We start from the raw sequence: 234,585 nt of genomic DNA on the forward strand, positions 1-234,585 counted from the left end.
TCGAAGTGTGAGAAAGCCGAACGGTTGGGGAATTCTTTTGGGTTGTTTAGGGCCATTTTAGGTAGTTTAAATCCTAGATCTAGGTTTATGAGATTGAAGAGAGTGTTTTAGACTATTTTTGGGTTTATTTCAGAGCTTCGGAACATCGGTCGAGGCGGAGTAAGACGACTGACAGTAGATCAGCCAAAGAGAGGAAGAGAGAGAAGATAGCTTTAATTTTTTTTAAATTGTCTTAAAATGAAAAAAAAATGTATATATAAAAAAAAGTTAGGGGGAAATCAAGCTTAGATCTCCTAACTTGCACGGATTTGGACAGTAGGGACTCGTCTCTGGGTAGCGAACGTAGAGTGGTGGAGATTGCGAGGAAAGCGAAGAATCGAGACGGTGAAGTACACTGGGGCGCGCCACCAAGAACAAGCCATTTTTTAATTTCTGGTGCGCTAAATTGGTTGCGAGGCAAAGTGGGAAACGCAGTGGGTTGAAGTCTAAACGTATATGCCTAATGTTACAAACGTTACTAATTTAAGTGTTCGAGCCATCGACGACTTTAATTTTCCTAGTTAAGTGAATAAGTTGAATAATATATTTGATCACGAATGAATTTATTTATTAAATTTTCAATTGGAATTAAATATTATTTTTATAAAATATAAATTTATGTCTATTTTATATATTTATAATAAGATCATTTATATTTATGTTGGATTGTTTTATATTAAAAAAATAAAATTACGTTTATTTATAATTTTTATTACTTACGAATAGATATAAATATATTGATGAATATATTTTCAAATGTTTTTATTTTATATTTATTTTTAGTTTATTGTTTTTCATGCAAATTAGCACCCCATGGGTCCAATTCAGCCGAATGGGTTCGGCTCTATTGTTTTTGAAAACCCTAAACCTAGTTCGTCAAGCAATCATTTGTCACTTCCTTCATTGCATCCTGTAGCTGGAAACTTTTCAAACAGCGAAGAATTTGATTAAAAGAATTCGATCTACTTCTATCTCTATTTTCTACCTGTAATTTTGCAAAATGAAACAAAGGGTCAATGTTGTTGAACTTGGACGCCATTGTTTTTCCTCGTAACTCGAATGTAGGCGAAAACAGCCAAGAAAACAGCGGTGACAAGTCCACCGATGATGACGGCACCACCGGCCACGGAGCTATCCGATGAGTGATGCTTTCCTAGCCGTCTGATCTCCGGTGCTTCAGCCTCCCTGGACGGACTCTCCGCCGGCTCTTCTGCTTCTCTGGGAATCGCCCAACCAGGGCGGTGGTCCTGGTCATGGACCTTAATTATATCCCGTGGTTCCACATCCACCTCCGGTTTCTCAGCCACTGCTGCATGGATCAGGACAAGCACAAAGGAAACGAGAAGCAGCTTGGCGACAGCCATACGTTGATGTTCGAGCTGACCAGTGTTGTGTTTTTCAGCACACGGGATAAAGGTGAGATGGTTGGTGTGGTTTAAATAACGAGAGATCAACGAAGGAGGTGGCAGTAGTGGCCATTAAAATGCGTGTAGATTCTAGAAAAGACTACAACTGGATTCGGTTAAACAACTCGTTTGATGCTTTTGACTGTCGTTAGGAGTGTGGAAGGGAAGATGGTTTGATACTTTCCTCGTGACCACGAAGATTTAACGTTACTGTTGTATTCCACCCAAGTATTTGACGTTAATATTATGTCGTAATATATATACATATATGTGTGTGTGGTGTAAACTTGTACAAATCAAATGAATTTTGTGGCAAATGAAATTGTTATTTCTTGAGAACTCAAGTTCGAACACCGGCAATATTAGAATGTTAGCGTTTAATGTTAAAAGATTGAGAGTTATCTTTGAACAATTGAGAGTTATCTTTGAACAAATACTCTCTTGTACTTACGCTGTAAACTCATGCCGTGTTTGGAGATTAGAAGTGTTAGGTTAGGTTTCCAGTTGGGCGTTGGGATTGCATCATCAAAGTGAATGTAGAACCAACACGCTCTCTTTCGGCCTTTTCTGTCATTTAGTTGACTGTGAAAAGAGATGGTTGCAGCGCTACTCTCAAATAGAATTACTTCACCACAAAGAAAGTATATTAATTTCGGTAAGGGATGCTATTTCCTTTAGGATTTTGAATTACATCTAAATAACATGTACATTATCGATAATAAAGAAAATTACAAAAAAAATATTATCTTATAATCATTTTAGATTATTAAAAAGAATTATAATAAAAAAAATCAAAACCTACATAATACTTATTTTAAAATTATCTCTTTAAATAACATTAAAAATTCATTTTTTATAAAAAAAAAATTAAAGGACATATCTTTAACATTTTAAAATCAATAAATTTTAATTACAAGATTCTCAAGATTCATATTATTTTTATATGATTTTTTTAAGTATTTAAATATAATATTTTAAACCTACAATATTAAAAATAAGACATATACATAGGGATGGCAACTCAACCCGAATCCGACGGGTTCCGACCCGACCCGACCCGATCGGGTCTGATTTTTTTAAAAAAAATCGAGTTCGGGTCGGGTCGGGTTTTTTTTAAATGTACTGTTCGGGTCGGGTCGGGTTTAGGGTGAAAAAAATCCGACCCGACCCGACCCGAAAAATATATATAATTTTATCCTATATATTTAGGAATAATTACAATAATGTCCCTCCATATATAATTTTTTTCAATTAAGTCACTGTTTTCATTGAATAAATTTTTTTTTATTATTATTTCGGGTCGGGTCGGGTCGGGTTTCTAAGTCATATATTCGGGTCGAGTCGGGTCGGGTGAAACCTTAATTTCGTCGGGTCGAGTCGGGTCACGGGTGAAAAACCCTTTCTTCTCGGGTTGGGTCGGGTGGCCCAAAAACCCGACCCGACCCGACCCATTGCCATCCCTACATATACATGTATTATAGCCGTTGGTCAACCGACACGTACGATTACATATCAAGACACGTATCGTCCGTTAGTTTTTTTTAATTAAAAAGAATTAACAGCTGATACATGTCCAGACATATCATCAAAACACTGTCACGTCAGCAAAAACATAAAGGCACAAGACTCTATTTACATAAATGAAAAAGAAAATGATATTTTTATAAAATTGTCACACTTAATACAAATATAAATAAAATGGGAAGTGAGTAATGTAATTCAAGTTTTCAAATTTATAATGATTTGAATGATAATTGAAGTAATAAAGGGTACCTAAAAAAACAAAATACAACACAACTATATCAGTGTGTTAAAATTTATAATGATTTGAATGATAATTGAAGTAATAAAGGGTACCTAAAAAGAGTTGGAAGTACAAAAGGGGAAAACAGGTAGAGTTCGGGGGTTGAATTGAAAATTAAGCCAAATAAAACCGTAGATTAACGCTATAGAAAGGGACTAATAAGATGTTTGTGATTAAGAAGAGAAAAAATAGTTGTATTCAACAATCCGTAAGTTTGCACCGAAGATGAAAAATGCAGAGGAATCAAAGATTTTCGAATTTGCAGAGGAAGAAAGGAAACATCGATTACCTGCTGAAGAATATTCTATTTACGACGTCGACGGGTAATGCGTAAGCCGGATCAATGGCTTTCAATCCAGGATACTCTAGAAGTGAAAGTCCTACAACGATAGCATGCATCGTAAACCGGACTGCGAATGCTGAATTCGTAAAATAAATAAACGCAAAACGATGAGCAGAACGACATTGGATACCAGCAACTCCGAAATATGTATGGAAGACATCGACAGCATCATCGGGCCTATCTGAAATTCCACCATTTTCCAGATCCTGGGAGTCCAAGATGAACTTCACCAGCTTTTCCTTGTCTATCCAGTGAACCCTGTCAATCATGATCAAGCTAGAAAGAACCCACCACGAGTAGCAAACCTATAAGAGGATTCGACAACATATAGGTGAGGAGGCGAAAAGAATTATTACGAGACGAAGAATCTGTTTAAACTTCAACGAAATACCCACATCAGGGAGTTTCTCGGGACGGCCGTTAAGACCTCCGGATTTGACTTGTCGCTCGCATAACCACCAGCCGAGAAGGTCCTTATCAACATGATGTAGAGATCCCATTATAGCAAGAGCACCCACAACAGAAAACTACAGTCATTATGCACGATGAAAGTCAACACATTTTCCGACAAAGATTGTCATTCTTATTAAGAGTGCTTTAATTTTATGCTCATTGGTAAAAGAACCTAAAACGTCGAAATGGACAATGAGATTAACATACTTTGCCCTGCATGAGACTCGCCACCAGGTGTGCATCCAAAGCCACCGTCCAGGTTTTTGCAACTCAGAATATAGCTAACAGCCTTCTCGACATTAATTTTATCCAGACAACGTAATATTGAAAGGCAACAGATGGCAATATAAGAGAACCTGAACCAAGAAAATCAATATTGTACAAGAGGGTTTACATTAAAAATAAAATATCAGAAATAAAATTGACAGATAGAAATATACAATCCAGGAAGAACATATACCGTGTATCCACCTCACCCCATATGTCACCTGAAAATGATCCATCTTCGTTTTGCAGCCCGATAATATCTAACTTACAGATTTAAGATAATAAGAAATGCCTGAAGACAATTTACACTTACACGGCTAACTCCGACCAGGCAACAAAACTAGGAACGACATAAATCAAAGTCATGCAAATATTTTAAAACAATTCTTGAAAATGGATACCATAACACAATAATATAACTCTCCATTGAAGAGCAGATAATTTCATAAAAATATATGATATAAGAAGTTGCAACTTTATCGATGTCGATAACTTCATCAAAACAACTCCAAAAATGGATAATTACAACAGAATAACTAAAACTCCTCAATGAAGAGCAAGTAATTAATCAAAGAAAATTATATTATAGGATACAAGTAGCAACCTTATCAATGCCGAGAACATCTAGCTTGTTGAAAAGGGAAAGCACTTGCACAGCACTAAGAGTATACAAAATATGTGGGTCATGCCCAATATTGCCAGAAAAACCACCTGTACCGTACAAGAAAGTATCATCAACCTCCTTTCCAATTATGATTTACCATCTAATTAACTATGAACAATAATTAACCAATACAAAAAATAAGCTTTAGGATACCAGATTCATGTTGGCATTTCATGATCCATGAAATAACTTCGTCTGCATTAACAGAATCAAGCTTCCCCAGAAGATCTAAGGTTGTTAGTCCCCAATATGCCCCATTCATTCTAAGATGGTCCATCACCACTGATTCAAAACTATCCTTTTTCTAACAATGAACAACGCCGAAGTAATAAATTATTTTAAAATCGTAAATCAAAAACAAAAGTTCAGTTAATTTAAACATACCTTTTCAACAGATAAGATGTACTGAACATGTTTGTCAACTGCCAGCTTCCCCATCTGCCACACATTTTCCAGAGCATTCAAGGGTTTGTGAATACAAAGATAAAAAAAAAAGTTAAAATCAAAACCCGATGAAGGTGCAGTTAAATTTTTTAACAAGTTCCTAAATAACAACAAGAGTTTACCTTTCATGTAACAGAAACATTTTTTATTGCTGTTCCACCGATATATGCTTGTTGAATATCAAAATTGTTAGCCTTTATTAAAGTAAATTATCAAACACTTACCCTTAAACTTCCACAAAAAAGAAATTACACTTCCAAATTTTTTTATTCTTTTTTTTAACTAGGAAGAAAACGAAACAATTACAGAAGTCATGCCTACCTAATAATCAAAACATAAACTTAACAATAATGCATCAACATTTGGCACAAGACAATCCATTTGTTCTCTGGCAGCAATTTATTCTCTTCTTTTTCCCCCTCAAATAGCTTAGCGTAAATATCATCAATAATTTACATTTTACTTAAAACATTGATAGGCAAAACTTGTAACGAATGTAGCTGACTGATTCAGTTTCACTCCCTTTTGAACACTAATAGATGAAATGCATGACATATTTATATCTCATGTGTAAGTAATCCAAACCAACATGGATTAATTATTCATGTGGCATCAATGATATATTAGAAAAAGATACATTATAAATTCATGACACTGCTTTACTATAATATAATTGTAATTCTGCAAGCTTTACCATATGTTTAGATGATGGCCGGGTTTGCATTCCCAGACAAACAAAATGCTCAGCATTGCACCTAAGGCTGAACAATGTGAAGATCGAGCAGAGCTCGACCCAAAATGCATAACTCGAAACTTGGCTCAAGCTCGATTGAGTATCATAATCTGAGCAAAAGCTTGACTTGAATAAAATCGAACAATTCAAAAATGAATTGATTAAGCTCAATTTTCTTACTCGACGCTAAGAACAACTTGAAATCTCAATTCCACTCGAATAATGGAACTAAAATTACAAAACATATTACCTGAAAGAAAGAGGAAAAAAACAAATATGAAACCTAAGAAACTAACAGACATACACAAGTCAATAACTTGTATTGCTAAATACCTATTGGAAAAAAGACTAAATGCCCAAGGTGATCAGATCAGATTCCATTAAACTAGCATGGATGATAGGTGAAGTTGTTCGTCTCGTTTCTCCAATAACTAATTCCTCAAGCGAATATAGAAAAAATAAGTTTGGAATATATTCATTTTGTTTGACTTCTCATTATTTGGGTTTTCATCTAAAACTTGGAATCAGGTGAAGCTACCACATATTTTGGCCCTCTGCAAATTTTGGGATGAAGAGAAAGGAGAGGAGTGGGTGAGATGAAACTAGAAGGAAAAGTTTTAGGGTTCTGAATTTTAAATATAAATTATAAATAAAAGCTCGATTAGGCTTGGGAGTTACTCAAATTGGGAATCAATTAAAATGCTCGAATTCAGATAGCTTGATAGCTGCAGCTACTCAAGCATGACTTTATAATGAACAAATATCATTCAAGTTAATTTAGAACCGTATTCGAATAGCTAGCCGGTACAATCCTTTATTTCCACCTACATAATTTATATAGGTTTATATTTGAGACCACCAGATCAGTCACAGATCTGGACTAATAGTTAAATATGTCCAGAAACCACCCAAAACAGATTGTTCTTCTATCGATGAATACTATTAACTCAGTTGAGTCAATTATGAATCATTCATGAGCTGAAAGATAACTATCTAAAAGCATGCAAGCTAGTTCAACAATCTCGTATGCAAGGTGACAAAGACCACGGTTAAATACGCTAGAAAACTAGAGATTTCCAATACCCAAGTTGGGATTTCTATTATTATGCCGTAAAAATTAAAATCAAATAAAAAGAGAGTGAACGGAGTATGAATTTACCTTCGAAAGCAGCGATTGCTTGAAGACAGGAAAGGAAACGCGGCTGGGACTCTGGTTGTAGTGTTGCCTTTGGGAGGAAGAAAAAAGATTTGAAGCTTCCACTATCTTCAAATTAGAAATTAGATTCAACCGAATCAATCAGCATCATGACTGGGTAAAAAAGAACAGAAATTTGGCAAAAAAGCACCCAAGGTCCCCGAACTTTCAAAAAAGCCAATATGACCCTCCTTTTCTTAGATCAATGTGGCCATCAACTCTGAAAAAAAAATATGACCATTTAAGCAACGTTTTCCGTCTTTGACCAATAGATCCGTTACTTTCGACTGACGTGGCACGTTAACTAGCCCGGCTCAACGGTTTAATAAAGTTAGAAATTGGATAAATTACACAATGTATCATTCAACTATCTTTTCTCTTCTATTTTGCTCACTAAAGTTTGAAAGTTTTCAATTTAATCACTCAACTTTGAGTTACTCCTATTTTAATCACCATAACTTATTTTATTATTATTTATGTATGATGTGGCATTTATTATTATATTAATATATGATTAAAATAATATTAATTAAATTAGTTACATTAAAATTTTGAATCAAATGGGGTTTGAACTTTTCATAGAAAAGTTCATCTTTTTATTCATCATCATTTTTGCCTTATGTGTAAATATAAATACACGTGAACAAAATTTGAGCTTCATCAGTTTATGGCTCTTCCCAAGTATTCCAAAGATGAAAAGAAAAGCAATCGGGTGATTCAATCCACTTGATCCCCGAAGCATCAGTGGCATTCTTCGCCAATATCCCAAACCTCGACATCTTGTTCTTGTCATAAACAACCGGTGAGCCACCATGAATCATTTCAGGCAATTTGAACACCACTTGCTGGTTAGGGTGAGCAATCATTGTAGATTTAAACTTTACCATCAAAATCATATCAGCCAACGGTTTCCTAGTCCCCGGATATAGTGACATGGACATGGTAAGGCAAATCATCTTCAGACATGGCAAGGAGATGACCATTGAAGTAAACAAGTCCAGCGTTTGCAACTCCGGTGCCATGGCTCGGGTCAACAAGATCAATAAGCTACGAGCAGAGAAAAGCAACAGTCTAGCTATGCCGGAGTGGCCATGGAGTTCACTAATGGCCTTGGGGAAAACCGGACGCACCAAAGCTCGTTCTTGAACGAAACGGTTGGTCTCAGTGAACCAACAAGCATAGCTAGCCGAACCATTTTTGATCTGAACCGCATGAACCATCCCAACTGTAACACCTCTTTCCCGTATACGTCTCCGTATACGAGTTAGATATGTCACATCAATCTTATAAAACATTTGTTAATTGAAAACCAACAAAAAGTTGATTCTTTAAAATTTCAAAAATGCATTTCTTTCTTTTTTTTAAAAAAAACTAATAATCGCGTAAAATCATAATTTAATATTTAAATGTCAAAAATTAAATCCAATTCAGATAGCAATTAGGCAGTTATGTATTGTAAGATATCATAAATCAAAACTGCTAGAAAACTGCTTGATTTGAAAAACGTTTCGATCGTAAATAATTATGATTTAATAAACTATTATTCATAGTTAATAATGTCTTTTTTAAAACTAAACTTTCATAACTTAAACAAAAAAAACATCTTAAACAGATTCGAACCAGAGCAACTATAATTTTTTTAATATACATGTCACTAACAAATAGTTAACAAACATGTTGTCCTTATTGATTCTGGTGGCAGAACTGATTCCTCAAAAATGATACCGACATCCTCCCTACTTTGCTCGCTCACTTGTATCTACGTGTGAAACACTCACACATTAAATTTCCACTTAGGGATGCAACCAAGTAATATAAGTAAAAATATTTAATGTATAAAACATATATTATCGTATGAAAACATTATTAAATTTAAAACATATACATATTCAGATGCAAGTAATAAAATCATTTTCATATATTGACAAAATGTACTTAAATTGTCGATTCAATATCAAAACCAAAACTTTTCAGAATAAAAATTAGTCAATCGAAACTTACTGTGCCATTTCAAATATGTTACTTTCTTTTCAAAACATATCATTTCAAATATGTACTTTACCATTTTAGATCAAATCATCGTTAATTGTCTTTACCCTTTTCTGATTAGTTCATTGCTCATTATATTATCATGAGAATCTATGGTATGCGAGTCATACGAGTGAGGGTCTAATATGCAGTCGAAACTATTACTCGTAGAATGCACTAAGTTACTCCATCCCGTGTATCACTAAGATACTCGAATCTCATATGAACAACTGATGCTATATCATCTAACACATGTAATATCTCGTAAATTGCACCAGATCACTCCACCTCAGCACCACTAAGGCACACAGTCTCGTATGAGTAATCTATACTGGTGCAACTCGTAGTCTTAACTTATTCACTCAACCTTTTGGCATGTCAATTATACCACTGACTCTCACTTTCATAAAATGGGTCTCATTTTAATCTTATAATTTTTTACTTATAAGTATTCATACAATTCAATTTATTAAACATTTTTCATAAATATCACATCAAGTAACTTATATAAAAAAATCATCAGATACCATTTCTTTAAAAAATTATCATCATACGCATCGAAAATCACCTAATACTAAATCTACACTCAAGACCATATAAAACCATTAAGCAAATTAAGATAAAAGTTTTTTTTATAAAATAATGGAAAAAATGTTTTCATTAGGAAACCTCGATGTTGACTCATCGCAAGTCGTCCTCATAGCTTATATAAGTATATATATAAACCGAGTAAGTTGCACTCACCTGTTACCTCACTAACTTTATTTGCTACTATCGTTTAACTGTCGAATTTTATCATTTTATTTTAACTCGCTTTGAGCTTAAGAACGATCACGATTTACACGGACGTCGATTATTCTGACACCAACAAATTTTAAATATAAATTAGTACTCTAGTTAATATAATAACTCGGATTCGAATAAAATTATAAAAATTGCTATCAACACATAATTGATACTAATTTTCCTTCATCAATAACTCCCATAAAAAAGTCCTTTCAAATCCCTTAGATTATCATTTATCAAAATAAATCACCAAAGTTTTTTAACAATTCACACTTAGTCACCATTCAACCTTTTTTTAAAATCATCCCAACATTTTCAAAATTGTCAAACTTAGTCCTTTGACGTACCACTCAATTTCAATATTAATCATCATTTTCCACCATTCACTTAATATTTCCAAACTAGGACATTAACAATACACTTGTTGAAACATTTTAATATTTCGATATAACAAATTAAGTTAAATGGATTTTAAGATTTTTCCAAATGATTTTCTAAGTATATTCGATATAACTATTCGAATATCAAAACATTACTCCAAATATTTCAAAAATCATTTTTAATCCTTACTTAAGTGTAAAATTAAGTTTTAATCATAAAACAATTTCAAAATAATTTTACAAAGTATTTCGAACCAATTCAAAGCCAAAAATTCCAGATTGCTCAGAGGGAACCGATTCCCCCCCATAGGAGGAACCGATTCCCCCCTGAATGGTTTGGCTCCGAGATTTCCAGAATGCTCGGAGGAAACCGATTCCCCCCAAGGGGGTACTGATTCCCCCTGTTCAACGGTTGAAATATTTGAATTTTACACTTAGGGAACCGATTCCCTATGAGAGGGAACCGATTCCCCCCGCGCTCCAAGCTGTTTTATTAAATGTTTTCACACTAAAACGACTATAATATCTTCTCTAATTATCCCCAACGTTCAGAAGTGATCCAAGGTGTATTTAAGCAAGCTTAGAAGCCATTGATCAACAACAAGAAATATCAAGCAACTAGAATCAAGAGAGAATCAAAGAGAAAGCATCAAACCTCAAGTTTGAGCATTTCAAAGCCCATTTTCATTCAATATTCATTTTGCTTTCAAGAACACTTTTTGTGCTCAATTGTATTCATCTTTGAGTGTTCTTTTCTTTGTTCTAGAATTGTGCAAACATCTTACCTTGTGAGGTTTTCTTGTAAGTTTGCAAATTTGTAATCTTCTCTTTGAGAAAAGAGTGTTCTCAAGAGTTGGGGTATACTCTTGAGGGAATTGTAAGGTTATCTCTTTGGCCTCAAAAGAAAGAACAAATTAGTGAATTTGTTGGAAAATCCTTAGTGTGGATAGCTAAGGTAGTGGACGTAGACTTTGTTTGAGAAAGTCGAACCACTGTAAATCGCTGTGCAATTATTTTCAATTTTCTGCAAAAGCTTCCACAAAATTTTTATTGCCAATTCACCCCCCTCTTGGCCAATTTCGTCATTCGATTAACTCAACAACACTTTTACAAATTTCACCACTAACTTTACCACATCTTTCAACTTAATCCTCAACCTTATTCAAACCTTCCACGTTGATCCAAAATCAATATTCTATCATTCTAAGTAAAATTTCCAGCATAGTACACAATTTCCAGCAATTACCTATTAATCTTTCAAATTCCCAAGTCTTGCAACAAGGTCCCTAACAACCCAACAAAGCTTCAATTTAATCCAAAACACAAATCCAAGCATCCAAGATTGTTGAAAACATTTTTGATATTTCGATATAACAAATTAAGTTAAATGAATTTTAAGATTTTACAAATGATTTTACAAATTTATATTCGATTCAATTAACCAAATATCAAATTATTACTCCAAGTTTTTCAAGATCAATTTTAATCCTTACTAAATGTGTAAAATTGTGATTTGTACTTAAACTATTTTTGAAACAATTTTCACAAAGTATTTTGAACCAAAAACAAGCCTTAAATCAATTATTCAAAGGAATGCACCGATGCATCAGTCCATGCATCGATGAATTAATTGAACATCGAATGCATTCCATGCACCGATGCACTCTCCATGCATCGATGCACTCTGAATATTTTCAAAACATCGAATGCATTTGATGCATCGATGCACAAGCCATGCATCGATGCACCATGCTATTTTTCAAACATCGAATGCATTTCATGCATCGATGCACACTTGGTGCACCGATGCATCAAGTGTTCCAACGGTCAAAATATTTGAATTTTACACTGATGCACCGATGCATCCTCCATCATGCATCGATGCATGAGACGCTCCACCTAGAAAAATTAATTGCTTTCACACTTAAACGGCTATATGATCTTCACTAATCATCCCCAACGTTCAGAAGTGATTCAAGGTGTATTTAAACAAGTTCTGAAGCCCTTGATCAACAAGAAATCATAGAGAATCAAAGAGAAAGCATCAAACCTCAAGTTTGAGCATTTCAAGCCTATTTTTCATCCAATATTCATTTGCTTTCAAGAACACTTTTGTACTCAATTGTATTTATCTTTGAGTGTTCTTTTCTTTGTTCTAGAATTGTGCAAACATCTTACCTTGTGAGATTTTCTTGTAAGTTTGCAAATTTGTAATCTTCTCTTTGGGAAAAAGAGTGTTCTCAAGAGTTGGGGTATACTCTTGAGGGATTTTGTAAGGTTATCTCTTTGGCCTCAAAAGAAAGAACAAATTAGTGAATTTGTTGGAAAATCCTTAGTGTGGATAGCTAAGGTAGTGGACGTAGACTTTGTTTGAGAAAGTCGAACCACTATAAATCACTGTGCAATTACTTTCAATTTTCTGCAAAAGCTTCCACTAAATTTTTAATTGCCAATTCACCCCTTCTTGGCCGATTTCGTCAATCGATTAACTCAACAATTGGCATCAGAGCCTCACTCATTTGAAGGTTTAATCGCCTCTTGAGTCGATTCGGGAAGAGTTACATCGATTACAAAGTCATCAATGGTCTCCACTTCAAATTACGACTCCGGTCTCGATTCGATGCCCGTCAACAAGCCTCCTTTCTTCAATGGGGCTAATTATGCCTATTGGAATAATAGAATGATGTACTTCATTCAAGCAAGTGACATGGGAGCATGGAATGCCGTAGAATAATGATACATCAAGCCTCTCACTCATCCAAGGTTGTGGAGTGAAGGAGACACAAGAATGTTCCAGCTCAACTCCAAAGCCATCCATATTATTTTTTGTGCTCTTGGACCAGATGAATACGGAAGAGTTTCATCGTGTACAACCGCCAAAGAAATATGGGACAAGCTTCAAGTCACACATGAAGGTACAAATGAGGTAAAGAAATCAAAAATTAGTATTCTAACGCATAGCTATGAAAATTTCAGGATGAAACCAAATGAAGACATCAAAGTTATGACGGATAGATTTTCAACGATTGTCAATGGTCTTAAATCGTATGGAGAGATCATCTCAAATGAAAAGCTTGTGAGGAAGTTAGTCTACTCCCTCCCAAAATCATAGCAATCAAAGAAGACGGCAATCATCGAGTCTAAGGACCTATCATCCTTAACTCTTGAAGAACTTATCGGTTCACTCCTCACTCATGAGATGATGCTTGAAGATGAGGTGGACCTTGATAAAGTTGAAGAGACACCAAAGGAGAAGAAGAAAAATATTGGAGTTGCTCTCAAATCCAAAAAAGATGAGAGTGATTCTAATAATGATGATGATGACGAGGAAATGGCATTATTTGCCAAACGGTTCAGAAAAATGATGAGACCTTACCGAGGAAGAAAATTCAAACGAAACGAAGGCCTCAAAAATGAACCAAAAGAGAAGGACCCAATCATTTGCTATGAATGCAAAAAGCCGGGGCATGTCAAATATGATTGCCCATAATTGAAGAAAAAGGGTCAATCAAAGAATAAGCACAAGGCTCATGTGGCTACATGGAGCGATGAAGAAAGTTCCGATGAAGAGGAACAAGAAGTAGCAAACTTGTGCTTGATGGCATCCGGGGAGGATTCTAAGGTAACCTCTAACTCATCCGATTTGATGATTTATCTTATGATGAGTTATTTGAGGAGTACAATGGGTTGGCTTCGGATTATGAGAAATTGTTTTTAAAATATAAAAATGATGTTTCAAAATTGAAAAATGAAAACAAACTCATATCCAAACCAACAATGATCTTGAAAGTAAAATTAAAGATTTGCAGATCAAACTAGAAGAATTTGAAAAGAAAATTTAGATTTGCAAAATTTACTTTCAAAGGTCAATGATGATCATCAAAAGAAAATTGATGATCTTAAAACTTCTTTTGATAAAGTTGGTACAAAACATTTTGAAAAAGGAGAAAATTCAAAATCCAACTTTGTTAGAAAAAGTTTTAGAAGCTACAATCATAGAGGTCCCCAAAGAACTTTAAATGGAAAAATCATTAGAAGTATGTGGGTTCCTAAAGAACTCATTACTACTAAAGATAAAGATATCCTACAAAAATGGATACCTAAGGGGACTAGGATTTTGGAAACTAATGAATATGGACCCAAAAGAATTTGGGTACCAAAAATCAAAAGTTAATCTATGTTTGTAGGGAAATGAGCATTGCTACAAGGCACGGGAAACAAATTCAAATTCATGGTACCTTGATAGTGGATGCTCAAGACATATGACCGGAGACAAAAGCCGGTTCATTGAGCTTAACGCCAAAAATGGAGGAGAAGTGATTTTTGGAGACAATTCAAAAGGTCACATTGAAGGTATTGGTACAATAGGTAATACCTCTTCCATACAAATTAAGAATGTTTTATATGTGAATGGATTAAAGCATAATCTATTGAGTATTAGTCAATTATGCGATAAAGGATTCAATGTCTTATTTGAAATTAATGGTTGTAAAGTCATTGATATTGCATCTAATCGGATTATGCTTATTGGTCATAGAATAGGGAACATTTACATGGTGCATTTAGATTCTATTGATATGACTAATTTATGCCTAGTTGCTAAGGATGAGCATGATAGTTGGTTATGACATAGGAGACTAGGACATGCTAGTATGAGTGTTTTGCAACGGTTAATTCAAGGAGACTTAGTAAGAGGGTTGCCTAAGCTTAAATTTGATAATGATAAAATATGTGATGCTTGTGCTAAAGGAAAACAAAAACGAGTTTCTCTTAAATCTATTAATGATGTATCAACTAGTAGAGTATTACAATTGATCCATTTAGATCTTTTTGGGCCAACTAGAACTACTAGCTTGGGAGGAAAACAATATGCATTTGTCTTGGTAGATGACTATTCTAGATACACTTGGGTTCTATTCTTAAGTACTGAAGATGAAGCATTAGAAAATTTCATCACATTTTCAAAAATAATCCAAAATGAAAAAGGTTACTCTATCACTAGTGTTAGAAGTGATCATGGAACTGAATTTGAAAATCTTGGATTTATTGAGTTTTGTAATTCTAATGGTATTAGCCACATTTTTTCAGCACCTAGAACCCCTCAACAAAATGGAGTTGTTGAGAGGAAAAATCGAACTTTAGAAGAAATGGCTAGAACCATGCTTTGTGAAAATAATTTGCCAAAATATTTTTGGGCGGAAGCCACAAGAACTACTTGTTATATTATAAATCGAATAATGATTAGGCCAATTTTAAAGAAAACTCCATATGAAATTCTCAAAAATAAAAAGCCTAACATTAGCTATTTTCATCCTTTTGGATGTAAATGTTTTGTTTTAAATAATGGTAAAGAAAACCTTGGCAAATTTGATGCTAAAAGTGATGAAGGAATTTTTCTGGGTTATTCCTTAAATTCTAAAACTTATCGTGTATTTAATAAAAGAACTTTAGTTGTAGAAGAGTCTATACATGTTGTTTTCGATGATAATCTCCTTCCGATGAAGGATTCTTATGTTAATGATGATGTATGTATTGTACAAACAAATGACGTTAGACATGATGTTGGAGAATCATCATCAAAGGAAGAAACAAAGGATGAGGAAACTCATGATCCCCTCGAGAATCCAACCATTGAAGAAAGGGAAGTATCTTTTCCAAGAGAGTACAACTATGTCAAGGATGGTGAAATTATAGGTGATCCATCAAAAGGGGTAACTACTCGATCTTCTCTTAGAAATATATGTAATTATGTTGCATTTATTTCATGCATAGAGCCTAAGAACATCAAAGAAGCATTAAAAGATGAACATTGGATTATGGCTATGCAAGAAGAATTAAATCAATTTGAGAGAAGTAAAGTATAGACATTAGTTGAAAGGCCTAGTAATAAATCTACTGTAGGTACTAGATGGGTTTTTAGAAATAAACTTGATGAAAGTGGTAATATAGTGAGGAACAAGGCTAGACTTGTTGCTCAAGGCTATACTCAAGAAGAAGGCATAGACTATGATGAAACATACGCTCCCGTAGCTAGGATGGAAGCAATTAGAATGTTATTAGCATTTGCATGTTTCAATGAATTTAAATTATATCAAATGGATGTTAAAAGTGCATTTTTAAATGGTTTTATAAAGGAAGAAGTGTACGTGGAACAACCTCCAGGTTTTGAATATTCAAATTTTCCGGATCATGTTTTAAAATTGACAAAAGCTCTTTATGGTTTAAAACAAGCTCCTAGAGCTTGGTATGAAAGATTGTCAAATTTTTTAATTGAAAAAGGTTTTTCAAAAGGAAAGGTTGACACTACATTGTTTTTAAAGAGAAAAGGTAAAGATTTATTAGTAGTTCAAATTTATGTTGATGATATAATATTTTGTTCTACTAATGATGTTCTTTGCCAAGAATTTTCTAAGCTAATGCAAAGTGAGTTCGAGATGAGCATGATGGGGGGAGCTCTCATATTTCTTGGGACTCCAAATCAAGCAAAGGAAAGATGACATCTTCATTAATCAAGCTAAGTATGTCAAAGATATGCTCAAGAAATTTGGATTGGAAAATGGGAAGCCTTATGCCACTCCAATGAGCTCTTCTACAAAGCTTGACTTAGATGAAGGAGGTAAATGTGTGGATGTTAAATTATATAGATCCATGATTGGCTCATTGCTTTATCTAACCGCAAGTAGACCGTATATTATGTTTAGTGTTTGCTTGTGTGCTAGGTTTCAATCATGTCCTAAAGAATCACATTTACTAGCCGTTAAGAGGATCTTTAGATACCTTAAGGACTCTCCTAGTATAGGTCTTTGGTATCCTAGAGACTCTAGTTTTAGCTTGCATGCCTTCTCTGATGCGGATTATGGAGGATGCAAATTAGATAGGAAAAAGCACCTCTGGTACTTGCCAATTCCTTGGAAATATGCTGATTTCTTGGTTTTCAAAGAAACAAAATTGTGTTGCATTATCTACCACTGAAGCGGAATACATTTTAGCTGGTAGTTGTTGTGCACAAGTTTTATTGATGAAACAATAACTTTTTGATTATGGAATTGAAGTAGGTACCATTCCTATCAAGTGTGACAATACTAGTGTTATTTGTCTCACTAAAAATCTCATCCAACACTCTAGAACTAAGCATATTGAAATAAGACATCACTTCATTAGGGACCATGTCACTAAGGAAGATGTAGTTCTAGAATTTGTTGATACTTTGCACCAATTAGTGGATATTTTTACAAAACCCTTAGATAAAGAAAGATTTTGGACACTTAGGAGAGAATTAGGTTTAACTGACCTATCTTCACTTAGTGTTTAAAATATTTTAGCACTTTTAAATAATATTGAAAAATGCTTATAATAATAATTTTTGATTGTATTCTTGCTATTAGTTAGGGGGAGTTAGTGATTCTCTGTTAAAATTAATTTTATGTTCAAATAAAGTTTGAAGATTAATTTGATTGATTAAACATAATTAATTTGTGATATATGAGTTGCCAATACCATTAGAGCCAAATTATTTAGCATTTTAAGTGTTTAAAACGGATTTTTGACATTTTTGTGCTTTATGCACCGATGCATTTAACAATGCATCGATGCATCCCTTTGAATGTGTATCGATGCATCACCATGATGCACCGATGCATACCTTGAATATGCATCGATGCATGAGGCCATGCACCGATGCATCCGTCGGGTTTTAAGTCAAAAACCCTGGTTCTTCTTCATTTTCTCAACTCCCTTCAAAAACTCAAAACCGGCCGTTCGTCACCCTCTCATCCTAAATCTCCAATTTGCTCAAAATCTTCGGGAAAACATCGGATTCTTCAAGTTTTATATCCTACAAACCTGCTACAATCATTAAATCGCACAAAACATCTCCACATTCTCCTCAATCCAAATTTTTCAAGGTATTTTTTTTACAAAAACTCTATTTTATTAATTTTTGAACTTAGGACTAGTTTAGATTAGTTCTAGTTTAAAATAATTATCGGGCATTGGTTATATGATGATTCTAAACTAGTTTCTACAATGAATTTCATCAAAAACGCATAATTTTTCAAAATTGTTTTTGAAATTTCGAATTAAAAAAAAACGAAAATTACTGATTCAATTGTGTTGTTTTCATGAAAACTATGCGTATTATGATATTAATTTTAAATAGTTTTCAAAACTTTGCCCATTAAGACTTTGTTAGAGAACCTTGAATTATTGAGGACTCATTTGAGTTTTGGGATTAATTGTTGTGCATACATGTGTTTTAAAATTGCAGGTGATATTCCTTTTCCGATTTTCCTTACCATGACTAATCCTAAACGCCCTAGGACATCCTCTAGTCGATCTCACCAAAACCGTCCTCCCGTTCCTCAACATCCTCATCTCGATCCTCCGATGGAGTAGACTTACTTGCCATGCTTTCTTGTTCTTAAAACTTGGATTTGATTTTTGTGGTTTGATTGATACTTTGAACTTGATTAGTTGTTGGATGTTTATGTTTGTTTGGATATTTGGATGTTTGAATGATTGAACTTATATATATATATATATTTGGTTTGACTTTTCTGTTTATTAATTTTTGCATCATTAGAAATTTATGACCAATTATGCCATTTCACTTTTTATTATGAATATTGTTTATGAAAACTAATGGCTAATATCTCTTTTGATTGTGATCTTAGCAGCCTATTATTAATAAATCAATTAGCTAATGTTTTCAAAATTCTTGTTTAAAACGTTTTTATAGAGTCTTTTTGATTTAACAAAAAGGGGGAGAAAATTTAAGATGTGCTATAGTAAGGGGGAGTAAGTTTTTCAAAATCGATTTCAAAAATAATTTCTTAAACAAATCTTAAAATTACTTAAATGTTTTGTTATATCAAAAAGGGGGAGATTGTTGAAAACATTTTTGATATTTCGATATAACAAATTAAGTTAAATGAATTTTAAGATTTTACAAATGATTTTACAAATTTATATTCGATTCAATTAACCGAATATCAAATTATTACTCCAAGTTTTTCAAGATCAATTTTAATCCTTACTAAATGTGTAAAATTGTGATTTGTACTTAAACTATTTTTGAAACAATTTTCACAAAGTATTTTGAACCAAAAACAAGCCTTAAATCAATTATTCAAAGGAATGCACCGATGCATCAGTCCATGCATCGATGAATTAATTGAACATCGAATGCATTCCATGCACCGATGCACTCTCCATGCATCGATGCACTCTGAATATTTTCAAAACATCGAATGCATTTGATGCATCGATGCACAAGCCATGCATCGATGCACCATGCTATTTTTCAAACATCGAATGCATTTCATGCATCGATGCACACTTGGTGCACCGATGCATCAAGTGTTCCAACGGTCAAAATATTTGAATTTTACACTAATGCACCGATGCATCCTCCATCCTGCATCGATGCATGAGATGCTCCACCTAGAAAAATTAATTGCTTTCACACTTAAACGGCTATATGCTCTTCACTAATCATCCCCAACGTTCAGAAGTGATTCAAGGTGTATTTAAACAAGTTCTGAAGCCCTTGATCAACAAGAAATCATAGAGAATCAAAGAGAAAGCATCAAACCTCAAGTTTGAGCATTTCAAGCCTATTTTTCATCCAATATTCATTTGCTTTCAAGAACACTTTTGTACTCAATTGTATTTATCTTTGAGTGTTCTTTTCTTTGTTCTAGAATTGTGCAAACATCTTACCTTGTGAGGTTTTCTTGTAAGTTTGCAAATTTGTAATCTTCTCTTTGGGAAAAAGAGTGTTCTCAAGAGTTGGGGTATACTCTTGAGGGATTTTGTAAGGTTATCTCTTTGGCCTCAAAAGAAAGAACAAATTAGTGAATTTATTGGAAAATCCTTAGTGTGGATAGCTAAGGTAGTGACGTAGACTTTGTTTGAGAAAGTCGAACCACTGTAAATCACTGTGCAATTACTTTCAATTTTCTGCAAAAGCTTCCACGAAATTTTTAATTGCCAATTCACCCCCTCTTGGCCGATTCCGTCAATCGATTAACTCAACAAAGATCATTCTAATACTCAATCTAATCCATAGAATATTTTTATAAAATTTTTCCAGTAATATTCCCTTATGACTGAAAATTTCAAATAAGTCCCCTAATTGTTTCCAATCTATTTTCATGCTTGATTATAACTCCCTAAAACTCCTAGCATCATAGTCCAACCTTAAATCATTGGAATTTGACTTCTCTTTCAACCCCCATAAATACCCATTCAACACTTTTAGCATGAATCGATGAAATTTTTATATCAACTTGTAGAGAATTTCATGTATATTATTTTTCTATTTCATGTCTTAGTCCAAAAACCTACTAAAATGGCTTGAAAACGAAAAGAAAAATTTTATGGAGGTCTCGATCAACTTCTGGAGAAGAAGAGAAATTTCAAGAGAATTCATTCAAAATATCTTCTAATTTGCACCTTAAAACCAATTAAAAATGAATTAAAGTTTCATTTTGGTTCAAAAGTCAAGATTACCATTAATGAATCTCAAAATTTACTTACATGCCATCCTTTTTATCTCCAATTTAATAATCTTAAATAATATAAAAATCTTATTTATCAATTTCCTTTTTTCCCTTCCAATTTCCTAAAAATTCAATTTAATCCCTAAATTGCACTATTCCAAGTCACATTCCACTGATTAAAATTATCAGTATAATTTTTCTAATCTAAAACTACATTCCTTCAAATTTTTGTAAAATTCCAATTCGATCCGATTATCCGAATATTATACTAAACTTTATATTTTAATAGTCTTTTATACAAATCCCGGATAAAAAATATGGGCGACATGAAAATACTTCTTTTAAGGAGAATTATTCATTTACAGGATCAAACTATAACTTTTATAAAAAAATACACTTTAAATCCCTAAACGTTTCTAAATTTATACTTTGGTTGCCAAACTTTTAAAATTTATCTTTCCGATCACTTGCTAAAATTTTGGAGTATTACACCATCCCATCGAAGAAATGATGACCTGCGACGGGTTCGTGAAGCAGGTTGGCTCCGTTTCGAACGTAGACTCCTTTTATACATTCCGGGATTGTTTCGGTCACATGGAACCTATGCTTGACCGGTTGGTCCGGTACAGGAGCAAAGTTTCAAGATATTTGAACAGTGAGGCCAGTTGTTTTGGGAAGAGAATGGTGGCGCTCGTGAGAAACTAAAATATTCTCCACCATGATAGTAATCTTGGAATTTTCCGACGACTGAAAGGGAGGGAGGGGAAGGGGGGGAGGTGGGGGGGGGGATAAGAATTCATTTTCTTTCTGCCATGGTTAAACCTTGCTTAAATGATGAACAAACCAGAGAGGAAGGGAGGGGAAAGGGTGGAGGTGGGGTTTGTGTTTAAAATAAAATGGGTTAACTGTAACCTTATACACTGAAATCTCTAGGATTTTTAGGATCAAAAACTTTTAGAGTTTAGTGACCAAAATAGAATAGAAAAATAATCGAGTGATGAATGATGTAATTTACCTAATTTATAACAACAAGAATTAAAAGAATTGTTGGTCAATAACAAAAAACGCTAGTTAAATATTAATATTAAATTTTTATTTTCATAGTTGGAAGGTCATATTGATCGAAAAAAGAATAACGATCATATTATTTTTTTTTAAAAAAAAATTGGGGGTCAGAGATACCTTTTTGCCATTAATTTATTGTTCACTTATACGCTTAGTCAATCAATCACAATTCCAGCTAATTAATTACTAATAGAGAAAATCGCCTCAGTGACCAAAAAAAAGTTATAATATACGATTTTAACCAACTTTTTTTGGATTTGCCAAAATGACCAACAAAATCGCAACGCGAAATAAAAATCGCAACGCGATCCCCAGAATCGCAAATCAGTTTCCAGAATCGCAACGCGATTCTTGAAAATCGCGATGCGATAGTACAAATTCGCATTGCGATTTTCCATAATCGCAACGCGAATATGAAAATCGCAACGCGAACACATAAATCGCAACGCGTATCCGTAAATCGCAACGTGTATCCGTAAATCGCAACGCGTATGGGTAAATCGCAATGCGTATCCGTATATCGCAACGCGTATCCGTAAATCGCAACGCGTATCCGTAAACCGCAACGTGTATCCGTAAATCGCAACGCGTATCCGTAAATCGCAATGCGTATCCGTAAATCGCAACGCGTATCCGTAAATCGCAACGATAATCCGTAAATCGCAACGCGTATCCGTAAATCGCAACGATAATCCGTAAATCGCAACGAGAATCTGTAAATCGCAACGATAATCCGTAAATCGCAACGAGAATCTGTAAATCACAACACTGAAATTTTGGGTATATAACACTGAAATCATAAACTAAATCCCTAAATCGCAACTCATTCCATCTCCATCTATCACTCTCTCCGGCGACATCCGTTCCTATATCCAACGACATCCTTCCCCATCCGGCAACAGGTCTTAGTTTCGCATCTCGTTTGTTTAGTTACAACCATGAAATCATCTAATGTTGATCATGTTTGGATAGATTTGTGTTTTGGAGGGTCATGGGATAATGTTAATGGTGTTTTACAATATATGCCTTTACCCATAAATCTTCAACTAAAATTGTCTTTACAAAAGTTAACTTATGAAACTCTAATGCTACGTGTTTCAAATAAATTGAATTTAGAGCCCCTAAGTGGATTTAGGCTATCTTATCAGAGAAATGGTAAAGTTTATTTGTTAACCGACAATGAAGATGTTGAACGATTCATTGCTTACATTAGTGTTTCACAAGATGATGTTACATTGTATGTTGTTGAACCTAGAAGTAGTATTGTTGGGTCAGTAGCGGGTAGTAATCAACTAAGTTTTTCTCAAAACCCACAACCTTTCTCTAATCCAAATCCCAATCAACTTTCAGCACCAAATTCCGGTTTTCGTATTGACCAGTTAGACGATGATGAGCCAACAGAAAAAATTGTGATTACTAGTCAGTATTCGAAATTTGGTCTTGGTCAATATCCGGACTTTGATATTGGTCAATACACGGATTTTGATGATGTTTCAGAAGAAGAAACAGACCATGCGTGTAATGATATTGATATTGGTCAATACCCGAATTTTGATGATGAAACAGCCGTTGCCGAAGAATGTAATGTTGATGATAATGAGGAGGAAGTTACGACTGTGAATGAACATGTTGAACATCCATTCTGTAATTCATATAATCCTGAAGAAGAAAAGAGAAGAAAAAGTCCCCGAAGAAAAGAAAATGCCACGGGCGTATAACTGGAATATGCCAGAATTACTTCAGATACCGGAAGAAGAGTTGATAAAGAAAGCAGTTGATTGTTACACAAAAGTTATTCGTATCAAGAAAGATGATTGTTTTGATACAAAGGAAGACTTGAAGATAGCTTTATATACGAAATGTGTGGAAGATGGCTATCAACTAAAAGTTAACAAATCAAGCAAAGATCGTTTCGAAACAAGGTGTATGATTGACAAAAACTGTACGTGGCGTATGATTGCAAAGAGAATAAAAGATTGCAAAATGTTTCAAGTTAGGACTTTTATTGATAAACATACATGTTCAAGAACCCAAGTTTTTCCTCACCATAGACAGGCAAACAAAAAGGTGTTGGGTGGTTTTCTGGCTGAGTTAATGTTTTTGAATGGCAGGGTATATCGGGGACATGAAATTATGACTGACATGAATGCTCGGTTCAAGATTAGTATATCATATTCTCAAGCTTGGAGAGCCAAATGTTATGCCTTGGAATTGTTGAGGGGGTCGCCAGAAGCATCGTTTGCCCAACTGCCGGCTTATTGTCACAATTTAAAGCTGAAAAATCCTGGGTCGGTAACTCATATCAAAACAGATAGAGATGGACGCTTTGAGTTGCTGTTTATCGCCATTGGTGCTACGTTAGTAAATCAATATAATTTTGTTGACTCATTTTTGTTAGTTACATGCATTTCACATTTAAATGATTATATTTCTTGTGTATATTATTTTGTAGATTCGTTCGTTTATTACTTGCATGCGCCCAGTTATTATAGTTGACGGAGCACATTTGAAAGGTCGATACCTTGGAGTAAACTATTAGCAGTAGCCATGGATGCTAACAATGGGATATTGCCAATAGCTTACGGGGTTGGCAAATCTGAAACCTCTGATTCATGGACATGGTTTATGGGGCATCTTAGGGATTGCATAGGTCCTATTAGCAATCTGACAATCATATCCGATAGGGCAAACTCAATTGACAACGCTGTTAGAAGGTGTTTCCCAGATGCTTTTCATGGACTTTGTGGTGTTCATTTGTATAGAAATCTAAAATCAAGGTCTGCTGGTATAAAAAAGCACAAATGGACATACTGGAAGGCTGTAAAAGCTTATCGGGAAGTGGATTTCAATAAACATATAAATTGTTTAAGACGTGTTTTGCCTCAGTGTGCTCAAACACTAGAAGATGTCGGGTTTGAAAGATGGTCAAGAGTACATCAACTTGGAGCAAGATATGGTTTCATGACGTCTAATAGTGCAGAATCAATCAACGCTCTAAGTCGTCATTCCCGGAAATTACCCATTACTATGTTAATGGAGTTTTTTCGAGCCTCTATTCAACAGTGGTACTACAAGAAAAGAAACCATGCAGGTATTATTTCTTTGAATTCGTAACTTATCATATTTATATATTTTACTAAGTATTGTTTATTTAAATTTACAGGAACATTGGAACATCGTGTTACACCATGGACTGAAAAAAAGATAACGAAACGTGTTGTGAAGTCAACGTCATGGAGAGTTGAACCATGTTCAAACACTTTGTTTCAAGTACTGGATAATAACTTAAATGGGCTAGTCGATCTAAATGCAAAGACGTGTAGTTGTATGAAATGGCAAACATCTGGTTATCCGTGTGGCCATGTTATAAAAGTTGCTCTTCATTTAAACCAAGATGATTCAAGCGCATACGCTATGGATTGCTACACTACAGAAGTTTATCGACAGACTTATGCCGAGATTGTCTACCCTATTCCACATCCTTCTGAGTGGGACATACCAGATGACTTACAAACAGTTTTGCCACCAGCCATGGACAGAAGGCTACCTGGCCGACCAAAAAGTCACGATCGTATACCGTCTAAGGGTGAAGAGAAGAAGAGATCGACATGTAGTCGGTGCAAGGAAAGTGGTCATACAAGGTTGACATGTGGATCACCAGTGCCATCAAAATCATCTTTTCCTCTACCAAAATATGGATCCTCATCAAAATCCAAAGCTCATATGGTGTGAACTTTGTATTATGTAAACGTTGTTATTCAGTTGTATTATGTAAACGTTTTAACATTTAACATTTTATGTGTATTATGTAAACGTTGCCATCAAAAGCTCATATGCAACGTTGTATTATGTGGATTTTATGTGTGAACTTTTAACATTTTCAGTTGAATTAATGACTCAGGCCAACCATTTTGACTTAACCAACTCTTGTTATTCAGTTGTTATCACTATTAGGCATGCATTTGACTATCGCAACACGGAAAATACAATCGCAACGCGAAATGAAAATCCCAACATGAAAATCGCAATGCGGAAATGAAAATCGCAACGAGAGAATCGCAATGCGAAATGAAAATCGCAATGCGAAATGAAAATCGCAACGAGAGAATCGCAATGCGAAATGAAAATCGCAATGCGAAATGAAATCGCAACGAGAGAATCGCAATGCGAAATGAAATCGCAATGCGAAATTAAAATCGCAATACGAAATGAAAATCGCAATGCGAAATGAAAATCGCAATGCGAAATGAAAATCGCAACGAAAGAATCGCAATGCGAAATGAAATCGCAATGCGAAATGAAAATCGCAACGAGATAATCGCAATGCGAAATTATAAACGCATTGCGATTTTCATTTCCGCATTGCGATTTTCATTTCGCATTGCGATTCTCTCGTTGCGATTTTCATTTCGCATTGCGATTTTCATTTCGCATTGCGATAGTCATTTTTGCCTTCAACATAATGCAGATTGAAATCAACAAAATCAACCATTACATTTCAATCAATTAAACAAGCACAAATAAGAATTATGTTCGCATCAATTACACAAATCAACTTTTACAAATCATCTTTTACAAATCAATTAAACAATCAAAATTGAATCAACTTTTACAAATCAATTAAACAATCAAAAAACAATCAATTAAACTATTGAATCAACTTTTGCAGCTCGACATCATTTTCACGCAGTTCACTTCTGAGATTAACCTGCAGAAACCAAACATTTGTTCAAACAACACTTTCTACGCAAATTATTGAATTCTAATTACTTAACCAAACATTTTCATTTATAAGTATATAAACTTACCAATTGTTTATGGACATTTTTATAACGCGGATGCAGGTAGGCAGCGTCTCGTATATATCGATTTAGCCATATAATGCCGAAACCACAAGCCTACTGCAGCTTTATCTCTATCGGTGGGAGGTAGATACTTGATGCTTCCCGTCGTCAAACGCTCCAACGCCAAGCATACGAGAGGACCACAATCTCCTCTGGCTCCGCTCGTTTGTTGTGGCGCGGTCTCGTCTCTAATAACTGTAATATTGAGCTTCTTTGGCTTCTTGTTTCCAGAACGAGTCCAATAATTGATCGCATCCAAGAATTTAGCCAAATGAGAGCTCCATCCCTTAATAACATCTCTTAAATCAGCCAATGATATGTAATTTATCATGCTGTCATACACTATTGTCTTAAGGGATGGGAGCTGAAGCTCGACGAGAATCCAATGTTTACGTTCCAAAACAGGGATAAACACCTGCAATCATAAGTAATAATTCATTCATTTGCGCACTTATTTCATAAAACCTTTAAACTCAATCTAAAATAAATACTAACCTTATCGACCTCCCACCATGCAGGATAAAGTTTAGCTTGTCCATTGCCCAAATCAAATGATTCATCTCGTGCATTCTTCAAGTGAACGGCGTGAAAAGACGTCGGCATTATTGTATATCGTATATTTTTATTTTTCTTAAGTTTTCTTATTATTAGAAGACGTGTCACCCACGCATCGATATGCTGTTTTACAAAAAAAGACATATATTAGTGACTTACATAAATTTAAAAAAAAATTAATCAAATTGAAATATAAGAAAAATATAAGACTTACCCCCCATCGAAATAGCCATTGTCTTCGACCCCTAATAATACGCCCCACCAAGGCCGTTCAAGCAACAAAAAGATATCATCGGTGAGCTTGCATATGTCAGTGAAACACCCCTTGCTCCGCTCATGTAGATAAAAATCAACTGCGGTCTTAGCCCAAAGGGTGTTATCCAAAATTGTGTCCGGTAGTTGTTCCCTCTCCTCTTCAGATACCGGTATGGTACTGGCCGGTAACTCATACGAGAGCCAACTCTCATCCATCATGTCCGGAACCGGTGGGGGTTTCTCAATACTTCGATATATTACCCCATGTGAATCGGGCTCTGGAATGGTGGGAGGGACCTCTTCAACGATGACAGTTGCCTCTTGAACGGTGGGAGGGGACTCTCGAGGAATGATATGGGGGGCCTCTTCAACGATAGGAGTGGACTCTTGAGGGATGACAGGCGAGTCGGGCTTCTTCTTGCGGTGTCTTCGCACTATTGGGGTGTACGGAGACTTAATAGCACGTGCACGCTGTCTGATGCGTGAACTCCGTCGTGCAAGCATAACCCGACGTAAAGCATCCACTCTATCGGGCCGCTAAATAATTAAATACAAAAATCAGTAAATAAACAGACATGATATTTAAACAGTGAAAACAAAGACAAATATGTTTCAAACTTGCATTGTATTCACCCAAGTCATTATTCTATCATAGTTCACAAAATGCATCAGATAACAAAGAAAAATATGTTTCAAACTAATACCCTGAAGTTAGTATTTGTCTTTGATTTGTCTATTGGTTGAAGTAATGCAATCCATTCAAGTTTCAATTTGCAGAAGAAGAAATAGTTTACTTTCGCAACACGAAACTTAAAATCGCAACGCGAAACCAAAATCGCAACGCGAAATGAAAATCGCAACGACAGAATCGCAACGCGAAATGAAAATCGCAACGAAAGAATCGCAACGCGAAATGAAAATCGCAATGCGATTTTGGTTTCGCGTTGCGATCTTGTCGTTGCGATTTTGGTTTCGCGTTGCGATTCTGTCGTTGCGATTTTCATTTCGCGTTGCGATTTTGGTTTCGCGTTGCGATTTTAAGTTTCGTGTTGCGAAAGTAAACTATAAATTCTTCTGCAAATTGAAACTTGAATGGATAAATTTACTTTCAACCAAAAGACAAAACAAAGACAAATACTATTTCACAGTGTTAAAGAATACACAGTTTAGCAGAATTGGCAGCAACCGAACAAATTTACTTTCAACCAAAAGACAAAACAAAGACAAATACTATTTCACAGTGTTAAAGAATACACAGTTTAGCAGAATTGGCAGCAACCGAACAAATTTACTTTCAACCAAAAGACAAAACAAAGACAAATATATTTCACAGTGTTAAAGAATACACAGTTTAGCAGAATTGGCAGCAACCGAACAAATTTACTTTCAACCAAAAGACAAAACAAAGACAAATACTATTTCACAGTGTTAAAGAATACACAGTTTAGCAGAATTGGCAGCAACCGAATAAATTTACTAAGCAATCTAAGTGAAATGGCTAATCTAAGTGAAATTACGAGTAAATTTATCATTAAGTTAAATATGGAAAATCTTAAACTTACCTCGTTGCGTAGAGTATGAACCTCATTCTGCAACGATACTATCATCTCACGTAGAGCGGCAACCTCACCACGTAAAGTTGACACCTCCACACGCCATGCACCATCGTTATCGCGTAGAGTACCGATCTCCTCACGCAAGGCATTGACCTCATCACGTAACTCCCTTGACTCATCCCGTTGAGGTGGAGGTGGAGAACAGGGAGATAGGAGTCGTGGCATCTTTGCCGGTCGCCTATCATGAGGTGATGGTGGAGAAGAGGCTCGATGATGTGACGGGATAGGTGATGGCTCTCGTTCTAGAGGTGTATAGTCGTCACGATCGGGTGATGGCTCTAGGTGAGGTGATGGCTCTCGAATTGGAGGAAGTGGATGCTGCTCATCATCCGTGCCATCAAAAAAACTCTGACTAGCTTGCCACCAATCAGTGGCAAGCTCTTCCTCCGTGGGTGACAGTCTTTGTAATGGAATGTTGGCCTCCTAAAATATAAAAACTCAAACAAAGTTAAACGTCTACTATTAATAACTTGTTTATATATTATATGAAAGTATTTGTGTTAACTTACATTATTTATTGTGGCATATGGTATTAAGTCTTCCCAATCCAACAGAGTTTTCCTCTTCCAGGAAATAGCCCTGGGAATATCATTTGACGTTTTTATTGCATATGTACGCATGCTGGGGAAAGCCTCGAATATCCAAATCTACAAACAATATAATAACAAAATTAGTAATTGTTAAATAATTAATTATAATTTTAGAAACATTATATAGAAATTCTTACCTTAAAGGCCCAAACAAAGCCTGACAAAGTGTATTTGGACCCATCGCCCCGCAAACTTTTGCGGTCATCAAAGGCAGACGACAACTTAGTCCAGGTAGCTTTCCATATATACGAACCCCACGGAAACAGATTCCATGCATTCAGGTCCTCTACCAATATTATTAGCTCCCGATGAATAGGTTGTCTGGCCTCTCTGCCTAAAAAGCCGGCATACACAAGTAGTAGAAGGCATACTCGGACAACATCGACGTCTTCCATCCGAGTGAAACCAGCTTTCTTATTAAATAATTTCTTCAGGTCGTCGACATGTAGGTTCGGCTTCTCCATTGACTCATCCGGAAAAACCCGGGATAACCATGATGGGCGGGCGATATGACGAGTGTACCGGCCTACATCATCGTGTCCGAATCGTAGACCAGTGATTAAGCAGAACTCCTTCCGCCCAAAGCAAGTATACGCTGGTGGAAAATGAAACCATATCTCTTCCTCACCACGTTGTATACTGTCGGGTAGATTTGATGTCATGGTCTGAAGCCACAAATGGGTCAAATTAGCATCTCCACCCGATGCTGTACTCTCAGCCATGGCCCGAAGCAGGTTTCCTCAAACAATTGTCTTTGAGCAGGTGAAAGCTTCTTTGCAATTGTAGTGGCCAGGCTGACTTTATTTCTCAAGGTCAATTGAGCCGAAAAAAATTTCTACAAAACAATAAACATACCAAGTTAGATATACCAAAAACTACACTGTGAAGATATACCAAAAACAATAAACATAAAAAGTAGTAGTTTATTCTTTAAACTAAAATTTGCAACACTGTTTTGTCTTTTGGTTGAAATGAAAATCGCAACGAGAGAATCGCAACGCGAGATGACAATCGCAACGAGAGAATCGCAACGCGAATGAAAATCGCAACGAGAGAATCGCAACGCGAAATGAAAATCGCAATGCGATTTTGGTTTCGCGTTGCGATTCTCTCGTTGCGATTTCCATTTCGCGTTGCGATTCTCTCGTTGCGACAGTCATTCTCTCGTTGCGATTTTCATTTATCTCGTTGCGACTCTTCTGCAAATTGAAACTTGAATGGATTGCATTACTTCAACCAAAAGACAGAACAAAGACAAAGACAAATACTAACTTGAAAATCGCAACGAGAGAATAGCAACGCGAAATGAAAATCGCAACGACAGAATCGTAACGCGAAATGAAATCTAAGTGAAATGGTTAATCTATTATTGAAATGACCAGTAAACTTATCATCAGTTTCAATATGAAAAACCTACAATAATGCAAACATTTCAAAATAAAAATAATTAAAAAACTAACCCTCGGAGGTTGATTTTCCATTTCTGAATATTGTGAGGGATTTCTGACCGTGAATGGTTGTGAGGGATTTCGCCGGAGATGGGGACGGAAATCTTCGGAGATGGGGACGGATTTCTTCGCCGTAGAGAGTGAGAGATGGAGATGGGACTGAGTTGTGATTTTAGGTTTTAGGTTATGAGTTGCGATTACGGGATTTTGTCTTAATATTCTTTTTGTAATTTGAAAATAAAATACGCGTAGCGATTATAATGGCGCTTTAAATATCGCGTTGCGATTTACGGATACGCGTTGCGATTTTATGTATTATCGTTGCGATTTACGGATACGCGTTGCGATATACGGATACGCATTGCGATTTACCCATACGCGTTGCGATTTACGGATACACGTTGCGATTTACGGATACGCGTTGCGATTTATGTGTTCGCGTTGCGATTTTCATATTCGCGTTGCGATTTTGGAAAATCGCAATGCGAATTTGTACTATCGCATCGCGATTTTCAAGAATCGCGTTGCGATTTTGGAAACTGATTTGCGATTCTGGAAACTGATTTGCGATTCTGGGGATCGCGTTGCGATTTTTATTTCGCGTTGCGATTTTGTTGGTCATTTTGGCAAATCCAAAAAAAGTTGGTTAAAATCGTATATTATAACTTTTTTTTGGTCACTGAGGCGATTTTCTCTTACTAATATCTATAAAGTAACAAATTATCTTTAAAAACTGGATATTCGACAGTGCCCTCAAGGTCAAGGACGTACGTGAACATATCCAGCTTGCTATACAATCCTTTAAGGCAGGGGTGGATGCACTAAATACACATGTTAAGTGCATCTTATTATTTTTAAAAAAATATAAAAATTAATTTAATATGATAAGAAAAAATATATTTTTTTACATACACGTTACTTTTTAAAAAATAAAAACAAAATTTTAAATCTCATCTTTAAATTTTTAAATCCGTTACTACTTTAAAGTTAAGTCTTTAAAGAGTTTCGTTTGAATTGTTTCTCTTGAGATAAACACATCTTCTAATGGTGCGTTTGATTTACGGAATGTAAGATTACCAGTGAGAATAAAAGATTACCAGGGAATAGGATTACTGGGAATGTTATATTTTGTGTTTGGTTGATTTAGCAGTAATGTAAAATTATCGTATTTGGTTAAAGGAATAAAAGATTATTGAAATGTATATTTGACCAAATTGTGTTTATTATATATTTGTATAATATTACAAATTGTAAAATATTTATATATTTTCTTTAAAAAATTAAATTCATAATATTTATATAATTTTTTTACAAAATTAAAAATATAAAAAAGGTTTAATAAAAGGGTAAAAAAAAATTTAACCCCTGAACTTCATATAAAATTTTAATTATAGATTTTTTTTTTGTAAATCTAAAATAATTTAAGGATGAATTTGTAATTTAATCTTCGTAGAATTTTTATTATTCAATGACAGAAGAATGATATTTTTGAAAATAAAAATAAAAAATTTAAGGGCATTTTAGTCTAAAATACCGGTAATGTTACAATACCTAAGGGAAGGGAGGTAATGACATTCCCGATAATATATCTCAAAAAATCTACTATTGATAATAAAATATTACCGGGAATGAGATTCCCGGCCAACCAAACATTAGAATGTGAGATTCCCATGGGATGGAAATCCTACAATCCTTGAACCAAACACCCGTAAAGGATTTCTACTAACACTATCAATCAAAATCCTTCCAACAAAGAAATTATCCATCATGGCAGAGACTACTAAAGTGTCATACGAAAATATATGTTTCTTCAATACCATTTGTTTAATAAATTCTATATTTACTTATACTTAACTATTTATTTATTTATTTGCAAATAATTTATCAAATATTTAATTCGTTTATGACTTTAAATAAGAAAATTAAAAATTAGATATAACTTGGTTATTTATAGACAAGTTTAAGCCTAAATATAATTTTCAAATAAATTTTGAATTCCTAGAATCTTAAAAACCGAATACCTCAGTGGAAAAAAGTGACTTCCACTGGGCAAAGCCCGGTAAGCACCAGGAGGCTATGGCGGCGGGGCTTGCCGCATGGAACACGATGACCTCGTTATTCGAAACGCCCTTTCACATCATTCACCTCATTTTCCCACTCTTCCTTCAATTTCTTGTTTGTTTGCCCTATTTTGTTTACTCCTCGTACTAAAGCTCTCTACAAATAGACGAAAATCCAAACCGCTCCTTGATCGACGTACTTTCAGAATCCCACTCGATGGTCAACGCCAGCGCCGACGCCGATAAACTCAGTATTGGGCGGAAGCTTTTCTCTCCGCCGTCTGTCTCCAGCAAGGCAAAACTGTTTGATTTGAGATTTAATTCTATGTTGTATTGATTCCTTCACCTCCAATTTATCTTCGTTTTTGTGTGTATATATATTATAATTTTAATAATTTTCGTAGAATTTAAAATAAGTAACCATTTGGTTATAATTAAAAAAATTCGTTATTATCTTATAAATCGATAGTATTTTTTTTAACATTTTACAATGAAACTAAAATATTATAATATGGTTCTTATTTTTCATATTAATTAATCAATTCATAATTTTAATATTTTTCCTTAGAATTTTAAATAAAGTAATTCTTTGATTATAATTTATTTTAAAATTTTCAATCGGTTGAGGACTCCAAGTTAGAAGGCGGAAGAGGGACAAAGAGCTAAAGTGTTCAAATTTCCGAAAAAGTCCTCAGCAGTATCATACGATTCAACATACGGTCTAACTTCTCCTTTCGCAGTTCTCCTGGTTTCTACTGTAATTCCTAACAACATGAGGGGCATTATCGCACTTTCAAAATTCACCCCCTTAAATCTGTAAATAAAAAAGAGGGATTTGATAGAATGTTTTTCTTTCTTTTTTATTTTATCTAATTTCTATTGTTTTTTCTCTCTCTCTGTTTGTTTGGCGCAAAAGATTTTCTGTTTTCCACAGCTCTCGAAGCTCGTCGTCGATCTGTTCTTCACGTTTGTCGATTCTTTTGTCTCACGATTTTCCCGCGCCTCCCGATTGTTTGTTCTCTCGGTAGATTCTTTTGTCTTGTTAATTTCTTACTTAATTATAAACATTGTTTCTTTTGTCAATTCCGCGGTGTTCCAAACTCTAGAAACCGTGTGGATTTTCGAATGCTTCTATTTTTTCTTCTATATTCCTTGTTTTCTTTTTTTTTTTAGTGAAACCCTGCATTGATTTGGTTGACGTGGTTTCCTGGCGGGTTTTTGTTGCTGTGGCGAATTAGGTTAATTTCGGAAGGAGAAGATTTGAGGAGTTGGAAAAGAGGGAAAGAAGTTTTGCGACGTAGGAGCATCGATAGCCCCGAGAAAAGGAGAGACGTCTAGGGTTTGAGAGAAGTTGGAGAATTCGGAGGAAATTGTGGAGACTTCCATGGGCGATGGAGTTGCGTGCATGCCTTTTCAGCAGCATCAACATCAGCATATCATGGAGATGTTTCCAGTTACAGAAAAATCGCTTTGTCCCAACAATGAGCTCACTTCAAAGCCTGTTAATATCAAAGACAACGCGGAGCAACAACAGCAGCAGCAGAAGCAACATGAACCACAACAGCAGCAGAAGCAACCGGAACCACAACAGAAGCTGCCGCGAAAGAAGAAAAAACTCGTTAATGTTAAGAAAGTAGTGTGGCTAAGAAGAAGGTGGGATCGACAGCAGCAGCAGCATCAAAAAAGAGTGATTTGGTAGTTAAAGCAAAGAGTGAAGCGGCACTGAAAAACAGTAAAGAGATTGATGAAGGTGAGAATTATGGGCAGAAGGAGGAAGTGGAAGAAGGTGAATTAGGGACTTTGAAATGGCCGGGAGAAGGGGAGAATGTGGAGGTTGGGACTGACTTGTCAAAAAGTGGGGAAATTGAGAAGGGAGAGATTGTTAGTGATAACTGTAGGAAGGCAGAAGTAGTCAAGGAAGATGTTGTTTCTGAGGTGAAAGCGGAGCCAGAGAAAGGGGAAACTGTATCTAAGAAAAAAGGGGGGCTGATGAATGGAGGGATTGTTACAGGTAAATGGAGAAAAGGGGATGTGGGGGAAGGAAGACATGGTTATGGAAAAAGGAAGGAAAGGAGAACCTGAAAAGGGGGAATTTGGGTCATGGAGATGTGCCAAAGATGACCTAGAGAAAGGAGAATTCATTCCTGATAGATGGCATAAGGGGGACTTAATGAAAGATGAGTACAGTTACAGTAAATATAGGAAGTATGAGTTCGGAAAGGACAGGAGCTCGAAATATGAAATTGAACGTACACCACCTTCCGGAAAGTACTTAGTTGATGATCTTTATCACAGGAAGGAATTCGGTAGAAGTACTGTGCATACCAAAAGTTCTTCCAGATGTGAAACTAGCCTGGAAAAGACTTCTAGAATCAGTTCAAAGATTGTGGATGAGGAAGGCTTGTATAAGAATGAGTACAGCAATGGTAAGAACCAGGGGCGAGAGTACCCTTCTTCTGGTAACAGGTTGAAGCGGCATGGTACTGATTTAGATAGTAGTGACCGCAAACATTATGGAGATTATGGGGACTATGCAAGTTCAAAATGCGAGAAGCTCTCCTATGATTATGGTCGGTCCCACCCAGAGCTCTATTCACGCCGCTCTGTTGAGAAGTTCTATAAAAATTCTTCTTCATCAAAAATGTCTTCATTGGAGAAGTACTCTTCAAGACATCGTGAATCCTCGTTGTCATCTAGGGTTGTTTATGATAAGCGTGGGAGTAGTCCGGCACATTCTGAGCGGTCCCCACATGATAGGATCAGGAATTATGATCATAGGGACCGGAGCCCAATTCGACGTGAGAGATCCCCATGGGACAGATCCCCATATGCCTGTGAGAGATCCCCATATACCCTTGAGAAATCCCCATATGCTCGTGATAGATCCCTGTATGCTCATGAGAGATCCCCATATGATCGAAGCCGTCACTATGATCATAGAAACAGAAGTCCTATTAATGCAGGGTGGTCCCCAGAGGATCGAGCTAGATTTCATGATCGCAGAGACCGGACCCCAGCTATATGGAACAGTCTCCCCATGATAGGAATAAGACCAAAAATCGAAGAGACAATTAAAAAAGATGTCTCAAATGAGAAGCGTGGCTCAGAATATGGTTCTAAAGGGCAAGAAGATAAAGTCAGCCGGAGGGATCATACTGGAAGAGACTCACATTCCTCAGCTAAGGATTCTCAAGATAGGTCCAGTGTGCTCAATTTAAATGAATCAGATGAAAAAAATAGCGTGTGTGAGTCCAATAAAAAAGATCAATCCCTAAGTCCCAGTGTAAATCGCCAAGAACCTCCTCTTATTAATGGGGCGCCTCCTGAAGAGCTGCAATCAATGGAAAAAGATATGGACATATGTGACACACCACCTCACATTCCTGTGGTGGCCGAGTCAGCCGTTGGTAAATGGATTTATCTTGATGCTTTTGGTATTGAACGTAGGCCTTCAAAATTATGTGACCTTAAGGAACTTGTGGAAGAAGAGGTTCTTTTCTCTGATCATTTAATCAAGCATTTGGATAGTGATAGGTGGGTGACCGTTGAAAGTAGTGTTCTTGAAGAGCTTCTCATTTCTACAGTTCCATAGCTTCTCCCACAAAAGCTCGAGTGAAAGAGAGACCTTCTTCAAGATCTGTCCGATCACACTTTACAACTGGTGATATCAAGAAATTATCTGCAGAAAGTGATTCATTATCAAAAGCTGTTAATGACCAACGCTTGAAAGGATCGTGGAAGTTGTTTGCATCCATTAATACTCCTAAAGACCATGTTTGTACTGTAGATGAGTTGCAGTTACACTTGGGTGAGTGGTTCTACCTTGATGGTGCTGGGCATGAAAGGGGACCTTCATCATTTTCTGAACTTCAGGTTTTGGTAGATCAAGGAGTTATCCCAAAATATAGCAGCGCATTTCGTAAATATGATCAAGTTTGGGTTCCAATCACCTTGGCTGCTGGAAGTCTTGAAGCCACTGCATGGAATCAGCCTGAGAATGCTGCACCATCTTCTGATTCTTCTGGAACTCTACTTTTAGATTCACAAGGTGTCACTGTTAGTGATAATAATGCAAGTTCCAGTTCATTTTACAGGCTACATCCCCAATTCATTGGATATACCTGTGGGAAGCTTCATGAATTGCTAATGAAATCGTTTAAGAGTCGGGAATTTGCTGCAGCCATAAATGAGGTTTTAGACCAATGGATTAGTGCAAAACAGCCAAAGAAATAAATGGACAAGCATTTTTATCAGAAAACAGGTATACTAACAATTTTAAATGCTACATGAGTCTATGTCAGGTTTGACAGAAATATTTTAATTTATAATGAAATGCTAGAGCTTTTCACAAGTTTTGCGGGTAGTGTTAAGGCATTTTGCAAAATCTGTCACTTTTCTAATATATAAAAAATAGACACTTATTGGTTTAATTTAATATGATAATCACGTTCAAGATGCTTTTGTAGTGAATCTTCTCTTAAAAGCAATATGTAATTTTACTTGGTATAGGCTAGAGCTTTTCTGTCATTTCCTTTTCCATGTCTCACTTTCTTGGATTTTTGGCATGGCATTTTGGCTATTATCGCATACTTGCAGTTGTCAGGGTGCATGTGCTTGTAGATATGCGTGATAACATATTTAAGTTGACAAGGGTCCTTGGTTTGTTCTTGAACTTGGTGAATAAGAAATTTGGATGTGCAAATTTTAAATTTTTTTCATAATTTTGTAAATATAGGAGACATTTGTTTATTTTTATTTTTTGTATGTATGTTGTTGAATTTTGGCCTGTAATTGCAGATAGTGGAAAACGAGCACGGATTTTGGTTAATGGAAGCGAAGAAGAGTATGACATTGAAGATGAGTTGCAGTCAATCCGAAAGGGTGAGGTTGAATTTGAAGATTTATGTGGTGATGCAACCTTCCATGACCAGGAGAATGCTTGTTCCATCAGTGAGATGGGGAGCTGGGGCTTGTTGGATGGTCACGAGTCTTCCATTTCTTGAGATCTGACATAAAGTCCCTTGCCTTTGCTTCTTTGACTTGTAAACACTGGAGAAGTGCTGTCAGGTTTTACAAGGGGATTGAAAGGCAGGTTGACTTGTCATCTCTTGGTCCTAGTTGCAGTAACTCTATAGTGAAGAAAATCATGGTATGCTTCATGGTTGTCTAAATTACTTGTAAAAGATTTTTTTCCAACTTTACATTTCAGGCTTAATATAATTCTTTATTTGCAGAATCGTTATGACAAAGAGAAGATAAATTCCATGATTCTAGTTTGTTGCACAAGCATAAGTCCAAGCACACTTGAAGATGTTCTTTGTGTTTTTCCTAGTTTATCTTATCTAGATATTAGAGGTTGCGGCCAGTTTGAGGAATTGGTGGTCAAATTTCCCAATTTGAAGTGGTTCAAGAGTAGAAGTTTGCATGCTATGACGACATTGGATGATTCTAACTCCAAAATAAGGAACCTGAAACAAATTACTGAGAAAACTTCATCTGGCCTTAAAACAGGCCTGGGGAATGCTATAGATGATTTTGGTGAATTGAAGAGCTATTTTGAAAGTGTTGACAGAAGAGACTCTGCAAATCAATTATTTCGCCAGAGTTTGTATAGGCATTCAAAGTTATTTGATGCCAGGAAGTCGTCCTCCATTTTATCCAGGGAAGCTCGTATCAGGAGATGGGCCATTAAAAAATCTGAAAATGGGTACAAGCGAATGGAGGAACTCCTTGCTTCTAGTATATGGGATATCATGAAGGAGAATATATCTGATTTTTTTGTGCCCAAGGTGCTGTGGTCTTATGCTTTCTTTTGTGTTTTCTTTTTCCTGAATTATGTTTAAAAGTCAAATTTTTGCTGTCATTTGGTTATTAGGTTGCACAAATTGAGGAAAAAATGAAAAATGGTTATTACATTGGACATGATCTGGGTTTTGTTAAAGAGGACATCAGCCGGATGTGCAGGGATGCAATAAAGTAAGTTTTCTAGTTGCCACTTTTAATTCTCCATTTGATAATTTGTATTGAAGATTATTTCTAAGTTGTAAAGGCTTTGAATCATCCAAGCTGTAGTCATTTGTTAACTTGTTGGGTAATGTGTTACCCAGTTAGATTTTCTGAAGGTTGCCATGTATAATTGTATATCATTTCTTCTTAATGAAATTTAAAATGTGATTTCTTTATATGACTAGAGCATTTTCTTTCCCTTCATAATATTTATTTATCAAAAAAAAAACATGAATTGTTGATTTTGTACCTTCGTTCCCGTTCTTTATTTTTACTGCGATACATTCAGCATTTTTATCTGATAATAAGCTAACTCTTCCTCTTGTTTTTATACCACTCTGTTGGATGTAGAGCAAAGAATTGTGGTGGTGCTCGAGACATGAATCGCATAATTACTTTATTTATCCAGCTTGCCACACGTTTAGAAGAGGGTGCTAAGATTACCTCCTCTTATGAAAGAGACGAATTGCTAAAGTCTTGGAAAGATGACTCATCGACTGGGTTCTCAAGGTACAAGAAGAAACTTGTTAAGGCAGTCACTGAAAGGAAGTACATGAACAAAAGCAATGGCACTTCATTTTCTGATGGTGTTTTTGATCATGGGGAATATGCATCTGATAGAGAAATTAGAAAGCGGTTGTCCAAACTTAATAGGAGATCTCTTGACTCAGAAAGTGAAACATCTGATGAACTGGATCACTCCTCTGAGGATGGAAAAAGTGAGAGTGAGACTGAAAGTACAGCTTCAGATACAGAGAGTGACTTGGATTTCAAGCCTGAAAGTCGGTCTGTAGAGTCGAGAGGGTATGGATACTTCATGGCTGGAGATAGTTTCGATTCTATGGCTGATGATCGTGAATGGGGTGCTCGCATGACCAAAGCCAGTTTGGTTCCATCTGTCACTAGGAAATATGATGTCATTGATCAGTATGTTGTCGTAGCTGATGAGGAGGATGTGCGGCGTAAGATGCAGGTATCGTTGCCAGAGGACTATGATGAGAAGCTGAATGCTCAGAAAACTGGCACTGAGGAGTTGGATATGGAACTTCCTGAAGTCAAAGATTATAAACCCAGAAAAGAGCTTGGAGACGAAGTTATAGAGCAAGAAGTTTATGGAATTGATCCTTATACTCACAATCTTTTACTTGATTCCATGTCGGGCGAGTTGGAATGGCCTTTAGAGGATAAGCGATCTTTTATCAAAGATGTTCTCCTTCGAACTCTGAATAAGCAAGTTAGACACTTCACATGCACTGGGAACACTCCAATGATGTACCCCTTGAAGTCTGTTGTAGAAGAAATCAAAAGAGTTGCTGAGGTGGACTGTGATAAACAAACAATGAAAATGTGTCTAGGTATACTGAAAGCCATTGATGCTCGTCCTGATGATAAATATGTTGCTTACCGAAAGGTATAAATGTGCTTCATATCTCGTACTATTTTCTGTTCTTTATTCTCATATTTAATAACATTATGTGGTTTTTCTTGTTCTATTGTTTTATGATTTGGATATTGACATTAATTATGCTTTATTAGGGTCTGGCTGTTCTTTGCAACAAGGAAGGTGGTTTTAGAGAAGAAGATTTTGTTGTAGAGTTTTTGGGAGAGGTATGGATTTGGATTATTTTTCAAACAGTTTCATTTAACTACACCTTATTGCAAATAATATAACTCTTTACATTTTTTGAGGTATTTAACTTACAGCTATATAAAAAATACCCATTTTTATTTTCAGTTCGCTAGTTATTTTGTGGCTTTTGAATAAAATCTCTTTGAAGTTTTAATTTCTACAGGTTTATCCTGTTTGGAAATGGTTTGAGAAGCAAGATGGTATACGGATATTGCAGAATAACAGCAAGGATCCAGCTCCTGAGTTTTACAACATCTACCTTGAGAGGCCAAAGGTTTCCACTTCAATATGTCTTGTGCTAAATGTTTTTCTGTGGATGGTTAATTTAATTTCTTTTTTGAAATTGTTTGCTGCTTGTCTCTTATTTATCAGGGTGATGCTGCTGGATACGATTTAGTTGTTGTTGATGCCATGCACAAGGCAAATTATGTGAGTCGAATTTGTCATTCTTGTCACCCTAATTGTGAAGCCAAGTAAGTATATTCTGTTGCTCTTTTTGGTCCATGAAGAATTTTAAAGCAATATATCCAGTCATTTTCTCTCTTTCCCCATTTCCCCTAGTTCGGGAACATTTGAACTTGTATAGAGCAGAATAATTCAAACTTTTTTAATATGGAGTATTATGCTCGTCAGTGTCTTTTCTTATGCTTTATATTAATAAATTATATACTTGATGTTTGTCACATGTATGATTGTTAGACACATTTAACCTATTGCCACTGAAATTCAATTGTTTGTACTCTGTTTTGAGCTTTTGCACTGAAGGTATGCTTAAATCAGCTTGTGCAATGTCTTTGGATGCCTAAAAGCTGAAAAGTGATTGATCACATCAAAAATGTAGCATTGATGTTATACACAATTGAAATTTATTGTGATAGACGTTTTACTAGTATGAACGTTATCCTCTGGTCCCAAATAACATATCCTTTCCCTTTTAGGACAAATTGTAGTTTAATCTGTCTCTCTAGTATCCCTTTATTCAATAGTTTAGTGATTATGTTATTTTTTGGTGCATAAAGCTTTTTTCTATTGGCATGACCTTTTCCTCCCCTTTGCCTGTAACTTATGATCCTTAACAAACTTAGCCTAGCTACAAATTCATAGTACCAGACCTTTTCCTACTCTCTAGTTCCTTTCATAGTACCAATATATTGTTTCCTATATTTTATCTATTAACTTCCTTTTCTTGGATGCAGAGTTACTGCTGTAGATGGTCAGTACCAAATTGGAATCTATGCTCTACGTCCAATACGGTATGGCGAGGAGATTACATTTGATTATAACTCCGTTACAGAGGTTTGAATCTTCTATCCTTCCAGCTTTGTTAAACAAGATAATTTGTATGTTCTTATAGCTCATGATTGATACTTGTCTTATCAGAGCAAGGAAGAATATGAAGCATCTGTCTGTCTCTGTTGTAGTCAAGTTTGCCGTGGCAGCTACTTGAATTTGACCAGTGAAGGTGCATTTCAGAAGGTACACATTTTCGTGATGATTTTTTTTTTGAAGAAACTAAAATGATAATTTCTTTATTGGCTGTGAAAACAAAATTATATGTTCCTTATTGCCTCCTGTTGAATCAGTTGACCTTTTCTCGTTTGAGTTTCGAAAAAGTTGTTATAGGAATTTTGTTGTTCATCAGGTACTGAAGGAGTGGCATGGCATACTGGATCGACAACAGCTAATGCTGGAAGCTTGTGAACTAAATTCTGTATCCGAAGAAGATTACCTTGAGCTAGGGAGGGCTGGCCTAGGCAGCTGTTTACTGGGTGGATTGCCTGATTGGTTGGTTGCATACTCAGCTCAAGTGGTATGCTTTTTGTTTCTGTCATGTCATTTCATTGCCTCATTTTTGGAAGTGAAAGTGGGGAAATTTTATTCTCCTAACGTTTCCTTTCTGGAGTAGGTGAGGTTTATAAATTTTGAGAGAACAAAGCTCCCTGAGCAAATTTTAAGGCATAATTTGGAAGAGAAGCGGAAATACTGTATAGATATATCTCTTGATGCAGAGAGGAACGATGCTGAGATTCAGGTATGTTGCTGTCTTTGTGCCTTTGCTTATGTCTACCCATGTTTGTTTGGAGCTTTTTATGCTTTGTTTTAAAATTTAAATGCTTATTGTATACTTTCTTGCTGAATGAGATAGGTTGAGGGCGTCTATAACCAGAGGCTTCAGAATTTGGCTATAACTCTTGACAAGGTGATTACCCTCTGTCTCTGAATAACATATTTGGCTGTAATATTTTTCAAATACTCTCCTACATGATAAATTATGGTAGCGTGTAATGTGATGGGGCATATAGTAATCTGTACTTCGAAGTGGTGTTTATTATTTTGAAGAGCTAAGCTTTAAAAAAAATTAAGTTCACACTTCTCAGAATTCATGGATTACTCTTGTTTTCGTTTGGTCTAATGGTTGGATGGTAGTCATCTTTATGTTTTGAAATCATTACATTACCATTAATGATATCAAATTATGTAGAGGCTAGTCCTGTATTATGAGAGAATTATATACATGTTGATCATGTTATACTATTATCCTTATGTTGTTAATTCTGGTGTTGTTTTAGGTGAGGTATGTAATGAGATGCGTGTTTGGTGACCCCAAAAAGGCTCCACCTCCCCTAGAGAGGCTCAGTCCTGAAGAAGCTGTATCCTTTCTCTGGAAAGGCGAGGGGTCACTTGTTGAGGAGCTTCTTCAGTGCATGGCTCCTCATGTGGAAGATGATATACTCAATGATTTGAGGTCCAAGATTCAATCCCGTGATTCATCATGGTCTGACAACATTCTTAAAGAACTTCAGAGATCTTTGTTATGGTGAGTGCATTGTTCTCATTAAAGGCGTCCCCATGCTGTTTAATTTCAGTAAAGAATCTTCAACCGTTTCTTTGTTTTGAAGGTTGAGGGATGAGGTTCGGAATCTTCCGTGCACATATAAGTGCCGGCATGATGCCGCTGCTGACTTGATCCATATTTATGCTTACACAAAGTGCTTCATAAGAGTTCGGGATTTGTTCATATCGTGTTTGGTTGTTTGGGATCTATGGAGCAGTTTCTGGAGGTTATGGAGAATTTCGTCAGTCTTGCCTAAAGACCCAATCTCTGTGCTGTGTTCTTGGTCGGACATGAGGCCGAAGTCAATTATTTGGAGCTTTATACCGGGGTAGTTCTATGGTCTTTTTGGAAGGCAAGAAACTCGGTGGTTTTTGATGATTGGAAATTGGACATTCATTCGCTTTTCTTCATATGCAGATTTAGATTGGCTAAATGGTTCTTAGCTAAAAACCAGAACGTTATTATTCCGGTTGATTCACTAGTAGGGGATCCTACACTTGCTGATAAGCATTATACTAGTGAACCGAAAAAGAAGAAGGTTCAGGGCTGGCTTCCTCCTCCTCTTCATTTCTTTAAAGTCAACGTTGATGGGGCAGTTAGAGGGGACGGGATGCTGGGGGGAATTGGGGGTATTTTAAGAGACTCAGAAAGTAAAATTCTTGGGTCTTTCTCGCACGCCGTTGGTCCGGGTCTTCCTCCACTCGTAGAGTTGAAAGCCATTGAGAAAGGAATTGACTTTTTTCTCTCGTCAGAATGGGCGATGAAAGGAAGGTTAATTATAGAAAGTGATTGTAAATCAGTGGTGGATTGGATCTTGCTGCCGACATCATCTCCTCGTTTTGTTAGTTCGTTGGTTCAGAAAATTGTTTCCTTAATTTTGGACAGGGAGATCATTGTTAGACATATTCCGAGGAGTTGTAATTGTGAGGCTGACACCTTAGCTAAGCAGGGGATTGGATGAATATTTTAAATAGCCTTAGAGATTTTTTAGTAGGGTTGTTGGTTTATTGAGATTGTTGGGGCTGTGATAGTTTCGTTGTTGGGTATGGGAGGGCTGGTCGTATAGGGGAATTTGTTTTTTTTGTTCTGTTATTTTTAAGGTTTTGTTTGCTTGTCTTATGGTTGTATCTTATGTACTTTGGTTATGATCAATAAAATCCTAAGGCACTCTTTTCCTTCTTCCGCTGATTAAGGAGCTTCTCTAAAAGATCCTTTAATCAAGAAGGGGGTTTTTAACAAGGCTTGTAATTCTTATAAAAAAAAAAGAGTTCGGGTGAGTTTTTTACTATTATTTTTCTGATAAACCTGTTTTGTGTATGTGTGAAAGGGGGAGAGGGAGCAGTGAAGTAGAGAATGCTATTGTCGTGTGTATCTTTTGATCCAATCAATCATTTTTATGGACAGGGATACAAAGCAGTAACATCTCCCCCCGTCTACATTAGTCCTCTTGACTTGAGCCCCAAGTACTCCGACAAGTTCACAGGTCTGCAGGAATATTGCAAGACATATGGTGAAAACTATGGTTTGGGGCAGCTGATATTTTGGTATAACCAGACCAGAGTCGATCCAGATAGCAGCCTGTTTAGAGTAAGTAGGGGTTGATTGTCATTACCTGACATTGGTTGCTTCTATTCCAAGGTTCAGAAGCCATCAAAGCATCTTGTTTATGGCCCAAAGACTCTCAAATTTATGCTGTCCTGTATGGTAAGCTTCTTTCATCCATTTGTGATGACGCAAATGCTGTCTTGAATTCTTTGGATTTCAAGTATTCATAATACTCCACATTGCTTCCAAGTTGGCCATTTTGTAAATTACTTGGATGATTTTTGTGCATCATTGCAGAGTTAGGTTATGCTGATACGTTCATGCTCTGGGGATGAGGGCTATCTATTTAATACTGTTTTCGATGACATACCTGAATTTCTAACCTGATTATATTGTGAATTGGATGGTCTTTGATTTGCCAGTGTATTTGTTAATTACCCTTAAATCACGAATAGAGAAGTAGCATTCCCACAGTTGAATTGTATGTAGAGGACCGATAGTATTTGACTGGAAAGTTTATTGCCATCTATAGGAACGTGCACTGGTTTACAGGAACTCAATGGCTTCTGTTTTAATATGGTTCTTATAAAAAAAAATATGGTTCTTATTGGTGCAGGAGAAGCAACCCCAGAGACCGTGGCCCAAGGACAGAATATGGACATTCAAAACTAGTCCGAAAATCTTTGGCAGTCCGATGCTAGATGCAGTCTTAAATAATAGTTCACCGGACAGAGAGATGATGCAATGGTTGAAGCATAGACCAGCAAAATTCCATGCAATGTGGGATCGATGAGACAATTTGCTGAAGGGGTTTTGAGTTTTAGTGGGGGAAGTAGTTAGTATTATTATTATTAGCCAATACGTTTGTAAATGTTTTTGGAATGATTCGTCAATTTTAGCTTGGCAGCTACCCTTTCCCCTTTAGAGTGGTAGTTTGGGCAATCATTCCAAAACACCATTTCTTGTGCCCTTTTTTTCCATATCATTCTTATGTACAGTTTTCATCTTTGTATTTTGTAATTCTTTTCGTTTAGCAGGGCCTTTGTTTCCTTATTATAAAGAAAAGTGTTCCGTTTGTGTTGTCTAATGTATTAACATCATTCATTCTTGGAATCTCAACTCAGCTAGTTCAGGAGCTAATTTAAAGCCATGACCCGACCCAACATATGTGAAGCTTTAACGGTGAGTGCAGTGTGACAGCACTGGAGTAGTGTACTCGTGCACCAGTTCATTACTGTCAGTCTTTTGTCCTTTTAAGCTCTGGACCCAGCATGTATGTGCAAGTTCCCGACCATATGCCCCCTTGTAACTATGCGGCAATGATGAAATCACGTACATGGGGGGGGGGGGGAACCCTCCGAGGGATAAAGATGGACAGAACAGAAATTGCACGGACCTGACCTGGTGTCATTTATAGACAAACAAGGCAGGCCGATCATCCTTGATTCCCGTGTAGCCGCCTTCATCCGTCAGGCCCACCATTCGTACTTCCCACCCAATAGCCAATTGACAGGTGGCAGGTGCCCTCCCCTCCTTATAACTTCCCTTCGTGATCTCCTTCTCCATCTCTCCCTACATTTCCCCCAGAAACCAAGCTCTCCGCAACCATGAAAATGGAGACATATGAGTTCTGTTCGGCTACCACTCATCCATTTCACTCTCATCCTCCTTCGCCTTTAACTTCTAGTGTCACCGAGTTCGACAACATCATCGTCAACGATTCTTATCTACAACCTCTCCTCCCACTGATCTATGAACAAGACCCAGACCATGATTTCCCTCCTCTTCCCCTCCAACATTCTCAGCTCACTGATCTCGATTTCTCCCTTTACTCCTCTGATACCCCCGACCCAGACAACAACGACAACAACACCAGCCTCCATTTACTCCTCCATGACCTCCGCCCCCTTCACCACCGTATTCCTCCCCTCCCCGCTTCTCCCACCTCATCAGCTCCCAAACCCAAACGCAGTCGTCTCGACTTAACCCATTCCCACTCCGACAACCACCACCCTCAAACCCTCGATTCCGCCGTGAAAAGCTTCAACGCTCCTGCTCCTGCCCCGATCATCCCATACAGCCATCTCGCGAGGGAGAGGAGACAAAAGCTGGGCGAGAAGACCCGTTGTCTCCAAAAGCTAATGCCGTGGGACAAGAAGATGGACACCGGCACCATGCTCCAAGAGGTTTATAAGTACGTCCGGTTCTTGCAAGCTCAAGTCTCCATTCTCCAATCGATGCCCATCACTTCCAGTTTCTCGTCGGCTCAGCATGTTAATGCTGGAGGCGGATTTGACGGGTTGGGGAGTTTGAACCGGCAACAGCTTTTGCAGGTCCTGATCAACTCCCCCGTGGCGCAGACCATGCTTTGTTCACAGGGTTTTTGCGTTTTTGCTTCTGAGCAGTTGGTTTCGCTTCACAAGGCCAAAGAGAGGAAAACGGCGCTCCAACAGTTCCTCTGTGGTAATAGTAACTGATGAAGAAAACGGAAGCCATGATAAATACTTATATCACCATAATATAGCATAATCAATAATGATTTTATGGATTCTCTTGCAGCTTTTGTTACATTTTCCAGGGTTCGTGTTAGCCTTAAAGTTTTAGTACCAGTTTTGTGAATACAGAGCTTAAACCAATGCAAGGATTAAGTGGTTTTTCTTCATTGCTTGGTTTATCATTTCCATTTATGGTGAATATATATGGGTATATTGCACACTCTCTCTCTAAAGCCGCTATCGACTCGCTTAGCTTAAAGAATATGATGTTTCTGGTTCAATCTCCTGATTTTATTTTTCCAGTTCTATGCATCTGCATGAATTTGGTTGGAAAGGGAAGTTTTGTACCAATGGCCAACATGAGGTTTAGGGTTTGCAGATTTGGTTTTTGATTATGATAGGGGAGAGAGAGTGACATCCAACCTGAGGGGAGCTTTGAGTGAGCTTTGTGCGTGTGATAGTTGATGATGATGATGAATATGGCCATTGGGGTTTCTTGAGTTTCAAGTTCCAGTAGTACGAGTTTGTTTGCATTTGGGCGAGTAATAAATTTTTTATTTTTTAGTTTAATTATTTGGCCTTTCTCGATGTTTAATATATATATATACACACACATTAATATTCCTTCATTATTAGAAGGGAAAATAAAAAATAAAAAAATTCACGTATGACAATTATCATATGTCGAATTTATGTTTTGTTATATCTAAAATGAAATGTATATATAATAAAGTAGTTTGAAGATTTGCAATTTTCTTTGTGAAAAATTGTATTATATTTTAGTTGTGGGATTCTATTATTTGTAGTGATTTTTTAATTAGTACGCACAATTCTAATAAGAGTATTAGTAATCTAATTCAATTAGGTTAACAATTCAATTAACATTACAAACAAATTGAATAAAAGCTAAGGTGATTATAAATTAATATTTGTTCTAAATATTCTCATACATTCGATAATTAACATTCAATTCCTGGCCTCGCTTGAACATGGAAAACAGCCTTCTTATCAAAACAGCAATCGCACCCTCAAAATCATCAATCTTCATGTCTGTTTCTTCTCCCCAAGGGAATGGCTCCATCGGCTTCGTTGCTTCCAGGAGATCTTTGGTCGTAAACTTCGGCTTCGACCGCTCCAATGGACCTATTTCGTGATCATACATCCCCAGCTCTGCACAATGATCCTAGAAAATGGAGGGGTGGAAATGATCAAAGATTGTTTTTTCCTTGGAAACTATCCATGGATGTAAATGTTTCTTACTTGATCAGCATGCATTTTATTTACAAATGTCCTGAATATCTTGAAGTTCTTGTCTTTCAATAGTTCATCTGATAAACGAAGATATGTTATCCCGTTCGTTATCTGCTTCGGTTTGCCGTATCTGTTGATTCCATTAGGCCTCGCATTTAACAGGATTTGCTTGTAACCATTGATGTCGTATCTCGATAACGCATTCTCTCCTGCTACTTCGAGCTGCTCTCTCCAGCATCCACTCAGAACCTGCGATACAGACGTGCAATCGATGAATTCACATTCCGCCGTCTTGGTATAAGTATGATTTTACATTGTTGTTTGAAAAAGGAAAATGGTGACAATTTTCTTGCAAGACTAGGCATTGATTTCTACCTGCGTAAGTTGCAGGGGAATTTACCTGTTGAACAAGTTCCTGAGGCCCACATTTGGTATCGGCTCGTTGTTCCGAGTTCCTCATCTCCAGGCATGTGAAACTGAAAATGGCATAATGCCTCGACAGCATCCTCGCGATGGGCCGGTATCCGTCTCGGTCTTTCAAATTGGATTATCCTGAAGTCAGTTCTGCTGCATGACTAGGAGATTTGTACCACCAATGCTATCTGTTTTGAACAAAATAGTAAGTGAAAATACTGATAGATTTAAGCCTTTGGGTGAAAATTCTTTTAGTCTAAAGACTTGTGAGACATACTTTTGCAGCTAGCTTCACTTTACACCCCAAGAAAGCTTTGTTAGCTTCATCAAGGATCTCGTCGCCGTGGTTTATTAACTTGTTCGAGTACCAAGTCAAGAAAAACTTCCCTTTCTCGGTCAGGTATGTCCCGTTCAATCTGAAGAACTCTGTCGTTCCAGGCGTATCGTTGTATTCCCCCGCATTATCAGGCAATCCCCATTCGGGATGGCCTGCATTCGTCGCTGACTCTTTGAACTCCGCTTTGAGGTACTCGTCATAGCACTGAAATTCTCCAATACCAGGAAAAACCCATCCTTGAGTTCCTGTCTAAGAAGGATATCTAAGCTCCCCTGCAGGACCAAGCCCTACTGCGATGTCGATTTAGAGCCCTGCTTCGAGAAAATCCGACATGTTCTCTTTGAAGCTCTTCATGTAGTCGCTGTACATCTACAAAAACCAACAATATAAGTCTTTTTTCAACGGCGAAATTCATTGCAGAACAGCTCCTGCAGTTGAACTAACCTGGACAGCGGTTCTTCCATCGAAAATCGGCTGATGATCCACACCAATGGTGAGGTACTCTTCATTCCGGTTACCTCTCTGATTGGTATAAAAGATGTCAGGGTCGGTTTCACCGATGTCGAGCACCCATTTCGGAAGCGGGATGGTAACTTCGTCTCCTACATTACAGCAGCATCGATGGAATGACACAATGGCTTGTAGTTTCAACCCGCATTCTTGAACAAGTGCAAACAAGCTCCTATAAGCACTCCAGTCGTATTGTTCCCTTCGATTCCACAATCCCCCACCAAACATCAACCATTACTCCATCGAACCCAACCACTCTCAGCTCGTCGAGCTGTTTCTCGATCTTCTGCCTATCTTCAAAAACATTGTCATTTGAAATAACTCCCAACTGAGCAAGAGAAAGAAACATATAGTTAGTAGCTTGATATGCAAATCAGAAAAAAATGTCGCCATATCAGAAACTTACCGGAAGCATCACATAGACTGGCACATAGTTCGCTAGCATCCGTTCATCATAAGCCAGAGCAGCCAGAGCCTGCATGTTTCGCCGCACCGATGAAGTTCTTGTTTCATATATCTCAAAATTATTTATTTATTTTTTCCCTTTCACCTCACCTCAGCACTTCATCTGTTGAGAACTCTGATGCCACTGCTTTGGGAACTTGTGTTATATCTACAGAGTTGATTCTACCTGTTTTCCCCAGAGCTTTGAACCTGGTGGAAAACGCCAACGCCGCCGTAAAGCTGAACCCAACAACCCTGCGTTGAACATATAACGCTCGTCGTGTTCACCATCGCTTATGCTTCTTCTGGAACAGTAGTGGGGCAAAAATCTGGTTTGTTGCTTCTCATGCTGGAATAATTTATGTGGTGTTCAATCTTCATGGTTGATAAATGAAAATTATCTTCAGGAATCATCTACATGGGGAGGAGATGAACAAGCACCCTTGAAAACACACAGACTTGTGGCCTGTATAAAAAATCAACACTTGGTTTGTTTGTACTAAGCAAATTGAATTGTACACACACACACATATATGGACGATATATGTCTTCGTGCTAATGCCAATATCTTCAGTTTTGTTCCCTTTCTTCACTCCGTAAAGAAAATATAAGTTAAGTAATAAGTTGTATTTTTATGTTTTTTTTTAAGGTTAGATTCTATTTACTATTTAGCAATTTTTCATTTTTCTTCTTTTACTAAGTTCATAAAAATGGAAAGCTTAATGTAAATTTTAAATATTTAAAATGAAAATATTATAATTTTTTATATAAGATATATGTTATATATAAGTAAAAAATATCAAACTCGTAAACTATAATAATAATCTAAATATAATATAATTGTATAATATCCAGGTAATTTCACCCAAAAATCACCCTAAAGTGTTAAATATTACTTGTCAGGCACCCTTTCTCTAAATATTATCAATCTATAACCTTTTCTGATAAAGCGCAGATCATGAGACGCGCCTTCGTAGGATTTTGTCCGAGCTGGCGCTACAGTGGAAAAGCGCAGATCATAATCCGTGCCTTTGCGGGGTTCTATCCGAGCTGACACCACGTTGGTAAATCACGAATCATGAAGCGCGTCTTTGCTAGGAATTAGACACTTGGCGGAAGGCGCGAAATATTTATTTAAATCCCAACTGTCCCTCCTTAAATACCGGCCAACCCCCCTTTCCCGTCCCCTATAAATACCTCCTCATCCAACATTCATATCACATAAAAAAACACTATGTTTCTTCCTTCTATATATTATTCTATCGAGTTTTAAGTATAATAATCGTTTTTAAAAGTTTTTTTTATTATATTATAATCATTTAATAGTTTATTATTTTATTATTCTAACTTTTTTATTATTTTTTGCAGTTATAAAATGACATGTGGGGTGTTGCATTTAGAAGAGAATCATATATCAAATCATTTTACCGATACGATAATAATTTTAAATTCTATTATTTTATTTATTGTGAATGTTTTATTCATTTATTCTTTTAGTATTAGTTTATATTTTAATTTGTATACTATTTATTTAATTAGGTGAATGACTGTATATTATATCCACTTATTTGTAACGCTAAATTAGAGATATTGAGTCATGTATGATCGTATTTAGCTGAGGCTGGATTCGGTTATATAGCGAAAAATAAATGGCACTGTAACCTTGAATCCAACCTTATTTGTGTCCTGATTGAGAGGTGGAGACCGGAAACACACACATTCCATCTTCTGTATGGGGATTGCATTATTACGCTGGAGGATGTTTCTTACATTTGGGGCTTCCGGTAGATGAGGATGTTATTTCTAGTATGGCGGATGGTGATTGACATTCCTTATGCGAGGAGTATCATGGAGGTATCTCGTCTAATTTCAACGGTGGTCAAATACCGTTATCATGGTTGACTAGAAATTTTCGACGGTGAGCGATGACTGTTCTGAGGAATAGACTCAAATATTTGCTCGGGCTTGCATATTGCAACTCATAGGAGGGATCTTGATGCCCCATAAATCTATCAACCAAGTTCATTGTATGTGGTTGCGTCAGTTTATAGATTTACTAGTTGTCGGCTCATTCAGTTGGGGCTCCGTGGTTTTGGTATCTCTGTATAAAGAAATTTGTCGAGCAACTGATTATCAAAAAAATGTTATCGACGAATGTCTCCTTCTTATGCAATCATGGGTGTGCTATCACGTGCCCTTTTTATGTCCGATCATGAAAAACCTGTTAGTCTTCCTGTTATTGTTGATGTAATTTCAATACCGAGTTTGTATATAAATATTTTTTTGAGTATATAATGGATTTTTTAACACTGAATAAGTGATCATCTATAAGGAAAGATCACCGTGATATACTAGACGAATTGGAAGAAATTCGACTGCTCATTAATCAAAAGGCTAGTACAGAGATATGTATTTAAATTTTATTATTTATATTTAATTATCATTATATAATTATAATATTATTTTGATAAGAATTATATATATTTGTTTGGATAAGAATATTATTTATATTTAATTATCTCTAATTATCCTTATTCTACTGAATAAATAAGGCTTTGTATCACACATCACTTGAGTGACCCATTAGATGTAAGGATGGAGGTGGTCCCTTTGATATGTTATGCTATTGTCGAGTGACATCCTATTGATCGCGTGCTCCGCCAATTTGGTTTCGTACAATCTATTTCTGAAGTATATAGGAATCTCGAAATATGCATAATATCGATAGATAGTGTAAAAAAGAAGTTAACTGGCTGATGAAACACAATGAGTGGGTAATGATCTAGAATGATTGACGTAGACACATTCCCCACAGGGAGCCGATTTATGTGGATCATTATTCGATTGTGGATGACTATTATAAGTGGTTCAACACGAACGAGAATTCATTATTACTTTTCGAGGAAGCACGAGGTGAGAGCATTCGTCGATGTCGAGAAAAATGTCCACCGTCACAACATCATCGTCCCCTGACTCGTGGACAGAGAGCAGACGCTTCCGACTCGTCCTCAGTTGTAGCATCGGAACCATCACAACAACCACCGGTTTATATTCCACAGCCATTTTAGATGCCACCGTAATAATTTTCGATGCCACCGCAACCATTTTAGATGCCACCACCGCAAGGTTTTATGACACCTCCTAGCATATATACTCTCATGCTTATAGATCCAGCGTGATCTTCATATGCTGCTTATTTGGCGGGTGATGCTTCACCAGAGACACAGACACCTCCGGCTAAATTTTTTTATTTATCGATGTCGATGTTTTTGTAGTTTTCACATTTTTCTGAGCGGTGGGATAGTTAGTCATACATCTCCAGTGTCTTTATTCTATAGAGTTACTACATCGTCATCCGTTCCTTATCAACAAAATATAGCTGCTATTGTTGTTGCTACTGATGATGATAAGAGTGAGGAGAAAGAGTAACTTATACAAAGAAATCCTCATCGAAATAGACAACCATCGCCCTGCGGAACACATTCAAGATGCAAACATCGATAGACTTGTTTTATTTTTTTGTTTCTTAATGTTTTATTTAATTATGGACTTTTTATTTATTTTGTTTCTTAATGTTTTTTATTTAATTATGAACTTTTTTAATTTTTCTTAATGTTTTTATTATTTAATTATGGATTTTTTATTTATTTTGTTTCTTAATATTTTTATTATTTAATTATGAACTTTTATTTATTTAATTTCTTAATGTTTTTATTATTTAATTGGTTGGATTGTAACATTTGTATTTAATGTTTCTATTTAATTGTTTTTATTATTTGGTTTGTAATATTTTTATTTGATTAGCCTATCACTTGAGTAGCTCATTAATTAAAAGTAAACGAAAATGAAATAACACAAATTGAGGTTTCATAAATAACAATTACATAATCACATCATCAATGGTTATGTGATGATAAAAGAGATGAATATTTTTTCCTATTATGGCCTAGGTTTCTACAATGCTACATGTTTTGTTTTCTTTGGACGTCTCTCAAATATCCATATCACAATGAATTCGAGTGGATTTTGGACGACATGTCTCCCTTAATAAGGATGGATCTGGTACAATTAGAAGTCAATTCTAAACCTCATCTGGGTCTTTCTCATTACCTATGAGGGGAACTCAAATTTATATACCTTAAATACTTCTGAAAGTCGGTATACAAAATCCATAAAACAATTATAGTCTTGATGGGTATAAGAGCAAGCTGCTAGGACATGGGAGCATGAATACTTCAGAGCTTGAAAAACCCCACAGTCACACCACATGTTTTGTAGATTAATTTTGAATGAGTTAGCTTCAATCCCTTGAAGGGGTTGTGGTATTTTTGTGACACAAAATAATTCATAGGTTCGTGGTAAGCTTTTTATAGACATTCCATTTGATGCAACAATTATTATTTGTAGATCTGCAACTAACTTAGGTGATTAGTATGGCCGTTTTGCATCCAAATTAGATCTTGTCCCCTGAGCTTTGCAAAAAGCACTCATAAACAAAAATAAGTCATTTTAACCAAAGTTGTTACTGGTAAATGGCGCACCCCCTTTAAGGTTAAATTGATAGCCTCAACCAAGTTGGTCATCACGTGTCTATATCGATATCCACTATCGTATGCATTTGTTCAATTTTCTTTATTGACGAGGCTAATGTAATTGTACCCTTGCTCATTTTTTCCTCGCAAATATTAAAGCATGAACTCAAACGTTTGAGGTAATAGTTTGTAACCCGAGTGTAAAATGTAATACTTACTATTAAGTTTCCATATAAAAATGAAAATGATTGAGAAATGAAATTAGACATTGTGACATACCCATGCGCGCAAGTAATTAGCGCTCATCATTCTTCTTGAACTTTCCATGATAATTTGCAGCAATATGTCACCGATGTTGGACATAGGGTGCTATCACATTGGACCCAAAGACTCCATTGTTGCTTTGATCCCAGCTCCGCGATCTGAAATGACAAATATTTTTCCCTTGTGATAACATGTAAGAGTAAGTTTTTTACGAAAAAGCTCAAGAATCTGTATCTTCTCCTTCAACAAGAGCAAAAACAACCGGAAGAATGTTACGATTACCATATTGGACAACGGCGAATAACAAAACTTGCTTGTATTTTCCATACAATAATGTCCCATCAATTTGAACCACGAGCTTGCAGTATTTCACAACATTAATGCACTGTGGGTAAGTCTAAAAGATATGGTAGAATTGGCATTGATCGCGAAGCACTCAATCATTGTGGTATGCATGGCAAGTTTCAAAGTCCACTATTGTCCCAGGATTCAGTCTGCGCTCTACCCTAAACCAACTTGGTAGTTCGTTGTAAGATAAATCCTACTCGCCGTGAATTTTTTTAATGACGTTTTGTTTTGCCTTCCATGTTTTCTTGTAGGAGATGGTGTACCCATGTTGAGACTGTATAGATGAAATCAGCACCGTAATAACTATATGAGAACTTGATTTTACCATGGACATGATGACTTGGCAGACAATGTCAGAGTCCAAGTTGGGATGGTCATGGTTGATTTCCCTAGCACAACATGTATGAGGATCTTTGTAACTGTTAGTTCCCATATGTTGTTTTTCCTCTTCCTCTTCGATACACAAACCATCCAGTTGCATCCATTATCACGTTGGATGCAGTAGTAGACATACTTTTCGGTGGTGAACTGATCACTCTAGAATGAACATAATTACGAATGTTGTAATTTTTAATTACAATCATCGTTTTTTCTTTGGATAGAAACTCTATTCTGGTATATAACTCGCCATTATTGACTGATGAGTTAAATCCGTACTCACTAACATTAGGCATATCCGTAAATTTTGGCCCGTACATTGCACCATAGTCAACTTCATACATGTGTGCTAGAGGTTTCGTGTGTACCGTATTTGTGGAATCTTCATCTACATCATCATTATCAGAGTCCATGTTGAACTGCGATGATTATGGCTCAACGAATAGTTCAGTCTCAGCATCATCCGCACCTGGCTCACGAAGAGGTTCTTCTGGTAAAGACAAGGGTTCCTCTGTGATGTTGATATTTAGGTCGAACAAGCTGGTAGTTGAATGTCTTCCCCTTGAACTTGAAGGCATCGTGTCGTACGGGTTTTGAATTGAGTGTTGTGTTGCAGGCATCGCCATATTGAGGTCAAAAAAACTCGTAATTGAATGTCTCCCCTGAAACTTGTAGGCATCGTGTCAAATGGGTACTGAATAGATTGATGTGTCGAAGGCATCTCCACATTCAGGTCAAAGAAATTGGCAAATGAATGCCTTCCCCTTGAACTAGAAGTGATGTTGCCATATGAATTATTAGTGGAGTCATCTCGGTGGAGATCGTAATAACTTGCTGATGAATGTCTCCCCAATGAACTTAATGGGATGGTACCAGGATGTTGGATTTCCTATTAACGAGTTAAAATCATTACACATTACTTGAGTTGGGTTGTCAACTTGATCAGCTTGTTGAGCCAACCCATAGTGATAGTATAATGACATACCACAAATCACAGACACTTCAAAAAATGTGGCATACATTTATGTATCAGTGTCTGAATTTTGATTATGAGCATCAACCATCATAGCAACATCGTCATCATTGGAGAGCTCGAACGATGTATAAGTTAACGGAAATAGTGCAGTTGGAAATATGTACTAAAGTGAGGACAGACTTCTAGTACTTTCAACATAAACTTTCCTTCAAATTTTAGTGATCAACTCCTCAAGAGTGATGTTTATCTTGAAGGATATTATGACTGAATGATTTGATGCGAAGACCATTATGGTTTTATCTTCCCGAATTTCTCCATCATAGTAAACAATAGCTGAAATATGCCTCATTTTGAGAGTTTGAAAGATTGAGAATCTTATATCTGCAAAAACAATAATTGAAATATACCTAATTAAATAAATAATATACGAATTAAAATATAAACTAATGCTAAAAAAATAAAAGTTTCACAATAATTTAAATAACATGATTTAATATTGTTACAGTATCGGCAAAATATTTCGAGATATGATCCTCCCTTCCATTTTATAACCGTAAAAACTAATACAAAATAATTAGTATAATAAAATTTAGTCAATTAAATATAAAATAAATATAATATAATATAATATAATATAATAAAAAAATAATTTTACCTTCTAAAAACTATAACAAAATCTACTTAGTTTGATAGAAGTAAGAATGTGAAAATAATTTTGGTGTGGTTTGATGTTTGCATTCGAGGGTATTTATAAGGGAAGGGGATGGGTGACCGAGAGAGTTGGCTTAGGTAATAATGGAGTGCACAATAATTCGTGAATAATAAAAGACGCGCCCAATGATCCACGCCATCCCTGCACGTTGTCAGATTTCTCAGCGAAGGCTCGTTTCATAATCCGCACCTTTGTTACGTGGCACCAGCTCGGACAGAACCCCTCGAAGGCATGCTTCATGATATGCGTTTTTCCATAGTGATGCCATCTTTGAAAAAAACTCTGTGAAGGCGCGTCTCATCATCCGTGTTTTGTCAGAAATGGTGCTAGATCGATAATATTTTGAGAAATGGTGTCTGACATGTAATATTTTGTTGTTAGGGTGTTATATGAGTAAAATTTCCTAATATCTATATCTAATTACTTTGTATCTTCTATGTCGATGGTCTTGCAAAATCAGAATACTACAACGATGAGTCCTTATGGATCTTCTTAATAGCCCGATCTGCTATTCAAATGACTCTCACCCGATATATTCTCGGTCTGTGCCATCATAGGGCCAGTGCCTCTATGATATAAAAGGCTTTTGCCTCCTTTATTATTAAAAAAAAAAACAGATTCAGGGCAAAATTGGTCCAATAGGCGAGACAGGTAAAGAAATTGGCCTATTAATCCATCTCCAAAATTAATTTAGGCTCTATGACAAATGCTACAGTACAAAACAAACTCGTCACGCCCACATGACAAGTTTACCTAATTATTGTTTTATTCAAACTTATCACGTCAAGATGATAAAAAAGATAATTTTTTATTAGAATTTGTCACAATGGAGTGACGAGTTACAATAAAAAAATATTTATTAGAACTCGTCATACTCACGTGACGAGTTCCAAATCACTATAGCAATGACTTAGTTCGTAAAATAAAATATCCGGTTGTATTCGGCTAAATAATTAACCCGCCTATAATTGGGCGAATTTCGCCCCAGACTCAGAGCAGCATTTATCAGGGCTTGAAGTCGAATAAGACCTACTAAAATGTCCACTTAAAAAGTTATAAAATAGGCCCAAGCACCAGGTTTTGCCACAAGAATCACTCACTCGCCTTAAATTGAGATTTAATATTGGAAATTAAAACTAAAAATGTATTAATTTTAATATTTTAATATTGAAGTGAATAAGAAAGATATTAGTTCAATTAAATAAAATTTTTTACAACCACATATAATGATTGTCCATTAAATAAATAAATATCAAAATTTACCTAAAAGAATCCTAACAAGAAAAATCACAGGTTAAAAAAATTATTTTAAAGGAAATGATTATGATATATTCTTTAATTTATAGTATCTATTTATAAGAATAATAATTGAATAAGTAAATTTTTTATAGAAAGTCTTTATATAAGAAAATATATACAAATTTAAGGGTCTTTTTTATTCGAGAAAATATAGGTTATTTTCATTTTCTTAGAAAATATAAAACATTGAAGAAAATATATTTGTTGGTAAAATTAGAAAAATGATTTCTAGAAAATAAAAACAAAAATAAGTGAAAGTATGAAAACATAGTAAAAATGTTTTCAGTATTTTCATTAAAATTATTTTGGAAATTTGAAAAATAAAAAAATACGAAATCTAGATTTTTAACTTAACTTACTCAGATTTAAATCCTTCTAACAATAATCTTTTGATTTAATGGTATTTAAAACTCTCAAATTTTTGAAAAAAATAAATATGGTCCCTAAACCTTTTTTACACTCATCTTAAAACTAACTTTTTTATAATTTAATTTTTAGCATTTCTATATGTAATATATTAAATATCTTAATAATTATTTATGTTTTAAATTTTAAATTTAAATAATACCTTAATTTTTTTAAAATTTAAATAAATCCTCAAACTTTCTAAGATATTAATTACGCCCTCAAACTTAGTAAAACAAATTAAACTCATTATCAATCATTATCCATCAGTACTACACATATCATAATGAACTGTTACATCAACATTTTAGATTGTCATGTAAGCGTCTTGACGATTTGATGCAGTTAGTCAAAAAATTAAATATGTTATAAAATTTCTTTTCAATTTTATTGTTTTTGCATAACTAGCATGTTAAATTTATGTAATGACATTTTTAATAATTATATTTTTATTAATTTTTAATAACTATTATCAACTCTATTTTAAAAAAAATTAGATACCAAATATATTTTACAACTTTTAATTTTGAATTTAATTTTTCATTTATATTAACCAAACATGTTTTCTAATATTAAAAAACTGAAAATGAGTATTATTTTTAGAAATAAAAACAAAAAAACAAAAATATAAATATTTTCTAGAACCAAAGGAGCCCTAAAACTTTTAAAGAAAAATATGTTGTTATCTGTCTCCTCGATCATCCTTAATACTTCTGGTTGACGTTAACTCGAATTTGCATTATTCTCTATTCTTGATTCACGTTAACTCGATATCATCCCGTTAATTTGACGAAGAAGATGATGAGATGCAATACTTTTATAGCTTCCGTCACACATGACAACAACAAACTATTAAGTCAATCCATTGTTAATGGGTTACCATTATTGAATTAAAAGTAATGTATATAAGGCTGGACGAAGAATTTATTTAAGATAATAAATTTAAATTTTTAAAATTTTAAGGGGCGAATTTAAATTTATAAAATTTCATGACGAACGAAAACATATATATTTTTAAAAACATAATTTTTTAAAATCCATGATAATTTTAAATTTTTGAGAAAGAGGCCTCCACCCACCCCTCATTACATCCCTTGGATGTATCAATTGCTTGAATTTTTCCTTCTTAACATCATGATGTTTACTTAGTGGTATTAAATTGACTTTTTATAAATCAATTTACTAAGAGCTACTAAACATTCGTTAATATTTTATTATATTATCTTAATTTTTAATTAATGTTCCATCTGTCTGTATCGATTAACCGACTCTTATCTCCTTATCCTTTGTAGAGTTGAAAACAATGGAAATTAAAAGAATAAAAAAATCACACTTGACAATTATTTAATGAAAATGTCAAATTCTAATATTTGTTTTGGATGATTTAATTTATTACCCAAATAGCAGAGTTATACTATAAAATCATATCATCCAAGGAACAAAGGAAAAACCGACTTACAACAAAAAATGGTTAGTCTACCTCAATGATTACGAAGATTAATATAAACATATAATTTATTATATCTTTCCTCTTAATTGAATACTTACAATCTCCTTAATGGAATTCAGGATCTCATCAACGTTTCTTGACTTCCTCGGAACAATCTTCGATTTCTTTCCTCCCACAGGAAATAAATAAGTGCACACAAAACAAGCTTCAAGATAGTAGTTAGGAGAGACTTACCTTTCCAAACACCACAAGCCTAAGCTAACATGTTAATCCATGTAAAGGTGGTATGCTCAAGCCGGTGAGATTCAGTATAGCTTTCCATAGGCAAACAGATGATCCCTAGTTTCCAGAACTTCATTGCATATTACACAAAATCCATCAGCAACGATTCCTATACGTTGAAGCCTCTATCTTGTTGAGAGTCTATCCATAAGTGCCATCCAAGAGATCATGATAAGTTTAGGAATGTGGAGGGCAAATTCTAATATTAGTTTATGTATTATATTTATAACTTTAACATTTAAATTTTAATTTTTGAAATTTTTTAATTTTGAAATTCTAATTTTGATCCAATTAATAAACATGAAATATATTTAATTAAATTACACTACTGATTTATGTATTGCGTGTAAGATGTACATTAATTGATATTCTTTAATTTAACCATCCTCAATCTATGTAATTTAGGTCTAATCTTTTATTGTTATCGGTCAAATAGCTACGTTGAGTTCTTTTTTCGAGTTAGATATTGATCTAGAAGATCACATTAGGTTTTTTTTAAGTTCAGGGACTTCGCCTGTCTTTTTGCCATATAAAGAGAAAAGAAGTGTTTGAGAGTGTGAGCCATACAAGTGGACGAATCCATCAACGCTAAGTCAACGTGTGGATTAGGACATCCCTTGCTTCCACTCCCCTACATTCATTTCACCAACAGATAATTCATTACTTTTGGCTTAATCTACAATAGGTCCCTCAACTCCATTTATCCTTCGATTCGGTATCTTAATTTTAAAAACTTTCTCGAATTGGTGTCTGTTCGGGCTTGACGTTTCAAAACTAATCAAGTTGTCACATTTATTAGTCGATTAAGTATCGTATCTCATGATCTTATTGGTTGCTAGAATTAAGTTGGATAATTGAAATCGATTAACTAGAACTTAACTGAATCGTAATATTTGGACGATTTATAATTCATAAGTTTAAAAATCGTGATTACTTGAATCAGACTGAATTATAATTTAAAATTAATTTTATAAAGTAAAATACATATTTTATATTTAAAAGGAGTGAAAAGAGCCTTAAAATTTACATAAAAAGCTATAATGATTTGTAATTACTTGAAAAATAAAATTTTAAAATTTATGAAATATATACTTAAATACTTTATCGGGTAATATTAAAAATCATAAAATAAAAATATTTTATTAAAATAAATATAAAAATTTAAAATCCTAAAAAAATCAATATTAATCGAATCAAAATATAAGATATGAGACCAATAGGAGTTGATTCAAGTGGTAAACATTAGTTAAGTCCGTATTAGTTAAGGTAAAGTCTTAAAACCGAGAAGGTAAAAAAAAAAGAGAGAATATGATTCAAAAGAGTAAAAAAAATGAGTTTAGGTGTTAAATTGATTCCAAAAAAGAGTTCAATTATCAAATTAACGCCAGCTTCCAATTTAGGGACTAAAACCTTTATATAGATTTTTTTCCAACAAACTTATTGATAACGTTGCTAAAAGTAGAAATTCTTTACCTGCATAGAGAACTGCAGAGGAGATGAATCGAGAGAGAGAGAGAGTTGTTTGCTGGTGGTGGGGTACCACAACCCTTCACACAACAGAGAGCTTTAATTCTCGGCCATGAAAATAAAACTTCTCTTTGGTAAACTATAATTGACTTTGTAACCACTCCAACAACAAGCTTTAACCTTGGGGCTTAAATCATAATTATTACTCTCCTCAGAGACTGGTGAAAATCACCACTCTCTTGTTACAACTATTAAAGAGATTTCTCAACCACACGTTTCAACATTTATTTTTTCTTGTTATAAAAAAATCACAGAACATTCGATCTTACAGGTTTATATATACTGGGTCTCTCTCTCCATAGCTTCTTAGCCTTCCATATCGTCTGAAAATGTGCAGAGGTTTGCAACAAGATCGGAACAGCTCGAGTTCTTGTCCGAAACAGGGTTTCTCGTCAGTGCACGATCCAGAAAGGGATGATGGTTCTTCATGGCTTGTGAACTGTGAGCTCTGCAATTCCAGGGCTTCCTTGTATTGTCAAGCTGATGATGCGTATCTGTGTAGGAAGTGTGATGAATGGGTTCATCAAGCTAATTTCTTGGCTCTCAGGCATATCAGGTGTTTCCTTTGTGATACATGTCAGAGTCTAAGTCAGAGATATCTCATCGGAGCTTCACAGGAAGTGGTGCTGCCGACGATTGTTAGCTCGTCGGAGAGAAGACGGTGTGACTCTGACATGGAATCTAAGCATTCAACGACGCTTAAAACACCTTTTCTTTTTCTCTGATTGTCACTTTTTTTCCTCCTGTTATGCAACTTTTGGATATGGAGGATCTTATCTGGTTAGCCTGAGGTATCATCGAGGGTTTACATATATGTATACATGTAAGCTTCGTATAGGTAAAGTCAAGAATGATGTAATCCTCAGTGTTGTGTAAACCAGATTGACTCTCTTTCATTAGTGCATTTTTTTTATGCAAACTCTAACATTTAGCTTTCTTTATTTCTTTCTTTTCTTTAATTTGGAGTATAAATCACAAGAAATACATTATTCAGACTCATACGTGAATGTCAGACACAAGTATCAAGTACGGATATTTCAAGAATAATGAAGAATCCGAGCATCATGGGTGCAAAGGAGGAGAAACTAGAAGATTTAGTGCAAGATTTGTATGATTGTTGGTGCTTCATGGAAAGAGAGTATAAATCACAAGAAATACGTTATTCAGACTCGGACGTAAATGTGAGACAGGAGTATCAAGTACGAATATTTTAGGAATAATGAAGAACCGGAGGTGCAAAGGAGGAAAAAGTAGAAGATTTAGTGCAAATTTTGTATGATTGTTAGTGCTTTATGGAAAGAGAGGTCTAAATTTACCTGCACCAATTAGTCATTCATTAGAGAAGTTAAAAAGATGTACTATAAAAATGATTATTTTGCATCAAATTGAGGCTGATGCCTCAGGAAAAGCGAAAGCCAGCTGATGATTTATTGTCTTCCAGTATCAATCTGAAAAATATTATAGAACCGTTCGATTCACAGTGTGTGATCCAAATCATGATCCTGAGAAGAAGCAACAATCTGAAACTAAGCACTCACTATCTACGGGGTCCCCAGTAACAATTGAGGACAAAAATTGCTTTACGTCACAAGATGGGGTATGGACTGTGAAGTGTGGGGGCTAATCAGTAAGGGGAGAAATTAATCGTCCCATCTGATTCATGATTTCATCAGATGATGCTCGGTTGGTGTGTCCGTAGTAGAATAACTCAGGTTTATGATAGGTTGAAATCATGATGAGCCATTGCCCATGCTTTGGTTCTGCTGTCATCTTTCTGGTATCCAAAAGGGTCACCTTATCCTATCCTATCGTATCATATGGGAATATCAATGATTGATGTTCATAAAATTCTCTATTTCCAGCAATGGGGTTTCTAATCATCAGTTTTCATGTTCTGAAATTCAGACTGTTTCTCCTCCCTAAATCAAATCTCTGTCATCACATACAGAGATTCCCCGGGTATAGTTTCAGTTTGGTTAAACCATCAAGAAAACAAATGAAGGGAAAGGAGGTCAAAACTTACAGTTTTCCATTGTATCCTGAAACTAACCCATACTGATCCTTTTTCCAGGTAGCCAGCCAGTAAACCAGCTTGCATAAAAACATCATGTCATTTTTCTGACAACTTCACAGTGCTTAATGTCAGCATTGGACAATTGTTTGCTTTCTTCATTTGTGTGTGTGTGTATTACCCTTTTCCCATCTGTCTTTTTCTTGTGCTTCAAGGAAACTGAACTCAACTACCTCGACCGATCTCCATGTTTCATTCTTGATAGTTAATGTCATCTGCAGATAAAAGAATCATACATGATAAAATATATAAACTACTAAAAAATATGGAACAAACCGAAAGAAAAAATAGTGTTTTATTATTCTGACAAAGTGCTACTCCTTATTTCAATTCGATGACAATGGATCGGTGCTTATTACATGGAAAGGAGCTGGGTGCACCGTACAAAATAAGAAAAACAAAATTGAGTTTCCACAAGGGTTTTGCCTTGTGCTACGAAGATGGAGATGGCGACAAAAGCAAGAGAAGGATCTAGTTCTGTTGAAACAAACCGAAAGAAGAAATAGTGATTTATGATTCTGACAAAGTGCTACTCCTTATTTCAATTCGATGGCAACGGATGGGTGCTTATTACATGGAAAAGAGATGGGTGCACCGTACAAAATAAGATAAGCAAAATTGAGTTGCAACAAGAGCTTTGCGTTGTGCTAAGAAGATGGAGATGGAGACAAAAGCAAGAGAAATATCTAAGTATTTGGGAAGGCAAAAGAATATGCACCAAAACTTGTTACTTCCAAGGTTCTTCACATCCAGTTCAACATCTTGGAGTGTGTATCCTTTATGATTTCCTGCATATAACACAACAGCATAACATACTCAGTGATGAAGTTGATATAAATTCCTTTTGTTTTTTCAATGGACAAATGAAGCACAGAAAGGCATCAAGTCAAATTCATTAGTACATGTAATCAGTGGTTTTACAAGAATAGTTTACTGTCAAGAGCCCAATTACCAATCACAAAGGAACTATAACACAAGCATAATTGAGGCTGTTCGTAGATTGTCAGGGAACAGGTCAGTTAGCTTGAATGTCCATAAACTCAAATGAGATGAGGGGGCCAGCACAATAGATCGACCAATGCACATGAAACAGGCTTATGTACTGAAACGAAATAACCTTCATACTGAATGCAAACAATAACAGCTGCTCATACAGAGGATTGGAAGTGAGAGAGGGACCTATAGCGGCATTAAGTTGGAATCTATGGTTTACTGCCCCTTTCTGTAATCAAGGAAGAGTAACTAAACCTGCAGCAAAAAGGTACAATTGACCTAAGTTGAGCATGTTTGCAAGGAAATGATGCATTAAAAAATTTCTAAGATAGCAAAATCATTAAAAAGATGCTAAGTGTATGCATATTTCAGCAGATATTGCTATCGACATTTACAAACTATAATTTAGCTAGAGAAATTATGATTTTGTGTCAGCTATAGAGTTCTAAGCAATGAAAAGGAAGGATTCGGACTTGAACAGTAAAAGTTCATGCAATATGAAGCTAATGCTGTGATTGACCACTCTATGTGCAATATCAGTCTAAGTCGACATTGGAAACTTTTGCAAACATCAAAAAACTTTTCCAGATCTGCTCTAGTAGAAAACTTGATTCCCATAAAGCTAACCAATCTGAATTTTCTGTTTACCTTTACATATATTATAACCCAAATTATCTCAATGGAAATGTGGGCTACTTCGGAGATGACTAAACTTTTTTATCTCTTTTTTTTCCCCTATTTTCTTCACTCTAACGCTACATGTTTCTTAGTTTCTTCAGTCTAGTGTTAATAAAAGCTCTTGGACAGCAATTTTGAGCCATTGCACACCTTTTAGTTTTTTGCTGAAAAATAGGGTTGGATATACATATCATATCTAAGTTTGATCCACTACAGACCTTTTAGAAGAAACTTGAAAAATAAACCTCTATCTCAAAGTACAATTGGGTACAGCTGATACAAGTAATAAGATCTTGACTTGACTGAGTTGTGTATACATGATATCTACTGCCTGATGATATGAGAATGCACCACACAGCATTTATAAATCTTCATGCTTATCATGTTATTACAAGCAAGATTATTTACAAGTATTTTCAGGTAGGCTGTTTAATATTTCGTTATACTTGTTACCTTCAAGATCAGGGACATGATTACATAATGTAGCTTATACATTTCGTGGCACAAGAGGATCATAGTCATATGCTTCACCTGCTTTCACAAATCGACCTTTAACACGTTTCCTAGTGTCAGCCCTGGCTTTACGGGAAGCATATCTTATTTGCTTACCAAATCTGTAAATAACAAAAATGAAAAACCAGGTAGGATTTTAGTTAAAGCATAAATAATTATATGATCACCCTGACCATATGTGAACAAGCAACTATTCAAGCATGACTTAATACGTACAATAAAATGCAGAACTGTTGCCTCCATATAAAAAGGAAAACTAAAGCATTAATAATTACGCGGAGATGCTTATATTTTTATAGCCATAATAATGGCTTCAGTGGTGTATGTCAACTTAACTATCTCTCCACTATTTTTCTATTCCAGGAAAAGTAAAACAGTAATGATATTTACAACTTTCTATTTATGACTTCATATGTTTAAAAGATAACCTATAAAAAACAGACAATAACATGGTTGACATCCCAAAGGAAGTTGATTTATAGAGTATCGGATGTTAAACTAGAATGCAGTATGATTCAGAAGATTGGAGAGGCTAAGATCATGTTAAATGAGAAACACTTTTCAGAAAGAAAAAAAGAGAAACACTTCATTGTTAAATGCCCTCAAATCATTTAGCCTGAAAATGAACTACCTTGTAATCTATTAATGTGAAACAGAATGTAAATGTCCCTTTCAGTGTAAGAAGGATAAGAATCATACGTCCGTGTTTTCTTTTTTTCATTGTATCTCATCTTCGCTTTCTGTCTTGCTTGTGGACAACTAACTTCTAAACTTGATTCCCATGGCGATTCTCCAGTTAGAAAAAAAGGTGATAATCCACAGTCTTGATAATCAACAGGGCTATTTTCCCCTGCAACGTTGGATAATGAATGAGCCATGGTTGAAGGAAGCTGACCACCAGGATATCTAAGATTGGTGTTACAACCAGGATTCATAAGCATGCAATAGGAATTCCCGTTCATGGAAGCCATCACACTGGCTAAGCCACCAACTTGAGGGGTTGGAAAAGGCATGCATTCCTTTTGTCCTGATGATGATGCCTGATAAGACACAAAATAGTGGCATATCAACCATGAACAGGACAAGAAAACTATTATCCACTTCAATAAAGAAAACTAGATAAATCAAGAACAAAAATACATAGCTGCAGGTAAATAATACCAGTATTTCCCCCCCCCCCCAAAAGTCAAGGATTAGGCCTGACAAGTTAATCTACAAGGGATCATGGAGTGAAATCTTCATCCTAACAGGTATTAATTATGTTCCAAACTTTGTAAGCATGTATCAAAATTCTCATTCCCTTTCCTTATCATATGTATGCTAATTTTTTATTTTGTAGAACAGAAGATAGTGTTAAAAAGTATAATCTGCACATAAAATTTAAAACCAGAGCAGTGTAACGAACCGATTATTTAAACAAATGCTGCAAATGGAGGTGACTGAGGATAGGGTCCGTGGTTTTTTATCATAGTACAAAGCTTCATGTTCTAGACCTTACCAATGAATCACAAATGCATTAAAATTGAAATGATTGGGAATATGATCCTCCAAGCACCTTTCAAATAAATGAAAAAAAAAACACTAGAAAAATGAACATTCTTGTGTCCAATCCATAAATGTACCTAACTCTCACATTCGAGTTAGAGTATCACAGAATGCACTAGATAATATAACAGTGAATGATGTTCATGGATTTTGGACTATTAGAAACATTAACTATGTAGTACATGGATTCTAGACTTTTGTCCCCTCTAACATAATAATGAATGATGTACTGCAAAAGGTAGGATTTACAGCTCATAGCTCTTCTATGAATAATTCTCATGCACATGCAATACTCACGAAGATTAGATTAGAAAAATAGGGAGATAAATAGAATATAAAACAATAGATGGCTTTATAAAATATATTTAGCAATTGATTTATAGAAAACCTCTATTGTATTCTCAATATGACCATCTGATTTGGTTACTGATAAGGTGTTCTCCATCAGTATGCTGTCTGTCTCAACACTTTCAAACTGGTATCCACTTTTACCTAGTGAACAGTCCAATATCTCATCTGCAGTTTCAAAGGTAAGCGGAAAATCATTTATGTTCAGACCCTCACAGAGATCATCACTAACAGGAATTTTGCAATCTTTGAGGTCAGAATAACCCTGCAACATGGGCGGCAAAAAAGGAAAATGAATCATGCACTGTGAGAAATAGCAGCTTCTACTCAAATGCCATAGCTTTTAAATTACTGCAGCATGTAACAGTGACTAAATAAAAGAGATGCCTCGTACCAGTAGAACCAAGCTATAATTTAAATTCAATTGCTTCCATCACAAGTTCAAATAAGTCCAGCAGCAAAAAGCAATACCTTTGGCATATTCGATGCCTCGGAGAAAAGAGGTTCTTGATCTCCACGATAAGGCAAGCAATTTGCATTAGTTGATATCAAACAAGATGGTTCTGTCCACGGCTTTAGTTTAGGACTAGATTTTAGCTCATTCAGTTTAGTCCCATCCAATCCAAATGACGCCCCTTGTTCTCTTTGATTCGAACAGTTGGCAAAACAATCATCATGACCAGACAAAGCACCACCAACTGGCACACCAGCATCAAGAACTGAAGACCAGATCCGTCTAAATTCGGCCAAAGAAGGACAACCGGTATAACAATTCAATGGTTCCCTCCTATGTCCCAAACCCGAACAACCATTACAATTCCAATCACAATCTTGACAAAGAGACAATTTCTCATCCAAACACCGGACTACCGCGGACTGAGAATTGCATTTCTCACACAAAAGCGAACGAGCATGTCTACACGACAACAGATTTGCAGAGTGAACACACCCATCACATCTCAAGCAAAGCCGAGCCGAATCCGATCTACAGTAAACTACTGCTCTCACCCCTCGACAAAAATCGCATATAGGTTCCATACTACCCTCCTCACACTTGATTATCTTAATCCCCCAAATACAATTGTTTTAATTTTTAACCGCTCCAACTAAACGGAAAACTCATGTTGGGAATTCGGCATCATTGATTTCTCAACACAAAAGTACTAACCTTCATCATTAAAATCAGGAGAAAAAAAACACATTAAAATTCTATCCGAAATATGTATAATGAAAAGCGGAATTTGAATCATTTAAATGCTTATAACCATAGAAAATGAATTAGATTGAGCTTGTACTTTACCTATTCAGCCAAAAAAAATGGCTCCGAATTCCCTCCTCTGAACCAGCATGGATTTCGATCAGCCAATGTCGATGTACATAGAATCCACTGACGGAAGCAAAGAGACATCGAAGAATAAATACGAAAAAATATGAAAATAATTTCAACAATAATGGGGATAAACGCACCAAAAGAAAGCGTGAGACAGTGAAGAGCACTAAGCCTTTTGTTCGGTTTACTTTGGAAGAAGTTGAAGAAGTTTTTTTTTTCTCCAGAAAATTACAGTTAGGTAAAGCGGTATAATATTCGCGTTTGTCCGAGGTTTACGGAATGAGTGACACGTGGGATATTTTGAGCTTTGATAATGGGATACTCGTTTGTCTGACGTGGATATGTGAATTTTTATTGGGGTCAGGCTTTTTAGTCGGGGCGATGGCAAGGCTGGTAAATAAATACGCCGGAAAAGATTGGCTCACAAACTTGTTGACACGTGGGCACCGTGATTTTCGCGGGTTTTTCATTGACCTTCGAGTGCGACAATGAAGCCCTCACCTATCTCGAGATCGTAGACGACACGTGGATTTTGTGTCCCAACAGTTTTTAATTGGTGGTCTAGTGCTGATCTGGCATTTTTCTTTTTCGATAAATGTACAAGAATATTGCCGAAAAGGAAAAAAAAATATAAATACAAACGAAAAAATATATTACATATGTTGATGTTAGAAGACGCGCGACATTTTGAAAACGTCTGTTTTAGATTGTAATCACCATTTTTTTGGGTTATATTATTATTATACACAACCAAAATCTATTTACAAACAACCCAACAACCCGAGTCCAAACTAAATTACAAACTTAACCTAAACCCCAACCTAGCTAACCTTAACCCTAAGCCTCTTTCCTATTATCGTCTGCCAACGCAAAGGCAATGATTCTAAGCATATATATATATATATTAACATTATAAAATTTTTAAATGATGTAAACATAAATAAAATTTCATGGTAGAAATCATTAATAAAATAAATTATTAATCGAAAAAAATCTAAATTTTAAGACAAACACATGTTCATCTCAACCATAAGTGCATCCGCACTAAATAAAATATCCATTAATGGTTAAAATTTGTCATAGGACACTTCGTTTTCCCCCCTAGAGATTCTATTTCTTTTCAAGAGAAAATTATCAGGAAAGAAAACGACGCGTACCGTTTCATCCTTAAGATAATCCTATAATTTTTTTTTTTGGATAATTAATCCTATAAAATTTTGGTCCCTTCACCATGCTTAAATTTGAGATTTAACTTTCACACTTCAATTTAATCTCTATTTTATAATATTATTAAATAATCAAATTTAATAATTCAAATTCATCATGTTGACATTTATTTTTTTCATGTTGAAAGGACTAAGGAGTGATTAAACAAGTCAACGTGAACATAAAAATTTATGTTAAAAATATAATAAATTCTCATTTAAATAAAAGTAAAATAATCCATTAAGCGGTAGTTGTGGTAAAAAAGAAATGTTATTTTCCTTAAAAGATTCGAATATTCTGAATATATATTATATTATATTAATAGAAAATATAAAAAAAAAATTAGGGTGAGCGCACATATGTTAGAAACAAAAAAATTATGTGGGATGAACATAAATAAAATTTAAAGGTATCAATAAAATATGTAACTATCCACCTAAACTTGTTATAGATTTGTCACTATCTTATAATCACCTTAAATTATTTAATTTTTTTTTAAATAAACAAAAGAATTTTGACATAAAATATAATGAGATTAAATATGAAAGTTAAGCATAATAGAGGTACCAAAATCATAATTTGACCTAAAATATTTTCCATTTGAATAATAAAATTAAAAAAATGAACAACAAAAATGAAAAGGGAAAAGTGGAATCTCTCCGGTCCTAACCATCTAACCTTACGTTCTATCCACAGTTGAAGCCAAAAGAAGAAATCTTTATTTACAGAGCGAAAGTGGTGAATTTTTCATTATTTATCTTTGAAATGATTTAATTAAATGACGTTTAGATGTTGAGAATCTGAAAAAACCTCCTCTCATACGCTACAACAAGGACGCTTTTGCACGATCTAGCGGCGGTGTCGTTTATTAATCGAGTGGTCATGGCGGAGCCATCTTCGTCTTTTTCATCATCCAAGGACGAGCTGGTTCAGCTCATTAAACGTCTCGGAACTTATCTGGCCCTCAAGATGTCAAATCTCTTCTCGATCTCGTTCCAGAAACTGGTTCTTTTTCTTTCTCTCTTGAATTTCTCTTCTCGTATTTTTGGCGGATCCGATGCGACCTTTCTGTAGTTCGAAGACTTCATTTTTAATAATTAGTCATGTGATTTAGTAATTTATTGGTGCTTTTAGGGTAATCTTGATTCAGATGATTGAGTTTTTTTTAGAAAATTTGTTTACTGAAGAAAATTATAATATTAGATGAATTAATCTTATAGCAGCTTTGAATTTCTCGTCATTTAGGTAAATTGTTAAATTCTTCTACTGGTTTATTGTATGATAAATTGTTACGGACAATAAATGGTGTTGATTCGTCTTGAATGCGACCTCCTTTTTTTTACGGTATTGATTTTTGAGCTTTGCTTCTATACGGAGAGTGAAAAATACATATCGAGGTGAAAAGAATCTAAAATCTGTAGTACTGACACGACTAGTTTCATCTGTGATTGCTATATCACAATATCACACTAGTTACCATGACATAAGTTTCTTGAAAATGATGGTTGTATTGTAAGAAGGCATGCCCTATAGTCTGCTACTGAATTGAGAAAGAGACCTTTTTCTTTGTTTAGCTTGTTGCATCTGGGCATGTAGTGCTGTTCATAGTTCTATCCTTCTTTTTCTGTTCAACGAATATGAATCTATTATGTTCTTTTGGGTAATGTTTCTGATGTGTATGTTCTTCCCATGCCGTTATTGGCATCAGGATCCACGATCTGTTGGGGCTATCGCTGGGCTTGCTGTTGCAATTGTCTTTACCTATAGGTTGATGAGATCACCTGCAGCACGACCAAGAAGGCAACCAAAACGTCAAAATCCATCAACCAGTAGCTCTTCTATCAGTACCCAGTCAAATGCAACATTGGCACCTTCTGAAGTTTGTTCGCCTTCAGAGGATTTAAGAGCACAAAATGTTGTTGATGAGTTCTTCCAGCCGGTAAAGGTACGAATTGACCTCTTTCTCCTACATTTTGAAATGTTTGTTACTCTCTTTGTAATTTGCATCTCTCTGTTTCCTTCTTTGCAGCCAACACTGGGACAAATAGTTAGGCAGAAACTGAGTGAAGGTAGAAAGGTAACCTTCATATTCTCCTTCGTCCTTAATGATAATAAAATAAGAAAACGTATGATGTTTATTTTATTTGTATCCTTTTTTTCTGGAAGTAGGATTCTTTGATATGTTGCTTAACCTTGGACAGAGTTAGAAATGAGGATTTGTTGTTTTGCTCATTCAAACGTTTGGTTTTCTTTGTTTAGGACCTTTTTGATGTGACAACCATGTTCCTTTAGTAATGATTAATAACAGAAAAAAGAAACTTGAAAGTTTCACTCGTAGAACTAGTATTCTTTCGAATGGAACTTTTAACTCATTTTTTCTTAATGTGATTGTAGGTGTCACTTTAATCTAAGGTTTTCTTGAAAAGTTTTGATTTCTTTGCTTGTAGTTAGGTAAACTGGCCAGGGTAACTCAATAGCTTTTATAGCCATCTCATACGATCCTGAATCCTGTTTGAGGGTTTTTCCGGAGTATTAGATTGTATGGGAATTTGTTTTCTATCAATTGTTTAAATGGACTAATCACCTTATCTGTTCTATTCACTAGATGATTTGTCAGAATAAATTGCTAGAGTAACTATGAAAATAATACCAAAATCCAGCATATCCGTATATTCTCTTCTTTTAATTAACTTGTGTTAGTCAATATTTTAACCGAAGCTATCACAGCATCCTGCTATTGTAAATTTAACTTCTAGAAATCTGCCCACACTTTGCATGTGAGTCTTACATGACATGGTTTAGTTATTACCGGCAGCATTACCTGGTATAGTCATAACATGCTGCTATACTACTACTGTGGAAGAATTAGTTGAATTGATTTTGTGCTATTACTTTAGTCTTTACATACAAATCACGAGCTAGTTAACTTCTCACATAAGTACTGATAACTTCTTCTGAAATTTGCCAAGAGCCACATAATCTTCTAGTTTAACCTCTAGGTTTTCATACTTGAGTGCATATTGGTATCAATGCATATGCTGTTTTCTCAAGCAACTTGTCAGGCCTTTTCTTAAGCTCTTCACTTAACTTAATGGTACGACAACTTATTGGAGTAGGTAACATGTCGTTTGCTTGGAGTTATCCTTGAGGAAAGCAGTCCAGAGGAGCTGCAGGTGGTAATCTTTTCTGTGAGCTTTGTGTCTGTAGCTTTCATCTGAAAATAGTTAATTTGATTGGTTTAATTCTGGATAGAAACAAGCAACGGTTAAGTCCTCTGTGTTGGATGTGCTATTGGAGATAACCAAATTTTGTGATCTTTATCTCATGGAGAGAGTTATTGATGATGAAAGCGAAGTGAGTTCGAACCTTTTTCTATTGTATTAATTTATATGCTTATTTTTCAATGCATAAACTTCACTTAAATGTATTTTATGACATATTAGGTGTTTCAGGTTTTGATAGGTATATTCTTCTAATTGCATATGTGGTATTCCTCCTTATTTGTTGCATACAGCAGTACTTTAGGCTACTTGCTGATTTTCATATCATGTGTTTTACCTGGTGACTAACATTGTGTAAGTGTTTGTCTCTAGAAAAATGTACTTCTGGCCTTGGAAAATGCTGGAATTTTCACCTCAGGTGGTTTGGTCAAAGACAAGGTGTGTTATTGTGATTTTATAGTTATTTTTCTTGGATTTAGATATCTCAAATTGGTATGAGCCTCCAGTCAGTGATATTAAGATATAAACTAGTTGATCATTCTTTCTTTGCTAATTTCAGAAATTTAGCGTTCTATCCTCGTGCTTTTGTTCATATATTTATATTTTTACTTTGCTGAAATGAATCTGCAGGTTCTCTTTTGCAGCACAGAGAATGGACGCACATCTTTTGTTCGGCAACTAGAACCAGACTGGCATATTGACACAAATCCTGAAATAGTTTCTCAGTTAGCTGTATAATTTTTGTTTCTTGCCATAATTTTCGACATAGTTATTCAAGCCGCACTTAGAATGTTCTGATATTGGATTCTGAGTTGTATTCTCGTCACAATGCCAATGATTTGGAGTTTTTTTTCTTCGCAGAGATTCATCAAATATCAACTCCACATTTCTCCCGTCAGATCTGAAAGGACTGCAGTTAATGTTTTCAGCTCTCCATCCTTGGAGCACTTCTTTGGATGCGCTTGACTTTTGAGCCGGTAAAAATATGCAAATATGTTTTAAAGTTGTTTCTTTACTACCCTTTGGTCGTTATGTGTGACCCTTTTCCGTTACAGCCCGTCCCGACATTTTCTTTCTCAAGGCACCCTTGTGCTGATCTGTCAGTTTTTAGGGCAATGGAGAAGTACTCCATGCATCAATTAATGTTTGTAATCTTGATAGTCGAAGGATATGCAATGCAATCTTAAAGAATAATTTTGTTGCTTCACCTTGCCTTGTCTTTTTGGTACTAAGAGCTGTTGCTTGCTTTATGCTACACAAGCTAATTGACCTTTATATTCTTATAAAATCATGCAAGAACTAAGGTAGGCCAATTTGTGGAGTACGAGCTTAGTTTAATTGATTCATATGGCCATTCTTAAGATGCATTGTGATGGTGAACCCTTAATGTTGATTTCTTAATTTCATTATTACCTGTAATTAAATCATGTGATGATGAACTCGTAAATGATTCGATAAGACGTTGTGGGTCATTTATTTAGAGTGTTTTATCAATGGAATTTTACATTTTGGGCCATTTAGGGGTCTGATGTTGCATTGTAGTATAATACATTATATAACAATTTGAAAAGTCGTGATACCACTTCCTTGTATAGTAATGTGATATTATTTGTGTTGTGTTGTCCTCTTAATTTAATATTGTGCTAGTAATAGATGGTATGTTGATTTCACAGGGAAAAAAATCCCCCACTGCACATTGATGGTAAATATATAAATCATTACATTTATGAAGTCCCAACACATTTCAGCCATTCAGCTTGCACAGGTACTAGTTTTTGGCTTTTCCAGATGAGCGATAGCTATACGTAATATAAGCCCCAAGTGCCGCAATCACCAAAACCGAGACCCCTATATTAATCAGCAACTGCCGATCTTCAGCATCGTCGGTGGCCAGCCTCTTCACCGTCTTCATTATTGTATCCATACCTCTCATTTCCATGAACCCGCCGCCACCCTCTTTCGGCTTCTTCTCGACGGCGCCGCCTTTCTCTGAAGGCTTCAACATATCGGTGGTGGCTTTGGGCGTGGAATCTTTAGCCTTTTCTTTGACTAAATCCTTTAATCCATCTTTAGTTTCGCCCTTTTTCTCAACAACCTCTGGCGTAGCCACCATAGATCCGTCAGCCTTTTCTTCTCCGGTTTGCTTTGCTGTGGGAGAAACCTTCCTTTGTATTTCCTCTTGTTGCTTCAATGACGGCAATGCCTCAATCTCCTTCCCTTTAGCCTTTTCTTCCACGGTTTGCTTTGCGGGGGGAGAAACCTTCCTTTGTATTTCTTCTTGTTGCTTCAATGACGGCAATGCCTCAACCTCTTTCCCTTTAGCCTTTTCTTTTCTGGTTTGCTTTGCGGTGGGAGAAACCTTCCTTTGTATTTCTTCTTGTTGCTTCAATGGCGGCAATGTCTCGACCTCCTTCTTCCCTTTAGCCTTTTCTTTCGGAGTCTGAGGAGCCATCGCCATTGGTGGTTTAGCAGGCTCAGCTATCGGTTTCGCCACCGTCTCAGCTGGTGGTTTAGGCTGAGGAGCTATGGGTTCTGGCGTTGACTTGGGTTTCTGCTCTCTCTGTTTTGCAACTGCAGGGGCCGCAGATGAAGTGGGTTTTGGAGGTGTAATTGGTTTGGGGACATTAGCATCAGCATCTTTGGGAGAATCCAGCTGAGTAAATGTTCTTTTGGGCATGGTGATGGTGAGAAGACCATTTCTATAAGAACCCTGGATTTTTTCAACGATGCAGTTCTCAGGAACTGGGAAGGATTGATTCATTCGGCTTCGTGTTTTCCTATCCGCTGCTTTCTCTGCTTGAACTTCGATTGTGCGTTTAGAATCCACGTACTTGACGTTTACTTGTTCTTTACGAAAATCTTTTAAAAATAACGACTTCCATGTCATTATCAAAATATCGTATCATCCGGCTACTAACGATTTAACAGTTCAATAACAAATAGAACCATTCAAAAGTGAATAATAAAATTAAGACTTTTTTATAGTTTATTAACTAAAACGACATAAACCCTATATTTCAATGAGAAAGTTTTATAGATTAAATACTATTATATAACGAACACTTTATTTGAAACAAGGGTTTCAAAATTTGATTATAGTAGAATGAAAATGAAGTACTTATTTAAGAAAATGAGCACTCTCGTAAGCGATTTAACCTAAAGAACAAACCTGGAAGATGAATAACAAGAACATCAGCTCCCTGTTCTTCCTTCCGGTCAACCCGAGGTTGGAAATCCTTATAAACAACGGCAGGTGCGTTGGTCCTTGCTCTTCCTGCCATGCTCTTCTTTGGATGATTGCTGTGTCAATAATATTATGCTTTGAGAATTTCTTGAATCGATGCGCTTTTGCATTGAATTCCGACATGCATTTATACGTATGGGATTCGATAGCTGACGCCACGTTTCTTGATGGCGACACTATCCTTTATCTTCGGCTTTGGTTTTGAGAAGTCATCGGGGTTTCAGTTTCCTTCTGGCTTCTCAGACGTGTTCTACACGTAAAGCACCCTGTTCTTTGTTTGCCCTAATATTTGTTCACTCGAATCCTTTTTCTGTAGGTTCTCTCTCACTGTCCAAGTTGTGTTCAGTTTTTGATGGATCTTTTGAAGGCAGTGTTTCAGAAGTCTGATTCTTTTTAATATTTAACATCATTATAAAACATATTATATTCACTCTAATCAAACTACTTCGGTGGTTAAAAATAATAATTGTTATCTTTAAAGATTCCGGGTTTTAGCACCCACCTCTACAAATAGAAGTGTTTAAGCATTTATTGTCAAATGATTTATGATCTTTAGAACAAATACTACTTTATAATTATTTAGTTTAATCAATATATATACCACACATGATTAAAATGTGTATTATGATTAATAAAAAATAAAAAATAATACATTTATTTCTAGAGTTGAGATAAATGTTAAAACTAAATTTTGATTAAAAAATTATAACGTGAAACATATACGGTTTTATATAATATAGACAATTTTAATTATAAATATATATAGGGATTAGCATAGTTCACTTACATCAAACTTTTATCTTATTTAAATTTTATCTGAATTTTATATTTTTAACACATCATTCAACGATTTAGATTTAAATAAGTTTTTTAAAAAAATAAAATTTATTTAATTTTTAAAATAAAAACTTATACATGACTTAAATATATAAAAAAAATAATTACATTATTATCACATCAAAAATAAAGACAATACTTTTTCAAATTGAATAAAAAATAATTATTTTTAAATATACAAAAGATAAGTATATTATTATCCCGAGTTAGATAAAAGATTTTTACATAAAATCTAAATCTAACCTAATAGTACTCTGCAAAAATCCTAACCCACCCATTCTAAATTATATCAAAAATCCATTAGATCCAAATCTCATACTCATTCTAAATTATATCAAATAAATAATATATATATATATAATGATGTTACATAAATAGTGACTAAAAATTATATCTAATATATATAAAAACATAAAATGATAGGCAGTGACTAGAAATTAAATCCACTTAAAATTTAATTTGTACAAATTAATGAAATAATAAAAATTATTATCTATTCAATTATATTTTTTTCTTTTTTATTAATAAAGATTTTATTTAATTGTCTAATAAAATAAAACAATGAATTCATTAAATAATGTCAGGATTCCGAATCCTAACATTTGTGAATGAGACAAATTGAATTAAAAAGATAACTCCATTATAGATCTCTGTAGAACTCGATCTAGATCAATCGAACAATATATTCGACGCCAGTGGTTAAATAAAAATAATAATTCAACGGTAAAAAATAATTACTTATGCCATTGTAGGACATACACATGCCTCAAGAAAAAGGATAAAATAAAAACAATAAGCAGCTTCCTAACCCATATATAGTATATACATGGAAATCCAAAGTAACTCGCTCCACCAGGAACGGAATGAAAACCATTTATGAAGATGATATGCACTTACAGCAACTAATTCATATATTCAAATAATATCCACATGTACCATTTCTTCATCAACTCCGTCGACATCCTCTCCGTCGACATCCTCTCCGTCGACATTCACGTCCTGATCATTACCCTTGTACTGCATGTCGATGCAAGCCCGCATTCCGGGAAAAAGAAAATTAAATCAATGCTTTCGATGAAAATTATAATATAATTAAGCAAGTCGAATATTCTAGTGGAAACTAATGGGCAAATGCTCAACAAGAATATAACTAACCCGTGAGTAACTATTTCGGAGGATCGGAGGAGGTGGAGGAAGTAAAAACGGCAAGCGTGATGCCTCGAACTTCTGCTCTTCAACTTCTAGTACGTCGTCATCATCTGCATGAGCAGCCATGCTTGTTGACGGCAATGATATGGAAGCACGTGCATCCTTTAACTACAAAATAGCATGGCAGAGGATTAAAAAATGCATACAATATTAGATTCCGATTGTCCTCCTCGCCCCCAGCTTTCAGTCACTTACTGTAAGCAGGAAATGTAAAATACAATATCCTTGATTACACAATTCGCTCCGGTACTAAACGGATTATGCTACAGGTGGAGTATTCTAAGTGAGAGACATTATTACAAATTTATCTTGGAAAGAAAACATCAAAATGATTCCGAGCAATTACTTGTTATCGGAAATAAATACGACCGACAAGCTACCAAATTTATGCATTACATGTTGCTCTCACTCAACATTTTTTTCATTTTATCACCCATCGTTATATTCTTCATATGACCAAAGCAATATTTGATGTATGAGCCTGGCGCAGTGCTACAAAGGTCTGAAGTCTGAACTATGCAGCTAAGCACCACACTTGGCTTTGTTTGGTATGAAGGATGGAAACTAGGAAGGATGGAAAATTTGTTAATAAAATGGTTAAGATTTTCGTAGTTAGAATCTTAACCATTTGATTAACAAATATCCCATCCTTCATACCAAACCAAAGCCTTAATCTGACACCTTTTACAAACAAAAAATAAAAACGAAAAAGGGAACCTAGTGAATATCCCCTGCAGCATAAAAAGATATATGATAAAGAGTACCTTATCAACAGTAGATGTCCTAACTGAGACTCTCTTTCCTTTCCTCAGCTTCTCATTACTTGCAGAGGGCACGGTATCACTGTTCCCATTTTTCACTGAACCATTTTCCTTGTCTATATTTGAATGAGTAGGGCGTTCACTCCAACGAGACCGCTTTCCTGATCGGATAGTTTCTTCCGGACATCCTTTGCCTTATAGATTAAAACAGCAAAATATAAATAAATCAATCAGCATAAAAACAATATTACAAATAATATGCCGCATAACATTAATCGGGAAAATAAATTCACTTCGATAATTATGCACAGGTATATTCAATACGCAGAAATTACCCACACAGAATAGCCAATAGAGACTATATATGTATATGTATAGTACATAGTACGGGACAGGTAAGCAGTATTTGTAACATCATGTACCAAAGACTTCAAATGTATGTCTCAAAACAAAACAGTAATTTCAGCTTTAGAAATAAAAAGAAGTAAAAGTGGACTTTTCCTCCAATTTTCAGGTCACGTCATCATATCACAGAAAATTCTATAAATGCATGTCTTTGAATCCCATATCTTACATTTAAAAATCTTAGAGTCAGCAATCAGCTCAAAGAATTCTTCAGATAATAATCCTATTTAACTCAAATCAATTAAGAATGATGGCTACAGTCTACAATAAAAGTTACCATTATATGCAGGGATTAAGAACTCAAATTTTATGTAGACACTAAGTATTCCACAACATTATATGCATGCACAGCGATATCAAACAAAATACCATCATGAATGGGCCCTTCAGGGATGTCTTTATTGGACCACAGCCTTTTCTTGCTTGGAGAAGTGTTACCCCTTAACGCTTTTTGTGGATAGGATGCATGTAAGCCATTTGTCTCGTCGTCACTAACAATATTGATGTTGGAGTTCTCTTCATCACGACTGGTTCCAGAAATATTTAAACCAAGTTGTTCTCCTGACTTCTGCAATCGAGCTTGAGATCTACAAATTTACATAAATACTAACTAATGAACAAAACCTACCAAACACTAACCAGTATTTCTTCAAATTTCAGAATCAGAGATGAGATAAGATGCATCAAGTTCGATAAAGCTAACAAATAAAAATTAAGAAAACATGTATTGTAAAAACTTACCTCTTCAGTTCATTTTCTATCTGTGAGCAACGATTATATGCTTTGACAACTTCCTGATTCTTGAAGTGATCCTAAATATTTTATAAGTCCAAAGAAAATGGCTAAAAGAAGGACCATTCATCGAGAATGAACAATTAATCATATCATGCCTGTATCACTACAGTTTCGCTTACCTTTTACATTCCTCTTTTTCTTTTTCTAATTGAGAAGCAAGCTCCTCAACTTGAGAGGAAAGAGTATCTGCTTCTTGAACTTTTTCTTCCACAAATGTCTGGGGGGAAATCAAACATCATATTGTAGAACTAAAATCCATTTTAAAAAGACCAAAGATAAAACCAATCAAATTTAGACAGATGAAGAAAAGTTATTATCATATCAATAAAAATAAACATGACATATCATCCTATGAAACATTATTACAAGACAAAGCTGTTCAACTGAAATAATTAACAATCAAGAAGATAAATACTATTCTACTTGCCTTTTCTTGTTCATGATTGATGAAAATTAATCTCAACACCAGGAGACAAAATCTACGTAATCATGTTGATATGTTAGGCTTAACTTAATTGACTCACTACACAAAAGAATAAAAGACGAAAACAAACAAGCAGAACAAATAACGAGTTCCAGACCCCGAACACCAAGATGACTAATATGTAGCATGTAGGGAAGTTAAAAACATAAAAACAAAAGCAATGAGGAAACATTCTGCAGATTAAATATGAAGGCAGACCCCAATACCGATGATTAGGGGTGAGCAAAACTCGACTCAACTCAAAAAATCGATCTTTTCGACTCGAATTAACTCCGAATTGTAATTTCATGAACTCCACTCCTCGAGAAAAAAGTCTTAAATTTGATTCATGTTATAAAATAGAACTCAAATAGTAACTCGAAATTTTTAGTAATAACTGGATTGGTTTTCAAGTTTGAGTTAAGTCCCTCGACTTTCTACGATATATGTATATCACAAATGAAAAAAACATGAAGAAATATATGTGTATCTTATATGGTTATAGAAATCAGTTTAAATTGGAATAAAATAATATCATAATATTATAAATATTTACAATTATATTTAAACAAAAACTCGAACAACTCGACTCATTGACACGACTCAAATTTTATAAACTAGAACAACTCAACTCAAATTTTATAAACTCGAATCAACTCAAAAAAAATTCAAATCAAGTTTGAGTTATAAAATATGACTCGTCAACTCGAATAACTCGAAATTTTTTAACTCAACTCGACTCCATCGAACGCTCACCCCTACCCATGATGACTTAATATGTTGGCAACTTAAAACATAAAGACAAACGCAATGAGGAAGCATTCTGCAGATTAAAGTATGCACAATCAAGTGCATGTTCCAGATGCTTTGTAATCAAATATCCGTAGTCATGATAGCAACCAATAAGCAAATGCAATTAGGTAGATATTAACTGACCTCTAATTCATGCTTGCGGTGAATAAGCATATCAATATCCAAGTGTACTTCTTTCAACTGAAATAGTCAAACACATATTTATATATTATATAGAGAGAGAAAGGATGGGGCGGCGAGCGGGTTAGAATAGATGCTACAAATGATAATAAACCAAAATTTTCAAACCTGATCCTCAAGAAAGCTTTTGGAAGTAGAAGATATGTTTCTCCCTTCTATAACCGGATCTTCAATCTCATTTGAAATTTTCAATTTTTCAGAAAAAACACTCTGTCCGTCCAAACGTTCTTTCTTCTTCCGATTTCTGAATTACATGCAATGAAGAAAATAAGAATCATAATAGTGTAAAATTGTGAAAAATTATAAACAAAATTAATTATACACCAACATAGTGAATTTTTTCTTCTCTATATCAATTATACCTTACATTTTAAGTTTAGATCTTCACTATGAAACATTTTACCCGCTAGGAAAAAGAAAAACCTTATGTGGGCTTGTATCATAAAAGTAAGTTTGACAATATGATTACATTGACCAGGCATCATACATTTCTACTAAAAGTCTGGTTGAACTAGCTTCAAGGACCTTAAATGTAAATTCTTTAATCTCAATACATCAAACTTTCCCTCGTATAAACGAGGAAGAAATAAAACACTATAAATGGGCTTATACCAATCCCTTAATTTATGATAACTTGCATTCTTATTAGGAAATAAAGGCTACTTTTCAATGGAACCATCCATGGTATTTGACTATAAAAGTTCCGCTTCAACAATATTCTACTGCAATTAGACACAAGTTCACGATCAACAAGCTACAATAACCCAGTTCAATTTGTACAAGGAAGATGTAAAATTATGTAGCATAATGACAAATGCAAAACCTCCAGGCCATGAAAACCGAATAAAATATCCCATTCAAATAAATAAATGCAACTATCAAGATTTTAGAATAATAAAACCCAAGTCTAACAATGTCAATTATACATATATAGTCCAACTCCAATCTATGATTTCTAAAATTTAAGAATTGGGTTTAGTAGTCAGAAAAAAAATCTAAGTATAGGAGCAAAGCCTGAAAGAATATTCCCAAGGGATTATCTATAACTACAGTTTGCCGACGGTAATGACACCAAATCCTGGTCCAGAAAAATGAGTCCCACTCTCAAAACCCCACGATGCTTGCTTCTAGATCAGTTTCCAATAAATTTGCCATCATAAGAAGCAAAGTAAGGAAAACTATTCCAACAAACCAACCAGGCATAACAAAGACAACTACTAACAAAGTTTCACCATACAGGGTATGTGCTAAATTACCTCTTTTTGTCAATGGACCTCAAAGGGCTATATCCTGCAATTTTAAATTCCATTAGTGCGTCTAAAACCCAATCGGATGGGAAAGAGAGTAACAAAGAGAAAAATTGGAAACAGTGAAAGAAAAAGAATCAGCATCAAACGTCAAAACCTAAAGAGTTAACGCTACTCATGAATAAGTTTTCAGAAGTAACCAAGCCAATAGTAAGATTTATCACATTCATCTCCACTTCATGCTTTGCAAGCCAACAAATAAATGCGGAACAACGTAGCAATGTAGAAATCAAAGGTTATGAGGATAAAATCATTAACCCCGCAATGTCTGTCGGTCTCTCGCATCTCTTCTTGGAGAATATCTTCGCTCAGGAGATAGCCTTCTGTCAAGCTTATCCCTCAAGTCACCATTTCGATAGTTCCTTTTACCTGGAAATGACAAAGAAATTAGAATTGGGAACAAAACCACTCAAGATAATTAAACTGCATCAGGTGAAACAAGAACAGGGACAAACACAATCAATGTTAAGCTTACCATCACATGGAACAATATGAGAAACATTATATAGAACAATAATACTGCCTTCTTGCCAGTTTCAAAGGTAGGGCAAAAACAGTGTCCTCAGATTTGAATAGAAAAGGAAAACATGTACTGTAGCCTATATCATTGAGATAACCGTCGAATGATAGGAGTGGAAAAAAGATAATCACCATAATCCCATCTGATTGTTGGGCAATAAGAAATATACGAATTCCGAATTGAATGCTACGATAGATTTCTCTCCAAATCCATATATAAGAGAATATAGTAATTTGCCTGGCATGCAATACAAATAGGTTTATTCTGAATGTGTCCCAATAAATTTGCATTCTTTCCCCATGCAAGAAATCCATAGACAGTCACTGAAGCAGAAGAAAGGAATTATGGAAACATCACATGCTCCAGCAAAATATGCAACCAGCAGAAGTGATGACAAATTACAGACCAGAGTTGCACATCAAATCTGCCTCACATCTCAATACTTTGTATGAACACATGTTCCGAGAAAACCTAGAACATAACCTTCGCAAACGCCTGCTTGTTTCATGGATGCATAATGACAAAACAAGATATAGCAGAGCAGGAAATATACCAAAACCAGCTCTAAGATTTACCAACCAGCATAGTCCTTTCTGAAGAAAGACAATACTAACTCTGTCAGTGGACACTTTGTTTAAACTGAAACAACCAGGTAGCTGACATAATGGAAAAATAAGTCTCCAGAAGAAACCTAATTATAAGTTAAAAAACTGTGTCAACAACTTCGAGATCCCACTCATGTTTATAAACCAAGTTGATCTGATCTGATATGAGCAGAATCAACTATTTGTTACAAAGAATATGCAGCCAAGCCCATGAGAGGTTTATGAGGGAAGCAATGGACAAAAAAATACAGATTGGCTAAAAATAACATACCAGAAACATATTAAAATGTATAGAAAAAGAAAAAAAATGTGGTTTAAGTAGTTCTGCCTTTCCGATACAATAACTTCAAACCTAATATCAACAAAAGATGAGAGCAGCAACAAGAGTTTCGGTGAAGTAGCAGACAAAAGCAACATTTTTTTATCTGTTCAGCAATAGACAGCAAACACAAGATGGACTTCATTTTAACAGAGCTAAAGATAACTTTTCCTATAGAATTTACAGCATTACCATCTGACTTTAGCATCCAAAAGCAAGCAGAAATTTTAAAGTTTAAACATCTTAATGTGTTTAGCTAAGTGCCCTTATGGAAGTATCCCTTCCTTAAAGAGACCTAACACATTATAAAAGGTTTGTTACAGTGTTCTCTAAAGTCTAAACATAAACCAAAATCCAGCAAAATCTTGACAAAATTTATTAACACCTAGCTTCGTTATCAATTATCATTTTCTGTTCCAATGCCCTTCAAATGGTCTCAAGTAACGTCTAGAAATTTACATCAAATTTGAAGGCTTAAAAGAAATCCACACGAGCATATAAAGGAAGTACGCAAAAGCCGAATTCAAAAGCCAATTAAACGATTACCGCCGTAAGAACCGGAAACCCCACGGAGATCAGCATCTCCATGCGCGAAGGAGCAACTCTGGCGCGAACAGCGTCCTCTTTGATACAATACGCACAGCTTTGTTTTGAAAAGCTTCCCTTCAACCATTTTTTAATCTATATCGGATAATCGGAGAAAAAAAACTTAAACAGAAGTTCCAATATATTCGAATAACCGCGAATCTTGAGACAGGGAGCGAAGATGCAAACAGAGTTAATAATATACGCCGAACATCGCGAATCCTGAGAAATAAATAATTGTTACTTGAGTTGAGCGTGCAGTGCCAAAAAAAGCTGGAATTATAATATTAAAGATGGAAACAAACGCTTATACTACTAGTAGTACTATTTCTACAACAGAATGATTAACGCTCTTACTGTCGTTTTGAGGGTTTTGATTTACCGGGAAAAAACACGATCGAAGCGAGGATGATTGCGAAGCCGTAAATAAAAGAGATTGAAACCTAGCACAGCGAGCCTTTGAGAAGAGAAACTTGGGAATTGGACGGATTTTTCATGAGGAAGAGAACACAAATGCCCAAATCCAAAATTTTAATGGGCTTAAGACCCAATAATTAGTTATTTGACAAAGGGTAAACTACACCGGTGGCCCTTTATATTTTTAGACTGTTCGATTTTGGTAACCAAATAAAAAAATCAGTTTTGATCTCTTACGTTATCGGTCTGTTCAATTTTAATCATTCGATCATTAATTTCCATTAATCCAGTATTAAAGTCTAATTTTACAATTAAAAAATAAAACAAAAATACCTAAGAGACCTAACTTTAATACACGTGAGATTTAAAATTCAAATAAAATAAAAGTCACATAAGTGATCCAGTTTTATTTTTCAAAATGTCAAGTCACACTTTCACTACTAGTAGGATAACATGAGTTAACGGTCGAAAGTGCAAAATGTATTAAATCAATAATATAAAGGATCAAAATGAAAATTTTTAAACAATTGAAAAAAATCAAGAGGATAAAAAAAATATAAACAACCTTCAATGTAGTTTACCATCTGATAATTTCAAATTTTAATATTTAAAATTAGTCGCTTAACATTAGCCTAATAGTTGAATGTTTATTTTATATCTAAAAATAAGAAATATGTTTATTTTGGAATGCCTAATTATTAGGGATGGGCATGGGTCGGGTCGGGTTGAGTTTTTGATCCACCCGACCCGACCCGAGAACAAAGGATCTTCTACCCGAGACCCGACCCGATCCACCAAAACAAAATTTCACCCGACCCGAACCCGACATATAACTTAGAAACCTGACCAGACCCGACCCGAAATAATAAAAAAAAAATATTTTTATTCAATAAAAACAGTGACTTAATTAAAAAAAATTATATATAGATGGGTATTATTATAATTATTCATAAATATATAAGATAAAATTATATTTTTTTCCGGGTCGGGTATTTTTCACCCTAAACCCGAACTCGACCCGACCCAAACATAACACTTAAAAAAATCCAACCCGACCCGAATCCGATTTTTTTTAAAAAAAAAAACCAACCCGATCGGGTTGGATTAGAACCCGTCGGGTTCGGGTCCATGCCCATCCCTTCTAATTATGCAGATTTATGCAGATAAGAGGGAATAAAGAAGGATTGCCACCAGTTTTGGCAACTCACACTCCTTCAAGTATATCAAAATAAGCGTGATTACTTCATTTTTGAATTTATAATGTGTTGTTTCACGTTTCACATTGGTTAATGAAATTTGGTGGCTAATATCAACAAACACCCTAACTACCCCTTATCAAACAAAGACTAACGTTAAACAAGTTCTTTGTCTTTGGCGACCTAACTCTTGTTTTTCTTCCTTCTTCTTTATAGACCCAATACTTAACTGTCTAAATATATGTTCCCTACATACGCCATTGATTGAGCTACTAAAAACATAATCAATGGTGAAAATGCAGCCTTCTATGCTGATCTCAAAAACCCAATCTTCTACCCATCTGCTGAACTTCATTTTGATCTCATCTTCTGCTTGTGTCACTTATCTTGTTGTATCGGTATTGTTACTCGACAACTCAAAGCCGCCTTTGCATGTATATTCTTCTCAACCAGATGCTTATACACCGACTACCATGGAGCATATAGTGTTCGGGATAGCTTCGAATCGGAAATCATGGCCGAAACGAAAGGAGTATGTTAAGCTATGGTGGAAGCCTCAACAAATGCGTGGATGTGTGTTCCTTGAAAGCATGCCTCCTAATGCAACTTCAATGGATGAAAATGTCACTCTGCCTCCCATATGTATCTCGGAGGACACTTCACAGTTTAGTTACACGTACAGAGGTGGTCTTCGGTCGGCGATCCGCGTCGCACGTGTAGTTTCGGAGATCGTTGCACTTAATCATTCTAATGTAAGGTGGTATGTTTTTGGGGATGATGACACTGTTTTCTTTCCAGATAACTTAGCGAAGACACTTTCCAAATATGATCATCGCCTTTGGTACTACATCGGGGCTGGCTCGGAGATTTATGAACAGAACAGGATTTTCGGATTCGGGATGGCTTTCGGTGGAGCAGGCTTTTGTATAAGCGATCCTCTGGCTAAAGTTCTGGCAAAAGTTTTCGATTCTTGTATAGGACGTTATCCTCATCTATATGGAAGCGATTCCAGGGTCTACTCTTGCTTGACAGAGCTTGGTGTTGGCTTGACACACGAACCCGGCTTTCATCAGGTACGAATCGGTTAAAATCGTAAATTGCTGCTGAATTTTGGTTTCTGCAAACTTGTTTAGCAGTATGAAGTCGGTTCGAACTTTGTTTAAATGCTTATGTTCGGGGTTTGAATTTCGACCAGTTCGATGTCCGGGGCAATGCATATGGTTTGTTGGCTGCTCATCCATTGACACCCTTGGTATCACTCCATCACATAGATCACGTAGACCCAATCTTCCCTAACATGACAACTACCAAGGCGCTGCAACACTTGCTCCATGCTACAAATGTTGATTCTCAGAGAATTTTGCAACAAACGATCTGCTACGATCATCTGTTTTTACGGACAGTTTCGGTTTCGTGGGGCTACGCCATTCAAATATACAATAAACACATACCTTTACCTGATGTTCTCCCTGTTCCAGAAACATTCAGGCAATGGAAATGGGGAAATGTATTAGCAGGCGTGTACACATTTAACACCAGAAAATTCTACCCACATCCTTGCCACAGACCCACAATTTTCTTTTTAGACAGTGTATCTTCTAGCAAGCATGGGATCAAGACTGTTTACAAGAAATCTAATGAAGATTGCATGCTTTTCATGGATCCAACGAGGAAACTCGAAGAAATCAGAGTTTTCACTGAGAAACTAGACCTTGATTATAAGCAGGTACCGTACTTTGTTTCTTTTATATTATGTAATGAATTATGATGATTGCAGCTGATGTTTATGGTATCTTTTCTTGTACTTAGATGCAGGCACCGAGGAGGCATTGTTGCGACGTGTTACGACTAAATCCGACAAGCTTTTGGACATCACGATACGGGAATGCGGAGAAGATGAACTGATATACATGCATGAATAGATGTTTGGTTTCAAACTGTGTTTATGGATAGTATTAGGGCAGATTCTTAGATGTTAATAGCATTACGGATTCTGGGGGCTTTTGATAAAGTAGGAGTTTCACTGATTTGTTTAGGCATGAGTTTTGTCGATTTCTTTATGGAAGGAATTCTGGAGACCATGCTTTCCTTTACATGAATTGGCAGGGCAGTATGTCCTTAGTTTGTCAATACCATCTTTCAACCTCTTTGTTACTTCTGTCACTTGGTTTTAGATGGGCATGTGTCGGGTCGGGTTTTTGGTCAATCCGCCCCCACCTGAAAATACATATCCTCCATCTGAAACCTGATCAGAGTTTAAGGGTGGCTTTATCCGATCGAATCCGACCTGGCTTGAAATAAATATATTTATAAAAAAATATTATTTTATTCAATAAAAGAAGGGATATAATTGAAAAATAATACATAGAGGGTTATTATTGCAATTATCCCTAAATATATAAGATAAATTTAAATTATTTTTCTGTTCAGGTTGGATCGGGTATTTTTCGCCATAAACCCGAATCTGAGCAGATCTGAATATATTTTTTTAAAAACTTGACTTGACTCTATTCGAACCCAAAATTATTTTATCCAATCCAATCCAATCGAAACTCATCGGATTCAAGTCCTAAGTCCGTCCCTAATTTTATTACATTATACTATTAAAGGTTGATGGCTACTTATTATCTAACCACCATGCATTTGTCACGCCCCACGCTTTAGAGGAGTCCCTTTTACATGACTTGTTTTCATTATTTTTAAAAACTCTCAAAATTTAAATATAATACATTATAAACATATCAAGTAACTTCAATAATAAAAAATTATTATTTTTAGGTCATGGATTCGAATAATTGTATTTGCAGATTATGTACATTGTTAATTGATTAATAAAATTAAGAATAAATATTATATTGTAATCATCTTAAATTATAAAAAAATAAAACTCGTGATATATTAATATGACAACAGAAAATTTATGATTTTGAGTATTTTTCCTCTGATCCATTTAGATAGGAGGTTTTTCTTCTCTGTCTTCACCAGCAAGATTTTTTAACGTGAAATTTTGTTAGGACATGCCATGTTTCTTGGTTGGATCATGTTTTTTTCCCCAGATTTTAAACCTCATGTAAACGACTTAGTGGATATACACCCCATACTTGAGTGTTCTTACACGTAATGTGCAATTGTTATGTTCATCTTTTATACAATTGAAGGGGCCTTTATCCTTTTTTCCCCTTCCTGCCTTGTCGAAGATTTCTTTGCACCTCTACAGAAAGTGGCTTCTCTAAAAACTTGTGTGGATTCTGCATCAATTCCTGCTGCCCAGAAGTCTGATATAAGGGTCAAAATATGCAGAAGGCTGTTGCGCCAGCAACCGAATTGGCTGAAGTTGCTGCCAAAGAGGGAAAGACTTTCTACGTCATTCGTATCGACGTTGGTTTAGACGCAGCTGCTCTTCGTGAAGCAGTTTCGAAAGTTATTCAACAGAAGGTTTCTAGCTAATTCTGACCATTTCTTTTACCTATCAACCAGGGTCTTTTATCGAAGTCTGCTTCACATGTTTGTGCTTGAATGTCTTCATTCAATGAACAGGGAATGCCGGTTATGATTTTCAGTATCGATGAAACCACAAACAAGGCTGTCGTGTATGCTGGTGTACCCGAGAAATCCGAACAGAGCAAGCAACTGAAGTGTCAGAGTGGTTAACAAATGCCCTAGGGCCTCTGAAGGGGAGGTGTGGCAGAGGCAAGGGCGGTCTTGCTACAGGACAGGTCGGTAACACATTTTTCTTTTATCACTCGAATTGTTGAATCTAGTTCTTCGACTCGAGCCACCTGCAATTGTCTCATGAATTCGAGTTTGCCTGCATGCCCCATTGTTTCGGGGAACTGACGTATCGCACGTTAACGACGCCATGGACTTGGCAACTTCATTTGCTTCAATGAAGTTAACATGAAACAATTCTCTGCATGGAAGAAGCTTTGGTACTGTTAAATCTGTATGGAGAAAATACAGTGAAAGGGTAAAATATATTACTTTAAAGGGGTGTTTGGTTCAAGGATCCCATGTTTGGTTGGCCGAGAATCTTATTCCCGGTAATGTTTTATTACCAATAGTAGATTTTTTGGGTTATATTACCGGGAATGTCATTACCTCCATTCTCTTAGGTATTGTAACATTACCGGCGTTTTGGACTAAAATGCCCTTAAATTTTTATTTTTTTTCAAAAATATCATTCTTCTGTCATTGAATTATAAAAATTCTACAAATGTTAAATTACAAATTTATCCTTAAATTATTTCAGATTTACAAAAAAAATTTATAATTAAAATTTTATATGAAGTTCAGGGGTTAAAAATTTTTTTACCCTTTCATTAAACTTTTTTGTATTTTTAAATTTGTAAAAAAATTATATAAATATTATGAATTTAATTTTTTAAAGAAACTATATAAATATTTTACAATTTGTAATATTATACAAATATATAATAAGGACAATTTGATCAAATATACATTTTAATCCTTTAACCAAACACGGTAATCTTACATTCCTGCTAAACCAACCAAATACAAAATACAACATTCCCAGTAATCCTATTCCCTGGTAATCTTTTATTCTCACTGATAATCTTACATTACGTGAATCAAACACACCTTTATGGTAATTCGATTGCCAAAGCGGGCTACTAGTGATTGTTGAAGCAGTATTGTTGTAATGTATTACTCTAATATTTTAATTGGTCACTTGGGTCTTTTAATACAAATTTGATTAAATTACTTGGTAATTTTTGGATAAATTTAAATAAATGTTTTTAAGGTAAGGTGAGTTTATTTAAAATCACAGGTTTAATAAAAAAAAATTATTTATGTAAAATAAAATTGGTCCCAAGTGTATGGATGATGATGATTCATGGTATGTGCCTGATTGCCACTCAACCTCAAAATTCGATATCCTTTTAAATATCATTCTAAACTACATATTGAATATATATATATATATATATATATAATCATTATTTTCAAGGATTCTCTCTGAAATAAAAGATAATTTTAAAGGTTTTTATTTAAAATCAAATAAAAAAATTGAATTCAAGAGTTGATACTCCTAGACCAGAGCATATCCACCGCACTAAAAGAATTAATACATTGGAAATCATATGTCGTCTTTTCTTGTGGACAAATTTACGAATATAAATTTAACTTTAATCGATAATTCTTCAAACATGGATACAAAATATTCTAAAAGAAACTTCTTAGGGTAAATTATATGTTTAGTACCTAAAAACAACCACTTTTGGTCCATTTTAGTACTTAAATTTTCATTTTTTTTAAAATCATACTTAAAGTTTAATTTTTGTTTTATTTTGTATTCCTATCAGGCTCGGTCCTGACATTTTAATGACTCTAGGCCAGGAGATGATAACAAAAAGATAAATGGGGTCCTACACTTAGTTTCCCTTTCGATCATTAAAATGGGGCCACTAGATTATCATGTTTTTGAGTTTTTTAATAAAAAAATATGTTTAAAAATATTTTTTAATTATTATGGCCCACTGAATTACCATATTTTCGAGTGTTTGAAATAAAAAAATATGTTTAAAATATTTTTTAATTATTAAACTTAAAAATATTTTTAAAAATGAGTCCCTCCAAGCTTGGAGCCCTAGGCGGTCGCACCCTTGGCGTATGCTCAGGGCCGACCCTAACCCCTATAACATTAATTTTTTTAAAAAAAATTGAAAGTTTTGGTATTAAAACAGACCAAAAGTAATAGATACTATATGTGTTAAGTTTTTAACGGTATGGTACTAAAGTGAAACAAAAACTAAATGTTAAGTATGGTTTTGAAAAAAATTGAAAGTTTAAGTATCAAAACGGATCAAAACTGATAATTTAAATATCAAATACGTAGTTGACCCAACTTTTCATTATACACGTATTTTAAAAGAAAAAACAAAAGAAACAAATAATAATAATAATAATTTACAATAACGAATAAATAAATAAATAATGTTAAATAGTAAAAAGATATAAAAAAAGTAATCACATAAAATAATAACAATGGGTTATAAATATATGTTCATCTTTCCATATTGTAATAATCTTTGCAATAAAAACTATAATAAGCAATTTGAATTGAGCAAATAATTGGCATACAAACATGTTACTATTTCAGCTACAGAAATTGTAATAAATATATAGCAATGTGCAGAGTTACTGCAAAGCAGCAGCAGTAGGAAGGAAGAGTTAGCCCCCACCAGCAAGTGTCGCAGCCCAGCCGTGCCGTGCCCTATCATCCATCCCTTGTACGGTCCACCATACACCTTTTTTTGGCCCCGACACGTGTGGGGCAACCACTCGTCAGCCGCAGTTGCTGAATAACCGCACTCCCAGAGGGAATCACTTTTAAGTTTGATGATCACACAACCCATAACCACTCCCCCTTTCTTCTCTCTTTGTTGTTTGCTTACTTTTGGTCTCTTTCTTCCACTGCTCTCATCTCTCTTATATCACCAATGCTTCCACTCTTCTTCAACCATTTCTTCTCCTGTGTACACACACACACACACATATATATATATATAGAGAGAGAGAGAGAGATTGCATGAAATGAATGGAGGAGTGGGAGAGAAAAAGAAAGGGTTCGTTTGCATGCTTTTCCACGGCTTTCTTGAACTTGTCCTCGTCGTGTAAAAGAGGATGAAGCTCAAGATAGCCGTGGGAAGACATGAACGGATTCCCCCTTCGTAGATCAGTTTCCCTGTCATTAAACACAGTGACGATGATTAAGGTACTCTATGTTTCTTATAATTTGAGGTGGCTTTTTTCACAAATGAAACCATCGGAGTGGTTAAAAGATTTGTTGCTATTTTTAGGTTCCGAATTCAAGCGCTACATATGCAGAGTACGAGTGTTCAATTGATTGAAAATCACTAAATATATAATCTCTTATATTCGCCTTTACTTTTAAGAAAAAATTAATAATAATTTGAGGTATGCTCAAGAATATATGACTATCTCATGGTTTCCTTTTCCAATGATGTTTTAGTTTCTACAACTTATAAAGAGTAGCACGAACTAACTTACCTCAGTGGTTAAAGAAATTGTTGTTGTTACTAGAATATATGGATTCAAGTATCAGCGATTGCAATAGTATGATTGAACTTATTTATTGTCTAATGATTGAAATTATTTATTATCAAATATTCGAAAGTATTTAGTTTAATAAAAAAAAAGGAAACAAAAGAGAGTAAATTGTGGATCCAGTTAAGCTAGAAGTAGGGCATTTGCATTTGAATTCCGCAGGTGTTCAACAGTGCTTGCAATTATGTATAGCCGATTTACGTTACTTTCTTGGTGGTGATATTAAGAGGGAAAAAGGATTTCAATCAATGTGATTATGTTTTCTTGTCTGTGCTTTCCTTTTTAGTCGATAAGATTAACATATTTACTCTTTCCTGTAGGTTTCTGCAAATGCCTTTGCAGAGTGAACAAGATAACAAAATGGTGTATCTGTTGAGTGAATCCATTCAAGAAAGTACTATAATGTTGTATCCAACATATTCATGCATGCATATTGGCATGTGGTATTACTATAAATGCATGAAATTTGGGGAGAACAATGGGTCGGTTTGATTAAAAATCCGACTTAACTGACTAATCTCGTACTTTAAAAAAAATATCAATCAAATTAAGACATTTATTTACTAAAAAATAAATTTTAAATTACTGGGTTTTAAGATTCTTTAAGACGTAAAAAGATCTTCACATGTTCTTCAATCATTGTTAGGGCTGTTCATTCGGTTAAAACTGAATCGAACTGAACCGAATTAACCATAACCAAATTAATCAAAATTTTTTTTCTTTAACCGTTAACCGAACCGAACTTTTTTTCAAATATATTAACCGAACCGAATAAATTTTGGTTAATTTTTGAATTAACCGAATTTTTTTAAAACTTTTCTAATTTATATAAAAATTAAATATTTTTTAATTAAAAAAAAGTTTATAATTAATTTAAATAATATATAATTATAAAATAAAAATTTCAGATAAATTTTTTAATTAATTAATATTAATTTATGTTTAAAAGTTATTGGATCTTAAATTATTAATTGGGTTTTAAATGGTTTGGACTTAGCCCATATGTTATATATAATATATATAATATTTTTTAATTAAAAAAACAGTTTACAATTAATTTAAATAATATATAATTATAAAATAAAAATTTTATATAATTTTTTTAATTAATTAATATTGATTTAGGTTAAAAATTTATTAGATCTTAAATTATTAATTGGATTTTAAATGGTTTGGGCTGAGCCCCTATGTTATATATAATATATTTAAAATTTAATTTCGGTTAATTCGGTTAATTAACCGAATTCGAACCAAATTAACCGTTAATCGAATTCTAAAAATTATTTTAACCGTTAATCGACCAAACTAATTCGATAACCGAATCGAATTAACTGAACTAATTCGATTCGATCGGTTAACCGAATTAATTTGATTATTTGAACACCCCTAATCATTGTGGCAAATGTTCAAAACTTGCACATTGTCATCGGTGCATTAGTCCTTGATTTGACTAAAAAAGGGCAATTGGTTCTTTTATTTATGCGTTGTTTTATCCTTTTAAAAACACTCACGTTCCACTGTCTTAAGCTTCGAACAGCCCTTTGATCCTTTGTCCGTTGATGATACCACCCTCCTATCCTTGGTGATAGAGTTTACAGGTGTCAACTTAAAATTTTAAAAAAATTCGAAGGTTTAAATTAATTTTTTTAAAATTTTGAAGGGTTTAGTTTACATTTTTCCCCAAAAAATAGGAGTCTAACTAAAATTTTTAAAATTTTGATAGACTTAATAGGAATTTTTAAAATTTATGAGAGGGAAATTAATTAAAAAAATTAAAAAATTTTGAAGTTTAATATGAATTTCTAAAAGTTTTAAGAGGGACTAAATTATAATTCATTAAATTTCGAGGGAGACATAGCCCCACTAGTCCTTCTTTAGTTTCCCCTCTACTCCAACTTGATAGGGGGCATTTGCCTGATGAACTCAATGAGAAAGTATGAGAAAGTATAATACTGCTCCTATAGAATGAGATAAAAATTCATACATGATCAGACCCTCTATATGTGTATATATATAAATTCTCATTTTTAGTAGGTAAAATAAGAATTTAATTAAAAATATATAGAAAAAGAAGAATATTATAGTATTAAATCTTATGTGTCATTATCTGATTAGAGGATATCAGATTACTAAACTTTATTAGAGTATTAATTTATTAATGAAAATGATATAAGGGTATGTTATACCAGCGATCATTTACATCAATGACCAGATTACAAGCAAACTTAAAATTAAATAACTTTAATATAAGTTTGAAGATTTTGTTGATTAAAGTGAAAATATTATGAGCTTTTAGTGATTATTAGTATAATTTACCCTTAAATCTATTGAGAAGCTTCTACAGTATTTGACCTAAAATATATGATTCCTTTATCTTATTTGACCGTGTTACTGCGATTAACCTACAAGAATAATACAAATGATATATTAAAGTAAATCAAATAAATAAATAATTCGGAGGATATTTTATAATTTGGAGGTGTTTTGCGGAAATTGTTCTCAACCTGACGTTGGGGGTAATCTACTTTCTTACCTCTCCCTTATTCCATTACATATGAAAATAAGGGTCAGCTATAATATATCAAAGTAAATCAAATAAATAAATAATTTTTTGGGGTATAATCAAATAAATAAAATTTTAATGATATTTTGTTAAAAATAATTTAGTTATGGACACGTTGGTTGCTTTTATGAAACGTGATTATTTAAAATGAAAAAAAAAGTTAATTATAAAATATATTCGAACCGAACCGAGTACCGACCGACAAAATGGATAGCCAGGCCGGATAGGTTACGGTGGGAGCATTCCCACAGTAAAACGTACTACGCCAGCCAATAATAACTACTCATTTAAGCTTATACCTTTTTCTCTTTGCTTTTTTTTTTATTCTGGAAAATGTTGAAACCCAGGATCTTTGATCTTTCAACCCGTCTTCTTTTAACTTGGTTTCTCATTTCTCTTTAGATCTACTTTTCGAAGTTCGATCCTTTTAGTCTTTCGATTCCATTTGGATTCAGTTCGATCGGCGGGAAAAAGAATTTGAATGCTCTCGTTTTGAAACTCCAGACCCGTTAATTTTCGGTTTAATCGAAAAATAGGAAGGAGAATCGGAGGTCGAATATTGGGTATTGATGAAATTAGGGTAAATAAATTGGGGGTTGGTTATGCAGATGGAAAGGGAGAGGCGGACTAGCATTGCTAACGGGAACTACAGTTGTCGTACGAATGGGAAATATAGCGGATTTTGCAATGATTACAATGTTTCGGGGAATGGAAAGTCTCAAAGTTCATCCCCCTCTTCATTACCCGGTGCCGGTTTAATCGAACATCCAGTTTCCCGGTTCGACACCCTTGCCGGAGTCGCCATCAAGTACGGCGTTGAGGTAATTAATGGAAATCTATCCATCCTTGTATTAATTATTTGGTGTTATTTTTGTCTCCTTATAAATGGACTTGCTTGTATAAATTTGGGAAATTAGTTGGGGAAACTGAGCGGTGTTAACCGAGAAGTCGTATCTAATTATTTGAGTGTTTTGTTGACAAAGTGTTGTTGTTATGGGTTTGCAATCATCAGGTAGCTGACATAAAAAAGATGAATGGTCTGGTTACTGATCTTCAGATGTTTGCTCTTAAGACGCTTCAGATACCTTTACCAGGGCGACATCCGCCGTCACCTTGCTTGTCAGATGGTTCCGAAACACCAGGGTATTATATCTTCTTTAAAGCAGATACGCTTTTTTTTTATCACTCGTGAATTTTACCCTGGACTCTCTTAACTGTGCATTAAGATGGCCGCTATGCATATTTGGAATATAGGCACCTGATATCTTAAGGTTTATATATAGAGTACAATTTCGAAGAATTCGCCAACAAATTCGAAACTCTTGAGGAAAGATGGGTTTGTTTGTGGCCGACCGTAATTAGTACTTCATAGTATAGCTTCTTATGATCATGACTTGGTTGCTATTTCTGGGTATGCATGTTTGAAACTATGGGTGCACTTTTTATTTGGATGGTAGAAAATAATTTAAGTGCATTCTCTTGATAATATCTTTGTATTTCGATCGTAAAGAAATTGCCGGTCTTACTGTATTGTTGATGCATTGAGAACAAAGCATTTATTCCGGCAATGGCCTTTAGCCTTTTCTATTTGCAAGTTTTGAAGTTATTGACCTTCACATCGTGACTGACAATGAATGCTTACATGCCCGACAAGAAATTCTTGTTTGAACAATTGGAATTTTCGTGTAAAGATTACCGTCCGACTGTTAATTATGTCTTAGTAGTGCCTTTTGGATTATATCCCTTTCTCAGCAGCAGTTTTGTTTTTCCTTAAGGATGGATATAGTTCTAGTCTAGAGGGAAGATATCCTGAAGCATATGACTTGCTAACTTATTCAAGGAAACATTTGTGTGGGACTTCAAGAGTTAATCTCAGATCGAGTTTTAAGTGGTTTGGCGTTGGATGGCTCTCTGCCCATAAAAAGGTTCCATTACTAGGAGTGGTAAATGGAATCAAACAGGCATTCCCTCCTCCCCCCCCCCTCCCCAAGTCTCTGCAATAGGGTTCAAAGCTTTTTTGTGATGCTGTAATAATCATGGCATAGGTAGCAATGAGCTGCAAAGCGTAAACTAATGTATCTCTTGATGGAGCTGCTAAATGTATACTTGGAATGTTGTTTTTTAATTAAGCTCACTATGTCTGCCAACTCTCTGCAGAGAAAGCAGCGTCAATCAAAACTCAGGTCCAGATTTGCCTCCCGGTTTGCGTGACTCGTTCCAGTCATTAAGGCTGAAAACTCCTCCACGAAGGGTCTCCCCGGCAATGAACTCGTTACAAGGTTACTATGGCCTTAAACCACCACAAAAAAGTGTGTCATCTGAAGGTTTTGAGATGGCTGTATATAGGAAAGGAGAATCTCATGATCTGGAGGATGGTTCATCACTCAGACTGTCCTCTTATTATGATCCACCTTTGAGGCTTCAACGGAAGATTAGAAGCGTGACCAATGGATTTTATGACAAGAATGGTGAAATCACAGCAGATATCCTTTCCGCCGGAGAAGCTAAAGACGGTGACCCTGATAAATCAAATGACAAACTAATACGAAGACGGCAGAAATCCGAGGCCGACTTCACCGCCCGCACCCCCGAAAGGCTATTGAAAGAAGATAACAACAACAGTGGGGGATTTTCAACAATAACAGCGAAAGGCTTGGCACAAAGATCCAAAGCAGCAACTCGCACTAATGTAGGAGCCGATGCCGAGTTATTTGGGTTCAACACCGCACCAACAGACCTTGGAGATGGTTACGTGGTCGACGGATTTGCTACGGTGAGGAAGTCATCGAGCGCATCAAGTTTGCAAGATCAGGAAAATGGTAGTTTGTCATCCCTCTGGGCAGCATCCAAATGGAACTTGAAGCCTGATTTACAAGCACTTTCAACTGTAAGCATTACAATGCCGATGTTCGATGGATTGCCAAAGCCGATATCTGCTCGTAAAAACAAAGCGGCACTTGATTAGAAAACTACGTTCCGTCGCCTGCATATATTACCAAATTTTGACTGCAAAATTCGTGAGGCCGCCATTGCTAGTTCTTGGAGGAGTTTATTATACAGATACAGAAATGGACAACAAGGAAAAAACCATTCAAGTCCGATGATACAATTAGCTTATTTTCTCCTAGTTTATTTGAATTAATATACATGTATGTATGAATGTGTAATATGTTGTTCCACTCCACTTTTGACCAATTTTTCATTGAATGTTTCAGACAGATTGACATTTTACTTCACTGTCCAATCATTGAAATTTCATCGGTTCTTGTCATTGTAGTTTATTTTTTTTAATTTAATCACTAAATTTTAAGGTATTTCTATTTTGATCACTCTATAATTAAATAATTGGCTGCGTGACAAGATAGTAAAATAGTTTCCTTTTTTCCCTTAAACGGCAATTTGAATTCATATAAAATTAAATTTTCTTCATTTTTTCTGTTTTTATCCTCTTCAATTTTTGCCATCTACTTTGTCTTTATTTTTGTTCGATCTATTATTCCTATCATCGTATTGTGACGTATTCGAGGTATGTCAAGTGGCTGCAAGTTCAATTAAATTTTGGGTGAAACAAAAGTCAAATTTGAACTCAAAGGATCACAATAGTATAACCTGAAATTTGAGGTCTAATGAATATCAACACAACAATCCACGTAGCTATTGAAACCTAAATTGATGTCGACGTGACTCAGAAAATATTAAAAGGATCCATACCATCGGATGATAACCAACAAAATAGACAAGTGGGTGAAAAATCCAATATCTGAAGTATAACGACTAAATTCAAATTCTTTAAACTTTAGTGTCCAAAATAAAAAAGCGAAGAAAGTCAAATGATAAAATTAATAATTTATGATTCAGTTTTAAATTTGATATTTTTTGTAATTTGATTGTTAATTCTTTGCTGGTTCAAGGTTTCTCATTTTTAACGCAAGGATAATGTTCAAACAAGCAATAGAAGTGGATAAATACTACTAGAAGTTGCCCAAACACAGTTAAACCCAAAATTACTAGTGAAACATTTGCCAACAGTTTTAACACTGCAAACCAGCATCAGGAAGGCAAGAAACTGAAAGCAAATTTGACAAAATTCCATTACGGCCCTGTAAGTTCAAACTACTCGACCAAAAGTAAATCGACATACCATAATACCATGAACAACGCATTTAGAACAGTGATGTTCCCTTCCCCTTCTTGTCTCCACCGATCTCAAAGTGCTTGCACCTCTGCAAAAACCGGTAACAAACAAACCGAAAATTAGCTCGTCGAAGAGCATAAATAAATTAGGCGAGGGGTTTCCGGTAAGCTGACCTTGATTGGATGCTGTGAAACATGCTTGCAGCCCTGGCATTGCAGCCTTAGCACAATCTTCTTGGTAGTCTTTGCCTGGTAAAAGGATACACATTCATATATGTTACATTTACAGGCCTTGGAGTCTCAAGCCAATAAAACATGAAATATACAAGGACAAGGTTCTTGATATTTTCATGGACTAGTTGCATAAAACATCCCAAAATATTAACTAGATTTTAACTGGTCTTTGAACTTCAAAATGTTTTAATTGAATCCTCAAAATATTATTTCGAGATCTTAGCCATCAAATTAAGTGTTAAATGCCAATTTAAATGACTAATTTAACATTGCTTTTGAAAAGTACTTTTGGATTATATTTGGTGATTTAATGACTAATTTAACAATGCTAAACGAGGTATGATCTGACATAAAAATCTATAAAACATGCGAATCAAATTATTAATAAATGTGTACCTACTGCGAAGACAACTTGAATTTAAGTGTTAAAAAGGTAGTTTCAACTATGTTATGTATCAGCTTCGAGCTGACATTTTTAAATAGAGTGGCCTAATTGATAAGACATTCATAGTTGGAGGACTTGAAGAGATCCGAATGTGGTGCAATTAACTCTATTTCCATCACATAAATTATACCCCACCCATGGAATAAAAGATAGGCAACAGAAAGGATTACCTTCTTGTGGAAAACTGGTTTGGTTTGGCCACCGTAACCGGATTGTTTCCGATCGACGCTTCCCTTGTGCTGCCAAACTATCCTTACCCTTTTTATATTGTGTTACCTTGTGCAAAGTGTGCTTCCTGCACTCTTTGCTCTTGCAGTAAGTCTTCTTGGTCTTAGGCACGTTCACCTTCAAACAACCAAAAGCCACGGTCAGTCTCGGCACAATTCAAAAGCAAAAAATTTATCACAAGCATTTCATCAAACACTTCACCGACAACAATTGACAAGCAGTAATACTAAGAAAAAGAATTAGCCCTCACATCGCAATCTCATCACATATCTTGTAAACCGACGGTTGCTATCATTAATTCAAGGCTAGTTCCGGATTTCAGAGCAAAGTCTACATCATTAGATATGATTTCTTGAATATAAACATTTTTTTCAAGCCTAAAACACGGGAAATACTACACTAAACACAGATAGAAGAAAAGGATTTCACAAATAAATTTATGAAAGAAGAAAACATATCATAAATAAGCTCAAAAGAAGAAGGAAATCAAACAAAGGAGAAGGAAGCACCATGGTTGCAGCTGAAAATCGAGAAGCTTGAGTTTTGTGCCGTCGGCTGCAAATCTGGCCTAACAAATATATTGATTTTGGGTTAGGGTTTAGTTTGGGGTAAACTACGTAAATGGTCACTAATATTTTAGTATGTGTTCTCTTCCCTATTAAAGTTTCAAAAGTAACAAATTAATCACTAAAATTATTAATTTGTATCAAATTAGTCACCAAAATTATTAATTTATAATAAATCGATCATCTGACGTTAACTATCATTAATGTGAGTGACGGAAAGCTGGTGGATCACGTTAAATCAATATTTTGGCACTGTTTTAGCACAAGTTTAACTCCCAAAACTTTTGACTGGTGTTCCCTCCTCCTCCTCCTCCTCCTCCTCCTCCTCCTCCTCCTCCTCCTCCTCAAGGATGGATACCATAACACAACAACTATAAAAATTTTGCAGAGATCATGGTGTAACAGCTGATAAAGCTCATGGTGGAACAGCTGATGGCCGAAAATCACCCTAACCGGTAGAGCATCAACACCCTAAATGTGCAGGTATTAACTCCCCTAATCATGACATAAACAATCAATGAAATTATCGTAAAGTCGAAAATCAACCATAACGAAATTGCCATGGCTGAATCCTACATGATAGAAAAAGGATATCCAGTTATAAAATTCTTTAGTTAAGAAAGAACTTTTTAAACTACGAACGAGACAAATTCATAAACAAACAAATACTGAATTGTGATAATGTATATTTCATTTTTCCTGTCTATTCTTTTCTTGAAAAAAGTCCAACTAATTTCTCTTTGATTTCTCTCTCTAGATCTCTCATGGCTTCCTACATCGCTCCCGTTTCCGTTTTAAGTTTTTCATTCTTTCTGATCTTAATTAACTTTTGTTTATCATGCTTCTGGTGAATATTTCTATTGATATTATCAAATTTGCTTGGTGTTGGGTGCTATGCTGCTCTAACTTCTCATTTTTCTTGCATTTTCATGTCTGTCATTTGTATTTGATGTATATCTTGACATGGATATGTGGTTTGGGTCTCCAAGAACTCAAAAAAAAAAAAAACTTAGAATAATGAAACGAACAACTTATCGGATGCTTTGGCGGGAAGTGCGCTGATTACCACGAACTCTGCGCCTCGAGATCGAGATTGGACTGTTAAGGTAAACCACGTTAGTCGAGAAGAGAATGCTGCTGCAGATAGACTTGCTGCGATGAGTCGTGGGGCTCCTTAAGCGATATCAAGTAGCTTTAAATTATTCGGTTTTCATTATGTATGCAAATTAAAGGATAATACAAGTTTAAACAAGTTCAAATCCACGTCCTTTAGATATTTTAATAATAATTATGTCAACTGAATTAATTCAATTTGCTTCGTAATTAATCGATTAATTCAAATTAACTATTATAAATGATTAGATGTTTTTTATGGAGACGGTCTATTTAACCCAATTTACTCTATTTATAACATCATAATGCAAAATATAAATGTTGTTTAAAAGACATAATACTTCATCCTATCCTACCATTAACGTTTTAACAAAACATTACAAGTTAAAGCTTAAGCTGATTTAGTTGTAATAAAAGCATAAAGACCTGTATCAATAAGTGTTATGCAATGATAAAAAAAACATGGTATATTATTAATGAGAATATTTATGTATGAAATTTAGGGGCGTTTAGTTCACGGAGAAGATCATTATTGTGGGAATATTATTTTTCTGAAATCATATTCCCACATTTGGTTTAAGAGCATTCTTTTCGGGTTAATGAAATATTCCCAATAGTGACTATTTTTTGGTCTTTTTTTCAAAAATGTCATTCCCTCCCTTTTCTCAGGTATTAGACAGTTCTCTCCCCTTAGAATAATAATACATTTAAAATAATATATTTATTTCAAAATTACCCTTATTTTTATATATAATTACATGGTTATAAATTTATTTTATTTTTTAAATGGTTTTAGATTTTCTAAAACCTATTGTAAAATAATATGACGTATATAAAATAAAGAGTAAAATAATAATATTAAAATTTATTTTATTTTGAATTATTTATTATATATGTGTTTGATTCAAGTTTTACTTTTGATACGTGTTTTAGTAAGCTTCATTTATGATTAATTTTCGTAAAATAATTTTTATATTATATTTTTATGTTTTCTATCAAAAATTTCAAATATTTTGATATGATATTTCATAACTCATACATGTGGCATGAATAAAATAAAATAGTGTACCAATTAATACATACTTACACCGGTGTAAGTATGTACATCTCTCAATATCTTGGTACCTAAAAATAAACATATACATACACCGGTGTCAGTATGCACATCTCTCAATATCTTGATACCTAAAAATAAACACATAATTATATTAATGTAAGTATGTTTGTGCATTTTCAAAAAAAAATAAAAATATATATATATATATTAAGTTATTTGTGTATGAACTTTATTTAAAAATATATAAATAATAAAAATTATATTTTCTATGATGTTTCATTTAAATATTTTAACTTTAATATCGAGAATTTAACTTGTTAAAAAATAAAATATATCTCAAGGATAATTTGGTAAAACATATATTTTTTCTATCATATATTATTTTAACAAAATATTGTGATCTTATATTCCTGTCAAACAAATCAAATAAGGTAATACAATATTCTCAGTAATATAATAATTAATGTAACATTCCAATAATATTATCATAGATAATCTTATATTTCGTGAACCAAACGACCCCTAGGAGATAATATTATTGTGAAAGACTATCATAGATCCAAATATATATATATATATATATATAAGGATTCATCTAAAAAAATGAAAAATTTTGAGGGCCTATTTAGTATATTTGCCACTATAAAAACAATTTATTTTAAGTATAAATTCCATTGTTTTTTCCCCTTAAATTCTCTCGCTAACGTTAGGTGAGGGAAAACGAGACACCCGAGGCTGACAGCCAATGTTTGAACCACACAAGCCGACGGCACGTGCTTCACGTCGAGAACCACGTGACTCCGCAATTGCACCAATCAAACAAGAAAACGGGAAGAAAATAGAAGAGGAAAGGGACTGGATTATATACAATTCTAGAAGACATTGACCCCTTCTCTTCTTTTTTTCCCATTGCTAATTTTACACAAAATGCCCAGACCGGCTCACTTTAGCAAAACATATGCAGCTACGTCTAACGTTCGCATCGGACATGAAAAAGAAAAAGTGAAAAATGGAAGTTATTTTTGTACATGAACCATAAAATAGAGTCCAACATGAACTATATAAAAAAAATTCACAGTGTAATCTTATGATTCCTCTCTAACAATCCTTCTAGCACGATCCTCTTCTTGTATTCTTCCGAGTTCAAATCCGAAGCATCTGCATCCGTAATGATTTTTATATCATTATCTTTAACCGCGGTTCGATAGTAAAAATAAAACCAAGCCGAGGCACACAGGATCGCACATAAGCGACCCCAAAGTAACATCATTACTAGGATCACCATAATGATGGACAAACCCGTGACCGTGTCGAATTTTTTAACCGCCCCATTGTTCTTCCGCCTGATCTGCTTCGAGTTGACCCGATCATGAATCCGGGGATTCTCCGCCCGTTTTCCGCGGTCGAGGACCGGTAACGAAGCCGTGTGGGATAAGTTGGGATGTGTTTTCGGATTCGATTTAACTGCCGGTGAACTGGGAAGGCTTGAACCGGTCCTAATCGGGTCTGAATTTCTTCTGTTCCGGGTGAGAATATTCGGTTCAGGTCCCTGCAAAGCAATAAAATCCAAAAAAATAAGCTCTCAAAAAGTTGTCAGAGACGACACAAATCGCCTTTTGGCCAGCAATATGATTAAATGAAAACATAAAATTCGGCTAGAGAGAAGGTGGGGAATTTCACTATTCTCAACTAGACTGACCTCTTCAAGCGACGCCGTTTGTCGTTGATCAGTTTTGGAATTTTGGCGCGAAGGGATCTTCTTCTTTATCGGCTTCGACGGCGTATAGCTTTCGCCGGCTGAGACTGTCTTATTGTCGGAGTTATCGACGGGCACAGTTTTGGTACGGGACTTTCTCGCGGTGAAACAAAACATCGGGCAAGGAGGCGACCGTGTCTTGTTCCTGCTGCTGGGTTTAATGGGCTTTTCCGGCGGGTTTTTCATGCCGGAAAACCCGAAACAACCTAGAAAATGACTGGTTTTGGTGGTTTTCTTGTGGGGTTCAGCCATGGAAGACATGGAGAAGAGGAGTCGGCATGGAGGACTTTGAAATACCCGAATGGCTGGGTATCTCACGCAATAACTAAATAATATTAATGCTTACTACTCCATTATTATTTTATTTATTAAAAAAGTTTATTAATTATTAAAAGATATTAAAACACGAATTAAACGGTTTTAATAGTTAAAAAAAGTTTGTTATAATCCAAAGTTCGAGTATAAACAACGATATTAAAGGTTTATTATCAAATAATTTAAAATCTTTAAAATAAATTCTATATAATTATCATATATTAATAAAAAATTAAAAAAAATTAAAAAATAATTATTTTATTTTATACCGAGTAATTTAGGTTTGATTTGGATGAGAAGAGTTTGAACTTGGGGGCAGAGTCGTTCTTACACGTTTTCCACCTTGTCCTAAGCTTTCACCAAGTCCACGTGCTACTGTTTTAATGCAAATTACATATATTTTAAAAGCAAATATTAAAAGTTAATAAGTAATTTGTTTAACTACTAAATTGCATATTAACGATTATGTTAATTTAGAAACTAAACAATTAAATGTGTGTGTTTTTATCTTTAAAAAAATCAAACTTCAGACTCCATGCGTTTGTGAAATATACTTTATATTTACATATAGGGAACTTTTGATAAATTTCCCGCAAAGGTTATTTGATTGGAATGTATTGGAAAACTATGAAAAGTAACTTGTAAATCTCCAATGAATATGTAGCTTAATCCGAATCCAATAACATGTCTTAGTGGTTAAAGAAATTATTATTCTCTCTACGGGTCTTGGATTCAAAAAACTATGTATACATGTACACGCTCGTTTTCAATTACTAGGAAAGATTTTGAATAGACACAATATTATAATAACCTTAAATTATTAAAAAAATATAGTTTAATCCAACTACGTTTATCCGATTTATGAAATCGTGATGGTATTCAAAAGTAAATATATTTTGTCAACACGATATAATCTTTTAAGATTTATATATTTTATGCTTTGTTAGATAAATAAAGGTGAGATTAACATATAAAAAATGATATTTTACCGAAAAAATTAAAAACTTTAATCACAATATTAAATTCAATTATTTTGACAATCCATGTAAAATTCAAACTTTTATTTTGTAATAATATAATATAATTATAATTCAGTAATATAGTATTTGTTCAATATATTTCTTAGTTATTGATAATATGTACATATCCTACAAACACAGTTACTCAAATATAATATTTTTAAAAATATATATATATATATTTATTATACGTATATATCTTCTAAACACAATTATTTTGAGAGTGAAAAGCGGTGGCTAGGAAATGGCTTTCGTTGCCAAGGAGTTCGATAGGTACTTGAGAAGGTACAATTCGAGGTATGATGTATATCCAACTTCCAACCCCCCCCCCCAACAAACACCATTTGTCCTATCTTAATTAATTCAACGTTGAAAATAAATAAATCTAATGTAGAGTAGCTAGGGTACCCTATCCTATCTTCCTCCTCGTTTAGAAGCCAAATAGATGTTATACATAGTTACATAATATTATACCAAAACAGAATTATATATCGACTTTAACAATAAATATATATTTATTATTAAATTTTTATAAAATTAAGACAAAAGAATAATTTTTGTCTATGTAGTAGATTCAATTTATCATTTTCGTCTCTATTATATTTTCACATCAGTTTAACTCTCGAAATCACTTAATTGTACTATTCTATACCCTATTCAGTGACGAATTCATAAAAATTTTATTGGCTATGCTAATATAAACATAATAAACAATTTATCTTAGAAATTTATATTATATATATATATATATATATATATATATTAATCACTTACATTTAAAAAAATATTAATGATTTTAACATGACATTTTTTAATTATTTTTCAGTCATGACATTATCTTATGATGATACATCAAGATCACCACTAATTTTTTTAAAAACAAAAGACCAAAATATAACTAAAATGTAACATTAAGTGTGATTTAAAATAAATAATAATTGAGTGATCAAAATAAAAACTAAATAATAAATATGACTTAACGAGTAATTTATCAATTTTAGGCATAGGGGGTTTATGGCCTAGGCCTAGATATGCTCCCTACCCTTAACTTAAAACCATAAACTATATAAAGCCTGAACTATAAACCCATTATCTCTAAATCCTAAATCCTAAATATTAACTTATGATTTAGAATTTAAGGTTTTAATATAGGGAAAGTGTATATAATGATGCAGTTAAATAATTTTAGGGGCTAAATTGATGCAAAAATACGATAAGAGTGAAAATAATAAATTAAATATACTACAAAGAAAAAAAAACCCCTTAATCTTAAAATTAAACGTGAATAAGATCGATTAATAATCGAGATATATATTAATCCGTATCATAATAAATTTAGATAAAACTATGATAAGAATTCATAAAAATTGGTACCTAAATAAAAAACTCATTGAAAACTTTATTTAAAAAAATTGAAAAGATGAATTTTAATCGATTTTTTAATATTTAAATTTCGCTCATAATAACATCATAAATTGATATTTTCAAATATTTGTTATATATAGCTTATTTCCAATTTTATAATAAAATATATAGAGTTAATTGTATTATATATTTGCAAATTATGACCCTTGTTTTAAATTGGTATCTAAATTTTTCAATATACTAATTTCATCTTTAAATCGTGTCCATCATTTTATATTGGTCCCAAAACATTTGAATATTCTAACTTCATCATGAACTTTTGAATGATTTAGGGGGATATTATTGAAATATTTAAAAGTTTAAGGACCAATTTAAAAGGAGGGTTATAGTTTGGAGATAATTTTAGAATGTGTAAAAGTTTAAGAACCAATTTAGAATCAAAGTTATAGTTTGTGCATATATGGTTCAATTTTTTAGAAGGAAAATTATACAGCGTTCGACAAGTACCTATTAGCACCACTGACGATGAGCACCATTAATTTAATTTATAAAAATTTAAAATTCAAAAGGAATCAACGTGTAATTATAAATTAGTTGAAAATTTAAAGATAAATTATTTAAAATAAAAGATAAAATATACCAATGACCACATTATTATTGCCCCTTTTTACTATGACCATCATTTTTTAAATACTACTTTGACACCATTTGATTTGAGAGTTAAATTTATTTTAATTTATTAAAACTAGGACCAAATTGATATAATATATAAGTAACAATGATTAAATGTGTAATTATACCTAATATTTTAACTATCACATCAGCTTTTTCGTTAAATATTAATATCAAGTGGTTTTATTGAATGCATTTAAATAGTACTTGAGTGACCTGATTAACAAAATTTCAAAAAATGAAGGTCAAAATAAAAAAGAGTAATAGTTAGGTGACCACTGATATAATTTACCTTTTATTTTCAATAATTTACCTTTAATTTTCAATTAATTTATAATTATACGTTGAATCCTTTAGATTTTTTACGTTTTATAAATTAATTTATCGGTGTTCATCATTAGTGGTGTTCATTGCCGCTTGTCGAGCGTAGAAGAATCGTCCTTTTTAGAATGTTGCAAATGATTAATTCGATTAATAACTTAACAATATTTCAATTATTAATGTACTATTGTGAAGAAAATTATACAAATTTAATATAAAATGATAAAAAGATTGATATAATAATTTTCAATTTAAATTTATTTTATATAAATTTTATCATACTTGATAATTATATCTAAAATCATTCAGTTTCTGGATATATTTTTAGAGAAAATAACCTCAGTGACCAAAAATGCCTTATAATATACGATTTTAACCAATTTTTTTTGGATTTGTCAAAATGACCAACTAAATCGCAATGCGATCGATAATTCGCAACGCGATCTCCGGTATCGCAAATCAGTTTCCAGATTCGCAACGCGAACTTCGACTATTGCATTGTGATTTACATATTCGCATTGCGATAGTCGAAGTTCGCGTTGCGATTTATTCCAAATTCGTTGCGATTTATTCCAAATTCGTTGCGATAGTCGAAGTTCGCGTTGCGATTTATTCCAAGTTCGTTGCGATAGTCAAAGTTCGCGTTGCGATTTATTCCAAATTCGTTGCGATAGTCCAAGTTCACGTTGCGATTTATTCCAAGTTCGTTGCGATAGTCGAAGTTCGCGTTGCAATTTATTCCAAATTCGTTGCGATAGTCCAAAATCGCAACAACGGTATTGCATTTGTTTCTTAAGAATTTTCTCTAAAAAGATAGTTTCGCGCGAACATGTCGAAGACACGTATTACCACGACCACGACCACGAGACGGGATGGCGGCGGCGGCGGCGCGCGAGAGTCCCCCTTGTTCTCTATCACTCAACAAGGAAGTGGGAAAGCCAAGCTTTAAATATCATTCCCAATAGTGTTTTCAATACTATGTGAGATTGAGCATTACCAACACTTGTTCCCAATACTATGTGGGATTGAGCCTTAAATAGTGATATTATTTTTGAATGTTTTACTTAAAATTGCAATAATCGCGATTGATTGTAGATTGACTTTTAATTATGACATATTTAATCGTATAATACTAATGCAATTGGTTGCTGATTCAGTTGTTTTAAGGTGCATGATTGTTAATTGTTTCCTGAATAATCACATTGTATTGGAAACAAGTGTTGGTAATGCTCAATCCCACATAGTATTGGAAACACTATTGGGAATGGTATTTAAGGCTTGGCTTTCCCACTTCCTTGTTGAGTGATAGATAACAAGGGGGACTCTCGCGCGCCGCCGCCGTCCGTCTCGTCTCGTCTCGTGGTCATGGTCGTGGTAATACATGTCTTCGACACGTCCGCGCGAATACTATCTTTTTAGAGAAAATTCTTAAGAAACAAATGCAATACCACCAGTCGTTGCGATTTTGGACTATCGTAACGAATTTGGAATAAATCGCAACGCGAACTTCGACTATCGCAATGCGAACTTGGACTATCGCAATGCGAATATATAAATCGCAATGCGATAGTCGAAGTTCGCGTTGCGATAGTCGAATTTGGAAAATCGCAATGCGAACTTGGACTATCGCAATGCGAATATGTAAATCGCAATGCGATAGTCGAAGTTCGCGTTGCGATAGTCGAAGTTCGCGTTGCGAATCTGGAAATTGATTTGCGATACCGGAGATCGCGTTGCGAATTATCGATCGCATTGCGATTTAGTTGGTCATTTTGGCAAATCCAAAAAAAGTTGGTTAAAATCGTATATTATAAGGTATTTTTTGGTCACTGAGGTTATTTTCTCATATTTTTATCATCAATCGATTCGTTCATGTATATTTTGTTCTAAAACTCCATTAAATTTCACATGTCTATGCACGAACTAATTTAATGGTTAAATGAATTGTTGTTATTCCTATAGGTTATGGGTTCAACCACCAATAACTGCATCAGGGTGATTGAACGTTCATTGTCAAATGATTGAGAACATTTAGAACATATACTGCGTTGTAATCACCGTAGCTTAATCAAAAAAATTTGATGTGTATATCTATAAATTGTTTGATTTAGTGGAATACATGATTTTTCAAGTCAAAAGTGTGAATGTAACACCCTAATCCAGTTCGACTCGAAGATCCATGGATTAAGATGCCACACGGAACCACCAAAATGGTCAATCCAATATTTTCTTTTCAAAACAGTTTATAACCATCGAAAACATAAATCATACCATATGCGAAATAGAAATAAAGTTTACAAAATACGAGAGTCTCCAAAAAACATACAAATACAATCCATGAGTTTGAAAATCATAATAGAGTTATGACTCAAATACACAAGGTCCATATAGAATATATGCCCTCTACAAATACTCAAGACATACTTTGATGCTCGACAAGTCTAGAATGGATAGATGGGATAGGCTCCCTCATCAATTCTCTACTAACTTATGCATGGAAACACATTCCATACGCTGAGCTCACAAGCTCAATGCCACGAATATAAACTATACAATACTACATGCATTCGTTACATGGACATGTCGGAATGTAAAGTCATGAACATGCAAAAGTACATATCAAATATGAGTCAGGCCAAGTAGAGTGGTCGGAGAAATTATGTGCATCTCAGACAACACTAGACTATCTAGCACAGAATAGCTTCGGGGTAAGAACCGAAATTTACATGCATCAGAAGCTCACGTCCCGTAACTAGTCGAGCATAGTGTACGATTTCGGAATTTATGTGCATTGGATTTTGTACTGGTACGACCCACAATTTATGTGTATCGGATACATATCAACAATAATATCCATATATTCACAAACAAATGACGATAGTCATAATGCTAGAGTAAATCGAGTCTCACACAAGGCACATAAATTATTTTCACTTGTATTCCAAACCGTTCCCCGAGTATCACACAAGGCAAATCTTATAACATCATAACTGGTGTTTGTAAGTGAGAAATTAGTGATATTAATTATTTTCACTTGTATTGGATACTTGTAGCTTATACGGACTTAAAACACCTCAGCCTGAACACCCAAATTGTCCAAAAATCATCGTGGGTATCAATATTGGGCCAAAAGTATCGATACTCACCCCTTGGGTATCGATACTTAGGTTCAGGTTCGATGTTTTGAAAAATACTTGGGTATCGATACTCCTATTTGGAGTATCGATACTTTACCTTGGGTATCGATACTAAAAGGAGTATCAATACCAAATTTAGCTTCGTAGGATAACAAATCGCGAATCAGAGTCGAGCGACTTGAGAAAATTATCCATGAATGTAAATCGCGTAACAAAATTAAATATGATGGTCAAAAGCAGGAAAGATACGTAGGATAACAAATAAATGTCATCTTGATCAATCAATATTGTATCAAATCTAGCTCTAAAAAAAAGATAAACGAAAATAATGATCAACCGACATATAATGTATAATTTCAAAGTACAAAAACTAAATTGAATACAAAAGTTTAGGTGGTAATTTTCTAAAATGTATGAAGGCTTCTAATATCCTTAACCCTAAATATTTTTAATTGTATCATGATTATTTTGTTACATCTTAAATAAAATGTATATTAATGACTATAATATAATAAGTCGGTAACATTGATATAATTTTTTAAACATTAGAATCATGGGTAAACTACGTACTTAGGGTGTGTTTGGTTCATGGAATGTAAGATTACTAGTGGGAATAAAAGATTATCGGGGAATAGGATTACTGCAAATGTTGTATTTTGTGTTTTGTTGGTTTAGCAGAAATATAATATTACAATGTTTGGTTAAATGAATACAAGATTATTGGAATGTATATTTTACCAAAATTTCCTTATTTTATATTTGTTTTTTTTAACAAGTTGAGTTATACTATAATTTTACTATAATTAATTTATATATTTTCTTTAAAAATTTTAAATTCATAAAATTTATATAATTTTTTTTTACAAAATTGAAAAGATAAATAGGTTTAATGAAAGAGTAAATTTTTATTTTAACCCCTGAACTTCATATAAAATTTTAATTATAGACTTTTTTGTAAATCTAAAATAGTTTAAGGATAAATTTGTTGGATAATCTTCGTAGAATTTTTATTATTCAACGACAAAAGAATTATATTTTTGAGAAAAAAAATTAAGGGTATTTTAGTTCAAAACGCTGATAATCCAACAATACCTAAAGGAAAAAGGGTAATCACATTTCCAGTAATATACCCCAATAAATCTACTGTTGGTAATAAAAGATTATTGGGAATAGTATTACTGGCCAACCAAACGGGGGAATGAGGATTCTATTCCCCCGGAAATATCTTATTCCATGAATCAAACAACCCCTTAGTACTTAAGCTATCAGTTTTAACCTTTTTTAATACCTAAACTTTCAATTATTTCAAAACCATACATTATGTTTAGTTTTTATTTCATTTTAGTACTCCCGCTGTTAAAAACTTAACACTTTTAATACCTAAACTATCAATTTTTATCCATTTTAGTACCTAAATTTTTAATTTTTAAAATTTAACGTTAAATTTTGAACAATGGTACTAAAATGAAACAAGAACTAAAGTTTCTAACGGCGATATACTAAAAACGAAACAAAAACTAAATTTTAGGTATAGTTTTGAAAAAACTGAAAGTTTAGATATTAAAACGAACCAAAACTAATAGTTTAGATACTAAATACGTAAGTTACCCTAAAAATAACCATGTGTAGTTTTAACTTAAAAAAATAAAGAAATGAATACAAATTTTCATCATTATTATGTCATTGGAATATCTTCCCACATGGATAGATTTGATTTGAGGGCGATAATATGACAAATAATATATACAAATAGAGAAAGACAAATCTAATATTTGTTTGTATTCATAATTCGTTCAAAGATTGAGCTTTGATTTGCAATTTTTCCAATACCTTGCAGTGTTTTTGTAATAAATAAATCGATTAGTTCAAAAATAATTGTTGATTAGTAATTTTAATTAGTAAACAATGACGTCTTTTGTACTAAATTTCTTGTTTTTATTGGATTTTTAATTAAATTATTATTATTTTTGTTTTATATACAAAATAAGCTGATTTTCTGCAACTACTAGTTTTGGACAATTCCCCAAAACACCAAAGAATGATAGAAGCTGCTAAGTAGAATTGGATTAGCATTGTGATTCACCGTTTGGGTATTATTGGTTAAATCCGACATTGGTCCCTGTACTAAACTTATGTTGTTGGTTTAATCCATGTACTCTAATTTGGGGGTGTATACATTTATATCCCTAATGTTTGATTAAATAGAAACTTTCCTTCTTCTTCTTCTTCTTTTTTACCATTTTAATCTCCGACATTTTATTTTGGGGCAAAAGGTCATTAAATAGATGGAACTCGTTAGTCGACAAACGATCAACACTATAAAACTGACATTTTTACCCCAAAATAAAATATTAAGGGCCAAAATGATAAAAAAAAGGGGACTAAAATGACAATTTAATCAAACACTAGAGGTATTTTTACCGTAAAATAAAATATTGAGAAGTAAAATGTTTAAAAAATAGGAAACAATATGACTATTAAATCATAGGAGCATTTGTTGATATTACGGAATATATAATTAAAGTAGAAAAATGAGAATATATTTACTAAAAAAAAGAGTTAAACCATTAAAAAAAGCCAAGCTTAAGAAGAGTAACAAAAGATGATAAAACCGGTAACAAAATGATAAAACCGGTAAAACGTTACCGGATATATTAAAAGTGTCGATACTTTATATAAGGATCGACACTTTGTGAATTTAAAGAGAAGCGTTATAGCGCCTATAATGTGTCGATACTTTAAAAAATATCGATCCACAACGATATAACAGGTAAAAATATGATAAAACCGGTATCAAAATGATAAAACCGATAAAATGATACCGGATATATTGAAAGTGTCGATACTTTCGTAAGTACGTGTAATAAATTATCGACACTTTCAAAGAAATAGGTAATTATCCTTTCGAAAGTATCGACACCTGACATAAAAGTATCGACACTTTTGTATTTGTATCGATTAAATATAAATAACATATCCGATGAAAATATAAAGGCCATAGCTAAATATCCTCTGAAAAAAGATAGAACGGACGAGTTTTTGAAATCGAAGCGTAATTGTTGCTGCATTTCAGAAGGCGTTTCTAAAGCGAAGTTTGTTTGTTTGTTGCTTCAGTCGAATCGAAAAGTAAGTTGTCGAAACCCTAATTTTTTATTATTACAGTAATCGCGATAGGGTTTTTTATGTGTTGTTTGGGGTTTTGGAGTAAGGAAGCATTTGGGACCGATTGCAGGTAGAAATAGATATTCAAGGAAAAATATAAATGTCGATACTTTTATTAAATATTATAGGTAGAAAATGATATTATAGGTTGTATAAATGTGCTGACACATTTTGGTGTGGCCATTCAAATTCTTTTGAAGAAAACCGTTTTACCACAAGAGTAGTTATCTATATTTGTATATTGAATAAAGTGTATGTAACAAAATAATTTGATTTGCGTAAACTGATATATGAAGGAAAATGGAGTCAATGGTTGGAAAATTGTTGGTGGAGCATATGACTTTGAAATTGAGGCCGAGACTCGAAAGCAACCAAAGGGTGGATATATTACTTCTAGTAAGTATCAATGTCCTTTTGTTATTATTGTTGAAATGGTAATTGGATTAAAGTATCGATAAACTTTAAATTGATTACAAATTTTAAATGTTAACAGTATGGCCGAATGCAAAAGGATGAAGGGAGATGGCACACAGAGCGGTTCGATATGTAAAATGAAATTGACATTGAGTAGTATTAGTATTTAGTGTTAATGTATTGATTAAGAAACGTTTATGTTTAATATTAGGTGAAAAATGATGTGAGGTCCAAATGGAATTCAATGAGTGATGCTGAAAAGGACCTTACATCACACAGTCAAGGAATGATAGTAAAGAATACAAAGAACGGAGGAAAGCACATGAAAATAAGGTATTCATTAAACTTGTAAATACGTTGATACAAAATATATAAAACTATAACATTATATATTGTTAAAAATGTAGGAAGTGTCGACAAGATGCAGCATTAAAAGGGTGAATTTATTAATTAAACACCTTAAGGAGAAAGGTCAATTGAATGTGCTGGAGAAATAGGTTTGGATCGTTGATCGGAGTAAGGGATCGACCTATTTCGGAGGAATTGTGTCGATCCTTGATGGCACAATTTGACGTCAGTCAATGTATGGCTAAGTATGGTGATTATTCATTCCCTCTGGGGTATCGACTGCTGCAGCCGTCTTGGGGTACAAACAAAGGCAAAAGTGTTATAGAAGTCTGTAGGAGTAAGAACTGGAAAGCACTGCCTCCAAATATGGTTTGAATCATAAGGTGACATATGCTGAAGTTGAAGAGGATATCAAAAGTGGATCTTACTGGGGGGATGAGCTGAAGGCCCGAGTTCTATTGTACCTTGTCGGGATATTTCTTTGTCCAACGGTGATACGTCAACGAACAAGGAATATATGAAGCTCATTGCGATGAAGGCTTGAAGGGTGAATTCAATTGGGCTGAATATATCCATTCGAGATTGATTGAATCAAATCACCTTTAAAAAGGGCAGCCAGAGATACCTCAAAGGGTGCATAGCAATCTTAGAGGTAATGAGTTGAATCACTTTTTTGTGTTTTTTATAAAAATATAATTTTATTATAAATGCAGGTTGCACTGTTCGATTTTTGGTCGGGCTGTGAGGCAGGCCGGCTTATGAAAGAACCGGTGGCACGCATCCGTGCATGGGGGAAGGAAGAGGTGTTAGAGTGATGGTGAAGTTGAAGTTAGATAGAGGGAAGAAGCAAGAAATGGTAATAATGTAATTAATAATATTAATAATATATCAATGTCTTAATATTGTAATTTTTTGAAGGTTATTGGCAAGGATGTAGAGGAGGCAGTGGAGGCAGAGGAGAAGAAAGGAGAGATGGTTGTATTGGGGATGACGGTGAGGGGACGACGGTGAGGAAAACAGAGTAACTTCGACATTTTGATGTCTGAATTGGCTTATATCAAAAAAATCCATTTGAAATCATGCAAAGACATCAAGAGTCGAAGAGAAACTTGATCGAGTCTTAGAGAAACTCGAGAGTCGAAGATACACTTGAGAGCATAAGGGGTATGGAAGGAAAAATAGATGGAGTGGTGAAAGAAGTAGAGGTGTTGAGGTGAAGTGTGAAAGAAGTTGGGTGTTAAGGGGTGATATTAAGATGGTGACGGAGAAAATTTGAGGGAGTGGTGAAGGAGGTTGTGGATTTAGAGTGAACTTACGGGGGTGAAGGGGTGTTGATAAATACTCGGATGAAGGAGCTCAATTGAAGGGAAATAAAAGAGAGAAGAGCTATGTAGAAAAAAACGATGAACTGAAAAAATATGAAGAAGAAAAGAGGGAGGAGGAAGAAGAAGAGATGGAAGAAATGAGGAGGAAGAGTCGATGTCATTTATACACCGGAGAGTATTATAGCAGCAGTTTTGGATTCGGAATGTCCTGCACCCCAGAAGAAGAAGCAGAAGGTAAGTTTAATAAACGAATACTTAATTTGATTTTATTATGTTGGTGTGACAAAAATTTGTATGCAAATTGTAGTTGAAAAAGCGGATATTCCAAGCGGATGATGACTCGAATCTGCAATTTGTGATTATTTATGGAATAGCGAGTTAGAATCGGGTAAGTGAAATATATTGTTTTGTGAGTGATATTTAAATATTTCATGACAACATATTAATCCTAATGATTCATACAGATATTATGTAATCTCAATGGGAATCAATTCGCTACTGTATACGACGTTGCACGTTGAAGCCTACGGAATGGGTTGGCGTGTGGTAAGTAGAAAGTAGAAAAGTTAAAACTTATTGAATATGTTCTGATTGTGTAATTAATTTGTTAGGTTATAGATTTGCTCGCCTGGACCATATGCTACGATTCTCAAAAGTCACTCCGTAGGATTGGCTACCTTCCATACCTCTTAGTGGCGAGTTAAATTAGTAAATATTGAAAAGTAGTGTTATAGACGGTAATTAATATGTTTGTTGTGTAATTACAGCAACAGGCGTGGATGCCACAACAAAGAAAGTGTTGAGAGTATTTCTACCTTCTGGGGTGTCATATTGGATAACTATGTGAATTCACCGACTGTGAGAAGGTAAGACCCATACCAATTGCAAATGATGTTTTCGGATATAGAATGTTGAATTTTGTCAAATTGGTGTGAAATTTGTTGCAGATCTGATCACATAAACTACCATAATTCACATTGGTATCTGTTGGTGTTGGATATGGTAGATCGTGTTTGTAACAATAAATGATAGTATGTTTACAACTGAAGCAGCTAAACAGAGAGTGAAGGATGCTAAGAGATTGGTATGTATGTATATGAAATGACATTATGTAAATTATAATGCATAATTTTTTTGGTGCATAACTTCTTCTATTTTAATGCAGATTAAATATTAGATTCTTATAATAAGAAACGCATTTGGTTGAGTCCTGTGGATCTCTAGGAAAGTATCCTTGAAAAATTTCAATTTGTGGAGCATAAGAAGAATAAGCAATTGAATGGGTATGAGATGTTATCACAAATAGAAAGCTTATTTATACAGTATCCATCATAATTGACATGTGTGGTTTTCAAATTTGTAACAGATATGATTGCGGCATGTATGTGATGTGGATGGAATCGATCGGTTCTACAGGGGCAACTGGTGATTTTGTAAGTGGATAGAAAAAATCGTTTGTGGTAAAATTGTTAAAAGTCGTAGATTGAATGCTGTAGTTGACAATACTTAACGTTCTGACAATTTGAATATAGGTTGTTGGAGACTGGGATCGATCGCGAATATTAAACGATCTCGTAAGCCACAATCAAAATGAACGAAGACAGGAGATAACAAAAGCTGCAATATTACATAAGAATAACAAAAGGATGCAATGATGTAAATGTAGGGTTAATTTTGTATAAGATTATAATTTTGTATACGATTTTATTTTGTATGTGAATATAATTATGAATGAGATGAGAAAAGTTAGCAGTATGTTGTTGTACATGTTTCTTATACACATTAAGGATCATGTTGATACTTTGAAGTAAAAGGCAAATTTACCATAAAGTGTCGATCCATATATAAAAAGTGTCAATCCCAAAAACATCGAAAACCAAAAGTATAATGTAATATGTAATTTTTCAATCTAACCGGTACAAGTCTACCGTTTTATGAGAGAATATGTCTAAATAATGTGTCGACACTAATATAGTTTGTGTCGATATTTTTTTTCCAGAATGAATGGAAAACAGGGTGCACCCATAAAGTGTCGATCCATATATAAAAGTGTCGATCCGAAAATCATCGAACCCAAAAGTATAATGTAATATGTAATTTTTCAATCTAACCGGTACAATTATACCGGTTTTATGAGATAATATGTCTAAATAATGTGTCGACACTAATAGTTTGTGTCGATATTTTTTTCCAGAATGAATGGAAAACAGGGTGAACCCATAAAGTGTCGATCCATATATAAAAAAGTGTCGATCCCAAAATCATCGAACCCAAAAGTATAATGTAATATGTAATTTTTCAATCTAACCGGTACAAGTATACCGGTTTTATGAGATAATATGTATAAATAATGTGTCGACACTAATAGTTTGTGTCGATATTTTTTTCCAGAATGAATGGAAAACAGGGTGCACCCATAAAGTGTCGATCCATATATAAAAAGTGTCGATCCCAAAATCATCGAACCCAAAAGTATAATGTAATATGTAATTTTTCAATCTAACCGGTACAATTATACCGGTTTTATGAGATAATATGTATAAATAATGTGTCGACACTAATATAGTTTGTGTCGATATTTTTTTTCCAGAATGAATGGAAAACAGGGTGCACCCATAAAGTGTCGATCCATATATAAAAAGTGTCGATCCCAAAATCATCGAACCCAAAAGTATAATGTAATATGTAATTTTTCAATCTAACCGGTACAATTATACCGGTTTTATGAGAGAATATGTCTAAATAATGTGTCGACACTAATATAGTTTGTGTCGATATTTTTTTTCCAGAATGAATGGAAAACAGGGTGCACCCATAAAGTGTCGTTCCATATATAAAAAGTGTCGATCCCAAAATCATCGAACCCAAAAGTATAAGTAATATGTAATTTTTCAATCTAACCGGTACAAGTATACCGGTTTTATGAGAAAATATGTCTAAATAATATGTCGACACTAATATAGTTTGTGTCGATACTAATTTAAATATCAAGGGTTTTTCCACCGTTTACGATATATAGTACTCTTAATTGAGAAACCCTAAACATAAAGGCAAGCATGCATATCTTCCTCTTTCTTCTACCGTTATCATAAGTGACGATCAGATATTCAGGTAAATTTATCGATATTTTATGGGTTTGATTGATTTCTATATTGGAGTTTTTATCCTGAATGTGTTTGTGTTCCATGTAATAGGGGTAGCATCCAACCAAAATGGCTCCAAAACGTCAGCGTCAGAAGCGAGGTCTTTCTCAAAGCTCTTCTCAACCCAGTTCTTCTCAACCACCTCCTTCTGTAACAAACGATTCTTCTGAGGAAATCAGGTCCTTCGAAACTCTGAACTTTAGATCCGACATGGAGAAACAAAGATGGCAGACGAGTTTTAAAGTAAGGAAGATTCGTCCCGAACGTGTCATTGACCTGGGTTTCTTGTTTGATGATAAATATGCATTTAGTTTTAAATCCACATTTACATCTTGGGGTTGGCTTGAATTCCTTGGTGTAGAACCAAGATATTATCCCAACCTAGTTAGAGTCTTCTACAACAATGCTTCCTTACAGCACGAGCCTAATAAGACTAATATAATAGGAATTAATACACATGTCATGGGGAAGGATATATATATATCTTCAGAAACTATTGCGAAGGGTTTAGGTGTAGCGAATACAGGGGATTCAGATGAAAATGGTGTAGATTGGTCTACAATTAAACGGGTTACTAGAAATAGCCCAATTCACCTCGATGTAGAGTCGAGAGTGTTTCACAAAATGCTCACATGGTATATCCGGCCTAGTGGGGGAAAACATTCAACGCTTCGAGACAGCGATTATTGGTGGATAGCAAAGTATAAATCCAAAACGGCTCCAAACATTGCAAAACTCATATTTAATACAATTGTATATATGGTCACAAAGGGAGCAACAATTTCAACTACACTACCATATGGATGTGTCATCACCCATCTGTTGAAGAAGAAGGAAGTGATTTTTCGCATGACGCCCCTGTTCGATTAACCCGCAAGATTGACATGGTATTTATTAAAAAAGCGGATATGATTTGTTGAAAAACTCGGTTGGAAGCGTGTCAAGGAGGTCAGATTAGATCAAGAGAGGAGGAAATGGACCCGTTGGCCATGAAGAAGAGCAACCAAGTGGAGACGCAATGATGGAAGAAGCTCCAGTTGCACAGGATGTCACAATTAAGACCGTGATGGAATACATGGTCAATTTTCGGGAGCATATTGATTCCCTTGTGAGTGGAATGCGATCCGATATTTCATCATTGCAACGTGAAGTCTCCATGTTGCGTAACGAATTACGTCAACGACATCAAACGAGTTAGGTAATTCATTATCTATGTTTCTTAACATTTACACGTTCTGAACTTTATTTTATTTTCTTTTAACATATGTGGACAACCAAGCGGTCGTAGAAGATGAAGCTGACGATGAAGATGACGATGATGATGACGATGAAGCTGGCGATGAAGATGATGACGATGATGATGATGATGAGATGATGATCCAAACAAGTATATCGTGTCTGCAACGCCGCCTTCAAGAAAACTTTTAATTTTTGATCTCAATGGTGTCCTTGCCTACATCCCAAGACTGCCGGCAGGTTTTAATTCTATTCTTTTGTATCCATTATTTTAACATATAGAACTTTATGCAATTTTTCTTCATGTTGTAGATGTTGTCCTCAGAAGAGGATTATTTGAATTTATGCAATTTTGTGTCGACAATTTTGTTGTTGCCCTTTGGTCTTCAAAGATGAGGTTAGAACATGTTTGAGGCAATTGAATTACTGTAGTCAAAATCGTTAATATACATTTGAATGTTAACATTCAAACTTGATTACAATCTCAGGCATAACGTCGACCGTGTACTTGAGAAACTACCTGTATTTTCCGAGCATTTTCTATTCGTGTGGGTAAGATGAATGTCATTACAGTTTGCTGACTTTTCGTTGTCTATGATTCCTACATATTTATGTTCGACTGTTTGTGAACAGGATCAAAAAAATGCAAAACATACGATTCTGTTACCTACTGTAAAGATCTCAATGATGTTTGGAACGCGTGTCCAGATTTTAACGAGCTAAATACACTTTTGGTCGATGATTCAGCGGAAAAAAGATTTATAATCTGGTAAGTTGCATTTATGCAATATGTTTTTCCAGTTGAACAGGTGTTCAGACATTGATTATTTTAACAACTTATGTGTTTATATAGAAATACAATTACATATGTCCACATACCTTTGACGCTGCTTCCCATTCGAACGACAAAGCTCTAGGTATGACACAAATTTATTCATGCTTATGCGAATTTAATTTATTGTTAGTAAAATTGCACCTCATTAGTTTGATAATTAAAATTATTTATGTATGTCCTCAGAAAAAGGCGGAAACATACGAGAGTATTTGGAAAATTTGTTGAAGGCCTCTAATGTTCCGGACTTCGTTAGAAACAACCCTTTTTCATCGGATTAATTTTGTTTGTCGGTACATTATTTGAACATTCTTGTGTATTTATTTTTGGTCTAAATATTGTGTGTATATTTTCATTAATTATTCCATATTTGCTTCTATGTGTACATATACATTTGAGTGTCTATACTTTTTTAATATATTGTAAAGTATCTATCCTTTTTATAAAGTGTCTATACTTTTTCCACTGTGGAAAACATTAATTTAAGGTTATCTTTTGAGTGAGTTTTAAGATATTAATTTAGTAATTATAGGCGTCTAATGATTATTTTTTACGTTACGGTATATATTATTAAATTAAAAATTCTTAATATTATTTTATAAAATATCAAAACAATCAACTAATTTTTTGTGCAAATGAAATTATTAAATTAATATTGTAGGTGGAAAACATGAAACATACTTAAAAAAAATTGAAACATAAATTACATATCTTTAAAAAAAGTATCGATCCTTTTTATAAAAGTATGAACACTTTCAACATATTATAAATATACCGGTTTTTTGCGCGAATAGGTCTACAACCTATATCGACACTTTTTAATCTTGTGTCGGTACTTTATGTCCAGATTGGAAGAAAAATGTGTCGATACATTGTTAAAAAGTGTCGACATTTACACATCGGAACCCATAATTATAATGTAATAGATAATTTTGTAATATAACCGGTATAAATATACCGGTTTTATGCGCGAATAGGTCTACAACCTATATCGACACTTTTTAATCTTGTGTCGGTACTTTATGTCCAGATTGGAAGAAAAATGTGTCGATACATTGTTAAAAAGTGTCGACATTTACACATCGGAACCCATAATTATAATGTAATAGATAATTTTGTAATATAACCGGTATAAATATACCGGTTTTATGCGCGAATAGGTCTACAACCTATATCGACACTTTTTAATATTGTGTCGGTACTTTATGTCCATATTGGAAGAAAAATGTGTCGATACGATTTAAAAAAGTATCGACATTTACACATCGAGACCCAGATTTATAATGTAATAGATAATTTTGTAATATAACAGGTATAAATATACCGGTTTTATGAGCGAATAGGTCTACAACCTATATCGACACTTTATAATATTGTGTCGGTACTTTATGTCCAGATTGGAAGAAAAATGTGTCGATACCATTTAAAAAAGTGTCGGTAATTTTAAGTAACGCGGTTTTTCTTCCTTCATTCAAAATATTTATATGTACATACAATAGGAGTCATGTTGATACTTACGATATATTATATGGAGATCGTTGTCATTCCATTCCGTCTTCGAAAAAATCAGTTGATGTAGGCTGTGTGCTTGTACTCAAACTGAGCTTGACTTGAGGACATGTTAGTTTGTTATGCCCCTCACCGTTGCAGTACCCACATCGCCTAATTTTCTTCTCGACCTTGTTCTTCGGCACTTCTTTTCGCTTGCGTTGTTTTCGTTGAGGGTCACGAACATTGTTTACTACAATGCTCTGGTGACTGAATGATTCAAACCAACGAGTTTTCTAATTCTTCTATTAGTTTTTTCATCTCATCTCTTGCGGTTTTGAAAGACTCGTCTGTCTTTGATGCAATGTAGCATAACCTACTTGACGTTGGACGTAGAGCAGCGAACCTTGCCATTTGCATCACTTCTGGAGACACATTCAAATCAACATAGCTGGGTGCAGAAGCCTTCGCATCATTAGTCCACCTACTTTGAATCAAAGTCCCGGGCAAATATGTGTAGTCCAATTGCTTCAAAATGTGAAGTTGATGGCGACACGGAAGTCCAACGGTCTCGAATTTTTTGCAGGAGCAAATTAGAGTTTTCGTACGAGAATCAAAACTAATTTCAAATTTCCTATTTTTTCTGCGTACTTTGACAAATATAATGTTGACATTCATCTGATAAGGACTTAATCTCTGCCTCAATCCGATACAATGTCTCCCGTATAAGTTCATCTTGGAACACACGAAAAGATTCGCGGGTAAAAATCGCAGCGGCATGGCTTTCAAGGTCGACCAGTTTTGTGATCTGGAAGGGCTTCGTATGGGAACTTAAGTAATCCGCTTTCAACTCGTTCATACGCATTCTACTAATTCCATCTTCAATTGCACGAACAACATCTAAATATGTCTTCTTGTGCTTCAGTGCAATAGCTAGTGAAGCATTCATAGACTCGCACCTTTGTGTTGAGCGAATATTGGCAAAGAAATGACCGGTTAGATATGCTTGTACCCATAAGTGTCGTGTATTTCCCTTCTCAATCACCCATGGATGCTTTTGGACGTTGAATTCTGAAACAATCGAACGCCATTGAATATCAAATTCCTTGGTTGTCCACCAGGAAGCCATGCATTTTGAGAATGCTGCTGTAAACTTTGGGTCACCAATGTTAGCTTGTGCATTGCGAGAAAGATGCCAAGAACATAATCTGTGCTTAGCATAAGGGATAACAGATTTGATAGCCCTCTGCATTGCCCTATCCCCATCGGTTACAACGGAAATAGGTGATTTATTCATCATGGCTTCTAAAAAATTCTGTAGCACCCACTCGAAAGATTGAGACGTCTTCAGCGATTATGGCAGTGGCAAACACAATTGTGTTATGGTGATGATTGACACCAACATAGGCATAATTGGTCGACCATACAAATTATCTTTGTACGTTGTGTCGAACGCAATTACATCACCGAAACATGTGTAATCCGATCTCGATGTAGAATCCGACCAAATAAGATTATACAATGCCCCCGATTCGTCTACCGAGTATGTCATAAAAACCCGGGATCATCATGTTTCTTATAATCAAAGTAGGCAATAACGCATTCACATCCCCATCGACGATTTCCTTTGCTTTACCTCTTTGAAGTGCATTGTAGAGGTCTTTATGTGTAAATCCAACATTATGATAGCCCCCTGCCTGCTGCGTTAAATAGTTCATTACTTGTGACGTGCCAACACCGACCTCTTTCAATGTTGTTGCCTCATCGATATCAGCCTTACTTACGCTCTATTAGAACGCATAAATGGTGTCATAGCAGATGTGCACAATGCATGATTATGTTTCTGATCAGACTTACTTATAACCCACTGATCGTTTGTATTTGTTGCTGTAACTACGACTCTAGCCTTACATCCTGTTCTTGTGACTGGCGTATGAGCACGTTAACGATCAACAGTATTGACTTTTGATACTCGAAACCCTTCTTTGGAACAACAAAATTCTTGTGTCTTCAAATTCCCTTCCACGTCAAGCCGTGTTGTTCCCTTACGTGCACTAAACCCATGTTCCTGTGCGAATCCCTTGTAAAAGTGCCAAGCTTGATCACGTGAACAGAAGAGCTGACCAACCAATCTGTCAGATTCATCAACATTATGTACTTCATGGCATTCCTCGGTTGGCTTAACATTGTCTACATCAGTATTATCCATGGCAAAAATTTTGTTGTGCAAGTTCAGTGCTCCAGGAGTTGATGGAGATGTAAGCAAAGGTTCATTTTGAACATGTTTCAATCGTGCTGCTTTCAATAGGATGTGGCATTGGTAGTGGTAGTTAAAGGGTGGGTACACCATTAAATTCGCAGTACATATTTAGGTATGTACAATAACTACAAGTATATATTATCATTAATTAGGTATGTACAATAACTACATATTTAGGTATGTTTGTTAACTACATATTTAGGTATATACATCTTTTGAGTGAGTTTTAAGATATTAATTTAGTAATTATAGGCGTCTAATGATTTATTTTTTATGTTACGGTATATATTATTATTAAATTAAAAACAATAAACATATATATTATATATTTTTTATGTTACGGTATATATTATTATTAAATTAAAAACAATAAACATATATATTATATATTTATTATTATCTTTGGTTAATGTTGTTAAATTTAAATTAAATATTATTTTATAAAATATCAAAACAATCAAATAATTTTTAGTGTAAATAAAATTATTAAATTAATATTGTAGGTGGAAAACATGAAACACTGTTAAAAAAATTGAAACATAAATTACATAACTTTTAAAAAAAGTATCGATCCTTTTTATAAAAAGTATGGACACTTTCAATATAATAGGTAAACATATGATGTAATAGGTAGCGCTTATATAATGTAATAGGTATCGTTTATATAATGTAATAGGTAGTGGTTATATTGTAAAGTATCTATCCTTTTTATAAAGTGTCCATACTTTTTTCACTGTGGAAAACATTAATTTAAGGTTATCTTTTGAGTGAGTTTTAAGATATTAATTTAGTAATTATAGGTGTCTAATGATTTATTTTTTACGTTACGATATATTATTATTAAATTACAAATTCTAAATATTATTTTATAAAATATCAAAACAATCAAATAATTTTTGTGCAAATAAAATTATTAAATCAAATTACTTTATTCCAACCATGTGACAAGTGTGACAACTCCATCAACTCACAACTCAGCTTTGAACTCAATCAATATTGTCTTTTAGCTTGATGGTTCATAAAGCATGTTACTTGAACAGTATGAATCAATTATGCAATTTTCATGTTCAATTTAACACTGCATTTCAAATTCATTTCATATGTAATTGGAGTTTGAATTTAAATTTCAATTTGAGTTTGAATTTCAATATATATTTCGGCTCCACTATAATATTAGCCCAAGCCAATATGCATGTTATCATTGATTATTCCTAATTTCCATTGTTTTTTTTCCAACGTTTAAACGCGAGGGAAATCCCGACCATTGTATTTTTTGGTCAACTTTAAAGCGTCAGAAACGTTTCGGGCGTATGATCTGGGTGGTAAAAAATAGCAACTAAAATCATAAGTCCGAAATGCTTCTGAGTACCACCCAAATCATAAGTCTGAAATACTTCCGATGCTCATCAAAATCCAAAGCTCATATGGTGCCAAGCAAAGGAAATCAAAAATCTCATATGATGCCAAGCAAAGGAAATCAAAATCTACAACTTGAGTTTTAACATTGATATGATATGTTCAGTTGTTATCATGTTGGGATTTTATCGTTTTTGATTGCTTGGATAGTTGTTCTCTTGCTTCTTCAAGTGTCCTTAGCTTGTAATTTATAGCTTGGAATGTGTTTGATGTTGTATATATTATTATTAAATTAAAAACAATAAACATATATATTACATATTTATTATCTTTGGTTAATGTTGTTAAATTTAAATTATAAATATATTTTATAAAATATCAAAACAATCAAATAATTTTTGTGTAAATGAAATTATTAATTAATATTGTAGGTGGAAATATGAAACACTGTTAAAAAATTGAAACATAAATTACATAACTTTTAAAAAAAGTATCGATCATTTTTATAAAAAGTATGGACACTTTCAATATAGGTAAACATATGATGTAATAGGTAGCGCTTATAATGTAATAGGTATCGTTTATATAATGTAATAGGTAGTGGTTATATTGTAAAGTGTCTATCCTTTTTATAAAAGTGTCCATACTTTTTTCACTGTGGAAAACATTAATTTAAGGTTATCTTTTGAGTGAGTTTTAAGATATTAATTTAGTAATTATAGGCGTCTAATGATTTATTTTTTACGTTACGATTATATATTATTAAATTAAAAATTCTAAATAATATTTTATAAAATATCAAAAAATCAAATAAATTTTTGTGCAAATGAAATTATTAAATTAATATTGTAGGTGGAAAACATGAAACACTATTAAAAAAAATTAAAACATAAATTACATAACTTTAAAAGAAGTATCGATCCTTTTTATAAAAAGTATGGACACTTTCAATATAATATAATGTAATAGGTAAATTTGCAATACTATCGGTATAAATATACCGGATTACTTATAAAATAGGTAAATATAAGCGCTACCTATTACATTATATAAGCGCTACCTAGTATGTTATTGTACTTTATAATATTTCCGGTTAAATAATATAACATAACCGGTATAAATTTTAACCGGTCAATTGTTTAACCGGTCACGCCGTATATTAGCCATTTTTTAGGCGCCGCACCGCAGAACTACCCCTCTTTTCAACAAGTTCCAAGATGTAAGTACCTTTTTTTCAACAATCTTTCATTTTCTCTTATCTTTAGAACCTCAAGTTTTTTCATTTGTGAAATTGGGTAATGGTGAATCAAAGGTGGGGTTTTTGAAACTAAAGGCATTTTCTCTATTGATTTTCCAGGCTGTTAGAGTCCTTGCAAAGAGACCAACTTTCGCTAAGTATAGAAGGAAACTCCAATTTGAAGATGACATTAACCTCCTCTTCATGTATACCAGGTTGATGATGATATATCATTCACTATCATTGCTTTTTTTTTTCCATCTGATTTATTGAATCTTTGATTGCTTGTGCAATGTGTAGTTACAATCGTTTGGGAAAAGATGCCAAAGAGGCCGATGCCGAGGACATTATTGACATGGTTAGTAAGGCCTCTTTTGCTGACCAACTGATGCAAGTGCAGGAAAATGTTCATGATCAAAATAAAAACTTTTGTGCTGCTATGGATGGCATTATTCTCCCCGGTAGTGGTGAGTAAATTTCTGGTTTTTTTTAGTTATGTATCATCCATGGGATGTTTCATGTGATCAAACTACTTTGTCCAAGAAATTGGAAATTGGCCTTTTACTGTTTATGGTCTATATTTCATTTTATTGGAACTTTAATGTGATGAATATCGGTTTCAGAACTTAAAATGTGAACCAGTTTTAGGACCTTCTTTGCTAGATTCGGTGGTTGTGCGGATTCTGGGTTGGCGGCCGTTGTCGAGTTACGAGATAAGAGTGTAAATTCATAGAGGAACCATTTCTTTTCTCTAGTACTTTTGAGATAAGGTTTTGTTTCTTCCTTTTTGTTTGATAATTGCTATATCTGCAAAGTAAATAGATTAAACATCAATCTTCTTTAACTATTTTGAGAAGATTAATTGCTTTTATATATGATAATATGAAATGCCGCCATTTTAACCGAACTTCATTTTGTTGCAAAATTTGTCAGTCGATCTGTACAGAACGAATATAAGCAACAAGTAGTTGAATATGAATGTCTGATCCGTTGTTTGACTTTTGTCATATATGCCTTTGCTCTCAAATTTCAACCTTACCCAAGTCATAATAGAGATCAATGGAAGAACCTGCCTCTGATAATTTCTTTCTCGGACCTAACTATTGACTATGTTTCAGTGCAGCTGTTCCCGAGACAAGACCAGTAAAACGTGCTGAACTCTCAGAGGTTGAAGGATTATATTTGAACGGTGAAGCTAATGTCGGTGCTGTAATTGCCTTATACCCTGGTGTTATATACTCTCCAGCTTATCATCAATATGTTCCTGGATACACAACAAGACTTGGAGCACAGAATAGATATTTGATCACGAGATTTGACAGGACTGTCATCGATGCCCAACCTTGGGACATGGGGGTGAAAAACGTGAAATGTTCGATGGCTCAACAATGCAAGATAAGAGGACCAAAACAGAAATGGTTGGTGAGCCTTTGGAAAACTCACAGGTGAGATGCGATGGTGAAGTTTTGGAGCGTAGAAACCCTTTAGCTGTGGCCCATTTTGCAAATAATCCTACAAAAGAAACGGTGCCGAAAGTGATGGTTTTCCCATATGACTTCCCATTGGCTGAAAAAGACATGAGAGCCTATATTCCAAATATATCATTCGGAAATGCAGAAGAAGCAAAGTTGAGGAAATCGGACAGCTCTTGGTTTACATGGAGTTCAAGAAACAGTCCATCCGATGACTCGAACGTTCCTGTTCTAAAGATTCTTGTTCTGGTGGCTACTACTGCACTTCTTGATGAAGAAGTGCTGTTGCAAAGTCTGCCTTAGTATATTAAGACATGCAAGTGAAACCACCTTCACATCTGGTTGATAGAATGCATGTTCGAATTGCCTTTTCTTTAAGGAGTGGCAAGCTTTTTAAAATCACAGGGTCTGGACTGAGTCTGTTTTCTTCATACAATGCCTGCTTCCTAATATATATATATATATAAATTCAACCCGACAGTGTAAATAAAACCTGCAATATATACGTGTCTTGTTTCTCTGTTTTAACTATATTTAGTTAATTTGGAAAATTATCAAATAATTAAATTCGAGTGAAACTATATAATCATAATAAATAATTATATAATTGTGACAAGTTTAGACAATTATCATGATGTGTTAGTTCGAATGATTTAAGCGTATTTAAAGACTCTAATTCTTAAGGACCCTGCGAGTGTTCAATGTCAAAAGTTTGAGAGTTATCTTTAAACAAATATTATTTTATACTTAACTCATATTAATAAAAAAAATCTTATTATTAGAAGAGAGATGAGAATTAATATCATTACCGACATTATCATCATATAAGCCATTAAAAATGACATGAACAAAATTTAATCATACAATAAACTAAAACATAAAAAGGAAAAACCATAGAAGCTAACCCTAGAACTACAACAAATAAAGGCTCAGGGCACAAAGCCTTGGAAGTTAAACCCTAGAATTAGCCCATTTTAATCTTAAATTACTCGAGAATCAAAAAAGCCTGGACCTGCCCTAGAAAGAAGTTCTTTGCCAGCATCCCTCCCCATCATAACCATGTCTTCATAAGCATATGCACCTTTTCTAGATGTTTCAAGCACTGAAATATAAATACATATGGAGAAGAAACAACAGTTAAAAGGCGAGGAAAAGATGATTAGAAATTACGGGAATGTTCGGGTGCGATGATCGTACCACTTGTTCCATCTGGAGAAGCTACCAATCCTTTAAATACGCAGTTACCATCTTCATCTTTGGAAGCATAGCCTGCGATTGGAGTACGGCAAGACCCGTCCAATTTCTCTAGAAAGGCCCTCTCACATGCAACTGCCAGTCGTGTTTCTTCGTGGTTTAATGAAGCTAGGTAATTAGCCTATGAATTGGAACCGGCAAAATCAATAGTTGGGTAGGAGATCAAAATAGATTTACATGATACAAATAAAATTTGTCAACATTACATCAGGAATGGAAGACATAAAACAATGGCAAAACTTGAATTCAAAGACATCACGAGCACGGCATGCCGCAACATAGCATTCGATCGTGCCTAGCACCCGCACCTAGCTCAAGAAGTACTTGAGGCTAAGGAGGGGGTTTCAAGGCTCAAGGATCGGCAACAGCGTAGTGTAGCACCACAACATGGCTTGGAGAAGGCACCAGAGGGTGCATCGCCCTCACAAGCCCACACAGAAAGGTACCCTACCCGAACACCGCATAGGGATAAGACTACTTAGGACCACATAGGTAGCATACCCTAAAAAGGGGCTCTCCCCTCTCTACATATGGTTAGAAATTTGAACTCAGCCGTAAATCAAGTAAAAATAAAACATACCATCTTTTCATCATTGCTTCGGCATGCAATTCCAATAGCTCCTTGCGCAACAGCTGGGAGCATTTCATCAATTGAAAGAATAGAAGTAACATTTTCTGTCATGCTCAAGCGCCTGAGTCCAGCTAATGCCAATAAAGTTGCTTGAACCGCCCCCTCGGAAAGTTTTCTTAATCGTGTCTGTACATTACCCCGGAAATTATCCTCCACCTACAAAATGGCATAGAAAATTACATATAATTTGAAATTAGGAAATAATAACGCAATTATGTAAGCTTTAATCTATGTTCATCAGAGCTGAAATAATGATATTTTAAGTGCCTCGTAAACGACTGTTAATTCTTCTTGACTTCTACAAATATAATAATGCATGAAGTAGCAAAGAAACTTACCTTGAGCAACGGATATCTGTTAAGTAGTTGTGACTTTCTTCTAAGTGAAGCAGTACCGACAACACTCCCTGCAGGTAGCTCTGCCAAAGAAGATGCACTCAGGCAAATAAATGCATCACGAACATCCTCACGCAAAAGGTTGCAAGGTAGAATTGTCTTTTCCGGTAAATATGTAGGAACGTCCTTCATCGAGTGGACGGCAATGTCGATATCGCCATTTATCAAAGCCTCATCTATTTCTTTTGTGAACAAGCCCTTCCCACCAATGTCTGCCAGGGGCTGACTCAATATTTTATCACCGGTTGTTTTTATCACAACGATTTTGATAGCCCCTTCCTCGGCTAGTTCCGGGTGGGAAGCCATAAGTTTGTCACGCGTCTCGTTAGCTTGCGCCAGTGCTAATGGGCTGTCCTAAACATGAAATTCAAAGAGAAGGACTCGTGATCAATTTTGAAACACATGGATAAAAAGTGTTATTTTTAATGATGTTAACCATTAGAACAAAAGAAGTGAGAAAAGTACATTTCTTCACTGAGGAAGCCTCTAAATTGTTTTGAAAATTTCTAAAACATGAATTGTAGTAATGTTAAATCGATATATTTCAGTTAAATGAAAGACGAGCTATCAATTTTGTATTTTAAATTAACTTAAACATACTCATATTCATTGATAATAAAAACATCAATGTCTGATCGAATGAATCATAGTCAAGCCTACATTTACACGTTCAAATGAGATTCAGGGAAGCAAAAGCTAGAGGTGAACAAAATTTAATTTGACTCGACTCGAAAAAAAATTAAATTTAAGTCGAATTATAAAATAGAGTTTGAATAACTCGAAATTTTTAGTAATTAGTGGACTCATTTAAAGTTTGATTTGAGTCATTTAACTCTTTATAATATATATATATCACATATAAAAAATATTAATAAATACATGTGTATTTTACTATATGGTTGTAAAAAACTGATTAAATTAAAATCAAGTAGTATCGTAATAATATAAATATGTGCGTTAAATTTAAACAGAAATCTCGAACAACTCAATTCTATTTTAACTGGAAGAAAATTTCAAACAAAATTTGAGTTATAAAATCTCGGTCACCCCGGAGAAGCATGTATAAAACACACGCAAAAAGCAAATTAGATCATTTACAGAATCAGCAAAATCAGAGCTAGATTTCACATATACATCTGAGTTCATCAACCAAGGACGCCAACGATCCACATTATCAAGCAATAAATCCAGGAAACAAATCTCAGGACAAATCAAAAGGGCAAAGAAACGTACCTTCCTCTAGTACCTATTCTAAGAAGTGCAACTTCTGTTTTAGCAACAGAAGCTTTTATAACCCCAAAACCCTGTTTTTTCTTCCAACCGGGAAGGGATTGAAGCTTGAGGTTTCGAAGGGGAACGCCAAGAACAGAGACGGAGCCACCACCGCAGCAAAAGTTGACTAAGCCGCCGCCAAAAGGAGAAGCTGCAGTCTCCATTGGATGCCCGAGAATTTGATAGTGAAATGGAAGAGAGAGAGAGAGAGAAGGTGAAGGTGAAAGCAGAGTAATGGAAAAGGATTTGGGCGAGATCAGATACCGGATAGGATATTGGGATTACAAAGGTTATGATCCCCTACGCTTTTGACTATCTACGGAAAAAATAATAGAAGGGTAAACCATACGGGTGGTCCTTATGCTTTTTATCATGTCTAATTTTAGTCATTAGTTAAAAAAAAGAGTAATTTTGATTTTTTTTTTTTGGATGAACATGGGAGATAGAACATTAAACAGCAGCACTGCGCATCTCTGCAGATACCAAATCTGCAACTTCAATCGGCGGGCCCTCAAAGTAATTCAACCCAGACGGAGTAGTACGAGCAAACTATACCAGTGCGTCCGCGACACGATTCCCTTCCCTGTACACATGAGACACAGTCACCATCCAATCCCGACGGAGCAACGCCTCCACATGTGAAATCATATGAGAAAAACGGTTCCCATCCCCCTCCTGCCGACAGACCGAAACAACATCCTTACAACCAGCTTCAAGGATAATCAGATGAGCACCGGTCTTCCGCGCTAACTCGAGCCCTTCATATATCTTCACAACTTCGCATCAAGACTCGAACACGATCCCCACCAGCTTCGAAAACCCAAAGCCCCATCTTCCCAAAGAATCCAGATGCTTGTGTGACTAAAATTTTGAACAGAGGTACTAAGTATTAAAATAAACAAAAACAATACTTCTAGGTCTATGTGTGACTGTTATTAACTTGTATAATTGGTGAACTATTATTATAACTCAGTTTATTCTAGACCACTCAATCACATACATCAGAAGAATGCAGATGCTTCACAGAATTGGCCATGAAATCGATAGTTGCTAGCTGTAATCAGCAATTTCTTGGCCATAGTAAACGAAACCTATTTCATCCCATTCTGAAGCCTCTCGCAGTCGACGAGGTACGCGAACGCGTTGGCCATGTTCTTCAAAGTAGCATCGTGCAGCTCCGGGTCCGACGTCGCCGTCGCGTCCGTCGAGAAAAACACCCTGTACCCTTTCACGAACGCCGCCCGCGCCGTCGTCTCGCAGCACATGTTGGTCATGACCCCTACGATTATGACCTCCTCCACCCCTCTCTCCGCCAACAACCCGTACAGCCTCGTGTCCTCGAACGCGCTGTACGTGTGTTTCTCGACCACCTCGTCGGGTTTCGACAGCCGTTGGATCTCCGGGATCAGCTCAGCGTCGAAGGTTCCGTCGAATAAGAGGTCGTTGTTCCACCACTCCACCAACATGCCGTAGTCGGCGGGGGACTTGTGGTTGTGGCGAGTGAAGAAAACGGGGATCGAAGCCCGCCGGCAGAGGTTGATGGTGGTGATGACGTTGGGGAGGATGGGGTTTGCCACGGAGGAAAAATAATTTTGCAGGTCGATCACTAATAAAGCGGCGGCTTTAGGGTTTGGGTCTCGCTTTCTGATCTCGTATTTCTTGTATGAGGACGCCATTGATTTTTTATTCCGGTGAAGTATTTTTGGTTGATGTTAAGGTTCCTGCTAATAAAAGCTGTATATATATAAGAGAAAAACACCAGCCTCTCGAAGTCTCCATTGTTCTTAGGGTACTATGTATTCACTCATCCAATTATTAATTTTTTTTAAACCATATCAAAGTTATATTTTTATTATGTTTTGAAAAGAAGTTAACATTCGATTGAGTTAAAGAATTTAATTTATTTAAGTTAACGAGTCGTATTTTATAACTCAAATTTTATTTATTATTTTTTTAAGTTGATTCGATTTTATAAAATTTAGATTGCATCAGGTCGAATTGTTTGAATTTTCGTTTAAATTTAATTGTGAAGATAATGTTATGATACTTTTGATTCGATTTTAAAATATTTTCTATAACCATATACAATATACATATATATTTTCTCATATGTTATATACATATATCATACATAATTAAAGGACTTTACCCAAAGTTAAAAATCAATATGTTAATTATTAAAAATTATGAGTTATTTTAGTTTTATTTTATAACTCAACTCAAATTTAAATTTTTTTCAAGCCAAACTAAACTGAGTAAAAAAATATTTTTTTGAGTCGACTTTTACTCCCCCATAGTTTTGGTTATCTGGCATTAGAAAATTAAAAATGATATTGAAGTGTCACCATAAGATAATGTTAATCATTATTGAAAACAAAAATTATATGTAGCAAAAAAAATATATCATCAATAATTTTGTTTATTTTTTAATCGTAAACGGTCGGAATAAAATAAATACTTAACTTTATAAAATTAAAATAAAACAAAATAAAAATGTAATTTTATATACAATTTTAAAAAATTATTAATTAAAACGAATAACTAAGTGACTAGGTACATAATTTACCCTTGTTCTTATTTGGTGTTAGGTTCTTAGTTCAATTACACATGTGGCAGCTTTGCAATTTTCACTTGAACCAAGGGCCTTTTATTGCCCTTTTTCATTATTTTCGTTAGAACTTTTTATAATAAAAAGAATTTATTATCATGTGTCTCGTTAAAAATCTTTCCAATGAAAGATTACACAATGTAATAATTAGAGGTGTATTCGGTTCGATTCAGTTTTTTACCAAAAATTGAACCGAACCGAAATAAACGGTTTTTTAAAATTTAAACCGAAATCGAATGGTTAAAAAACCGAAAAAACCGAAACTGATTTTTTCGGTTCGGTTCGACTTTTTTAACGGTTCGAGTTTTTCGATTCGGTTTATCGGTTTTTCAATGAAAAAATCACTTGCAACTATAATTTTTTTTTAAAAAATTACCTATTCGATTCAATATAGAACAAATGAATTCCATATGGAAAACCCAACCCGAACCGAACCGAATCAAAAGAATTGAGACTTTAAACTGAACAGAAAACCGAACCGTATAATGCCGAACCGAACCGTTTACTCGATTCGTGTCGATTTTTTGATTTTATCGGTTTCGTTACTCAACCCTAATAATAATACAAGGCAACAAAACACACAGAAAACCAAGTATACAAAGTAGAGATAGGTATATAGGTTAAAGTCCGCGTGCTATCCGTATAACCCGTGGCTCGTGCGGGTTTCGGGCCTCAAGAAATAAAACTCGTTTAAATTGCGGGTTTTTTAATCCGGACCGTTAAACTCGTGAGTTTAATGTGTATGTCCACGGGCTCCGCGGGTAGCCCGCTTAATTTAATTATTTTTTTTAATTTATTTTATATTTTACCGAAGACAATTCACGTTATAAGATGCAGTTTGCATATTCAAAGTTTGGTCTTGATCTAATTTCTTGTCAAATAAAATTGAATATTGTGAAATTGAATTATCTCTTTCATGTGTATGCCATGGTGTCTAAGAAAGAGCTAACTAGTAATATTGATCATATTCAGAAAAGAATGCGTCAAATGTCCAATCTTTGATATGTACCAAAAAAATGGTTGTTAGAATTTGAGATTGTAGGTATATATTACAATTCTTAATGTTTAGTAAAATTGTTTCTTTATAAATTTATTTTTGATTTCAAATTTTAAACTATCTAATATATTATGATTTTTCGTATATTGTAAATGAAGTGGACAAGTCTCCGGTGATTGAAAAAAATGGAAGATTCAACTACATCAAATGATTCAAAAAACATTGAATATTATTGATGTTAATTTTATTTAGACTTATCGAGACTTATTAGTGTTATGGTGTTATTTATTTTAGACTTATTGAGATTTAATAGTGTTATGGTGTTATTTATTTTAGATTTATTGAGACTTAATGGTATTATGGTGTTATTTATTTACATGTTTATCTTGAGACTTATTGACACTTATTGTTGGATCATTTTTAAAGGTGTAGTAAATTAGAACATTATTTTTATTGCATTTAAAGAATTTAAAATTGTTGTTATTTAACGGGTCGCGGGTAACCTGTTAGCCCGTGGGTTAAATGGTACGGGCCGTGGGTCAAGACCGTTTATGATTACGGGCTTTTTAAACCGTTTCGTTTAAGTCCGTACCGTCAAAACCGTGGGCTAAACGGGCGGGTAGCCGTATAACCAGCTCTACTGCAAAGCCAACCGAAAACGGCTAACCAAGAAACCCAAGAACAGCAGCGCTATTAACCCATATCCTCATGCAAAATGTCAGCAGGAGGTTGCTGAGTTCCAACAATATTCGGTCCTGCACCTTTAGCTAACCCGTCCGCAACAGGATTTCCTTGTCTCATGACGTGCTGAAATTTGACTTCCCAATCACGATTAATTAACTCATCAATACGATCCATAATTGTTAAGGATCTGCTCCTCGACTGGTGCTCACAAATTAAGCGAATAGCACTTAGGCTATCAGTTTCAACAATCACTTTTCCTATCCCCTCATTCCAGGCGCAGTGGAGTCCCACGTACACTCCCCACAGTTCTGCTTCCAAATACCAAGGAATTTCTTATACCCCAAATTCCATCATGGTCACGGATCACACCCCCGCACGAAGTTAGCCCAGTACTAACCTTCCTTGAACCATCGGTATTAACCTTGGCCCAAAGATCCGGTGGAGGGCTCCGTCTTGAACCTCCCATTGTCGTTCCAACCTGCTTTATGGCGGTTCTGTTCCCTCTTTCTAAGGCCATATAAGTCTGTCTTTGAAGCCTCTATTCCTCCAGATAAGTCCACTATTATCCTCCAAAGGATTGTTGAAGGCAATGAAATTTCGATAACGCCAAATATTCCAAAGTAACGCTCCAAAGAATATAGCCCAAACATTGGTCTCCTTTGCAAAATAATTCACGTTAACTAAATTGACTCGGATCCAATTCCTTATGTCCATGGACAGAAATTCAGCAATCTTATCAGCTTTTATTAGATGCATCCAAATTGAGAAAGCCGTTGGGCACCTTCGCACTACATGATCAATGTCTTCCCTTGGGCTGGCACATAACGGACAACTACCATCGGCACTGAAATTGCGTTTAACACGCTCAGCATTCGTCACTGATTTACCCCAACAAATCACCCAAAGGAAGTTCTTCACACGTTGAATCCCTTTGAAACTGTGTATCGCTTTCCAAACCGGATATTTCCTTTCATTAATCGGATTCGCGGGAACATCATAAGCCATTTTATTTGAAAAATGCAAGTCATCACTCCTTGCACAACCAAATGTATCATCAGCTCCATCACGCCTCGGCCCTTTAATAGTGACCAATCGCAGGGGAACATATGTGGGCAATTTTTTTTCAAAAATTGACCACTTTCAATTTCCAGCACTATCGACCATACTAGCTATCGAATTGCTTGTACACCACCTCACTTCATGCTTATATGTGATTAATGGATCCAAGTCAGGAATCCATTTGTCCCTCCAAAAATCCACCTCATGCCCATAACCCACGACGCGAGTGAGGTTGAAGACATCATGCCACACAATACTCAAGCCTTCCCAAAGTCTCGAGCAATTTTGATTGCGGAGCATCGTCGGAATCTCATCGTGCCATTTGTACATGGCTCGAAGAACTCGGACCCATAACGCATCCTTCTTCGTGATCATATTGAAAGCTAACTTAATAAGGAAAGCCCCATTTTGATTAGCAAGATTCCGAAATTCAAGCCCATCATAGTCCACCGGTTGACAAACATGCTCCCAACGTACTAACGGGATGCCTCCGTTTCCAGATTCTCTACCCCAGACGAAGGATCTAATTTGGCGTTCCAACTCTCAACAAATATTTTTTCGGGAGAACCGTCGTCTGCGTAGTATATGTAGGTATGGCTGACAGAACTGTTTTCGCGAGGGTTTTCCGCCCCGCAGTGGAGAAAGTCTTCGCCTTCCAACCACTCAACCTATTTTGGACCATTTGCACTGGTAACGATAAGAAACAGAACTAACCCCAGAATGCAACAAAGGACTTCCAGATATCTACCAGGATCATCAACTCTGGTGAAACCAAAAGCCCCACTGATGTTGTTCTGAATATTCATAGGAACGTTCTTAGAGGAGAAAATAGTAGACTTTGCCAAACTGATCTTATGCCCCGATACCTCTCAAAATCGATCCAGAATAGTATGGATAACATGAAGTTGTTCAATTGAAACCTCTGCAAAGAGAATCAAATCGTCTGCAAAAAAATAAATGAGACATACCAGGGCTAGCTTTACTTGTCTGAAAAAGTTTCCAACTACCATTCTTGATTCCAAGTTGTATTGCTTGGCAGGGCCGTCCAGACTTTTTCTTGGCCGTAAAATTAAAAAAATACCCTAATTTAAAAGAATATTAAAAACTATGTAATATAAAATTTTAATTATTTTTTTATTAAATTAAATAAATATTAATTCATTACCATATCAAAAATATTAAAAACATATTTAAGCATATAAATACTTATAAAAAAAATATTACCTTCGAGCATTTCTGGATGTAAAATCATTAATGATAGTGTCAACATCAATGCTTTCCAACATATTTTTCTCAATATATAAAATAATTAACCCATTCGATCTTTCTTGTGACATTGTTGACCTCAAGTAATTCTTCAATAATTTCAGCTTTGAAATTTTTTTTCCCGCGAATGCTACCGTTACCGACATTGTTAATAAGATTCGATAAGCAATTGAAACATTAGAATAACAATCTCTAGCTTTAACAAACTCAAGAACTTCAAGCGCTGACATGAATACATTTGACAAAGTCAATTGCAACACTTTCATATCAGAAAAAAAATCATCTGCATCAACATCCGACAAATTATTATGAGAAAAAATAATCTTAAAATTATTGCAACATTCTTTTAATTTATTTTCATCCAATGACTTCGACCTTGTAGAATCAATTAAAAATCCAAAATAATTTTAAAAAATCTTTAACTGCTCAAATCTATCTTTTAAAGAAGCGACCGCCATATTAACAACAACAACAAAATAATTAACTTTAAAAGACTCCTATGCTAATTGCATTTTTTCATCTTGGTCATTCTCATCAAATTGTCTTTTTCTAAAAATACGACGCTTAGTCGAAAAATTTGGCTCTATATTCATATCTAATGCAAGACTTTTAGCAATATATATACTAGCTTCGAACCCCTTATTTCTATAGTTTTCAAAATATGACATTACACCTTCCAACTCCTTTATGGTAGTGTCAGTGCACATTAATTTAGATTTTAATTTCTTACTTACCGTGTTGATAGCAAATAAAATATCATACCAGATAACCATTTCAACACCGTAATGATTGAACTTAGAATGAAGATGAAATATCTACAAATTCATGTTTGACATTTCATATCCAAAATTTATGGGGAAAAAAGAAAATAAGTTTATCTATAATTTAGAAATATATAAAAAGAAAAAGAAAAAAAATTGGAAACACGAACTTACTTAGGATTTTAAAAATATCTTCAATGACCACAATTGATGACAAGTAATTGTGATTTTGTGTTTGTGAATTGTGAGAAATATGAGAAATAGAAAATTGAGAACAATAAGAAATAAGTTAATTTTATTTCAATGTTCTCCTATCATTTATAGGAAATAAAAAATAACCGTTATAAATATTGTGATTAATTTAGTTTTAAACGTTATGATGAGAACATCCAATTTAAACGTTTAAAAATTTTAAACTGAACTTGCATTAATGTACATTAATATTTATGGGCCCTCTTGCATTAATGTAAGAAAATAGTATATTAATATTTATGGGTCTGCTTTTAATTTAGTTTATTAAAGTATGATAAATTAATATAAATTAAAATTATGGCCCTGGGCGGGTGTCCCTCTTGCCCCTGCCCAGAGCTGGGCACCCACCCAGGGCCGACCCTATTGCTTGGGCAAGACGTTCCATTCAGAGCATAAAGATGTAAAGCGATAGAGGATCCACTTGTCTGATACCCGAGTCGAGGGGAAAGACTCAGTCATCAATCCATTCCAGAGAATTTGGATAGACACAGAAGAATGCAATGCATAATAAGCTGACTTCTTTAGAAACTGCACCATCAGAATTAATATTAAACCAATCAACGGGGGAGGATCCCATCTCTTCGGTCTCACCTAATGCCCCAATGATCGACCTGAACACTATACCTGGTCGCAAGCGCAATTCAGTTGACTTCTTTCATATGCAGACTCTTCTTCATTACCGAACGACAATCATCGACTGGCGTTTCAAAAGCAATAGCATTCACACTGAGCCATATGTTCCACACAATGGCACCGAACATAATATCCCAATGCTCAGCATCATGCATACAACAACCAATTTTTGATATCCATGGTCATAAAATCATTCGAAGGGTACATCCTATATGTATTAGGACATGAATCAAATTCCATCATGAATACGACAAGAATCAAATTCCATTATCTATTGCATATATTTTGATATTATACACGAGATGTCCTTTTGGGAGATAAAAATTCTTTAAAAATAATATATTTTTTCTCACATTTTTCTTTCATATAATCGATGTTAGGGTACATTTCCTTCGGAGGGTACATCCCGTCCTATTGTTATGGAACCAAATTAAACTAAATGTTGGTTAAATATAACTTTTAAATCCTAAACCCAACATAATAACTTATTGTTATGGAACCAAATTGAACTAAATATTGTTGATTATGTTAGGTTAATTGGTGGGGAAATTGAGCATTTAGTGTTATGTTTTGAGGGTTTAGGGTTGTTGCTTCAAGTTTAGTTTGTCATGGCATATTTTGAGAATGAATTATGAATTTAGGGTTGATCATGTAATTGAAGTATTTTTGGAATTTGAGGTTTAAAATGTAATTGAAGTATTTTGAAATTTGGGGTTTAGAATGTAATTGAAATATTTTGGAATTTGGGGTTTATAATGTAATTGATGACTATGTTGTAAGTTTTAAAAGTTAGGGAGAACTAAATACAAGTGCCTGAAAAGTTCAGTGATCATTTATATAATTTATCTTAACGGCAGTGAAACGGCGTTATGCTGAGGATTATATTACAAATAAACTAAATGTTTAGTGATTGTATTATAAATTTTAAAAATTAGGTAACCTAAATACACGTATCTAAAAAGTTTAGTGACCATTTATATACTTTACTCTTTAAATTATAGGGGCTTGATTTATAATTTGAAAGGAAGACGAAAAGTGGGGGAAGCTGACCAAAATAGAGGGAGGCATTGGTTTGAGACTGCAAGCGAAGGAAATCAAAGGAGATCCGATACTGAACTGGCCGCAACTGCAATGGCCAGACAAGCTTCAAGACTCATCCAATCTTTGTCTTCCAGGATTTCTCCTCACAAACCCCAAATATCCCCACTCAGTTCCTCCTCTCATTTTTTTGACTCAGTCACGGCCTTTCTCGGCGGCTCCGGCGCCCCAACCGGCGGTTTTCGTTGACAAGAACACTCGCGTCGTTTGCTAGGGAATCACTGGAAAGAATGGCACTTTCCACACTGAGCAAGCCATCGAATATGGCACTAAGATGGTACCTTAAATTCCCATCAAAGTTTTTCCTTTTTTGTTTTTTCATGGATTTTTTTTCACTGCAATAGGTGATGGCGTATTGATAAAATTCCGGTATATTTGTTTGTATATGGCAGAAAATTGGGTTTATTTTAGTTTTGTTAGATATTGAATGATCTAAGGTTGCTTGTTAGTCATATACAGTGACGGACACATGATCTTATGTTAAGGGGTGAACTTCTAAATTTCTAGGGGACGGAGATAGATTATCAATAAAAAATAGAAAGAAAATATCTAAAATATATGATATTTAAACACCCCCGTCTATCCCTGGTTATATATTTTTTATAGTTCTTAGTTTTGTTTCATTTTGATAGGTTGGTGGAGTAACACCCAAGAAGGGTGGCACAGAGCACTTAGCGCTCCCTGTTTTCAACTCGGTTGCCGAAGCCAAGGCCAAAACCAAGGCTAATGCTTCTGTATGTTCCTCTGCCTTTTGCTGCAGCTGCTATATGGAAGCTACGGAAGCTGAATTGGATCTTGTTGTTTGTATCACAGAGAGAATTCCTCAGCATGACATGGTAAATGAACCAAAAGCTCATTAATAACAGTTTTGCCAGATTAATTGTGTGTTTAAATTTATAATTATGCTTTCTTATCTCTGGAAATGGATTTATGTTGTGGTTTTCGTTTTAGAAGTGTTTATTTGCATTATGTGCACTTTCTAGAGTACGACTGCAATATATACGTGGACTGTGATCCGAATTATAGTTTATATCTTCCTTCCAAGTTGTGATTGGTAATGGATTTTATTTATTTTTTTGAGATCAAAGCTTATATCTTTGTACAGCAGGTTCGTGTGAAGGCTGCTCTTAATCAGCAATAAAATAACCAGGCTTATTAGTCCAAACTGCCCTGGCATCATTAAACCTGGAGAATGCAAGATTGGAATTATGCCTGGCTATATTCACAAACCTGGTCGCATAGGAATTGTTTCTTGATCAGGCACTCTAACATATGAAGCAGTTAGACTTTTTATTGGATATTTATTTGGTATTTTTTTCTTCTTTCCTTTATGCCTTGCATATTTTTGTGTATAGATCACCATTCCTGGAATCTATAAGCCCAATGATACATCTTCGATGCTTGTTCTTTAAACCTCATAATTGCTATCCGGATCAATACATTTTTGGCTTGTGTCTTACCTTTATTTTTCCACCTAACATAATCACTAGGATTTTCAATTGCATTTGATCTTCTGCTTGTGGTCGAACTACACATGTATCTGTTTTTCTTGTATCCGGTTCCATTCACATGGTCCTTTTACATAAAAATTCGGGTGGTTCCAGTCTTATTAAGGTGTATGCCTTGTGGTATCATCAGACAACAAAAGTGCTTCAAACCTCTTCAGTGATCAAGTGTATGCCTGATGCGCCTAGATACTCTAATTTGCAAGGCAATAAGCACCGAAAAAGCTTAGCTTAATTGAAGTTCTCTTTAGTTTGTTTTTTGTAATTTTTAATCTTTTCTTGAATTATACCTTTACTGGTAAGAAAAAAAAGGATGATATCAGACTCTACTTTCCAATATTGAGTATTCAGCAACAGACATGGGACCAAGGGAAATCATGCATGTTGGCCAACAAACGAAACAGAAATTTTTCATTTTTTTCCGATAAAAAGATTATCAGTTTGATTGGATAGTAGTTGAAAAATATATATTGAACCTGTGAATTTTTGTTGGATGCTCAAGTTGATGTGTTCTAGTATTCAGTAGGTTTATGTATAGCCTCATAGCTATGGGTTTACTGGTATCATAGTGTACTCTCTTTTAGTAAGATGTCAATAAGAATATTTTCATTTTACCTTTTAGGTTTTCCAAACAACTGCATTGGGTCTGGGGCAGTCAACCTGTGTAGGAATTGGTGGGGATCCTTTCAATGGGACCAACTTTGTTGATTGTGTGACTAAATTTCTTGCTGATCCTCAGACAGAAGGTAAATTTTCATGATTTAGATTGTAAGAGAGTTTCTCTACTACTTTTCTTAGTGTTATTTGACCATCATTAATTCTAATTATTGCAATTGTGTTCAGGCATCATTTTGATCGGTGAGATAGGAGGCACTGCAGAAGAAGATGCTGCTGCTCTAATTAAGGTAACACTAACACTTTAGCATGAAGGAACCGAGGACTTCTTGTTCCGGAAAGTGTTTCTTTTACTGCATATGGGGGAGGGGGGATGGTAGATTTCCATGCTGATTCCGACTTAATTAATATAGTAAGATCAAATTTACTTTGTAAGGGTTTGTTTATAACCTAGTTCTTTGCACTTGTGCAACTAACAAAACCGGCTTACAATTTACATAGATATACTAGGAATGCTTCCGAATGGTATTGGTTGTCTCTGCAGTCTGCGCTTAAAACCAAAAATAGCTGAAAACCTCTCTTTTCTTTGTTTTAATAAATCAAACAGGAAAGTGGGACCGAAAAGCCTATCGTTGCCTTCATTGCTGGACTTACTGCTCCTCCGGGACGGCGTATGGGTCATGCTGGAGGTAATACATTGCTTTCGTCTTTTATTTATTAGGTGAATGATTGTCGTTACAAGTTTTTATCACTTATATGCACAAGCTAAATCCAAGACCCTCGAAACATGCAAATTGTTCAACCTAAAATAATCAAGACATCATGATTTTACATTTGAGGTGAAAGGTAATTGTTCTTAGTGTATGTATTGAAACGGAAGGTTAGCTATTGATTCAAGGTCGCAACGATTTATTTCGAGCTTATTGAGGCCAGTTCATCTGGTATTCCGGTGCTTTTTACCATGTTCGATGGTTTCATCGTGTTGTACACAATTACTTATAGTTCCATGTTTTGCCTACAAACAGCTATAGTATCAGGGGGCAAGGGCACGGCGCCAGACAAAATAAAGACTCTGAGGGAAGCGGGAGTGACGGTCGTCGAATCACCTGCGAAGATCGGTGTTGCGATGATGTTCGATGTCTTCAAGCAAAGAGGTCTCCTCAATTAGTGTGTGTCTTTTTTATTACCTAGAAGAAAATCAAAACAACAGCTCCTGGGTTAGTTTTTCGGGTGAAACTTGTTTGATATGGCTGCCATTGTTTTGTCATTATTTCTTTACTGAAAGCGAGGGGAAATCAGCCAAGGCAAAGCAAAACGGTTTGATGGTTTAGTCGATGCGAATAAACCTTGGAAGTGTTGAAGAGAAAGAAATCATTGTTGTTTCAGCCATTGATTTCTTTGTTTCTCTGTAATAATTGGATCATTCAGGCCACTTGTAGCTGTGGGTTTTGGGCGTGAAGCCATGCCATGCCGGTTTGCCCATCACGGTGAACACACTTGTCTCGTAACTCGAAAAAACACTTTATTGGATAGGTCAAACTGTGTCTCGGCACTCAGCTATTTGGCCGAGGTTCTAGCTATGCAGACGGGTTTGTTGTTTGTCTTTGCCTATAGATACATGGTGCTCATGTTATTTATCGATAACTTTTAACAGTAAACTTGTAACAGAAAAAATATTATATATTTATTTTTAGTAAAAAAAATTTAAACATTAAAAATTAATTTTAAATATAATTTATACATTTATTTTTATATTAAACTTTAAATTTAAAATAATTAAAATTTAAAATAATTAAAATCTAAAATAATTTAAACCAAAGGTTTTATAGTCGTCTGTATAATCCCGCCTGTCACCTCCATCCATATTAATATTCAAAATCAGTTACCAAATTAAATTATTTTACATCAAATTTCTCCGGCATAATACTACACATTCATATAAATATTAAAGTAAGTAATTAATTGATTTAAACTAATTTATGGAAATAAATTTAATTTTTTATTAATTTAAAATACTAATAAGTAATAATATCTTTGGCAATGATCATTCGAATATTTTGTAATTTATACTTTTAAAATAATAATCATTTCTTTTTTTACTGAATAAATTGGTTCCAAATAAATTTAGTTTGAGTATGATATATATACTATCTCTTATTCCAAAGACTAGAGTATAAATCAAGGGATGTCTTAGGAAAAACAGCATAATATAAGACTAAATAAATGCGTTACCAGACATGTTAATATTTTTTAAATATTTTCGATAGAGCATTATTTAAAATGTTATTTTTTTACCGGAAATATTAATATTGGGCACTATCTAAAATATTATTTTTTATACAAAAAATATTAATTTCGAAAATATTCATTTAGATAATAAAATTAATATTTCGGTATAAAAAATAATATTTTAAATAATAATTTTATCAAAAATATTAAAATAATATTAATATTTTTAATAACGTAATTCTTTAATCTTATACGAGACTGTCGCGTACCATAACTACCCTACAAATCATTAAGTACAGAACCAAATTTGAATTTTGAGTTGAAAAAAAGTTTCCTAATTCCACTCCCACCCTCACCAATCAGCATTAAGCAAAGGACAATCCTAGGTCGAGTTGTTATAATTTGTAGACCACTTTGCGAGTGACACATTAAATAGGCTAGGATTCGGACAGAGCGCTTGGAATCCACGAGGGTCTGTCGGAAAGCAGCGACCGGTGGCGGTGGATCATGGGAAGTAAGAAAATCGCGGGCTCGCCGAGGAGCAAGATGAGGGGAGAAATGGGGAAGAAAGCAGTGAAATGGAAGGGAAAGAGGAGGGAATCGAAGAGGAGGAGAAGAAAACTGGGGATTCTGAAGGGGATGAAGCTTTAAAGAAGCTTAATAAGAGAGAGAGAGAGGAGGAAGAAACAGTTCCTTCGAAAAGAGGGAAAAAGGAGGGCCTTGAAGAGGGAAAAATTTCAGATTCTGTAGCCGAGGAAGAGGAAGAAAGTGGGGTTCACTGAAAGGAGAAGAAGCTTTGACTTCCGTTGAGAATCCGGAGACATCAAATGTAGAAGACATGGTGAATACTGGGGATGGTTCAAAGAGGAGACTGAGAGAAATTGCTAAGAAAGTAAGCTATGTTGAGGTTCAAGAACATGAAGATGAAGACTTTGTGCCGAAGAAGCGTGGTCGAGGTAGGCCGAAGAAGGAGCCTGTGAATTCTGAAGCACAAGAAGGTGTTTGTAATGACAATGGAGGTAGTACTGTGCTTGTGAATAAGAGGGAAGGGTAGTGCTGTGCATGTCAGTAAGAGAGGAAGGGTAGGCCGAGGAAACAAGCTTTCGAGATCGAAGGAAATCGAGGGAGGAAGAGGGGTCGAGGAAGGGTAGGCCAAGTCAACAAGCTTATGAAAGTGAAGGCAATGGAGGGGAAGATGCAGAAGTTTCAGTGAATGGATCAGATGTTTTGGTTTGCCCCAGGGAAGAAGTGCCTGTGCCCGGTTCGAAGAAAAAACGGGACTCCTCGGTACAAATTACGCTTTTTAATTCTTGCATTGTTCTTATAATATGTGTGTGTGTCTGTTCTAGGTGATGTATTTGATGTGTTGTTGGTGGTTCTTGTTTGGTTTTCGACACAGTGGATTACTGTTGCCAAAGAAGATAGATTAACATGCCATCAATGCAAGAGGAATGATAAAGGCAGGGTTGTGAGATGCCAACTTTGCAAGGGAAAACGATATTGCATCCCCTGTATAACAAATTGGTACTTAATTTGATTCTTATATCGAATCGGGTTTTATCTAAATGTGTGTGCGGTTGCTAATTTCCCATGAACTTTGCTGCAATCATAACTAAGCATGTTCTTTTTCCATTTAATAGGTACCCCAAGATGTCGGAGGATGAAATTGCTGATGCCTGTCCATTTCGGGAGAATTGCAATTGCAAGGCATGCTTGCGGATGACCGGCCTTCCCAAAGTTAGTTCTAACATTCATGGCTTTACTGCTCGATTTATTGCATATATTATGCCTTACTTGATTCATGACATTGTACAATTGATGAGTTGTAGAAATTGGGAAATACAATAAATTTGGAGTTCAGTGATGATGAAAAAGTTCAACACTCCAGATACATGCTTCGGACACTTCTTCCATACCTGAAACAATTTAGTGAAGAACAAATAGAAGAGAAGGCCATCGAGGCAAAAATTAATGGTATGTGTATCCTTATTTGAACTTGTTTTTGTGTAATTTCTCCAAAATGTTAAGTGCATCATATGGCATGTTAGAGCGTTTCTAATCAGTTATTTTATTTTTCTAACACTTCTTTTTTAACGTGTATTTATTGAATGACTAGGGGTGCCCCCAGAACAAATAAAACTTAAGCAGGCAGAATGGTCTGATGTTGTGCGTGTATATTGGTAGGTATTATTGTTATTGTTGTCATAGGGAACCTAAATGGGATCATTTCACTTGTTGCTGGAACTCGTTTTAAGTAATTTCTGATACCAAAACCTTCTTTTGGCAGTAACAACTGCAGAACTTCAATCGTCGACTTCCATAGAAGTTGTCCTAATTGTAACTATGATCTGTGCCTTAACTGTTGCCGAGAAATCCGTGATGGGAATTTGCAGGGAGGACAAAGAGAAGTGGTTATGGAATATCCTTACAAGGGTTTAGAATACTTGCATGGAAAACTTGAGAGCCCAAAGCCATCGGAAGTGGGGAATCAAGAAGATACCCCTGAGGAAACTAACTCTAAAGAGCAAAATGCTCCAACTTCTGAGTGGAAGGTGCACGAAAATGGCGCAATTCCTTGTCCCCCAAAGGACTTAGGTGGGTGGTAATGGGCTTTTGGAGTTAAGGTGCATGTTTAATGAACATGCTGTTGTTGAGTTAACAGGAAAGGCCGAGGAAATAATCAAAGCTCTCAATTTTGATCACGCTCTTCAAGTTTCTAATGAACAGTGCCCTTGTTACAATTCTATGGGAGAAGTTGACATCAATAATAATAAGTTAAGGAAAGCAGCTTCTCGAGAAAATGCCATTGACAACTATTTATATTGTCCAAAAGCTAAAGATATTAGTAGTGGAGATTTGAAACATTTCCAAAAGCACTGGGCTAATGGTGAGCCTGTTATTGTCAGTGATGTACTTGAGAATACGTCCGGCTTGAGCTGGGAGCCAATGGTTATGTGGCGTGCCTTTCGTCAAGTAACGAATAAAAAAAGTGATCACCAGTTGGAAGTCAAGGCACTTCATTGCTTAGACTGGTCTGAGGTCAGTTTGGTTATCAACTGCACCAGTCCATATTATTAGACTATGATGCTGAACTTGATTATGCTCTGTTTACGTACCACTATGTGATAAGCATGTGTACTGCAATATGCTGGTCTTTTAACAATTGTTTGTTGATTGGTTAACCATGGTTCTAAGATCAGCATGGTTGTTGAAATGCAGGTAGTGGTCAATATTCACCAATTCTTTAAAGGGTATACAGATGGTCGTTTTGATACGGAATCATGGCCTCAGATATTGAAGCTGAAAGACTGGCCTCCATCTAATGAATTTGAGAAGCTCCTTCCACGTCATCATGCCGAGTTTGTCTGTTGTTTGCCATTTAAAGAATATACCCATCCTCGAAGTGGGCTTCTTAATGTCGCTACCAAGTTGCCAGATAAATCTCTAAAGCCAGATATGGGGCCTAAGTCATATATTGCATATGGAGTCGCACAAGAGCTTGGGCGTGGAGACTCTGTAACCAGGCTTCATTGTGACATGTCTGATGCGGTATATGCTCAGTTTTTTCCTTTTATTTTCTAATAACAGCTTTAATGCTAATAAACATATTATTTAGTAAGTTTGAATGAAATAAAGTATATTTATTTGGGTAACTTGAAGGAAATCTCGTTTCCAGTCTTTCTTGTATCGAGTTATTGATATTTATATATAATGATTTGTCAATGTGAATGTTTAGGTGAATGTTCTAACACACACTGCTGAGGTGAAGCTTACACCTGAACAGCTTGCTAAAATCGCAAAGTTGAAACAAAAGCACAATGCGCAAGACCAGCAGGAAATATTTGGAAGGACCTCAAAGATTGACGGGAATAAGCCCGGTGATGGGTCCTTTGACATCGCTACCTTTGACAAGCAGCCTAGTGATAGAACCGGTGATCAAGAAGGCAAAGTTAGTATTGAACAAGAAGGTCAAGATGATTATTCGAGCCTGAGTGGCAATAATTCAGTGATGAAATCTGAAATGGTAGGAAGCAGGAATGCAAAAGTGGATCAAGAAGAATGCGGGGACAATGGCAGGTCTTCAGAAACTTCCGAGAACAAGATTGAAGAGGTGGAAGCTCTTGAAGGAGGTGCCATCTGGGACATTTTCCGGAAGGAAGATGTTCCAAAGTTGCAGGATTACCTCAGAAAGCACTTTGGGGAGTTTAGATATATTCATTGTTGCCCAGTATCACAGGTAACTTCTCTAAATCATGTATTGTGTGTGTGGAGCTTTTTTGATGAGTTATTTATATTATATAATTCATCGTCTCTTTGTCATATAGATTTTACACCCTATACATGATCAATCGTTTTATCTGACTATGGATCATAAGGCAAAGCTTAAGCAGGAATATGGTATGTTAAAATGTATAGTTCATTTTGTTGCACCAGTCAAAAAAAAATGTCAGCCTTTAACTATGGTTATAAATCTTGGCATGCAGGAATTGAACCGTGGACTTTTATTCAGAAACTCGGGGAAGCTGTTTTCATACCTGCTGGTTGTCCTCATCAAGTCCGAAACATTAAGGTAAGATGGTGCTTGTTACCAATTTTTTACTCTTCGGAAAAAGAATATCTATCTCTAGTGTTTGCAATATTAAATTCATATTTTAGTTGTGTTTCTTATAGGTAGCCATAACAGTTGATGTATCTCTTACTTAGGTTGGTAATTATGAAAATGTGAAAAACTAACAACAATTGTGCAACTTATTTCTCTTTGCTCTCTTTAAACTAATAACTATTGTGCAACATAAATAATGGCGTACTTTCCTTTTTCTTTAGCAACCATCATAAAGTTGATTTCTTGTGCTATGGTTCAACATGCTCAGGCTTATCTATCTGACACATTTACCTTCACCTTTATGTTTGTCAGTCATGCATAAAGGTTGCTCTAGATTTTGTTTCGCCTGAAAATGTTGGTGAGTGCGTTCGCTTGACCGAGGAGTTTCGTCTGCTTCCTCATGACCATAGGGCAAAAGAGGATAAACTGGAGGTATCTACGCACAGTGTTGTCGAGCTTTGAAATGTTGATACTATAATTTCTCTCTCCATATATACGCCTTTTAGCCCCTCACTAGGGGGGTCAGAGGGTAGCTTTTCTGTTTTCTTGTGTTTATTAATCCTTTTGAATGTTGTTTCCTATATAACTGCCATACGTAAAACAGGTGAAGCAAATGGTTGTACATGCAGTGCATCAGGCCGTGAGGTACCTGGATCCGAATGCAAAGTAAGGCACTTCATATGCTTTGATTCTGAATAATTAGTACCATATTTTTTTTCATTTACTCTGATATGATATGATCCCCTAGTTTGCTTCTTTACGATTCTGTTTCGCCTATATGTTGAACTTTGGTCCTTTCATGCATTTTTCATATGAAAAAATAAAGAGAACAAAAGAAATTCTGCGATTGGTTTCTTCAAATGCTGCCTTGTTTTGATGATCTTGCGTCTGGACTGCATCACATATTGGGGCCACTGGTTTAATTCTATGTAGCTCTGATTCTTTTTCTTAAAATACTCGTATCCGACATCTTTTATTAGAGCATAACCAGATGAGTATGGAAATACGTACCGGTCACATACTGCATCCGACATTTACTTTCAAATTCGAGTAATACAGGCTTTGTTAGCTTCTCTAGCTTACTGCATATGTATTTAGTGTCTGGAATGGGTATATTAAATTCACCTTTTTTTCTTCGTATATTTATGACACAAGCGATCGGACACGGATACTAGTGATGCATGACATAGCATGTAATAATCATGGAAAAGCTTATTCTAGTGACTGATTTAACTAAAATTGCTTGACTCAGGATTGAGCTTGCTAATAAAGTTGGAATGAGTTGCAACTCTGTTCCCGCATCCTGCTGAAAGATCACAATTGGCAAGTGGGCAAATATTTTGGGGTTCTGATTTTTCCAACTTTGACTGACTCACTGAGTTCACTTCTATATCATTCTTGCCTGCTGCTGTGCTCCCTTGGCTGGAGCCTACTGATATTTGTAGCTTAACTGTGTACCTTTATTACCAACTGTTATTTCATGAACTTTACAAGCTTAACATTAACATAATGTTTCTCTTTTGTTTATTCTAGCTTAAACAGATTTGGCCTTAAGTTATTTGGTTTAATCCAAGAAAGAAAAAAATATTAAACAAAATATGTTTGATAATACTTTTTCTGAAATGCTGGTATATATATATATATATATATATATTTTACTCTCAAGTTGATTTTCAAATTTTAATTTCATTCAATATTTTAGTACTTGATTTCTGAAGATGATGAGAAAATAAAACAAATTCAGGCATAGAAGATTGTCATGTTTCCTGGAAAGCCTAGCCAATCACCAATATGGTCAACTAATTCCAAAGGGAGAATCAACACAAAGCTAACAGATGAATGGATGCAAGCAAGAAGGAAGATGTCATAGATACAAGTCTTTTTACCATATAAAGAAACGGTACATTCTACGTATTAAGACAAGCAGTTGGCCTTGTGCCGCACCATTAAGAGGATTATCTGAGAATACTAGCTCTGACCCGATGTTGATACCTCAGCACTACAAATGGGGCAGACCTGCGGTACAACAATGATGCATTATTCAGCAATGTATATGTTTACAAGAGCTTCTGTGAACATACGATGCTTGTAGAAACCGGTATTCTAACTTCTAACATGTATATGATGCAACAAATGATCGGGAAAGAAAAACTACAGGGGATCAGAAGTTCAAATCAGAAGGAAGAATTTGGCAGTATTGTCTTTTAAAGGAAACTTATGCAGATGTTGCTTCAAGTGTCCTCAAAATTACAAGGCAGTTATGCAAATGTTGATAAGCATACCTTGTTTATTTTCAACCAGTTATTTATGCACTCACGATGATATGAATGCTTGCAAGAAAGCACTGTCAAGGAGTCACCATCTTCATAGTCTACACGGCATACGACACACCTGAAAACAAAGGACTCAAATATAATCACCACATGAATGAAATTCATGCATAAAAGGAAAGAACCATGCGTTCAACTTACGATTCATTGCTTCCAATCTGACTGCTTCCTGCCTTGTATGTTATGGAAGGCAAGGAGGCAAGTGAATCGGCTGAAAGCCCTCTGCTCTCGGTTCCAACTATTTCACCAAGTGCATGAGTTCCTGGACGATAGCATCATTCTTGGTAAGTGTGTTTAAAAGGAAAGTACAACGCAGCAGTAATCTACACCCAGTTTACCTCATATGAAAGCTCATCAGGATCAACTTCTTCCCATGTATCCTACAAATGTAAGTCAAAAGAAAAAAAGACTCAAAATTATATGAAATGATAAGCTCCAGCAATCCTTAAAAGGGCGTCTGAAAGAGAATAATAAAAAAAATTGTCAATGCAGGGATGAGGTTGTGACAGTTTAGGACGATTCACTAGTAGTGCTGAGGGCCAGAAGGTGATTAAGCTTTCTTTCCTTGATTGGTAGCTTCAGGTCATCTTCATGGTCTCTCAGCTGAATTTCAAGTACAGATCAAACATCTTGATCCATAGGCCCTTCTTCTTTCAGACATACTACATCCAAAGAAAGATCAGGATGTTTCAACTGTACTTGAAATTGAACAGAAAATGAATTTTGGCTGGAGAGAATTTTTTTTTTGATAGGAATAAAAGGCCTCAAAAACCCCCTTGGTGGTTAACGGAACTTAAATAGTTCCTTGACCCACACAAGGAGAAAAGGAGTGCCCTAGGATTCAATAAATTCAAATAAAACAAAGTATACAACCCATCTCCCTCAAGAGAGATAAAACCAAAAAGAAACAGCCCTTAACAGAGCATAATTCACCCAATACCCGCCTTAGCTAGGACATCCGCCTCTATATTGGCTGTCCTACTAACCCACCTAATAAAACCTTCAAAAACACTAAGCTTTTGAATAATGTCTTTAACTATTCGAACATAAACAACAGGACAAGAGACCACATCCTTAATCCAGTCAACTGCCACCTGACTATCACTCTCAATAATCAACCTATCTTTAACCCTATGACGAATAGATTCAAAAAAATCTAAACCCTTTAGGATAGCCTTCAATTCCATTAAAGTTGGGGGCCCCGGACCAGCCGGCTCTTTGAAGGAACCAAGAATCGAACTAGACATGTCTTTCAAAATACCACCTAAGCCACTCCTCTTCCAATCACTCGAGGTAGCCGCATCCACATTAAGTTTAACAAAACCTTTTGGAGGTGGGGACCAAGGAAACACGGTTGAAACCCGATAAGAATGGGATGAGTAGGAATCCACTATGGACGGGTCAGCAATAATATCATCCTTGGAAATACTAACATGAGTTTCCTTAGCTAGAAACCATGAAGCAAGCCTGCACCTTGCAAGAAAGAAAATCTCTGCTCGATCAAGCTTCCCTCCTTCAAACACAATAAAATTCCTGGTCTTCCAAATTGTCCATAGAACAGCTCCAGGAATGAATGGCCAGATAAGAGAGTTGGACTTCAAGTCATTCCAAGCCAATAGGAATCTTTTAGCCTCTGTATGAAAAACCGATTGAAAATTCCAATATCCCAAGAATTTCATCCAAATTGGCCAAACAAACGAACATGAAAAAATAAATGCGATGAAGACTCTTCTTCAAGATTACAGAAAGAACACAAAGTATCATTTATGCCCTGAACACCTCTCTTAACCAGAGCTGTCTTGACCGCCAACTTCTTTAATATAACTTGCCAAAGAAAAGTCTCAACTCTTGGAGGCAACAGACCCCTCCAAACATTAGACTTCCAAAATTTAGCTTCCTCTGAATCGGGAGAACCCGAATAAGATAGGTTGACACATGATTTCACTGTATAAACCCCTTCCCCATTCCCCTTCCAAAACAATCCATCAGTGGCATCAGCAGAAATAGAGAAATCAGAGATCACAACCATCAAATTTGCCCATTGCTCAAATTCCCAGTCATTCAACTCTCTCCTCAACTGAACGTTCCAAATCCAACCCCTTGAACTGAACTCCCCAAACTGAGTTAATCTTCCTTCTTTATTTACTGCAATAGAAAATATTCTAGGGAACAATACCATCAACGGATGATCCATAGTCCAATTGTCTTGCCAAAACCGAATGCTCCTCCCATTGCCAATTTTAAAGCTATATTTACCTCTGATACTACAGCCCAACGAATCAGCATTATAATGGTTTCTCACCATATCTCTCCACATCCAGGATAGTTTAGGAGAGACTTTACTGTCAAACTGCATCAAGGAAGGATCCAATTTATATTTGATGCAGAGCAATTCCCTCCAAACCGCCTCCCTCTCAATAGCAAACCTCCAAGCCCATTTTTCCATGAGTGCCCTATTCACCACCTTTAAATTGGGAACCCCCAATCCTCCTTCAATTTTAGGTTTACAAACATCGGACCAGCTTACCCAATGTATCCTCTTTCTCCCATCACCACCTCCCCACAAAAATTTGACATGATAGAATTTAGAGTCTTGTAAACTGATGCTGGAACCTTGAACATTGACAAAAAGTAAATAGGGAGTGAGCATAGCACTGATTTAATTAGAACTAGCCTGCCTGCCAGTGACAGAGAGGAGCCTTTCCATCCCGCTAGCCTCTTATTAAAGCTTTGAACCACTGGATCCCATAGAATGTTGGAGTTCCTATGTGGACCTAGAGGGAGTCCCAAATATTCTGAGGGAAAAGAGCCCACTGAACATCCAATCATAGATGCCCAACCCTTAATTTCCTCTTCCTTTAAGTTCACTCCAAATAATTTACACTTCTTTAAATTCAGCTGTAGACCAGAAATAATCTCAAACACCCGAAGAACCCTCTTTACATTCAAGATCTGTTTTTCCGACGCCCCACAGAACATAATAAGGTCGTCAGCAAATTGCAAATGGGTTAAATTAAAATTCCTCTCCTCCTTTCTAATGACCAGACCCGAAAAGAGCCCTCGTGAAACAGCCTTCGCTATTAATAGATTCAATAGTTCCCCAACTATATTGAACAACAATGGAGACAAGGAACAGCCCTGCCGAAGACCCCTCGCCATAGGAATTTCCTCAGTTGGGACTCCGTTCACCAAAACTGAAACAGTCGCTGAAGTGACACATTTCGAAATCCAACCTATCCATCTAGAACCAAAGCCCATTTCCTTCATTATTCTGAACAAAATAGGCCAGTCAAGAGTATCATATGCCTTCTTGAAATCAGCCTTAAAAACACACCCTTTAAACCATTCTTCCTCCAAAAGTCAATCCCTTCATTTGCTATAAGAGAACAGTCCAGGATTTGCCGACCGGGATAAAAGCGAATTGACTTGGACTGATCAAATCTGAAATGCAGCTCCTAAGTCTTCTTGACAGACATTTCGATAGTATCTTATACAATCCACCAACAAGGCTTATAGGTCTAAAATCGTCCAGTCCACCAATGTTAGAAATCTTAGGAATAAGAGTGATGAAAGTGTGATTTACACCATGTTCCCATTCCTTCCCCAAGTAAAAATCATGAAAGAATTTCATAATATCTACCTTTAGGACCTGCCAAAACCTCTTAAAAAATCCCAAATTAAAGCCATCAGGACCCGGAGCTTTGTTGCTGCCACAAGATTTCACCACTTCCCACACTTCCTCCTCAGAAAACTCCTGTTCTAAGAACTGCTTCTGCTCCAAAAAAATTCTGGGAAAATCCAGATTCAAATCATCAATCTCTAAAGTAGTTCGTTCATTATAGATCTTAAAAAAATACTCTTTAACTATGGCCTTAATTGCCTTTGGGTCTTCCACTGTTTCCCCTTTGAAGTTTAAAGCAAGTAGAGCATTCCTTTTATTCCTAATCGTAGCACAAGTGTGGAAGTATTTAGTATTGCGATCCCCATCAACAATCCATTTAGTTCTCGAGTACTGAAACCAGATCTGCTCCTGAATCCTGTAAAGCTTCCACAATTCTGCTCTTAGATTCTTCAATTCAACTAATACCTCACTGTCAACCGTTCCTTGCTTCTGTTGAATATCATCCTCTATCAACGAAATTTTCTTCTCTAACTCAGAAATCAAAGCACCTGGATATTTCACTCTGTTCCCAGACCACTTCTTAATTGCATGTTTGGTGTTCCTCATCAGACTAAAAACGCCTGCCTCGTTCTGACTATCCTTACCACTCTGAAAAGAAGAAACAACCAGATCCTCAAAACCCTCCTCATCCATCAAATAATTGAATAATCTAAAGGGTTTTCTGCCCCAGTCCACCCCTTTATTCTCCAGAACTATAGCATTATGATCTGACAAGGATCTTGGTAGAAGCGACTGCACAATGCCCGGAAACAGCTCTAGAAAGCGACAATCAACCAAAAAACGGTCCAATCTAACAAAAGTGGGATTATCTTGGTTATTACACCAAGTGAACCTACCCCCGTTCAAAGGAAGATCAATCAAACCCGTATGGAGAATGAACTCATTAAAGATCTCCATTGAACTCCTACTTTGACCCCTTCCCAATTTCTCATCTTCTTGTAAATATACATTGAAATCCCCTCCAACACAAATGGGATAAGTCTGTCCACTAAGAAAACTGCTTAATTCTTCAAAAAAACCAGATTTCTCCTCCTCCACTGATGGACCGTAGACATTGATGAAACCACACCCGGAATCAATACTCCGAAATTTACCGAAAGTAGCAATGAATCTCCTGCTAACAAACTGATTCTCCAGCTCAAAAACATTATCATCCCAACAACACAACAGGCCCCCCGCTGATCCAACTGAAGGAGATTCCAAAATTCCTTTAAGTTTATTAATTCCACTTCTCCTAAAAAAAGACTTCCTATGTTGCCTGAGTTTTGTCTTAAATTTTTTATTTTCCATGTGACTGACTCACTTATATCATCTTTGAGAGTTTGGTTATCATATGATGTCTGAAGTCTAACTGTTTAAAGGACAAATATATCCACAAGTAACTATGTACATTCATTTTGTTATATATATATTATCAAATCCATCAAGGGTTCCATCTATCACATCCCGATACCTCTACAGCCACCCTACACATAGTAGGGATTATTACAGGGACCCACATCACCTCGACATAGAACCCCCTCACCAGGAAAGGAGGGACTTCTGTGGCTTCTTATCCAGTCTTCTTCCTCCTACAGTCCTACTACCCCAAGCTTAACCTCAGTTTTGGCCCTCCAGGTGAACTGAACTAAACTGCCACAACCTCATCCTTGAATCAACAAATTTCATTCTAATACAGAGGCCAAATCCCAAGCTAATTTGTACATGCAATTAGCTATTTAATGAAAACTCATAGTCAAATCTCAATAAAAGCAGTGTAAATCAGGAAAAGCTTCTATTCTCAAATGAACTTGATATCTTAAAATGACTATGGACAAAAAATATATAAATAATCCAACAAAGGGCATCTAAGAGAAAAATGTTAACAAACTATAACATGCAAACACCTCAAATTCAGACAACATATTATCAATGAAGAGTATGGAAGGAGACCTCTGCCTCAGACATAGAGAAAACAGAGGGAATTGTTTAAATGTTGCAACCAAGTCGGTTAATATACACTCTCCTAGTTGAAGAAATGAATTGGCCAACAAGAGCGAATCGAGTGCTAATATTGGCATGTTCAGTTTACCTAATAAAAATAGATAATTACATGGCCATTGTAATTCAATGACGGCACTAAAATGTATCCATCCCAGGCATCAGACTGAAAATAACTCGCTAAGGCTTTATTTCTAGATCCATTCCTGTAAAAACTACTAAAGTATAAGCTATCATGCAGAGATGACAGTTCTGTTAGCTACAACTAAACACGTTACTAAGGATCCAAAATTTTCCAAGTGAACATATTTGGAATCAAGTTAGAATCCCAAATACTTCTCAACATATGATTGCGGTAACCTTGCCTAGTTGCATGCATGCTCGAATGAATGACAAATAACAATAGATGACCATCTAAGTATTTACAAGCACATCTGAAGTTATGACATAAAAATAAGACTAACAGAATCCCATGATCAGATTCAAAAGGCAAACTAATAACATATCCCTCTAAAAGACATAGGTCATATGCACCAAGAAAAATGGAAGCACCCTTCCTACAGGTAGGTAGGAGACCACAAATATTAATCACTGGTTAACATACTCTCCATAAAAATGTGTCCTAAAAGCAAAATCTCAATCCATAATATACCAATATGGAGATCACAGTCCAGAAAACCATAAACCATTATTTTAAATCAGTTCAAGTGAAATACTCCACTAATGTAAACTTCCAATCAGAGTTACAACATAAGAAGTGAGGCAAAATGGCATACAGGCAAATAATGCAACATCAAGGGCACTCAATTGAGACATTAATACCTAAGAATGAAAACTATTTATCTGATTGAAAAAAAAATCATAAAGGAACATAGAGATTCCGACATATGCATGGAAATTAAGGCATATATAACTCATAATAATTCTCACCTGAGAGTTACCTCCATGATCCTCTAAGGTAAAGATTTCTCCTGCAAATTGATAAAGCTTCAGTAAGCGATCTTAACATTGGCATTAACCTCAAAGCAACTAACAAGAATCTTGTAGTAGAAAACACTCACTATCATTTATCCCAGCTAAGGCCAACAACCTAGCAGCCACTTCTCTTTCTTCAGCATCCTGAAGTGCTCTAGCATAAGCCTCATCACTCGAAAAAGCAGCTGGGTCGAGTTCAATACTGGCATCGTTATCTTCCTCACCATTCTCAGCATGCGCATGCACATCAAACACATCCCCATCGTCATCATCGGCATCAGTGCCATCATGTTCTCCTTCATCCTGATCTTCCTGCTCACCATCACCACCACCATCATCATCACCATCGGTAATATCATGATCATGGGGATCCCCAAAATCATCTTCTTCTTCATGTAAATAGCTTCCACCCTCCCAACTCCCGTAGTCACTTCCATCATTATTCATCCTAAGCATCATATACGCTCTTTCCTACAATTTTCAAAGAATATAAATAAGCACACAAATAAAGAACATGTTTTTAAACTTTAAAAAAAGAGAGAGAAAAAGTTGCAAAGTTGACCTGTTCCTGTAGTGTTCTAGCAAGAGCCAGGTCAGCTTCAACCTGACTGAGATTAGTGAAAGGAGTTCTCGTCGAAGACTGACGTGGAGCCTGATCTTGTCCTTGTTCTTGCTCTTCTTGTCCTTGTCTTTCTTCGTGTTCAGTTTCACTGTTCAAATTATTGTTATTGTTGCCATTAGGGTTAGGGCTAGGTTCTTGTTCTTTCTGTTCGGCCGACATTCTTTCTTTCTCACCTCTCTACCCTAACCAATAGCTTCCCGATTTACCTTCGCCGTTCCTCGCCGGAGTTGTCTTCGATGCTAAGGTTTTAGATCGGAAAGAGAAATCGGCGAATGATTTTCAATAGAATCGTTAGATAATTGAGGAATCAGAAACAAAGATTAAAAGAGGGGAAAGAGAAATGAGAGAGAGCAGCCGTCAGTAGTTTCTTGAAATTGATTGAAAATCTTCAATTTTGATTTTGATTTTGATTTTCCTGGGAAATTAACGTAGGAAAACAGAAGTTTCGTATTTATACTTTATTATAATTTAACTTAGGGGCCATCTCTATTCATGCATGACATAATTTTTACTCTAATTTTTATTGTATTTTCACATTAATTTAACACTTAAAATTATTTAATTATATTATTTTATATTATTCTCTTAATTTTAAATTATAAACTATGAGTTAATGTTTAGTCATTAAGTTTTATAATTTAGAGATAATGGGATTATGATTTGAAGTTTAAAATTTAAGGTTTTAAATCAAGAATAAAGTATAGAATGATGCAATTGAATAACTTCGTAGATTAAATTATTACGAAAATAAGATATAAGAGAAAGTGATAAATTGAGTATACTTAAAAAAGTAAAAGTTACCCTTTCCCCTTATAATTTTTTAAATAATCAATCATATATTTTCGAGTAAATTACGTGTTTAGTACTCAAGCTATTAGATTTGATTAGTTTTTAGTACCTAAACTTTCAATTTTTTTAAAATCATAACTAAAACTTAGTTTTTGTTTTATTTTAGTATCTCGTTCAAAATTTATTGTTAAGTTTCGAAAAAATTGAAAGTTTATGTATTAAAACAGACCAAAATTGATAGTTTAAGTACTAACCGCGTTAAGTTTTTAACGGCAGGATATTAAAATAAAATGAAAACTAAACGTTATGCATGGTTTTGAAAATTTTGAAAGTTTAAATATAAAAACAGACCAAAACTGATAGTTTAAATATAAATACCTAACAATTTTTTTAAAAATTAAATTAATAAGCAGATACATGAAGAATTAATTAATTTAGTAACTGCATTTAGTTGGGATTCAAAGAACATCGAATATAAATATTGGATTAATCTGAAATTTATGAGTTCTAAATTAAATTAAAATTTGAAAGAGTGAGACGTTCATACCCCAAATAAAAGAAATGTACAAGCTTATAATAAATAATATATTTATAATTATTTTAAACTATTCAAAATAAAATAAATAAATAAAATACACACAAGACAGCTTCATAAAATACTCACAAAGAATCTATTTATTTAAATCACAACACAAAATGTCAACCAGATAATGATTGGAATTAATTTAATTAGTAAAAAGATAAAAAAAAAATTATTTAACAATAATTAAATTATCGTACACCCACGATTAGAGGGGTTAACGTAAGTTAAAAGAAATGATTAATGGGTTACGTAAATTACATATAATTATCTAATATTTATATTAGAGTTATTAATTAATATATTGTTAGTGAAAATAATTCTACCAATAATATTATGATGATGTCAAATATATTTAAAGTAAACTTTAAAATTTTAAAATAAAAATAATGAAAAACTTAGCATCGTCTAATACTGCTTCTGCTTGTGAATTTTTTTTTCTTTCTATTTTCAATATATCGAATAATAATTCTTTATATAATTAATAATTTTTAAAACTGTAGGTAATATCAGTGGTGTCTAAAGGCTAATAATAGTTCCCTTTCAGGTTAGCATGAGATTGGCTTGGTACAATTCAACTGTAAGTGTACTTGAACAACAAGGACGTTACTACGAAACATAGATGACGATGCAGTTACACTAATGGTGTCTCGTCCTCTGCATTAATGCAATCAATTCTCGAGCACATCGGCACCACCGATCGTAAGCTAATCCGAGATTAGGCCAGTCGGAGGCGGGTACAGCGTAGTTTCCGAGAAAATTGGTGAGCAAAGCTTCTTGATCCCATGCTGGGAAACAATGGAACCCAAAACACCAGCAACCTCAACATCACTTGCCTGGCAATTTCCAAGTATTTTCGAGTTAACTCCCCAAATAAAAATGCTGCATGAAGAAAATTAAAACTTGGGTTAATAGATTTAATCAGATCATGTTGTACAGAAGGTCCCTATGTTATGTATTTTTGAAAACTAGAGGACTAGAAATGATCAAATTATATGGAGGGACTAAATTGGGAAAAGGTGCATAACATCGGGACCATTTTAATTACAGTAGAGACATGGCAGTGAATGACCTGAGATCTTAACAATGGAGCCTTGAACTCTGGGACTAGCAGTGAGAGAAAGAGAAGCAAAACTCCTTTGGACTAAAGCTTCATTAACAGCCCCATAACACCTAAGCTTGTTGGTTACCCACAGCAACACTTGTGCCAACTTCTTGGCCATTATCTCTTGGTCCCCATTGTAATCCCGCCACTGGTAATGCTCCATGGCGGCGGCGAACCACTAAAATGCAGCTTTGAAGCACATAGTGATGATGATTTTCACGTATGATGCTATGCAGGAGCTGCACATAGTGATGACGATCGTCACTATGGTGCTATGCAGGAGCTGAAAGGTATAGCATTTATGGCTCGCATGTGCCATGAGTCCCAATACTCTCCCGATGGCAAGGTTTGGAATTCGAAGCAGTGGTGTAACAGGGCGGATGTACGTGTAAAAGGTGCAGCCAGAGCCGTTCAGTTTATCGAATCGAACTTAAACTTCAATATCTCAAATTGAACTCGAACCGAACTTGAAAAGACTCTTGAACCACAAATTTCGACCTCTGCTGCAAATGTTCATTGGTGCCCGTGAAATTCAGCAAGCCAGAATGTTTCTCTCAGTCGCTTTAAAGAGAAAGATACTCGGCATGACCTCCCTTGTTGGTCTGAGAAGTTTCTGTATTTACTTTATTTCTTCTGATTTCATGTCTCCTTTCTTCTAAAACAACAACCGTATTTGATATTGTCACAATTATCTTTTATTCCTTACCATTCCCAAATTAGGTGACAAATTAGTAGAATGATAGAAAATTGAAATGCATTGTTCCTTTTAAGTTTCATTCGGCATCAAGGTATGCGGTAGTAGGACTATCGCCGCACCACTCTAGGCTGAACGCACCCTTACTTTCATTAGTACCATGATAAATTGATAATTGTAGCTGTTTAAAACTTGAACATTGAAAATAGGGAGTTTAACAGCATTAAAGCATCACTAGAAAAGATCTTTCAATCAGGAGCTTGTGGTTCATTGCTTATATCATATTATGGGTCTTTGACCACATCAAAGACTGTAAAACTTTTAAAACATTTGGGATAAACATGATAATGGCCTAAGCTTTGAAAATTTTAAGGATATGGATGGTGGATATGGAGTCAACCACTTACATGGGTAAATGATTTTGCCAGGGCTTTGATAGCTGGTCCATCGTTATCGACCCTAAGCCACTGGGGAGATAGTCTAGAGAGGAACTCAGAGAGCAGGGGAAGAGATCCATCAAAAACCTAAGAACCCAGGACATCAGCAAAGTTATTAGCATGACCATGAACCTCAAGTGATCTGTTAGCTTCTATTTCTGTGTTTTCAGCTTTTGATCTCGACAGAACCAAGACAAGCATCTTCGCTTCCGTGTTAACCGTGGTCATGAAGATGGAATTCAACAGGCTCGAAGGCCTCGCTATGAAACCATAGAGCCTACCTAAATCAGTCGCCATGGTTCAGAAAACAAGATCTACCTTGCTTAAATGGGAAAGGGATACTTTAAAAAAAAGGGAGGATGTATCACATATGGATCTTTTTCTTTCTATTGGCAGGCATCAAAATTTCAACGACAATAGGTAATTATTAAGGGATTAAAATTCTGCAGTATGAAAATGTGTACAAACAGCCATTTAACAGTTATTATGTTTCCTTCCTTTTAGTTCTTGGTGTTCGAGCATCGGACTTCTGTATCCTGCATGTTAAACGAGCGGCACTTACTATTGTCATTGTTATAAGGCCTGAAATACCTGCAGATCACATGAAAACTTATGAATGAGATAAGGCCTTATGGGCGGCATAAGATATCTTTTTCTGCTTAGTTAGATAATAGATATGGGCGCATGGCAGTATGCCATGTTCATATTTGACATTTAACTCCAAAACATTGTTACTCAAATCCCATCCAGCAGTATAATGATTCCAGATCTATTGATTAAAATCTAATTTACAGTGGCATGGAAAAGATGGAAGGAATTTACCTCATTTCATTACGCTGGATCCGATAAAATTACTTTCATGAATAAACAATTTCTCTTTTAACTTTAACCGCAATAGTACTCGACTCTGAATCAAATAGATGGATTATGTCTACCTTCAGATCCTTCACATAGACTAACATCTGGTATTCTCCCCTCCTCTATAAGGTCTCTTAAGCTAGATGATGTTCTGGCATCTTCTGACAATTTACAAATTGCATCTTTTATGACAGGGAACTTCTTATATTGTGAATCTGGTAAATTTCCTACAACAACCATCTCTTTTAACATGTCAAGAACAGATGGCAAGTTTGTGTCTGAAAGGAAAGCACTCATTAGTGCCGTATAGAGATAGTTTTCGGGTTTCATTTCCTTCTCTTTCATCGAATTGAAATGAACTAAAGCTGCGGAGGATCTACCACACTTGCAAAGTCCATTAATAAGAGCATGATAAGCGATTCTGTTGGGAATGCATCCTTTCCAATACATTTCATCCCATAGCTTTAGAGCATCATCAGGTCTTCCTAAATTGCACAATCCATCAACTAAAGTTGCATAAGTAATCACATTTGCTTCCCTCTCTTTCCCGAACATCTTGGAAAAGCAAATCACAGCTTTGTCAATCTCACCATTTTTGCACCATCCATCAATCAAATAATTATACGTAACCGTAGAGGGAACAAGCCCCTTTGACGTCATATCATTCACAAGACACTCAGCTTCTGCAACTCTTTTGGCCTTACATAGCGCTTTTATAAGTATGTTATAAGAAATTACATCAGGACAATATCCACGAGCACAGATATTTCGAAATAGTTCCAAACCTGTATCCACTGATTTAATTTGAATCAAACCGTTTATTACAGCAGAATAGGTAATTATATCAGGGAGAAAACCTTCTTGTGACATATCAGTGATAAATTTGCAAGCTTCCTCTACCTTCTCATGTTTACACAAGTTCTTCACAAGCAAGGTAGAATACTTTATCCACGGTTGATGGCCATAAAACCGCATCTGTTTCACTAGATCAACTGCTCCTTCAACGTCCTCTAGCTGACAAAGACACCCAAAGATGCAGTTGTGAGTAAAGTTGGTTGGTTCAAGTCCAATTTCCTTCATCTGTTTCAAAAGCTCATAACTCTCTTCCAGTCTTTTTAACTTGCACACGGCATCAATCAACCAATTATACAGCAATACAGTTGGATTACAACCGAATTGAATCATTTCTCTGAAGAGAGTTAGTGCCATATCCACTTTACCAGCGTCAAGCAAGCCATTGATAACACTTGTAAATGAATTAGTATTAAGCGTAATTGCTTCCTTTTCGTCCAAAAAGTACTTTGCAAGGATGCTACCACTGTTTCTATTATTCCCCATTACGGTTCGGAGAAGATCATAAGCTGTATCTATTGAACCATTGCGAAGAAAACCTTCGAGAACAGAACTGTAAAGCAGATTCTTAGGATGTGAACTAACATCTTCCCAGCATTCTCGAAGCAGTCGGTCCAACTCTTCTTCCTTTTCGGAAAAAGAAGTTATCAGCTTCATCAGTATCCCAAAATCAGGATTGATTCCCAACTCTTTCATTTCTGAGTATAACAACAATGCTTTCTCTCGCTCATTATTCTTACAAAGCCCTCCGATCATCACATCAAAAAGTGAAACGCTATGACAAAACCCCAATTTTCGGATTTTATTGAACAACTGAAGAGCTTTATCCATTCTAGATTCGGCCACAAATCCATGAATCAAAACAAAAAATGTCTTCTCGTTCAACCTCATACCTCGCTCTTCCATTCTATCTATCAGTTCAATTGCCTTATCGACTTCACCCCACTTACTAAATGCAACAAGTAAGATGGAAAGAACATGTTCATCCACCCATCCTTTTTCCAACATCTCATTGAACACAGCCAAAGCTTTGTCAAACTTCCCGGAAATGCAATAAACCTGCAAAACTGGGGTCAGGGTGTACTTATCAAATTCCAAACCCAAATCTTTCATCTCTTTCACTCTGACTTCAACCAAATCAACCAAACGAGACTTGGACAAAGCTTCCAACAAACAAGTATAGCTATAAGTACTCAACACGCAAAGACCAAATCTTTTAACCTGATCGAACAAGTTGTTAGCTTCATCAACCAACCCAGCACTCCCCAAACACCTAATTAAAAAGCCCAATGCCCCAGGATTCATAGAACAACGGGAATCGACAACATCCAAAGCCAAAGCCTTCAGTGGGGCATTTTGTCGAGCACGTGATAGGATATGAGCCATGGTATTGTAAGCATAAATCTTATGCTTATAACCATGTTGACTCGAGGCCCATGTGAAAAACTCGTGAGCTAATCTCCAGTTCTTGAGGTTATTCAGGACGGCTTCGACAACTTTAGGGCTGAGTAGCGGCGCGAGGTTGTTGAGCTCTGGGTTATTTGGTGAAAAGGGTTGTTTGAGTAAGATTGAAACGAAGGCATTCGAGGTGCTAATCTGATCCGGGAAGAGAAAATTATCGTTCCGGTGATGCTTTGCGCAAATGGTTCTTCGTTGATTCGAGGGGGAAAGAAGGGTTTTGCAATGGAGCAGTAACGAAGAACTTGGCGGGATTACTTTGGTTGATTTGAAGAGAAATTGATTGGGTTTTATGATTCTTGACAATGCCATGAGAAAGCAACAATGAGAACAAAGCTATAAGGGAAATTTAACTTCAGCGTTTAAAAATGGCCGGAGGTGGCGAAAATAGCAGCGCCTCCCGCGAATTTTTTCAAGTTTGTTTTGAACCGCCCCCGGCTGAAAGAACCAGTAGCTGCTACTCCTGTGAGTTGTAAAATAAATATATAGAGGTTAGGTTTTACTTGGAAAATCAGGTACAGTAAAAAGGCATAGGTCCTTGTATTTCTACAAGAAATCAATGGTGTTCGGTATTATTTTTATTTTTAATGTGACATTTATACTCAGAAAATAAGTTAAATGTGATCTTTTGACTAACGTTTTTCGTCATTGATCATTACGATGCTGATATGACAATTCACGGTATTAATATAACAGTCTATTTTGATTGATAACATGACAGATATCATGTAAAATGGGCTAAATTGGTAAGTCAAACATGACAAATAAATTACCATGTCAATACCGTAACAATCAAACGATAAAAAAATTTTGTCAAAAAAGTCACATTTAAATTATTTTTTAAATTAAAAGGTCACATTAAATGAAAAATAATAATGTCATATTATTTTTTTAAAAGTACATAGACTTGTAATACATTTTTACCTTAAATTTAATAAAGATATAGTACTAAATTAACTAAATTTAGCATCATTATTTTATTATTTAATTTTTAAAAAATAGAATTAAAGTATATATATTTATCATATACCTAATAAATATTTAATCCTATATTTAAAATATTAAATTTCATCCCTTAGTTAGTAGTGTTGTCAATAGAGATGTAAACAAGTCGAGTTGAGCTTGAGTATTGTTGAGCTCGACTTAACTCCAAAACTTTGAAATGAAACTCGACTTGACTCGAAAATCCGCGAGCCTAAAATTCTCAAGTTCGACTCGAAATCGAAATCATGAATTGAAACTCATAAAAGCTCAAAAAGACTCGAAATAAAAAAAATGTTAAGCTTAACTCAATTGAAGCCTCAAACTCAAACTCGAACTTTAACATTAAATACATAAAAATTTTATATTGCATTTTTTATAAAAAAAAACAACACATAAATGGTAATATTATTAATAATTTTTTTAAATAAAATCTTAATATATTATATTTTCTAGCTACTCACGAGTTCTTCGAGTCGAGTATCACGAGTTCTTCGAGTCGAGTATCAAGTAGTTCGCTTCAACTTGTTAATAACTCGAGTCGAATCCATTAGATTTGAGTATTTATCAAGCTTGGACCAAGACAGATCAGTCGATCTCGAGTAGCTTGCGATCTGTCTCGACTCATTTATAACTCTAAATCCAATTAGATTTGAGTCAAATTGATTTAAATGTGTATTAAAATTTAATTTTAAATATTTATGATGTTATGTTATAGATTGATCTAATTTAATAACTTTCTTTAATCCTATAAGATATACATGTATATTTCTTCATTCTTTTTTATATTAAAGTGTTATTTAATAAATCATATTAAATTAAATAAAATGCAAGGAGTTAAATTGTAAAAGGAATAAATTTGTTATTGAAAAATATGAATTGGGATTATATAGATATTGTATAATAATAGAGGAGCATATTATTTAAATTCGGTCAAAATAAACTTAAAACTATGAAAGAATTAGTGATAAGCATTCGAGTCGGTCGAGTTAAATCAAATTAAAAAAATTTGAATTAGTCGAGTTGATGAATCATATTTTATCATTTAAACTTTACTGGAAACTTTTTGACTCAAATTGAATATATAAATTTGAATCAACTTTCTAAATCGAATCGAATTTATTCACCTCTACGTATAGCGGCTCAACACCGTAACAAGCTGATTCCCCAGCAAAGAAACGCTGATATTAGTGACGTATCTAGTCGACCCGATCGAGTTTTACTCACCCTTCTGTCTAGAAGTTCAACACCATAACAGGCCGATTCCCCTAGCAAAGAAATGCTGATATTAATGATGTTTCTAGTCAACCCGGTCGAGTTTTACTCACCCTTCTATACAGCGGCGCAACACCGTAATAGGCCGATTCCCCTAGCAAAGAAACGCCGCTGCCAATGATGCTTCCGGTTGGCCTCGATCGATGGTTCCCCGAGAGGAGTTGCGGTAAACTCTGATGAAGACCAGTTGAAGTCCGCCACATGAAATTACGAACAGCAGTGACTTGCTCTTGCTATCCTTCAATCTTTGTAACATATTGCTTTCTAAGAGACACAAGTTAATGTTGTTAGATTAAACATTTATTTCAAAAGAAAAAGAAAAAACATAAGAGATGAACGTAAGATTTTACGTCGAGGGATGATTTTATAAAATTATAGTAGACGAGAACATATTATCTATAAAAAATATCTAAAATATACGATAATTAAATTTAAAATTTTAAGAAGGAACGACTGCTCCGTCGGTCTTGTCTCTCGGTCCATTCTGACAAGAAGCCGGCACTGTTGTTGGGTTATAACGGATCGGAATCGACGGTGTTCAAGACAAGTCTCGTGTGCGTCTCCTGTCTCCGGCATCACCCGCTGCTCAATCTTCATTTGCAGGCAAATTCATTAAGCTTTGCAGGTGAAGCCTTTGAAGGAGACGTACATGGCAGTTGCCTTGTGGGTATATAATTGCTCCCTCTACGTCTCGGTGTGAAGAAAATTAGGAAACAATTGACTCACTTATATACTCTCCAATGTCCAACTTGATCACAATTGTGATTAAGATTGGAGAATAAGTTCTACTTCTTTTCCTCTCCCAAAATCAAAAGAATCTATACGTGTGAGTTTATATAAGACGAGAGTCGAATATGAATGCTCAAAATCAAAGACTTCGAACAAAATTTGATTGGTTTTTATGTATTTGAAGATTATATTCTCATGTCAATATTAAAATTTGTTGGATACATGTGTCACTAATCCGAATATGTTATCGTTTACCAACAGGTTGGTTCAAGTGGTATGCAGTTTGATATCGCTTAAGCAAGGTCTCGGGTTCGAGGCTTTGTATATGTAGAAAATCCTCGTTGGGAGACACACCCATCAAAACCAGATGTGCGACCTGAGCCGGTCTAGATTAGTCAGGGCGAAGCCTTAGAATTGGAGGACAACAAAAGAAAATAAATCATCGTTTAAAAACAAGATTTGAAAGTTCTTCTCGCTCTTATTTGGATCACTAAATTTAATTTTTTAGAATTTATTCACAGTATTTTTTTTGTTTATTTTGATTCTTTCAACGTTAGGTTATGAGTGGACATTTCTAATTTAAAAATTATCAAATCACACAAAAATTTTCTTCTTCTTTTGTGAAAACATGTACTTTTTAAATTTTGTTTGATTTCTCGATCATGAAGTATATTCTTTCAAATTTCAACGATGGGGAGGCGGAGAAGAAGAAAGTGGATTGTATATTTTGATTCACAATGATCGGATGATAGATATTATAGATCAAAGTGACTTAGGATTTTATGAGTTTGAAAGTGATCTATGGAAAATCTAAATTAGACAAATTCGTCAATATCATGAGTAATAAGAGAAGACATCGAAGAATGATAATTACAACATCAATATGACATAATGATGAAACTCTAAACCTTTCATATTTGAAGGGAGAAAGAAAAAATCAAAAAGAAAAAGAAAAAGAGGAAACATGACATGGATGACACATAGATTTCACGTCAATAAAAAAACAGTTCACGTCAACACACGTGGGTGCCATATCATTCTTCTATTTATAGTTTCACACCCAAGTGATTAAAATAAAAACAAATAGAAAGTTCAATGAGTAAATTGAAAATCGATATTTCTAATTTACTTGTAATATTGTGATGATAAACCATGATCATATTTGTAATTAGGTTCAATCGGTTAATTCAGTTAACTGATCAAATCGAAATACCCAAAATTTATTAACCGATTTTTTTCTTTTAATTGAATCGATTTTTTCCCAAAAAATTTAACCGGAGCGAACTAAGCTCGGTTAATTAGTCGGTTAAGCGAATTAACCAAAATTTATAAATAATATATAAATAATATATGTTATATATATGAAATATTTAATATTTTCGGTTTATTCAGTCAGTTAATTCGATTAAAATAAAGTTTAAACACCTTATTAGTTAAATAATATATAAATAATATATATAATATGTTAAATAATTAATAATTTCGAACAGAATTAACTGCTAATCAAAGTCTAAAAAAACTATTAACTGTTAATCGATTGAACCTAAATTTAATCAACGATTAACCCAAAAAAAATTGATCTGGTCAATTAATTCGGTTTTAATCTAATTGTGAACATCCATATTTATAGGGAAAGTCTCACGTGCGGCAGACTTAATATACGGCTAAAGAAAGGCGCTACCGGTTTTGTTATTATTTTTTAACAAAACCGGTAAAAAAATAGTGGAAACATTATTATTTCTACCGGTTTTGTTATTATTGGGCGATTTACCGGTTTTGTTAACATATCCGGTAAAGCGCTATCGAATTTGTTATTTTTTCTACCATTTTTGTTATTATTGGGCACTTTACCAAAAATGTTAAAAATATTTATGTTTTAGGTAGAAATAATAATGTTTTAAGTAATTTTTTATCGATTTTATTAAAAAATAATAATAATAAAAATTAATATCGTCTTTCCTTAATCTTATATTAAGGTTGTTGCACGGTAGAAGTTCCCTATTTATAGTTGTCTCTTAGATAACTTAAGAGGTAGCCGCCTTGAATAGGAATGCTGTGTTTTTCTAGAAGGAATATAGGGTCTGGTGAGAATCCTAATCTTTAGTACCATCTCATCAAACTTATTCATTGACATTCCATTGAAGCCAAAAGTGGTGCACTAAAAATAGAACCCTGCAAAGGGTCCCCCCACTATTCGGAGAGAACAAGTAGTTTAATCAATATAATGGAAGATCACCTTGTAAAGGGACATTGCCTCACACTTTTCAAATCCTTTAGACCAGACGACATTAATCATCTGTAACTCTACCATAGACCGACGGTTGCAGTTCTCCGTTCATGTCAAAGACACAAAATCATAAACTCTTTAAGAGAAATGGCACACAACCCATGATTTCATTGATCCCATGCAAGCTTATGGAGGAAAGGGTTCGCCACCTTCTTCTGCAGGGTTTATCAAGAACAAAGAACATATCTCTGTCTGTCTGATTTATGTAGGAAGCAGCTGCTGCTGTTGGTTTATATAACAGATCCAAATCGACAGAGTTCAAGACATGTCTCATGGGTTCTCCCCAACAATGGCCCCATCTACAACTCAATCGTCTTCAGTTTGCAGAGAATGTTATTAAACATATAAATATATTAATGGAAATAAATTCATTAAGTGGCTTCAATGGTCGAAGGGAATATCATTCTCCTTCGAGATATTGGATCCGATCAGCTACGTTTGCAGGGTGTGCATACTATATCAATGATTGAAAAATATTATATTCTTATACGTATGTTTAAATAAATTGAACTCTTGTGTTTAATTACAGCTCAATTTGTTTATCCAAAAGGTGAGAACCCTAATCTTTTGATACTAAATGATTGATCTAATTAAATTACATTCCATTGAAACTAAAAGTATACAGACGACACTTCCTATCGAGATGTACATTTGATTCGAATTCGACGGATTTTGATTAGCGAACCGGTTGAACGAGGAATGAAGCAGATGCAACAGCAGCAATAGCGGATGAAGAAAACAGAAATGTAGACGATATTCGTGGCGGAGACAGCGGCGTCGGGATCGTCGACAGTTTCCTCTCTCCGTCTGAATTTATGTAAGAAGCAATTGGTGTTGTTGGTTTTATAAAAGAACATATCCAAATCGACAGGGTTCAAGACATGTCTCATGGGTTCTCCCCAACAATGGCTCCATCTACAACTCAACCGAATTAACCGATAATTGAAGTTTAAAAAAATTATTAATCGTTAATCGATCGAATTTAAAATCAACCGATCGATTAATTAAATTTTAATTTAGTCGGTTAATTCAATTTTAATCGAATTATGAACACCCCTATTTATAGTCGTCTATTGTATGAGCATAAGAGGTACCCTCACACTCTTCAAATCATTTTGTGAGAAAGGAGAAATAGATGGTCGGATGGTGAACGATCGATGGCCTGAGTGTTTAGTGAAAGTGAAGAGCGGTTAGAGTTAAGTGATATTAGCCAAACAAGTAAAAGGAACTTTATTATTGGTAGAATGAAAATGAATATAATGAGCTCTCGGACCTATTACATTGATGGGTATTTATAACCCATACCCAAAGTAATCAGTAATGACCCAACTAATTAACAAACTAACTACGAGTGCTAACTTATTCTAACATTCTCCCTGCTTTCTTAATCCTCTCGACCTTCGAAAACAAGAAATGCAAATATTCCATTTCTAACACATTTAAATCAGACGATATTAATTGTTTGTAACTCTATCATAGACCGTCGATTATAATTCTCCATTCATGTCGAAGACACGTAATCATAGTCTCTTTAAGAGAAATGGCCCATGGTTTCATTGATGCCTTGCAGAATTAATATGTAATTACTTCTTAAGGAAATTAAGGATCAATTGACTCTCCTGAATGCCAACTTGATCATAATTCTAATGGAAAAGATTAAAGAATAAGTGTTGCCTTGATTTCCATCTCAAAAGCATCTATATGTGTCTGTGTCTAGAAAACAGAATATAAATTCGAGTAATGATGCTCTAGTATACGATACTTTATTCAAATTTACGATGTTATCGTGTTGATCTTTCTTGCTTTGGACTTCGGATTGATTTGGATACTCATTTTGTGTTTCTGGATAGTTTTCTCAAGTCTCTCGACTCTGATTTACGATTTGTCGGTGGTCTTTCAGTAGTTTCATCCCATTTTGTAGTTAGTTTATCGATACAGTCAGATTTGTTTGTATCTTTATTTTGTTGAAGCTTTCTGGTTAGGGTTTTTTAACCTTTTTATTCTTTTCCCATATGTTTAAATGTAGGGCTGTAAATGAGATGAGACAGATCGCGAGTTACTCGAGATTGACTCGATCAAAGCTAGATAAATACTCGACTTGAGTTATTAACGAGCCGAAACGAGCTACTCAATACTCGACTCGAAAAGCTCGTGAGCAGCTCGAAAATATAATAGATATAAATATTTTATTAAAAAAAATTATTAATAATATTAACATTTATGTGTTGATTTTTTTAAAATACAGTATAAGGTTTTCATATATTTCAGGTTCATGTTCGAGTTTGAGTTGAGGCTTTAATCGAGTTAAGTTTAAGATTTTTTTTCTTTTTGATCTTTCACGAGCTTCATTTCATGATTTCGAGTCGAGCTTGAAAATTTTTTGCTCGCGAGTTTCCGGGTCTAGTCGAGCTTTATTTTAGAGTTTTTGAGTCAAGTCGAGCTCAGTAACTCGGCTTGTTTACAACCCTAGTCTCTTTGATGAGCATAAGATGTAGCATCTATGATAGGGACAACTCACAGGGACTAACGCGATATTTTATGTTATGAAGGACGAACTTGAATTTTTAAAAATTCAAGGGAGATAAACATGAACTTATAAAATTCCAGGGGAGAAACAGATTTTCAATAGAAAATACATAGAAAAAATCTAAAATATAAGATAATTTTACATTTTCAGGTGATATTGCCCCATCCGCCCTGCTCTGTCCATTCCTGACAGCTCAATTTGTTTATCCAAAAGGTGAGAATCCTAGCCTTTTGGTACTAAATGATCGATCTAATTAGTTGACATTCCATTGAAACTAATGGTATACAGACGACACTTCCTATCGAGATATACATTTGACTCAAATTCGATGGATTTTGACTAGTGAACCGATTGAACGAGGAATGAAGCAGACGAAACAGCAGCAACGGTTGATGAAGAAAACAAAAGCGTAGATGATATTTGTGGCGGAGAAAGAGGCGTCGGGGTCGTCGACAATTACCTCTGCCTGTCTGAATTTATGTAAGAAGCAATTGGTGTTGTTGGTTTTATAAAAAAAAACATATCCAAATCGACAGGGTTCAAGACATGTCTCATGGGTTCTCCCCAACAATGGCTCCATCAACAACTCAACCGTTTTTGGTTTGCACATGCGACAGGTTGATTGATGCAGCCTTTGAAGGAGAGAAACATGGGAATTGCCTTGTAGGATACTTTTGAAGAAAATTAGGGATCAATTGACTCTCTTATATAGTCTCCAAACATTTGGGGACCAACTTGATCACAATTCTCATAAAAAGGATTAAAGAATAAGTTCTGCCTCTTTTCTTAATTTCCAATATCAAAAGCATCTACACGCGTCCATCTCTCTTTCCTTAATTTTGGGCTATCCCGGCTCCGATTCAAAAATTCTATACCTTAATCCGAAATCCGACTCAATTTTAAAAAAAAAGATAGATAATTTTGACCTAAACTAATGAACATCATAACATTATCGTTTTACAAAGATGAGACTAGAATTTAACCATTTAAGGGTGTTAAACTCTTGAGATATTGGGTTCAAGCATCATGAATGTCAGAGATACAAATGCTTAATATCAAATCGTTGAGAGATATCTACACGCGTCCATCTCTCTTTCCTTAATTTTGGGCTATCCCGACTCCGATTCAAAAAAATTATACCTTAATCTGAAATCCGACCCAATTTTAAAAAAAAGATAGATAATTTTGACCTAAACTAATGAACATCATAACATTATCGTTTTACAAAGATGAGACTCGAATTTAACCATTTAAGGGTGTTAAACTCTTGAGATATTGGGTTCAAGCATCATGAATGTCAGAGATACAAATGCTTAATATCAAATCGTTGAGAGATATTTTTAAACATATATTGCATACTCCAGATTAATAATAATAAAAAAAGAGAAGAATGAAGTGAATAAAATAACACACTTACCAAATAATTTTTTAGTAAACTATACCAGCCACCATCCAATTATAGTCTATTTTTTTTTATTTTAACCACCATTTTTAAATTCTTGTCAATCAGATCACCCAACTATTTATATATATTCAATCAAGTCACTAGTAATTAACATTTAATGGAAGTGTTGATGTGTCAGTTAACAAAATTGGTATAATTACACATTTAATCCTTTTTACTTATACAATCTATCAAAATGGTTATAATTTAAAATTAATTCAATATATTTAATCCTCCATTCATACGACGACACATGTCAATAATGACAATGTCGTGACACATGTCACAATATCATTGGAGAGTTTTTTTTATTTAATTTATATTTAATTTAATAATTTACCCCCAATCAAACGGTGACACGGAACACCATTTGATGGAAGGAAAATAAATTGAAATAAAGATGCTAGATTGAATTAATTTAAAATTACGATCATTTTGATAGATTATGTAAGTAATAAAGATTAAATATATAATTATACTAATTTGGTTAACTGCCACATCAACGTTTCCGTTAACTGTTAACGGCTGGTGGCCTGATTGAATGTATTTAAATAGTTGGGTGGTCTGATTGATAAAAATTCAAAATTGATGGTCGTAATAAAAAAAAGACTATAGTTAGATAGCCTCTGGTATAGTTTACCCATAATTTTTGTGATAATTTATGTTTCAAGTTGTCTCTTGGTTGAGCATAAGAGGTAGCCTCCATGACAGGGACAGCTCAATTTGGTTTATCCAAGAGTTGAGAATCCTAATGTATTGGTAATAAAACATCAAATCTAATCAGTTGACATTCCATTGAAACAAAAAATTGTGCACTCAAAATGCAGAATTTTTACCATACAGCAGTATCATTATATAAGAAGGAGACCGGTTCAATACTTACTAAAGCATCTTTGTCGGTTCCTTCAAAGAAAAAAATCTTTGTCGGAATAACTTATACTGCTGTCCAAATAAGATGTTAGCACTTACGTCGAGTAAGGTGTTCATTCGATTAAAACGGTGGTTGACCGAATCAAAATACCCTTAATTAAACTAAAATTTTTTTTAAAGTATTAATCGAACCGAATAAATTTTGGTTAATTTTTGAATTAACCAAATTTTTTAAAAAAATAGAATTTAATATTTTTTAATTAAAATAATAATAATTTACAATTAATTTAAATAATATATAATTAATTTGATTCAAACATTTTGCATTTAGTATTGAGATTATTTTAATTAATTAATATTGATTTGTGTTTTAAATGGGTTTTAAATGGATTGGGCCTTAATATAATTATATTTAAAGGTTAATTCGGTTAATTAAACGATTTCGAACCCAATTAACTGTTAACCGAATTCCAAAAAAATCCTTAACCGTTTCCAGACCGAACTAATTCGGTGGCCGACCGAATTAACCGAACTAATTCAGTTGGGTCGATTAATTCGATTAAAACCGAATTTTGAACACCCCTAACATCGAGTCCTCCATAAAAAAGATATCTCGTATTTCACGATTAATATACAAAAAAGATTATCTTATTTGTGACGTCTATTTCTTGTCGTTTCTTAACTTTAGATTACACGGTCATAAAACATGAACTTTTCCAAAAGTTTGAGGGACTGGCGTCGTGTGTTGTTGTTAGGGAAAAAGGTTGTCCATTAAATTAGGAAAGTTCTACTATACAACCGCTTAATATAAAGCTAAAAAAATTTGTGATTGAAAATGTTATAAATAAACATAACATTTTCGGTTGCGTACAATCTAAAATGTTAATTTTATTTTTAATATTTTTCGGATACAAACTTTCTTCGTAATATTTTAGGTTACAACCGAAACCTAAAATGTTACATTTTTTATAATATTCTCGGTTAAACCAAAAATATTTTGTTGTTTATAACATTTTCGATTACATCTTTCATTAACTTAATATTAAACTACTGTAGCGTATAACTCCCCCCCCTAAATCAGTAACTTTGTCTTATAGATAATGTAGTGGTTAGGGAAACAGATATTCAATTAAAAGCCATAAATTAAATTCAAAACATTGTAAGTTAAGTAATCGAAGCAACGCCCAAAACGCGCTATTACTACAATGCCCCTCGAGTCCTAATCAAATATATATATATATTTATTATAATAATTTTATATGATATTATACTATATTATATTTTTACTTTTGTGTGGAAAACACGTTACATGGGACCCATTAACGTAAAGGGTAAAATATATAAATGGTTATTCGACTATAGAATATTGCTTTATTAAGTCTATCGATTATTAAAAGTTACAAAATGATCATCCAACTATAGAATGTTACTTTATTAAGTCCCTCGACTACTAAATGTTAACAAATTATCACATGACTATTCATTATGCTCCAAACTCGTTATTTTCCATTAAAAATACAGCGGTTGTCTAAGCTAGACGTTAACATGACTACTTGAATATGATAGTCGTTTTAGATTATGTTATTAGATTTTATTATATTAAAGTCAGCACATTAACGTTAAACTCAGAATACCATTATTTTTTTACATAAAAAGATGAATTTAGAACCCAGTGAATAGTCATGTGACCATTTTATAACTTTTAATTGTTAATATAATTATAACTTATAATATCAAAGAAAAAGTATTTTATATTAAAATTTTAATTCAAAATGACATCGTTTTTGCTTGTAGTAGTTTAAAATTGTTATCTTCAAAAGGTTTTAAAACTTCATAAATTGTTTGGAAAAATCACTCATATAATGAAGTGAGAAAAAATTTCTTAAATTATGATTATCAGAGTTTATTATTTTTTAAAATAATATAGTTTCTACAGTTGATCAGATAAGCATGCACTGTTTTTGGGAAAGGATTAAATTAATTAAATTGTTTTAAATATTAAATTACTTCAAATTCTGATCAAATTAATTTAATTTATAAATTTTGAGTAAAAATTTATAAATTAAACTATGCTACGTAACTTCACTGTTTTCGTTAAGTTAATGTTCAATGATCAAAATATAAAAAATACGTAATGTTAAATGTTATTTTATCAAAAAAATTATTATAATAATAATATAAATTAAATAAGACTCAATACCAAAATTTAAAAATTAAAGAATTGGTTTAAGAGTAAAAAAGCTTCCCAAATGATTAATCATGAGAACCAATAAATAAATATATATATATATATATAATAATGATAAATGCATTATCGTGAGCTACTCGGAATCGATTTGATCAAGGTTCGATAAATACTCGAATTGAATGGACTCGGCTCGAGCTCGACTCGAGTTCTTAACGAGCTAAAACAAGCTACTTGATATTCGACTCGAAAAGCTCGTAAGAAGCTCGAAAATATAATATATTAAGAATTTATTTAAAAAATAAATTAGTAATAATATTAATATTTATGTATTGATTTTTTTTTTAAAATACAGTAAGTTTTTTTATGTATTTAAGGTTTAGGTTTGAGTTTGAGGCTTCAATCGAGTTAAATTTAAGAATTTTTTTTCTTCATCTCGAGCCTTTTCGAGCTGCTCAATAACTTTAGTTCAAGATTTCGAGTTCGAGTCGAGCTTGAAAATTTTAAACTCGCGAGTTTTCGAATCAAGTCGAGCTCCATTTCATAATTTTCGAGTTAAGTCGAACTCAACTCGACTCATTTACACCCCTACACAGAGGTGAGCAAATTAATAGAAAGGTATGTATATTGGAACAAAGTGATAGATTTCGAAATATATTTAATGATATATATATATTTAATAATATAAAATTAAAAAATAAATATAAACAAAAATTTTAGAATGAATATCATTAATAAAATAAATTATTATAAAAATAAATATTAAAATTGACGTGTGTTTGTTCTTAGAAATCTATAGATCGGCCAGTGTTGGCATAATAATGATGGCGTTGATAACTTACTACATATAGGCGATTTTACAAAACTAACATTATTTAACTGAATATTTATTTTTTTAGCACCGTTTGATATATATTTTCCGAAGTAGTACCCTTTCGGTTGAGCTGGCGAAAGGCGCATCCCCGGGGACGCGTTTTACCCGGGTTTTCGCTGAGTTGGATGCCTCGTGTGTTCACGGGATTCTGATGACTCGACTGTCCCGCTGGTATTTTGTTTAATAATAAATATTTTATTATTATTATTATTATTATAAATTAGTAATATATTATGTAAAGTGTTTCGATTATAATGTAAGAATTATCAAATGTATTTTGTTAATGTGTGTTAAAGGTGAAGTGAATTATCTACTTTAATATGATAGAACAATATATGAAAACTAGTTTTGATTTTATTGTAGTTATAGGAAAAATGTATGAAATTATAATATTACACATATGGTTATATTATTATTTTTGATTTTGATTATCGATCTATTAATTTTATCAGTTAATTATTTAAATATTATCAATCTAGTCATCTCTTATTAATATTTAACGAAAATATTGATGCATAAGTTAATAAATTAGTATAATTACATATTTAATCTTCAAGACTTACATATTTTATGAAATTAGTCTTATTGAAAATTTAATTTAATAAATTTAATCCTCCAATCAGAACATGAAATGTGTCGTCGTATACATAAATTTTTTAATAACTTTTAATTTGTTTAATTTAATATTTTTCTCTACTTAGAAGGTAGAATTATTATTATATTTAAAAAAAAATTATAACTAATAATATTAATTATTATATTAAATAAATATATTGAAAATATTTATGTATTTAAAAGTTAAAAAAATTATGTAGGTGTACATACATTGACAAATTATATAAAATGCAATAACATTAAATTATTATAAACAAAAACATTCATTTAAATACAATATTAATTACATAAGAGTTAACGGTTATATGATGATAACAGAGCTGTACATTTTTTTCTATTGTGCCCGATGTTTCTACAATGCCCACATCGTTTTTGTTCTGTTGACTTCTCCCGAATATCCATATCACAATGTATTCTAGTAGATTTTGGACGACCCGAGTCCCTCAATAGCAATGGATATGGTACAATTGTAAGTCAAGTTTGAATCTCATTTGGGTCTCTTTCGTTTCCTATGGGCGGAAACTCGAATTCATATACCTTGAATACTTGTGAAAGTTGGTATATAGGATCAACATAATTTTTGTAGTCCAAATGCGAATGTGAGCAAGTTGCAATGACATGAGAGCATGAATATTTGAGTGCTTGAAAGAAACCACAATCGCATACAATTGGAATATTAAATTGAAATTTAATGTTAAATTTCGAATACTATAATTTATATTTTAATTTTAAATTTTGAATAATATTATTTTTATTTTTATTTTAAATTTAGAATAATATAATTTGTATTTTAAAAACATTTATCAAACATTTAATGTTAAATGTGAATAAAAAATAACATTAAAAATATATATGTAACAACCATGAAACATTTAAATAACATAACCAAATTGCATAAAATTCTGAAATATAACTATTTAAATAACATTAAAATACAACTAGATCACCGATGTCGTCTTCTCGAATGAGTTCCACATGGCGGTGGTTGTCTATTTCGTGGAGGATTTCTTCGTGGAACTTGTTCTTCAGTCTCCTCATCTTCACTATCATCATCAGCAGCATTTTCTTCATTTGGTGTAGATGACGCTGAAGGGGCTGAAGGGCCTGTATAAAATAATGACCCTGGAGGAGTGCTAGTAACAATCCCACCGCTCCCCGGGAACTGTGAAAACTGTGGAAACATTGGCATCGATGTCTGTGATCCAGATGGAGATTGACGTGTCTGCGGAGAAGCACCACCAGCCAAATAAGATGCATATGAACCATATGCTGGATCATTAAACATAGTCGTATATGCACCTCCATATGGTATAAAACCCTGCGGGCTAGGCATGTAACCTGGCGGGCTAGGAATGTAACCCTGCGGGCTCGGAATGTAACCTGGCGGGCTAGGAATGTAACCCTGCGGGCTCGGAATGTAACCCTGCGGAGATGGCATATGAACTGGTGGGCTTGGCATATGAAGTTGAGGGCTGGGCATGTACCCCTGCGACATCGACGGATAAGGATGTTGTGGTGGGACTGATGCAGAACCGGTAGCGCCTTCTCTCCGTCCACGCGTCGGGGGACGATGATATTGAGACGGTTGACGTCTTTCTCGGCTCCTAGGAATGTTAACCCCTCGTGCTTCGCCGAAAGTATAAACGACTTCCCATTTTCATTAAACCAGTCCATATAGTTATCCGTAACCATATGACCAGTTTCAGCATAATATTGTCGAGGGGCCAACAGTGTATATAGGTTCTCCCAAAGCGCAATCCAATCTCTGTGTCTCACCACCCAGTTAACCTCTTTCTTTCCTCGTCTATCTATGTTATGCAGGTCGTCTAAATTCCTAGGTGCTCCAGGAATATATTGCGTACAACCATACTGACGGAGCACGCGATCAACTGGATACCACTCAATAATAGCATAACATATAAGAGGTATAACCGATATCCATACCTCTAATGACCCACTAAGGTGGGGTGGGATGCAAGCCTTCCTTTCATCGCTCGCATAAGGTATCCACTGAAACTGAAATATAAATATACAATTCAAATAAATAAAATATTCTAATTATATCTAGCATTTTAAATTAAAATATTAATATTTAAACAGATTTAAAAACATACCTCAGACACAACTTTCGTATCAATAAGTAAACGAATTTCCTCTAACCCAGTAGGTATACTTTTATGGTTCTTTCTTTTCATCGACCACCTATGAAATATAATATAAACTAAATATCACCCTATTTAATTAAAAATATTTAAATCAAAATTTAGTTCGAAAATTACCTCAACAATAAGGGGAATACGTATGGTTCATTCACGATCGGGCATAAGAAATGCATGCGGAACCACGCCCATGATTGTAGAAGCAGGAGACATCCACCGATAGCAGTTTTCTTATAATTCGTCGCCCGACACATTTCTCTAAAGAGAAATGCCAAAACTGTAGCGCCCCAACTATATCTTCCAGCTTCATCAAAATCGATCAGATACCGCAACCACATACAATGCACCTGGTTGCGAGATTTGTCGGGCATCAATATTCCTCCAATTATTCGTAGAATATATGCCCGAGCACATGCCTTTGCTTGATCCTCTAAAGTATTTTCATTTAAAACCTCAAAATTAGCTTTCAACCAAGATAAAGCTATTCTACCTCCATTAAACTCTGGCGGAGCAGCTCCAAGATAATCAATGCACATTGACTGCCAATCACCATCCGCCATACCACACATCATATTTCCGTCGACGGGAAGCCCCAGATGCATAGAGACATCCTCCAATGTAATTGTGGCCTCTCTACATGGAAGGTGAAAAGTGTGTGTCTCGGGCCTCCACCTCTCAATCACTGCAGAAATTAGGACAGGTTCAAGTTTGCAACCGCCAATAATTGTTGCAATATACCCGAACCCGGCAGAAGCCAAATATGGCAAAATACGTTCCGGTTTCGGTATACGTGAATTTTTAATAAAAGTCTCTAAAATACGATCAGTATCATAAATAATATATATTATAAAAAATTAAAATAAATATAAATTCATAATAACTTTAAAATAAAAATAAATTTAAATATTAACATTAATTATAAAAAAATATTACCATATCGCTAAAATGTATGGAGATATGATCAATATCCAATCGCAACAACATTTTTTTTCCATTATAACTGTAGACAAAAAAATATAATTAGCACAAAAAATTAATAATTCTAAATAAATAATAATTATACAAATATTATTTTAATAAAAAAATAATATTTACATAAATATATTAATATAAAATATAATAACTATTTAAAAAAATACTAACATAAAAATAAATTTTTTACCACTAATAACAAATTTAAAACTCAAACAGTTAGAGAATTTGAGTTATATAAGAGAGGAGAATATGATTTTGGTGTGAAGAATGAGGGAGGGTTGAGGGGGTTTATATAGGGGAGGAGGAGGGGTAGTTAGGGAAAACGGATGGGGGCATTTATGGCATTTAATGGAAGGCGCGTCCCCGGAGATGCGCCTTCCACACGTGGCATCCAACTCAGCGAAAACACGGGTAAAGCGCATCCCTGGGGACGCGCCTTTCGCCAGCTCAGCCGAAAGGGTGCCACTTCGAGAAATATATATCAAACGGTGCTAAAAAGGTAAATATTCAATAAATATATGTCAGTTTGGTCAAATCGCCCTACATGTAGCCATGAATCGAGGGGAGAAATGATCAAATGATGCAATTTGTCGTAATAAATCCGACGGATTTAAAAATTTTAAAAATTTTTAATATAATGAGTATGTGATTTTTAATATCTAATCTAAAATAATAAGTATGTATTTGACCCTATAGAACCATATAATCATCTCATCAATCAAATTGAAGGAATAACATTTTGTGTCTTGAAGTACATCAATACCCCACAACCAACTTATGATTGATGGTTTGGTTATTTCCCACAAACCACAAAGGAGAGGAGAGTGCACAAAAAAACATGTATAATTAAATTATGTTTCAACCCAATATGAATATTCTTTTCCATTTTTACTCAGCAATATAAGGAGACAATTGAATATATATATATGGTGATATTCAAATGTTTAAATATAATTTTTATATATAATTTATTGAGTGAACATAAGATTAATACATGTACATCGATAATATTATTTGATTTGAACCAACTCGTGTAATTCTTATAATTTCAAATATTTAAAATTTAAATTTAAGTGCGAGTTTAATTAAATTAAGTTGGAGGAGGCGAGTTAAATTTTAGATTTTTGAGTAATCTTTTGGGATTATGTGTACGGAGGGACCCACCACCCATGTGGCCTTCCTCATGTCTCCACCAGCTCCTGCTTCGCAATCATTGAGACCTTGGTCCTCTCTCTCCATCGCTCGAACACCATCTTCTTTGCACAGAAAGATTTTGATTCCCCAATTCATTTTCATTTTCCCTTGAAGATTTTTGGTTCCTGTCCATTAATTTTTTCACAGTAATAACCCCAAATTACAGAGGAACAATCTTTTCCGGTCTATACGAAGTGAAGGTTTAAGTGCAAAGAGAGCGGTAGTAGTAGGCTGCTCCTGCTGGGCCCCATGTCGAATTCAGAGGGTGCCACTACAAACGGAGCAACGGCGCCGCCGACCAATGGTTCCGTCTCCGTTAAAAAGCCTCCCACCAAGGACCGTCACAGCAAAGTCGATGGTCGTGGAAGGAGGATCAGGATGCCCATCATTTGTGCCGCTCGTGTCTTTCAGTTGACTCGAGAGTTGGGTCATAAATCCGACGGTCAGACCATCGAGTGGCTGTTGCGTCAGGCCGAGCCTTCTATCATTGCCGCCACCGGCACCGGGACCACTCCCGCCAGCTTCTCCTCCTTGTCCGTTTCCGTCGGCGGCGGGTCTAATTCCACTCCCTTGTCGTCGACCACCTCTTCGTCCGCTTCGGATCATAAGCCTTTACTGGGCCCCACCCCTTTTATACTCGGGAAACGCGTCAGGTCCGAAGACGATAACTCCGAGAAGGACGATTCCGGTGGACTCACTGTTGGATCGGGGTTGGGGTCCATCGTGGGACCCGCGGGGACGCATACATGCGGGTTCTGGGCTCTTCCGACGAGACACGACTTTGGTCAATTGTGGAGCTTCGCGCCTCCGCCGGATACGGTAGTGCAGGCGGCTGCTCAGCAACATGGTACTGCTGCAGCTGCTCCGTTGTTCGTTCAGCAACTGCAAGCGACGGGAGAAGCATCGGCGGCGAGGGTCGGCAATTATATTCCCGGTCACCTAAATTTACTAGCCTCGCTGTCCGGTGCTCCGGGAGGATCGGGTCGGAGAGACGAGGATCCGCGTTGAATTTTGGTGGCCCATTTCACCCCTATTGTTTGTTGGGAGTATATATATATATTTGTGCATGGTTGTTGCTTTTGTTGCGTGAATGTTAAAAGATGGTTTGTAGTTGGAATTTTAGGGTTAGGGAATTGGGGTTTGAGGTGGATAATTTGGCCTATGGAATGATGAACGTGATTCAAATTAGGGTTTTTCCTTAGCACTTTTATTTGATGATCAATTAGGGTTTTAGAGCATTTGTAATTGTTTAAGGGTTTTAGGGTTTATGCTTGGAAAGGAGGGAGTCAGAAATTAGGGTTTTACTGACTGATTATCCAAATAAATTGATTATGAGAATAATTTTGTGCAAGGAATTGCTCATATTTTTCCGGTTGGGAGAAGAAACCGTGGAGGTTCATTTCCCGTGTTGAGGCTGCATTGTCGGCATTCGAATCGATCCGGTCGGTATCGGGTTACCGATGCCGACAACACGAGATTCGCTCTATGATGGGGTTGCAGCTACTATGGATTTATGTTCTCTCTGAACGTGCTGGAATAACACTTCTCGCTAATGGTGTTTGAGAATTACTAGTGTTTATGCTTCTAACCGGGATAGCTTAGCTTCGAACATTATAGCTCGTAATATGCCACGGACATCGGTTGATCTACCCATCTCACCTGGTTTCATAGTCGATGTCGATTGCTCGATCTCAGACTGATGTGCGAAAAAACAACTCTGGCTCCAGCTCCGGTACAGGCTGCTCTCTGTAAAACCCCTGTTTTAGACAATTTTTAGCTGTATTCTTAGCCATTTCTTAGATATTTATCAGAGTGCAAATAATGTGTTCTTTATGCACGTTGGATTGATTTGGGTGCCTAATGTGCGAATAAGAAAGACCCATCTGTTTTTCCCAGTTTCACCTGCACTTAATTTTGCTTCAGCTACTCGATTATCTTCCTGAGATGCAATGCTCGATTCGTGTTCGGTTTTTATCCTTTCTTCTTCCGCAACCAGTTCGATCGATCCTGTCAAACATCGTATTCAAAGCTCTCTAGTAAGAACTAGTGATATAGAGTATAGACTTTGTTATTAGAAGCCGGTTCGCTTCGAAAGATGTTCAGATCGTCGAAACTTTGTCGATTCATTCAATTCGAGTGTGAGTCGAATTCAACTAGCTGAGGTTCATAAACACATGCAGCAGTCATGCATGTTGTCGATCCGAATGAGGAAAAATAACTGCGATATAAGTTTCCTAATGATCAAATATGTGGTGAATTCCATGCAAGGCCATGGCGTGAGCTCAATCATCTATTGCAGACGTTGGTCGTATCTGTGATATCTAAAAACAATAATAATTTTTTTAACCACTAAAATAAATTAGCTTATATAGTTTTGGCCATTTTTATGTAACGAGTAAATATGTCGGTCCAAATGATGCATTAATTTCTTTATAACAAACTAGTCACGACACCAATAATTAAAGGGGTCCCTCGCATTGAAATGCCCTTCTTATACATATATCAAATATGTCACGCCGATCTTATCAACATATTTTCTTGTTACATACTAAGGATTAGATGATAATATTGAAAATAGGATTGTACAAAATAAAATAGTATAAAGTACACAAATGGTCCAATGGCTATAAGGTATTGTTTTATTAACTCTCTCGACTATTAAAAGTTATAAAATGATCCTCCAACTATAGAGTGTTGCTTTGTTCAGTACCTCAACTATTAAAAGTTACAAAATGGTTATCCGACTATTCTTTATGTTCCAAATTCGTCATTTTCTGTTAAAAAATCGATAGTATTATGAGCTAAACGTTAACTTGTTGACTGTGATATGATCAAATTTGATCATAGACTCTCAAACGACTATCTTATCCCAATCATGATGTTAACGTCCAACTTAAATAACCGCCAAATTTTAAAGGAAAAGGACGAGTTTGGAATGAATAGTCGAGTGATCATTTTATAACTTTTAATAGTCGAGAGACTTAATAGAGTAACATTCCATAGTCAAAGGACCATTTTATAACTTTTAATAGTCGACGGACTTAATAAAGTAATCCCTATAGTCGAGGGACAATTTGTGTGCTTTACCCAATAAAATATTAATTATAAAAATAAAATGCATAAAGTAAAATAAACTGATCATATTGATTAAAGGGCATGTTCCATTGTAGTTGGGCCTCTTATTTATGTTGAAAGGAAATTAAGTTTATGTTGGCCCCAGAAAGTTTCAAATTAGGGTGGTTATACCATATTTGTAGTATTTTTTTCCTTTCATTTAAGGGCACATGTCCATACACACTTAATAGAGAGTGTGCCAAGGCCTATTTGTTTGATACCTTCTTTTGAGTATAAACTTCAAATTTCAGTAATGTTGTTCTAAGATAGATTTTAAAATCAATTATTTATTTATTTATTTATTTTTATTTGTTAAAAATATAAAGTTTATAAACTATTTGAATGATGGAATTATATTTTATTTTTTATAAATACTAAAATTTCATCTTTTTAAAAATTATAAAGATATAAGTAAGATGAGTAAAATTAGATTCGATTTAAAAATAATTTAGTTGTTTTGTAATTTGATCTTAAATTCCTTATTTCTTTTGTTTTAAATCCTTCGATGTACCAAATTTAGACCACATGTTCCTTAACCACTATATAATACATGTATAACTTTAATTCGTATTTTTATGATAATTTTTTAATTTTTACAATTTAATCCATGAACTTTAATTTTATTTATTTTAATCTTCCAACTACAACTATATATAAATTATTTCTTAACATCAATCCCTTAACTCCTCTATACTACCATCAATCTCAAAATTTACTTTTAAAAAATAACATTGTAAATATATTATAATTTTAAGTATTATTTAATTAACCTTACAAATCTTACATGTATATATATAACTAATGAGTGATTTAAACTAAAATCAATCACTCCCATATTATAATAAATTAAATTAAATTTGAACAAAAACTCGAACAAACTTATTCAATTCAACTCAAATAGTTAACAAGCTTAATCGAGTTGACTTCGAACTCAAGCAATTACAATGCATGAGACAATCAAATTCGAATATCATAATGTTCAACTCGAGTAGTTAACGAGCTTAATCGAGTTTTAGAGAAACTAGAAATATTGCAAATCAGTCCTGCATGATACATGATATCAAAATTGTTTTCTCATAGTATACAGGCAAATCTCTCTCAAACTGATGAAATGTGGGAGGATGAATTTTATGGAAAATGAAACAAGAGTGGCCAAATCATGTATAAATATTAAATCCAGGGCACAAGGATGAAAGTTATTTGGTTCAAGGCAGGGTGTTAATTATATCATCTGCAATCAGCACCAACAGCTTCATGGATGGATTTGAAACCATCCCTTTCTAAGCACTCGGCAAGTTCAGCCTGCGGGGAAAAAAATACCATCGTCATCGGAATCACAATACAAACATTCGACAAAAGCATCGTGTTACTCGGACTCGTACGTGAGTGTCGGATACGGAGAATACCTTTATTCGGGGAATTAAGGCAGGGCCTCCATATGCAAATGCTGTATAGAGCTGGACAAGCGTTGCTCCGGATCTTATTTTTTTGTATGCATCCTCACCACTGCATTGGATGCATAATTCGAGTTAACAATGGATGTGTAAATAGATAACAATATTAATAATGGCAACGACGATCGTGATAATGGCGAGTAACGTAGCCTAGTGACGGTTACCTGCTAATACCACCACAGCCTATTAAAGGGATCTTTCCCTGCAAAGAGGTATGCATGTCAGCTTTATAATTATGAAACATACTCTTTAAGAACTTTACGGGCAAATTAATAGAATTCAAATGGAAACTAGGACGAGTCGAAGTATCCGAATGCTTTACAAATTTGATTTGAATAAAAGAGTTGCATAGTGAAGATATTAAGAAACAGCAAGAAACCGTTTAAATTCTGATACAACGGTCAGCTCGTCAAACCATGAACAGTTTTTGATCACACAAATCCAAATTTAGAGTATATAACCAGGGGACAAGCCACCTTGAAGCATCTTGGGGTGTCCAATAAGGTAATGAAATATGGACATTATATATACAGTTCCTATACGACAGGCACCAGATGTAAATTACATCAAGCATCAAGAAGGCCAGTATCTATGTAAATAAACCAGATAAACAATATGAATTTACCGCTCAGAGACTCAAAGAATTTGAATTGACAACTACAAAACATAAGAAACAACATCGACCAAATTATAAAACATAACCGTGACGTTTTATATAGCAAACTTTCACTTCTGTACTTCCAAGAGGCTATATTTCCACACCGGTGCAGATAGTTTGTTTACAAACCCCATTTTCAGCATTTCTTCATGTTTTATATGTTACGGTGGGGTAAATGAGAGGAGTGTGGCTTTTGGAAAAGAAAGGCAGACGATATGACCATTTCAAATCACTACATGTTTAGAAATAGAAGATACAATGAAGAAAATCCGACAAATCCTATATATTCGAACTTTTTATAGGAATAGACAACATACCCTAGTTAGCATATACATCTCCTTTAAGATGTTGGTTGATAAATCAAAGAGAGGCTTCCCGCTTAAGCCACCAGCTTCGGCAGAGACTGGATTTTTATCTACGGGGTCTGGTCTCGAGATGGTTGTGTTAGATATAATCTAGAAAACAGGAAAGAGAAGAACGTCAGGGAAAACAATCAAAAGCAAGAGAGAGAGAAAAATGTCATACGGACAAAATATGTGAGAAAAATTTCCGTATGGATTATATAAGCATATATAGAAAGGACTTAAAAGGCATCATCAAGAAGAAACTTCTAGTAATCAAATAAAAAGAAGAAACTTTAAAGACATGGACAAGAAATATACAAAATTTACAATTGGAAGAAAATTACCAATCCATCTAAGCGGAGGGCAATAGCAACCTAAAATCAAAGAACAGAAACAATAAGAACATTATACAGGTAAGCAACGAAGTAGTGTCTAAATGCAAGTAGAGGCTTAGAGCATACCGCTGCTATATCCTCAAGGTCTTCCTTGGACAAATCTGGGCAATTTTAACAAGCAGCGGAGGAGGACCTTCCTCACCCCATTGCATTTCATCACGAGCAGCTTGCACCTTTGATAAAAGAAGCAAAGCAAAATTGAGAAGGGTGAAGTTCTCCCCGATATATATAGAAGGATGATTAAGTTCACAGCTAGATATTTATACCCTCTTAACAAGATCCTTCAACTGTTTCCTTCCTTGAAGCATACGCAATCCAGGAGTGTTTGGTGATGAAACATTAATAACCTAAGAAAGTTGAAAAAGGAGGTCAATATTATGGCATCTAAATGATCAAATTCAAGAAAAATTCAAAGAAAACTTCTCAAAGTAATGTATCAAAATGAAATTTATTTTGAAAAATATGCACTAGTCTACCTACAAGGGAGGAAAGAAATCAGGCTATTCGACAATATTGGATACCGCAACCAATCCCGACATTTCGTGTGAAACTTTTGTACGCAAAGCAAACTTGAAAGGAAAGAATTAACTCAAATAAAGAACATAGAACTACCAAGTAATCAGCGTACTGGGATAACGTGTGAACTCCTTGTACATAGTCCGCGGCAGCATCTTCACTTGATTTATTCTTCCCAAGATTGACTCCTAGAATTCCAGGACCAGCTTTGCCACCATGTTTAGCTTCATCGTTCGAAGGTGATGAAGTACTCGAAGTCTCTAACTTCCCTCCCTTGGAACCCAACCACGAGCAGCAGCTGAAACAGCTAGTGTATGAGCTTTCTCAGCATCCAAAAGTGCAAAGAATGGGTTTACCAGTTTTGTCGCTGAGAATAGCCAACCACTGCCAAAATTCCAACATCATATAAGTTGGTCTCAAATAGATATAAGATGAGAATTCATTCAAGAATCAGTATATTGGCAATTGAGATCTCCAAACTCAAGTTTTTTTAGTATGTCTTCTTCAATCATAGCTTCAATTAAAACTAAAAAAAATGACAAAAGACAAATGGAGAAAACATATTCTCCGCCGACCATGTTAGTTTTATTGAAAAGATGAAAAGCTCTGCTATTCTTTGCAACCAATTAATTCATATATCTTGCAAAGGCATGTGTCCATTAAAGTGGCTCATTCATTTTCCAAGATGGTTTTCAGACTCAAAGTTAGTGAAACCACTTGGAACAATTTTCAAAATCCAACAAACAAAAGACCAAGAGGAAATTCCAGATATTCAATTTAATCCAAAAAGGGGGAAACCTTCCTCGTTCAAAAAATGAAACAAAATCTGAAAATAAACATTTAAAGTTACAAAGAAGAGATTTATCATAGTGGTGTCGAAAAATAAGTACCAGAAAGTTGCTTCATCAACAGTACTAACATAAGCTCCTCCTGCTATAACCAAGCCTATGGTAGCTCCCGTCAATAACCTTCTTCCCTACAACCAAATGAACATTATACAAAGTCAACGCCTCGTGCTGCAATTCAATGTTTTAAAAATTATCACATGAACAAAAAAAAATCCAGTTAATTTATAAGAAGTCAATGCTCTCAAACGTTGTTCCCTTCAGTTGGTCAAGCAAAAGAACGAATTTTAATCATCCTAATCACAAATTCTAGAACACCCAGTTCCTTAAACTAAGCTTAGCTGAACTTTAATCACTTAAATGATTCAAAGGACAAGAAGAATAACTAACAAAAAACAATCCATAAACCCTTCCAATATTTCTAATGGAAAAAAAATACTTACTTTCTTTGAAGAATGAGGGATTTTAGGAGCAGAAGTGGCAGCGTAAGAGCAATGTCGAGAGGGTCCAATGGGAGTTGATATAACCCTTTGGCGTATGAGATCCTTAAACAATTTCCCAGCCGTCCTTATTGCCATGGAAATCAAATTGGATTGATTTTAAAACACTTGAAACGCGAATTGAATAGATGGGGACTGAGGGTAAGGGGGAATTGAAGAGGAAAGGAGGAAACTTTAATGGTTTTTTTTTTTGTAATGAAAAGTTGAAAAGAAGAGGAATAGAAGGGTTTTAGCAGAGGAGGGGGCTGTGAGGTTTTTGGTATGTTTAAAGTAAAGGTAACCCTTAAGTGCTCGTGTCCTCGTAGAATATGCTCTTTGCTATCTTCGCTGAAATAATAATAATAATCATCATCATAATATAATTTAAATAAGGTTTAGTACATTTTTTTAGTGTCTAAACTGTATTTTAAAATATGATTTAATGTCTTAAAAATATTTTATTTATAATAGAGGTTTAACGTTTTTAACATTATATTTTTAGGTGTTGGACCGCAACGACTATTAAATTTAACTGATATATGGCATGTCTCACACATATAAATTTTAAAAAATATTTTATTTAAAAATATTAATATATTAATTTTTATAAAAAAACCCTCAAATTTTACGGTGTTTTTCCCGATATATCACCTATTGGTTTTATTTTTCCCTGTCAGCACCGTTCAGACTATTTTTTCCGATCTAACACCCTTTGCAGTAAGTCGCGCCCCCTGTAGCGCGCTTTACGCTGATCTGGTGCCACGTGGGGTAAGGCACGCCCCCTGTAGCGCGCCTTATGCTGACATGGACACACGTGTCTAAAGCGCGGCCCCTAGGGCGCGCCTTACGCCACGTAGGGCTATAGCGCGGGTCGGGGACGCGCTTTTTAATTATCACATACTTAATTATGAGGTTTAGTATTGACTTCCGATTGTACCAAATCCAACTTTATTGAGGGAGCGTGTTCGTCCAAAATCCAATCGAATTCATTATGATATGGATATTCGAGAAAGATCTAGATAAGACAGAAGATGTGGGCATTGTAGAAACCCAGGACACACTAGAAAAACATGTCACTTCTGCTGTCATCAAGTAACAATTGATGAGGAACTGATGTAGTTGTTTATCAAATAAGAATTCATGTACTTTAATTTGCATTTACTTCAAGTTAATGTTATTCGATTTTACAATAAGTGACAAACTAAAGAAAGTTATCGAACACAATTATTAAATTTTATCAAAACAATAACAATTTGGTATTTGAATATAATTTTAAATACAACAAACTTACAATAAGTATTAAATGGTAAATGATAAACAAATTACAATAACTGATATTAAATGGTAATAAATAAAATTAACTAAAATACATTAACAAAAAGTCCAACAAATTTAACAAAATAAATTAAAATAAATCCAACAAAATTAATGAAATAAAGTAAGTATTAAATGATAAATAAAAAAAGTACAATAAAAAAGTCCAATAAACAACTAAATACAAATATAATAAAAAACAAAATCTATCGATGCTTGCGACGCGAATGTGTTCCGCAGGGCGATGGCTCTCGGTCTCGAGGAGGATTTATTCGTATCATGGTTGTGACTCCTCGTTGTCATCGTCATCACCATCGTCGTCGTCGTCGTCCTGAGCAACTACATTGGTTGATGAGGAGCTGATGACGATGAAGCACCTCCATAGAATAATGACCCTGGAGGTGTATGACTGACTATCCCACTGGCCTGCGAAAACTGAGAAAACTCATAAAACCCAGACATCGTTGAGTGTGGAAACTGTACAGGAGGTGTCTGTGCTGCGGCCATGGGTGATGAGGCTGAACCCGCCAAAATGTGGGCATATGAACCCTAAGTCAGATATGCAAACATAGACTCATAATATCCTCCAGGAGGGGTCATAAACTCTATGACGGTGGCGTCGGCGGGGTCATAAAACTAGGTGACGGTGGCGACGACGACATCACTTATGGATGTGGTATGTAAGTCACTGTAGACGGTGGCTACTGTGAAGGTCCTGCTGGTACAGCTAAGGATGAACAGGAAGCACCTACCCTCCGTCCACGAGTCAGGGGACGATGGTGCTATGTCGGTGAACGTCTCTGCCGACGTCGCTGAAAGGTATGCCCTCGTGCATCCTCGGAAAGCAGAAACGGATTCCCGTTAACCCTCAACAACCATCAAGAGGTCAATAAAAATGGGCTCTCTACGGGGAAGGCGTCGATGTCGATCCTCCCACAGCACGACCCACTCATGATGCCTTACCAACCAATCTGTATCGGTCTTGCCGCGTCTATCTGTGCTATGCAACTCGTCCATATTGCGAGGTGCTTCCGGAATTGGTTGAAAACAACCAAATTGCCGGAGCACGCGATCAGTGGAGTGTCACTCGATGATCGCATATCAGATCAAAGGGACTATCGCCATCCAAACATCTAATGTGCCGCTCAACTTAGGTGGGATCACCATCCTCACATCATCATTAGAATATGACACCCATTCAAACTAAAACAAATATATATAATTTTTATCAAAATAATAATCTAATTATACAACTATAATCTAAAATCTATTTTTAAACATTAAAATGCATACCTGTGTACCAGCCTTCTGATCGATTATCACTCTAATTTTTTCTAAATCATCAGGTAGCTCCTGATGATTTTTCCTATTAGTAGACCACCTATTCAAGGAAAATAAAAATTATTATACACTGTATAAAATGATTAATATACGAAATTAGTTTATAATTACCTCAATAGTAGCGGAAATACGAATGGGTTCTTGACAACGGGACATAAAAGGGCAATCGATACCATGCCCAAGACTGCAGCAGCATGAGACATCCGTCGATAGCATTTTTCTTGTAGTCAGTGGCTCGACACATCTCTCTGTACATGAAAGTCAAAACTGCGAGCCCCAACTAAGTGATCCGGCCAGACGAAAGTCGCCAAGATGTCGCAACCACACACAGTGAACTTGGTTGCACGATTTGTCTGCCATCAACAACCCTCCTATCAGCTGCAGTATGCATGCCCGTGCATACATTTTAACTTCATCATCAAAGGCGTCCTCGCTCAACTCCCGAAAATTGACATCTAACCAATTTAACAATATCCTACCACCGTTAAAACTTTCCGGGACACGTCCTAGATAGTCCCGACACAAAGCAGTCCATGAACCGTGCGCCATCCCCGATATCACATCTCCATCCACCGAAATCCCCAGGTGCATAGAAACATCATCGAGTGTAATCGTACATTCTCCGCACGGAAGATGGAATGTGTGGGTCTCCGGCCTCCACCGCTATACTAAGGCAGAAATAAGGTCTGGTTCTATCTTACAGTAACCCTCATATCTACCTATGTGACTGAATCCAGCCTCTACTAAATACGGCAAGACACGACTATGTATCACTAACTTAAGGTTCCTAATAAAAGGATCTAATACACAGTCCCTCTCCTAAAACTAAATAATTACAAAAATTAATTTTTAAACTAATAATCATGCATTAAATAAATAAATAAATTATTACTAATAATTTAAATTATATTAAAACTTTAAAATGTTACCGTATCAGCAAAATGTCGAGGATATATGATTTCCATCCAAGCGAAGTAGACCTCCTTCTATTTTATATCTGTAAAAAAAATTAATTAAATAAAATATTAAATAAATTAAAAACAAAATATTAAATATAATAAAATATACATTAAACAATTAAAATAGAATATAAGAGTATTTGAGAGAAGTTGAGAGGATTTGGTGTGATGAAAGTAATTGAGAATGGGGTACTTATAGGGAGGGGGTGGTAGGGGTAGGCCTGGCCTACAATGATTTGTGTCAGCTTGGGCCTGGCCTGTGGCCTGTCAGAGGCTTTTATTTAGGCCTGGCCTGGGCCTGTTTAAAAGCCTGGCCTGTTTAAAAGCCTGTTTAAAAGCCTGTTTAACAATAAACATGTAATATTTTCGGTTTAGCCATTAATTTTAGAGTAAAATCCCTATTAAGTCACTCTAACTTAGTACATTTTACAAAGTAGTCACTCTAAATAGGCCGGCCTATCAGGCTTATAAGGCTTTTTAATAGGCCTAAGCCTGGCCTGTTTAGTTAAATAGACTGTTAAAAAGGCATGGGCCTGGCCTGTTTAATTAAATAGGCCAGGCCAGGCCAGGCTTTATACAGGCCAGGCCCAGGCCCCTGGAAGGCCGGCCTGGCCTATTCCCACCCCTAGGGGGTGGGGTGTGAACGGCCGGGGTAGGTAGGTAATTAAACCTAAGGCGCGCGTGTCAGCATTAAAGGTAAAGCGCGGCCCCTGTCTCGCGTTATACCCCACGTGACTTCAGATCAGCGTAAAGTGCGCTATAGGGGGCGCGCCTTACCCCATGTGGCGCTATATCAACGTAAAGCACGCTGTAGGGGGCGCCCTTACTGCAAAGGGTGTTAGATCAGAAAAACAGTCTGAAGGGTGCCTGACAGAAAATAATATAGGGTATAGGTGATATTTCGGGAAAAATGCCAAATTTTACATCGTTCTTCGTCGTTCGACCACCTTCCGTACATGGTCGTCATCATTGAGACCATCAGAACCGTCTCACCGTCACGACCAAAACTCATGCCATCACCCATCCTGAAACTGTGTCAATCATCGTGAAAAAAGCCGCGAAGGGTTGTTGGATTTCTAAGTGTTTCGTTGTTGTTTTTCGATTATTTGATGGCTATAGTTGTCTGTACGTTATACGGTCTTCACCGTTGAATTCTTAGTCCTGCTCCAAACAAAACCCGACCAGTGGTAACCCTTTGCTATCGGCGGTGGGGGATGAGAGGGAGAGGGACGACTCAGGAGTTTGATTTTTTTTTAATTTTTTAAAAAATAATATTTTTATTATTAAAAAATTTAAAATAATTTTTAAGTGTTTTAAGCTTTAAAGAAAAGGAATTGACGTTGGTCTTTCGATAGTTTAATCTCCTTTTGTTGTACTTTATAACGTTTTACATGTATGTTTCTAAAGTGAGTAGTTTCAGTGTTACAGGAACATGTCTCAATTATATATTTAATTTACGATAATAATCATAACCCTTGTTATGGTTTTGGGTATTTTTATTTTTTTAATAATGCTAGCCGTTTCTATTTAAAAAAGGAATAAAAAATTTTATATAAAAAAACTCTTCTTTTCAATAAGAATAAATTTAAAAATTCCCAAAAACTGTAACTTTCTAAATGAATGTCAAGGTTTTATTTATAATATTTTTAATTTTAAAATTAATAAATATAATTTATATTGCAATTTAATGTATAGATAAATACATTAGCATAATACTGTAAAAATGTCTAAAAAGGTCAATTAAAAATCATTTATGATAAGGTAATATTATGATATTTTCATTTATTTTTTCATTTAAATGACTTTTTAATATGATGTTCTTTATTAAATTTAATTTTACTTTATATAATTTTACTTTTATAAGAATTTCATTTCATGCACGAACCAACTCATCTCAGTTGTTAAAGGAATTATTGTTGTTATTCTTAGAGGTTACGAGTTCGAGCATCAACAACTGCAATAGGGTGATTGAGCGGTCATTGTCAAATGGTTGAGAGTATTTAGAACAGATATAACTTTGTAATTCTCTTAGCTAATAAAAAAAGTTATAAGTATTTTGTAATTCTAAATGATTTTACAACAATGGTAAAATAGTCATTAAAATAAATAATCTTTGATAGAAAGCCGCTAGTTTTATTAAAAATAGAATATATCCATAATAACAATGAAGATTTACAAAAATAAACGTAAACTAAATTATAATTAGGACATTTTTCTATAATCATTGATACAAAAACTAGCCACCTAGATCACACAATGATAAAAAAAATATTAAAAAATCTAAACAATCCTCGAACAACATAAAGATAAGAACAAATCTGACTACATCGGCAAACAAACCAAAAAAAGAGATGAAGCTAATGAAGGCCACCGACAAATTGCAAATCAGAGTCAAGCGACGTGAGAAACTATTAACGAACGCAAAACATGTATTCAAATCAATCTGATGGTCCAAAGCAGGGAAGACCGGTATGATAACAAATAAACGTCATTTTGATCAATCATGACGACGACAAATCCAACTCTTAGAAAAAAAAAGATAAACGAAGACAACGACAAAAAACTGTAAACTACCAAAAGAAAGAGAAAAACGTGTCATAAAGGCATATAACATGTTTCAAAGACATAATTATTCTTATTAAAAATTAAAAAAACAAAGAAAAAAGAGAACTGATGGGTGGCAACTAGCATCAAAATCGATGCCTCCGCCGGTTAAACAAAATTAGAGAATTTTTTTTGATTAATCAATAAAATTGACACAAGTTGTAAAGAAGAAAACAAGGAAAAAAGAGAGAAAAATAAATGAATTGAATAAAGGTAAATAAAAAGAATTTTATATTTATAGTAATTTTATAATATTTTATTATCTATTGTATGTTATATAATATATTGTTTTATTTGAAATTAGGGGTGGATATGAAACTTGATTTAACGGTTTCGATTTGATATAATCTAATAGAATCGAAGGTTTTTTTTTGTTGAAAATTTGAATTCAGGTCGAATCGGATTCATTTTTTAGGGAAATCATTACAAAGCAAGGGAAATTGCATGACATTGTGTCCATGACTCCATGTATGAAAAATCAGGTCCAAAGAAAATGCATTACCACTACACATATCCCATTGCGTCCATGCTTGGATCACTTCAGCCACAATCATCCTTTACGACCTATCGATCAAATCCGAGAAGACGACGGTCGACGGACTTGTTTGCTCCGATTCTGGCCTACGACTCGTACGTTCGACTTTCGTTTGCACCAAATTCGACAGTGGTTTCCTTTTTCATAAATCGTTCTTCGAGTTGAACTCGTTCTTTTCATCTCTCCTCGTGACGATTGCGACGCTAAACTCTTTGTTTACTGTGCTTGCGACGACTATGGCACCGGTTCCGACCACCATTGGTCACTTTGCGAATTCGATCTCGATGTCTGACGTGCTCGGCTGCCCAAAACGATAAAGCATGTAGATCGTTCACATCTGCTCACCCTCTTCTACTCTCATGCATCAACCGCTATATATCATATACTTTTTTTCTTCAATCTTAATTGTATCAAATTTAAGACACTGATAGCAACTAGGATGTCTCTTGAATGAACTAAAGAGGTAATCCAAACCATATATTTCGTAACCCAAACCATATATATAGAGAGAGAGGTGTAAGTGTGAGTAAAAATTGACTGACTTGAAATTTTTGAGTTTTTTTGACTCGAATTAATTCGACTAAAAAAATTTAAAGTTCAGTTGAGTTATAAAATAAAACTCGAATAATTCAAAAAATTTAGTAATTAGTATACTGGTTTTTAAATTTGAGTCGAGTTATAAAATAAAACTCAACTAGTTCAAAATTATAGAGAGGTCTTTTAACGAGACTTGTGACGTTACCTAGCATTGAATGATTTTTTTTTCTGTAATCATACATTATCTCTTTCAAGAAAAAAAATAGCCCAGACGTTGGATTTTAGACCATGAGAACTTCTAATTATTTTTAGAATGGATGAATTTATAAAATTTTAAAACGTAAAAATAGATTATATATCAATAGAAAATATAAAGAAAACATCTAAAATATAAGAGAATTGAAAATTTTCAAGGAACGACCGAACTCAATCCATAATTGGTTAAGCATCTGTGACGGAAAAGCATTTCCATCATCTTATTGACTGTGAGTGCATGCAAGAGAATGTCTCATGAACCCTCTCCTTAAAGACTTCGCCAAGCATTTCCATATGCATGGGATGTTCGCGAAGCCTTTGAGGGAGAGTTAATGAGAAGCGTCTTGATATATATGTGCGTGTCTGTGCGTGTGATATGGCTTCTAGTAAGAGGTGCAAAGTTTAGGAGACGAAGGACTTGCTTATATAGCCTCTGGATTACCGCAGCTGGCCGACACCTCATCTCCCAATCTGACTGAATTAAACAGATTCCGATAAGATAATTAAAAGAATAAGTTCTTCTTGTGTTTTTTCTTTGGATTATTATCGCATATATATCAAGCATCTTTCTAAATCTTCTTCATGATAAGTTGACAAACCCCCATTATTTGATAATATATAAGAGTATTCGTGCAAATCAGACACGTGAACGATATATATAGATGAGATGCGGAGACCATTTAACATTCAACGTTCACACCCTTTGAATTCTTGGTGCTCGAACCCGAGATCTTAAGTAATAACAACAATTCTTCTACTACTATCGAGGGTGGTTCGTGCAACTATGTTATCTTTTGAACGAACGAAAGAGGTCCCGTTTTTCAAAAGGGAAAGGAAATACTGACCCTAAGAGAATCTTAATCTTGTGTCCGTGCTTCATAATTATAGTGAGTTGACATTCCATTGAACCTAAAAAACTATATTTGGTGATATAAAGTGTAAATACAATGCATGTCTATGTGGATGGAGGGTGGTAAACATAACATTAGATTACGGTCGTAATGTAATATCAAACAATAATTTAAAATTATCGTAATCTTTTAATAACATCTACAATTACGATACAACAACCTCATTTTAATACTATGGTGCAAATCTTAGCCATTGAAGGACCAGACATGTCTCATCTCCACCATGAATCCCTGCCCTAATACTTATTTTATCCCGGGACAGACGTAGGATATGTTAGGGGATGAATTTGAACTTTTAAAATTTCAGGGACGAACGTAAATTTATAAAATTCTAAAAGAGCGAAAATATGTCTTTAATAAAAAAGATGTATAGAAAAATTTAAAATATATAATATTTTTTAAAATTTCAATGCGGACTACTGCTTCACCCGCCCCTCGCCCCCTCGTCCATCCCTGATTTTACCCATCTTCATCGTCATGGCTTGGTACTAGGGATACTTTTACCTATTTTTGTCTAATTTTATGGTTGAGACATTTAAGAGATTTGGTCAGTGAAAGAGAAGCTAGATTGACTACTGGGTTGGAACTGGGCTCAGGTTAGTCATATTTTGGCCCATGTTCAGGTTAAAGCTACCCGAGAAAAATATTCACAACTACACAAACTAAAATTTAATGACTAATAAGATAATTTACCATAAAATGATTCATATATTGGAGTTGTGTAGAGCAGAACAAGCTATAAGCAAATTTACTTAACTAATATGATCAAAAAGGGCTAACTCAAACCCTTCGACAAATTTACCAACCTAATATGGTGGGGGGAAAATAGTTAATATGGGATCAAGGAAAAATTATTTACTCAATTAAAGTGATATGATTAGTGTATAAAGGAAGGCGTTCGGTCCACTTGACGTCTTTGGGAAAACTTCGAGAAGATACTACGTCTTCTGATTTGATACGATGTTAAAGTTGGCTTTTCAAAGACACCATTTAAGATTCTTTCATCATACACCGTTTATACCACTTTAATTGAGAAAATAATTTCTCCTCGACTCCTTAACAACCATTGTTTTTGACAAATTATTTATTTAGTATCTAAACTATTAGTTTATTTTATTTTATTTTAGTACCTAAACTTTTATTTTTTTTCAAAACCACCCCTAAAATTTAGTTATTGTTTCATTTTAGTATTATGCCATTAAAAATTTTAGTTTTCATTTCATTTTAGTACCCTTGTTCAAAATTTAACGTTAAGTTTTGGAAAAATTGGAAGTTTAGGTACTATAACATAACAAAACTGATAGTTTACATACTAAATGCTTTAAGTTTTTAACGACAGAGTACTAAAATGAAATGAAAACTAAACATTAAGTATGGTTTTGAAAAAATTGAAAGTTTTTAGGTACTAAATACATAGTTTAACTTTTTTATCATATTATTTAGGATAAATTATGCATTATTACCTAAACAATCAATCTTGATCCATTTTAGTACCTAAACTTTAATTTTTTTTCAAAATCATACTTAAAGTTTAGTTTTTGTTTCATTTTAGTACTCCGCCTTAAAAACTTGAGTTTTTGTTTCATTTTAGTACCCATTCAAAATTTAAAGTTAAATTTTGAAAAAAAAAATTGATAGATTAGGTATTCAGACGGACCAAACTGATGGTTTAGTTACTAAACGCGTTAAGTTTTTAACGATGTTGTATTAAAATGAAATGAAAACTAAACGTTAGGTATGGTTTTGAAAAAAAATGGAAAGCTTAAGTACTAAAACGGATCAAAACTAATACTTTAGGTATTAAATGTGTAGTTTACCCTGTCATTTAAGAAAATTTGCCTTTTAGATGCATATAATAAAGGATTCTAACAACCGCTTCAGATAACAAAGATAGTGACAATTAGGTCTGGCCCAATACTAATTGTAGGGACCCTTGCATGGACTTTTCTCCTATTTTCCCATATGTATGCATGAATTAGATCTCCATACCTATTTATGTCCTTATAGGTGCAATCGTGCCATGTTTCTTAAAATAAAAAGGTTCTAAGGTGAGACTGATCACTTACCAGCAAGGAAGCATCGCAAAAAGAAAATAGATTGCTCGAAGCGTCCAATGGATCCGAAGGCAATTTTCAATCAGTCATTTTCTCATACACCAAATGGGCACTTTAAGTTTCTCAAGGTCCAAGACCATCAATAATGGAGGTGCTTTGTAATACTAAAACTTGACTCTCTTACTTTTTTTCTGCGATTGGGAGCTTGGGAACACATGGGACAATGGTGATAGACACATGCTTCCTTAGATTCTTTCCAAAAAAAGCTCGAGAGAAGGGATATCAGGAGGTTGCTTGAACTTGAAATAATGTGTTGCCTTGATCCAATCACTGCTTATAAAAACCTCACACCTAATGCCCCGAGTTGATTTGTCAATTCCAACAATCTTTCGGCCATCGAAATTGTTTGGTTCGTATTTAACTTTCTATTAATTAAACATCTGATTGGGTATGTTGTTCGATGACAATCATGACTAGGAATGTGCATGAGACTCAGACTCAACTTTATAGATTCATTTTTTCTTTTATAAAAATTGGGTTGAGATCGGGACGAGTTCAAGTTTATGATAAAAAATTATAACTTGACCTGAGATAATAATACAATTATCTCTAAATAAGAGATAATGACAATGATATTTCTCTATATTTTTTTGGTTAGGTTCCTATTTTATCAAATAAAAATATAATTATGTATATATGTGTTTGTCATATTGAATGTAGGTACATATTTTTATTGTAAAATCAAATATGATTTCGAGTCGGATGGAATCTTCCTAAGTTCAAGTGGATGATTGATTGATGGCTTAATGCTCGGGTCAAATTGAGATAAACCAAAAACCTAGCTTGATCTGACTCAATGCATTTCTAATTGAGTTTGATGTCACAAATTAAAATTATTATAATGATATTTGTGTCTTTTTTATATTTTTACATAATTTCAAAACAAATAATTAAAATACACTACTTAAGGATTGAACATAATATTAATATATTCCTTTAATGGTAGCCACTAGTCTTTTCTTTAATTTTTCTAATATGTATAAAAGGTCGTTAAAAATATTAAATATTGATAGCGAAAATTGAAGCATTAATGATTTTGTCTCGTTTTTTTTCATTGCCACATAATGATTTGAGTTTTGAACCATATAAATCATTTATTATATTTATAAACTTTTTATCCATTTTTTATTAGAATAAATAACTTATTATTGGGCGTGACAAATTTTCAGGTCCAATTGTGCTCCTATTATATTTATTTTTGACTTTTAATTTTATAAATTTAATATTTATATTTACTTGGTTTAAAATTTAATATCTAATCAATAGTATTATTTGGTGTTTAATTATTTTAGGTGCCATTTATTCCTTATATTCTTTGGGTTTTTGAAATTAAATCCCTTTGTTTATAATTTCAGGAATTTAGTCCCTCCATTTGTCCAGTTAAAAAAAATCAAAGTTCAGTTGATAATATTACACAAATTTTAGTATATTTTTAAGTGTTACAAAAAAATTTAGTCGATCGGGATGATACATTAGGTCATTAAGTAAGGTTAGAGATTTAAACCCTGATATTGTGAATATAAAAAATAATTGGAATAGTCGTTCTCATATTGAATCCCATATAGTATCAGATCTAGATTAATCGACCAATACATACGACACCGATAATTATACAAAATAAAATGAAATACAATGCATACATGATTAGTGCCATCAAAACTTGGCTGTCAGACAATTTTCCTCCCCTTAACTTAAGGGTACATTATGTTTGATAAATACTGAATTTATTATCTTTAAAAATCTTTTTTAATAGGAAATTTGTTGGTATTATATAACTATCAACTATTATAGTCAAACAAATTAAAGATGGTTGTACAATAATCGTGTTCGATTGACCTAATAATATATTCAATTGAGATGTAGGGGTAAATTTCATTAATTCGACTTACGGATTATTGGTGGAAAATTAAATTAAATAAACTAATACGTGTCCTTTTCAGAAAATTTTGATCTAGTTAATTTTAGATTTGTGTCAGTTTTAAAATTAATAAAATTAAGCATTGACTCTTAATTTTTTAATTTGATTACTTTTTAGGATATCTTAATTTTAAAAACAATAAATAAATGAATAAATAAATTTTATTTTTTTTAATTTTTATAGTTTAATTATTTTTAAGATAGTGTTTTTTTAATAGTACATAAAGCGAAAGACGCTCAAATACTAGCTTCTCAAACGAGAGTAGGGGGCCATGGATTATGGATATCCCGATGGAGGATATCGAGAAACGGGATCGGAAAAGAATCAAAGATGAACACTGAGCCGTCACGGCTGTAAATGACACGAGATAGAACGTGAACTACTCGAGATCAGCTCGATCAACACTCGAATTGAATGAACTCAACTCGAATTCTTAACGAGCTAAAACGAGCTACTTAATACTCGACCTGAAAATCTTGCGAGCTACTCAAAAAAATATTATTTTATAATTTTAGATTTTTTAAAATTACATTATTAAAAATATATTAAAAATACATTATTGATAATTATAATTTTTAAAAAATATATTTTTAAATGTAATATAATATTTTTGTAGGTTCAAATTCGAGTTCGAGCTTGAATCGAGCTCAAAATCAAGCTTCAATCGAGCTCCTGATTTTTTTTTTTTTGAGTTCGAGCATTTTCTAGTTAGAGTCGAGTTTCAATATTATATTTCGAGTTCGAGCTGAGCTTGAGAATTTTTAGCTCGCGAGTTTTCGAGTCGAGTCTAGTCTAATTTTAAACTTTTTGAGTTTGAGTCGAGCTAAGCAATACTCGAGCTCGACTTGGCTCGTTTACACCCTTAGTCACAAGGAGCAGGCTGTTTGGCAATGAAATCCGCTACAGTACCCACAAATCATGCCGAAGCGAATAGTTTGGCCATTTCCGATGTCCAAGCCACAGAATTGAGGAAATTCGGCCAGAGCTTTGAAATAGATCTCCAGAGAGAAGAGCATCCAGATCGGGCAATTGATTGGGGACAAGCATCAGTCAATTTATACTTCTCTCGAAGAAGCCGGATCCAGTACGAAGATGGCGAGTGTACAAGGCTGTGGCAGATCTTGAAAATTAAGGCGAAATTGTGAGTCCTCATTTTCCGAATACCAATCCCGCCATGAAGAATCGGCTGAAATAGTGTTCCAGTTAATGAGAGACGTGCGTCTGGTTGAATCAGTCGATCTCCATATAAATCGACGAATCATACGTTCAATTTTGTTGCACAAAGAAGCCGGCAGCAAACAAAATTGCATAATGAAAGTGGGAATATTGAGCAAGACTGAAACGCCCCATGAAAGATAGCGTCTGGGGGGACCAGCCGTCCATTTTCTGCTGAGTACGATCCAGAATGAAACGATACAAGTTAGACGTGGCGCCCGTGTGCCGGACGGGGACGCCGAGATATTTACCCATATTAGAGACTTCACTAAATCCCAACTTGGAGCATATGTCACGTTCAATTTTAAATTCATATATACTTTGCATCTTTTTATATTTTTTATTAATATTTTTTTTTTATATTTTTTAAAATTTTATAATTTATCGTTCCTTTGAATTTTATAAATTTATCCCTAACATTAAATCATGTGTCGTCTCTTGGGAATTAATAGAAAACAGAATAACGTACTACTTTTAGGGATATCAATTTAATCCGAAATGATAGATTCTAACCTGATCGATCTGATAGGGTAAGATTTTTTGGATTTTTTAAAGGACTGAGGTCAGTCAGGTCGGGTTCGGGTGGAGAGTAAAAAAAACTATGACTCAACTCGACTCAAGGATAATAATATAATTTTTTAAAAATATATTATTATTTAATTAAATCCTTATTATATATTGGTCAGTTCGAGTTGAAAGAAATTTATACTTTAAAAATTTGGATTAGGTCAAAATCGGATGGAGAATATATATTTTTTAAATCGGATCAAATAAAGTAAATGAAATATAATTTTTAATTCGATTCATATTCAAACGAAATATATATATTTTTAGGTCGGTCATATTGATAAAAAGCTGACCCAATATGCACCATTGCTATCCCTATTTTCCTCATCTTCTTAGGTTCCACGTGTACCAATAGCGGTAAAATACAAGGGGAAATTCAAGGGATGCTATTGGCTTATCAAGGGTGAGCCATCACATGGTCCACGTACCTGATTCCAGCCTTCGCCTTTTAGACAGCCGTAAAGCTATCAGTGCATTACGTCTTACGTAGGGAATAATTGCCGGCTTTCTGGACAAGGTCAAGGGACCTTGTCGTGTCGTAATCGCCTGCACTAACGCCCCACGGTCACACCACCTTTAACCGTTGATTATAAATCTGACGGTCCTAGTTGTGGCACCGCCATTTCCTTTTGACTCCCTCCACCGTTACTTCGCGGATTTTTCGGTTTCAACTACCAACCAAATTGTCACATGCATAATTATTTGACTAAACTGCCCTTCCACTTAATTATTTAATCATTAATCTCCTTCCAAATTTTGAAAAGATGCCAATTGCCATGTTTTTGTATCGTAAAAATGTCATTTATGGAGGAGTTAATAGGGGTTTTTTTATTATTAAATAAAATGATCAAATGCACATATAATCCCTCAATTATAAAATATTTTTTAGAGAAAATTCTATAATGTTCGACGAGTATCGCTCAGCACCACTAATGACAACATCATTAAATACCATTAATTTAATTTATAAAATTTTAAAATTCTAAAAAAACTCAACGTATAATTGTAAATTAGTTAAAATTTTAATTTTAAATTATTTAAAATAACATATTAATTACATTAATTTTCTATAATATTTTTAACATTAGAAAAAGATATCGATGAGGGGTTGTTCAAGTGGTAAGCAACTTTATATCGCTTAAGCAATATCTCAGGTTCGAGTCATTATGTATGCAGAAAATCCCCCGGGAGACTCACCCACCAAAACCATGTGTGCGACCCGGGTCGGTTTAGATTAGTCATGGCAAAGCCTTGGAAATTGAGGGCAACCAAAAAATAAGAAAGGTTATAGAAAACAATGTAATTAATATTTTATTTTAAATGATTTTCTTTTAAATTTTTAACTAGTTTATAATTATATGTTGAGTCCTTTATAATTTTAAATTTTTATATATTAAACTACGATGCTCATGGTTAACGGTGCTCAGCGGTGTTCGCCGAGTGTGGTAGACTCATCATATTTTTATTATATACTTCAAGTATGAAAAATAATAAAGTGACCATTCCAGTTGTTGAAATTTACAAAATTATCATTTTGGTAAAAAAAAAATAACAAAACGACGAGATAATTAATAAAATCGATATAATAACAAATATAGCATCAACCTTTAACTTGTTATAATCTAGTCCTGATTTTGAAAATTTATTGCAAATGGCCCAATTTAATTGGAAGATTCATAAAAATAGGTAAGATTCTATATATACACAAATGTTTCCATATTTAATTGTTTGTAAAATAGGTTAAGTAACACCATGCGTAATGTACATCATGTGTTATCATTTAAGTGTATGGTAATTTAAAAGCTTAATAAAATTATATAGTATATGTTTATTCCATTTAATTTATAAATAAAATCAATCAGTTTAAAATAAATTTATTATGCTGGATTTCATTTTAAGCAAAACAATTTCATTCTCTAAGGTGAAGGCTAATACATATATACCCCCATATTAGCTTAAAAGGTAAATATATATATATATATTTTTAAAACTTTAGTAAATATAAACTTATATATAATGATATTAGTATTTAAAGCATTCATGTATACATATGAGTTGTATATATGGGTAATGTAAAAGGTCATCCATACATTTGAAAATGGCATAAACTACATGTTTAATATCTATACTATCACTTTTATTTTGTTTTAGTACCTAAACTTTTATTTTTTTTCCCAAGATCATATCTAATGTTTACCTTTTGTTTCATCTTAGTATCCGTTGTTAAAAACTTAGGGGAACTGTTGTACGTGGCCTTTTTATTGGTAAATTACATCATTCATCACTCAACTATCTTGTCACTCTTATTTTGGTCACTAAAGTTTAGAAATTTCTAATCACTATAATTTATTTTGTTAGTATTTATCATGACAATATTATTATTATTATTATATTAATAATAATTAATGTAAAACAATAAATTTAAAATTATACCCAAACCCAAAAATCACAAACTGCTTACCCTATCCTCACGACCTCACTCTTATCGGCATCTTCAACTCATCCCTTCCTTTTTATTTTATTTTAATCATATATTAATAAAATAAGTTAAAGTTATTAAAATATGAGTAATTTAAAAGTTAAGTGATTAAATTAAAACAAGTTAAACTTTAATGATCAAAATAAAAGTGAGAAGATAGTTGAGTAATGGATGATGTAATTTACTCATAAAAATGCGAGTTCTGTTAAGTTTTTAGCGGTGTGGTACTAAAATGAAATAGAAAATAAACGTTAGACATGATTTTGAAAAAAAAAGTTTAGATACTAAAATGAAATAAAAGTGATACTTTAGACACTAAACTTGTAATTTACCCTTGGAAATAATAAATATAATCTTTAAATTTATCTCACCTTAAATAATTGAAGACAATATTATAAGTATTCGATTGAATTAAATTGAGTCAAGTTCGTCGAAATTATTTCATAATTATTAATTTTTAGGCTTGATAATATTCAAAGCTAAATTAGAATAAAAATAGCTTGCAGAGATTACAAAGACTCCGTCCAAAGAGAAATTGAAAGCTCCTGTAGCCAGTATTTTTAAAATTAAGTGATGTTAAAAAATAAAATAAAATTAAGTGGCAAAATTGACTTTCTACCTTAAATTTCGCAAAGCGTTAAAATCTTCTGTTAAATACGGTCGGCATATAATATCGGTTAATTAAAATTTAAAATAAAAAAAGAGTAAATTAAATTAAAAACACCATTATTTTAATTTTTAAGAAATGAGTTTATTTTTATTTTTGTGTGTGTTAAGCACAGAGATATAGACAGAGAGAGAGAGAAAGAAAAGAAAAAAAAGAGGCAAGCAAAAAAGCTGCATCCTCCTCCTAACGCACGCCTCTGAATTTTCCAGTTGATTTATGTGTTAATTTATTTTCCTAAGCCAAACACACACATACACCGTCATGCTACTCGTTTGAAGGAAGTAAATACAGCTTAGCTGCTTTAGAAGACTTGACACTTCAAAAGAGAAAACGGTCTTTTGCCGGCAATTTTCATCTGCTCCTTCTTCTCTAGTCTAAAATTATTTGGACTCTTGATTGGTTCTACGGTTCTAAGATCGATCGGAGCTTTCAATTACTCGGATTTGAAGTAGTTATCTTAAAAATATATTTATATTTTTTCAGGTAAGTATAGGAAGTTTAGATATATTTCTGCTACTTTTAATGCTATATTTTTTCTTGCTTGGATCGGTACAGATTTGGAAGATTTTGTGGTTCCTAGGCTTGATGGTTTTTGGTGTGCTGATGAAATGTAGAAATATGGAAAGAAAAGTATCTAATTCTAACAACTCTTTTGAAATGCTTGATTTTTGTTATCATTTAGATTATTTGTATTTCTAAGCAGCCAATGGAGAGGTCCCTTTGTAAAAAGTATATTGGAATTTAATCGAGGCTTGGAAATTTCTTTTAAGATTTGAATGAATTTTAAGTTAATCTCGAATTGTTTTAAATTTGCTGAAACTTGAAAAGCTTGAATGGTGTTGTGATGTTTTTCCACCTATAAGTTTTAGTCGAGGCTTTGACCATCTTTGTGCTCTGAACTTGTTCATGCTGACATAGGATTTGAGAGCAGTAGGATCTGTAATCTTAGACAATGGTTCCCATTTGCATTGCCTGGATAAGTTTTAAAGTCGAGTCATACTGAAAAAAGGTTTACCGTTTTTAATCTCAACTTTTTTTGGCACATCATGTTAAAGCTCAAACCTCAATTCTCAGGGTTGTGAAACACAGGTGTAAAAATGTATCAGAAAACTGGGTTCCTCCTTCCTGCCGGTATTTTAAACCTTTTCCCTGTTGATTATAGGTTCATGGGTTTTCCTACTTCTCATCCTATGGAATATGCTGCTGTAAATTCGGGAAACAGTGCTGTGACCAGCTTGAGTGCCTCTGTAAATGGCGGTTCAGGGGGCAAGGTTTTTGAAAGAGTTGAAAATGGTGTTCCTGATGCTGATCAGGCGAACGAGGAATCACCATATAGTGGGAATGGTATGCTGGTTGAGGAAAGGCCTCCTGTGGGTGATGAGGACTTGGACTCTGCAGCAGCACCATTGCCTTCAGTATCAAGATCTAACATTGAACGCAGGTGGAGTGACATAACTTCATATGCTACAAAAAAGGTAACTTCTGGCTTCTGGTTTGATGTTATGTTACCACTTCTGGTGTTGACATGAAATACCCTTTGCTATGTTTATGGTAAATCTCTTGCTCAGCTACTGAATCGATTAATTTTTCCATTCCAGAAGGTTCAGTCTTGGTTTCAACTTCCAAATGGGAATTGGGAGCTGGGGACAATAATATCAAGTTCAGGGACCGAGTCTGTTATTTCATTTCCTGAAGGGAAAGTAAGTGATTGTGAGAAAGAACGAAGTATATGTTCTTCCATTAAGTAGATACTTGATTCATTTAATTGCATCTCAATTATAGGTTTTAAAGGTGAATTCTGATAGTCTGATACCTGCAAATCCTGATATCCTTGATGGCGTGGATGATTTCATGCAACTTAGTTATTTGAATGAGCCATCAGTCTTGTACAATCTCCAATATAGATACAACCAAGATATGATATATGTAAGAGCTTGTATTTGTCTTCTTTCAGTTTTGAGCCTATCCCAAAGTTAAGTATTTTTCTAATGCTGTTATTGTTTATAATCCATATTCAATTTAGACAAAAGCTGGACCAGTTTTAGTTGCCGTCAATCCTTTTGCAGAAGTTCCTTTATATGGAAACGATTACATTCATGCATACAAGAATAAATCCATTGAGAGCCCCCATGTATACGCAATTGCAGACACAGCCATCCGGGAAATGACACGAGGTACTTTCAATTTCTTAAAGTTGTTAGACTGGTTTTATTTATTTTAACTTTGTTCGTATCATGATTTTATGGTTTTAATATGGTTCATGCTTCTTTTTTCAGATGAAGTAAATCAATCTATCATCATAAGGTTAGTTTTTTTATTTCCTTTTTCCTTCTTTGACTATATTTTTATATGAATCCAACCAATTTTATTTTAGATGCATCCTGTACCAATGTCTAATTATTTGTTTATATTGCGAATGAAAAACTGGTTGGCAACCCAATTTGATGATTCTTTAATGAATTCAAAATATCATAGGTTGCCTACAAAAACAATTGTTTTTCTTTTGGATATAAAGATGCTTTGTCATGTAGTTCTGCTTCCTGTTGCGATGTGGATAGCCAAATACTAAGAAGTTCATGTTTTGTTGGATGATGTGACTGTGGACATGCATGTCAACTTTTTACACTTGGATACTTTTTTTGAGTCAGGATGGGCAACATTAAGATGTAAAAGGGGAGTATGGTTGTTTAAGAGTTGCATATAACTTCACCGCCTATTTAAGCTCTGTGTATTGACTTACTCTATGTTTAAGATGTCTAAGGTTGTTCCTAAATTGGTAAAGTATCTTTTGTATTGTCGCAAGTTTTCATGGAGATTCACGTTATTTTCATGCTTTAAATAAATTCTCTTTATCTCTCTATGGACTTCATTTTTATTTTCTTTCTGAAGATGTGTAATATTTTGTTCTCTGATTTAAATACCTGCATTTACTTTTTGGTTCCTATGCTACTTTATTCAGTTTGATTAAAACATGATGCGGAACACACCTATACAGTTTTTTTAACATTTAATGTGTCTATGCACGTAATGTTTCTTTTGCTATTTGCTTGTGAAGTGGTGAGAGTGGAGCAGGAAAAACTGAGACAGCGAAGATAGCAATGCAATATTTAGCTGCACTGGGGGGTGGGAGTGGAATAGAGTATGAGATATTGAAGACCAATCCTATCTTGGAAGCATTTGGTAATGCAAAAACATTAAGAAATGACAACTCAAGCAGATTTGTAAGTTCTATGTTCTTTTGTGCCTCTCAAGCTTTTTCATTGATTTTACAAATGTGCATAATAGTGTGTTAGCTCTTAGTGAAATTTGATGAGATGGCCTTCAATTACAAATAATTTGGGTCTATACTTCTCAGGGAAAGTTGATTGAAATCCACTTTAGTGAAACTGGAAAAATAACTGGGGCGAAGATTCAAACTTGTAAGCTCATTTTTACTACTGAGGCCCTGAGATGAAATTCATTTATTAAAGCATATTTTTTTACCTTCATGAAATATGTAACTAACATCAAGTTTGAATTTGTTTTCTCCTTCAAATGGGCAGTTTTACTGGAGAAGGTAATTTTTCTTAGGCCTCCATGTTTTTACATGTCATTTTATCTATATTATTTTTCTTGGTATAAGTGGCTAATATAATGTATTATGCGAACAGTCTAGAGTTGTCCAATGCGCAGAGGGAGAAAGGTCTTACCATATATTTTATCAGCTCTGTGCTGGTGCTCCTCGTGCTCTCAGAGGTAAAATTGCTTCTATCTTTATCTTTCCTTGGTCGAATATACTTCCTATTCACAACATCTATTTGGATAAAAGTTTTTCCTTGGCTATGGTCCATTCATCTTTGAGCTTGTGTTAGAGTATGCTTTTTGATCTTCAGTATGAAATTAGAATTTTCCACTATGAAGGCCTGGAAATACATGTTCATGGTTTTGACTCTCCTAATTGTGATAATAGAAAAGTATCCACGAGATAATTAGCATAGTTGTCTTACCTTTTATGCTTTCTGAAATAATCTCCTTGTTATATCATTTTGCCTTATTAAATTATTTTTCTTGCCTTTTTTTCATTTAATTTATGTCTACAGAGAAGCTAAATTTGAAGGATGTGGGTGAATATAATTATTTGAAGCAGAGTAATTGCTACTCTATTTCTGGGGTTGATGATTCTGAACAATTTCGCATTGTTCAGGTGCTTGCTTATCTCTCTTGAATTTTGTATCTTCCATCCATTTAATTTTTTGTCATGACTCATACTTTAAAACTAAGAAAGTAATTAACATTAACTGTTTTATGTGCCTAATTTCAGGAAGCTTTGGGTGTTGTCCATGTTAGTAAAGAAGACCAAGAGAGTGTCTTTGCAATGCTTGCTGCAGTGCTGTGGCTGGGAAATGTCTCATTCACCATCATTGATAATGAAAACCATGTTGAAGCTGTGGTGGATGAAAGTAAGAAAATTCCAAAAATCTACTATGAAAAGATTTTTACTACATGGACTGCCCTTATGCTTTTAAGTTATACTATTGTGTTATTTTTTTTTGATAAGAATTACAGGCCTCGTTAAAAACCCCCTTCTTGATTAAAGGATCTTTTAGAGAAGCTCCTTAATCAGCGGAAGAAGGAAAAGAGTGCCTTAGGATTTTATTGATCATAACCAAAGTACATAAGATACATCCATAAGACAAGCAAACAAAACCTTAAAAATAACAGAACAAAAAAACAAATTCCCCTATACGACCAGCCCTCCCATACCCAACAACGAAACTATCACAGCCCCAACAATCTCAATAAACCAACAACCCTACTAAAAAATCTCTAAGGCTATTTAAAATATTCATCCAATCCCCTGCTTAGCTAAGGTGTCAGCCTCACAATTACAACTCCTCGGAATATGTCTAACAATGATCTCTCTGTCCAAAATTAAGGAAACAATTTTCTGAACCAACGAACTAACAAAACGAGGAGATGATGTCGGCAGCAAGATCCAATCCACCACTGATTTACAATCACTTTCTATAATTAACCTTCCTTTCATCGCCCATTCTGACGAGAGAAAAAAGTCAATTCCTTTCTCAATGGCTTTCAACTCTACGAGTGGAGGAAGACCCGGACCAACGGCGTGCGAGAAAGACCCAAGAATTTTACTTTCTGAGTCTCTTAAAATACCCCCAATTCCCCCCAGCATCCCGTCCCCTCTAACTGCCCCATCAACGTTGACTTTAAAGAAAAGAAGAGGAGGAGGAAGCCAGCCCTGAACCTTCTTCCTTTTCGGTTCACTAGTATAATGCTTATCAGCAAGTGTAGGATCCCCTACTAGTGAATCAACCGGAATAATAACGTTCTGGTTTTAGCTAAGAACCATTTAGCCAATCTAAATCTGCATATGAAGAAAAGCGAAGGAATGTCCAATTTCCAATCATCAAAAACCACCGAGTTCTTGCCTTCCAAACAGACCATAGAACTACCCCCGGTATAAAGCTCCAAATAATTGACTTCGGCCTCATGTCCGACCAAGAACACAGCACAGAGATTGGGTCTTTAGGCAAGACTGACGAAATTCCCCATAACCTCCAGAAACTGCTCCATAGATCCCAAACAACCAAACACGATATGAACAAATGTTGAATTGTTTCCTCCTGTTTAGCACAAAACGGACAAGCGACCTCCTCCAAATTCACACCTCTTCTTATTAACTCTGTTTTAACTGCCAATCTTTGATGAGAAACCTGCCAGAGAAAATTTTCAACTCTTGGTGGAGCCAAACCTGCCCAAACGAACCTTTTCCAAATGGGACTACCCCCTGAATTAGACGAAAGGGTCATCCTACAAGCTTTAGCAGTGAACAGTCCATCTCCCTTCCCCGACCACGCCAGAAAATCATCCACCGAATCAGACAGGCCAACATTTTCCAATAATGACATCAATCGAATCCAGAAATCCAACTCCCAATCACACAAACTTCTTCTCGTTTGAATGTTCCAAATCCATCTATTACTCAAGACACTGCCAAACTCCGTAACTTTTCCCCACTTGTTGTTAGACAGAGCATAAATCCTTGGGAATTGATTCTTTAAAGAATCCTCATTTAGCCACACATCATGCCAAAATACAATCGACTTTCCATTGCCTACTTGAATCTTCGAGTGGGATCTTAAACCATTTCCAATTGCGTCGTCTGTCAAGTAATTCTTTGTAATACCCTTCCATATCCAAGAATCCGAAGGAGATACTACCTTTCTAATGTCTAAAGACAGCATACTCACATTATGTTTACTGCAAATCATATTCTTCCACAGTGAGTCTTTTTCATTTGTGAACTTCCATACCCATTTACCTAGCAGCACTCTGTTAGCAAAATTCAAATCCAAGATTCCCAGCCCTCCCTCCTCTAAGGGTTGACAGACCCTTTTCCAATTCACCCAGTGAATCCTACTTTTTGAAGAACTTTCCCCCCATAAAAAAGTTTGCCATAATAGAGTTCAACTTCCTATAAACCTTACTCGGAATTCTAAAAATAGAGAGGAAGAAAATAGGCAATGAGGATAGAACTGACTTAATCAACACCAATCTGCCCGCCATAGATAGTGTGGAAGCTTTCCACCCGGATAATTTTTTGATGAAACTTTTCACAACTGGCTCCCAAAGAGCCTCTGTATTTCTTTTTGCACCTAGTGGTAGACCTAAATAAACTGTGGGAAGAACCCCAACGGCGCAACCAGTCTCCTTAGCCCTTTCATTTAACACCTCGTCTTCCACATTAATTCAATACAAACTGCTCTTCGACAAATTCAAATGTAGCCCAGTCATTATGCTAAAAATCCGCAAGACTCGCTTAATATTAAGAATGTAAGTAGATGAATCTCGGCAAAATAAAATCAGGTCATCAGCAAACTGTAAATGAGTTAAACTTAGGGAATCCGGTCTTCCGAAAGCAAACCCCTGAAAAAGTCCCTCATCCGCTGCTTTCATTAACATACGATTCAACAGTTCTCCCACTAAATTAAACAAGAGAGGAGACAAACTACAAACTTGTCTCAACCCTTTGCCCATCGAAAACTCCTCTGTGGGAGAGCCATTCACTAACACCGATATAGACGCTGTGGTGAGGCAACATTTTATCCATGAAGCCCATCTCTCCCCAAAGCCCATGACTCTCAATAATCTGAAGATAATTGGCCATTCAACCGAGTCATACGCCCTCTGAAAATCAGCCTTAAAAACTACCCCTTTCAACCCTTGCTTCCTCCAGCAGTCTATACCTTCATTTGCAATAAAAGCACAATCTAGAAGTTGTCTCCCCGGAATGAATGCAAATTGTGAAGGACTTACAATACCTTGAATCACTGAACTTAGTCTCCTTGCTAAGACTTTAGAAATGATTTTATAGAGACTGCCAACTAGACTTATAGGTCTATAATCTTCAATAAGTTCCGGATTATTTTTCTTAGGGATCAGAGAAACAAACGCATGATTTATTCCATGATCCCATTTTCTCCCATAATAAAAATCCTCCATAAACTTCATAATTTGCCCCTTCAAAGTTGGCCAAAATTTCTTGTAGAAACCCATCGTAAAACCGTCAGGACCTGGAGCTTTAGAGCTGTCCGAAGAGAAAATAGCCTCCCTTACTTCCTCCTCTGAAAACATAACCTCCAAGCTATTCCTTTGATCTCCACTCAATTTATCAAAATTTAAATTCAAGTTCTCCACCTCTAGATAATCTTTAGAATTATAAGCATTCTTGAAGAACTGGGAAACAAAAACTTTAATCGAGTCAGGATCTGTCATCACCTCCCCCTCCACTTTCAATGCCGAAATATTGTTAAATCTGTTTCTGTTTATAGCACATAGATGGAAAAACCTTGTGTTTCTATCACCATCTTTGATCCATTTCGCCCTCGACAGTTGAAACCAAATACTTTCTTCAATTCTGAACATTTTCCAAAGCTCTTTTCTGGATGACAATAACTGATCCCAATCCAAAGAAGACAGCCCACTACGTTGCGCTTGAATTTCCAAGTCATTTATTTTGTTCTCCAACCCTGCAATAGCTTCAGATATCCCCTGTTTACTTCTGAATGGCCAATCCTTGATACATTTTTTGGTTCCACGCAGTAAACTAAACATTTCATGTCCCCCTCTATCATTTACCCGATCTGACATTATATTTTGAACCATTTCTACAAAGCCATTATCCTCCACCATATAGTTAAAAAACCGAAAGGGTTTAGGACCCCAGTTTTTCCCATCTTCTATCAATTGTATCGGGTTGTGATCAGAAAGAGATCTAGGGAGTAATTTCTGGATCAACTTGGGGAAGCAACTTAAAAAACTGCTACTCAATAAGAAACGATCAAGCCTTTCCCAAGTTGAGATTTCTCTATTACTACCCCAAGTGAAAGTGCCACCTACCAAAGGAAGATCCATTAAATTTGATTGTTGTAGGAAACTCCTAAGCAAACCCATTGAATGCCAGTTTTGTGAGGCCCCAATCTTCTCCTCTTGTTCGAGATAAGCGTTAAAATCTCCCCCAATGCACACTGGCAGATTTATCGAGTGAACATAACTCAACAACTGTCTGAAAAACTCCTCCTTTTCTTCCTCTACAGAAGGACCGTACACGTTAATAATGACACACTCCGCTTTCGACACCTTAAACTTCCCTGATAACACCTAAAATCTACTATGATTACACACCTCAATGACCTCATAGGCATTTTCATTCCACAAACACATCAGTCCACCAGCTGACCCATCTGCTGGCTGGAAACTTAATCCCCTCAGCAGCTTTCCTCCTAGTTTCCTAATAAGCCCCTTCTGACTTTTACTCAGCTTTGTCTCCTGTAAAAGCAGTATGGCCGGTTTGACCTTATTCACAAGTCCCGAAACTCCTCTAATTTTTTTCCTTTCTTCCTAATCCCCTAACATTCCACGAAACAATATTGCACTCCATCATAGTCGCTTCAAACCCAAACCTTCAAGACACAGAATCTGGCTCACTGGTCAGTTTCATTAACTACCCCTGCAGCTTCCTCCATCTTTCTAATTTTATCCATGAACGCCTCCTTCCCTTCCTTGAAAGAAATGCCCAAAATCTGACAGACTTCCCAAGTATTGAATGCTTCCTCGAGAGCATTAGAGAAAGAACGAGAGTAGACTGTAGATACTTCTGCATTAGCCAAAGCTTCTGAAATTAAACCTCTTCTCTTCTTTCTGTATTTTCTCCTGTTTCTTGAAGTAATGACCGAATCTGCCACCCCCCTGACAAGAGGAATACTGCAACTAGTATGGCCCATAGTAGTATTCTGCACATGGGTTGAACCAGTGATATCCTTGTCCTGACCCCTATCCCCTGAAGCTAATTCAATTTGCTTAAAATTATGAAGAACCAGCCTGTTCTGAATTTGCTTATGACTATTTTCTGAACATAACCAGACTCGTCTTGTTTTCGATCTTCTATACACCCTAACCACACGACCACAGCCCCTCAAACTTTCAAAAGTCTTACTAATAAACAAGCCTTTAGATACCTGATATCCCAATCTCCATCTCCTGCACCTCTTCACCTTTGAATTACTGCTAACCTTCTTAGACTTGCTTCCTTTGACATCCTCATCTAAAACCTCTAATCCCTTACTGACTTCATTTGCCTCCTCCACCCTGATACTACTATTCTCATCGTAAGTTTCAAAAATTGTTTGATCCTGAGAATTGCTATCATTGTCCACAGGACTACGCTGGGCCAGAGAAACAAACCCAAACTGCTCAGGCCCAACCTCCTCAAATCTGCCCATTTGGGAATTAATCCCACAATCTTTGACACCTTTATCTTGCCCCGAGGTGTCACCTTCCACGCTGAAAACCCTTTTCCACTCCACAGAAGGAACTTCTGTCACTTTCTGCTGACTTTTAGCCTTACCTAGTACTGTCCCCTCGACACAATGGACAGTCCCTAAAATATCATTGACTTCCACGTTTAAATTCAAAATACCATCGATCAGCGTGTCATCCCCAAGAGAAACGCCTGACACCCTCTGACAGTTCAACTGCTCATTGAGATCTTCTCCATCAATCCCATTGATCCCTTCCAACTGAGTCTCTTCCCCCGGGACAACTCTTCCATCCACATAACCATCTTCTTCCACCCCATCATCTAACTCAGGGAAGAACTCATCACATCCTTCCACTTTAATTTTAATGCTAAAAGATCTCCCATATGTATTAATGGTTTCCTGGGACGGAATATCAAACGGGCTCTCCGCTCTAACAGCATATGAGCCACCCTACAATCCACTTTGAGCAGTTTGATCCTGAATCTTCACTAACTTGCCCCATCTCGCTGCCAATCTAGAGAAGAAAGAAACTGACCAGCAATTGAGAGGAACACCCATCAAGGATACTTTACAGAAATATAAAGGAACACCCTTCTCCTCCATGATCGGCTCCAACTAATCAAACCAAAAAGACAACGCCTCCCATTTGTTCTCCACCGCTTCGTTTTTCTCTTCCACAGACTGAAAAACAACCAGACATGCATTTTTCGCAAAACCCCACCTTACCACCTTAACATTAAAGCCCTCAGTCCTTAAGCCTCTTTGTACAAGTTCAACTTCGAAACTTTGCTTGCATATCCCTGTTAGAGATGATCTCAACCAAGTTCTTTCTTCATTTGGAATATGCACATCCAAAGACTTCTTAACCCCCCTCGGAACTTCATAGCTGGACCTCTGCTGAACCTCAATATTGTCCTTTCCCACTACCGACTCCTTGTAAGATCTTCCATCATGATATTTCCCTAGTAACTCCCTTCTTCTCGCCTCAACTTGGCCTATTGAACTCTTCCCACTCGGCTCCACTTCTCTGTCCGCACCCGACCCCACTCTAGTATCTCGCTCTCTTCCCCTCAGAAACCTTCTTTTCTAGAATTTTGCAATCGACACCGATATTTTCCTTCCATCTACCATAACGTTATTCATCCTATCCTTTGCATTGAACAGATCCTCCTTACTAGCAAAATGCACAAACGCGAATGTATGATCCTTGTACTTTGGTCTCCTATTAACGAACGGAATGAATACCTTGATCACCTTGCCGAAATAACTAAAACGCTCCCATAAAACGCTTCTATGCACTCGCCTACTAAGATTATCAATAAAAGCTACCCATGCTCCTTCTCCAGGCGATGCTCCGCCTCTACCAGAAGAACCAAAACCAAGCGCCACTTTCCCTCTCTCACTAGATTTCTCACTCATGGTAGATAAATGATAAAAAAAATTACTATTGTGTTATTATATCTTGTGAAGAAGTTTCATGGATGATATAAATTCATCATATAGCTTTACCACGAGCTTTTCTCCCTCTCCTTCCGAATTTGTCTTCGTAATAATAGATTACTGGGAAAGGGGGAAAATGAAATGGAGACTTAAGAGAAATCGAAATTAAAGACAAGTGGTATAATTCTCCACGGGTAAAGTTAGAGTTTCCTGTGGCCTTAAATATAAGTTCTGCCTCTTTACTAATTGCCAACTTGTTATAGGTTAGATGCTAAGAAAATGGTATTAGAGGCCTATGTGTTTGTTTGACCTGTTTTTGCTTTTTTGTGATTTTACTGGCAGATTTTATTATATTATTTTGAGGCAATTTATTTCCTATTATATTAGGTTTGTTGTGTTTGCCTATTATATCTTCTTCCTGTTTAGTGCGGCTGATATGCTGTCTTGCATTTTGACTTCATGTCTCAGTTTTGCTACAAAAAACTTCTTCTTTATTCTTCATTTTTTTATTCGTGTTGCTTTTGCTTGAGCTTCATTTGATATCTCTAATTACTATGCTATTATTTTTCAGGTCTAGTCAATGTTGCTAAGTTGATTGGCTGTGACACTGCTAACCTTAATTTGGCTTTATCAACCCGCAAAATGAAAGTTGGTAATGATAATATTGTCCAAAAGTTAACACTATCACAGGTAAGAATCCTTCTCTAGAAACATTATTGTCTTGTAGGCCATAAAAAGTTCTAGCACTCTGTGCAGTTTATGGTAGAGAGTTTCTCCATGCTTGTTTCAACTTTCAATAACATGTCTATGACATGTGTCTTTTACCCTCATGGCTTTTCCATGTCAAGTTGAACCCTTGCCAGTTTATTTGATCTGACTGAAAGGCTTGAATTGCTTTGATCCAATATTGTTTTCATTCTATGTTACCTTATGTTGATACCTCTCCTCTTCATTGAGAAAAATCTCTGAATTAATGTGATGACTATGGAAATGACTGTGCCATGCTTTGAAGAATCAAATTACAGAATCAAATGACTGAATTTAGTGATATAGCATCATTGGGTTCATTCTATTGCTTCCTATTTTTATGTAAAATAGTATGGAATTTATAAGAACAAGATTTTACTTTCTTCCATTTTACAAAGGATTAGTTAGAGGATCTTGTTAGTATGTTTTCCTTCATGTTTCATATAAATCACTTCAGCTTTACTAAATTTCTAAACTGCTTGATTCTATAATTTTAATTTGATGACGAGACTTAGATATTTTGGGGGTTATGACCCCATCTATTAGTTTTTTGGGACTAAATGACTCTTCCGCTTCACAAAATTTCTAAACTGCTTGGATCTATTTCTTATTTGGTATCCAAAGTTAAGATTGTGTGGGATTCTGACCTCTTTTGTTTTTTATGGACCACTGTCTGACTGATTGATGGTCCTTGAGCCTAACATGTTATAGTTGGAAGTGTTTTGATTGATACTCATTTTCAGACTTGCTGACATTAACAATCAACATACTCTTTCATTTTTCAGGCAATTAACACAAGAGATGCTTTGGCAAAATCAATTTATGCTTGTTTGTTTGAGTGGTTGGTAGATCAAATTAACAAATCACTTGCTGTTGGCAAGAGGCGAAGTGGGAGATCTATCAGCATTCTAGATATTTATGGCTTTGAATCATTTGCTGTATGTTTCGACAATGCATTGATTCTATATCTCTATGGTTCCATATCTGTCCAAATTAATATTATCACTTGCTATTGATTCCACAAGTTTTGCTTCTACAGAGGAATAGTTTTGAGCAGTTCTGCATTAATTATGCAAATGAGAGATTACAGCAGCATTTTAATCGTCATTTATTCAAGTTGGAGCAGGAGGTACCTTACTTTTTTTAGTCAGTACATTTTGCATTGGTGAAATAATGTGCAACAACATCTTCAAAGTATCATGAATTGCTATGAATTAGTGGCAAGTATTACAGTTTTCAAAATCTGAAAAGGAAAAGAGAAGTTAAAAGTATAACATTGGCAATCTATTGTTTCATTTTTCTCTTGTAATGAACCTCTTTTATGCCATAGCCTTTCAATTCTTTGGAGTGCACAGTAATTGTAGTTGTTAAGTGTTGTTATCCCTTATTTGTTTAGTCTTGGCTTCCCCGTTGTGGTGTTTTCAGATTTGTTTCCAATTTGTTTTAGGTTGGATGGTTAGCATTGTACCTAAGCTCTGGTGTGCTTTGTTCTTCTGTTCTAACCCCATTAGAAGCTGTCAATGTTTATACACTTGTTCAGTTAAGCACGAGGGGAGTGTTGTATTATCCTACATTAAGTCTTGGGTTTCTTGTGGTTGTATGTTCTAGTTGAACCCACCTATTTCCAATTTTTTTTGGAGTTGGATATTTGAAGTAGTAATGAATAATTGAACCTTCCACCTATTGCCAACTGATTGTAGGTTGGATGCTAAGTGTAGTGCTGAACCATTGAAACTTCAGTGATGATCATTGAAGTTATGCACTTGAAGTGAGGGCATGCTTAAACTTTCTTCATCAGGATCTAATGAAGAATGCTCAAGACTCAAGAGACCCTCTTGCACAGAATTTTTTTTAATTCATGAATTAAACATCTTATAAAAGAGAAAAATGTATTGTTTGATTTTGCTCTGGTCATTTAGTGTTGTCAGAAAATTTAAGTGATTTTGTCTAGACAGGACCTGTGATTTTTACAATAATTCTTGGTCCCTTTTTACCCTTCTAGGAATATATCCAAGATGGCATTGACTGGGCAAAAGTTGATTTTGATGACAACCAAGATTGTCTTAATCTTTTTGAAAAGGTAAGTAGTTCATTTGTAATGTTTCAGCTTCAGGGTGTTTTCCTTCTATGCAGTTGGTGTGGGAAATAATGAAGTACTTTTGTACAAATGTAGTTGCTGAAAGGAGCTGTAGAAGTTATCCTGCTTTGATGTTAGCTCGATCCTTCTGTTTGCCATGTCTCCTAACATTTTGAGTTAGTTGTGTGAAAAGGAAAAATGTCCTCATTATTTTGAAATGAAAAAGTAGTTTTCAAGATCTGTTTCCCCCCACCAAATTAACAATTCTTGTTTGGCTTTTATGTGGCATTAAATCGAAGAACATACATATATATCTTGTGTATGTTATGTTCCTAGTATGCTACTCATGTATATTGAATTCTTTCTTTCTTCAATTTATTTCTCTCCTTTTTTTTGATGAAGTTGAAGTAAGAAATTACAAGAATGACAACAATAATTTAACAGAAATTTTGATGCTTGACACTATTACAGATCTCTTTTATTCTTTGCAGCATCAATGTTTAAGCTACCTCAAATCTTATTTTTTAAGTTTTATGCAGAAACCTTTGGGATTATTGTCTCTGTTGGATGAGGAGTCCACTTTTCCAAATGGGACTGACTTCACATTTGCCAACAAGCTCAAGGAGCATCTGAAATCTAATCCTTGTTTCAGGGGAGAGCGAGAAAAGGCTTTTACTGTCTCTCATTTTGCAGGAGAGGTATTTACCTTTCTAATTCATTAGCGTCAATTGCAGTATTCTTTTTTTGAGTTTCAGGAAGCACCTCATAGTTTTTCATTGTTCAAGTATTGGTGGTAGGAGCTACTTTCAGGTTTTATTTATTCTCTTCCCAGACAATTTGACAGTTCTTTGTCCCAAACTTAGGTTACATATGACACAACTGGATTTTTAGAGAAAAACAGAGACTTACTGCACCTCGATTCAATTCATCTACTGTCCTCTTGCTCATGCCACCTTCCTCGGATATTTGCGTCAAATATGCTTAACCAATCTGAAAAGCCTGTGGTTGGTCCTTTACATAAAGCTGGTGGAGCAGATTCCCAAAAGTTAAGTGTTGCAACAAAATTTAAGGTGAAGTCCTTTCCAGATTTCAATTTTTCTGTTGCTTCAATACGAGCATCCTTAATTGTAACAAGTATGAAGAGTTGAAAGAATATGTACATGCTAATAACTGATTTTCTCGCTCTTTCTGTTTCATAGAGGGTCTCAGATAGTTTTGATTTCTTTTTTGTGTTTATTATATATGTATGAAATCAACTATTCATACTTTATAAACACAATTAAAAAGTCAAATTGTGTTAAAAACGAACTATTCAAAAGCTCATAAATGTCAACTTTTTAGGTTGCTTGAAAGAAAAATTATCTAGCATATTTTCTTTTGATTTTTCTAATGATGATTGTTTAATTATGAGGTCCATTTGTTTTCAATTGAGGCAACTCATGGATAATCGTTAAACCAGTAGTTTGATTAGATTTTTCCCCCGTTATGTTCCTATGATATTATTTCCAGTGAGTTGTTGTAGTCTCAGATGAAATACTGATTCAAATATTTACATGTTTGGTGTAAGAAAAGTAGTTTGACTTGTGTGTGAATGTATGATGTGGTTGGAGGAGTGTGAAAAAGTAGATATCTTCCTCAGAATAGAAACTGTAGCCTTTATGGTTGTAATGTCAATTGCATTGAGTCGAAGTATTTTTAAGACAATAATTATTTTGTCCTCTATTCCTTTCTGGGTGTTACTTTCTATAATATAGGGTCAACTGTTCCAGCTAATGCAACGTCTAGAGAGCACTACTCCACACTTCATACGTTGTATAAAGCCCAACAACTCTCAGTCTCCTGGATTATATGAGCAAGGACTTGTTTTGCAGCAACTGAGATGTTGTGGAGTCCTTGAAGTTGTTCGCATATCACGGTCTGGCTTTCCCACGAGAATGTCTCACCAGAAGTTTGCCAGAAGGTAAAGACTGAAGAGTAGGAAAAAGTTCTCTTCATTGAAAGGAGAACCATTTTCATTTTCCTTTTTACAGTTTTTACGGTGTATACATAATCATTAAGCATATGATTCTTTTCCATTTTTCCGTTTGGGTTTTGTGTGTTTTTTGGTTTGTTTTGCACCTTTTCTCAGGTATGGTTTTCTTCTAATGGAGAATGTTGCCTCGCAAGATCCGCTTAGTGTTTCAATCACAATTCTTCATCAGTTCAACATTTTGCCTGAGATGTTTCAAGTTGGCTACACAAAATTGTTTTTCCGTACTGGGCAGGTATAATAGAAGATTATGGTTGGTTCATCCTGTATGATCAATGCACTTTATTGTTTTATAACACCTTTTTTTTTTACCTTGCGAGGACTCGTTTTTTTATAGATAGTATAATACAACTTATTCTCTCTCTTGATAAAAAAAGTTCGAAAACCCTCACAACATGCATCTTTTCTTGATCTTGATAAATTGATATATTGATAATAATCGATGCAGATTGGGGCTCTTGAGGATACTAGAAATCGTACACTTCATGGCATTTTACGTGTTCAAAGCTGCTTCAGAGGACATCAAGCTCGCCGCCACTTAAGGGAGCTTCAAAGGGGAATTGCTACCCTTCAGTCATGTATTCCCCCCGCCCTTCTTTTCCTTGTTTTGAAGTCATATTTTTGCAAAGTAAGAAACTGTGAAGGCCTGATTTTCTCTATATCTCTTACTACAGTTATCAGAAGTGAGAAAACCAGAAAAGAATATGCCGTCTTACTGCAGAGACATAGAGCCGCTATTACGATACAAAAGAAGATTAAAGGCAGGAATACTACGAAAACATTCAAGGAAATTTGTGATGCATCAGTTGTGATACAATCAGGCAAGTATTTGCATAATGCCCGTGTTTTCTTGAGCTTGAGCTCGGAACTGAAAATGGCTCGGGTGCTGTATTTCAACACCAGTTTATTTATGTTAAATATACTGGAATACATTATAATTGTCCAAAAAGAGTACGTAAATGTGCATTTCTAATACAACTCCCAAGTTTAAAAAACGATGGTCGAAAACATTTAATATGTAGGAAGTTGAATATTCACCATGAGTGAATTCGATAATTTGGTTTTGGCTGCCAAAACTATAAAGATATATGAGAAAACTGGTTTAAGCTGGACATTTTCTTCTTTAACTTTTAATGAATCAAAATTATGTCGCTGAAAATTGTATATTTAATTTCATGATTATATGTGCTCTATGCTGCAGTTATTCGTGGTTGGTTGGTCAGAAGATGCTCTGGAAATGTAGGATTACTGACCTCTAAGGTACAACGACCGTCTTACGATTTAACTCGTATAAACTTTACTTATGGTTCGATCTAATTCTTTATTAAATTTTCCAAGTAGCGTTCCCATTATAATTTGTTTAATGAATGATGCCAAATGTTCTTCTTTACAAACTTTTCTTAGTTCAATATAGACTCATTAGTCAGTTACACAGCTCGGAAAATATAGGCCGGTCAATCTTGCCAAGAAAATGTTTTTCCAAACATTTGTACAGATCGATCCGTCAGCTCTTTGATCTCCATTTGTGTTTCTGATTTTGTCTTTGCTCTACCGATGTCATACTGTTTGATTTGAGACACGAAATGATTATAGAATTTGATGCAGGCAAATGAATCAGATGAGGTGCTGGTCAAGTCATCATTTCTCACTGAACTACAGCGACGAGTTCTTAGAGCTGAGGCTGGTCTCAGGGAGAAAGAAGAGGAAAATGACATCCTCCACCAACGGCTCCAACAATACGACATCCGCTGGTCCGAATACGAACAAAAAATGAAGTCCATGGAAGAAGTGTGGCAGAAACAAATGAGGTCTCTACAATCCAGTCTCTCCATTGCAAAGAAGAGCCTAGCGGTCGATGATTCCGAGAGAAATTCCGATGCATCGGTTAACACCAGCGACGACAGAGAGTTTAGCTGGGACACAGGAAGTAATCACAGGCCCCCCCCGAGCAACGGGTCGAGACCGATGGGTGCAGGATTGAGTGTGATAAGCCGGTTGGCAGAGGAATTCGAGCAGAGGAGTCAAGTTTTCGCCGACGATGCCAAGTTCTTGGTGGAAGTAAAATCAGGTCAGGTCGAAGCAAACCTGAACCCAGATCGCGAACTCAGAAGGTTAAAGCAGATGTTCGAAACATGGAAGAAGGACTACGCGACGAGGTTACGAGAAACGAAAGTCGTCTTGAATAAACTCGGGAGCGAAGAAGATGCACTCGACAAGGTTAAAAAGAAGTGGTGGGGCAGGAGGAACAGCACAAGGTACACTTGAAAACCACATGCATTTTACAGTTTTATTCTTTCTAGTTGATCAATAGTTGCTTGCTGGTGTTTGCTATTACCAGGAACTATCTTATTTGATATAGAAAATTGAGAGTATTTGTATTTTTTACAAGCGATTTAGCCACTGGAAAGGCTATCCGATTCAAGTGCATACATAAAAATTTTAAATATGTATATTAATTTTTATCGAAAAGCTATGATCTTTATGCCTACAAAGTGTGATCTCTGTTCGTTGGTGGAAGCTTGCACTCAACGATTTTTATTCATCACGAGGAGTGTTTAGATGATGATGTTGGAAATATAATACTCTAAATCGAGACGTTAGCACTTACATGAAAAATAAATAAATAAATAATCAGTAAATTGTGTCGTGATGAATATTATCTTAAAAGTAAATTTGTCATAACTGGTATAATTGTTGTAATTGACGTGTGTTTTGAAATTAAAACTCTCTAAAATGTTGTACATCCCAAGTCTAGAGCGGATAATAGTGGTAATGTTCTTTATAGACAATCTCGGAAAAGAAAGGACCTTTTTGAGAGAAAAACAAAACTTTTGGGAGATAAAATGATGGGGAAATAGTTTAAGGGTTAAAAATGTAATCTAACCCTAATAAAAAAATGGATAAACTACGCATTTAGTATTTAAACTATTAATTTTTTTTGTTCGTTTTAGTATATAACCTTTTATTTATTTAAAATCATGTTTAACGTTTAGTTTTTGTTTCATTTTAGTATCTATCGTTAAAAACTTAACTCGTTTAGTACATAAACTATCAATTTTGATATATTTTAGTACCTAAACTTTTTTTAAAAAATTCAAAACTAAATGTTACTAAAATGAAACAAAAACTAAATGTTAGGTGTGATTTTAAAAAAAATTAAAAATTTAAGTATTAAAAAGAGTTAAAATTAATAGTTTAGATATTAAACGTGTAATTTAATTTTAATAAGAAAATAGAAAAAGTGGTGGATTTGAAGTTAGATACGTTTGGGGAATAGTTAGAGAAGCCGAATGTCAGAACCAGAAACGAAGGGGAACAGAAGTTTGAAGATAAGCAGTTAGAAGGGACAAATGTCATCAAGGAAACGATATGGCGTGGCACGACACGACACGGCACGACAAACACGGTTCATTATGTGCTCAAAATCACACGGCAACTAGGATTAAATAAATATATTTATATTTTAAATATAAGAGTTGGAATTTTAAAAACTTTATTGAATATTCGATTCCGTTTAGTAGTATATGCTATGAAGGTATATGAAATAATAAAAAATGGTATGACTATTTTATAAACAGATACTGAAGCTGCTTTGCTACTAGTCCTAGAGAAGTTCTTTGATGTGGTTTTGAATCTTCCTGGTGTTAACAGGTAATGATCGGGCCTTTTAGCCGATATGATGGACTACCCGATGTTTGATTCATCGAAAAGCTTTCTTTGCTACATCTTTTTCAAGATTTTCATGCATGATGTGATTGCTCTCTATGCTTTAACGCATCTTCCAATGTGATTTATGATTGAAACCGGAAGTCATCCCGATGTTCATTAAACCCAACATAACTTGATCTCATATCACCTTGCGGGAGGCTTTCTGATGTGCTGGGACTGCTGTCATACGGACAACCTACCTGCCCACAACTATATATTTACAGCTCTACAGAT

At 34.8% G+C, this 234,585-nt stretch overlaps 15 protein-coding genes and 10 pseudogenes across 27 annotated transcripts; 11 read left to right on the plus strand and 14 right to left on the minus strand.

Annotated features, from left to right (window-relative positions):
* Positions 1–3,163: 3,163 nt before the first annotated feature.
* Positions 3,164–7,413, minus strand: LOC120171494 (annotated as a pseudogene).
* A 600-nt stretch (positions 7,414–8,013) lies between these two features.
* On the minus strand, positions 8,014–8,643 carry LOC120171528 (annotated as a pseudogene).
* A 25,658-nt stretch (positions 8,644–34,301) lies between these two features.
* On the plus strand, positions 34,302–46,578 carry LOC120171604 (histone-lysine N-methyltransferase ATXR3-like). The gene is given in 24 exon segments (XM_039179286.1): positions 34,302–34,501; positions 34,716–35,111; positions 35,114–35,520; positions 35,522–36,491; positions 36,494–36,548; positions 36,550–37,056; positions 37,059–37,738; positions 38,275–38,460; positions 38,463–38,626; positions 38,712–39,266; positions 39,353–39,453; positions 39,835–40,894; positions 41,020–41,091; positions 41,277–41,387; positions 41,486–41,586; positions 42,310–42,409; positions 42,494–42,589; positions 42,756–42,923; positions 43,020–43,145; positions 43,260–43,313; positions 43,684–43,931; positions 44,014–44,124; positions 45,356–45,653; positions 46,111–46,578. Coding segments are annotated over 23 exon segments (6,597 nt in total). The 5' UTR covers positions 34,302–34,501; positions 34,716–34,861; the 3' UTR covers positions 46,288–46,578.
* Positions 46,579–46,942: 364 nt separating this feature from the next.
* LOC120171601 (transcription factor bHLH117-like) lies at positions 46,943–48,115 on the plus strand. 2 transcript variants are annotated; one of them, XM_039179282.1, is made up of 2 exons: positions 46,943–47,713; positions 47,803–47,919. In XM_039179282.1, the coding sequence occupies exons 1-2, from the start codon at positions 47,102–47,104 to the stop codon at positions 47,893–47,895; spliced, it is 705 nt and encodes a 234-aa protein (XP_039035213.1). In that variant the 5' UTR covers positions 46,943–47,101; the 3' UTR covers positions 47,896–47,919. The 2 variants fall into 2 exon arrangements, with proteins under 2 accessions (XP_039035213.1, XP_039035212.1); XM_039179281.1 differs by having other exon boundaries at positions 46,947–48,115.
* An 808-nt stretch (positions 48,116–48,923) lies between these two features.
* Positions 48,924–50,982, minus strand: LOC120171529 (annotated as a pseudogene).
* Positions 50,983–63,364: 12,382 nt separating this feature from the next.
* Positions 63,365–64,031, plus strand: LOC120171603 (B-box domain protein 30-like). The gene has a single exon (XM_039179285.1). The coding sequence runs from the start codon at positions 63,448–63,450 to the stop codon at positions 63,841–63,843; it is 396 nt and encodes a 131-aa protein (XP_039035216.1). The 5' UTR covers positions 63,365–63,447; the 3' UTR covers positions 63,844–64,031.
* Positions 64,032–65,332: 1,301 nt separating this feature from the next.
* Positions 65,333–70,888, minus strand: LOC120171598 (zinc finger protein CONSTANS-LIKE 12-like). Of its 9 annotated transcripts, none has more exons than XR_005520885.1 (9): positions 70,734–70,888; positions 70,567–70,603; positions 69,738–70,434; positions 69,307–69,531; positions 68,073–68,413; positions 67,392–67,474; positions 66,369–66,437; positions 65,921–65,977; positions 65,333–65,404 (listed from the first exon to the last, which is right to left on the minus strand). XR_005520885.1 is itself a non-coding variant. In XM_039179277.1 (8 exons), the coding sequence occupies exons 3-7, from the start codon at positions 70,302–70,304 to the stop codon at positions 66,418–66,420; spliced, it is 1,236 nt and encodes a 411-aa protein (XP_039035208.1). In that variant the 5' UTR covers positions 70,305–70,434; positions 70,567–70,603; positions 70,734–70,888; the 3' UTR covers positions 65,650–65,977; positions 66,369–66,417. The 9 variants fall into 9 exon arrangements, 4 of the variants coding, with proteins under 4 accessions (XP_039035208.1, XP_039035207.1, XP_039035205.1 ...); XR_005520882.1 differs by having other exon boundaries at positions 67,314–67,474; positions 70,734–70,797; XR_005520883.1 differs by having other exon boundaries at positions 65,908–65,977; positions 67,314–67,474; positions 70,734–70,797.
* A 1,660-nt stretch (positions 70,889–72,548) lies between these two features.
* LOC120171602 (peroxisome biogenesis protein 22-like) lies at positions 72,549–76,230 on the plus strand. Of its 2 annotated transcripts, XM_039179283.1 has the most exons (8): positions 72,549–72,807; positions 73,511–73,747; positions 73,832–73,879; positions 74,919–74,975; positions 75,055–75,156; positions 75,396–75,461; positions 75,654–75,755; positions 75,885–76,230. In XM_039179283.1, the coding sequence occupies exons 1-8, from the start codon at positions 72,685–72,687 to the stop codon at positions 75,987–75,989; spliced, it is 840 nt and encodes a 279-aa protein (XP_039035214.1). In that variant the 5' UTR covers positions 72,549–72,684; the 3' UTR covers positions 75,990–76,230. The 2 variants fall into 2 exon arrangements, with proteins under 2 accessions (XP_039035214.1, XP_039035215.1); XM_039179284.1 differs by lacking the exon at positions 75,396–75,461.
* A 491-nt stretch (positions 76,231–76,721) lies between these two features.
* Positions 76,722–78,343, minus strand: LOC120171600 (inactive protein RESTRICTED TEV MOVEMENT 2-like). 2 transcript variants are annotated; one of them, XM_039179280.1, is made up of 3 exons: positions 78,193–78,343; positions 77,449–77,882; positions 76,722–77,346 (listed from the first exon to the last, which is right to left on the minus strand). In XM_039179280.1, exons 1-3 carry the CDS (start codon positions 78,302–78,304, stop codon positions 76,792–76,794), a joined length of 1,101 nt encoding a protein of 366 aa, XP_039035211.1. In that variant the 5' UTR covers positions 78,305–78,343; the 3' UTR covers positions 76,722–76,791. The 2 variants fall into 2 exon arrangements, with proteins under 2 accessions (XP_039035211.1, XP_039035209.1); XM_039179278.1 differs by having other exon boundaries at positions 76,722–77,882.
* Positions 78,344–79,815: 1,472 nt separating this feature from the next.
* Positions 79,816–87,550, minus strand: LOC120171396 (zinc finger CCCH domain-containing protein 40-like). Its single transcript, XM_039179100.1, is given in 13 exon segments — positions 79,816–80,121; positions 80,260–80,421; positions 81,078–81,268; positions 81,849–82,066; positions 82,221–82,269; positions 82,272–82,291; positions 82,394–82,491; positions 83,674–83,730; positions 83,839–83,974; positions 84,987–85,020; positions 85,296–85,406; positions 87,028–87,288; positions 87,449–87,550. Coding segments are annotated over 12 exon segments (1,305 nt in total). The 5' UTR covers positions 87,155–87,288; positions 87,449–87,550; the 3' UTR covers positions 79,816–80,019.
* A 1,367-nt stretch (positions 87,551–88,917) lies between these two features.
* On the plus strand, positions 88,918–90,688 carry LOC120171510. Its single transcript, XM_039179214.1, has 3 exons — positions 88,918–89,752; positions 89,875–90,405; positions 90,489–90,688. The coding sequence occupies exons 1-3, from the start codon at positions 88,967–88,969 to the stop codon at positions 90,582–90,584; spliced, it is 1,413 nt and encodes a 470-aa protein (XP_039035145.1). The 5' UTR covers positions 88,918–88,966; the 3' UTR covers positions 90,585–90,688.
* An 8,000-nt stretch (positions 90,689–98,688) lies between these two features.
* Positions 98,689–101,416, plus strand: LOC120171395. Its single transcript, XM_039179099.1, has 3 exons — positions 98,689–99,152; positions 99,344–99,474; positions 100,489–101,416. Exons 1-3 carry the CDS (start codon positions 98,934–98,936, stop codon positions 101,294–101,296), a joined length of 1,158 nt encoding a protein of 385 aa, XP_039035030.1. The 5' UTR covers positions 98,689–98,933; the 3' UTR covers positions 101,297–101,416.
* Positions 101,417–102,307: 891 nt separating this feature from the next.
* Positions 102,308–103,884, minus strand: LOC120171530 (annotated as a pseudogene).
* Positions 103,885–107,005: 3,121 nt separating this feature from the next.
* Positions 107,006–108,195, minus strand: LOC120171397 (uncharacterized protein At5g23160-like). The gene is made up of 2 exons (XM_039179101.1): positions 107,808–108,195; positions 107,006–107,657 (listed from the first exon to the last, which is right to left on the minus strand). Exons 1-2 carry the CDS (start codon positions 108,123–108,125, stop codon positions 107,181–107,183), a joined length of 795 nt encoding a protein of 264 aa, XP_039035032.1. The 5' UTR covers positions 108,126–108,195; the 3' UTR covers positions 107,006–107,180.
* Positions 108,196–109,442: 1,247 nt separating this feature from the next.
* Positions 109,443–133,269, plus strand: LOC120171532 (annotated as a pseudogene).
* Positions 133,270–133,930: 661 nt separating this feature from the next.
* Positions 133,931–136,977, minus strand: LOC120171424 (porphobilinogen deaminase, chloroplastic-like). The gene is made up of 5 exons (XM_039179130.1): positions 136,480–136,977; positions 135,190–135,595; positions 134,801–135,007; positions 134,164–134,341; positions 133,931–134,068 (listed from the first exon to the last, which is right to left on the minus strand). The coding sequence occupies exons 1-5, from the start codon at positions 136,680–136,682 to the stop codon at positions 133,947–133,949; spliced, it is 1,116 nt and encodes a 371-aa protein (XP_039035061.1). The 5' UTR covers positions 136,683–136,977; the 3' UTR covers positions 133,931–133,946.
* A 369-nt stretch (positions 136,978–137,346) lies between these two features.
* On the minus strand, positions 137,347–138,228 carry LOC120171425 (nicotinamidase 2-like). Its single transcript, XM_039179131.1, has one exon. It carries the CDS (start codon positions 138,192–138,194, stop codon positions 137,610–137,612), a length of 585 nt encoding a protein of 194 aa, XP_039035062.1. The 5' UTR covers positions 138,195–138,228; the 3' UTR covers positions 137,347–137,609.
* A 7,606-nt stretch (positions 138,229–145,834) lies between these two features.
* Positions 145,835–149,552, plus strand: LOC120171472 (annotated as a pseudogene).
* On the plus strand, positions 149,459–156,328 carry LOC120171533 (annotated as a pseudogene).
* A 317-nt stretch (positions 156,329–156,645) lies between these two features.
* On the minus strand, positions 156,646–164,788 carry LOC120171406 (annotated as a pseudogene).
* A 1,589-nt stretch (positions 164,789–166,377) lies between these two features.
* Positions 166,378–168,345, minus strand: LOC120171534 (annotated as a pseudogene).
* Positions 168,346–168,402: 57 nt separating this feature from the next.
* LOC120171405 (putative pentatricopeptide repeat-containing protein At5g08310, mitochondrial) lies at positions 168,403–171,614 on the minus strand. Of its 2 annotated transcripts, none has more exons than XM_039179109.1 (2): positions 168,845–171,614; positions 168,403–168,558 (listed from the first exon to the last, which is right to left on the minus strand). In XM_039179109.1, exon 1 carries the CDS (start codon positions 171,500–171,502, stop codon positions 168,935–168,937), a length of 2,568 nt encoding a protein of 855 aa, XP_039035040.1. In that variant the 5' UTR covers positions 171,503–171,614; the 3' UTR covers positions 168,403–168,558; positions 168,845–168,934. The 2 variants fall into 2 exon arrangements, with proteins under 2 accessions (XP_039035040.1, XP_039035039.1); XM_039179108.1 differs by having other exon boundaries at positions 168,403–168,613.
* Positions 171,615–189,340: 17,726 nt separating this feature from the next.
* On the plus strand, positions 189,341–190,403 carry LOC120171438 (transcription factor TCP7-like). The gene has a single exon (XM_039179145.1). It carries the CDS (start codon positions 189,555–189,557, stop codon positions 190,311–190,313), a length of 759 nt encoding a protein of 252 aa, XP_039035076.1. The 5' UTR covers positions 189,341–189,554; the 3' UTR covers positions 190,314–190,403.
* Positions 190,404–193,545: 3,142 nt separating this feature from the next.
* LOC120171456 lies at positions 193,546–197,406 on the minus strand (annotated as a pseudogene).
* A 17,284-nt stretch (positions 197,407–214,690) lies between these two features.
* On the plus strand, positions 214,691–233,129 carry LOC120171484 (myosin-1-like). Its single transcript, XM_039179193.1, has 24 exons — positions 214,691–215,009; positions 215,689–216,001; positions 216,125–216,226; positions 216,309–216,452; positions 216,550–216,700; positions 216,803–216,830; positions 217,582–217,747; positions 217,882–217,945; positions 218,069–218,082; positions 218,177–218,261; positions 218,606–218,709; positions 218,827–218,965; positions 226,362–226,480; positions 227,323–227,475; positions 227,577–227,666; positions 228,540–228,617; positions 229,154–229,312; positions 229,478–229,684; positions 230,369–230,574; positions 230,743–230,878; positions 231,092–231,221; positions 231,318–231,464; positions 231,845–231,903; positions 232,249–233,129. Exons 2-24 carry the CDS (start codon positions 215,693–215,695, stop codon positions 232,906–232,908), a joined length of 3,450 nt encoding a protein of 1,149 aa, XP_039035124.1. The 5' UTR covers positions 214,691–215,009; positions 215,689–215,692; the 3' UTR covers positions 232,909–233,129.
* Positions 233,130–234,585: the final 1,456 nt, after the last annotated feature.

The sequence above is a fragment of the Hibiscus syriacus genome, unplaced genomic scaffold, assembly GCF_006381635.1.
Source record: "Hibiscus syriacus cultivar Baekdansim isolate YM2019G1 unplaced genomic scaffold, ASM638163v2 tig00111834_pilon, whole genome shotgun sequence".
Lineage (NCBI taxonomy): Eukaryota > Viridiplantae > Streptophyta > Magnoliopsida > Malvales > Malvaceae > Hibiscus > Hibiscus syriacus.

What these genes read in the sequence shown, in the direction of transcription:
- LOC120171601 (XM_039179281.1), top strand. Translation starts at nt 47,102, where the DNA reads ATGAAAATGGAGACATATGAGTTCTGTTCGGCTACCACTCATCCATTT.
- LOC120171603 (XM_039179285.1), top strand. Translation starts at nt 63,448, where the DNA reads ATGTGCAGAGGTTTGCAACAAGATCGGAACAGCTCGAGTTCTTGTCCG.
- LOC120171598 (XM_039179276.1), bottom strand. Translation starts at nt 70,304, where the DNA reads ATGGAACCTATATGCGATTTTTGTCGAGGGGTGAGAGCAGTAGTTTAC. An exon ending in ATATTGAGAATACAATAGAG is followed by an intron (nt 68,414 to 69,306) that starts GTTTTCTATAAA and finishes GTGTCTTATCAG; the next exon opens with GCATCATCATCAGGACAAAA. An exon ending in GAAAAAAAGAAAACACGGAC is followed by an intron (nt 67,475 to 68,072) that starts GTATGATTCTTA and finishes TGTTATTTACAG; the next exon opens with ATTTGGTAAGCAAATAAGAT.
- LOC120171602 (XM_039179283.1), top strand. Translation starts at nt 72,685, where the DNA reads ATGGCGGAGCCATCTTCGTCTTTTTCATCATCCAAGGACGAGCTGGTT. An exon ending in GCAGTCCAGAGGAGCTGCAG is followed by an intron (nt 74,976 to 75,054) that starts GTGGTAATCTTT and finishes AATTCTGGATAG; the next exon opens with AAACAAGCAACGGTTAAGTC. An exon ending in TTATTGATGATGAAAGCGAA is followed by an intron (nt 75,157 to 75,395) that starts GTGAGTTCGAAC and finishes GTTTGTCTCTAG; the next exon opens with AAAAATGTACTTCTGGCCTT.
- LOC120171600 (XM_039179278.1), bottom strand. Translation starts at nt 78,304, where the DNA reads ATGGCAGGAAGAGCAAGGACCAACGCACCTGCCGTTGTTTATAAGGAT. An exon ending in TCTTGTTATTCATCTTCCAG is followed by an intron (nt 77,883 to 78,192) that starts GTTTGTTCTTTA and finishes TATTTTTAAAAG; the next exon opens with ATTTTCGTAAAGAACAAGTA.
- LOC120171510 (XM_039179214.1), top strand. Translation starts at nt 88,967, where the DNA reads ATGGTGAAAATGCAGCCTTCTATGCTGATCTCAAAAACCCAATCTTCT. An exon ending in ACGAACCCGGCTTTCATCAG is followed by an intron (nt 89,753 to 89,874) that starts GTACGAATCGGT and finishes AATTTCGACCAG; the next exon opens with TTCGATGTCCGGGGCAATGC. An exon ending in TAGACCTTGATTATAAGCAG is followed by an intron (nt 90,406 to 90,488) that starts GTACCGTACTTT and finishes TCTTGTACTTAG; the next exon opens with ATGCAGGCACCGAGGAGGCA.
- LOC120171395 (XM_039179099.1), top strand. Translation starts at nt 98,934, where the DNA reads ATGCAGATGGAAAGGGAGAGGCGGACTAGCATTGCTAACGGGAACTAC. An exon ending in CCATCAAGTACGGCGTTGAG is followed by an intron (nt 99,153 to 99,343) that starts GTAATTAATGGA and finishes TGCAATCATCAG; the next exon opens with GTAGCTGACATAAAAAAGAT. An exon ending in GATGGTTCCGAAACACCAGG is followed by an intron (nt 99,475 to 100,488) that starts GTATTATATCTT and finishes AACTCTCTGCAG; the next exon opens with AGAAAGCAGCGTCAATCAAA.
- LOC120171397 (XM_039179101.1), bottom strand. Translation starts at nt 108,125, where the DNA reads ATGTCTTCCATGGCTGAACCCCACAAGAAAACCACCAAAACCAGTCAT. An exon ending in AAACGGCGTCGCTTGAAGAG is followed by an intron (nt 107,658 to 107,807) that starts GTCAGTCTAGTT and finishes ATTGCTTTGCAG; the next exon opens with GGACCTGAACCGAATATTCT.
- LOC120171424 (XM_039179130.1), bottom strand. Translation starts at nt 136,682, where the DNA reads ATGGAGACTGCAGCTTCTCCTTTTGGCGGCGGCTTAGTCAACTTTTGC. An exon ending in ACAGATATCCGTTGCTCAAG is followed by an intron (nt 135,008 to 135,189) that starts GTAAGTTTCTTT and finishes GCCATTTTGTAG; the next exon opens with GTGGAGGATAATTTCCGGGG. An exon ending in TTCTCCAGATGGAACAAGTG is followed by an intron (nt 134,069 to 134,163) that starts GTACGATCATCG and finishes TTTATATTTCAG; the next exon opens with TGCTTGAAACATCTAGAAAA.
- LOC120171425 (XM_039179131.1), bottom strand. Translation starts at nt 138,194, where the DNA reads ATGGCGTCCTCATACAAGAAATACGAGATCAGAAAGCGAGACCCAAAC.
- LOC120171405 (XM_039179109.1), bottom strand. Translation starts at nt 171,502, where the DNA reads ATGGCATTGTCAAGAATCATAAAACCCAATCAATTTCTCTTCAAATCA.
- LOC120171438 (XM_039179145.1), top strand. Translation starts at nt 189,555, where the DNA reads ATGTCGAATTCAGAGGGTGCCACTACAAACGGAGCAACGGCGCCGCCG.
- LOC120171484 (XM_039179193.1), top strand. Translation starts at nt 215,693, where the DNA reads ATGGGTTTTCCTACTTCTCATCCTATGGAATATGCTGCTGTAAATTCG. An exon ending in GTGTTGCAACAAAATTTAAG is followed by an intron (nt 229,685 to 230,368) that starts GTGAAGTCCTTT and finishes TCTATAATATAG; the next exon opens with GGTCAACTGTTCCAGCTAAT. An exon ending in TAGGATTACTGACCTCTAAG is followed by an intron (nt 231,904 to 232,248) that starts GTACAACGACCG and finishes AATTTGATGCAG; the next exon opens with GCAAATGAATCAGATGAGGT.